Here is a 219050-nt window from a genome sequence, read left to right on the forward strand (position 1 = left end):
AATTGAGGGAAGCACCCATAAACATGCCTGTTTTTATACTTGTCCATAGAGTTTGCTAGAAGGCACACCTGCCACAAATTCGCTATCTCCACCTCCATGCCCCAGACTGGGCAAATTCAGTAACATTTTGCCTTTAATCTAAACATATATCTTCTGATATGGGGGCCCAGGCTTTAGCTCAATGGGATTCACAAGTTCCTCACATGGTGTGTGGTTGAATGGGTAACTTTCCAAAGAATTTTGCCATCTTACTACCCCAGAAGTCGGGGGTTCATTTCCTGCCTCACCTGTCCCACTTTTACTCCTTCTCTGTTTCTAATCTGTAAAAAAAAGTGTTGAAAAAATATAGGTGTTTTACTTAAGCCCATGTTCTATTGACTTAAGTCCATGTTAAGTCTACTCAACTGTCAAGTCCTGAAGACTGTCTGAGTGGACTAAGGCAGTGTCTTGACAAGCAGGAATCCAAGTTCAAATCCAACTTGTCACACAAATACCGGAGATGAAGGCCCTCATGTTACCTCTGATATAATTTACATAGCTCTAAACATTTTGATTGTAACATAATTTATGATCTCACAATGGGCCTGTATCTTATTCACTGGAAATGTATATTTTAAGAGCCTACAATAATAGGATTTATTGATTCAAAATGATCACCAATCAATATTTAGGCTATAAACCATTTGCATTTCTAAACCATTTGATTGTATGAGAGTCTGCCGAAAATATGTTTGTGTTTTGATGCTGACTTTTACAGTACATCCACTGAAACCCCCCAAAAACAGTGTGGTTGTTTGGTTCAAGGGTTCAATAATACATTTATTGTGTTCAACAATCTAGTATTTGAGCAACTGTACCATTATAGACTATTCGTAACAGTAGAAAAGGGCTGTCCCATGAGCCAGATCATGTCTGTGCTCACGGGGAAGGGCCAATGACTTAGTTAACCTGTTAGGGCTAGGGGGCAGTATTGACACGGCTGGATAAAAAACGTACCCGATTTAATCTGGTTACTACTCCTGCCCAGTAACTAGAATATGCGTATAATTATTGGCTTTGGATAGAAAACACTCCAAAGTTTCTAAAACTGTTTGAATGGTGTCTGTGAGTATAACAGAACTCAAATGGCAGGTCAAAACCTGAGAAGATTCTGTACAGGAAGTACCCTGTCTGACCATTTCTTGGCCTTCTTTGCCATCTCTATCCATTACAAAGGATCTCTGCTGTTACATGACACTTCCTACGGCTGCCATGGGCTCTCAGAAGGCGGCAAAAAGCTGAATCGTGGCTTTGCAGGCTCTGGCTGAAAAAAAGTAGCGCGTTTGGGTAGTGGCTGGTTACAGTACTGTGAGACTCAGGCGCGTGCCCGCGTCGACCGAATGCTTTGTTTTCTTTCCTCTGTTTAGCTAAACGCAGATTCCCGGTCGGAATATTATCGCTTTTTTACGAGAAAAATGGCATAAAAATGGATTTTAAACAGCGGTTGACATGCTTCGAAGTACGGTAATGGAATATTTAGAAATTTTTTGTCACGAATTGCGCCATGCTCGTGACCCTTATTTACGCTCCGGATAGTGTCTGGAACGCACGAACAAAACGCCGCTATTTGGATATAACGATGGATTATTTTGGACCAAACCAACATTTGTTATTGAAGTAGCAGTCCTGGGAGTGCATTCTGACGAAGACAACAAAGGTAATCAAACTTTTGTAATAGTAAATCGGAGTTTGGTCAGGGCTAAACTTGGTGGGTGACTAAATGGCTAGCCGTGATGGCTGGGCTATCTACTGAGAATATTGCAAAATGTGCTTTCACCGAAAAGCTATTTTAAAATCGGACACCTCGATTGCACAAAGGAGTTCTGTATCTATAATTCTTAAAATAATTGTTATGTTTTTTGTGAACGTTTATCGTGAGTAATTTAGTAAATTCACCGGAGGTTTGCGGGGGGTATGCTAGTTCTGAACGTCACATGCTAATGTAAAAAGCTGGTTTTTGATATAAATATGAACTTGATTGAACAAAACATGCATGTATTGTATAACATAATGTCCTAGGTGTGTCATCTGATGAAGATTATCAAAGGTTAGTGCTGCATTTAGCTGTCTTCTGGGTTTTTGTGACATTATATGCTAGCTTGAAAAATGGGTGTCTGATTATTTCTGGCTGGGTACTCTGCTGACATAATCTAATGTTTTGCTTTCGTTGTAAAGCCTTTTTGAAATCGGACAGTGTGGTTAGATTAATGAGAGTCTTGTCTTTAAAATGCTGTAAAATAGTCATATGTTTGAGAAATTGAAGTAATAGCATTTCTAAGGTATTTGAAAATCGCGCCACGGGATTCAACTGGCTGTTGCGTAGGTGGGACGAATTCGTCCCGCCTAGCCCAGAGAGGTTCAACTTTAAAGGGAATATAATTCTCTCACATTAACAGTTTAACTTCTATGGGCTAGGGGGGACGCAAGCGTCCAGCCAGTGTAATCCCGTGGCGCGATATTCAAATACCTCAAAAATGCAAAAACTTCAATTTTTCAAACATATGACTATTTTACACCATTTTAAAGACAAGACTCTCGTCTAACCACACTGTCCGATTTCAAAAAGGCTTTACAACGAAAGCAAAACATTAGATTATGTCAGCAGAGTACCCAGCCAGAAATAATCAGACACCCATTTTTCAAGCTAGCATATAATGTCACGTAAACCCAAACCACAGCTAAATGCAGCACTAACCTTTGATGATTTTCATCAGATGACAACCCTAGGACATTATGTTATACAATACATGCATGTTTTGTTCAATCAAGTTCATATTTATATCAAAAACCAGCTTTGTACATTAGCATGTGACTAGCATGTGACTAGCATTCCCAACACTGCCGGTGAATTTACTAAATTACTCACGATAAATGTTCACAAAAAACATAACAATTATTTTAAGAATTATAGATACAGAACTCCTCTATGCACTCGATATGTCCGATTTTAAAATAGCTTTTCGGTGAAAGCACATTTTGCAATATTCTCAGTAGATAGCCCGGCATCACAGGGCTAGCTATTTAGACATCCAGCAAGTTTAGCACTCACCAAAGTCAGATTTACTATAAGAAAAATGTTATTACCTTAGCTGTTCTTCGTCAGAATGCACTCCCAGGACTTCTACTTCAATAACAAATGTTGGTTTGGTCCCAAATAATCCATTGTTATATCCAAATAGCAGCGTTTTGTTTGTGCGTTCAAGACACTATCCGAAAGGGTAAATAATGGTGACGAGCATGGCGCATTTCGTGACAAACAATTTCTAAATATTCCATTACCGTACTTCGAAGCATGTCAACCGCTGTTTAAAATAAATGTTTATGCCATTTTTCTCGTAAAAAAGCGATAATATTCCGACCGGGAAAGCATGTATACGTACAAAGAGAAAGAAAATAAATACATCTCGTGCCCTCGTGCACGAGCGTGAGTCTCAGAGTACTCTGACCAGCCACTATCCAAACGCGATAATGTGTTTCAGCCAGAGGCTGCCTCGATATCATTCAGCTTTTTCCCGGGTTCTGAGAGCCTATGGGAGCCGTAGGAAGTGTCATGTTACGGCAAAGATCCTCAGTCTTCAATAAAAAGAGCCAAGATGAACAACAACTTGTCAGAGAGGGCGCTTCCTGTTTGGAATCTTCTCAGGTTTTTGCCTGCCATCTGAGTTTTGTTATACTCACAGACACCATTCAAACAGTTTTAGAAACTTTAGGGTGTTTTCTATCCAAAGCCAATAATTATATGCATATTCTAGTTACTGGGCAGGAGTAGTAACCAGATTAAATCGGGTACGTTTTTTATCCGGCCGTGTCAATACTGCCCCCTAGCCCTAACAGGTTAACATAGCATTATATCATTTCACAAATAGTTTCATCTTTACTCATTCATTTTATACAATAATTAGACGCAAACCTCATAACGGAGGCACCTGTATAAACAGAGTTATGATAATGTGGCTGTATTGTCTTTCATGAGGTCACAAACATGAAACAAAATGGACCGGGTCATAGCTGGCTTCTCCACCGACCGTTTACACATTCTCCAAAACATGGATATTGTTCAGTTCTCAAGTTCTGTGATGTAGAATAAGTTCCTTTGTTCTACTGTGAAACTCTCTCTCTATACTGCGTGGCCAGGAGGAGAGAGTCTCCTCCAGGAATTTACGACCTGAGATAACAGAACCTGGGTGTAGGAGAGAGAGGGGGATGCCACGCTCTATACCCAGAAAGGGCCACGTCATGGCACTGCCATCAGAGGTATTATGACAGTAAAAAATAGAGCTTTCAAGTGACTGATATTTAGAATTCAAGAAATAGGTTCTAGCAATATTTGTTTTATTCCCTTGCCTGTTTTCCTGTGAGCCAATGCCACAGATGTTAGAAAATTGAGACAAAATATTATGTGTGTAGTAAATCTGAGTAGGTTGATGTGTATGATATTGGATGGGATTTAGTGAAAGTGTGTACAATGCCTGTATAAGAGTAAGACTATAATGGGTGATGTCCAAAGAAATAATAGCTCCGCCAATTTGCATGTTTGAGTGTCTATGTGTGTAACATGTAGTGTGTATAGCCTTAATATTCATGATGATAATTGTAATCCATATCATATCACCATCATAGTTGCATCATAATTACCTTTAACATCATTGACAAACACATCCCAGCATTTCTACAGCAATTAACGTTTCACATGATCATGAAAGGGACCTTGCATTACTCTAGAGACAGCTTCACTACAGTACAAATGTATTCCGTATATGTTATTATTCCCCAATGCCCCTATTCCCCTTGCTTGTTGTAAACATATATAAACTTGAAGACACATACATAAAAAAAGATAGACAAACAATAAACACATTAAATTAGAAAACAGTTCTCGACAATAGGGAGAGAAGAGAAGAGAGAAAGAGAGAGTGAGAGAAGAGAGCGAGATCAGATGTGTGTGTGTGTGTATGTATAAGTCCGTATGTGTAAGCGAGCATGTAATTGAGTACGTGTGTGTTCATATCCACTTCAAAGCATTCAGATATTTTTACAGTTCCCATACTTTCTTTTTTTCGTAGTCCCTGTAGAATTTAGTACAGCCATGGTGTTATGGAGCTGTCTCATAATAGCTGTCCATCTATAAAGAGTTTGTCCACAATGAGAAAGGCACGCTTACCCATCTCCCTTTGTTGCCTTTGTACCGGATACAGTCTCTTATGACGTTCGTTTATCTCCCTTGGAAATTGGTCATTGAGACCGAATTTGGTCCCTTTAAGCTCCCTTCCACTGCTTTTGATCAGCTCCTTTTGTTGGTAGTGTTCAAATTTTGCGATGATTGGTCGGGGACCCTTGGTCTTGTCGCTCCGAGATCCGAGCTCCAAGTCTGTGTAAAAAAGCCACCTTGTTTACAGTCTCTATTGGAAGTTTCAAGGCGGATTGCATGAATTCTCTGATCGCGCCCTCTGGATTATTGGATGCGTCCTCAGGAATCCCAGAAAAAGTGTGATTGTCTCACATGCTATGACTTTGTATGTCTAGTAGCAACTCCTTCATCACCCTGTTTTCCCTGAGTAGACAATCCATGTTGGAATTGTGGATTTTTCCTCGGCTGTGAGTGCCTTGTTTTCTCCTTGGAGCGTGAGAATTTCTCTCTGGCTAAACTCCAAACTCCCCCTCAGCCCTGCTACCTCCTCACACAACATTTCCAGTGTTGCATGGATCCTAGCCAGAGCATTAGCCTCTACTTCAACGATAAGTAAATTGTCCGTGTCTGTAGATGAATCTGTTTTTCTCATTTTTTTCTCGGGATAAAGTTATTTTGTGAGGTAGTCGGATCATTCCATAATGGAGTATGTTGTTCCTCCATAGCGTAAAGATGTTGGTACTCATTGATTTCCCTCAGGATCTCCTTAGTACCCAGGTTGGCTCTTTACTGCAACCAGTTGTTTTACAAAAAGATAATAATGAGTCTTTCCCACGACGGCGACAGGTGTCCGTAGTACAGCCAGCTAGCACTCACAGAATCCAAGCAAAACAAATGGAACACAAACTTGCAGTCCCAGCCGTTAAGGCTAACTGCGTCTTGGAATCCTTAGCAACAAAACTTTATTTCTGATTAAAATTGATTTAATGAAACATTTTTTCATATAAACAACAAACCGAGTGTAGACAGTACAATGTTCTGTTGCGCGCTCTGATGACGTATCTGATCTTCTCTCACAGATTAAAAACATGCTTAACTTCTCTGGGAAAGGGGGTCAGTATTGAGTAGCTTGGATGAAAAGCGTGGCCAAAGTAAAATGCCTGCTACTCAGGCCCAAAAGCTAGAATATGCATATTATTAGTAGATTTGGATAGAAAACACTCTGACGTTTCTAAAACTGTTTGAATGATGTCTGTGAGTATAACAGAACTCATATGGCAGGCAAAAATCTGAGAAAAAATCCAACCAGGAAGTGGAAAATCTGAGGTTTGTAGTTTTTCAAGTGATTGCCTCTCCAATATACAGTGTCTGTGGGGTCATATTGCACTTCCTAAGGCTTCCACTAGATGTCAACAGTCTTTAGAACATTGTTTCAGGCTTCTACTGTGAATGGGGAGAGAATAAGAGCTGATTGAGAGCGAGCTGCCTTTCCTTTCAATTCTAAAGACAAAGGAATAGTCCGGTTGGAATATTATTGAAGATTTATGATAAAAACATGCTAAAGATTGATTCTATACATCGTTTCACATGTTTCTACGAACTGTAATGTAACTAATTTGACTTTTCGTCTGGACTAAACTCACGTGCTTAGTGAATTTGAAGTGCTGGACTAAACGCCCTGAACAAAATGGAGGTATTTGGACATAAAGATGAACTTTATCGAACAAAACAAACATTTATTGTGGAACTGGGATTCCTGGGAGTGCATTCCGATAAAGATCATCAAAGGTAAGTGAATATTTATAATGCTATTTCTGACTTCTGTTGACTCCACAACATGGTGGGTATCTGTATGGCTTGTTTTGGTGTCTGAGTGCTGTACTCAGATTATTGCAAAATGTGCTTTCGCCGTAAAGCTTTTTTGAAATCTGGCACAGCGGTTGCATTAAGGAGAAGTTTATCTATAATTCTGTGCATAACACTTGTATCTTTTATCAAAGTTTATGATGAGTATTTCTGTAAATTGATGTGCTCATTCACCTGATGTTTTGGAGGCAAAACATTTCTGAACATTACACGCCAATGTAAAATGGGTTTTTTGGATATAAATATGAACTTTATTGAGCAAAACATTCATGTATTGTGTAACATGAAGTCCTATGAGTGCCATCTGATGAAGATCATCAAAGGTTAGTGATTAATTTCTGGTTTTTGTGACGCCTCTCCCTGCTTGGAAAATGGCTGTGTGGTTTTTCTTGTCTAGGTGCTGTCCTAACATAATCTAATGGTATGCTTTCGCCGTAAAGCCTTTTTGAAATTGGACACTGTGGTTGGATTAACGAGAAGTCTATCTTTAAAATGGTGTATAATACTTGTATGTGTGAGAAATTTGAATTATGAGATTTTTGTTGTTTTGAATTTGGCGCTCTACTATTTCACTGGCTGTTGGCGGGGTGGGACGCTAGCGTCCCACATTTCCCACAGAGGTTAACCATATACACTTGTAAGAAACCTTCATTATTCATGATCTTCGTTTAAATTAGTACTAATATTATTATGGATAATATGAGTAGGGTGCTATTAGCAATGTGGTCATCAATAACACAAACACTGAACCAATCAATAATGAATTGCATGAGACTTTGGTGCAGAAAAAAAATACCACTGCACCAACCTCTGATCTGCATTTACACAAGCAAACTCATCACCTGGTATTTACAAGTGCTGTGTGTTCAGTAATTGAAGTGTGAAATCTCATGTGTGCAATAACGCATGTCCTAAATTCTCACATGTGCTACCTATTAAACTTATTTGTGAATGACATGCTCTAACCCAAAATGAGATGCAACATTCCTGCGTGCCTCTCTTTCTGCTCAGTGAAGAAAATGAACTGGGACTCCCTAAAAGCCCAAAGTACACAGCCAGTTCGGTGACCTTTTACAGCTTGTCACCAAACTGCAAATGTTTTTGGAATGTTTTTGTACCATTGGCTTCCCTATAAATAGGTACTGACAGGAGGCACGACGAGAACGCTGATCCAATGTCTCCCAAAAAAAATGATTGCAATAAAAAGAATATTGTATGAATAACTGATTGGAATAAAAAAAAACTAATTGGAATAAATCTATTGGAATACCTGATAGGTGAATAAAAACATATTGGTTGTACAAAAACCTATTTACAAAACTATTTTCAAAATGTTCCGTGTGTGTGTGTGTGTGGGGGGGGGGGGGGGGTCTGGAACCAGAGCTGGCAGAACTCACACTGCACCCACTCGTCAATGTCGTCCTCATCAATCGGTGGCTTGACGTTGTGACAGGTGGCAGTGCCCCCCGGCGAGGTCTGCTACCTGCACTTCAGCCTTGCCTTTCCTGTTCTCCTCTCTCTTCCTTTGCAACTCCTCCTTCTTCCTCTGCAGATCCTCCCTCTTCTCTGCTTAGCCTCCTCCTTGTCCTACTTCTCCTGGTCCTGCTGGGTGAGCATTTCATTGAAGTTGTCAGCGGTGATGACATGAACTGGCAGGGGAAGTCTGCGCCTCGCGGTAGGCATCTGGATGTTTGCCAGCTTCGCTGTGACAATGCCTGCAGCCTCCAGGGTTTTGGTTGGGGTGACCTGTTTGCAGGTGGGACAGCACACAGGGGATGGGTTTGCTGCTGCTGGAATTGTGGTGGTCTCTGCTATGGGGAGTGTGGTGGGGTCGTGGTATTCACTGCGGTGGGGGCTGCTGTAGGAGCTGCCGGGGTCGCAGCTGTGAGGGCTTCGGTGGTCATGGGCTATGGGGGAAGTGGTGGGGGCCTTCCTGAACCCACTCTTGATGTTTTCACTGCTCACCGCCTTGGGGTAGGTCTGGTGCAGCATGGCAGAGAAGTGTTTCTTGCAGATGACAACATCCCCTCGCATCGGGCCCAGGTGTGCCGCGTTAGTGGTGAAGATCGACTTCAGGGGGCCGAAGACACTGATGTCCAGTGTGCTGGTGTTCTCCTGGCAGAACCTGACCAACTCTGTATGCATGTGTTTCGTTTCGAACAATGATGTTCTCCTTGGTGGTGTTCTGTTGCTGATAAACATGCTTTCTGCCCTTCTGCACCAGCACCCGCTCCCTGGACTTGTCCCCGAATGACAGTCTCATCACAGTTAAAGATGAGGTGTGGCCCTATATTACGTAACCTTTTTCAAGGTCAGTCGGCAATATAATAATCTATCATAAATTGTTCCCCCGTTACAAATCGATTAAACATTTTGCCCTAATGTAGGCTGCAGGTTCTACAAGTAATAAAATGGAAAGGGGACTATAGTGGTTTATGCTGCTGTGAAGCCACATCTTTCATCCTTTTTTCAAGTTGCTTGCAGGCTACTTACCGTATCTTGACTGTCTGGCATAAGCATGCAATTTCATCTGGGGAAAGTAACAGGAGCCCTGCACAGCCTAATTAGTGCAACACTGTATCAGCCCCTTCAAACGCCCTACCTAATTATTCATGACACCCTTCACGCAGGTCAACTGAGGTCAGAATTTGCCTGCATATTCAATGTAAGTATTTGCTTTTCAAAATGCAATATTCCCATCACTTTTTATTATGGTTTTCTCATTACTCAAAATAAAATCTCTAGGCCTACTAAAGTGGTTCAGACCAATCCACTGTTCATAAGTAATAGGCTCACTGCTCATAACCTATATCAGCATTGTTCCTGCTGCCTATCTTATTGGCTAAAGTTTGTGAACTGTATACTGTACAATTCTATATTTTTTTTATACCATGAATATATCAATTTACATTAATACATTTTGGTAAAAACAACTTTATCAAATCATATGCTGCTGTAAATAGGCATACAACGTTATCTCCCTCATCAGCCAGTAAGCTTCAATAGGTCACATGGAAAGAGCCCCTATGTCCTACCATTTGAAATGTATGGGTTGGTGGCTACAGTACATTCTACTCAATATAAGATTTTTATTGACACACCGTTAACTGATTTATTGTCAAACAGAAAAAGAGCATGCTGCACTAACACTTTAAAATAATTATTTCATACTACAGTGGTTCCTCCTTTAAAAATGGTGTCATACTGCTGCACACCTTGCAGGCTGCTGCAGAATTCTATGGCACGTTATTTAATTGTCAGCCATTTTTACCATTAATGCAAGTTAGTGCTAGTTTGACCACCAGAGGGCATCTTTGAGAAACATTTGATCGTTTTCAATATTGGCATTACTAGAGAATTTAAAAACTTTTTTGTAAGAAAATAGTATATGGGATTGATTTTAAGAAATGTAGCTTAATTAATTTGATTAGTATTATGGTGTTTCTATTCCAAGAAAAATTGAAAACGAAACCCTCAGAGTTTCCGTTAGGATGGAACGGAAAATATGGCACTGTACAACGCGATGGTCGGGAGTAGGCTACATTACTAAGTGCATAAGAGGATTGTAGGATTCTAAATTAATATCTAAGGGGCATAACATAACCACAACCTAGTTGTAGTGTAACCAGTACCCAAATGGAGATTCAGTGAAAATACAAATCTCATTGATTTATCAAGACCAGGCCCCATGCTTGTTTCATAGCAGCGCGAAACGATGCTTAAATAGTTATTGCTTCAAATTCTATTGCTTCTAACTTTAATATGCATTTTAAATAAATTAGGATGGAACGGAAAATATGGAGCTGTATAACGTGACGGTCGGGAGTACGCTACAGTACTGGGCTATTCAGCTAAAGAATCTCTGTGTCATGTGGGCACGTGGAAGACCGGGGTTCAATTCTCTGATGGGGAGAAAGGAGTTCTTAAATGATTTGCCTAGTTAAATAAAGGTTACACTAAGAACATAACATTTCTACACCCTAATTGTATAATTGTAGTCTAACCAATACCCAAATGGAGATTCAGTTAAAATAAAAAATCTCATTGATTTATCAAGACCAGTCTCCATGCTTGTCTCAGAGCAGCTTGAAACGGTGCTAAAATAGTTGTAGGCTATTGCTTCTAACAGCACATTATTCAACACTAGTGAGACTCATGTTGCCTACAGTATATCAAAAAATATTATGTCACTCTCCGCCAATATTTACATATAGAGGATTGGAGGATTCTAAATTAAAACCCAAAACTACCTCATGGGTCTCCCAGTGGCAGCCAGCACAGGTATTGAACCTGTAGCAATGCATTTTGCACTGCAATGCAGCGTCTTAGACAGCTGCGCCACTCGGGAGTCCCCATCCACAAAGTATCAAAATACAGAGAGGTGTTGGTAAAGGTATATTGTCCTGCTAATAGCCCATAATGGTACTTAGTACTGTAGCCTGATGAACCCGCCAGGTATGTTGACTCTGCCTGTCGGAGGTGGAGTTCCAGAGCTCACAGGTGTGTATGGCATGGATTGTGACTCCATCTCGTTCCTCGCCCTCTTCAACGCGTCATTCTCTGCCTGACTCTCCACCAATGCCGCCTGGCTCTGGACCAATGCATCAGCTATCGCCCTTATCTCTGCCCTCAGATAATGTTTCTCTTTCTGCTGGTCTGCCTTCAATGACTCAATCTCGGTCTTCAAAGTTTGAATCTGATCCATGTGTACCTTCATCAGATGAGCAGAATGGTACCGCCCTGAGCCCCCATTGATTACAGTGGACTATGATAGAAACGGTAGATCAATTAAGAATTAAAAGTGACTCCAACACACAAAAGTTGTGTACACAATTTAAGAATCTAGCAAAACTAATCCCTTTCTTGGCAACAATGCGTTTTTTTGGTGCGGCCCGTTGTCCAGTCCTTTGTCCACTGATCTCCACAGATGGTTGTTGGCATGGTTGTATGGTCTGCAAAAACACATTTACATTTTTAATACACAATCATTTTTTAATTTTACTTTTGATTTAACCTTTATTTAATTATACATTTTATGACACAGTATGCCTACACATTGATAGGCTATATACATATTTTTTTCAAGAAAATGTACTGAAACCAAAATACCTTTAGTTTTGATGATCCTCTCAGCTCCAGCTCATTTTCAAGTCCTCTCGTGGTTATGGTCCTAACCCTGGAATGGGTAGAACCATAGAAAGAAGCTGGCTTGATGAAAACGATGTCCATTTCGTCTGTTCTCTTTGGTCGCAATGTATTTTTTCTTTAGATAAACAGCTCGTTTTTTAATGGTAACTGTATTAAGGGTGGAGTTTGGGGTGGGGTGAGGAGTACTGGTAAGGTGTGACTTTCACACCTACAGTGGCCGGGCTATTAAGAGTCGATTGTCCTGCTAATCTGGCTACAAGTGATTGAAAACCGGTTTTCAAATTGCCACCAGCTGTCCATCACTACTATAAATAAAAACACAGCATCTTGTTTACATCTTGTTTACATTTTTTATCGTAACCACCATGTCACAAATCATTTGTATCTACCTGTCCAATTACATTTAGAGTTTAAGTGTAACGTTTGAGTGACTGTCACGTTCTGACCAGTAATAGGGGTTATTTGTTATTATAGTTTGGTCAGGGCGTGGCAGGGGGTATTTGTTTTATGTGGTTCGGGGGTTGTGTGTATGTAGAGGGGTGTTGTATTTATGTGTTCCGGGATTTTTGGTGTATGTTCTTGTTTTGGTATTCTATGTTTTCTATGTTGTGTATTTCTTTGTTGGCCGGGTGTGGCTCTCAATCAGGAACAGCTGTACATCGTTGTTTCTGATTGAGAGTCATACTTTGGGAGCTTGTTTTCACCTGTCTGTTTGTGGGTAGTTGTTTTTGCATTGCTTTCGTGTATAGCCTGCGAAACTGTTGGACTGTCGTTTCTTTGTTTATTGTTTTTTTTCGTGTTCACTTTAATAAATAAATATGATGAGCACGCAACCCGCTGCGCCTTGGTCTAATTCCTACGACAGCCGTGACAGTGACGCCTTGTGAGAGGTCTAATGCTTTAATATTTAATAATATCTACCTTTCGAATTCATATCTAAGGGGCATTTGTCATGCCATTATTTGTTACATTGTTTTAGTTTGAACGTGCAGACTGGCACTAAAAAGAGCGGTAACATTTCCCTAGTCAGTGCCATTATTAGTGCAATGCCCCTTAAAGTGTTGGTCCCCCCCTCCCCCTTCCTCCTCCTCCCTTCCCCATGGGCTAGGTCCATCTCCTGCGGCACATCCCGTGCCCCCTGCCCTCGTGCCTTGAACCTCACGCACACCATTATTTCAGTGGACACAGCTGGAGAACTGCATGGCAATCCCATTGTGTGCCACGCGAGAGCTATTACCAATATGACCAATACAGTTGAAGTCGTAGGTTTACATACACTTAGGTTGGAGTCATTAAAACTTGTTTTTCAACCAGTCCACAAATTTCTTGTTAACAAACTATAGTTTTGGCAAGTCGGTTAGGACATCTACTTTGTGCATGACAAGTAATTTTTCCAACAATTGTTTACAGACAGATTATTTCACTTATAATTCACTGTATCACAATTCCAGTGGGTCAGAAGTTTACATACACTAATTTGACTGCGCCTTTAAACAGCTTGGAAAATTCCAGAAAATGATGTCATGGCTTTAGAAGCTTCTGACAGGAAAATTGACATAATTTGAGTCAATTGGTGTACCTGTGGATGTATTTCAAGGCCTACCTTCAAACTCAGTGTCTCTTTGCTTGACATCATGGGAAAATCTAAAGAAATCAGCCAAGACCTCAGTAAAAAAAATTGTAGACCTCCACAAGTCTGGTTCATCCTTGGGAGCAATTTCCAAACACATGAAGGTACCATGTTCATCTGTACAAACAATAGTACGCAAGTATAAGCACCATGGGACCACGCAGCCGTCACACAGCTCAGGAAGGAGACGCTTTCTGTCTCCTAGAGATGAACGTACTTTGGTGCGAAAAGTGCAAATCAATCCCAGAACAACAGCAAAGGACCTTGTGAAGATGCTGGAGGAAACAGGTACAAAAGTATCTATATCCACAGTAAAATGAGTCCTATATCAACATAACCTGAAAGGTCGCTCAGCAAGGAAGAAGCCACTGCTCCAAAACCGCCATAAAAAAAGCCAGACTATGGTTTGCAACTGCACATGGGGACAAAGATCGTACTTTTTGGAAAATGTTCTCTGGTCTGATGAAACAAAAATAGAACTGTTTGGCCATAATGACCATTGGTAAATTTGGAGGAAAAAGGGGGAGGCTTGCAAGCCGAAGAACACTATCCCAACCATGAAGCACGGGGGTGACAGCATCATGTTGTGGGAGTACTTTGCTGCAGGAGGGACTGGTGCACTTCACAAAATAGATGGCATCATGAGGATGGAAAATTATGTGGATATATTGAAGCAACATCTCAAGATGTGGTCTTCCAAATGGACAATGACCTCAAGCATACTTCCAAAGTTGTGGCAAAATGGCTTAAGGACAACAAAGTCAAGGTATTGGAGTGGCCATCACAAAGCCCTGACCTCAATCCTATAGAAAATTTGTGGGCAGAACTGAAAAAGCGTGTGCGAAAAAGGAAGCCTACAAACCTGACTCAGTTACACCAGCTCTGTCAGGAGGAATGGGCCTAAATTCACCCAACTTATTGTAGGAAGCTTGTGGAAGGCTACCCAAAAAGGTTTGACCCGATTTAAACAATTTAAAGGCAATGCTACCAAATACTACATTTACATTACATTTAAGTCATTTAGCAGACGCTCTTATCCAGAGCGACTTACAAATTGGTGCATTCACCTTATGATATCCAGTGGAACAACCACTTTACAATAGTGCATCTAAATCTTTTAAGGGGGGGGGGGGGGGGGGGGGGGGGGTTAGAAGGATTACTTTATCCTATCCCAGGTAAATACTAATTGAGTGTATGTAAACTTCTGACCAACTGGGAATATGATGAAAGAAATAAAAGCTGAAATAAATTGTCACGATCGTCATATAAATAATTGGACCAAGGTGCAGCATGAGTAGAGTTCCACATTTTAATAATAAGGAAACTTCTCAAAACAACAAAGATATAACGATGTGAAATACGTAGCACACATAAGCAGACATACAAAACAAACAATATCCCACATCACAGGTGGGAAAAGGAACACACTAAGTATGATCCCCAATTAGAGGCAACGATTATCAGCTGCCTCCAATTGGGAACCATACACATACACCAATATAGAAATATACTATCTAGAAACAACCCCTAGTCACGACCTGACCTACAACATCTCTATGGTCAGGGCGTGACAGTCCCCCCACCCCCAAAAGGTTGCGACTCCGACCGCAAAACCCTGAAACTAGATGGGGAGGGTTTGGGTGGGCAACTAGCGTCGGTGGCGGCTCCGGCCATGGAGCGGGACTGGACGCCGTGCCTGGACTGGGCACCGGCGCAGAGGAAGGCTCCGGCCATGGAGCGGGACTGGACGCCGTGCCTGGACTGGGCACCGGCGCAGAGGAAGGCTCCGGCCATGGAGCGGGGACTGGGACGCCGTGCCTGGACTGGGCACCGGTGCAGTGGAAGGTTCCGGCCATGGCACCGGCGCAGGGAAGCTCCGGGCCGTGGACCGTCACTGGAAGCTCCGGGCCGTGGACCGTCACTGGAGGCACCGGACCGTGGACCATCGCTGGAGGCTCTGAACTGTGAACCGTCGCTGGAAGCTCTGGACTGTGAACCGTCGCTGGAAGCTCTGGACTTTGAACCGTCGCTGGAGGTTCCGGGCTGTAGACCGTCGCTGGAGACTCCGGACTGTACACACGCACTGGTGGACGAGTGCGGGGAGCCGGCACAGGATGTACTGGGCTGATGACACGCTCCTCAGGGCGAGTGCGGGGAGCCGGCACAGGATGTACCGGCTGGGAAGATGCACTGGAGGCCTGGTGCGTGGAGCCGGCACAGGTTGCACCGGACTGATGACACGCTCCTCAGGGCGAGTGCGGGGAGCCGGCACAGGACATACCGGGCTGGGAAGGCGCACTGGAGGCCTGGTGCATGGAGCCGGCACAGGTTGCACCGGACTGATGACACGATCCTCAGGGCGAGTGCGGGGAGCCGGCACAGGACGTACCGGGCTGGGAAGGTGCACTGGAGGCCTGGTGCATGGAGCCGGCACAGGTTGAACCGGACTGATGACACGCTCTTCAGGGCACCTGTGCTGCAGAATACATCTAACCAACATCTCTCACCGATATCCTTCCTCCAACTGCTCCCTCGACTCCCAGACAGTCTCTGGTACTCTCCTCGGCTCGACCGACTGCCCCTTGTGCCCCCCCCCCAAAAAAAACTTGGGGTTGCCCTTGGGCTGTTTGTGGCCGCGGACCCCGGCGTCGTCGCTGTCCTCCTTTACTCCTCGGCGACTCCCGCCAAGGAAGGGTCTCGCATCCACCCAGTATCTCTTCCCATGTCCAACTCTCCTTCACCTCCTGGGCACGCTGCTTGGTCCTGTAATGGTGGGATATTCTGTCACGATCGTCATATAAATAATTGGACCAAGACGCAGCGTTAGTAGAGTTCCACATTTTAATAATAGTGAAACTTCTCAAAACAACAAAGATATAACGATGTGAAATACATAGCACACATAAGCACTCATACAAAACAAACAATATCCCAAATCGCAGGTGTGAAAAGGAACACACTAAGTATGATCCCCAATTAGAGGCAACGATTATAAGCTGCCTCCAATTGGGAACCATACACATACACCAACATAGAAATATACTATCTAGAAACCCCCCTAGTCACGACCTGACCTACAACACCATGGAGAACCCCGAGGGCTCTCTATGGTCAGGGCGTGACATAAATAATTCTCTTTACTATTATTCTGACATTTCACATTCTTAAAATAAAGTGGTGATCCTAACTGACCTCAGACAGGGAATCTTTACTAGAATTAAATGTCAGGAATTGTGAAAAACTGAGTTTAAATGTATTTGGCTAAGGTGCATGTAAACTTCCGACTTCAACTGTACATATTGTCCTGCTAATAACAGGGTTAATAATATATCTGTAAGAATATCTAAGGGGCTTTTATATCATTCTAAATGAATAATAGTAATAATAATAATCGCTTTGTTTAAAAAATATCAATATTTTGGAGATGATTTCGTTTTCAAATAACGGAAAATGAGTGAGAAAAAGGGAATTTTTATGGGGTGAGACATTTGTAAATAAAGCGAGTTTGTTATTTAGAATTATTTATTAATATTTTTAGAGGGAGAGAAACCAAAAACCTACAGTCTTCTCATGGATCTCCCAGTTGAGGCCGACACGGGTATTGAACTAGCATCTGTTGCGCCACTAAGGCGGTGTACAACATGACTGGTCGGGAGTAGGCTACAGTACTAAAGATACACAGTAGCACCATGGGACCCAAAATCATAATTAGTGCTCTAACTCCCCCTTGCTTTGGTCTGGAGCAATGAAGTAGTGACACAGGGTACCGTACTAAACCACAAATTACCTCTTAAGTCCTGCAGCATGATTGCAAAACTTTTTGTGGAGCAACCACTGTATGTAATCGATTGAAACACAGACACAGAGCTGTTAGTGCTTAATGAATGTTTATTAAGACCTTTACTTTATTTATTTTACCAGTCCCATTGAGACCAAAGACTCTTTTGCAACTCACAATTACACATAAATCACAGCAGCATAGAAAATACAAACAATCATGTAGAACAACCACATTCCTCAGTAAAGAGGTCCTCAGATCATTTTCTGAATTGATGATGACGTCGCCATAGTCTAGGACCGGAAGAAACGGAGGTGAGGAAACATGGCAACAAATGCGCCGAAATCTCCACTAGAGTGTCATCAGGCAAATCATATTTCCCTGGATGGGTTCAGAGGTGAGGGGTCAGGTGTCAACGTCAGGAGACCAGGCTGCTCCTGAGGGAGGTGGTGACAGCCTTCTCCCTCTCCTGCTGGAGAGAGAGACAGAGAGAAAGAGGCAGGGGTGGTGTATTATTTCAGAAAGCATAGTTGTCATCTGAGCTCTAGGCAATAGGACTATCTTCATCTTGAGTTTTCATCTTCATCAGAGTCATCAAAGTAGAGAGACAGAGAAACACAAACTTTTCTACCTTCAGGCCACTGCTGCACCTCAGCAACTCACTCCTGAAGCACAGCATCGTTGACGTCCTGCTTGACTTCCTTTTCTGGTTGAGTTGCTGGTACCAGGCTGATTGCGGCCTCCCCATTTGATCTATAATGCCATAATGAACAAATACATTTTTTAAATAATGTATTCTATTATTTAAAAAGTCTTTACAATATCCTTTCTGCATACCTCACAAGACCATTCATGCGCCTTCGCATGCTTGACGGAGAGGGTGCATTTTTAGACGCTCCTCCAACTCTGGGCATGCCTGCATGACTTTCTGCAAATATGGCCAGTATTTGCATGCAACATCGCAGCAGAAGAAGCCCACCATGCCAACAGAACACAACTCCTTCTGCAAGTACACTGCGTAGGCATACATTTCGCATCTGCACATGTTGAGGGCCTTGAGGAGCATGTCGGCAAACTGCTATGTCAAGGCCCTCCTCATCTTTAGCAGATGATTTTTCTGTCGTCTCTTTGGCCGCTGTCCACTCTGATGTGCCACACACTCCTTTGCCTGGCATCTACAACATAATAATCACAGTGAAGTGCAGAGATTAACTTAAAGCTATGTTATAGAAACTGTAAGAGAATAATTACACGCTTGGACTTTTTATGGGCATGCCTTTCGCCTGGAAGACACTGTCATAGAAGCCCTTCTCAGAACTAAACAGAGAGTCAGACTGCAAGATTACATCACAAAATTCTACATCAAAGGTGGACGGTAGCTTAGAGGTAAGAGAGGTGGGTTGCTGGTTCATATACCAGACATCTGACAGTGTTGCTCCAACCTCTCGGAGGTGTTTGGATAAAGCAAAAAAATGAATAACTTATTCCCTGAACAAAACATCAACACATAAGAAGGTAGTACAAACCTTGAGGCTTTCTGTAAGTGTTATTGATTGCGATTTCCATTCACTGATATAGCAAGCATCTCCTGTGAGCAGGCAGGACAACGGAGGTCGATTCCACAAAGAATATCTATTTCAAACTGCCAAACTTTTTTTTTGTATTACATTTCGAATTACAATACAATAACAAAAAAACATAGGTCATTACTACATGTATATTTTCTCTGAAGAAACATAAAATAACATTAAAGTAAAAGACTAAAACCACTACACATAAATTGAGTTTCAAAAGTGAAATTACAAATAATAAAATAAGGTCAGGGGTTACAAATGTACAAACCTATATATAGAGTTGTAAGAATAAATTTTTTTGTTATTGATTAACTCTCGAGATTTGATAAAATCTTGCATTTCAAGTAAAAATGTATTGCACAGATTTCAAATATTTGTTTTTGTATATATAACATTTACCAGAGAGAATGAAGAAATGAATGACTAATTCAGTATCAAATCAAATCAAATGTATTTATAAAGCCCTTCTTACATCAGCTGATATCAGCTGATATCTCAAAGTGCTGTACAGAAAAGTCGTTTTGTTTTAATATGAATAATAACATTTGACATATTTCATTGTAAATACATGGGTCTTATTAGTGAAATAGAAAATGTTGATACTTACCTCACTCCAATAAAATGTGTATAATAGTTTCCCCTTCTTTATCAAAGAAAAGGCATATGTCCTCTAAGTCCATGAATTTAGACACGTTATTGCAAGGGTATATTTTTTGCAAGATATTAAAGTTCATTTATTTTACTTTATTTGATATACAAAATGTGTGAGGGAGCAACCAAGCTTTCTTCCATTCAATTACTCCAGAAGAATTTCCCTCTAGATCTTTTTCTTGGATTAAAAAAGCTTTGTTAAGAATGTATTATTACATTTTTATCCCGTAGGGGGCAACCTTCTGACATAAATTGTGCATCTATCTTGACATGTTCTCCAAAACACAAAGGAGATTTGATTAATTGAGTAAGTCCTGAGGGTATTGCTTTGCGTATAAAATTGTATTCTGTATAATGTATTGGGAAGTTATATGTTTCTAAGAACTTTCTCTAAGAGAGTATATTTACTTCTTTATCAAATAAATCAAGCACAAATATAACATATCTTTCAAACCACTTAAGAACAAAGACTTGTATTTAACAACAATATCTTTGTTGTTCCACAGAAGTGCCTTGTGAGGGGTGAAGTTGTGAACATGACAGTTTCCAGGCTAAAAGGGCTTGTCAATGAAATTTGATGGGTAATTTTGCTGGAGAATATTTGCACATCCACAAAAATGGAAGACCTCACAATTTCATAAAAATATGACAGGGAATGAAGTACCATATATATTTAGAGCTAAGCATACATATTTGAATACAGTTTACTTTAAAGGTATTGTTGATATCAATGAAGTCTAGTACTTCAAGGTCACCATCAGCTCTTTGTTGGTTTTACAGACTTAAGTTTGTGTTGTTTATTTTTCCAGATAAAGTCTAGGAAAGTTTTGTTGATATCCTTGCTGGTTTGATCAGCTACAAATAAGGATAGAGCAGGGTAGACAAAACATGACAGACCGTCTTCTTTGGACAATAAAACCCTTCCAATAATAGAGATGTCACGCTATCTCTTGAGAGAAATTGAGATGTTGACGGACAATATGGTTTTTCGCCATGTGCACCCACAGATTGGTAATTTGAGTTATGTGTGGACAATATTTCGCATTTATTTAAGTTAAGTTCCAGACCAGAAGCAGAAGAGAATGATTTGATAATATTAAGTGCAATAGCAACCCGATCCTTATCTTTTAGAAACAGAGCTGTATTGTCTGCTAATTGAGATATTTGTATTTATTTTCCAAATATTGAAATACCTTTTAATTCAGGGTTGTTTAAAATGCTAATAGATAGTAATTCTACAACTAAAAGGAATAAGAAAGCTGAAATAGGGCAACCCTGGCATACACTACGGTGAATATTAAATATTTTAGATGTGTTACGATTAAACATAATATAACTATTAATATCTTTATAAAACATATTGATAACAGAGGCAAAGCTAGTCCCGAAACCAAAAGTGTACAATGAATGTATTAGTCATTTGTGTTCAATTTTATCAAATGCTTTACAAAAGTGGAGGAATAAAACAATATCCTCTGAGTCAATTGAATCAGCGTAATCAATCAAGTCTAAAACTAACCTAATGTTACAGCTGATGTGGCGTCCTTTCATGAAACCAGTTTGGGTTTCATTAATAAGGTGGTTTAGGCTGCTTTTATGTCTATTAGCATATGCTAAAGTTATCAATTTATAATCTGTATTTAATAATGTAATAGGTCTCCAATTATCTATGAAAAGGGGATCTTTATCAGGTTTTGGTATTAAGGAAATAACCCCTTGTTTCATGGTAGTAATCATCTCACCCTTACACGGAACCCAAACCGGCTGCGCGCGTGCGCCATCGTGCGCCATCGTGCATACATTTATTTTGTCCCCCTACACCAAACGCGATCACGACACACAGGTTAAAATATCAAAACAAACTCTGAACAATTACATTAGTTTGGGGACAGGTCGAAAAGCATTAAATATTTATGGCAATTTAGCTAGTTAGCTTGCACTTGCTAGCTAATTTGTCCTATTTAGCTAGCTTGCTGTTGCTAGCTAATTTGTCCTGTGATATAAACATTGAGTTGTTATTTTACCTGAAATGCACAAGGTCCTCTACTCTGACAATTAATCCACACATAAAACGGTCAACCGAATCATTTCTAGTCATCTCTCCTCCTTCCAGGCTTTTTCTTCTTTGAACTTATATGGTGATTGGCATCTAAACTTTCATAGTATTACCACGACGACAGGCAACACAGTTCATCTTTCAATCACCCATGTGGGTATAACCAATGAGGAGATGGCACGTGGGTACCTGCTTCTATAAACCAATGAGGAGATGGGAGAGGCAGGACTTGCAGCGAGAACTGCGTCAGAAATACAAAGGACTTCTACTTTAGTCCTTGGCAATGCAGACGCTCGTTGACGCGCGCAAGCAGTGTGGGTGCAATAATTGAATAACATAGATTTCTACATTTATTTTGCAACGCTTGCACACGCGACACGAGCGGTGTAGTCAGGGTATTAGCTAGGCATTCTTGAGACATGTTGAATACTGGTCCCTCTAAATGTTCCCAAAAGTGTAAATAAAATTAAACAGAAAAAATATCTGTTCCAGTTGCTTTGCCCATCTTCATAGATTTAAGCGCATCTCTAATCTCTACTATAGAAACTCATGTTCACATATGGACTTCAACTCATCAGAACTAATTGGAACATGACCATGGACATGTTTCATAAAATGCTCACATTCAATCCCATTAAAATTAGATTTAAATAGAATTTCATAGAAAGAATACACAAAGCTAGAGATGATCTTAAGGTGGTAGGTAGCCTAGCGGTTAGTGTTTGGCCAGTAAACAAAAGGTTGCCAGTTTGAATCCCTGAGCTGGCAGTGTGAAAAATCTGTCAATGTGCCCTTGAGCAAACCACATAACCGTAATTTGCTCCAGGTGCGCAGTACTACCTACTATGGCTGACCTACACAGTTCACTGCACTCATGTGGCGATATATATATTTTGGGCTCCCGAGTGGTGCTGCAGTCTAAGACACTGAATCTCAGTGCTAGATGTTTCACTACAGACCCTGGTTTGATTCCAGGCTGTATCACAACCGGCCGTGATTGGGAGTCCCATAGGGTGGCGCACAATTGGCCCAGCGTTGTTTTAGGGGTAGGCCATCATTGTAAATAAGAATTTGTTCTTAACTGACTTGCCTTGTTAAATAAAAGTTAAATAAATAAATTGGGTCTTTACACAAGGTATTATCAATATTTAAGGTAGAAAGAGATTTTCTCTTATAATTCCTTTCTTGAAGAGCAAAACAATTGCTTGTGTGTTTTCTCAACCTCCTCAACCCATTTTGCTCTAGATATAATCAAGGTCACTTTAGCTAAATCAATGTACATTTGATCTAGTTATATTTGAGATTTATTCAAGTCTGTTTCTTCCACTGCTGAAAGGGTATCCTTTTCTAAAAGAACAGTCCATTTATTCATAAGCTCATCTTCTTTCAAAAATGTTTGCCTCTTTAGTTCCTTACTGCGTGTAATGGTGATAGAGCTTACTTTGAATTTAAATATTTCCCAGTTACTTCCATGCTTTGGTTCTAAATCATTTGAATTAAATGAGTCTATGATCAAGTTCTTTATGTTCTTGCTAAAGACTGGATAATTTAGGAGTGAATTATTACATTTCCAGTGTCCTTGAATGCCACTGGATTTTTCAGAATATTCTAACTTCAATAATATATACCGCTCAAAAATATAAAGGGAACACTAAAATAACACATCCTAGGTCTGAATGAATGAAATAATCTTATTAAATACTTTTTTCTTTACATAGTTGAATGTGCTGACAACAAAATCACACAAAAATAATCAATGGAAATCCAATTTAACAACCCATGGAGGTCTGGATTTGGAGTCACACTCAAAATTAAAGTGGAAAACCACACTACAGGCTGATCCAACTTTGATGTAATGTCCTTAAAACAAGTCAAAATGAGGCTCAGTAGTGTGTGTGGCCTCCACGTGCCTGTATGACCTCCCTACAACGCCTGGGCATGCTCCTGATGAGGTGGCGGATGGTCTCCTGAGGGATCTCCTCCCAGACCTGGACTAAAGCATCCGCGAACTCCTGGACAGTCTGTGGTGCAACGTGGCGTTGGTGGATGGAGCGAGACATGATGTCCCAGATGTGCTCAATTGGATTCAGGTCTGGGGAACGGGCGGGCCAGTCCATAGCATCAATGCTTTCCTCTTGCAGGAACTGCTGACACACTCCAGCCACATGAGGTCTAGCATTGTCTTGCATTAGGAGGAACCCAGGGCCAACTGCATAAGCATATGGTCTCACAAGGGGTCTGAGGATCTCATCTCGGTACCTAATGGCAGTCAGGCTACCTCTGGCGAGCACATGGAGGGCTGTGCGGCCCCCCAAAGAAATGCCACCCCACACCATGACTGACCCACCGCCAAACCGGTCATGCTGGAGGATGTTACAGGCAGCAGAACGTTCTCCACGGCATCTCCAGACTGTCACGTCTGTCACATGTGCTCAGTGTGAACCTGCTTTCATCTGTGAAGAGCACAGGGCGCCAGTGGCGAATTTGCCAATCTTGGTGTTCTCTGGCAAATGCCAAACGTCCTGCACGGTTTTGGGCTGTAAGCACAACCCCCACCTGTGGACGTCGGGCCCTCAAACCACCCTCATGGAGTCTGTTTCTGACCGTTTGAGCAGACACATGCACATTTGTGGCCTGCTGGAGGTCATTTTGCAGGGCTCTGCCAGTGCTCCTCCTGCTCCTCCTTGCACAAAGGCGGAGGTAGCGGTCCTGCAGCTGGGTTGTTGCCCTCCTACGGCCTCCTCCACGTCTCCTGATGTACTGGCCTGTCTCCTGGTAGCGCCTCCATGCTCTGGACACTACGCTGACAGACACAGCAAACCTTCTTGCCACAGCTCGCATTGATGTGCCATCCTGGATGAGCTGCACTACCTGAGCCACTTGTGTGGGTTGTAGACTCCGTCTCATTCTACCACTAGAGTGAAAGCACCACCAGCATTCAAAAGTGACCAAAACATCAGCCAGGAAGCATAGGAACTGAGAAGTGCTCTGTGGTCACCACCTGCAGAACCACTCTTTTATTGGGGGTGTCTTGCTAATTGCCTATAATTTCCACCTGTTGTCTATTCCATTTGCACAACAGCATGTGAAATGTATTGTCAATCAGTGTTGCTTCCTAAGTGGACAGTTTGATTTCACAGAAGTGTGATTGACTTGGAGTTACATTGTGTTGTTTAAGTGTTCCCTTTATTTTTTTGAGCAGTGTACTTTTATGATCAGTGAAAGGAGCATGTTTATGACTTACTTCTTGTACATACTGTAAAAGTGGTGGAGAAATGAGAAACAGATCAATTCTGGATCTGACCATCATTGACCTATAACACCAGGTGTATTCGTTAAAGTGGGTATTAAAGAAATGCCATGTATCAACCACTATCAGTTTACTGCAAAAAGAGGTGACGATGTCACTATTCTGAGATATTTGAGCTATTCTAGGTGGAAATCAATCTAAAGAGTTATCAGGTGTTTCATTCAAGTTTCCAGCTATTACAAGCCATGTATTTGTATGCTTGTTTTGCAGCTCAGTAAGCTTATCAGCAAGATCCAAAAATAAAGTCTTATTTGAGGTGTGAGAATTGTACCCATACACATTGCATATAATAAAACAAGCATTGTCTAGTCACCTCCCCCCAAGAAAAAAAATGATAGCAAATAAAATAAAATAAAATTAATTCCCCACCCCCAAGAACCCCCCCCCCCAATGCACCAGCAACCAAGAAAATGAACTCATGAGAAAAAAGAAAAAGACAAAAGAAAACAGAAAACAACAATGCAAAAAAACAAAGGACATCAAGGACAACTAAAATCATAACAGCAAGGCCAACTGTATATGTTTGAGTGCATGTCTGGCACTATTTACATATATGTGTGTATTTGAATGAGAGTGTGCAAATGTACACACACCTCCACGGCATCAGCCTCGGGCAAACCGGCATTAGCTGTAAAAACACTTACTTTCTATTATGTTTTATTTTGACTTTATTTTTTATATATTATCTTTGACCATCATCCTCCCTCCATGCAACTCCACTCCCACTTGTTTCCAATTCCACATCCCAACCCTCAGCTTCCCTCAGCCCATCTCACCTATCTCTGCTGGCCACCATCTTCGGATTTCAACGCAACTTATATCTTTCAACTATGCTGTGATGTTTAACGTACAATTTCAATCTAATTGAATAGAATCCACAGATTGTGAGTTGAAGATAAATACTTTTACTAAGAGTGTTTGTATATTAGTAATTGACTGACCCAGTTTTTCTTGTAGCTACATCTTGTTTGGCCAGCGTTGTGTCAAGTCACTCAGGTTCACACTGACTGTGGCGTGTGCAGAAAGTAGCAAATCACTAATTCAAATTGATCAGGGCATCAATGTTGTTGAGAAAAGTAGCAAAACTTTCGTAGTTCTCGATGGCTAATGTTATATATTTAAAAAATGGCACAGTTGAAAGGACTATCAACACATACTGAGAAGCTCACTTTATAAACAGAAGCATGCTACATTGCAGACCAATCCAAACTCATCTGCCGGCATGTCCAGCCCATCCATTATGTCAGCCAATAATGGCTAGCAGGAAGGTTCCTTGCTTTTTCCATGGCTAAACCAACTAGGTTCGTAATTTTAACAATTTTATTAGCATTTACGGAAGGAATAAAAGTTTGTTATTAAGGCACATGAAAGTACACATGTTCCAGAAGGCAAAGAATGCATTTTGATAAAAAATGTATGTTAATTTTCAAATGCCTCTCCTGTGAAGTAATGACGTGCAACATATGCCTAGTTTCCTGAAACGAGTCACATACAGTGGATTTAAAAAGTCTACACTCCCCTGTTAAAATGCCAGGTTTTTGTGATGTAAAATAATGAGACAAAGATAAATCATGTCAGAACTTTTCCACCTTTAACGTGACCTATAACGTGAACAATTCAATTGAAAAACAAACTGAAATCTTTGATGGGGAAAAATAAAAAATAAAAAACTCACAATAACCAGGTTGCGTAAGTGTGCACACCCTTAAACTAATACTTTGTTGAAGCACCTTTTGATTTTATTACAGCACTCAGTCTTTTTGGGTAGGAGTCTATTAGCATGGCACATTTCATGTGGCAATATTGGCCCACTCTTCTTTGAAAAAGCACTCCAAATCTGTCAGATTGCGAGGACATCTCCTGTGCACAGCCCTCTTCAGATCACCCCAGAGATGTTCAATTGGATTCAGGTCTGGGCTCTGGCTGGGCCATTCCAAAACGTTAATCTTCTTCTGGTGAAGCCATGCTTTCGTGGATTTGGATGTGTGCTTTGGGTCGTTGTCGTGCTGAAAGGTGAACTTCCTCTTCAGCTTTCTAACGGACGCCTGAAGGTTTTGTGCCAAAATTGCCTGGTATTTGGAATTGTTCATAATTCCCTCCACCCTGACTAAGGCCCCGGTTCCAGCTGAAGAAAAATAGCCCCAAAGCATGACGCTGCCACCACCATGCTTCACTGTGGTGTTCTTTGGGTGATGTGCAGTGTTGTTTTTGCGCCAAACATACCTTTTGGAATTATGGCCAAAAGGTTCAACCTTGGTTTCATCAGACCATAACACATTTTCCCACGTGCTTTTGGGGGACTTGATGTTTGTTTTTGCAAACTTCAGCCGGGCTTGGATGTTTTTCATTGTAAGAAAAGGCTTCCGTCTTGCTACCCTACCCCATAGCCCATTCATATGAAGAATACGGGAGATTGTTTTCACATGTAGCACACAGCCAGTACTTGCCAGAAATTCCTGCAGTTCATTTAATGTTGCTGTAGGCCTCTTGGAAGCCTCCCTGACCAGTTTTCTTCTCGAGGGACGTCCAGTTCTTGGTAATGACTCTGTGGTGCCATATTTTCTCCACTTGATGATGACTGTCTTCACTGTGTTCCATGGTATATGTAATGCTTTGGAAATTCTTTTGTACCCTTCTCCTGACTGATATCTTTCAACAATGAGATCCCTCTGATGATTTGGAAGCTCTCTGCGGACCATGGCTTTTGCTCTGAGATGCAACTAAGAAAATGTCTGTAAAATCCTGCTAGAACAGCTGAACTTTATTTGTGATTAATCAGAGTCACTTTAAATGATGGCAGGTGTGTAATGACTTGTATTTAACATGAGTTTGAATGTGATTGGTTAATTCTGAACACAGCCACATCCCCAGTTATAAGAGGGTGTGCACACTTATGCAACCAGGTTATTGTAAGGTTTTTATTTTTCATTTTTCCCCCTCGAAGATTTCAGTTTTTTTTCAATTGAATTGTTCACATTATAGGTCACATTAACAGTAGAAAAAGTTCTGACATGATTTATCTTTGTCTCATTCTTTTACATCACAAAAACCTGGCATTTTAACAGGGGTGTGTAGACTTTTTATATCCACTGTATGTCATAAAATGATTATATACTGTAGGTCGTTATATATTATTATTATTATTGATATATATATATATATATATATATATAAAATTAAACTACAAGTGCATATCTATGTGGTTTTAATGTACATTAGCTGTGGTTCCTCTTATGTTGGGAGTAATACACCCTTTAGATTCTATTTTCAATACATCATTAGGTTAGTCAATCGGTCAGAGGATTTTAAAATGTTATAGCACTACTTTGTATTTAATCCCACATTGAAATGAAATCCAGTGAGCCGCAACAATTGGTCAGTATATTGCAACTGCATTTAGTACTCGTTAGAAAAGTCCTAACAAGGAAGTCATGCTGCCTGACAGTTGAACAACGCTAGCCTTGATGAGGCCCTTACTCTCTTGGGGTTGTTATGTGTAGTGTGATCAAGGGACCTGGCTTGAAGTCTACCTCAGGTCAATACCCCCGCCTACCCTTTGCTACTCTGATGCACAGAAGTGCATGAGGGTCAAAAGAAAGTCCTGTTAAGGCGTGAGGGATTTGTGATAGAGAAAGCACAGGTTGTGTTTTCTGAACCGAGGGAGTAGTGTAACGATCCTAGCCTTGATACGTCTGTTAAGAAATCCCCCAAGGGAGATCTCGTTTTGGCATCTCCCTTGGTGTTCCTTTATGGCAGGGTTTCCCAACCCTCTCCTCACCCTCTATTTTATGCCATTTTTATCGTAAAAAAGCGATAATATTCCGACCGGGAATCTGTGTTTTAGTACAAAGAGAGAGAAACTAAAAACATGGTGTCGCCCCGTGCACGCGCCTCAGCTCATTGTCCTCTGATAGACCACTTAACCAAAGGCGCTAAAGTTTTTCAGCCAGCGGCTGGAATTACATCATTCAGCTTTTTCCCGGGTTCTGAAAGCCTATGGGAGCCGTAGGAAGTGTCACGTTACAGCAAAGATCCTACATTTTCAATAAACAGAGCCAAGAAGCCCAAGGAATGGTCAGAGAGGGTACTTCCTGTACAGAATCTTCTCAGGTTTTTGCCTGCCATATGAGTTCTGTTATACTCACAGACACCATTCAAACAGTTTTAGAAACTTTAGCGTGTTTTCTATCCAAAGCCAATAATTATATGCATATTCTAGTTTCTGGGCAGTAGTAATAACCAGATTAAATCGGGTATGTTTTTTATCCGGCCGTGTAAATACTGCCCCCTAGCCCTAACAGGTTAACATGATTTTTGAATGACTACCTGATCTCTGTTTATTTTATTTTTTTATTTGACCTTTATTTAACCAGGTAGGCCAGTTCTCATTTACAACTGCGACCTGGCCAAGATAAAGCAAAGTAGTGCGACAAAAACAACAACACAGAGTTACACATGGTATAAACAAAAGTACAGTCAATAACACACTAGAAAAGTCTGTATACAGTGTGTGCAAATAAATAGGCCATAGTGGCGAAGTAATTACAATGTAGCAATTAGCACTGGAGTGATAGATGTGCAGATGAGGATGTGCAAGTAGAAATACTGGTGTGCAAAAGAGCAGAAAAACAAAACCAAATATGGGGATGAGGAAGGTAGTTGGTTGGATGGGCTATTTACAGATGGGCTGTGTACAGCTGCAGGGATCGGTAAGATGCTCTGACAGCTGATGCTTTAAGTTAGTGAGGGAGATATAAGTCTCCAACTTCAGTGATTTTTGCAATTCGTTCCAGTCATTGGCAGCAGAGAACTGGAAGGAAAGGCGGCCAAAGCAAGTGTTGGCTTTGGGGATGACCAGTGAAATATACCTGCTGGAGCACGTGCTACGGGTGGGTGTTGCTATGGTGACCAGTGAGCTGAGATAAGGCAGAGCTTTACCTAGCAAAGACTTATAGATGACCTGGAGCCAGTGGGTTTTGTGACGAATATGTAGCGAGGACCAGCCAACGAGAGCATACAGGTCGCAGTGGTGGGTAGTATATGGGACTTTGGTGACAAAACGGATGGCACTGTGATAGACTGCATCCAATTTGCTGAGTAGAGTGTTGGAGTCGATTTTGTAAATGACATCGCCGAAGTCAAGGATCGGTAGGATAGTCAGTTTTACGAGGGTATGTTTGGCAGCATGAGTGAAGGAGGCTTTATTGCGAAATAGGAGGCCGATCTAGATTTCATTTTGGATTGGAGATGCTTAATATGAGTCTAGAAGGAGAGTTTACAGTCTAGCCAGACACCTAGGTATTTATAGTTGTCCACATATTCTAAGTCAGAACTGTCTAGAGTAGTGATGCTAGTCGGGCGGGCGGGTGCGGGCAGCGATCGGTTGAAGAGCATGCATTTCATTTTAATAGCATTTAAGAGCAGTTGGAGGCCACGGAAGGAATGTTGAATGGCATTAAAGCTCGTTTGGAGGTTTGTTAACACAGTAACTAAAGAAGGCCCAGATGTATACAGAATGGTGTCGTCTGTGTAGAGGTGGATCAAAGAATCACCCGCAGCAAGAGCGACATCATTGATATATACAGAGAAAAGAGTTGGCCCGAGATTTGAACCCTGTGGCACCCCCATAGAGACTGCCAGAGGTCCAGACAACAGGCCCTCCGATATGACACACTGAACACTATCTGAGAAGTAGTTGGTGAACCAGGCGAGGCAGTCATTTGAGAAACCAAGGCTGTTGAGTCTGCCAATAAGAATACGGTGATTGACAGAGTCGAAAGCCTTGACCAGGTTGATGAAGACAGCTGCACAGTACTGTCTTTTATCGATGGTGGTTATGATATCGTTTAGGACCTTGAGCGTGGCTGAGGTGCACCCGTGACCAGCTCGGAAACCGGATTGCATAGCGGAGAAGGTACAGTGGGATTCAAAATGGTCGGTGATCTGTTTGTTCACTTGGCTTTCGAAGACTTTAGAAAGGCAGGGCAGGATGGATATAGGTCTGTAACAGTTTGGGTCTAGAGTGTCTCCCCTTTGAAGAGGGGGATGACCGCGGCCACTTTCCAATCTTTAGGAATCTCAGATGATACGAAAAAGAGGTTGAACAGACTAGTAATAGGGGTTGCAACAATGGCAGCAGATACGCTCTCGTTGGTTGGCCTTCGCTTCATACTCGTCGCCAAACCCACTGGCTACAGGTTATCTACAAGTCTCTGCTAGGTAAAGCCTCGCCTTATCTCAGCTCACTGGTCACCATAGCAGCACCCACTCGTAGCACGCGCTCCAGCAGGTATATCTTACTGGTCACCCCCAAAGCCAATTCCTCCTTGGTCGTATTTCCTTCCAGTTCTCTGCTGCCAATGACTGGAATGAACTGCAAAAATCTCTGAAGCTGGAGACTCATATCTCCCTCACTAGCTTTAAGCACCAGCTGTCAGAGCAGCTCACAGATCACTGTACCTGTACATAGCCCATCTGTAAACAGCCCATCTATCTACCTACCTCATCCCCATACTGTATGTATTTATTTTGCTCTTTTGCACCCCAGTATCTCTACTTGCACATTCATCTTCTGCACATCTACCATTCCAGTGTTTAATTGCTATATTGTAATTACTTCGCTACCATGGCCTATTTATTGCCTTAACTTACCTCATTTGCACTCACTATATAGACTTTTTGTTTTCTTTTGTTCTACTGTATTATTGACTGTATGTTTTGTTTATTCCATGTGTAACTCTGTGTTGTTGTATGTGTCGAATTGCTATGCTTTATCTTGGCCAGGTCGCAGTTGCAAATGAGAACTTATTCTCAACTAGCCTACCTGGTTAAATAAAGGTGAAATAAAAAAATGTAATAAAAAAATTGTCTAGCCCAGCTGATTTGCAGGGATCCAGATTTTGCAGCTCTTTCAGAACATCAGCTGTCTGGATTTGGGTGAAGGACAAGGGGGGGAGGGGGGGGGCTTGGGCCAGTTGCTGCGGGGGGTACAGAGCTGTTGGCCGGGGTTGGAGTAGCCAGGTGGAGAGCTTGGCCAGCCATAGAGAAATGCTTATTGAAATTCTCGATTATCGTGGATTTATCTGTGGTGACAGTGTTTCCTAGCCTCAGTGCAGTGGGCAGCTGGGAGGAGGTGCTCTTATTCTCCATGGACTTTACAGTGTCCCAAAACTTTTTTGAATAAGTGCTACAGGATGAAAATTTCTGTTTGAAAAAGCTAGCCTTTGCTTTCCTAACAGACTGTGTATATTGGTTCCTGACTTCCCTGAAAAGTTGCATATCACGGGGACTATTCGATGCTAGTGCGTACACCGCAGGATGTTTTTGTGCTGGTCAAGGGCAGTCAAGTCTGGAGTGAACCCAGGGCTATATCTGTTCTTAGTTCTACATTTTTTTGTATGTGTGTGTACCCCACACATACAATTATCTGTAATGTCCCTCAGTCGAGCAGTGAATTTCAAACACAGATTCAACCAGGGAGGTTTTTCAATGCCTGGCAAAGAAGGACACCTATTGGTAGACAGGTAAAAAAAGAAAAAAAAAGCTGACATTTAATATCCCTTTGAGCATGGTGAACTTATTAATTACACTTTGGATGGTGTATAAATACACCCAGTCACTACAAAGATACAGGCGTCCTTCATAACTCAGTTGCCGGAGAGGAAGGAAACTGCTCAGGGATTTCATCATGAGGCCAATGGTGACTGTAAAACAGTTACATAGTTTTTTATTAACCTTTATTTAACTAGTTTAATGGCTGTGATAGGAGAAAACTGAGGATGGATCAACAACATTGTAGTTACTCCACAATACTAACCTAATTGACAGAGTGAAAAGAAGGAAGCCTGTACACAATAAAAAATATTCCAAAACATCCATCCCGTTTGCAACAAGGCAATAAAGTAGTACAGCAAAAATATTAAATGTTATGTTTGGGGCAAATCCAACACATTACTGAGTACCACTCTCCATATTTTCAAACATAGTGGTGGCTGCATCATGTTAAGTGTATGCTTGTAATCGTTAAGGACTGGGGGATGTTCCTGAGTAGCTGAGTTACACTTTGACTTACGTCTGCTTGAAAATGTGGCAAGACCTGAAAATGATCAACAACCAATTTGACAGAGCTTTGAGAATTTTAAAATGAGTAATAGGCAAATGTTGCACAATCAAGGTGTTGAAAGCTCTTAGAGACTTACCCAGAAAGACTCACAGTTGTAATTGCTGCCAAAGGTGCTTCTACAAAGTATTGACTCAGGGGTGTGAATTAGGGTAGAATGGCGGGACCCAGTTACCGAGATTTACAGGCCAAAACCACTCCCTTTTCCCGGGATAAATAACTGCGAGAAACCAGTCAATTTTGGCGTGAAATGGAACTGTTAAATGATATGCAATGTCTAAATCTGGTTGCTCTACGGCCTCTGCATGATGAATCAACGCTCAGGGTGGGGACAGACAGCCCATCTCAGTATGGAGTGCAGTTCACAATGCATGTAGACCTATCTTCTCATCATGGTCCATTTTTTCTTGTGACAGGTAGGCCTACATTTGCTACAGAATAGCCTATGCTACAGTAATATAAAGACAGAATGCGCGTCTAATTTACCATTATAAACTGGGTGGTTCGAGCCCTGACTGCTGATTGGCTGAAAACTGTGATATATGAGACCGTATAACACGTGTATGACAAAACATTTATTTTTACTGCTCTAATTACATTGGTAACCAGTTTATAATAGCAATAAGGCACCTCGGGGGTTTGTGGTATATGGCCAATATACCACGGCCACGAGGTGCCTTATGCTTAAATAGACTATTCGAAGAGGGACGCAAGCTAAATGTTAAATACAGTAGCCAATAGAACTCGGTGGTTTGAAAGAATAGCGAATGCGCAATGGCGGTAAGCTATAGCAGTTATTTATTCAGACCCATAAGCAATCTTCGTGAAGAGAAGTGAAAGCCTTTTGCATCTAATTATATTCCTATATTATTCAAGGATGTCATTAGAATGATGAAGATAAGGACAACGAAACTCAATTCATTTACCTGTTGAAAGCGAGGAAGGAATGAAGCAACACTAGAGAGAGAAAGAGGAGGTAGGCTAATAACATTAGGGGAAATATTATGAAAGGTATATGTGTCAGCCTACTAATTATACAAATAGGTCCTATTACATTTCTAAATTAAAATCAAATTCTCTAGCCTATGCTTGTAACTTTGTAGGCCATGTTCTCTCCCTGCTTTATCGTGGTTTGAACGATGTTTGGAATTCCAGTCCGTATAATACAATACAGTAATACAGTTCACACTCAAAAATATTAGCCTACTGGAGCTCATTATATGTATTTAGCGAAGAGAGCATATAGCTAGCTACGTCTATGGGCTTTAATGTTTTTATGTCGTGCATAACGGCAGTAGCCTATATCATGTGTATTGGCTAAAGGCACAATCCTCTGGGCTTTTTGGGGCTTGGGCTCATTAAATGGGTTTAATATATGGCTCATCAGGCTCAGGTAGCATCAGGCTTGCATATTCAATCAAAGCTCTAATCAAATAAAGACATAGGCTTATTTATATGCTTTATAATGCTGTTGAATGACACTTCCGGTTTTGGCGGGAAATATCGGGTTACCTGGGAGAAAAGTGATTTATTTTCAAGATGGAACATTTGTAAAATACTGGGAAAATATTCAACCCTAACGAGCCTCCTAGGTTTTGTATTGAAGTCAATGTACCAAGAGGAGGACAGAAACTAGCTGTCGTCCGGCTCCACCATGGTGCTACCCTACAGAGTGCTGTTGAGGCTACTGTAGATCCTTCACTGCAAAACAGTATGTTTAAATCAATTATTTGTTGACGTGAATTTATTTAGTCGTTTTATCTAAAAAATGAGAACTTTTTTTGTGTTTCACTATTTACATTTTTCAGAAATTCACTGAGGAGGATGGTCCTCCCCTATTTGTTGATGTGAAAATGTTATATATTTTGCCTGCTGCTTTGCAAGAATATCACAGAAGTCTTCCAAGACTACAGTAGGCGCTGTTTCTCATGATTCCGCAGTCGCTCGAGCATGACACCTATATCTGGTGTGAGGATTTCTTTGACACATCATTGGCTGTAAATATTAGATAACAACATTGTTGAGCTAATGTTTTTTTGTTTTACAAATAGGACACACTGTTCATGTCGTGTAGCCTTTTATATATGTTTCAACTTTGCCATTTATTTGTTGTCGCCTTTGCAGCTACATAATGTATTGTCATTCAGACGTTTTTATACTAGCATGCACAAGCTAGTATTCTGCCTGCAGCACAATCGATGATGACACGATTTATGGTAATGACGAAACCTTCCAAATAAAAGCCATCATTTTAAAACATTGACATTTGGATAACTCGTTCAAAAGAAAAAACTTCCAAATGTTCTCTACAGCACATGCCAAAATGCCTTGAATTGCTTAGGGCCCTGACTGTCCCCCTCAAAAACTAACCATGCCTTGTTAGTAGAGACCCTACTGAGTATTTCCCACCTCACTTTAGCTGAGACAGGTAGAACATTTTTCGCTCTACAAGCAAATATGGCGACAACAATTAAATGGCAAAGTCTATTACAGCATTGGGGGCTATGGGGGGGTGGAGAACAAAGTGCTGCTGGATATGTATGGCACAGTCGCCTCCAAAACGACACATATTTGGTTATTAGAGACCCGACAGTATTTCTCAGCCCAGTTTATATGAGACATGTAGTCAAGTTTTTTCTCTACAACCCAAAAAGTATCCCATATACAGTGTATTGCATTGCAGTGAATGGAGTGGGTGGAGTAAGGAGTCACCAGCACTCTGTATTAAACCCGTTGCCCAGCACAATAAATCAATTTAAGTTTTGTAGACTCTATTGAGTAATTTCAATAACAGATATTTGTATTTTATGAAAAGTGTATTTCTTAAATATAAGGGTTCCCAAACCTTTTCACTCGTGGCCCCCCTTCCAGCATTGAGGAACTACCCGCACATACGCGCCACGTCTGTTTCTATGGGCACAAGCACTGTTCATAACACAAACTCTTCACACCCCTCTTGTTGGTGGAGAGAATTTTGTAGGTTTAAAGCTTATTTCCTGCAATTCTACACATTTTGTCATGGGTGCAAAGACAATTTAGCAGTATTAAAGCTCATTTTCTTGCATTTCCATATAGTTTGCAATATCTAATGTGTATTCATGTGATATTTGAGTGACAAAAAAATTACAACAAAATCTATGGGCTAATTATAATTTTTTTTTTTTTAAATACTTTAGCTGACATGGGCTAGTTGATCAGGACATTTCTGACAAGTTATAAATAGTTCTCTACGGTATGCAATGACTAACATGACAAGAGGAACTGATGATGCATGTATTTGCGTTGTTTGCTCTATAACCCATTAATTCATACGCCACTGTGATATACAATAAGGCAGTGACAACAAATAGACAACAGTCACACAGTGGCGGAATAAATTCATACATTTGTTTCATCACAAAACCAGAGAGCAACATCTGTCCTGTGAAGTCCAAAAAGCAAATATTGCATTTAACAAACAGTTATATGCAGCATGGTCAAGCAAGTTAATTTTTTCAACAGTTTACTAAACAACGACTGATTTAGAACCATGGAGTTACCGCAAGTCAGCACAAAGACAACGGGAGCACTGCCTCGGCTATTCCAGCTCCATTTCAACTTAAACATTTAAACATCATCAAATCAACAAAGCTATATATATGCTTAGTTTAATACATTGAAAACAAACTTAAATATACCAAAAACAATTTAGTCCAATCAATGTTGCTAAATATCATGTGGCTGTCCATGGTACTTATTTCTTGTGTGTGTGCATGTGCAAGTAAAACACATTTTGGGGACTACTTGTAGACTAGTTGAACGCCAATACCGTCCTCTACTCTTTCATGTTGGGAAAACGGTCTATGGCTCCATACGCTTTTCGTTTTTGTTTTCATAGGCTACCTATCAAAAATGCTTGCTAGCCTAACTTCCTCGAATGGGCAACAAATAACCAGCTAAGTTAGCTAGCTAGTTAACATGAGCCTGCTAGCCTGTTAGGGCTAGGGGGCAGTATTGACACGGCCGGATAAAAAACATACCCGATTTAATCTGGTTACTAGTCCTGCCCAGTAACTAGAATATGCATATAATTATTGACTTTGGATAGAAAACACCCTAAAGTTTCTAAAACGGTTTGAATGGTGTCTGTGAGTATAACAGAACTCATATGGCAGGCAAAAACCTGAGAAGATTCCTTACAGGAAGTGCCCTCTCTGACAAGATCTTGTTCTTCTTGTCTCTGTTTATTGAAGACTGAGGATCTTTGCTGTAACGTGACACTTCCTACGGCTCCCATAGGCTCTCAGAGCCCGGGAAAAAGCTGAATGATATCGAGGCAGCCCCAGGCTGAAACACATTATCGCGTTTGCATAGTGGCCGGTCAGAGTACTCTGAGACTCAGGCTCGTGCACGAGGGCACGAGATGTTTTTATTTTTTCTCTCTTTGTACGTATACACGCTTTCCCGGTCGGAATATCATCGCTTTTTTTACGAGAAAAATGGCTTAAAAATTGATTTTAAACAGTGGTTGACATGCTTCGAAGTACGGTAATGGAATATTTAGAATTTTTTTGTCACGAAATGCGCCATGCTCGTCACCCTTATTTACCCTTTCGGATAGTGTCTTGAACGCACGAACAAAACGCCGCTATTTGGATATAACAATGGATTATTTGGGACCAAACCAACATTTGTTATTGAAGTAGAAGTCCTGGGAGTGCATTCTGACGAAGAACAGCAAAGGTAATAACATTTTTCTTATAGTAAATCTGACTTTGGTGAGTGCTAAACTTGCTGGGTGTCTAAATAGCTAGCCCTGTGATGCCGGGCTATCTACTTAGAATATTGCAAAATGTGCTTTCACCGAAAAGCTATTTTAAAATCGGACATATCGAGTGCATAGAGGAGTTCTGTATCTATAATTCTTAAAATAATTGTTATGTTTTTTGTGAACGTTTATCGTGAGTAATTTAGTAAATTCACCAGCAGTGTTCGGTGGGAATGCTAGTCACATGCTAGTCACATGCTAATGTAAAAAGCAGTTTTTTTATATAAATATGAACTTGATTGAACAAAACATGCATGTATTGTATAACATAATGTCCTAGGGTTGTCATCTGATGAAGATCATCAAAGGTTAGTGCTGCATTTAGCTGTGGTTTGGGTTTATGTGACATTATATGCTAGCTTGAAAAATGGTTGTCTGATTATTTCTGGCTGGGTACTCTGCTGACATAATCTAATGTTTTGCTTTCGTTGTAAAGCCTTTTTGAAATCGGACAGTGTGGTTAGATTAACGAGAGTCTTGTCTTTAAAATGGTGTAAAATAGTCATATGTTTGAAAAATTGAAGTTTTTGCATTTTTGAGGTATTTGAATATCGCGCCACGGGATTACACTGGCTGTTGAGCCCAGAGAGGCTAGGCTACATCTAGGCTACATATTGAACTTGAATTGTCTCAGGCCAGTGGCACAATATATTAATTTATGGTTAGATCAGAATTGCCGTCATAATCATTTGCCTGTATGGAGAATTAAGTCAAAACAACAAGTTCAAATCCCCATCTCCATCTATGGTTTAGGAAAAGGCCAATTTAACAAGCTAGCTACTGCAAGACATCACCACAAGCGGACCAGAAACAGACACGTTTTTCTGACAATTATGATGTATTTCTCAGGATGTCATTTAATTGGTGTGAAGCCAAATCCAAACTGGCCTCCCTTGGGGGACATTTTGCTGCACTAGGACAACCCACAGTTGAGCTCAGTTCAATGCTGATTGGCTAATTATTTTATAATTGTTTTATCAAGGGAGGCCAAACGCTTGCTGGCATCAATCAATCAAACGCTACAGCAGCAACATGTCATACTCTTTTGTTCCAGACAGTATCAGATACATGGGCTACACATACTGAGTCAGAGGGGCACTGTTTCCCTCACTCAGATGATTTCTCCAGTGAGATTCAGCCACTTGTGAATTGATGGAAAATTATGAAAACACAGAGAGACGAAAGATACATTATTTTATAATTGTTTTAGTTTTTTTATTGGTCAAACCTGGGTTCCCTTGGCATCTATGAATACACAACATTGACTGCACTAGAGTGCAAAAATAAGATATTCCCAAAGTTTAGCATGTCTTGTGGGGGGACTTTTATTTTGAAACAGTCCACGATCGTGTTGGCAGCATAATATCCTGCTGCTAGGATAACTGTAATTACTTGTTTAGCTAGCTTGAGTCATACAGAGGTGAGCTTCTAAAAATAAGGCACTTGTTTTTAAACGTTGACGTTATTGTTTTTTCCCATTGTATTTGTAGCGTGTCACCTGTGCCCAATGGGGTTCAATAAGACGTACATCAGTATTGGGTATGCCTCTTTTGGCATGCTTATGGGATTCTCAGCGTTTCTCGTGTGGAACATCGCGTACAACCAACCATGGACAGCTGCAATGGGAGGATTATCAGGTAAAGACAAGTATTAGCCAGAATGTAAACAATTATTTATTTTTGTGGATGAGTTTGTGGACAATATGTAACAGTATACACTGCAGTATTTTAAGGATTTACCTGTCCATTGGACTCGCATGAGCTGAATATTGCCACAGTAGGCTACCCATCTCTTACAGTACTGTTACACGATTTTAGAGTGACAAATAGTCAGAAGCCCACACTTTCATTTATCTTTTTAAATTTCTAAACGTTCTACCTAAAGTCCTAAACGCTTTACCTCAGGTATTCTAGAAAAGTTGGACTTTTCAACTTCAGAGAATAGCTACATGGCTATACACCACGCTCCATGATCTCTAAAACGGTAGCTAACATTACAACTTTGGCAAAAAAATGTAGTAACATTACATAGGTCTTATACCATGAATATCTAGGATAACTTTATTACCCAGTAAAAAATAAATGGGTGTATATCCAGCACTGTCTACTTTCGTGTATCCAAAGCATTTTATATTACCAGCTTGGTTAACCTGGAATTCTGGATCTTCCTGATGCTTAAACCACACTGGCCAAAAAACAGTCTGGTGTCAACTCAAACTGTGTTATTTCTGCTTACACTGCTTATTGGGACTAAAAGCTTTTGATACGTTTCCTCAGATGAATTTATCACACGTGTCCCTCTACTCATCCCATTTGAAGTTCTCAGCATCACCATTACAATTTGCTGGCCTAGAGCGGAAGCCTGAACCTACCATAAAGTAATACTTATCTTGGCATTGAACATAATCTACTCTACGCCTAGTTAACAACCATGTAAAAAAAAAAAGTTACTTTAGAATTAAACATTGAATTGCTTAGGCCTAGTATTTGCATGAAGTGACTTTAAAGTATTATTTATGTATTACATAATGGCCCACTAGGGAAGGGGTTCCCAAACTTTTTCACGCAGGCCCTCCTTCCAGCATTGGGGAACACATTTTTATCATGGGGTGCAGAGAATTTTTAGCTGACATGGGCTAGTTGATCTGGACATTTCTGCCAAGTTATAAATATCTCTCTAAGGTATGCAATAACTGATGATGCACTACCTAATTTTGTAATTGCGCCTTGTGCTTTCTACTATTACAACTTTCAAGAGTAAATTGAAAGCTGGACCTTCAAATAAAGGAAGTCCCCCCCTGCCAACCCCTCGCGCCCTGCACAGTTTGGGAACCACTGCACTAGGTAACAAGTGGCGCATTTATGGCTGTGAACTTTGTCCTCTCAGGTCAGCAAGCTGATATCAGTGTGACTTTCTTCTCATCTCTCTGATGTAGGCCTATTGGCAAACAGAACAGTAGCTACATTTGCATATTTAGTATTGTAGGCAAATGTCACTGACAGTGCAGGTCTTGCTATTTTAACATGAATGAGAAGGACCTTTTATAAAGTGCACTGTCACTGATGTTCTTATTGAGGCCAAATCCATATCTTTCTTGTGGAGTTGTGATAACAGCATGTGGTGCCTGTGCCAATACAGAGAGAATCAATAAGGGTGCAATTCTTGCTAGGGTTTTTCGTGGCATGTGCTTGGTTGGTCATATGATTCTAGAGACCATGAGATGGGGAAATGAGTGGGGTCAGCATGGCAGATTGACACAGCCGAATAAGCCTATTCCCTCTAGAAATGACTCATGAGGGTCAATTGAACTTACTAGCTTGGCTGCATCCCGATTCTGTTCCCTAAAAAACTCTTCCCTAAAAAACTCCCATCACGGATTTAAAAGCATTGGATTGATATGGCCCTAAGCATTGGCTAGAGGGAATTTCAACAACCATTGTTAGAGCTACGACAGGATGCGTGCAAGTGCACACTTCAGTAGAAGGGTGGGGAACTGTGGCTCAGCTCCACTCACTATCTGACCATGCTTGAAAGGAAGCAAGTCTGGTACTTTCCAACCTCAAACACTGTTTTAACAACCAACCCTGAAGGAAAAAAACCAAAAGTTGTGTAGGCTACTTGCTCATTAGTTTTGGGCCCGTATTCAAAAGGAGTGTCGGCGTAGGTGATGATTTAGGATCTTTGTCCATACGGCCCTTGACATTGCCACTTTGTCCTATCTAGCATGGCCAACTAGTGAAGACCATTTTAGCCTAATATTGTGTAAGATGCGGTGAAAGTGGATTCATGAAGGATAGTGCTAAACACTAGTGCTATGTCCAGACCCAAATGTGTGTGGTTATGAAACAGTAAAAGAGGAACATGGAGGAGTGAGTGACAGAACAGTGTGATTTGAGACACACAGCAAAATATTACATTGTTCACCCCTAAAATGTACATGACATTTTAGTAATTTAGCTGACGCTCTTGTCCAGAGCCACTTACAGTAGTGAGTTCATACTTTTTTTTCATACTGGTCCCCCATGGGAATCGAACCCACAACCCTGGCATTGCAAGAGCCACGCTCTACTAACTGAGCCACACACTGACATAGTCTACGCCAACAAGACCTAAACCTCAAATATTGTCTACGGACAGCTCAAGATTGCAGTTAGACAAGCAAAGGCATGTCTTGACTTGAGAGAACCCCTCATCCTCCCAATTCTATGCCATGCAAATACTTGCGATAGTTACACGTGCTTTTCTCATGTCAGTAATTAACTTAGTGTAGGGATTGTGAACGGCCAGCCCCTGACTGTGAATGTGTGTGCATGTGTCTTTCTCCCACAGGTGTGCTGGCGCTCTGGGCCCTCATCACCCACATCATGTACCTGCAGGACTACTGGCGCACCTGGCTGAAGGGCCTCAAATTCTTTCTCTTCATCGGAGTCGTCTTCTCCCTGCTGGCCGTGGTGGCTTTCATCACCTTCCTCTCCCTCGCCATTACCAACAAAGAGTGTGAGTCTCACACACACCTCCCCCTCTCTCTCATTCATTCATTCATTCATTCATTCACTCCTCCTTTCATCCTAATTTGCTTCTCCTCTCCCCTTCACTTGCTTTACTGTTCATTCGCAAATGGCTACGTCTCTCCTCCATTTGCTTCCCTTCCCATCCTCTGTTTCATCCATTGTACTTTTTCTTGTTGTGCATTAGGATGTATTTAGTGATTTAGTATTGCATGTTTTAATCCCTTAGGGCACGTCCACATAATGAAATCTATTTCCACACAAAATGACTGCTTGCCAGAGATTGTTTGCTCTGGCATCACATGACTCCATGGGGTTATTCAATGGGAGATCCTTGCCCTTTGTGTATGCTACGAGCCTGAAGCTTTGGTCACTTTTCCTACAGGAACCTTCATTGAGAAGCACCTGACTCAATGAATTGTGTAACAGTGTGCCAACCATGGCTTTTTCTCTGAGTCTGCAAGTCTCTAATGTCTGTCGTATCTCTGTGGTTCCCAGCTATGACTGACCCGAGGAGCCTGTTTCTTTCGGGCGTGTGGAGCTTCATGACTCTAAAGTGGTCCTTCCTGCTGGCCCTCTATTCCCACCGCTACCGCAAGGAGTTTGCCGACGTCAGCATCCTCAGTGACTTTTGATGAGGGCCGTTGAACACCCCCCCCCCCCCCCTCCCACCTAATGGAGGTCTATGGAAGACTAACAAGCAGGGCTCCTAACCTGAGGGTGCTAACTAGGGGAGAAGGGAGGGAGTGAAGATTTAAGGTGTTGGTGAAGCCAAGTAGTCATGACGAGGATGAGCGATGGAATGAGGGTTGATCTGAAAGGTGTGGGGTAGCTGCAAATACACGAGATGTCTTCCACCAATCGCTTGATTATAAATCCACGAGGAGGAGTTAACGGGTACACACTTTGGAGAAAAGGGTAGTGAATCGGAACGCAGCCTGTGTATTGTCTGTGTTAATGAGAGAATTAGTTCCTGGACCTCTGTCCATGCCCGCACCTTCTCAGTTAGGTCACACACACACACACACACACACACACACACACCCCCTTCTGTATCTGTAAACAGGGTATGCTCAACTCCTGCTAGGCCAGTCTATCCACAAGTTCATCCCTATGTTATGGCTTTGACTCTGTTCCTATGCGTATGTATGTGACACTGTCTGTGCTCCTCTTGTATGTCTTAAAAACATGTTTTTAGAGTGAATATCTCCCTTTTTTAATGAGATTTGAATCTTCTTTTTGATGACTTTGTAGGTAATCCTTGTTAATTGTGTACATCACGTGTTAAACTCATTCCACGGAGGGTCTAGTGTCTGTGGGTTTTCGTTCCTCCCTTGTACTTGATTGATGAAGGTCACTAATTAGTAAAACAAACTCCTTTCACCTGGTTGCCTCTGTTTTAATTGAAAGGAAACCCCCAAAACCTGCAGACCCTAGGCCATTTGTGGGAATGAGTTTAACAACCCTGCTGTACATCTTCCTGTGCTTATATAACTAGGAACATATTCTTAACAAGATATACAATTTTTCTCATATAATTGATGTGGTTATGACAGAGAATTCATTTCCATTCTCTTGCCACAAGGGGGAGTCAGTCGATCAAATGTTGCGGCTGTTGGTAAAACAGCCCACTCGTTTAGAAAGTTGTTAGAAAACAAAGTTTATCTGCACACATCATATAATACATACATTATACACAACAAAAGGACACGTCACAGGCCTGTTTGGGAAATCCTAGTAGTCTTTTTTTTATTTTTTTTATTTTTTAGGATGACTGTTTTGATCTGTGTTATCCATGTGTGAACTTTTAGTCCACAGAAAGCTGCTGTCACCTGGAGTCAGTGTATGTGATGAAGCAACTACATTTAGAGTATCGTGTCGCAACACTATTTGGTAACACTTTGTATTATGATACAGTTATAATGCTTTGGAAATGAGACTTGTATAATGTCTTATAGCGTTATACCTGTCAGTGTTCGACACTATTTCAAAACATCCCCACAAATAGTTTAAAAAAAAAAGATTTATATGAAGAAGGATTGCACTACCATCACAGAATGTTAGAACAACTGCTTTTTCACAACAGTTGCCCATGGAAACCCAACTGCCTCGTCTTATTTGAATGGAGAACGTTCAAACGAGGGAGTTCGTTTTGTGGAATTTGTGTTATTGCTGTGCCTTCGCTTTAGCTCGCAAACGTTATTGTTCATCAAACTGCTGTTTATGGAGATTAATTTGATTGTGCTCTACCTTTTTTCCTTTACATCTGTTTGCTTCTCTGTGTGCTACCACATGTATCATATTGTAATATAAAGAAACATGACATTGTGTATATCCACTTGTGTGTATGTAGGAATGTATGTCTGTTGTACAGGTATGTCTGTGTGAGAGCCATATTAATAAAATATAATTTTATGACAGCCGCGTGTATTCCATTGGTAGCGTAGTACATCTCGTACAAATTCATACACAACAGTTGTAACTTTGTGTTGCACATCGTTTGTACAACCGGAGTGTGTACTAGGCCTTGGGTATAGTGGCCATAGACTAATTAGATTTTTATAGTTCTTTTGAATTTGTTTTACTAGTAGACATAATGCTTTGATGGAAAGGCTTAGCTTAACTACATTGTGGAGGAGGAAGTGATTGCACTGTTGCTGTGGTGCACCCAGGGAAGGGGTTGAATTGAAGGGGGGGGGGAGAGGAATTGGGTTCTATCACCTTAATATTTGGACACAACACACAATACATGACCATAAGGATATGGACACCTGTTCATCGAACATCTCATTCCAAAATCATAGGCATTCATATTTTGCTGCTATAACACCCTCCACTCTTCTGGGAAGGCATTCCACCTCCATGTTGGAACATTGCTGTGGGGATTTGCTTCCATTCAGCCATGAGCATTAGGGAGGTCGGGCACTGATGTTGGCCGATTAGGCCTGGCTTGCAGTCAGCGTTCCAATTCATCCCAAAGGTGTTTGACGGGGTTGAGGTCAGGGCTCTGTGCAGGCCAGACAAGTTCTTCCACACCGATCTTGACAAACCATTTCTGTATGGACCTTGCTTTGTGCACGGGGGCATTGTCATGCTGAAACAGAAAAGGGACTTCCCCAAACTGTTGCCACAAAATTGGAAGCACAGAATCATCTAGAATATCACTGTATGCTGTAGCATTAAGATTTCCCTTCACTGGAACTAAGGGGCCCAGCCCAAACCATGAAAAACAGCCCCAGACCATTATTTGTCCTCCACCAAACTTTACAGTTGGCACTATGCATTCGGGCAGGTAGCGATCTCCTAGCATCCGTCAAACCAGATTTGTCCATTGGACTGCCAGATGGTGAAGCGTGATTCATCACTCCAGAGAATGCGTTTCCAGAGTCCAATGGCGGCGAGCTTTACACCACTCCAGTCGACGCTTGGCATTGCGCATGGTGATATTAGGCTGCTCGGCCATGGAAACCCATTTCATTACGCTGCCGACTAACAGTTATTGTGCTGATGTTGCTTCCAATGGCAGTTTGGAACTCGGTAGTGAGTGTTGCAACCGAGCACAGACGATTTTTATGCGCTTCAGCACTCTGCGGTCCCGTTCTGTGAGCTTGTGTGGCCTACCACTTCACTTCACGGCTGAGCCCTTGTTGCTCCTAGATGTTTCCACTTCGCAATACAGTTTTTCCCAATTACCAAAACACAGTTTTGCAAACTAGGCTGGTTTTTATCAAAATAATTAACACAATTCACAAAACCACACACCCAAACTGCAAAATACCTCATATATCCTGCAAAATGAAGCACTGCAACCAAAACTACATATAGCATTATCAAAATCAAACGTTTGCACGAAATGGCACACACTTCATTCATATTACCAGATTTTTGTCTAACCAACTACACACTGTTGGGCATAATGAAAAACACTCTCATCTTTAGTATACTTTGCCATAATACTAAAATAGTTCAAATTGTAGAAAATTCTTCAGATGCACAGAAATATTTGCAGATACACACACATGCTTTTGAAACATTTTATTTTTTATTTTTCACCAAACAAGTCATTGCAACATATGCACAGCAGATATATTTACATTGGACTGAACAAAAATATGCTCACAAAAAAACAATAAACTGAAAAAGAAAATTGCAGAAAAAATGTGCCGAAAAATTATATAGAAAAAAAAAGAGGCAAGAAAAATAATTAGGCAGCATCTTGCCGCACAGCTGGGTCTGGCCACAACGCCTCGTCCACATCACAGGCAATATCTTCCCTTGCCAGCCATCGAGGGAAGAAGCGCCTTGAGTGCCTTATCCATCCCTGAATCGCACCCACATCAATCTCATCACATGCCTCTTCCATAGCCTGCACAAGAGGCATGCGCACAAAGGGCTGCCGGTCGTATACCTTCCACCGCCATGCCGAAAATAACACTTCTATGGGGTTCAGAAATGGTGAGTATGGTGGGAGGTATTGCACGAGAAATGGTGGGTGGTCAGCAAACCAGTTTTGGACTGGGGCTGCACGATGAAAGCTCACGTCGTCCCATACTACAACGTACCGGGTTCTTTGATGGTCTGCATCATTCATACGCTCTGGTGGAATGAGAATGTTGTGGAGTCTGTCCAGAAATGTGAGAATATGGGCTGTGTTGTATGGTCCAAGGTTGGCATGACGGTGGAGGACACCATGCGTATTGGAGATGGCAACGCACATTGTGATGTTCCCACCACGTTGGCCAGGAACATCTATAATGGCTCTGTGGCCAATGACGTTTCTCCCCCTTCTTCTGGTCTTTGCTAGGTTGAACCCAGCCTTATCTATAAAGATGAACTCATGTGGGATTGCATCAGCATCCATTTCCAGTACTCCCTGAAAACAAAGAACAAAAGCAGTCAATATGGTGTTATCCAGTACACTGGGAAACAATGTTGCGTGTAGTGTACTGCAGTCAATATTGTACTGACATCCACATATGCTCGTCTGACCTCTTTGTTTCTTTGAGAGTTTCTCTCAAACCGCACCTTATAAAGTTGTTTCATTATGATTTGGTTTCGCTTGAGAATGCGAGCCAATGTGGACAGACTGACTCGTTGAATGTTGTTGAATATGGTGGTGTCTTGGATGATGTGGCTTTGAATTTCTCGTAATCTGATTTCATTATTTTCCAAAACCAAGTTTACAATGGCAGCTTCCTGTACCCCGGTGAACATTTGGCCCCTTCCTCCACCATGGTTGTGTCTCTCAGTCCTTTAGAAAAACTAAAATATAGGGCTTGGACAATGCAGCCTAAAGATATTTCCCCCACAGTAGAGTAAATTCTACAGGAAATTTGTGCAGTTAGTGTATGACAACAGCCATTCATGAAGTAAACAGGTGTCACCCAACTGATACACTATGACATGGGGTGTACTACATAGTGTGAAAGAAATGTTGGTTACATACCTGTACTCCAGTCTAAATGTCCAGATGACACAGGCGACAGTAAAACGGCTCAAGTTGGGCTGCACTCTCTGTCCAGCCTCTCGCATTGTCAGCCCATGGTTGATGACATGATCAACTAAGGTTGCTCTGATTTCATTTGAAAGTTGTTGTCTTCTTTGGCCATGAACTCCTCTACCAGCTCTGCCCCTACCTCTCACTCTTCCTCCCCCTCTCATTCTCACCTTCCCTCTTCCTCTTCCTCTCTCTGCAACGGCTTCCATTGTTGTTGTAAAACAAAAGGTGCTCACCTGTGGTCTTTTCATAGTGCTTACTTCCTGATTGAAGTGGTAACAATTAACCATTGAAGTGTTTGGCCAGGTGGCACATGTATTGGCCAATTAGCTCATGTAGTGTCATTTTGAATGGCAGTGTTTTGAAATGGCAAACATGTGACTTTATGTCAGATTGTTGTGTCTTATGCAGAGAACCGTGTGCAGTGCATTTAAAAAGTGCCATTTTGAATTGCAAAATGTGTGTAAAGCAGAAAATGTGTTTAGACTTTTGGTGACTTGAGAAGAGGTTTTGCTCTCTGTGGGTCAGTTTAAATAATTGTGCTGTGCATGTCATTTTAGTGTGTTAGCAATTGGAAAAAACTGTAACAGCGCAAACAATTGAGCGGGGCAGCTCCAGCAGGGCAGAAATCTGACAAACTTACTTGTTGGAAAGATGGCATCCTATGACGATGCCACGTTTAAAGTCACTGAGCTCTTCAGTAAGGCCATTCTACTGCCAATGATAGGCTATGGAGATTGCATGGCTCTGTGCTCAATTTTATACACCTGTCAGCAACAGGTGTGGCTGAAATAGCCGAATCCACTTATTTGAAGGGGTGTCCACATTCAGATGCATTATAGGACTTCTCATGGCAAACCTTATTAAACAACATTATAAAGGCTAATACATGGTTATAGCAATTTATAAAGCATTATAGCTTCAAGCTGTTATATATCTGCAGGCTGTTACCCAGTGCTAAAGTAAAAGTAGTGTCACTCATATTATTGTCTAATAAAAATGAATTTAATTCTGCCACCTACAAACCCCAAATGTAGCACCTGTATGTATTTTGGTGGTTGTAGTTTAGTTACCATGGTAATGTTTCTCAGATGGAATCTATGAGGGGACTAGGGTTAGAGTGTCTGGGGAGCCCAGTGTGTTTTTTTGAGGGAAGGAAACATTGTCGTTTTTATTTAGCCAGGTCAGCAGGCTAGAGACAGACCCCGGCATTAGAGTGGGATTTACACTGAGGCAGCCATTTTCCAACTCACTCAGCCCACATTATAAAAGAAAACACCCTATAGCACTGCAGGCAACAGTAAACGCTCGGGCAATAACCTGCGCTTTGAAGTTAGGCAATTATTCAAATCCATCCACATTTTTATTTTGCCCCCTCAAAGGGGAGGTGGGAGGATGCAAGGAGTTTTGGTGTATGATTTGGTTTAGACATGTGTATGATAAAAGGGACTTTGAAGTTCATATGAAAAATATGTAAATTACATGTTGGTTACCTCTGTTGAGTTGATTGACGCAACAGATGCAAACGCTGATAGATTGCCAATAACTTTTTAAATATAGTTTAAAAAAAAAATGAGATTACCATAACAGGAAAGCAGTGTGAGTGAAACTAGCACATAGCTCTACCAATTATTTAATTAAATATCTTCAACTTTGATCCTTTATAAGAGACCATTTTGCTGCCCTCATGCTACTTCCCTCATTCTACTCTTTTGTTTTAACAGGATTCTTGTTGGTACTTATATATTTATTGCATTACATTGGTTTGTTTGCAAGCCCTCAGAGTCACGTTGTATAAAGGTAATTGCAATGTTGTGGTTAAGTAGCCATAGCAACATTTTTTTTTTAAAATCTTGCTTGTTATAACATTTTACATTAAGACACTGAAAAACAATCCTCATTACTTTCTATTGAACAAGTCGTAGGGGTTGGACCAAAAGCCCGTCCTATTAAGTTTATGCTGTAGGCAGTAAAATGTGTGTGTCTTTGTGTGGTATGTAAAGGGGAGGGGGGGGGGACTCCTTTCCAGCAAAATCAAGGAAGGAAGTCATCTAAGACTTAACTGGCAGAAATCATGAAATTGAAAAAAGAAAAGGAAACTTAAAAAATGCAGGAATATTTCAAATTTCCTGTTGGAAAAAAAATAACAAAGGTAAAAGGTAAAACCTTTGCGTGTCATTTCACACTACACATCTTAATCAAATGTATTCAAATAATTTTTCATAATCTGATATTTGATATTTTTTTATTTTATATATTCAAATTATATATTCATTTTGTCAGACATACTTAAAATATATTGGTAAATACCAAACAGCAATTGCACCTAAAATATTGATGGGCCGCATATGACCTATGCATAAAGTAAAGTGATTAATTCTTCATTATAGTATAGTACAGATGGGACAGTCACAGTAGGCTTTACCTGTTCACCTTTTCTTGTTCTTATAACTTCATCATATGGTAACATCTATATAGGAGGTCGTATAGCATTTATAAGGCCATATCCACATGATACCATAGGTACAGTATATACTGCCTTCTATATAAGGTGAACACATTTTGAAGTTTATCTGTATAACCGTCTAAATATGAACAAGACCTTGTTTTCTATATTGGTTATGTGTATTTAAAGTAGGCCTACATCTGTGTGACAACGATATCCATTGTTGCACTTTGCATACAGGAAAAAACGGCTATTAGGAAAATACCCATTCAGCCTCAAACATACTTTGGTTCCTGAGTATTTATAAAAAAGAAAGTATAAAAAAAATACGTGAATGAAAGCGAACATCTTGATTTAGTAGAGAACCAGATGGCTGCTTTGACATTAAAAAGGCGCTTTGGCATTTTGGAGAAGGCAGTTTCGGAATGATTTCCGAGGAACTTCCGCAAAACGCAGTACAAAGCCCACAGATATTTAAGCAATATCCATTGCAATTTACTGTTTTATTTACAAACTGAAACATATGTCTCTGGACCTTTGGCTTCTTTTCCCTTTTCCCCACTCTCTTTCTTCTTCCTCTCTTTTACTGCTAAACCCCTCTCTCTCTCCCCCCCCCCTCTTTCTTTATAAGTAACATCAGGTGATTAACCCCTTCACTTGGCAGCAGTACAGTAGGATGGCCGACCTTCAGGTTCAATCAATGTTTGCCTCTCCGACTCTTTTGTTTTCTGTGTTGCTTCGCCCATGGACCACAGAACCTTGCATCTGAAACATTTTAGGAGACACATATTTGCAGTTTTAGAGCACAAAGGGATATGCCATGGCAGGGGCAGGCGTTTGAAGTGGCTTCATAGGGAGAACCAGTACCAGAACACGTAGCCGAACATAACTTTCGTAAGGTAATCTAATCTAATGGAAAAGGGGGATTGATTTGACTTTAAAGTATTACGCTTTGAAGCTAGCTACAGAGTTATGTTGATATTTCTAATGCAATTGCTCTGTTCTACGAATGGTGGTACACAGGGCCTGGTCAGAGACATCTTCTGGGTTCACTCTAATGCGTTAGATGTGTTCGGATTGAAATGAATTTTCCTCATGCCCAGTTGGTGCAATGTGTGATCCACCCACTCATCAATGCATTCCGACTCCTTGAGGGGTAGCAATAGATCACTATCCAATCACCCCCTCCACTGTAATGTCTGTGATCTAAGGTTACCTCAGTTGGATGCACCATCCAGAGACAATCCCATCTATCAGATGTTGGGATAGTTCTTAGAAGGGCCCAGCACTGGTTTTGTCACACCGTTAAGATAGAAAACTGCGTAAATCTTGTTCTAAATCTAGATTTTCTGCATATTAATAGCAATGGGCAATGCTAGCTGGCTTAATGTGCTGTACATCAAGTAGTGATAGGGCACTTGTTCAGTCTACGTTCATTTTGTGACAAATGTGAAAGGAGTTAGCAATGCTAATCTAGCTAAGGCTAGCTTTCACTACATAGTTCTGCTTGGCTGTGATTTGGAATGAGCTATGCTAACCTAGCCTAGCCTAACGTGCTCTATATAGTTCTGCTTGGCTGTGAACTCCGCTGGGACTGTTTGTAATGTGCCATGGATGGACCCTGGGACTTAAACACTGTAATCAGAGCCAGCGCAGGATATTGGCTAAATTACACATGAAAGCAGGGACATTTAAGGGAAGCTTAAGTGCTAAATATTATTATAAATTATAGCCTAATATAGGGAGATAAGTCTCAGGCAAACTGGAATAACACAGGTTAGCACGCAGAAGTGTAGAAAAACCCCCGCTTTTAAAGCAGGATTTTTCTTTTTATCTGCCTCAACAGAAAAAGACTTTCCGGTGATGCCTTGCTCTGTCCACACACACAAATGCGGCATAGCGACAAACTGTATGTGTGTGTGTTTTCAAAAGACCAGATTTGCCATAAGAATACATGGATTTCATTTCATTAGCCATCAAAAAGAAAAGTGGAGGAAAAATCTATTTTGCTGGCTGTTGAAGTGAATAAAAGTGCCCAAGACCTGCATCTCTCCCAGCTTCAAACCTCTCAACCCCTCATCACTACTTATACTCTATATCTATATACATCACCATTCGCCCTCTGTTCACCACCCCCGTCCTTCACCGCCATGCACCCTCACTCTCCACCCACCCCCCTCTCAGTCGATACCCCACAGGATGTCCTGCTCTACAGGGGGAAATGGGTCCCAGATGTCTGCTTGTGTCCCATGGGCTCCAGAGGAGGGATGGAGCAGCAGCGGTAGGAGGGATGGGTAGGGGGAATGGGGTGAGCGAACTTTTAAGGTGAGAAGTTTGGTGAAGAGTATATTCTCGGACTCATTTTCAACGGAAACTACATTACTCAATGCTTACATATTATGAGATCGACATGCCATCGATCAGTTGTCTCTCCTCAGAATTTTCTAAGAACTTTACAGGAAGGCAGTAATTGAATTGACAGTATTATGGGTTTAAGAAACGTTTTTTTCTTCGTTGCTCAAAAACTTCAAAAGTCCGTCCTCATTCAACATACACATTCCTCAGTACAGTATTTCAGTACTATGGATCAGTTCGGACTAAACCATATGTGCCAAACTTAAAGTGGACATTACGATTGCCTGTTCTCCTCTTTGATATCGAAGCCATCTCTATATACAGTGGGGGCCGAAATTGTTTGAAAATAAATACTTCAAATACTGAGGTATATTGTATGCAAAAAATAATAATATTTTATGCTAATACAATTGCTCAGATAAATAGATTTTTTCATAAAGGTAGGGGTGAAAATTATTGACACCCTTAAAGATTCTTATAAATAAAGTAGTCAACAAACTCTACAAACTTTTTGGAGGAATTTGCTTTTTGTTTTGGTTGTGTTTCAGATTATCTTATGTCCAATAGAAATTCATTATAAATAATGTATTTTGGAGTCACTTTTATTGTAAATAGGAATATAATGTTTCTAAACACATACATTAATATGGATGCTACCATGATTACAGATATTCCTGAATGAATTGTGAATAATGATGAGTGAGAAATTACAGAGGGTCAAAGATCATACCCCCAAGACATGCTAACCTCCCTTGTTATTTATTGTCTCTGTTTATAAGAATATTTAGGGGTGTCAATAAAAAACGTATTACTTGTTAAACAAAATCTCTTTCTCTGAGTAATTGTATTAGTATAAAATAATATCATTTCCCAATTTTTTGGAGCATACAATATAGCTCAGTATTTGAATTTTAAATTTTTTACAGTCATTATTGCTCATCTTTATCAAGGGTGTCAATCATTTCAGACCCCACTGTATATCCTTTTGATATGGTGCAGTCTATTTGCACCTACAGGAGAGGTTCATTATTACCCCCCGAAAATAAAAGTCAAAAGAGAAACGGGCCGGAGTGTTTAGTGAAACATTATGTAGAGACTCTGACAAGGAAATGAAATGTGCAACATCAATCAGCCTATGAGGACGGAGATCAAACGGCCCTCCACACTCCTGCATCTGGTTCTGTTTGGACTGGCCTTTCTTTTTTCTCTTTCCCTCCTTTCTTTCTTCTCTCTTTTCCCTTCCTTTATTCCTCTCCCATTCTCTGTCCCTCTCTTTCTTTTCTCCCTCTGTTCTGCGTGAGGGGTGCGTGTTCCATGCTGTTCCTGTTAGGCTGTCGTTCGCTCATTCTTTCCATGATGGTGGCATGGAGGCATGCTCGGCTAAGGTAAGCAACCCCAAGGTTAGCCCTGGACGGCCCAACACAACAATGGGCTACGTGTCCCTCTTCACAAATCCACTGTCTCCACCCGGAGGTTGGAGCCAATTTACATCTAATTCCAGGGAAATGACCTGGGAATTTTGGTTGAAAATGTTAAAGGGCCTGTTGCGTAAATAAGACCTGTTACAATTCCAGTGTGATGTTCACTTTGGCAACAATGCATTATTAGCATGTATAAACCTTTATAATCTCTTATAATAAGGCTATGTCAGATTACATATCAACATTTCAACAGACTGAAATTGGCTGGTATATAGTCAGGATCAATATGAGATTATTATACGACATTATAAGGGGGGGTCATACATGATCATAACAAGTCTTACATTGCATTTTAACTGCATCATAATGCATTATACCTACATGCTAATGCACAGTGTTACCTCCACTTCAATACCTTAGCTGCTGGAATTCATATTCTGAGTTGATTGAAGTTGAGTGGAGTTGATCCCAGCTCTCTTCAATACCCCCAAATTAAACGTACCCTTTGCAATCACAGAGTTCACTAACCCCTCTACAAAACCCCTCTCGAATTCTCTATCTTTCTTTAAGTCCTGCTATAAAACTGTCATAACACAAATATAACATCTATCATAACCGAAAATTACAATTCCTATAATTTACTAGAAGTAACTATTCATGTCTACTGATATATTTGAAATCCACGAGAAGGCATACAGAACTATGTTCATTGTCAAGATTTGAAATGGTGGGTTCTTTCTCATTCACTTATTGAACTTTTTGCTATCAACAGCTGTAACTACAGACAATGTTACGTATTCTTTATTTCTCATCCACAGTAAGAATTACTTTTGTATTATGATAGAAGACAGATGTTCTAAGCTAATGTAACACATTTATAAGTTTGACTCTTGCAGAAATCGAGAGTAATGTTCCAGTATTTTAAATGAGCAATGGGAAATTTTCAGGATTGCACCTTTACTGATGAGTAACATCACTGTCATGCATGAAACGGTAAACCTATGCAACAGTTGGTTTTAATGCATATTATTGTCATATTATGTAATTTTTTTATTTTTTATTTAACCTTTATTTAACTAGGAAAGTCAGTTAAGGACAAATTCTTATTTTCAATGACGGCCTAGGAACAGTGGGTTAACTGCCTTGTTCAGGGGCAGAACGACAGATTTTTACCTTGTCAGCTTTGGGATTCAATCCAGCAACATTTCGGTTACTGGCACAACGCCTTAACCACTAGGCTACCTGTGCCAACACCCCCCCCCCATCCTATTTGTTTTAGTTTCAGTAGATATAGATCCTTCACATATTGACAATTCTATGTGTGTGTGCGTGCGTTTCTACGTGCATTTGTATGAGTGTGTGTGTTGTCCCTTGTGGTGTGGACCTGCAAGCCCAGATGTGTGTTCCCCTGGGTTACTGGTGTGGAGAGAGAACATGTGTCTACTTCACCAGAGGGCATGGATGGCAAAATTAGCAGCCCTCTCACCTTAGTGGTCACAGGGTCAGAGCTTATACAGGGTCAGAGCTGGGCCATCCCCATGGCTACATCTCTCCCATATAGTGATTGCAGTAGATAATACATGGAGATCGAATTACTTAAATGGAGACACCCATTCTAGTTATTCTATTTCTATGGGATAATGATGGGAATATTAATACAGTAGATTTACCTGTCTGTTTTGAAAAATTATTTAGGAATTCATATTTTGACTGATCTTAATGTACTTTTGATTTATTAGGTTGTGTGGCATATTTTCTATTTTTATACTGAGAAAATGTAAATTCTCTGTGGCAGTATGGTATTAAGGTGTAAAGGTCATGAACAGGCAAAATCATGTTTAATGAAATTGGATGATACTTGAAGGAAACCAGATCAAAGTATGAAGACCAAGGTATGAAAAATGACTGTTGCTTCTACATTGATAAAGTTTGATCATAAAGTTACTGGTCTCCTCCCCCATGTCAAACACTTGGATTCATAATTAAGGTGACATCACCTTGACTCTAATTTTAATACACCAATGTTAACATTCAATTCTCTTACCTAATTTAAATAAGTACCGCCTTGAAACCAACATCGGAGAAGGCGTGTTTGCAGAGGGGCGCGGTTTAAATAGCTAAATAGCTACTCTACTCACGCCAAAATTTGACTGTAGGGAGTCAACAAATATAATAAAAATTGACCCTATTCATCTATGGCAAAGATACTTATAGGTTTCAGCTTTCATCTGGGTCTGGTGTTAGATAGTTACAGGCTAGCTAGGTCTTCAGACAGCATGGGACAAAGGGGGGGGGGGGTATGTCTTTCAAAACTCAGACTCAGTTGTCAAGTCAACACATCCGTCAGTGCTGCTATGAACCGCATCACAAGAGACATGTTAAACGGGAGGTGTAGAAAACCTACATATAACTGATGCAATTTCAATGTTTTTTAGTTGCTTTGTGTACCACCACATTTGCTTGAAATGATTTTACTGCAAGACTGCTCACTGCATCCAAGTTGCTTGACATTTCAAAGAGCTGTCAGTCGAGGCAAGCTCCCGCCCACTCAGTATTTTCACAATGACTGTTCAGGACTTTTCAAATAATAATAACAGTTGTTTTTTTTTAAGCTTGTGTGAGTTGTCTTGGTGAAATTTCTATTTAGGTAATTTTGTAAACAGAAACGCAAGATCACAACGTTTATGTGAAAATCCGTCTAAAGATATTAATCCACATGTTATTTTCCCCGACTGGCACTGAGGAGTGACCCTTGGCTCGAGGGCTATGTTTTTATAGTATCATGTGATAGATATTAACTATGGCACACAAATACTAGGGAGATCACTTTGACACACTTAATAAATAAGACCTAATCCTATATCTTTTTTATAGAAAACTGTGGTCCTTGAGATATCACGCATAAAATGTTTTCAGTGTAAACTTAGTTTTAGGTATTAAATCGACTTAATCTTCCCCTACCAAAGCATTCACATGTAAGCATATTCATGCAGTACTAACACAATGGCTTTTATCGTCCCCCTTAATCAACAAAGAAAATGTTTCATGTCTTTGAAGTTGTAGTGCATAACAGACCTATGAGTCTCAAAGCATGTAATTAATTGATGAGAAGAGAGACAAGAGACAAACAGACAAGCGGGTGCAGGAGAAAGCCAGGAGTGCTCCAGCAGCAGAAATCTGGAACCTATAAAGACGTGGACAACTTCAGCCGCTTTAACAAGGCCTCTCGCAATTGGCTGAGAAGGCTACTTACCCCCTTTTAAGCCATCCACCAACCTCAAGCTCACTTCCTGCTTCCAAACCACACCCAAAGAAGCCGGTGCTGGCCAATCGCAGCTGCCCGCAGGCCCAGAGTTTGCGGGCGAGTATAAAGGGACAGGAGTTAGCCCAGCAAAGCAGATGGTTTGTTGTTGTTCTGCATGCAGGTTGAGGAGATGGGAAACTGTAGGTGAGGAATTCAGCAAAGAGACACAGGGAGAGACAGAAGTTTTGACTGGGAGTAAAGCCAAAACCTATGGATCTTCAACAGATTGCAGATTAGAAGCGTGAAGTGTATCGGCCTCATTCTTCTTGGTTTCACTGGAGGAAGAAGACTTCTAGGCCTTTGACTCTCTATCAGAACTTCCTGGGATAACGGTTGTCCCACACGGCTATCTGAAGAAGAGAAAAGACAGGGAAAGAGAGAAATAAAGTGCAAAAACCACCCTGCCTCGGAAGGGGAAGAAGGACGGTGGTCCTAAGAGGGAGGAGGAGATGCGCGAGGAGGTGTCCTGCGCCAACTCCCCCGAGGGGGGGCTGGGGGCCAGCGAGGAGGAGCTGGAGAGGGGTTCCAAGAAGAGCGGGCAAACAGGGGGCCGAAAACGGGTGCCGTACCACAAGAAAGACAATCTGGGTCGGGCCGAGGAGAGGGCCGTTGTCAGCGGGAGCCCCAACAGCCTGGTTCCGTCGGGGCCCAAGCGGCAGAAGAAGCAACAGAACTCCCCCACGGCAGTGGTGTGTGTGGCCCCATCCTCGCTGGGCTCCAGCGGCCTCGGCTTAGGCTCGGGCGGCGAGCCCTTCGAGGACCTGCACACGCAGCGAGTGATCGCCAACGTGCGCGAGCGCCAGCGTACGCAGTCGCTGAACGACGCCTTCGCCTCACTGCGTAAGATCATTCCCACGCTGCCATCGGACAAGCTGAGCAAGATTCAGATCCTGAAGCTAGCGTCGCGCTACATCGACTTCCTCTACCAGGTACTGCAGAGCGATGAGATGGACGCCAAGCTGGCCAGCTGCAACTACCTGGCCCACGAACGGCTCAGCTATGCCTTTTCCGTCTGGAGGATGGAGGGCGCCTGGGCCATGTCGGCCAGCCACTAGTGTCCCCATCTGTCCTGCTCTACCCATCCTGTTCTGTCCTAACCCCACTATCTCTGTCCTCCACCTAAGCCACTATCTCTGCCCCCTCTTGTAACCCCTAACCCACTATCGATGTAACCCCTAAAGCCACCATCTCTGTCCTCCTTTAAGCCATTATCTCTGCCCCTCCTTTTATCCACAACCCAGAGTGACTGTTCACTCCCTAACCTTTTTACCCGTTCTGTCCCAACGTGTCACCTACCTATCCACTGCCCCATCACTCCCACCATAGCCGTTCACCATTCGACCTTGCCCCTCCCCTTCCACCTCAAATGCCCCCTGATAATGTAGCCCCTAACTCCACAAGCGTCTACAGTGCACCCCTGCAGGTATGTATAAAAACATGCGCGCGCACGCACACACACACACACACACACACACACACACACACACACACACACACACACACACACACACACACACACACACACACACACACACACACACACACACACACACACACACACACACACACACACACGTGTCACATATGGCCAAACAGCCAGGCCTGTGGTTTCCCAAAAGTATCTTAAGTATATTGTTAAAACCTTGGCAGGAGCGTTGTTAAATCTGTGAACTGATATTATTTTTTTTTCTTCAGATTTACCATGTTATACCTTTACTTTGAAGTTTTTTTTTATGAACATGAATGACAACAATGATGAGAGCATGTGTTATCATTCAATACACAGGTTAGAAAAATGAACACATCTGACATATTTGTGCATGAAAGTAATGTAAATATGCCTTTTCTAATTACATTTAACCAACCAAGTGGCCCTTAGGGTGATTCACAATGCAGCATGGTTAGCAAGCTAACCTTAGTAAACATTGCCAAACAAATCAGGATTTCCGACTCCAGCATGTTTAGAAAAGCGAGTTTTCTGTAATGTTCAGATATTGATTTGCATCTTCCTCCAAGGAAAGCTGTTTTTATTTGTTTTGATTCAAGTTTAGTTACATTAAGTGGTAAGTGGGAATGAGTAGGAAATAGTACATGTTGTTTTTAATTTAATAAGGCAAAAATGTGCGCAATAGATAAAAAGGTATAGCCTATTCCTAATCGATTAGTGGGTAAATGTATTTGATAAATATCAGACTGTCACATGTCCATTGCAGTTGTGCATGAGTGCATGCACATCTCTGTATGTTGGTAACTATTGTATAACTTTTAAAAAATGATAAATTTTTAACATAATAAAAAGTAACAACATAGTTCAAACAAAATGACAAATTATGAAATAAGAGTATTTGTATACTAGTCTAAATTACAAATTATAACACCTAGTAATGTGGGATCATAATTACAATATACAATATTACATTTGCTTTCAAATTTTTATTTCAACATATGGTGTGCAGTTTGACAAGATGACAAACATAAAAAAAATACTATTTTCATTCATATCAAATTATTTATATACAGTAATTATAGTATAACAATTGTCTTCTTTTATCATAGAATGCATTATCAATCAAATTGGCTAAACATTAAAACAATAATATTTCAGTTACACAAATATGTTGCTACCAAATGTCGTATGTCATGAAAAAAGCATTTGAATGAAAAAATGTTACTGTAATATGTAACAAATTATCATAACACGGAATCATTTTACACTTTTTGACATAAATATTTAGCTATCTGTCTTGGTGTACTCTTAAGATAAGAAAAGAGAATGCCTGAAAATCAATTTTCTGTTTTACATAATAGTTCAACCTTATACCAGCCATAACAAATACCAGTAGCCCACTACCTGAAAATCAAATTATTGTTATAGTAACAATATAACACTTTAATTGCGCAAATATATATATATATAACATCATAGAACATTTTCAACAACGGAAAATTGTTAAGTACATCAATGATCGTTGAATGTGTTCGTTTTTTTTTACCATGTTACCATGTTGTACTTTTTAAGTATTTTTATCCAGAGCCTTATCTAACATACCTCAGGCAGACTAGACCAGAGGAAACAGAAACTGGGGTCCTGCACAGGTATATCAGGTGAAATAAAGAGAGGGAAAGGGAAGGAAAGAGAAAAAGCAGCTCTCCCTCTCTCTCTCTCCTTTTCTCCCCTGCAGCCTTGCCCTTTCTCCTCCAGGATCTTGTATCCAGTGTCGTGCAATCAGGCCCTGCCGGGTCCCAGACAAGCAGGAACCTTTAGATTGGAAACAGTTGTGAGGCATTAGGAAGGTGTATGTGCCAAGGGAGAGTTTGATGGTGTGTGTGCGTGAGCCAATGTATATATATGTGTGTGTGTGTGTGTGTGTGTGTGTGTGTGTGTGTGTGTGTGTGTGTGTGTGTGTGTGTGTGTGTGTGTGTGTGTGTCTTGTTTACGTGGAGTTTTGATGTGTTTGTGTATCACTGTGTGTAGCCTATGCACTGGTATGTGTATACTTGTGTGTTTACATGTGCGTGTGTGTGTGTGTGTGTGTGTGTGTGTGTGTGTGTGTGTGTGTGTGTGTGTGTGTGTGTGTGTGTGTGTGTGTGTGTGTGTGTGTGTGTGTGCACATACATACATGTGCGTGAGTGCATGCCATTTCTTCGATATTATCTGACTTTGTTATCTGTCTTTCCTCTCAGTCTCTTGAAAAATCACAAAGTAAACTTTGCGGAATTGGCGGACACACTCTTCTGAACGCAGATAAGAATCTACAAGATAAGCGTTAATTAAAAGATAAAAGATGAGTGTGGGCTAACTGAAAAGCCTATCAGATAACCAGGAAGACAGGATGAAAAGGGAGAGGTAGGAGAGAATGACGAGCCAAAGAAAGGATGATGCGGTGCAGAGACCAGAGGTAATCCATCAGAAGCCAAACTCATGTTAACCTGGACTAGGCTGTCAAGGGAGAGCAACACAGGAAAGGCAAAGCTGTAGAACCCCTAACCCTAATCCTAACCCAGCGTTTCCCAATCTTGGTCCTGGGGACCCCAAGGGGTGCACGCTTTGGTTGTTGCCCTCACACTACACAGCTGATTCAAATAATCAAACCAGCGAAATGTCCCCACTTTTCAGAATTGTCCTTGTTTTACTATCCTTGTGAGGACTTCTGGTCCATGTGCAGTCTCCAGGTGTTCCCCTTACATTACTATAAAATCCTCGACGGCCTCAAACGCCAGACTTTGAGAGGTCAACCACTGTGGTTGGAAACCCAAACCCTACATGTGGATGAGATTGTCCTTGAAGAGAGGCATAGTCATTACCTACTGTTCTGCTTTCTAACGTTATTCACTCACCTGTGGACAGTTAAATGAACTGAAATGGACAACTGAAATGGACAACTGAAATGGACAATGTCAGTATAAGGAAGACCTAAAATGGTTGTAATTGATTCTGCTTTTAACATATCGGGGATAAAGAAGAATAAAGTGGAAAAAATAGAAATTCCTTCCTAAATGAAATGTGTATGTGCATATTTGTGTACGTTCACAGTATGCTCCTGGTGTGTGCACAAAGCATATTTTTGTTGTGTGCAACAAGTGTTCGGATAAGGTGTGTGTTTATGTGAGTGGTGCATCTTGGATGCATTTGTGTGGCTGTTTTATGAGGATGTGCGTGTTGTTGGTTGCATGTGTGTGCAGCATGTGGCGTGTATTTATGCGGATGTGTGTGTTGTTGGGCGCATATGTGTGTATTGCATTTGTGTGTATTTAAGCGGATATGCGCGTTACTGGGTGTATGCGTGTGTGTGTATATGTGGATCTGTGTGTGTGTGTGTGTGTGGGTGTGTGTGTGTGTGTGTGTGTGTGTGTGTGTGTGTGTGTGTGTGTGTGTAGCTGTGATTTAGAATAGACTGCTGTGTTTAACCTGGCAACAACAAGCTCCACTCTGTTTATCCTCCAATTAAAGGGCTGTCACTGTTCTTCCCTCTGCCAGAACCTCTGGCTTTGCATGTGTTTGAGTGGGTTGCAGTTCCTTTGGACTGATCTTGGACCAGTCCAAAGTAACATGTGCATGTATTTTGGGGTTTCCATTTTCACATTGGATCTGATCTCAAACCAGCTGTTATAGGTCCTCTGTGGCACATCTGCTTTTTTTAAGAGCTTCAGAGCCTTGCAAACAGGCCGGTGGTTCCAAGAGTTGTGGGCTTCTGATACTCATCTTTATTTTTAGGGGTTTGAACTTTGAGCTGATGCTAGAGCAGGTGCTGTGTGGATGGATGTGTGAGCATGGGCTGGGCTGTTCCAACAGCTGTAGTGCGTAAGTAGTGTACGTAGTGCACCCCTGAGTTATACACTTTGGGTTTGACACGTATGCAGGAGCAGAGCACAAACCAAGTGGGAGTGTGTAGAAACAGTAGACCATATTAAGATATTGGTCTAATGCAAAGGGAGGTATGATATAGCTCTTCATCTATTATCAATACAGTGTTACAGACCATGTCAGGCAATAGGCAACAAAACAATATACATCATCCATGTGTTAAAGGTATAGTTCAGCGAGATTGCATATTTAGATAGGAAACGCGTATCTAAATGATGTAATATCGCTGAACTATCCCTTTAAGTTGTTGTACACACAGGTTTAACATGAGTAGGCCTCTGCCTTAGAAGCGTTGCAGATGAGGTCAATGCGGCGTAGGAAGACTAAAACGCTCCTGTGCAAGTGCGTGTGCATGTTTGTGCCTAAAACGGCATCAGTTGCTCCTTTGTAAATCAGCCGCACTTAACTTTTCATTTTGGTAGAAAGGGAGATAAACAAATGCCAAGGAGGCTCTACAGGATAGCTATTGTTACTCTGCCCAAATGCAGGCAGTAGAATGGGATCTACTGTACTTTTGTTCAAAGTGACGCTAAGATCACACCACTTGTTATTCGCTGCTGTAGCGTACCCCCATTTGGTATACCGAGTAAACAAGTCATTCCTGGCAATTAGTGCATTATGACGTAAGCACAGCCATCTGAAAGAGGACACCCACAAACACACATGCTTACTGGACAGCTTTCTCTCTCTTGTCTTTTGTCCCTCTTCCCTTTCTCTCTTCCTCGCTCTTATCTTTCTCTCTCAGCATGAAAAGAAACACTGTAATTACAGACAATTGGGAACACTCCAGATGGAATATTGGCTTGTTTAAACAAGAGAAAGAGCAGAAGTTTAGCGCTGTGGGCTTTTTTTTACACTATGTGAGAAGAATTAACTTTGTTTGCCGGTTTATGTGTTTGTTTGGGACAACGACTTGCACGCACGACACATTAACGACTTCTCTGCGGATTTTCGCTCTCAGATATTATTTTCCTATACTGACAAAATGTACACATCCATGTCGGTTTCTTCAGTAAAACAAATGTAAAAAAAAAAGCTTTTTTGCATCAGGTTGTGTGGTTGAATTAGGCTGAAATATGAGGTATAAAACACTAAAACCAAGAAAGAAACTGTTGTTCACGCAGTCTATTTTTCTTTCTCTTTTTTAGGAAGGACGCCAAATGGATGGACTCATCTCCCTCTCTTAAAAAGGTCTGTTCCTGTCGAACCAGTAGTTCCCCCCGCTATACCCTTATCTCTCCTTCTTTGGAAGCCCTGCCCCACAGACATGGGCATTGGACCGGACACATGCTTTGGTTTAAGGACAGATATCCAGTCGACTCTCCTTTTGCAGCCTGACAGACAGTATGATAATGTCAACATACATTATGTGACAAACTTCAGAACTGAAGTGAGGAGGATACTTAAGGGTCACATGATGAACTTTCTGTACGTTAAAAACGTCCAACGCGTTGGCCTGTCACTGAGGCATGACGATGATCTGCCATTTTTATGCCACTTCAAAGACTCTTTAAAAGAGGAAGATTCTTTGACAACTGAGATGACTTAGGATCGTGATAATTGCAATGATGATCATCATAAGGATGCCAAAGTAATCGATAGCTGGTGGTCCCAGCCCAATGAATGTTTACAGCAAAGATGCTTATAAGCTTTAGGCTTTTCAACCTCAAATGTATAGGTAGGAAAAGTCAAAGAAGCCTGACACACATTTTCAGCAGTTGTATAAACTAATCTGCTAGATTTCTGTTGCCTTGTACATGTGTTTCTCTGTTGCATTATTTCCCTTCATAGCGAATGGATTTAGCATGTGCATATGCATTTTACATTATAATGACTTTATATTAGAGTAATTAAGCAATAATCTATGCAGGCAACTTGAGTAATGAGTAATGCACACAGTTTTGTAGCATGCACAGATTATGGATAGATTAGACATAGTGGATAGATTCCACTAAGGTCTTTCTGATATATTGTTATTTGTCTGTAGGATTTAAGTATGAAAACGTGATATGCAAAACAACAATGAAATAATACATTAGAAAAAGAGTAACAGATAAACATATTGTTGTACATTGTAGAAGTAACGGTCTAGTAGTTTTAAATGCAAGATGAGAGGAAAATATAGTTTGAATATTGTAAGTTTAGTAATTCCTCAGGATTTCTGTTTAAGATAGTACTATGCACATACTGCAATACACTATCAGTAAATTGAGAATGTATTAAGAATGGAAAACAGTGCCATGTACTTTTTAAAAACATTTGATAAATTCAGATTTTGTGCTACTGGCTATTGTTAGGTCGTGGCAATGTTATCTGATATACTGTCGCCAGAAAATGTAGTTTGTCAATATTTTTTCATGCTAATGCCCAGCTGTAGTTGTCTTAGAAGATTTTTTTGTCTCCAGCTTTTCATTACATGTGGAAAATAATAATAAATGCTGTTTTAATAAAATACCACTGAAATAGTCTGAAAAAGCAAATTTTCAAAGACACTTTGCATCTTTCTGTCTCATAGAAACTTGTCTAACACTGTGAACATATTGACAGTGTAGTATGTATAACAAAGAGTACATGGATAGGCAAGACAATGCCTTATATGTTATATCTTATAAAATAAGATACAAAAGAAGTGGATAGTAATACCCTTTGTATTTGGACACTGCATCCAAGATGGATCCAAGATTTTTGTCAAAATGTGTGTTACATTACAAAGTCATGTGTTTTTATATTACCAAAATAGCTGAGTGCTTGGTGTAAGTAAAATATTGCCCAATATTTCAAACATTATTGAAAGGATACAAAATATACACTTCAGAAAAAAACCACGTTAAGAACTTAGTTACCCTTTTATTGAGGAAAACAGTTTATAGAAAAAAATTGAGAAAAAAACAAAAATACAACATCATTTTTTACTGTACAGGTACAAAGTACAAACCAATAAAGACAAACAGTGAGAAAAAAATCCCTATCTAATCTCGACTTGGCTTGTTTTCTAAATTAAGATTCAGTTCAATAAAGCTTCCTTTCTATAGGTTTGTCAGTATAATTCAAAGCACAGGATGTCTGTATTTGGTCTCAGTAGCTATAGACAACATCAATAACCAACCACTCAGAGGAAGAGCAATAATTCAAATTAAGACAATTAAAGGGATTGTTGATTCTTAAAAAATAGATTTACATTTACAGAACATAAATATTCTCAGAAGAATTGAATTAAACAGGAAATAAACCACAATAAAATATGAAATAGAACCCCTCTGATAAAGATATCAACAATGTATTTGTGGTGGCCATTTTGTTCTACTTGATCATAGTCAAATGTATTATTTCATTCTCAATGATGTCATTTTCACATTGTCAATGTAATTAATATCATACATATATTGCAGGGTCTTGTCATGTACACTCTTAGAAAAAAAGGTCCTATCTAGAACCTAAAAGGCTGTCCCCATAGGAGAAGTCTTTGAAGAACCCTTTTTGGTTTCAAGTAGAACCTTTTGGGGTTCCATGTAGAACCATTTCCACAGAGGGTCCTACATTGAACCCAAAAGGGTTCTACCTGGAACCAAAAAGCGTTCTACCTGGAATCAAAAATAGTTACCCTATGGGGACAACCGAATAACCCTTTTAGAACCCTTTTTCTAAGAGTGTAAGGTCTTGGTTGTATAATGTATATTATACAGCACCATTATAAACTATCACATGATAGTTCAAATTATTCTGTAGCACCATCATATTTTCATAAAACACAATACATAAGCACAGCACTGCAAAGGAATTAAAAGGACAACATAGAAATCTATTACATCATTATCTCATGGAAAGGGCTAACAAGAAATGTAAGCAGTTTTTAATCTTTCTTTGGTGATATTTAGCTGCAAAATCTCTGTTTAGATACAATTACTATCAGGAATTCACAAGAATCTTTGAAGTTATGCTCAGAGGCCCTACCAGTTCACGACTGGCATATTGTTCAAATAAGACTTTTAAGCTTTTATTTCTCTCAACCTGTGTCCAATTGTTCTACATGGATAGTCAACTAGCTCAACAAGCTAACTAAATGCTAACTGTCCAACAGCACTTTGGTCCAGGAACAAAAATCATTGACTGTTTTTGTAAATAGAGTGGTTTCAGATGTGAACAAATCCTAGTTCACCTGCCTTTTATATTTGTAGAAAAGTAAGTATCAAGAAATACAGCCTATAGATATATAAAATAGAGCAGGAATGTCAATCAATCCACATATTAAAACACTGGTCTTTGTGAAATCACAACAGAACAACAATTTAAAAAAAAGGCATCGCCAGAGTGGAATACACGTAAAAAATAGGTCATTTTACTAAAGCACAATTCCAATACTTAAGACATCGTAAGTGCATTTCTTTTTTGTGAGTCCGGTGTTGTCTACATACAACTTTTAAGTGCCATCCATAATAAAATAACTAATTTATAGTAACTGATCTGAAGTCCATTCAACTGTTTTAATAATCTGCGTTAAACCCAGCACCATTATTATAATATATATTTTTAACCTTATGTTAACACTCGCAAGCTGCCAGCCCAGACAGCATACCAATCTGCCTCCTCAGTGCATGCACAGACCAGCTGGCTGGAGTGTTTACAGACATAAGTCTGTTGTCCCCACTTGCTTCAAGATGTCCACCATTTTCCTGTACCCAAGCAAGCTAAGGTAACTGAACTAAATGACTATCGCCCCGTAGCACTCACCTCTGTCATCATGAAGTATTTTGAGAGTCTCGTCAAGGACCATATCACTTCCACCTTACCCGACACCCGAGACCAATTACAATTTGCATACCACCCTAAAAAGATCCACGGATGATGTGATCGCAGTGCACTGCACACCGCCCTATCCCACGTGAACAAGAGGAATACCTATGTGAGAATGTTGTTTATCGACTACAGCTCTGCTTTCAACACCATAGTGCCCTCCAAGCTTGTCACTAAGCTCAGTGCCCTGGGTCTGAACTCCTCCCTGTGCAACTGGGTCCTAGACTTCCTGACGGGCCGACCCCAGATGGAGAGGGTAGGCAACAACACCACTGCCACGCTGATCCTCAATAGGGGCCCCTCAGGGGTGTGTGCTCAGCCCCCTCCTCTATTCCCGGTTCACCTATGACTGTGTCTATACACAACTCCAACAATCATTGAGTTTCCTGACAACACGACAGTGGTAGGACTGATTACCAACAATGACGAGAGCTTACAGAAAAGAGGTTAGAGTCCTGGTGGAGTGGTGCCAGGAAAATAACCTCTCCCTCAATGTAAAAAAAAAACAAAGGAGCTGATCGTGGACTATAGGAGACAGAAGAGGGAGCACACCCCCATCCACATTGACAGGGCCGCATTTGAGAGGGTCAAAAGCTTCAAGTTTTTTGGCATACACATCACTGAGGACCTGAAATGGTCCCACCACACTGACACCATAGTGAAGAAGGCGCAACCGCACCTCTTCAATCTCAGGCGGCTGAAGAAAATCAGCACTTCTACAGATGCACCATTGAGAGCATTCTGTCGGGGTGCATAACCGCCTGGTATGGCACCTGCACCGCCCTCAACTACATGGCTCTCCAGAGGTTGGTGTAGTCAGCCCAACGCATAACCAGAGCCACGCTGTCTGCACTCCAGGACATTTACAACACTCAGTATCCGCCTGGTAAGGAAGGCCAAAGAGATCATCAAGGACTTCAGCCACCTGAGTCACAGTCTGTTCACTCTGCTACCATCTAGCAGACAGAGACAGTACAGGTGCATCAGAGCCGGGACCGAGAGTCTGAAAAACAGCTTCTATCACCAGGCCATCAGACTGTTGAACAACCATCACTAGCCAGCTGCCTGCCCGGTACTCTACCCTGCACCTTGAGACTAATGCCCCATGTACAGTACATTCGGATCAATCTACACACAATACCCCATAATGACAAAGCGAAAAAACGGGGTTTTATAATTTTTTGCAAATGGTATAAATTAAAAAAAAAAAAAAACTTTATTTACATAAGTATTCAGACCCTTTGCGATGAGACTCGAAATTGAGCTCAGGTGCATCCTGTTTCCATTGATCATCCTTGATGTTTCTACAACTTGTTCAGATTCCACCTGTGGTAAATTCAATTGATTGGACATGATTTGAAAAGGCAACACTTGTTAATATAAGGTCCCACAGTTAACACTGCATGTCAGAGCAAAAACCAAGCCTTGAGATTGAAGGAATTGTCCGTAGAGCTCAGAGACAGGATTGTGTTGAGGCACAGATCTGGGGAAGGGTACCAAAACATTTCTGCAGCATTGAAGGTCCCTAAGAACACAGTGACCTCCATCATTCTTACATGGAAGAAGTTTGGAACCATCAAGACTCTTCGTAGAGCTGGCCACCAGGGCAAACTGAGTAATTGGGGAAGAAGGGCCTTGGATCAGGGAGATGACCAATAACCTGATGGTCACTCTGACAGAGCTCCAGAGTTCCTATGTGGAGAACCTTCCAGAAAGACAACCATCTCTGCAGCACTCCACCAATCAGGCCTTTATGGTAGAGTGGCCAGACAGAGGCCCCTCCTCAGTAAAAGGCACATGACAGCCCGCTTGGAGTTTGCCAAAAGGCACCTAAAGGACTCTCAGACCATGAGAAACAAGATTCTCTGTTCTGATTAAACAAAGATTGAATTCTTTGGCCTGAATGCCAAGTGTCAAGTCTGGAGGAAACCTGGCATCATCCCTACAGTGAAGCATGGTGGTGGCAGAATCATGCTGGGGGGGATGTTTTTCAGCGGCAGGGACTGGGAGACTTGTCAGGATCGAGGGAAAGATGAACGGAGCAAAGTAGAGAGAGATCCTTGATTAAAACCTGCTCCAGAGCGCTCAGGACCTCAGACTGGGGTGAAGGTTCACCTTCTAACAGGACAACGACCCTAAGCACACAGCCAAGACAACGAAGCAGTGGCTTCGTGACAAGTCTCTGAATGTCTTTGAGTGGCCAGACTTGAACCCAATCGAACATCTCTGGAGAGACCTGAAGATAGCTGTGCAGCGACGCTTCCCATCCAACCTGACAGAGCTTGAGACGATCTGCAGAGAAGAATGGGAGAAACTCCCAAAATACAGGTGTGGCGAGCTTGTAGTGTCATACCCAAGAAGACTCAAGGATTTAATCACTGCCAAATGTGCTTCAACAAAGTACTGAGTAAAGGGTCTGAAAACGTATGTAAATGTGATATTTCAGTTATTTATTTTTTTATACATTTGCAAAAATTTCTAAAACCCTGTTTTTGCTTCGTCATTATGGGGTATTGTGTGTTCTCGTTCTGTCATTTCTTTATTTATTTTTTGGATTATTTGTATATTTGTATTGTATTTGTATGACATTCTACTGCACTGTTGGAGCCAGTCAAATCAAATCAAATGTTATTGGTCACATATTTAGCAGATGTTATTGCGGGTGTAGCGAATAAGCATTTCACTGCACCTGTTATAACACCTGTAAATCTGTGTATGGGACCAATACATTTTGATTTGCATTTGATTTGACATCCATAAACATTTATTTTGTGTGTGGTCAAGTGTTGAGTAGGACTTCTCCGTACAGTATGACGGTGTGTGTAATTGGCTGAAACAGCTTTGGAACGTTTGATCCGACTGCCTGTGTTTCCTGATTGAATTGTCTCACTGATCATATGATTAATTCCTAATAACTTTTATCACTAGAATGATAAAGAATGTGAAGATGCCCTCAACTGCTGTCTGAAAGGGAGTGTTAACAAAGTCTTACCCTCACTTTTGCATGTTTTTTGTCCTATGGAAGGAAAACAACTATAAAACCTATCAGGGCCATGCACAGATCTTTCAGGGGGCAGGTGCTCCCCCCCCCAAAAAATGGCACCCCACTACCAAAACAAATACTATTATTCATATCTTGAAATTCCTAACATACCAAATGCCTCTTTTGTGAAAATTTTTACATTTTTTTGCATAGTAAGGCCAGTAGTATTGTTAAATCTCTGTACATGGCAGACTGGGAAACTGGTACAACCGGGCGTGTGGGTTGGCACAACCAATGGACGGGGTGTGGGGTGGCGAACTTGACGACGTCACGACGACTTCTGAACCACAATGACACATTTTTTTTTACAAAAAAATTAATTTGGGGGGAAATTATACCACCACCCAAAAGGCCACTTTGGAGACTGGAAGGGAAAAGGGGCATATGCTTTGCACAGGTAGAGCCCTATCTGTGCACGTGAATCATAGGGTTCGCTATGTGATAATAAAAAAATATTACCATTATGTATTGACGTTTGCAATACAATATGCAATAGATAAAACTTACAATAATTCAATCAGCTTAAAAACACAAATATGATCATTTATATGTTTTATCACCAATCCCAGGAGAGCTTCAATGTGGTCTATACTGTCATTCTCTCCTTGGTTCACATTACAAAATGCACAGTGCAAAAAAAAGTCTGTACAAAATTCTCAGTCTCCTCTCTCTTTTTCTTCATTTTGTTGGCGACGCATAAATACGAATGACATCATCAGAACGAGATGCATTTTAGGTGTCCCCTGGTGAGTGTCCAATGTCTGTTTTCCTTCATAGTGACTTCCTGTGGGGACATGGGACAACTTCCTACTTCCTTTTGTGATTCGGCTCTGTCGGCCTGGCGATGCTCCGCGGTAACCTGTGACCGAGGCAAAAAACAGTTGTCCTCCTCCCCAGAGACACTCTGTTCACAGCCTGCCGTCTACCTGGTCTTTGTCAAGTCACTTCATGATACAAGTCAAGTTGTAACCTCCCCAGTGGTGTTTGAAAGCGGTTTGGACTAAGGATGTATATTTCACCCTTCCAGTTTCTGCTCAGGTCTGGTGCTCCTCTCCTTCTGTGTCCTCACAATTCACAATGTTATATGGTAATGGGGGAGTAACACACCTGGAAAGGCACGGAGTGGCATGTCAAGAACACAAGTGTTCATTGTCCTTCCTCTTGGTCCTCCTTTTCCCTGTTCATGGGATGTCTTCTCGGTGTGTGGTTAAGTTGCGGTCTAAGCAGGCGAGTGGTCTTAGTAAGGCCAGTAGTACTGTGTTCTGATGAGGTGTAGGAGTGTGTGAGGCGTACACTAGTCAGTTTGACTATAAGAGGTCAGAATGTGGTCTGTACAGTGACAACTGGAGGCAGTGGATTCTGGTCAAGTGAAGCAGCGCCGAGTGGATGACAGTGTGTTTGTCTGTGATGATAGGTTTATCAGAAAGTGCACTTGTCTACATGGAGTCACAGTCCCCCTCCATGAGTTCATCTCTGTGTGTCCTGAATAGCAGGGAGAGAGGAGAGAATAGATTTATATAGCATTCTGGTGAGTAGCCTATTGTAGTATTACAGCGTTAATGTTGTATCTTTCCACAGGATACAGATGTTGCAAATAGTTCTAGAGAATACTGATGCAAGTACCTTTAAGCAAATAGATGTGATGCATATGTTTGAAGACAACACCTGTTTAAATCGGGTTTTAAAGGGAGAGGGATGGTGGTGTCAATGTTGTGTCTTTTGTCAGGGCGTTGTATAGCTAATGGGCAAACGGAATGCCATACCTTGAGAAATATGAATGTATTTTTGTTTTCTCACACTCTCTTCCAAAGAAATTAGAACACTAATTGATTTATCTTCTGGTTCAAAAGCCTAGGGATTAGTGTTGGAAAATAGCACTAATCAAAAGCAGTATGGTGATATTCAGCTGACAGCTGAGGGCTTAATATTTGAAATGTAGTAAGGCAATGTTTTAATTGAATACATATTTTTAAAAAACGGGTGGTTCACCGATGTTTTTCCTCATACCTACAGTAGGCTGCCAGCTTTCAGTCTAGGAAAGACAATGCTAGGCAGAGGCTGCTGAAAGTAACTAAACAACCTAAATTTGCACTTAGGTCGAAAAACAAGCCTACATTTGAAGTTTGATTGAACCATCCCTTTAACTATAATTTCATGTCATAACACTTCACTTAATATTTCATTATATTATACTGATATCATTTGCGACTACAGGGTGTCAGTGATGTTACCTGTCTGTCTGGACGTCTTGAGTGAACCATCCCTTTTAATATAATTTCACGTTATCACTTCACATGATAGATATTATATTATCTTGAAATTATATGAGATGACATTGTGTCAGTGCTGTTACTACATGGTGTCAGTGCTGTTACTACATGGTGTCAGTGCTGTTACTACATGGTGTCAGCGATATAACTACATGTTGTCAGTGCTTTTGTTGGCCTGGTCTTGTTTGATGTTCTTAGAATGTAGAGTTTTTAAAACTCCATTCTGATTTGTATTTTTGTGAGATTGATGCGCAGTTTCTCTAGTGATAAATCAGATCAAAACCGAACTGTGTGATGTAGTAGGGAGTTATAGTTTCTAAGAGGCCAATATTCTACATCATTTAGAAAGTGTGGTAATTAACTACAACGACCATAATCCATTTCGCACCTAGTTGTCCGGTCTGTGTGGGACACGGAGAAGGAGAGAAGAGCGTGCGATCGAGAGGGATAGAAAGCATTTGCCTCACAAGGTATCTCTACCTAAAACTACATGATCTAAATGACTGATAGTTGGTATTCAGCAGTCATTAAAGTATGCCTTATTTACTTTGAAGACCCTTATTTACTTTGAAGACAGTAAAGTCATATGAATAAAGGATGGCTAATAAGCAGTAACGGGCAATCACTACCATCATGGGCCTGTTATTGTTTTATTCTGTGTTCAGCCCACATAACGCACAGTGCATTTAATGTCCACCTTTTTTTTTTAAACGAAATCGAAAACCGTGACTATTTCAAATAAATTATCAAACTGAAGACGAACCGACCTAAAAAAAAAAGCACAAATCGCTCAGCACTAGTAATGTTACCTGTCTGTGGTGAGGCTAGCCATGGAGAGAGAGGCCATTGCGGACACTGTGTTGTTGTGGTCCTCTGAGTTCCGTCTCAGACTCTGTCCCTGGGCTTGCAGGTAGGACTGATCCACTGTGTGGGCCACTGCCCTCAACGACCGCCAGTACTCACCTGGATAGAGAGGGAGAGAAATAGAGAGGGAGAGAGAGAGGGCAAGAGAGAGAGAGAGAGAGAGAGAGAGAGAGAGAGAGAGAGAGTTTTTTGGGGGGTTGGGTATCATGTTGCCTCCATGGCGAGTACTGTCTTAAAAATGTAGCTACTCTGTCTTTGAAATGTGTGAACTGTATTCTATTAAGCAATATTGCAGCTACAGTAATACGTGTCTGTGTGTGGTCGGAATAATGGACCAATACGGCCATTTTAATTCAGCATTAGTGTAATTTAAATCGCACAAGTATATCACAAAAACACACATTATGCCACATTCACATGTCATCAATCCCATCTTCAGAACAAGCTTGATTTATACAATATTTTGAGTTGCATGTGTGATTCTGACATTAACATAAATCAATACGGGTTCATACTTCTCATCTTCTCAAGCTCTTTTCATTTAGGACATGCGTGTGTCTCTTGACACATGGCGGAAGGAAAATAAATCATTGGATATTTGTGTGTTGAAGAGCCTCGGTGTGTGTGATGTGTGTGTAAGAGAGCGAGAGGGGGCCATAGTGTGTTTGCGTGTGTGCACGCATGTGTGTTCCCAGTATTCACCACACATATATTTCACCCTCTGCCTAAATGAAGGGGCTTAACATTCTTGTGGCTTTGCAAATATTTTGTATTAATCTAATTGGATTGGGATAACATTTGTGCGCAATCAAGAGGGGATGTTGTGAAGGTCGTGTGCCAGAGAAGTGTTTGAAGATAATTGGAGCCAGGAAGGCTCTCTCTCTCTCTCTCTGTGTGTGTGTGTGTATGTGTGTGTGTGTGTGTGTGTGTGTGTGTGTGTGTGTGTGTGTGTGTGTGTGTGTGTGTGTGTGTGTGTGTGTGTGTGTGTGTGTGTGTGCTGTGTGTGTGTGTGTGTGTGTGTGTGTGTGTGCGTGTGTGTGTCAGAGAGAGAGCGAGGGAAGGAAAGAATGAGAAGGAAGGAGGGATGAAGGCAGGAGAAAGGGATGGGATGGAGAGAGAGGTGGTCGGAGAGAGAAATGACAGCAAGACAGATGGAGAGAAGAGATACTACAGATAGAGGGATAAAATAAATAGAATGACCGAGGCTGGAGTGGTAGAGATGGAAGAGATGTGGGAAAGAGTGGATGGAACAAGAGAGGTGTACAGGGAAGGCGTGAAGAAAAACAACGAGAGAGAGGGACATGCAGAGTAAGAGAAGTAAAGGAAGACAGAGAGAAAAGAAGATGGGGAGAGCGGGAGAGAAAGAGAAGTGAACATAAAAACAGCAAGAGAGAGACTTGAGATGGTGTAAGAAAGTGAGAGAGACTGAGATAGAGGGAAGATACTCTAGAGTGAAAGACAGATTGGCAGAGGGAAGAGTGATGAAGACAGTAAGACAATGATAATGAGAGAGAAAGTAGATTAGTGTTTATCATCAGATGTTTACCCTGGGCCTGTATGACTCTCTGTAGAGAGAGGACAGCGTTGCGACAGGGTCTCCTCTCCAGAACCGCTTGAGACAGGGGCTCCACCTGGAAGGGAACACACAGAGGAAGACGGGGGGGGGGGGGGGGGGGGGGGGCGGACGGACGTCAAACGTGGTACTGCATGGCTAGAGCAAAAGCCTGAACCCACAACAGGGTAAGACTACCCAACACTGCCCTAGACAATAATATAAAGGTCAGCAATGTTCTGTTCTCCCTAATAGTTATGGTTAGGATTTAGGGAGGGGTGACCAGATCTGTGCCTAAGGGGCAACATCCTCCCGCAGGGTAAAGGCATCGGCACGCTTCAGTTCGGCTGGCGGCTAGCCGAAGTTGGCTAGACGAACCGAAAGAGTGTGCTCGCATACTCCCTTAAAAGACCTTCGCTTCAAAAACAAGAAAAAAATGGCAATAGTACTGTTTGGCCATTTTGAGAAGCTGTAGCCACTTCCTCAAAATAGTCAGAATTAATCTAAGATAACTCAAGGTATCTATAATTAATTTTGACGTTTTTTGCAGAGGAGATCTTAGTCGCGCAATTTTACATCTGACTAAGATGTTTAGTGCAGCATTTCTCAATGAAAACATGTGCATAAAAACTAGTCGAATAAAAACGTTGAATGAAAACAAAGACTTTATTGAAGAATCCCTACAGTTGACCAATCACAGACGAAAGGGCGTACACTTCGACTCTTCAACTTTGGCTGGCCTCGAGAAAAAATGTGGTGTACTCGAACAGCCGAAAAAACCCTTACCGAAGTCCAAAACTAACAAAAACGTCACAAAATGTCATCATAATATATGCACGAACTCTTCTGAACTGTTTCGGCTGGGAAGCCCTAGATGCTGATCAAAGGTCAGCATTGTGTTTTTCCCCCTTATGGCTAGGGTTAGAATTTACAGAGGGTTAAGCTGGTTTTAGATCTGTGACTACTGACCTGAGTGCCTAGCAGGATGCGGACGCAGGCCTCCGACGCATCGCAGATGGCCGTGAGGTCGTGACCCCCCTCCAGTGCCATGACAACCCGGCCCCCCGCCAGCCCCATCAGCTGACGTGTCAGGAAGCCAAAACCTGAGGGAGAGATACATTTAAACACTTTATTAGAATTCACAAACTAAAATGAAAAGGGTTAAAACATTCCAAAGGTCACAGATGCATGGATAAAATTGTTGATACAAAAAGCCCCTTCTTCTCCATGTTGCCAAGCACACACACAGGATGTGTGAGAACCCTGAGGAAAAGAGCTGTAATGCTGAAATGTGCTGTTTTTTAAAGATACAGTGCCTTCAGAAAGTACTGTATTCACACCCCTTGACTTATTCCACATTTTGTTGTGTTACAGCCTGCATTTAAAATGTATTCAGTTGAGATTGTATGTCACTGGCCTACACTGGCCTACACACAATACCACATAAGTGGAATTATGTTTTTACAAATTTTTACGAATTAATAAAAAATGAAAAGATGAAATGTCTTGAGTCAATAAGCATTCAACCCCTTTGCTATGTCAAGCCTAAATAAGTTATTGAGTAAAAAGGTGCTTAACAAGTCATATAATAAGTTGCATGGACTCTGTGCAACAATAGTGTTTAACATGATTTTTGAATGACTAGGTCATCTACAGTATGTACCCCATAAATACAATTATCTGTAAGGTCCCTCGGTCGAGCAGTGAATTTCAAACACAGATTCAACCACAAAGACCAGGGAAGTTTTCCAATTCCTCACAAAGAAGGGCACCTATTGGTAGATGGGTAAAAAAAAAAAAAAGAGAAATTGAATATTCCTTTGAGCATGTTGAAGTTATTGATTACATTTTGATGGTGTATCAATACAACCAGTCACTACAAAGTAACAGGGGTCCTTCCTAACGCCGTTGCCAGAAAAGAAAGGAAACCGCTCAGTGATTTCACCATGAAACCAATGGTGATTTTAAAACAGTTACAGTATAAGGGCTGTGATAGGAGAAAACCTAATTGACATAGTGAAACGAAGGATGCCTGAACACAATAAAAAATATTCTTAAACATGTATCCTGTTTCCGACAAGGCACTAAAGTAATATTGCAAAAAATGTGGCAAAGCAATTAACTTTTTGTCCTGAATACAAAGTGTTATCTTTTGGGGAAATCCAATACAACACATTACTAAGTACCACTCTCTATATTTTCAAGAATTGTGGTGGCTGCATCAAGTTATGGATATGTGTCATAGGCGTCGATGAACGGTGACCAAAATGCAGCGGGTATAGTGCTCATCTTTCTTCTTTATTTGAAAGAACACTCAAAACAAAATAAACAGAGGACGAAACAGTTCCATAAGGCACACAGGCTATACAGAAAATAACCACCCACAAAAACACAGGAAAAAACAGGCTGCCTAAGTATGGCGTCCAATCAGAGACAACGAAAGACACCTGCCTCTGATTGGAAGCCATACCTGGCCACACATAGAAAAAGAAACATAGAAATAGAAAACTAGAACCAAAATCCCCTAGAACCAAAAAACCCCAAAACACAAAACAAACACCCCCTGCCATGCCTTGACCATACTACAATTACAAATGACCCCTTTACTGGTCAGGACGTGACAATATGCTTGTAATCATTAAGGACTGGGGAGTTTTTCAGGATAAAAAATAAACGGAATGAAGATAAGTACAGGCATATTCCTAAAGGAAAACCTGGTTCAGTCTGCTTTCCACCATACACTGGGAAATGAATTCAATTTTCAGCAGGACAATAACCTAAAACACAAGGCCAAATCTACACTGGAGTTGCTTACCAAGAAGACAGTGAATGCTTCTGAGTGGCCTAGTTATAGTTTTGACTTAAATCTGCTTAAAAATCTATGGCAAGACTTTAAAATGGCTGTCTAGCAATGATTAAAAATCAATTTGACAGAGCTTGAAGAATTTTGAAAAGAATGGGCAAAAATTGTACAATCCAGGTGTGCAAAGCTTTTCAGTGACTTACCCAGAAAGATGCACAGCTGTAATCGCTGCCAAAGGTGATTCTAACATGTATTGACTCAGAGGTGTGAATAATTATGTAAATTAGATATTTCTGTATTTCATTTTCTATAAATTTGCTCAAATTTCTAAAAACAAGTTTTCACTTTGTCATTATGGGGTATTGTGTGAGAAAAAAACTATTTTATAAATGTTTAATTCATTTGAACATAATGTGGAATAAGTCAAGGTGTCACGACTTCTACCGAAGGTGGCTCCTCTCTCTGTTCGGGTGGCGCTCGGCGGTCGTCGTCGCCGGTCTACTAGCTGCCACCGATCCTTTTTTCCTTTTCGTTTGGTTTTGTCTGTCTTTTGTTGCACCTGTTTTTAGTTGGCTAATTAGTGGGGTATTTAGTCTCGCTTGTCTAGGTTGGGTTCGTGCGGGATTGTTTGTTGTTACCTGTTGTGGGTTTTGGGGTTACGTTAATTTTTTTCTTTGTCTATTGTGGGCTTGCGTTTTTCTCTGGACTGCGTCCCAGCCCTTTTTGAAGGTGGACATTTATTGTCTGGTTTGTTTCATACCTGTTCATGGTATTTTTGGACTCTGGAATAATAACGCTCTGCGAGTGCAATTTTGGTCTCCTGCGCCTGACTTCTCCCCCTCCCCACCACTCCTTGAGAGCAGTGAAACAAGGGGTATGAATACTTTCTGAAGACACTGTATACCCCTTGATTTATTCCAGCTTTTGTGTTAGAGCTTGAACTCAAAATGGATAAAATATATATTTTTCTCACTTGTCTACACACAATACCCCTTAATGACATGGTCAAAACTTGACTTATTCCACATTTTGTTGTGTTACAGCCTGAATTCAAAATTGATAAAATCTTATTTTTTTCCTCACCTATCTAAACACAATGCCCCATAATGACAAAGTGAAAACTTGTTTTTACAAAGTAGACTCAGCGATATGACATCATCATACACAGTGGGGCGACTTCCTGCTCACAGACATAAACATCAAATCTGCCAAGACTGACACTGCTCTTTGTCAGGAACTAATACAGACAAAACTACTGAATAAACCCCGTGAAATATAGAACAGTCTGATCGACGAAGTAGAACTCCTAAGATAGTTAGGATGAGGTAGAAATAGGTTGCTCTTAGAACAGTATAGAAGGTTAATTTCAACCTGTAAGATCTATAGAAGGTAGAGTAAGGTATTAATTTACCTTCACAATCACATTTTCGCTCTATTTGATATCTATTCTAATCAAGCCGTTTTGGATTGGCTCAGCTAGAGCCAATAGTGAACCAGTAAAGATAGTTAGCTTGATTCTTATTGTGCCAGCTAAAAGTAAAAGGTTGGAAAATAAACCATCTGAATGAATGGTATTTAAATTCCCACAGGTGATAAAACTAATTTGAATAAAAGTAATAATAAAGAACAATTTGAGTACTTTGCTACATCAATCCTTTTGATTTGCTTTGACATGGGAAAACACCAAGGAATCAAAGATGGCTGCCAACATGAGATTATTGAACACTACTTTAAACAAACTGTAGCATAGGCTACTCAATTTGTGCAAGTTTATTTTACCACTGTTACATTTTTGACTCTCTAGCTATAAATAGGCAATGTACTGTAATAAAATAAAGCATTGTTATAAAGTAGTTAGATATTAGGAGAGGATTAGTATTTACAAAAACATTACCATTAAGTCTCAATTATGCTTGTCAAGTACAATTTTTTTTCATAATGTGTGATCCCATGAACTTTTGAATGTGTGTGTGCGTACGTTCAAACGTCTATTTGCATGTGTGTCCTTGCATATGATTCAGTGAGGAACTGACGAGGTGTTTAGTGAGCTTACACTTGGCCGACACTTTGTAGCCCCCCAGCGGCGCCGGATGTCCATTGACGGCATCGAAACCAGATGAGACCAGCACCATGTCAGGAGAGAACTCATGGGCAATCGGCATCACCACAGTCCTGGAGACAGACAGGAGAGAGAAATCAGACCGTTAAACCCATTGACAAGAAAGAGCCATTCAAGTCTTCAACGCTGTTGTAGGTCAAGCACACAAACTAGTACGTTTTCCTGAATCGTCTCAAAATCATTTAAAACAGCATAGCTCATAAGGCGTAGTAAATGTGCTTATAATGCAGGGTATTCATAGAAAGTGTCCCAAAAAAAAGTAGTTAGATATTAGGAGAGGATGTATCCACGTGAGAAAGTAATTTCTGAGCCTGTGTGACAGACGAACGTAGTTGCTAGCAAGACCTTGACACGATTCTTCGGGTCACAAGAGAATAGCATACTATATGTGACTTTGACCCTTTAACTGACTGTACATTTCACACCAGGCTTGGGCGGTATACAGTTGAAGTCGGAAGTTTACATACACTTAGGTTGGAGTCATTGAAACTAGTTTTTCAACCACTCCACACATTTCTTGCTAACAAACTATAGTTTTGTCAAGTCGATTAGGACATCTACTTTGTGCATGACACAAGTAATTTTCCAACAATTGTTTACAGACATTATTTCACTTATAATTCACTGTATCACAATTCCAGTGGGTCAGAAGTTTACATGCACTAAGCTGACTATGCCTTTAAACAGCTTGGAAAATTCCAGAAAATTATGTCATGGTTTTAGAAGCTTCTGATAGGCTAATTGATACCATTTGAATCAATTGGAGGTGTACCTGTGGATGTATTTCAAGGTCGACCTTCAAACTCAGTGCCTCTTTGCTTGACATCATGGGAAAATCAAAAGAAATCAGCCAAGACATCAGGAAAAAAAAATTGTAGACCTCCACAAGTCTGATTTATCCTTGGGAGCAATTTCCAAATGCCTGATGGTACCACGTTCATCTGTACAAACAATAGTACGCAAGTATAAACACCACACAACCACGCAGCCTTCATACCGCTCAGAATGGAGACGTGTTCTGTCTCCTAGAGATGAACGTACTTTGGAGCGAAAAGTGCAAATCAATCCCAGAACAACAGTAAAGGACATTGTGAAGATGCTGGAGGAAACCGGTACAAAAGTATCTATATCCACAGTAAAACGAGCCTTATATCGACCTAACCTGAAAGGCTGCTCAGCAAGGAAGAAGCCACTGCTCCAAAACCGCCATAAAAAAGCCAGACTACGGTTTGCAACTGCACATGTGGACACATATCATACTTTTTGGTCTGTCCTCTGGTCTGATGAAACAAAAATAGAACTGTTTGGCCATAATGACCATCGTTCTGTTTGGAGGAAAAAGGGGGAGGCTTGCAAGCAGAAGAACACCATCCCAACCGTGAAGCACGGGGGTGGCAGGATCATGTTGTGGGTGTGCTTTGCTGCAGGAGGGTTGGTCGCAAATGGGTCTTCCAAATGGACAATGACCACAAGCATACTTCCAAAGTTGTGGCAAAATGGCCTAAGGACCACAAAGTCAAGGTATTAGAGTGGCCATCACAAAGCCCTGATCTCAATCCCGTAGAAAATCTGTGGGCAGAACTAAAAAAGCGTGTGCGAGCAAGGAGGCCTACAAACCTGACTCAGTTACACCAGCTCTGTCAGGAGGAATGGGCCAAAATTCACACAATTTATTGTGGAAAGCTTGTGGAAGGCTACCCAAAATGTTTGACCCAAATGAAACAATTTAAAGGCAATGCTACCAAATTATAATTGAGTGTATGTAAACTTCTGACCCACTGGGAATGATGATGAAAGAAATAAAAGTTGAAATAAATAATTCTCTCTACTATTATTCTGACATTTCACATTCTTAAAATAAAGTGGTGATCCTAACTGACCCGAGACAGGGAATTCTTACTAGGATTAAATGTCAGGAATTGTGAAAAACTGAGTTTAAACGTATTTGTCTAAGGTGTATGTAAACTTCCGACTTCAACTGAACCATACAGTGAGGGAAAAAAGTATTTGATCCCCTGCTGATTTTGTACGTTTGCACACTGACAAAGAAATGATTAGTCTATAAGTTTAATGGTAGGTTTATTTGAACAGTGAGAGACAGAATAACAACAAAAACATCCAGAAAAACGCATGTCAAAAATGTTATAAAATGATTTGCATTTTAGTGAGGGAAATAAGTTTTGACCCCTCTGCAAAACATGACTTAGTACTTGGTGGCAAAACCCTTGTTGGCTATCACAGAGGTCAGACGTTTCTTGTAGTTGGCCACCAGGTTTGCACACATCTCAGGAGGGATTTTGTCCCACACCTCTTTGCAGATCTTCTCCAAGTCATCAAGGTTTCGAGGCTGACGTTTGGCAACTCGAACCTTCAGCTCTCGCCACAGATTTTCTATGGGATTAAGGTCTGGAGACTGGCTAGGCCACTCCAGGACCTTAATGTGCTTCTTCTTGAGCCACTCCTTTGTTGCCTTGGCCGTGTGTTTTCGGTCATTGTCATGCTGGAATACCCATCCACGACCCATTTTCAATGCCCTGGCTGAGGGAAGGAGGTTCTCACCCAAGATTTGACAGAACATGGCCCCGTCCATCGTCCCTTTGATGTGGTGAAGTTGTCCTATCCCCTTACCAGAAAAACACCCCCAAAGCATAATGTTTCCACCTCCATGTTTGACGGTGGGGATGGTATTCTTGGGGTCATAGGCAGCATTCCTCCTCCTCCAAACACGGCGAGTTGAGTTGATGCCAAAGAGCTCCATTTTGGTCTCATCTGAACACAACACTTTCACCCAGTTGTCCTCTGAATCATTCAGATGTTCATTGGCAAACTTCAGACGGGCATGTATATGTGCTTTCTTGAGCAGGGGGACCTTGCGGGCGCTGCAGGATTTCAGTCCTTCACGGCGTAGTGTGTTACCAATTGTTTTTTTGGTGACTATGGGCCCAGCTGCCTTGAGATCATTGACAAGATGCTCCCGTGTAGTTCTGGGCTGATTCCTCACCGTTCTCATGATCATTGCAACTCCACGAGGTGAGATCTTGCATGGAGCCCCAGGCCGAGGGAGATTGACAGTTCTTTTGTGTTTCTTCCATTTGCGAATAATCGCACCAACTGTTGTCACCTTCTCACCAAGCTGCTTGGCGATGGTCTTGTAGCCCATTCCAGCCTTGTGTAGGTCTACAATCTTGTCCCTGACATCCTTGGAGAGCTCTTTGGTCTTGGCCATGGTGGAGAGTTTGGAATCTGATTGATTGATTGCTCCTGTGGACAGGTGTCTTTTATAAAGGTAACAAGCTGAGATTAGGAGCACTCCTTTTAAGAGTGTGCTCCTAATCTCAGCTTGTTACCTGTATAAAAGACAGCTGGGAGCCAGAAATCTTTCTGATTGAGAGGGGGTCAAATACTTATTTTCCTCATTAAAATGCAAATCAATTTATAACATTTTTGACATGAGTTTTTCTGGATTTTTTTGTTGTTATTCTGTCTCTCACTGTTCAAATAAACCTACCATAAAATTATAGACTGATAATTTCTTTGTCAGTGGGCAAACGTACAAAATCAGCAGGGGATCAAATACTTTTTCCCCCTCACTGTATATACCCTGTACCGGGGTATTTGTAAATAGCCACGGGACGGTTTTCAATATCGTCAATATCGTTGTAACTATTTCTTTGAAGTTTTTCAATACATTTGAATATTTGTAGCTATTTTTTAAGTAAATACCTGCAGTCAACTTGTGCAATTCATTAGGAGATAAAGCAGATCACGTTCTTATTTCACCTGTCACATTATTATTATTATTTTACGTTATGAAGTGTACTTAGTTCTCCAGCACAGTTGAGCCAGTCACGTGTTTGTTTGTAAATAGCACAATGGGAGAAAGCGGGAGCAGGTGAGTAAAGCTGTGTCACAGGGGTCATGTTTTATATTGAAAGTCAACAGTGTTTTTCTGCTTCATTAGAGTGATCAGGGACGTGCAACTATAGTCTATAGTTTTCCTTCACAGAAAATAAGTTAGTGCACCACATTCTACATAATATAGCTTCATTTTCATCAGATGACAACAGAAGAGCAATGCTATTTGGCTGGCAGCCACACAAGTAGATGAGCTTACAATGAAAAAGAAAGTTTTTTTTTTTTCAAAAACTATGCATGGCCTTCCTATGTCTAATGTTTAAGCTTATCATAGAAAGAATGTAGCCAGATACATTTCCTAATGTTTTGCGTAAATTTTATTTTGCATTTTACCAGAGAAAAATAGGTTGGCTACACCGAGAAAAGTACCAGAGAAAAGAAGCTACACATCAGTCTGAGCTCTGTCTGCTGATAGAATGCCAGTTGTGAATTCTCATCCGAGTTTAGAAGTGCAGCTGAAGCACAAAATGAGTCTGATGCCGAGCAGAAATTACAATAAGAAGCATTTTAGATCTGCGTTTACAAAACGCAGCAAGATATTTCTTAAGCGTTTTACCTATTTTTCTGGCGTGAAAAACGCAGAATGTGTTACGTGTTAACATGACCCCTAGTTTAACTTGCTATCTAGGTACGTAGCTGAGTTAATAAGGTGACGGGGCATCATATTGTGTTAGTTTCTGACGTGTTTGAGAAGGCAAAGTTGCTATCTTGATTTCCTTGACTTTTTTCCTCCTCTCCGTTCTCCGCCTGTCTGCTAGTTTTTCTGGTGCCCCCTTGTGTACTAAACCGGTAATACCGTAAATCCCGAGATGAAAGGACGGTATGACGATATGAAAATCTGGATACCGCACAACCCTATTTCACACCCTAGCCTCTCCTGACACACAAAACATGCTGTGCTTTATTGCTTACCGTATATGACATGCTCTTGAAGAGAAAAGCGTGATGTAACATTTTTGGTTGGGAGAGATGTACAGTATGTGTATGACCACATGACAAGGCAATTCACAAATAAATGACTGACTACCAAGTCACATTGGGTAACATTTTGAAGAGACATGGTCAAATTAAACCCCATGTTCCACAGATCTAACTTGGTCCAGATCAGTTTGTGCGGTCTTGCCAACACCTATGGTCATTGCGAAACAGCACAAATAAATCCAGAACCAGGCTACCATTGATCAGTCCAACTGTCTGAACCGTTTCAACAAACTCCTAGGTAACATACCCAGGTATGTGACACAATGTCCCGAGTGGCGCAGCGGTCTAAGGCACTGCATCTCAGTGCTAGAGGCGTCCCTACCGACACCCTGGTTTGAATCCAGGCTGTGTCACAACTGGCTGTGATTGGGAGTCCCCTAGGGTGGCACACAATTGGCCCAGCGTCGGCCGGGGTAGGCCGTCATTGTTTTTAAGAATTTGTTCTTAACTGATTTGCGTAGTTAAATAAAGGTCAAATATATATATATATATATATATATATATATATATAATTTTTTTTTATTAAAAGTAGATGAAATTTGAAATGCTAACCACATGGTGCTCTAACTCCAGCCTCACATAATAGACGGACAAACATTACATCAAATCGCACAGATACCTTGTAGCCGAACGATAGTTACACAGCATTTACATATCTCTGTTTGATGACATTTCGTGTGAAAACACAGTCACTAAAACTTAATTAAAAATAAACATTTGGACTCTTCCTTGAAATGTAATAATAGTTATATGTGTCTTATATGCAGTGGCAAGGTACACTTGAGTACCTACTCCTTCTCTCTTTCTCTCTCCATCCCCCCCTCTGTCAACCCCTCCGTCCCCGTCTCTCTCTCTCCACTCTCTCTCTCTCTCTCCGGCCGCCAGTTCAAAGCGTTTCGGCGGGCGTCTGGTTCCCATTAGGGGCTCGTCCCTCTTCTCACGTCACTGACAGCCAGCCATCTGGGATCCATTGGGCTTAATTACGCCGTCTTTGGATTCCCTAACAATGCACCCCTCCCACGCCCCCCCCTCCCCATTTTCCCCCGCCATGCACTACCAGACCTTGCAGCCCGTGTTGTGGGGGTGCACCTCCTCATACGCACACATGAATGTACATGCATGTGTACACGCACAAATACATACAGGCGTGCACGCACGCAAACACACACACACGCAAATACACATGGTTGTGCACACCCGCACACAACCACACCAACAAACACACACACTTCCTCTTCAATACACACACACAAGTACCACCCCCCTCCCACCAAGCTTCACAAAAATCCACCAGGCTATATCAACCTCCACCCATAAAAAACACTACCTCATCAGATTCTAACCCCTACCACTGACCCCCTACGCCCCCACATACAGCCCCTTTACCTGACCCTCCTGCCTAGTACCACATACACACAGCACGTTTTACCCCCAACTCCAAAGGAATCCACCAGATTATACTGAAATCCCCCCAAACCACTTAAAATCCTTTTCAACCAGAATCTACCCCTTCCCCTTTGACACACGCTATTTACCCCCCCCCCCCACACACACACACACACACACTATATACGGAAGAGAGGTTGCCATTTTGGAGGCAACCCAAGATCCCTCAGCCTCTGAATGGCAAGATGTGAAATAAACAGAACCGGTCCATTTCTATGCACCAGTACATATGCTTCTAACTGGGAGATTGAAATCTCAATCATGAATATGAATCAAATTAGAAAGATGGCAGGAAGAATGGAACCAGTCACTGCACTTATTACATTTACGGCCATTGCAGAAACTCTTCAAATTGGGTGCAACTTGTCTGGCTGTACAGAAAGTCTAGGGAAAAGTGGCTCAGTCACAGAGATTTTCCTTGCACAGAATCTACACTATATTGCTTTACAGTGTTCGTTGGTGGAATACGGTGGGGGGGAACGCTGTGAAATAATTTTCACATGTAAATAAGTGTTTTAAAGGTGAACTCCTGGGATTTTACATTAGGATTTTTCAATTCCACACCAGGATATAGCCTATAGGCATACAAGAAACAGTTGCTAGGTAACATCTACATGTAGGCTACTGGAAACTAAGTGATAGTTGCTAGGTAACATTTACCTGTATTGAGAGATACTGTAAAAAAAAGGTTGTTGGTAAGCTAAGAAAACATTACTAGAAAAAGTTACTAAGTTACGAGGTAACATCTGTATTAGGTAACATCTAGGTAACAAACACCTGTATTGATAACTACGTGAGATTTGCTAGATTACTGGGAACTACCTGTACACAAAACGAAGGTAGAGTTGCTAGTTAACATACACTTAAACTAAGGGACATTTATCAGTTTCATTTTTCCTTTTATACATCCAGTGAATCAACACAGACTATACTGCCTAAGTGGTTCTCAGATAGTTAGCAAATAGCATAGCATGCTAAGGGCAAACATTGGGCTTAGCGTCTGCCTGTTGCAACCGATGGCTTGTAACGGTACAGCATGGCTTTAGCCGTTAGCATCGTGAGTTTGACGAGCTTGGCCCACCCACGGTGTGTGTATGCACCATACAGACCTCACATACTGTTTAACTGCCTGGTGGCGAGCCAACACCGCTGACAGGAACGCTCAAAGTTCATTATGCTGTAAACCGAGCAGCTATTCATTCAGGGGCTGTGGCTTGAATGAAGTGGAAAGTGCGGTGCACAGAAAAAAAGACATTGGGACGCACTTCCATACAGTGGCATGGATTTACACCATGGGCTCTATTTCCGGCTGCCGTTAAGCCAGCGCCATTGTCAAACACAAAATGTGAGCGGAAAAATTATTTTAGCCAGCTACTGTTATTATTTTGGATATGCGTAAAACCCCTCATGTAGCCTACATGTCCATAAACCCATCATGGTATGAGAGATGACTGATACCGCTGACCCTATTTAGAAACATTTAAGTTATTTTTCTGTTACAATTGCTCGTTTTCTGTTTCATGTGATTAAAAAACAAGCTCTCAGTAGGCTACCCTTACCCTAGGGCTATTACAACGAAAGCTGTTTCAACAGCAATAAGTTGCGTGTATTTCTTATCCTGGCCATGCATTAGCCAAGGAGCCTATCTATAAAATATTTCTAGGTCACACTTTAGTTGGATAGTCCGGATAGTCCATCTGTAGATGCTCTACATTGTCATGCTAAAACAGAAAAGGGCCTTCTCCAAACTGTTGCCACAAAGTTGGAAGCACAGAATCGTCTAGAATGTCATTGTATGCTGTAGCGTTAAGATTTCCCTTCACTGGAACTAAGGGGCCTAGCCCGAACCATGAAAAACAGCCCCAGACCATTATTCCTCCTCCACCAAACTTTACAGTTGACACTATGCATTGGGGCAGGTAGCATTCTCCCAGCCTCCGCCAATCCCAGATTAGTCCGTCGGACTTCCAGATGTTGAAGCGTGATTCATCACTCCAGAGAACGCGTTTCCACTGCTCTAGAGTCCAATGGCGGCGAGCTTTACACCACTCCAGCCGAGGCTTGGTATTGCGCATGGTGATCTCAGGCTTGTTTGAGGCTGCTCTGCCATGGAAACCCATTTTATGAAGCTCCAGACGAACAGTTCTTGTGCTGACGTTGCTTCCAGAGGTAGTTTGGAACTCGGTAGTAGGTGTTGCAACCCCGTTAATAATGTCATAGTAATACGTGTACACACTCCCTTACATAAATAGACCCACCGAGGTCAAAAGAGATTGGCTGGTATTGATGCGTTTATATATATCTGTGAGCAAGTTTCTGATAAAGTCAGGCCTCTATTGTTAGGCTACTATTGTTGGTCCAAGTTTGTCTGTAACATAAAAAAAGGGGAAATAGTTGCTGTGAAAAACGGTAATACAGTTTTTTGCTCATGTTTGGGTCCCCTGTGTTGCCAACCAGAAATATGGGAGAATGTGAGACTCAGAAAGTATTCACACCCCTTTCCCACATTTTGTTGTGTTAGAGCCTGAATTTAAAATTGATTAAATGTATATATTTTTTGTCACTAGCCTACACACAATACCCTATAATGTCAAAGTGGAATTATGTTTTTCAATTTTCTTTTAACAAATTAATTAAAAATGAAAAGCTGAAATGTCTTCAATCAATACATATTCAACCCCTTTGTTATGGCAAGCCTAAATACGTTCAGGAGTAAACATTTGCTTAACAAGTCACGTAATAAGTTGTATGCACTCACTCGGTGTGCAATAATAGTGTTTAATATGATTTATGAATGACTACCTCATCTCTGGACCCCTTGCTCTTGTGCTTAGTTGAGCAGTGCATTTCAAACACAGATTCAGCCACAAAGACAGAGCCACAAAGGGAGGTTTCCAATGCCTCACAAATAAGGGCACCTATTGAGCAGACATTGAATATCCCTTTGAGCATTGTGAAGTTATTAATACACCTAGTCACTACAAAGATACAGGCTTATTTCCTGACTCAGTTGCTGGAGAGGAAGGACAATGGTGACTTTAAAAGTTACAGTTTAAAAGCTGTGATAGAAAGAATCTGAGGATGAATCAACAACATTCTAGTTACTCCACAATACTAATCTAATTGGCAGAGTGAAAAGAAGAAAGCCTGTACAGAATTAAAAAAAATCCCAAAAATGCATCCTGTTTGCAATAAGGCACTAAAGTAATATTGCAAAAAATGTGGCAAAGCAATTAACTTTTTGTCCTGAACACAAAGTGTTACGTTTGGGGGAAATCCATTATAACGCATTACTGAGTACGACTCTCTATATTTTCAAGCATAGTGGTAGCTGCATCATGTTATGGGTATGTTTGTAATTGTAAAGGACTGGGGAGTTTTTCAGGATAAAAAATAAACAGAATGGAGCTAAGTTCAGGCAAAATCCTAGAAGAAAACCTGGTTCAGTTTGCTTTCCACTAGACACTGGGAAATGATTTCACCTTTCAGCAGGACAATAACCTAAAACACAAGGCCAAATGTGCACTGGAGTTGCTTACCAAGAAGACAGTGAATGTTCTGTAACTTGGCCACACAGGAACATTCACTGTCTTCTTGGTAAGCAACTCCAGTGCACATTTGGCCTTGTGTTTTGACTGAAATCTACTTGAAAATCTATGACAAGCCTTGAAAATGGTTTTCTAGCAATGATCAACAACCAATTTGACAGGGCTTGAAGAATTCTGAAAAGAATAATGGGCATATTTTGCACAATCCAGGTGTTGAAAGTTCTTTGAAACTTACCCATAAAGACTCACAGCTGTAATCACTGCCAAATGTGCTTCTACAAAGTATTGACTCAGGGATGTGAATACTTACGTAATTGTTTTTGTATTTTATTTTCAAAACATTTGGAAACATTTCTGAAAACATGTTTCATTTTGTCATTATGGAGTATTGTGTGTACAGTAGAAGGGTGAGAAAAAAAATCTATTTAATCCATTTTGAATTCAGGCTGTAACACAACAAAATGTGGAGTAGGTTAAGAGGTATAAATATTTTCTGAAGGTACTGTATATAGTACAGTAGCCTAATCTTTGGCATTTTGTAATCATGTATTTATAGTCAAGGGATGTTATGCTTGTTTTGGCCCACAGAGGGGGCAGCTCGCTCTAGTGCTTAGTTTACGCAGTGTTGCCAATTTAGTGACTTTGTCACTATATTTAGCAAGTTTTCAAACCCCATCCAGCAACCTTTATTTGCTACTTTTCAGGCTGCCTTTGGGGAGTTTTGGCACCAAGAGTTTATATGGTTTTAATGGCAGCTGTGCCACAGCAAGTTAAATTGGCGCTATGATGTCATCGCATCTCTGGCAAAACGTAATCGAGCGACTTCTAGCGACATATCAAAAAGCAAATAGCGATTTTCCCTGAAAAATAGTTGACAACACTTGCTTCTTGTGCTCTCGCTCTATAGTGGCTCCTGCCAGTTGATTGAGAGCGCCAACGGAAAATTGAAGAGAGAAGCACCAGATAAACACATTTTAAACCTTATCTTCATGGTGAGCGAGTTATAAAGCATATGATATAAAACACCAAGTTAAGCGGAGTGTAATGATTTATTGTTGTTCTTTTTTCATTATGTTTTGAAAGTTTAATTCATTTATAAATCTCTATTGGCATAGAAGCTAACATCAGCTAATGTTAGCTCCAGTCAAGCTAGCCTGTCATAGTCATGGCGACACAGGACTCCAACGAAAGTTCACACAGAGAGTGTAAATAAAGGGAAAGATTGTAACTTTGCTATCATTAGGGTTATGTTGAGACTGACATGATGGAAATGTACTGATGAGATACATGTCCTTCATCTTGAATCACTAGGGTGGATAATGAATATAATGTCCTTAAATTCCTTCATTTATGAGGCTGTTTCTCCAAAAAAGCAATGTGTTCCCCAGTTGAAATGGCCTTTCATGTGTATTTATTACTAAATCTAACAATTATGTTTTGTAGAGCTTCCAATGCTTCTCCAAGAAGGGCAGGAGTTTAGGATGGAAAGGAAACAGCATCTCTCACTTTTCTTAGCGTAGAATGAAATTGTCCTAATCCTTTGTGAATGACATAAACACATGTTTAAAAACATTAACAAGGATACATTTATCCTTGCATATCACATCTCACGATTGGAAAAGTGACCACTATTGCCTGAACTTATGATGTGCCTTTGTGTTTTCTATAGGTTGAACTGAAAGAGGGCTCCAAAATCCAAATTTCAAAAACTTTGTGGCAAGGTTCAGCCAAGAACCCCCCCCACCCCAAAAAAAGGTGTTGGAATTGATGAGGGCCCTCTTTAGCCGAGAGATCATGGCAAAATCCTCACTTACAGACAAGAAGGCAAAGCCTTTAAGGACCATGAAGCAAAACCTCAACTCTATCCCACATGAGTCTCTGCCATCTGCTGTAAATTCAAGTTAAAAAACGTTCAGTTTTAGTTTAAAGATATCAGTGTTTTCTGCATGCAGAGTCACCAACAACAACATTTAGCCTATACAGATGCATTTCGACATACAAATGGCAGACCTTGGAAAGTAAACATTGGGAAATGTTATCGAGTGGCAGCGCAACCCCCTCCACTCGTTCTCCACCATTATATGATACTCTATAGCTAGGTTTCCATCCAACTCGCGACAGATTTCCATGAAATTATCCTAAAATCTGCATAAAAACAACACGCCAATTTGCATTTTTCCACCAAATTGACTTGTTGTGAATAAAAAGCTGTGTGTGATGACGCAATACATATAAAAATAACTTTGTGGTTAAAATCCCATGTACCGAATAAAAAATACAAGCAAATGGTTTCCATTGCATTTTCAACTCTAGGCTACAGATCACAAAAAAAACAGCATTACATAGCAAATGTGCCCACTCTGGTCCTTGCACATGCGCTCTAGCCAACAGCTCTCAGATACAGGCTAGCTACCTGATGAGATTATAATGGACAAAAGAGTGAGATAATATTTATTTGTCAAACCGGCAGCCAAGCATCGATCATCATGTCACCAGAACCTTGATATTTATTGGAGAGCAGCATCAAGCTCATGCACGTTCACCACCCTGTGAAGTTCATCATAACTTACTTCATCTGTAGCCTAATAAACTGCATGCTTTCCTGAGTCGTAGTGGAAGGACCACACAACATAAGCCTAGGCAGCTGATCGAGGGCGCTAGATCTACACTATCGTCTAGGATTGATGTGTCCAGCCGGTAATACACCTGTGTCCGCCGTGGATGGCTCGTACATTAAGCATCCTCCATTCAGGCTGCAAAGTAATACTTTTCCTCCTTAACTAGCTTTAACGCGGGGCGTCTGAAAAAAACTGGGGAAAAAACTGGAAAAATATGTGTCTGTTATTTATTTATTAGTATTTAAAAAAATGTAGGGGGTAGATCAGCTTTAATATTGCAGATAGATTGTAGCTTCCATTAATGTAATTGTCTGCATTATTTCGAATACCCCATATAATTTTTTGTAAATATATATATATATATATATATATATATATATATATATATATATATATATATATACACACATGCACACTGTACACATACATATAACACACAGCACATACACACACACACACACACACACACACACACACACACACACACACACACACACACACACACACACACACACACACACACACACACACACACACACACACACACACACACACAGTTGAAGTCGGAAGTTTACATACACCTAGGTTGGAGTCATTAAAACTATTTTGTCAACACTAAGTTGACTGTGCCTTTAAACAGCTTGGAAAATTCCAGAAAAATTCCAGAAAATTATGTCATGGCTTTAGAAGATCCTGATAGGATAATTGACATCATTTGAGTCAATTGGAGGTGTACCTGTGGATGTATTTCAAGGCCTACCTTGTCTGGTTCATCCTTGGGAGCAATTTCCAAACTCCTGAAGGTACCACGTTCATCTGTACAAACAACAGTACGCAAGTATAAACACCATGGGACCACGCAGCTGACATACAGCTCAGGAAGGAGACGTGTTCTGTCTCCTAGAGATGAAGTACTTTGGTGCGAAAAGTGCAAATCAATCCCAGAACAACAGCAAAGGACCTTGTGAAGATGCTGGAGGAAACCGGTACAAAAGAATCTATATCCACAGTAAAACGAGTCCTATATCGACATAACCTGAAAGGCCGATCAGCAAAGAAGAAGCCACTGCTCCAAAACAGCCATAAAAAAGCCAGATGACGGTTCGCAACTGCACATGGGGACAAAGATCGGACTTTTTGGAGAAATGTCCTCTGGTCTGATGAAACAAAAATAGAACTGTTTGGCCATAATGACCATCATTATGTTTGGAGGAAAAAAGGGGAGGCTTGCAAGCAGAAGAACACCATCCCAACTGTGAAGCACAGGGGTGGCAGCATCATGTTGTGGGGGTGCTTTGCTGCTGGAGGGACTGGTGCACTTCACAAAATAGATGGCACCATGAGGTAGAAAAATGATGTGGATATATTGAAGGCATCAGGCCGGAAGTTAAAGTTTGGTCGCAAACGGGTCTTCCAAATGGACAATGACCACAAGCATACTTCCAAAGTTGTGGCAAAATAGCTTAAGAACAACAAAGTCAAGGTATTAGAGTGGCCATCACAAAGCCCTGATCTCAATCCTATAGAAAATGTGTGGGCAGAACTGAAAAGCGTGTGCGAGCAAGGAGGCCACCAAACCTGACCCAGTTACACCAGCTCTGTCAGGAGGAATGGGCCAAAATTCACCCAACTTATTGTGGGAAGCTTGTGGAAGGCTACCCTGAAAGGTTTGACGCAAGTTAAACAATTTAAAGGCAATGCTACCAAATACTAATTGAGTGTATGTAAACTTCTGACCCGCTGGGAATGTGATGCGAAATAAAAGCTGAAATAAATCCTTCTCTCTACTACTATTCTGACATTTCACATTCTTAAAATAAAGTTGTGATCCTAACTGACCTAAAACAGGGAATTTTTACTAGGATTAAGGTGTATGTAAACTTCCGACTTCAACTGTAGTATGCTTATTGGTCATAGTATGGATATAGCTAATATGCCACAAGTTCCCACATGCCGTACAAAATACGAAGTATACAAGAAGTAGACACTATTTCCGTGCTTTTAGGGCCCATACAGTGAGGGGGAAAAAGTATTTGATCCCCTGCTGATTTTGTACGTTTGCCCACTGACAAAGAAATGATCAGTCTATAATTTTAATGGTAGGTTTATTTGAACAGTGAGAGACAGAATAACAACCAAAAAATCCAGAAAAACGCATGTCAAAAATGTTATAAATTGATTTGCATTTTAATGAGGGAAATAAGTATTTGACCCCCTCTAAATCAGAAAGATTTCTGGCTCCCAGGTGTCTTTTATACAGGTAACGAGCTGAGATTAGGAGCACACTCTTAAAGGGAGTGCTCCTAATCTCAGTTTGTTACCTGTATTAAAGACACCTGTCCACAGAAGCAATCAATCAATCAGATTCCAAACTCTCCACCATGGCCTAGACCAAAGAGATCTCCAAGGATGTCAGGGACAAGATTGTAGACCTACACAAGGCTGGAATGGGCTACAAGACCATCGCCAAGCAGCTTGGTGAGAAGGTGACAACAGTTGGTGCGATTATTCGCAAATGGAAGAAACACAAAAGAACTGTCAATCTCCCTCGGCCTGGGGCTCCATGCAAGATCTCACCTCGTGGAGTTGCAATGATCATGAGAACGGTGAGGAATAAGCCCAGAACTACACAGGAGGATCTTGTCAATGATCTCAATGCAGCTGGGACCATAGTCACCAAGAAAACAGTTGGTAACACACTACGCCGTGAAGGACTGAAATCCTGCAGCGCCCGCAAGGTCCCCCTGCTCAAGAAAGCACATATACATGCCCGTCTGAAGTTTGCCAATGAACATCTGAATGATTCAGAGGACAACTGGGTGAAAGTGTTGTGGTCAGATGACTGTAGTATGCAGCATTCCTCCTCCTCCAAACACAACTCAACAGCAGGGGATCAAATACTTTTTTCCCTCTCTGTAATGGAATTCTTCAGGAAATGGGCGTGGCATCACAACGTTTTCAGATTTGAAGAACATGGTGTAAAATATGCAGCCAAAGTCCGAAGAGAGCGGATCCAAATTCATTGCTTTGACTTATTATGACAAATGTTAAGAAAATGTTGAGCAATGTAATAAAGTAATGACTTTTCAAATAAGTTACGTTACACATTATGTTGGCTGACAATTTGTTAGCTACGTTATCCTTACAAACCGCATAGCATTACTGCAGTATGTACCAGCATGTTAGCTAGTTACCTAACGTTAGTTGGCTACTAATACATCAAACTTGCCAGGAAGTATATTAACTATCTGCTATCTAACTAACTAACTAACCAACATTTATTGACTTGATTATTCACATCATTCTTAACTAAGTGGTATAGTCGTTGTGCGTTTCAATGGACATTGTTAATTCTGGCTATCTACTCCGATTTCAGAGCATTCTTGCGCAGAATATGGCCGGTGTCAGTAAACATTGGCAAAAAAAGTGTAATTAAATTGTTGCCAGCAGCACAGTTACAAAAGGACAATCTGACCACACTCTGGATTTACGAATGCCCAGAGCGCACTGTGGCACTCCAGATTGAATTTATGAACACAAACGAAATCGTAAAATGTCTAGCTAGTCATTTGTTATGCTAACAAGCTAGCAAGCGGTTGCATAACAACAGCATCAACTTCCGGTTGACAGGCAAAGCACTAGTATGCTCAACTGAAACGATACCGTTCGTTTACAATATACTAAAATGAATGAATAGTATGTAGTATGTTGTATATACTCATTAAGTATGTAGTATACACTGCGTGCACAATTATTAGGCAAATTGTATTCCTCTGGATTAATTTTATTGTTGAACAAACACAATGCTCTTTGTCAATCCAAAATGTTATTGAACCTCAAACCTGAATGTTTAACAAAGGAAAAGTGAGTTTTGTCTTTCTCAGGGAAATATATAAGTGTGCACAATTATTAGGCAACTATTAGTGTGCAGAATTATTATTAATTAATTATTAATTACAAAAATAATTTCTCTCAACTCACATGTTTATTCTCAATTTTTAGAGTAAGTGTAACAGATAAGTAACATAAAATGACAATTATATAAAACTTTTGGCCTTTCAAAAATATTCAGTGACCAATATAGCCACCCTTATTTTCAATAACTGCCATGAGCCTTACATCCATGGAGTCTGTCAGTTTCTTGATCTGTTCACGATCAATTTTCACTGAAGCAGCAACCACAGCCTCCCAAATGCTGTTCAAAAAGGTGTATTGTCTTCCATCACTGTAAATCTCACGTTTGAGAAGGGCCCACAAGTTCTCAATAGGATTTAAGTCAAGTGAGGAAGGGGGCCAGGTCATTATTCAGGCATCTTTAAGGCCCTTGCTGGCTAGCCAAGCAGTGGAGTACTTGGATGCATGTGATGAAGCATTGTCCTGCATAAAGATCATGGCCTTCTAGAATGCTGAGGACTTCTTCCTGTACCACTGTTTGACGAAAGAATCTTCCAGAAACTGGCAGTAGGTTTGGGAGTTGAGTTTCAGTCCATCTTCAACCAGAAAAGGTCCAACTACCTCATCCTCAATGATAGCAGCCCATACCAGTACCCCTCCTTCACCTTGCTGGCACCTGACTCAAAGTGGTGCCCTGTGTTCATTACTGATCCAGCCACGGGCCCATCCATTTGGTCCATCAAGAGTCACTTTCCTTTTCATCTGTCCATAAAACGTTTGAAAAATCTGTCTTCAGGTATTTCTTTGCCCAATCTTGACGCCTCAACTTGTGAATCTTATTCAGTGGTGGTCTTGTTTCAGTCTTCTTGACCTTGGCCATGTCTCTGAGCACTTGACACCTTGTACTTCTGAACACTCCAGGTAGGTTGCAGTTCTGGAATATGGTGGCACTGGAGGATAATGGGTTCCTGGTAGTTTGACGTTTAATTCTTCTCAAGTCTTTTGCAGTTAATTTGCGCCTTTTCTTCCCCATGCGTTTTTTGCGCCCCAGTTGACTATTCGCAACAAAACGTTTGAATGTCCGGTGGTCACACCTCAGTAGTTTAGCTATTTAAATTGTGTCGCATCCGTCTGAAAGGCATTTTACATTTTTGGTTTTTCAGTGTCAGTTAAGTTTCTTTTTTGTCCCATTTTACCTGAGGTAATGAGGCTGCCTAATAATTATGCACACCTTGATATAAGGTGTTATTCACTGTCGACACACCCTCCCTCATTACACAAATACATATCACCTGAAAATGATTAAATCCAATAAGCATTCAAGTTTATATGGTTTGGAGTTTGAAAATGTGAATAGAAACAATGATAAGATCAGAATACTCACTTGCCTAATAATTGTGTGTAACCGATGTGAAATGGCTAGTTAGTTAGCGGTGGTGCGCGCTAATAGCGTTTCAATCAGTGACGTCACTCGCTCTGAGACTTGAAGTAGGGTTTCCCCTTGCGTGGCAAGGGCCGTGGCTTTTGTGGCATGATGGGTAACGATGCTTCGTGGGTGTCAGTTGTTGATGTGTGCAAGGGTCCCTGGTTCGAGCCCAGGTTGGGGCGAAGAGAGGGACGGAACCTACACTGTTACATGTGCACGCAGTGTACAGTATGCTAGTATGGGTATTCGAACACAGCTCTAGTCTTCACCCAGTAGCTCAGATTGTGACATGTAATTTCCCCTTCTTGCATGCTTTTAATTCTGACTCTTTGTGTATTAGGCTATTGGCCTAGTGGAATGTATATAAGAAGAAATTTAAGTTAAAAGCCAATTATTTTTATTATATGCCTTATTTTGTCATTCCAGTTCAATTCTGATTTCAAATTACCAATCCTTACCAAATAAGGAAGACTCAGTATGCTCTAAGTTTTTCTCTATCTTCATTAGGGATTTGTGTAAATGGCAGCTGTTTGAGAAAAGACACACAAAGATACACATTTTCAAAGGTGTTTTTTCTTGACTGATTACCATTTGATTGATGGGGTGCTATTGCATGTCATATCATTTGAAAGGGCTGTTTCTCAGCTTTCAAAACATGTATTACGTTTTCATATATGGTTTGTACAACAAAAAAAAAAATGTATGAAATGTATGCATTCACTACTATAAGTCGCTCTGGATAAATGACTAAAATGTAAAAAAAAAAAAAAATGTAAAAAAATGTTAAATGTTTGACACCAGCAAAGTATGTTCATTAATATACGCTGGTCTCAGTACATTCATGAATTCCCCATGGATTGGATGGCATCACAAACATCCAACTCGCACCACAATATAACATCTGAACACATGACATACATGTCTGTTATATCATAGCTGTCTGTTGTATTTCAAGGATGAGTGAAGAGGTTTGGTAAGACTTCCTATGAATCATTAGCGAGCGCCCCTGGCTTTGACTAGAATATAATCTTTGTGATTTTGTTTAATGTGAATTGGGCTGGAGGTAAAGTGAGGTAGGTTAGGTGTGTGTGTATCTACTGTACCGAAATGCTGCCAGGTATTCAGCGTCGCCCATGGGAGGGTCCAAGCCTCCCGTCCATGCCACATTGACATTGAAGCCTTCACCTGCTCCTGCTCCAACCTGGACAGAGCGGGAGAGAGAGGGGAGAGAGAGTTATGTCTTACTTCATGGAAAGTTGTGCTGAGAGTTGAAAGGTCATGAGATATTTTGCATCAAATGTTCACAAACTATCAGCGCGGTTGTTTAAAAAATGCGCATTTGTTACAATTGAGGAAAAGCCCCGTCACATTTCAATGACATACGGGAGTGATTACGATTTCCAAATGAAAGACGACTGGCCATTAATTCAACGCCTCCATCAACTCAACTATTTCGATTTTTGATACAATTTGTCAAATCTGCTTATAAATCCCTCGCAGCGAACAACAGAACTACACCCAGATTAAGTCCCAGTTTTAACACACCACAGGGACGTACGTATATTCTTGAGTCGGCACTTGGCGATATTCAGTTTCTCGTTATATTTCACATAATCTCCGCACCCAGAACCAAATGTTAACATCTGTCACGAGAGACTATATTTCACTAAATGCCAGGCACAACCGGTGGATGTCTCCCTGATTTGACCTCACGCTCGTGGTGTGGCATACTAACTGATCCCAAGGGTCTTTAGAGGAGAGTAAGCCTTAAAAATGTCTGCTAACGGCTATTTAGCTTTTGAAACTCCTCCGCCATCGCTCAATGTCATGGTGAGGAGATAGTGAGGACTCTGAGTGACACACTCTTGGCAACAAATTGCAGTCCTTTCCTTTGTGTGTGTGTGTGTGTGTGTGTGTGTGTGTGTGTGTGTGTGTGTGTGTGTGTGTGTGTGTGTGTGTGTGTGTGTTCGTGTGCGTGAGGATGATGTGCATTGCAGAGTGTCTGACTTGACTCTCTCTCGGTAGACGGGATGTTCACAGGGCAAACTCAAAACACATGAGCTCCGCCACCCACTGCCAACTAGTCACTCTCCCTCTCTTTCTCTCTCTCCATTGTTCTTCTCTTCTTCATCCCCTTTCCCCCCCCCCTTCTGTTATTCCTTTCATGTTTAAGAGACGCTGGAGCGGATTACGGGTACCCTGATGTTTCTCTGTGGTACCCCTGATGACATCAATGCTACCCCCTTAGTGTGTTATATAGGTACATGGGGCTGTGGTCGAGGGACACAGAGACTCCAGAGGTTTACCACACAGCTCAGTGGCGGTCGAGGGGCCATTTAAGGCTAAGCCACATCCAAGCCAGCATAGCATCTAATGGACCATCCTCCCATGATGAAGAATATGGTAAAACATCCACTTTTTTTTATCCTCCTTATTTGGTGAGAATGGAGTGGGTAGTAACAAACGCTAAAGCGGTTTCAGACTATTGGGCCGACCCAATCCGTTCTGTGCTCGCTCAGACGGGTTTTTTTTTTCCCACATGAAAAGACCAATCATGTATTTGATGGGGGAGCATGATGTACATGGTGGTGGATAGTGCAACCTAACTTACCTCGTCTGGGTTCCCGCTACCGGGGAAGAAGTTGCCATTGTCATAGCGATGCAGGGAGATGTACAGCACGCTGGAGTCGTTGTAGAACACTGACTGGGTACCGTTGCCATGGTGAACATCCTGCACATTGGGGATAAAGGTCAAGGGGTCGTCAGACTCGTTAATATGTAGTATGCTTGACCAGTCTCATACTTGCTCTGGATGTTTGCATCTTATTTGTCTTTACAAACCAGGTAGTATTTAAGTGTGCATGTGTTCCAACGTGTGTGTGTGTCTGTCTGTGTCTGTCTGTGTTAACGCTCAGACTGATGGCGGGCCCAGACTCATGTGAAAAGCAGAGATCAGTGTGAATGTTGACACCACGCTTATGGTCAATATGTGTGTTGTGTAAGTAAGCAAGTGTTTAGCTCCCATATGGGGACCAGTGATGGCGGTCATCTCTCACCCAGTCCACAATGAGGATCTTGCTGATGCTGAGTTTGTGCTGGAGCTGCTTGGCTGCGATGGCCACGGAGTTGAAGAAGCAGAAACCCCTTTGGAAAGACACATATGGACTTATGACGACAGAATCAGGACAGGAGGTCCTTAACCCTAACCCATAACGAGACAAAAGACACCCAATGTAATGTGAGGGCGTCTCAGAGAATGTCCTCACAATACACACACTAGGTGATGTGAGGATATTAGTGCCAATGGGTCAAACATGCTTTGTTTCACTGGACATGCACTCATATTTAGGCTTGGTTTAAATGGCGAAGGGCCAATGTATGAATGATGGGAAAAATACACGGCAAGTAAACATCTGACAATCTCAGACAAAAGAAAACCATAACAGAAACAAAAGCAAAACACAAATACGAAAATACTCTCCACATATCAAAATATGTTCTCGTGAAATAACTTCTCGTGACCTGAAATCATTTCTCGTGACCTCCCTCCTCATGCATTTCAGAGAATGTGTTCCTCATAAACCACTTACAGTAAGCTGACTCGTACTCAATATCCGTAGGATATTGTGAGACAGAGAAGGTGTGAGAGAAAGAGTTGATGTATGAAAATGAGAAGAGGAATGTTGAAAGCGGTGGTGTCAGCAGGAGCTATAAGCTCGGCGAGTGTGAACTGTAGATCATATCTACTGGCCAACTCCTTTCCTCCAGTAAGTCTTTATCGACACATAAATTACTAGTGACAAGCACTGCTGAGTACACACACTATCGCGCGTGAACCCACTCACGCATGCACACACACACACACACATACGCTGACGTATGCAAGCACACACAGCTGAATGTGGTTAGCCTTCTAATGCATTCTATTTCAGACTGATACACAGACATGCACCCATACACACACACATGCACACAAGCCTCGGGCAGGTAACGCACATACTCCATACACACACATAACACACACTTTCGGACGGTGCTTTTGATGTGCAGGGAAAACCCTTTGAAATGATTTTAGAGACCTCCTGGCTCCGCGTGTGTGTGCGTCTGTGCAGTACTTACAAGGGGGTAGAGCGGGCTGCATGGTGTCCAGGGGGCCTCACCACTGCAAAGCCATTCTGTGAGATGGGAATAGAAACTGTTACACTTTGGCTCTCTCTGAGAACATCTTACAATTTGATGTTCATCAGTTCAGAATACACCGAATGGTACTGATATAGAAAGGCAATTTTTAAATTCCAATTTCATGTGAAATTCATAAATAATGAACAGATATGACATTATGCTTCACTATCCAGGTGTGTTAATGTATGTTACAGTGTTGACAATTCTGACCAGTTGTGTTACGGCCCTGACATAACTAAGTGGGGGTGTAACCGAGGTGACAATGAACGGTTGGCGGTCTCACCTTCAGCTCTCCCTGTGCTACCCTGAGCGCCAGTTCCGTCACGCTGCCTGCCGCCAAGCGAGACGCCGTCGACGTGTGCGTCTCATTCCAGATCGTATCATTGTCCACCTGTCAATCATGCAAAACACAGAATTTACCAGGGGGCGGGATCAAAGTTAAAACCACTAGGAGAAACAAGGGCATCGTTTAGAAACAATATAAGTTGATTGGTTGAAACAGGTGTCACTTGATATCAACTATGTGACAGCCCAATGAGGTAAAGAGGAAGTCATGCAGTGGAATTGGGAAACAGAGGTGACGGGTTGTGGTAAGGACTGGATTATTACAGTATTGGATTACAAAGTCTCTACTGTGTTCCAACAATGTGAAGAGTAGCATAACTTATTGGGAGTCAGGGGGATAGAAGTGGCAAGGGTAACATTTACCCACACAAATCACCACAACCTTGACTTTAACTGCTGATGATGACAGTAAAGGGGGTAGTAGAGTATTCCTGTTCTCAGATTCTCTCTCTCTCTCTTTCTCTCTCTCTTCCTCCCTTTGTTATTCCATGTTTCAAAACTCCACATTTCTGGCGGTTTGGCACGACAGACCAATGAAATCCTAGGAATTTCTTTTATCACTTTCTTCGCCATCTTGTTTCAATCAGCTCGCCTCACCAGAGGAACCAAAGGCCGGAAATTCAGGCAGATCAGGCACCTTATCAACACCATGCAAACCCTCCTCTACTCTCCTCTTCACCCTCTTGCTCTCATCTTCTTCCTCCTCCACTCATCCCCTCTTCATCTTCTTCTTCAGTGTCCACATAGTTTTTTTTTCATCATGACTATACAGTCTACCTCCTTCTCTTTTACTCTTCAACGCTCCTCTTCCCCTTCTCTTTCATCTTCATCATCCTCCTGCACTCATCTCTTCTTCAGTGTCTGCATTTTCCCTTTCCTTATCCACCCCATATTAGCAGCATTCTTCCTCCTTATCTCTTCTCCCCCTCTTCCTCCTCCACTCATCCTCTCTTCATCCTCTTCTCTGGTGGCTATATTCTCTCTTTCCTCACATCCCTTCCTCCTGAATAAATTCCCCTCCACTCAACCACTCAACCACAGTTCCCCAGGCACCCCTCCAAGCAAACAATTCAGAGTCCACCCTTTCTTCCTCTCTCTCTTCCTCTCATCTCTCACCTCTTCTTTGCCTTTGATATCTGATTGGCGTTTCGACCGTGTCCCCGCCAACAACAACAGCCTCCACAATTTGTCGCTCTATTAGCTTAATTGTGTAATGAGGTATAATCAAGCATGTAATGTTTGCCATTTTGTAATGTGATTAGATAAGTGGACAGATTTCACATGACTCTTTGATTGTTTGTTACAGGGTCTGTTGAGCTGTTTGCCTGTGTACTGTAAGTGTGTGTGTGTGTGTGGTGTGTGTGTGTGTGTGTGTGTGTGTGTGTGTGTGTGTGTGTGTGTGTGTGTGTGTGTGTGTGTGTGTGTGTGTGTGTGTGTGTGTTATTCTGAGTAACTCACTCCAACTCCTCCACACGGTAGCATCACAAACATCCTTTGAGATAAGATTCCTGAAAGAGTGAGATAAATCCAATACATTAATCTTACATTCATTCAACACTTGATGATCCATGCATTTGTGTATAGTTCCATGTGTGTGATTATGAGTGTGTAAAAATACTTATGTGTGCCTATTACTAGGGCTGTTGCGGTGACCGTATTACCACCACACCGGCGGTCACGAGTCATGAAGGCAGTCAAATTCCCCATTACCGTTTAGTCACGGTAATTAGGCTACTCCAAGCTCTGATGCTGCTGATGGTCATTAGTAGCCTACCAAACTTGCTAACTGCCTGGTACTCAGCACTCTATTGTCCCTCTAATCACTCTGACATAAATGCAAACGTATTCGAAAATCTAATCAAACACTTCATGAGAGCCCATGAGCTCATGTTGCGCAACATTTCTATAGGGTATGCAATAGCGGGAGAAAACAGAGTGATGGCCGCTAAATAAAAAGAGGAAGATCCCATCAGCTTTCTATAGGCTAGGCCTACTATATTTATTTCTCAACTTCCTAATATTAAGCACATTGCTTATATTTACATCAGGAGTATAGCCTACCTGGCTGACATGAAAATGAAACATGGGGAAAAGTATCCTCCATTCGCTATTTAAGTGCATAGATGACATGTATTTTTTTCCCCTGCCCCTGTTTCGAGACAGGTGCATGATAACGGTCCATTCTAAATCAAATCAAATTTCACACATACCATAATTTCCGGACTATTAAGCGCACCTGAATATAAGCCGCACCCACTGAATTAAAAAAATATATATATTTTGAACATAAATAAGCCGCACATGTCTATAAGCCGCAGGTGCCTACCGGTACATTGAAACAAATTAACTTTACACAGGCTTTAACGAAACACGGCTTGTAACAAAAATAAATAGGCTTTAACGAAACACGGCTTGTAACAAAAATAAATAGGCTTTAACGAAACACGGCTTGTAACAAAAAATAAAAAATTAGCAGTAAGCTTTAGTTGTCTTTTTGCACTGAGTCAATTCCTCACGCTGCTGTTTCCAACGTCTTATCATCGACTCATTAAGACCAAGCTCCCGTGCAGCAGCTCTATTTTCTTTTCCAACAGCCAGATCAATCGCCTTCAACTTGAAAGCTGCATCATATGCATTTCTCCGTGTCTTTGCCATGATGAGGGTGACAAAATGACTACCGTAATCAGAATGATGGGAAGTTTGAGAGTGCGCGATTTTATCTAAACAGTAAACTAAAAAGTTGTTTGACCTTAACCCGTTCGGCAATTTCATTGGTCTAATGAAAGCTTCATGCCGTCCAAAAACTGAGCACGTCACAGAATGTGTTTTTTTGGAGAAAAAAAAATTGAAAGCGGGAAAAATCCATATATTAGCCGCGTCATTGTTTAAGCCGCGAGGTTCAAAGCCTGGGAAAAAAGTTGCGGCTTATAGTCCGGAATTTACGGTATAGTATTTAGCATATGTAAAGACAAGATTAAATCAAGAATAGTCTGATGGGTGACAATATTAGCCTATCACTTGTGAATTATATATTATTACTTGTGAATGATGCCCAGCATAAGAAACAATGGCTTTTTTTGTGACTTGTTCAAATCATAGTCACACACCTCATGTAGCCTAGCCCATAGGCCTACATGTTTTAATAAGGTTTGTATCACAACTAAAGTGGCCAAATAACTTCTTACAATTAAGCACATTAATCCGCTTTACAATGGTTGTAGAGCCAAACTGGCATATATAAGCAGCGCGCGAGTTTCACGTTTGGGGAAGATAATTTTCACCATAAAAATGCACCTTTATAATAAAAGATTTACATGGATAATCGAATTTACGGTCCCTTTTGATAATAGTGTTTTCCACTAATGGGTATTTCGCGCTTATAGCCTACTGCCGTTTGCGCACTGCTGCACTTATAACGTGAAGAAATACACAAATAAATAGTTTATCAACATTTTAAGCTAAACGTTCTGATCTGTTGCGTCAGCCACATTGCATAACATTTTTTTTTTTTATGCTAGTGGTTGTCCCAGACTATGTTTGGAATATTTATTTCTCGCACAGAATAGAATAGGTCGACTTTTGTACAATGGGGGATAGTAGATTGACATAGGCTAGTGCTTTAGCTGTTCGTAAGGCCTACTCATCTTGTTGGCTGACGAAAAGTAAATGTGGACAGTTCTAATATCTTCAATATGCACCTCGGAATTGGATGAGGATGCGCGCAGTTGCGTCCCCGGTGTGTCTGTCTTAACTTGTAGCCTGTGAGAAAGACCCGATTACGTGACTGAGAGCCGTGTGAGCATCTCGGATTGGCAGCACACTCAGGGAGAAGGGCACAACGGGCAGTACTCCGGGCCGCAAAAGGCATGGATTTTTTTAGGTACATTACGGCCACAAAGGGGATGCCGCCGTGGAATTCGAGGCATTATCAGGTGCTTGTCAAATTGTGAATGAGAGACTATTGGAGTGTGTACAGCCTGCTTTTCAAGCTACTTTTTTTTACAGTTATCATTAGTGTCTCATCATGCAGCCTTACAATGTATTAAAATCAAAACATATAGCCCAAAGTTTGTAGAACAACTAAAGTTACATCAATAACTCTAAATGAAGTTTATAGGAGTAGCTGTTTCCTTGTTAACCGCTCAACACAGAATAGCCACATGTGCGCACTCCCTCAAATCGTTTGGAGAATAAAAAAAATAAAATATTCAGCTTTGTTCAATTGTATTCTTCATACTATAAAATAATATAAAATAATGCCACGGAATTATAGGCAAATCTGACCTGCTATATGAACTAGCCATTTGGCATAGCCACATCAGGACCCAACATAAGGACAACTCAGAGTATGCTATTCTTCTCTTCCCGAAATAGACAACATTTTCTTCATATCATGCTTCTTTAGACCTGTCTAAAATAAATTATGGATTCATTGCGAAGGTGTAGGCTATATTTACATGGATTTATTCAATTTTTTTTTTTAAATGGCTTCTAGGCTATGCGTGGAAGCCAGGAGATGTGTTTATGTTAATTGACGGTCAATTACCATGAGACCGACAGTTATTTGCTTGACAGTCATCGGCTGATGAAATTTCGTGACCGCCACAGCCGTACCTATTACCTATATGCCCAAGTGAGTGTGAGTGTTTGACAATGAGGTGTGTCAGAGCGGTGTGTGTGTGTGTGTGTGTGTGTGTGTGCATGCGTGTGTGCGTGTGTGTGTGTGCACGTGTGTGTGTGCGCGTGTGCGTGTGTGTGTATGTGTGCGCGTGTGTGTGTGCGCGTGAAGATGAGCGTGCATGTTTGTGTGTCGGTGTATGTGAGAGAGAGAGAGAGAGAGAGAGAGAGACTGAGCGCGTGTCGCACCAGCCAGCTTGCGGTTGTCCAGTTTGAGGCGGTTGAGTGGGTTGGTGCCGTACAGCAGGACGTGTTTCTCAGAGTGGACAGACTGAAGCTCCTCCAGAGTTGCCTTTCTGCTCCGGATACACTGGAGGAGCGCGCACACACACACACACCATGCCATTTAGAATTAACCAATGCACCACACACACACACACACGAGACAGGCGCATACATGCAGGCACATACACACACTAGTCCACATGCATTCACTCACAAACGCACTCACGAATGCACACACACAGCCATGAACACACACAAGTTACAGCATAGGTACACACACAGGCCTCCCTTGGAAAAGAGGTCTTCTGACCTCAATGGGACTGTTTAAAGAGACAAAGAAAACACAAAGTTTGAACTTGGAAACCTGGGCCAGGCCAAAGGGGGGGGGGGGGGGGGGGGTGCAGTGCTGGGGTGTAACCCTAGGTGGCAGCAGTGTTCATAACAGGAGTTTCAACCAACATATTTAGTTCTGTGGTGTGTAGAAAGGGAAAGGGAGATACCTAGCCAGTTTTACAACTGCATGCATTTAACTGAAATGTGTCTTCTGCATTTAACCCAAACCCTCTGAATCGAGAATATTGTAGTGTAGTATGTGTTGCTGTATAGTGCTTTATATTGTACCTACCTCACACTGGTTCCTGAGGCCTCTCTCCTGAAGTCTGGACCAGATGCTTTGGATTCTTCCAGCATGCTCGGGGTGTCGGCTATTGTCGCCACAGGTGCACTGGTGCTTCAGCATCTGAGAGTCATACACCAGACCTACACACACACCGACACACGCTGTAGTTTAGAGACCATACAAAATAGGTAGAAAGCCAGCCAGACAGATAGATAGTAGACGGGACCACAGAGACCCTAATAAATGAAGTGCTAATAATTCCATGGATGGGACATACAGCACCTTCTGAATATACAGTATGTTGTACATGAGATACAACAAGATACAACAAGCACTGTGTACAGTACAGCACTCCCCAAGTGTCTCTCACCAGTGGTGAAGCGTAGCTTGGCGGTGGTCTCCGAACCAGGGCCGGCCAGAGACAGTGGGGTGTCCTTGGGCTGTGGAGGAGGGGGGAGAGAGGTGGAGGCGGGGGAGGACTGGGCGCGACCGAGGGGGCGGTGGGCAGGGCCCAGAGCCACGGGCACACCCAGGGGGTCCAGGTGGGTCGCTTGTCTACGCCTGTCTGTCAGGACCTGGTGGTGCCTGGACTGCTCCCAACGAAATGACTGGAGGGAGGGGGGGGATAGATAAAAAGATAGAAAGGGAGGGAGAGCGGGAGGGGAAAAAAGTAGGTGAAAAGTAAAAAAAACAAACATTTAAAGGCTAAATGTTTGTTTACTTGTTTACCCAGATCGTTATTAGGAGTTACTTTAGCAACAACATAAAACAGCCCAACAACAGCACCTTGTAAAAGCCATGACTAAGGGATGACTAACAGAGTGCGCCGTAATGCCATGGCACCCTCTATTGGAGAGCGAGAAAGGTGTCCTGAACTGAAGCTACAAATCCAAACTCATTTTATTGGTCACATACACATATTTAGCAGATGTTATTGCGGGTGTATCAAAATGCTTGTGTTCCTAGCTCCAACAGTGCAGTAGTATCTAACAATTCACAACAATACACACAAGTCTAAAAGTAAAAGAATGGAATTAAGAAATATATAAATATTAGGACGAGCAATGTCGGAGTGCCATTGACTAAAATACAGTAGAATAGAATACAGTACATACATATGAAATTAGTAAAGCAGCATGTAAACATTATTTAAACATTATTAGAGTGACTAGTGTTCCATTATTGAAGTGAACAGTGATCCCATGCCTATGTATATAGGACAGCAGCCTCTAAGGTGCAGAATTGAGTAACTGGGTGGTAGCCGGCTAGTGACGGCTATTTAACAGTCTGATGGCCTTGAAATAAAAGCTCTTTTTCAGTCTCTCGGTCCCAGCTTTGATGCACCTGTACTGACCTCGCCTTCTGGATGGTAGCGGGGTGAACAGGCCGTGGCTCAGGTGGTTGATATCCTTGATGATCTTTTTGGCTTTGCTGTGACATCGGATGTTGTAGGTGTCCTGGAGGGCAGGCAGTGTGCACACGGTGATGCATTGGGCAGAGCGCACCACCCTCTGGAGTGCCCTGCGGTTGCGGGCGGTGCGGTTGCCGTACCAGGTGGTGATGCAGCCCGACAGGATACTCTCAATTGTGCATCTGTAAAGGTTTGTGAGGATCTTCGGGGCCAAGCCATATTTCTTCAGCCTCCTCAGGTTGAAGAGGCACTGTTGCGCCTTCTTCACTACAATGTCTGTGTAGGTGGACCATTTCAGATTGTCAGTGATGTGTACGCCCAGGAAGTTGAAGCTTACACCTTCTCCACTGTGGTTCTGTTGATGTGGATAGAGGCGTGCTTCCTCTGCTGTTTCCTGAAGTCCACGATCAGCTCCTTCGTTTTGTTGACGTTGAGGGAGAGGTTATTTTCCTGGCATCACTCCCCAGGGCCCTCACCTCCCTGTAGGCTGTCTAGTCATTGTTGGTAATTAGGCCTACTGCTGTTGTGTCGTCTGCAAACTTGATGATTGAGTTGGAGACGTGCGTGGCCACGCAGTCATGGGTGAACAGGGAGTACAGGAAGGAGCTGAGCACGCACCCTTGTGGGGCCCCTGTGTTGAGGATAAGCGAAGTGGAGGTGTTGTTTCCTACCTTCACCACCTGGGGGCAGCCCGTTAGGAAGTCCAGGACCCAGTTGCACAGGGCGGGGTTCACACCCAGGGCCCCAAGCTTAATGATGAGCTTGGAAGGTACTATGGTGTTGAAGGCTGAGCTGTAGTCAATGAACAGCATTCTTACATAGGTATTCCTCTTGTCCAGATGGGAGAGGGCAGTGTGCAGTGCGATGGCGATTGCATCAGCTGCGGTTCTATTGGGGCGGTATGCAAATTGAAGTGGGTCTAGGGTGTCAGGTAAGGTAGAGGTGATTTGATCCTTAACTGGCCTCTCAAAGCATTTCATGATGACAGAAGTGAGTGCTATGGGGCGATAGTCATTTAGTTCAGTTACCGTTGCTTTCTTGGGTACAGGAACAATGGTGGACATCTTCAAGCAAGTGGGGACAGCAGACTGGGATAGGGAGAGACTGAATATGTCCATAAAGTATGTGGACACCTGATCATCAAACATCTCATTCCAAAATCATTGGCATTAATATGGAGTTGGTCCCCCCCTTTGCTGCTATAACAGCCTCCACTGATCTGAGAAGGCTTTCCACTAGATGTTGGAACATTATTGCGGGGACTTGCTTCCATTCAGCCACAAGAGCATTAGTGAGGTTGGGCACTGATGTTGGGCGATTAGGCCTGGCTCGAAGTCGGCGTTAAAATTCATCCCAAACGTGTTCAATGGTGTTGATGTCAGGGCTCTGTGCAGGCCAGTCAAGTTTTTCCACACCGATCTCGACAAACCACTTCAGTACGGAACTCGCTTTGAGCACAGGGGCATTGTTATGCTGAAACCGGAAAGGGCCTTCCCCAAACTGTTGACACAATGTTGAAAAAATTGTCTAGAATGTCATTCTAGGCTGTAGCGTAAATCTTGTCCCTTCACTGGAACTAAGGGGCCTAGCCTGAACCATGAAAAACAGCCCCAGATCATTATTCCTCCTCCACCAAACTTTACAGTTGGCACTATGCACTGAAGCGTGAATTATCACTCCAGAGAGCGCGTTTCCACTGCTCCAGAGTCCAATGGCAGCGAGCTTTACACAGCTCCAGTCGACGAATGACATTGCGCATGGTGATCTTAGGCATGTGTGCGGCTACTCGGCCATGGAAACCCATTTCATGAAGCTCCCGACGAACAGTTCTTGTGCTGACGTTGCTTCCAGAGGCAGTTTGGAACTCGGTAGTAAGTGTCGCAACCCCGTTAATAATGTCATAGTAATACGTTTACACACTCCCTTACATAAATAGACCCACCGAGGTCAAAAGAGGTTGGCTGGTATTGCAAACGAGGACAAATTATTTTTACGCACTACGTGCTTCACCACTCGGCGGTCCCGTTCTGTAAGCTTGTGTGGCCTACCACTTCGCGGCTGAGCCATTGTTGCTCCTAGACGTTTCCACTTCACAATAACAGCACTTACAGTTGACTGGGGCAGCTCTAGCAGAAATTTGATGAAATTACTTGTTGGAAAGGTAGCATCCTATGCCGGTCCCACGTTGAAAGTCACTGAGCTCTTCAGTAAGGCCATTCTACTGCCAATGTTTGTCTATGGAGTTTGCATGGCTGTGTGCTTGATTTTATACACCTGTTTGTAATGGGTGTGGCTGAAATAGCCAAATCCACTTCTGTATATAGTGTATATTTGAGAGTGGGACTAATATAATAATTGTGTGTATGTATGACCTATAGGTCTCTTTGTGTGGGTTTGCATGTGTGTGTATCTGTGTTTGTGTGTGTGTACCTGATTCATCAGAGGTGTGTGTTCCATAGTGTGATCTCCTAGGTAATCGCCAGAGGAGGTGGACTCTGTGTCCCACATTGACTCAGTGCTACTGGTCCCACTCTGTCTCCTCCTCTGGTAGCCGTCCCCAGGCCCGCTCTCCGCCGGGTCCATGTCCTTCGAGGGGATCTGTGTGACACGAGGCTTCTCACTGGACTTGGTCATGAGCTGATGAGGGAGGGACACAGGCACACTCTTAAGGTCAAAGGTCATGCATCAGTCTTCCCTCTTCTTCTTGTGTTGGTGAGCACTATTATGCGGTATCTAGATGTAATATGTATTGTGCTGTGTGTGTGTGTGTGTGTGTGCGCGTGTGTGCGTAAGTCCCCACAAGAATAGTAAACAAACAAAAATTTGACCAACTGGGGACATTTGTTTGTTCCATCGAGGTCAAATGCTATTTCTAGGGGGTTTAGGGTCAAGGTTAGAATTAGTGTTAGGGTCAGAATTACGTTAAGGGTTAGAGTTAGATTTAGGGTTAGGGTTAGGAGCTAGGGTTAGGTTTAGGGTTAAGGTTAGGTTTTGGGGTTATGGTTGGGGTTAAGGTTAGGGTAAGAGTATGGGTTAGGGTTAGGTTTAGGGTTAGGGAAAATAGGATTTTGAAAGGGACTGAATTGTTTGTCCCCACAAGGTTAGCTGTACAAGAAAGGAAAGGGGAAAGGGGGATACCTAGTCAGTTGTACAACTGAAATGTGTCTTTGCATTTAACCCAACCCCTCTGAATCAGACTGTGTGTGTGTGTGTGTGTGTGTGTGTGTGTGTGTGTGTGTGTGTGTGTGTGTGTGTGTGTGTGTGTGTGTGTGTGTGTGTGTGTGTGTGTGTGTGTGTGTGTGTGTGTGTGCGTTTGTGCATGTGTGTATGTGTGTATGTGTATGTGTGTGGTGTGTGTGTCTTTGTCTATGTCCCTCTTTAAGATCACCTTGGTTTGTGTGTGCATGTATGTGTGTGTGTGTTGCTCAACAGTCCCTAAAATGTGTGTGTCCAAAAATGGTGTGTTCTCTCACCTTGCCCAGGTGTGTGTTCTGTTTGAGTCTCTCCAGCAGCAGTGCGTTGTGGTACTGCTGCATTAACTGGTGCTGGTGGTGGTGAGAGTGCAGGGGGGGCTCAGAGCGGGTCCGACCCAGGGGTCTGTGGAGGCCCGGGGGAGCCAGGCCTTCCAGTCTGGAGGAGGGGTATTGGAGAGGTCCCGGGCTCAGGCCTCGCACTTAAGGAGAGAGAGGTGGGGAAAAGGGGAGGGAGAAAGAGGAGAGGGGGAGGGAGAGGAAGCAAGGAGGGTGAACATAGAGAGTGATAGGGAGGGGGGAGAAAGAGAGGGAGTGGGAGAGAGAAATAGAGAGGGGAGGAAGGAGGGAGAACGTGGAAAGGGAGAGGGAGAGAGAATCAGAGAGGTCAGGATCCTCATGTTTGACTAAAACGTTATAAAAACGACCAGAGAGGAAGCAGACAGTGTTGTGGAATGTTTTGATTAGCTAGGTCTGTGTAGTCACTCCCAGATCAACCAGATCCATTATAGATTAGTGAAAGTTCCACATGCCTAGATCAGTAGGATAAGTGGCATTCAGTCAAACGATCAATAGAGGGCAGTGTCGCTCCGAGTGTGTTTCTCTTCGTGTGCAGCCGTCCTGAGGGCTCCAGGATGACTGCAGGTGTGGTGTGTGTGTGTTTGTGTGAGTTTGCATACATATCTACACTGACTGTATAAAACATTAGGAACTACTAATATTGAGTCGCACCCCTTTTTGCCCTCAGAACAGCCTCAATTCATCTTGGGCATGGACTCTACAAGGTGTCGAAAGCGATCCACAGGGATGCTGGCCCATGTTGACACTAATGCTTCACACAGTCGTGTCAAGTTGGCTGGATGTCCTTTGGGTGGTGGACCATTCTTGATACACACGGGAAACTGTTGAGCGTGAAAAACCCAGCAGCGCTGCAGTTCTTGACACATTCAAACCGATGCGCCTGGCACCTACTACCATAACCCCGTTCAAAGGCACTTCAATCTTTTGTCTTTCCCATTCAAACTGTGAATGGCACACATACACAATCCCTGTCTCAATTGTCTGAAGCATTAAAAATCCTTCTTTAACCTGTCTCCTCCCTTTCATCTACACTGAATGAAGTGCATTTAAGTGACATAGCTTTCACCTGGATTCACCGCATTCACCTGGTCAGTCTATGTCATGGAAAGAGAACCTAATGTTTTGTACACTCAGTGTACAGTATATGTACGCTATGAGTGGGTGTGCTTGTGTATGTGCTTGCTTGTGTGTGTGTGTGTGTGTGTGTGTGTGTGTGTGTGTGTGTGTGTGTGTGTGTGTGTGTGTGTGTGTGTGTGTGTGTGTGTGTGTGTGTGTGTGTGTGTGTGTGTGTGTGTGTGTGTGTGCATATCTATGTGTGTTTCTCACCATTGACTAGCTGTGTGTGCAGCAGCACTGAGGGTTCCAGGATGAGCACGGGCTGGAGGCGTTGGTGGGCCAGCTGGGCAGCACTGAGGCCCTCCATGGGTAGGTAGACATGGGGCAGTACCCTGGCCACCCTCTGATGGCTACCCGACTCCCTGTCACCCTGGGCGGTCAGCCTGGCGCTATTGGTGGGCCGGGCGGTGGAGCAGGGCAAGGAGAAGTGGGCCAGTGTGCCATCCTGGAGCAGCAACCTCTGAGCCTGAGAGGGAGGGAGGGAGGGGACACAATAGGTCATGTAAAACATAACTGCCAAACTCGCCTGCCTTCATGTACATATCTATAATAGCTTGCACCCCTGCACATTGATCTGGTACTGGTACTCCCTGTATAGAGCGCCATTCTTGTGTATTTTATTCCTCGTGTTACTATATTTATTTGTATTATCATGTTTTAGCTCTGCATTGTTGGGAAGGGCTCGTAAGCAAGCATTTCACGGTAAAGTCTACACCCATTGCATTCGGCTCATGTGACAAATACAATTTGATTGGATTCAATTTAAATAAATTGGCGTTGACTCAAACCACTATAGCCATTGGAACTTGATTCAGTTAAGTAGTATGTACTCAATTACTAACTGCTGGGGTATCAAACTTCAGTCCTCCGGGATTCAATGTCTGTTAGAATAGTTTTAAAGTTTCATTACTGTACAGCAAATTGGCCAGTGTTAATTAATGTTGATTTTTCACTGTATGTGTTTAATTAACACTCATTGGTGTAAAATAACCCTAGGGTTAATACTAGAGTTGAACCAAAACCACGCCCATCATTATCATATTTCCCAGCATGCTCTATTGCAGGTTGATTTTTAGAATGGTTTGTTTCAATATCTATGGTTTTGCATGTACACTGATAAATGAATCTTATGCTACTTAAATATAAATGACATACATTTTCTAAACTTATCCAATATGTTACTTGGACTTATTGCATTTGTTACTGAAATGGTTGTTCCAGTTTAGTTGCTTTAGGTAGTTTTATATCATAGTTTTCCCAACCCTTGTAGTTATTCTGAATGTAGATTGCGGTTAGGGCTGGCACAATTACCGTATAACTGTGTAACCTGTGAAAACGGCAATACAAATAAATTAACAGTCATAACCAGCCTTCGTGTGGTTGAGTCCGTTTCCGCGGTAACATGGACTCTTAAAAACGTGCTAAAACAAGCAAGGTGTTATAGCAAAAGACACTCCGGTTGCCTAGGCAACACCCCCTCCCTGCAGCAGCAGCACACACAGAAATAGAATGAATATAACGTACTTGGAACCTCTAACCCTGTCAATTTCACTGGTAAACTCTTGGGTACACTCGCAATGGTTGCCTGGTATTGTGATGCAATAATTTCCTTGGTAATGTAGAATTTTCATTCAAATTATGTTAACTGATGTGGCTCATGCAATGGAATGTGGCTCATGCAACACTTCCTGCTTTGCTTCTATGGGTACACTCGCAATAGCCACCAGTCCACCCATTATGCCATCATAGACTTGAAATGTGGATTCCTGTTCTATTCTTTCTATTTCTATGGCAGCACATGCAGTCAGGTGCGGAGGAGAGGTGAAAATGTGTGTCTTCAATTTATTTTGATTTTTTTTTTGATATTCAAACGTTTATTATGGTGACCGCAGTCATTTGGCTAGCCAATAACCATCATCCAAAATTCTATGACTGTAACAGCCCTAGTTGCCGGTCGTTCCAAAGGTTGGATATCCCCACTCTGGCTGGATTCCAATAGGAATTACACATCACTTTGCAAGCCAGCATAATGGTATACAGGCCTGTTGTGGCCTGTATACAATGAGTTTCAGGCCACTGTATTAGGGTAAAACTAGGCCCTCAAAATAAGGCCTTATGAAATACTGTACGTTTTGTATTGTGTTAAAGAATGTAATTTTAATGTTAACGTATTAGCTTCGGATCTCACATGGTGAACTCCACAGGACTGAAAATGGATGAATGCAACAACCATGTCTCTGTCACTAACAAATACAGTCATTGGTAGTAACTCTACAATTCACTCGAAAGGCAAGGCACTATGGGAAATATGCAAATAAGTCTTTACACTAGGCAGTGTGTTAATTTAACACTGTTCCAGTGTCTATACAGGTCCACACTTAGTGTTGATTTAACACTGAAGAATTTGATGTGTGTAGTATAAGTATAAGCAGAAAAAATGTCAGATTGCTGAAATCTGAGTGATGAAAAACCATTTTACAACATGTTCTTGGGAAACTGAAAATGGCATGTCATTTGAACATTATTCCAATGTTAATGTGTAATGTGTAATGTGTCATGGTACAGTACAGTCGGGTGGCCAAATGTTTTAAACCGGCCTATTGAAGAGAGAGAGGGCGAGAGAGAGACAGAGAGAGAGAGAGAATCTGAGAACAGGAACAAACATGCGGACAACTGTACTGCCATGTTATTCGCTCAGCCCTTATTCAATTAAAACGTTCCCAAATATGCTCTTTATTTGAAATGGACAGTCTTCAAGGATATGACATATCTTTGATGCCCATTACATATCTGTTGTAGTAAAGGAATACAATTCCATGGGAGGAAACATGTTGAATGCCATTTAAAGCTAATAAAGTTATTTTAAACCTGAACACACAGACCTCACTAAACTTTGTGGGAATCCAAAACCAATTCTGGCCCTGACACTCATGTTGTTCTTATACTGTGATTCTGAAGAAACTGTGTTCTTGATATTGAATCTAGTGTGTGTGCCAATATGATAGTAAATGTGACATTGTGTGTGGTACGAAATGGCTCAATCAAGTATGGAAGTGTTAATTCTGTTGATGCCTGTTGGATAGAGGGGGAGTTGAGCAGAACAGGCACATACTATACTGCAGGGGTAGGCAACTAGATTCTGTCGCCGGCCAATTTTTGTTGGAGCGGATGGTCGTGGGGCCGGATCATAATTATAATAATTTGTACACTGCAAATTGACCACAACTAAGCCCAAAAATAAATTGTATTAGAAAATAACAATTATTTCATATCTTGATTGCATCGAGATACGATCACTTATGTCTCTTTTTTTATTCATGGGAATACTTTGGAACAGATTTCATTAATTAAAATCAGTTTTAGCTGAATTCCAGGTGATTTTACAGTCTTTTAACCAAAAACTACCCCCACCCCCCCAAAAAAATATGACAATAATATATTGTATACATAAACTGGGTCACACTTAACATTAGTGTGATCATTTTTACTGTGAAATGATTCTTATAGTTACCAACATTGTAATTACTCATTGTTACAATATACTTACACTGTACTTGGGAGTACAGTGGGGTTGGAGGAAAGAGGGGCGAAGGGAGGAGGGGGGTTGAGAGGGGCTCACCTCGTGGGCCAGTCCGGTAGTAACTGGGCTATCCGAGAGGAGGCTGTCATTGGGCGAGCTGCACCCCGACACTGGAGTGCTACTGCTGCTGGGGGAATAGTCTGCAGGATGGAAAGGAGGGATAGCCAATCAGCTAAAGAGATACTGACATATAGGATAACAGATTTGTGTGTGTGTGTTAGTGGCGGTACACAAACACTAGTCCGCCCAGCACTAACACACCTGATTCAACTAATCACTTCATCAACAAGACCCTGGCCGTATTCATTTGGCACCAAAGGGATGTAAACTCACTGAAATTGTCCAATTGGAAATGCTTGTTTACATTTACCGCTGAACAAAAAAAATATATTCTACTTTGTGCCCTAATGAATACGACCCAGGTATGTTAGTGTTAGGCCGAGGCCAAAGTGCTCAGACACTGTGGCTACAGCACCAGGAAGAGATAGAGGTTGGTTTGATAGACGGTGGACACAACAAGGCAGGAAGGACTACGTTACCCAGAGTGTCCGGCGTTCTGTGCTTGACAGTAGGGGGAGCACTGGTTTTGCGTTGGAGAGGGTTCTGTCTGGAGTTGATGTGCTTCTTCAGTTTACTCTTCACCTTCAGGATGGGCTCTGAGGCTGAACACACACACACACACGAGCAAACATGCGCAGGCGCACACAAACACACGCGTTAATTCACGCACACACACGTACATGCAAATACACACAAAAGAATGTATATTTTTTGAGTTTGACCAATCCAAGACAATGGCGAAAGTGTATAAAGATGGCGGCCCCCATGTACTTAACACAAATGCTTTGTTTGCTAAGTTCGCTGTATTGTACATTGCTCTCTTGTTACTCTTTTTTTTTAATCAATTCTAGCTCCAAGACGGCAGCAATTTAAAAAAAAAACGAAAAAGTAGATTGCGCCGAATATCTGAATTCCTCCTTCGACATTCTATAACAGACCCCAACAGTATTAAATTACAAATGGCTACAAATCCATAATGTGCTATGTCATCATAAAGCAATTCCTTTTACATAACAAAACCCAAAAGCTCTTCTACACCCCCAGCTGAACAAATAACAAAAGAGTTGACAGCAGTGCCAAAAGTTTCATGTTTACTTTGGCAATGACCACAATAGGCCTAACCAAGCGATCAATCAGCGAGCGGCTTAGCACAGACAAAAGACACCCATGACAGTATGGTATTGTTGTCGGATATTAATACAGAGACAGAGGGGTGTGTAGCCGCAAATGCCCAATGCTGCTAGGGTAACACAGGTAAATAATGGCATTGCAATAGTCCTCCCGGTGACGTAGTTTAGTAGGGACCACTCCTTAGTAGTACTTATGCATATAATGGAAAGAGGCCACACCTACCATCTTTGCAATTGTTCAATTCTGTGACCATGGCATTGAGGGCTATCTCTATCCTATTAATTCATTTGTGCATGGTGGAAAGTTTGGCCTCTATTCACCCCTATGTCCGCACGTCATTCACACGCCCAGTCAGTCAGACAGACGTGTCTGACATTCTCACACATGGTTCATTTTACACATACTTTAGTTACGTAATAGCTTTTGGTCTCTCTCTCTCGGTCTCTCTCTCTCGGTCTCTCTCTCGGTCTTGCTCTCTCTCTCTCTCTCCGGTGTTATTTTTCCTTCCTTGTAGGCTTGGTGCCTCCCACTTTGTCTCTGTCTCTTTCTGTGTCTTTGTCTCTCTCTACATCAGTGTTCGGTATATGTGTGTTAACATGTATCTAACTGCATAACTCACCCAACAACTACAAATGGAAGTAATGTAATATGGCTCCCTTTAAAATGAATCTGTATTGCCTTCTTGAGGCTGTGTTAAAAGGCATGTAGTACCTTCATTTGCTCTGGAGACCTGGGCCGGTATTCATAAAGTGAGTTTATGAGTGCTAGGATCAGGTCCCCCCCTGTCCATGTAATCTTATTCATGATGTACTAAAAGGCAAAACCGATCTTAGATCAGCACTCCTGTGCTCCAGTTTAGCTCGTCATTGATGGCAGACCCCAAACCATTGTCAGGAGTCAACTGCATTTCGTTTACAATGTCACCTCATGACACCATAGTGAGAACAGGAAATTATCTTGTTCTAACTGTGCTGTACAAAGTACAAATGTCTCTACAAAGAAAGTACAAACTACATTAAAATAATTACTCACCTGTTCTTCTGAGGGGCGTGTCCTTGCGTTGGTCACATAGTGGATGATGGACATCAGGGGTCACCATGTGAGGCTTTGGGGTCATGTCAGGATCTGGGGCCAATTCCCTATACAATCAACACAGCCAGTTGAGAGTCATCCACCAAAACCATGAACAATCATTGTTAAGTGTTTGTTGTATTGTGCTGTATCAATTTTGTGCACGTACTGGTGACCTCACAACAATACTTTTGATGAAAATGCACAGTAAAATATTGCATTGTGAAATAATGCTTCACCTGTGGCACAACCATAGATTGAAGTTAGTGAGTCAGTCAGTCAGGCTTATGTATCACCTAATCTAAGGAGTCACTCGGGCTTATCCAAATTGTCTTAGAGGTAAATCTTCCTTACTTCCATCTCTTAATAGGATAATTCGTGGGACAAGATTGGAAAGGTGAAAAGAACAAGATGGTACTCCCACCAAATCCATGGGAATCTAATAACTGTGTATTTTCATGAGTGGACACAGCTCTCTCGCGGTCACGTTTTTTTTGTATTTTTTTTTAAGTCGAATGCAACAAGAAAACAACTTTTCTGTAGAAACTTTAATCGAAGTCTTTACTGGGTTGTCTCTCACCTGTAACCCCTGGGCGTGGTGCTGCTGAAGGGGTTGGAGACGGTCCTCTCCAGGGCGGCCTGCTCCTTCCTCTTCAGGATTTGGCTTCTGAGTTTCTGTTTCACCAGGGGACTGGCCACAGCACCTGTCCGTCAACAGAGTCACCCAATCAGCGACAATAACCTGGAAATTAACCAAAGCCAGGTGCAGCATTCTAAGCTGACTGAATCTGAATCTATTGGTGTCAGCGTAGGGATACAAACAATATATTCCAAAGCACCGATTTTATCTGTATTGTATAATAACTGACAAGCAGTTTCACTATGAGTCAAATATCTATAATCTACTAAACTGAGTATTCAATGTGCCTTCCTGAGATTTCAACATTAGAAAAAGAGGAAAGACGCTAGGCATTTCCCTTGTAATTACTAGTCAGACAAATGTCTGACTGCTATGACTTGGATAATGCAAGTTATTCAAGGACAAGTTATTGAAGCTGAACTTTGAAGGGCAGGTTCTTTGGAATTTGGTGATGGACAGATTGCTAGGTCGCATTCTTTAGTAGGCACTTCCTTCCCGAAAGTAAAAGACAACAAACAACATGACATTTACAATTATTAAGTGACTTGCTTCCTTTTTTTGATTTAGGTTTCATGTGAAAATAGACTGTGACTCATCTTAAGGAACTCCCTCTGTTACAGACAACAACATTCTGAGGATCATATTGGGGCCTCAAAAATAAACAACCGAAACCCATGCACACAAACACCTAAACTACCTACAAGATCGCACTGCTGTCATCATACATTGCATTTCTAAAAATACATTCATGGTCATCATAGTTTACATGGTACTGTAAGCGATCCTTATACATAACATACTGATAACGTTGCACTCATTTCTATTGCATGCCATTTTTCCTCCACACGGCTATGGGGCGTTGTAACTTACTCTGCTCGCTCTTATCCTTGTGCATCAGCTGCTGCAGCTCCTGTCTCTTCTCCTGCTCTTTCTCCTGCCGACTCTGCTCCCTGTCATACTCGTACTGAAACGAGACCATTAACATTCCCATTCACTTGGGTGCAGTGAAGACTATATTTAGGAAGTGATATCAGTCAATGGAAAGAGAGGGATTATATGGAAAGAGGGCACACCTATCTTTTCCATTGATTGCTTTTGTGGCAGCTTGGGCAGCGCAGTTGAGGGCTATTTACATTTTAATGCAGGCTATGTTGGAAGTGTGCTCTCTATCCATCTCTATGGAAGGGATGCTCACCTGGATGTGCTGTGGCAGGTGCTGCTGGGAGTACTTGGCACAGTGCTGGGCTGAGAAGGCCCCCAGGAATGGGGGGAGGTGGGGGGCCAGCATGGCCGAGTCTGGCCCGGGTCGCACCAGCCCCTGGGTACGCAGGTCCATGGGCCGCACCGGCCGGAGTGGTGACGAAGCCTCGCGAGGGATTAGCCCATCCACTATGGAGAGAGAGAGGGAGGGAGGAAGAGAGGAGAAAAAAGAAAGAGGGAGATTATTAGTGATTAGGATCCAAGGCTTTCTTTGTTAGACTGGACAATTAGATTGGAGAATGGGTAAACTAGGAATGAACCGAAGCGGAGGTGCTGCATTCTAAGCCAGACTAAACTTCGTCAATTGGTCTCCGGACAGTCCCTGCTATTGGGACAAAATCCCCCAAATGGAAAACCCTGCCATGACTCTCATGCTCTCCCTTTCTGTCCTCTCTTTTTCTCTCTCATTCTTTTGTGTTGTTTCTTGTCACTGCCCAGTCAAAGCCCCCATGCTGATGTCCGTATCGGGCCACACTTGAAAAGGGATGACTGACCCCATGGAATAGTCTAGACTTGTGTGATGAAAACATACCAATGATGGTATGCACACACACACACACACACACACACACACACACACACACACACACACACACACACACACACACACACACACACACACACACACGCGCACACATAAACCATAGCAACAACCATAACCCTATCCCACACCTGGTCTTTGTCCAAGTATTTAGATGATTCAGGGCAATGAACAACTAGCTTAGATCAAAACAAAACACGGGCTGATTATGAAGTGTAAGAGAGTGTCTACTAGCTAGGCATAGTCCTTACAACAGGCCATTCATTGTCGGATAACGTGATTCAGTGTATGGAAAGTTTGTGTGTTGAGAGTTTGTCCATACGTGTGTGCATTATGTACTTGACTTTAGAATAACAGTCATTCTTCATTCTCGTCAGCCTGCTCTAAGGGACTTGGCCACTGTCCCAAAATTGCATTCAGTAAAAGGAGAGGAAAGAGAGAAAGTGAAGAAAGAAAGGTTGCCACAAAATAACGAAAGAACTAAGGAAGTGAGGGGGAGAAGAGGGGATTAGAACATTGTGTGGCAAAGGCATTTGAGTCATATGCATGCATTTGTCACCTCTTTTTTTACCAGAAACAAGGCTACATTTAGCCAGAAAGTGCGAGACAATAAAACCAAAGTCAGTGTCATGACCCGCAACAATCGTCCCAGAAATCTTTTTGACTTATTTTGAGTCATGGGTTATTGAATAAACATTTAGTGCGCATCAAGGTTAACTACTTGTCAAAACATTATGTTCATGAACTGTTGTTCCTTATTTTAGTCAGGAATTGGCCCCAGATCCTGACATGACCACAAAGCCTCACATGGTGACCCCTGATGTCCATCATCCACCATGTGACCAAAGCAAGGACATGCCCCTCAGAAGCACAGGTGAGTTATTTTTGTTATGTAGTGACACGTTCGTGTGTAGTTAGTGTAGGCATATAAATAATGTAAATCAACCATAAAATGTGTATAGTGCATTGATGGAAGAGAACCTGACTGTGACAAATCATAACAAATATTGCCCATGATGGTAGCTAAATTCACGGGACAAAAAGTCGCCATATTATACTAAACACAAATATCAACACAACATGTAAAGTGTTAATCCAATGTTTCATCAGCTGAAATAAAAGATCCCATAAATTTTCCAAACGCACAAAAAGCATATTTCTCTAAAATGTTGTGCACAAATTTGTTGACATCCTTGTTAGTGAGCATTTCTCCTGTGCCAAGATAATCCATCGACCTGATAGGTGTGGCATATCAAGAAGCTGATTAAACTGCATGATTTTACACAGATACACCTTGTGCTGGGGACAAAAAAAGATCACTCTAAAATGTCCAGTTTTGTCACATAACACTTCACATACATACACTACCGTTCAAAAGTTTGGGGTCACTTAGAAATGTCCTTGTTTTTTATAGGAAAGCAAATACAGTGTAGACATTTTTAATGTTGTAACTATTGTAGCTGACTATTGTAGCTGAAAACGGCAGATTTTATATGGAATATATACATAGGCGTACAAAGGCCCATTATCAGCAACCATCACTCCTGTGTTCCAATGGCATGTTGTGTTAGCTAATCCAAGTTTATCATTTTAAACGGCTAATTGATCATTAGAAAACCCTTTTGCAAATATGTTAGCACAGCTGAAAACTGTTGTTCTGATTAAAGAAGAAATAAAACTGGCCTTCTTTAGACTAGTTGAATATCTTAAAGCATCAGCATTTGTGGGTTTGATTACAGGCTCAAAATGGCGAGAAACAAAGAACTTTCTTCTGAAACTCCAGCCGCGCGCCGACACCGGCCTCGGGGACGACCCGGAGGGCGAGGTGCAGGGTGATCCGAATGGAGACGGTGGAACTCCTGCAGCATTGAAGGGTCCAATACGTCCTCCAGTGGGACCCAGCATCTCTCCTCCGGACCGTACCCCTCTCAGTCCACGAGGAACTGAAGGCCCCTCGCCCGACGCCTCGAATCCAGTATGGTGCGAACGGAGTACGCCGGGACCCCTCGATGTCTAGAGGGGGCGGTGGAACCTCCCGCACCTCAGACTCCTGGAGCGGGCCAGCCACCACCGGCCTGAGGAGAGACACATGGAACGAGGGGTTAATACGGTAATTGGGGGGAAGCTGTAACCTGTAACTCACCTCGTTCAGTCTCCTCAGGACTATAAATGGCCCCACAAACCGCGGTCCCAGCTTCCGGCAGGGCAGGGGGAGGTGCAGGTTTCGGGTCGGTGCGAACACCGGGGCATCACTGCGGTGATGGTCTGCGCTGGCCTTCTGGCGCAGCACGGCCCGCTGGAGGTGAACATGGGCGGCGTCCCATGTCTCCGCGCCTGAACCAGTCATCCACCGCAGGAGCCTCAGTCTGACTCTGATGCCAAGGCGCCAGAACCGGCTGATACCCCAGTACGCACTAGAAGGGGGAGAGGTTAGTGGAGGAGTGGCGAAGCGAGTTCTGAGCCATCTCTGCCCAGGGCACGAACGCCGCCCACTCCCCCTGGCCAGTCCTGGCAATAAGACCGCAGAAACCTACCCACATCCTGGTTCACTCTCTCCACCTGCCCATTACTCTCGGGGTGAAAACCAGAGGTAAGGCTGATCGAGACTGCCAGACGTTCCATGAACGCCCTCCAGATCCTCGACGTGAACTGGGAACCCCGATCAGACACTATATCCACAGGCACCCCATAGTGCCAGAAGACGTGTTTAAACAAGGCCTCTGCAGTCTGTAGGGCCGTAGGTCGACCGGGCAGAGGAAGGAGACGGCAGAACTTAGAGAAACAATCCACAACAACCAGGATCGTGGTGTTTCCCTGTAATGGGGGGAGATCGGTAAGGAAATCGATCGACAGGTGCGACCATGGCCATTGTGGAACAGGTAAGGGGTGTAGCTTACCTCTGGGCAGGTGCCTAGGAGCATTACACTAGGCGCACACCGAGCAGGAGGAAACGTAAACCCTCACGTCCTTAGCCAAAGTGGGCCACCAGGACTTCCCACTCAGACAGCGCACTATCCGACCGATGCCTGGATGACCAGAGGAGGGTGACATGTGGGCCCAATAGATCAGCCGGTCACGGACAGCAGACGGAACGTACAGACGCCGAGCGGGACACTGGAGGGGAGCGGGCTCTGCATGTAACGCCTGTTCAATGCCCGTGTCCAGCTCCCACACTACCGGCGCCACCAGGCAGGAGGCCGGGAGTATGGGGGTGGGATCCATGGGCCGCTCCTCTGTGTCATACAGCCAGGACAGTGCATCTGCCTTCACGTTCTGGGAACCTAGTCTGTAAGAAAGGGTGAAAACAAAACAGGTGAAAAACATGACCCACCTTGCCTGGCGAGGGTTCAGTCTCCTCGCCGCCCGGATGTACTCCAGATTGCGGTGGTCAGTCCAGATGAGAAAATGGTGTTTAGCCCCCTCAAGCCAATGTCTCCACGCCTTCAAAGCCTTGATGACAGCCACCAGCTCCTGGTCCTCCACGTCATAGTTTCGCTCCGCCGGGCTGAGCTTCCTCGAGAAGAAGGCACAGGGGCGGAGCTTCGGTGGCATATCTGAGCGCTGAGAGAGCACGGCTCCTATCCCAGCCACCTCCACTATGAATGCAAAAGAGGGATCCCGATGGGCCAGCACGGGAGCCGAGGTAAACAGAGCCCTCAGGTGACCAAAAGCCCTGTCCGCCTCAGCCGACCACTGCAAACGTACCGGGCCCCCCTTCAGTAGTGAGGTAATGGGAGCCGCTACCTGACCAAAACCCCGGATAAACCTCCGGTAGTAATTGGCAAACCCTAGAAACCGCTGCACCTCCTTTACCGTGGTGGGAGTCGGCCAATTACGCACGGCTGAAATGCGGTCACTCTCCATCTCCACCCATGAGGTGGAAATGCGGTACCCTAGGAAGGAGACGGACTGCTGGAAAAACAGGCATTTCTCAGCCTTGACGTACAGGTCATGCTCCAACAGTCGACCAAGCACCCTGCGCACCAGGGACACATGCTCGGCACGTGTAGCGGAGTATATCAGAATGTCATCAATATACACCACTACACCCTGCCCATGCAGGTCCCTGAAAATCTCATCTACAAAGGCTTGGAAGACTGATGGAGCATTCATCAACCTGTACGGCATGACGAGGTACTCATAATGCCCTGAGGTGGTACTGAACGCCGTCTTCCACTCGTCTCCCTCCTGGATACGCACCAGATTGTAAGCGCTCCTGAGATCTAGTTTGGTGAAGAAGCGCGCACCGTGCATTGACTCAATCGCACTGGCTATGAGAGGTAGCGGGTAACTGTACCTAACAGTGATCTGGTTGATACCTCGATAGTCAATACACGGGCGCAGACCTCCATCATTCTTCTTCACAAAAAATAAACTTGAGGAGGCAGGTGAAGTGGAGGACCGAATGTACCCCTGAATGTACGCCGTCTCCGCCTGTGACAGGGGATACACGTGACTCCTGGGAAGTGCGGCGTCTACCAAGAGATTTACCCGCTACCTCTCATTCCCAGCCACGCCATCCCCTCATCCATGGGGTGGTAATTGAGTCGCCTTCTTTTTGGAGAAGGCGAGAGCCAAATCGGCATATTCGGGGGGAATGCGCACGGTGGAGACCTGGTCTGGACTTTCCACCGTAGTAGCACCAACGGAAACCCCTAAACACCTCCCCGAGCACTCTCGCAACCACTCCGTGAGAGCCCTCCGTTGCCATGAAACAGTGGGGTCATGACAGGCTAACCAGCGTAAGCCTTGCACCACGGGAAATGCAGGAGAGTCAATGAGAAAGAGACTGATTCTCTCCTTGTGATTCCCCTGCATCACCATGCCCAGGGGAGCGGTGGCCTCCCTAATCAACCCTGACCCCAATGGTCGACTGTCTGGGGGATGGAACCAACAGAGCCCGATCTGGACATCTGCGGGTGGCCAGCAGGTTATCCAGCCGGATGGACAGGTCCACCAGCTGGTCAAACGTGAGGATGGTGTCCCTGCAGGCCAACTCCCGACGGACATCCTTGCGCAAGCTGCAGCGATAATGGTTGATCAGGGCCCTGTCGTTCCATCCCGCTCCGGCGGCCAGGGTCCGAAAGTCCAGAGCGAACTCCTGGGCGCTCCGCGTCCCCTGCCGCAGGTGGAAGAGACGTTCACCCGCCGCTCTACCCTCGGGCGGGTGGTCGAAGACTGCCCGGAAACGACGGGTGAACTCCTTGAAGTGGTCCAGCACCGCATCTCCTTCCACCCACACGGCGTTGGCCCACTCCAGGGCTTTCCCCGAGAGGCATGAGACGAGGGCGGACACCCTCTCACGGCCCGAAGGAGCCGGGTGGACGGTCGCCAGGTATAACTCCAACTGCAGCAGGAAACCCTGGCAGCGGGCAGCCGTCCCATCGTACTCCCCGGGGAGGGCGAGGCGAATCCCACTGGGACTGGGTGCAGGGGGAGCGAGTAGTGGTGCTGGAGGGACTCCCTGTCTCTCCCAGCGGTCCATTGTTTGGACGACGCGGTCCATGGCGGCGCCGAGATGATGGAGCATCGCTGCGTGTTCCTGAACGCGCTCCTCTACCCCTATAACAGGGGCACCTGCTCCTGCTGACTCCATCAGGGGTGGGGTATTCTGTCATTGCTGGGTGTAGCTGGTGCATGGAAGTCAGGCGCAGGAGAGCAGAGATGAGTGGACAAAGCACTTTACTGAGGCAATCATTTGAAGCGAATGCAACAGTGTCACAAAAACAAATGCCCAAAGAACAAGTGAGGCAGCACAAAGTACAATAACCAAGTACAAAGTACCGGCTGCCACAAAGCACGGGTGTAAAACAAAACCCGGCGCAAACCAGCCGTAAGCGTGCCAATCTGACAATAAACAATACCCCACACAGACATAGAGAGAACAGAGGGCTAAATACACATAGTAATTATGAGGAGATGTAAACCAGGTGTGCAGGAAAACAAGACAAAACAAATGGAAAATGAAAGGTGGAGCGGCGATGGCTAGAAGACCGGTGACATCGACCGCCGAACGCCGCCCGAACAAGGAGAGGGACCGACTTCGGCGGAAGTCGTGACACAACGTCAACAGTGACGAGGCGACTCCGGGATGCTGGCCTATTAGGCAGTGTTGCAAAGAAAGAGCCATATCTCAGACTGGCCAATAAAAAGAAAAGATTAAGATGGGCAAAAGTACACAGACACTGGACAGAGGAACTCTGCCTAGAAGGCCAGCATCCCGGAGTCGCCTCTTCACTGTTGACGTTGAGACTGGTGTTTTGCGGGTACTATTTAATGAAGTTTTGAGGAAGCGTGCAATTGACATGCTGACTGCACGAATGTCCACCAGAGCTGTTGCCAGAGAATTGAATGTTCTTTCTCTACCATTTCTTGTTTTAGATAATTTGGCAGTACATCCAACCGGCCTTACACCACGTGTAAGTAAGCCAGCACAGGACCTCCACATCTGGCTTCTTCACCTGTGGGGTCGTCTGAGACCAGCCACCCTGACAGCTGATGAAACTGTGGGTTTGCACAACCGAAGAATTTCTGCACAAGCTGTCAGAAACAGTTTCAGGGAAGCTCATCTGTATGCTCCTTGTCCTCACCAGGGTCTTGACCTGACAGCAGTTCGGCGTCGTAACGCACACTGGAGAATGGCCACTGGCACACTAGAGAAATGCGCTCTTCATAGATGAACCCTGGTTTCAACTGTCCTGGAAAGATGGCAGATAGCGTGTATGGCGTCGTGTGAGTGAACGGTTTGCTGATGTCAGCGCTGTGAACAGAGTGCCCCAAGGTGGCGGTGGGGTTATGGTATGGGCAGGCATAAGCTACAGACAACGAACACAATTGCATTTTATTGATGGCAATTTCAATGCACAGTGGTACCATGACAAAATCCTGAAAATGTCCCAGTTCTTCCATGGCCTGCATACTCACCAGACATGCCACCCATTGACCATGTTTGAGATGCTCTGGATTGACGTGTACAACAGTGTGTTCCAGTTCCCACCAATATCCAGCAACTTCTCACAGCCATTGAAGAGGAGTGGGACAACATCCACAGGCTATAATCAACAGCCTGATACAACTGTCATGTCCTGACCATAGTAAGTTGTTATTTTCTATGGTAGAGTAGGTCAGGTCGTGACAGGGGGTGTTTGTCTGTTTTGTATTCCTATGTTCAGTTTCTAGTTTTGTATTTCTATGTTAGTTTTGTTTGGTATGATCTCCAATTAGAGGCAGCCGGTTGTCGTTGTCTCTAATTGGAGGTCATATTTAAGTTGATGTTTGTCCCACCTGGTTTTGTGGGTGATTCATTTTTGAGTAGTGTGTTTTCTCTCTGCGTCACGTTTTTTTTTTTTTTTATTCAAGTATTTAGTGTATTGCATTTAGTTTCACGGTAAATAAATATGTGGAATTACGAACACGCTGCATTTTGGTCCGATTCTTTGAACAGCCGTGACAACAACTCTATACGAAGGTGCTGTGTTGCGCTGCAAGATACTGACTGGTTTTCTGATCCACGCCCCTACCTTTTTTTTAAGGTATCTTTGACCAACAGATGCATATCTGTATTCCCAGTCATGTGAAATCCCTAGATTAGGACATAATTTCAATTGACTGATTTTCTTATATGAACTGTAACTCAGTAACATTTTTGAAGTTGTTGCTGGTTGCGTATATATTTTTGTTCAGTGTAGATTTGTTTATTGATTAAACTTACACCAAGTCATGTTTAGGTGTCAAAAGGATTGAGACATTACTCTTCCTCCAAGCAGTTTCTATGTTCTTGTATGGAATGCTTTATTAAAAATACTGCAGATTGAAAGAAAGGACAGAAATGGAGGGTGGAGACACCTTTCCCCTCAGGGTGGGAGCGGAGGAATATGATGCAAATGTACCACGGTTTCTGAATGCCATGACAAACATTAGTCAGCAGCATTACTCACATACTTCCCGTAGAGGGCCGATGTCCTAACACTGGTATACCCCATTCAGCTAGGTAGGATTAAGGGGCTCACTGTCAAAACAAATGGAAATCCTCCATCATAAAACCTTAGTGAACTATCTGTATAGCTAGCTACACAATGTCCATCACTCTATACCATAACACTGTCTATGAGTCACCTTCATAACACTTACACTGCCATTTATGACCTGGTGAACAGTAGGAGTTCATTAGGACAGTAATAGTGAATAGTAGGCGTACACAATGTTCCTAACTCTTTACCATCGTTTTCTATGAGCCAACTGTTTATAATGTATGAATACACTTATAAATACCTATTAATAAGATTCATGGTGCATTATAATACTGGGTATAAGAGTTACCTAATTAGCATTGGTCCAAAATGAAAGTATGTAATCGTCAATAGAATTGTATTCATTATGACCTGAAAGGAAAAACTGATCCAAGATCAGCACTCCTACTCTGAGACAATTTATGAATATGTACCCTGAGTGGAGAAATGACTAAGAGAGAGACGTCTGCGAGACGGTTCAGTCAAACAGTACTTTCAGAGGGAAAACACACCCACACACGTATTACTGCAGGTCAAATATGCATGACACACAGGCCCATCACCAAACAACAGATTCCAGTACATCTGGAAAACTCTTTATAATGGGGTGTGGGGCCAGTAAGATTGAAACCACTGGAATAACTATTACATTTTAGTATAATAAACCCTCATTACGTCGCCATAATAACTAATAAGAGCCATGAGAGCTATGGTGTGGAGTGTCTTAAGTGTGGGTAACATTGGTTCTGTGTCTGTATGTGTGTTTACATGCATGTGTGTTTTTTACTGACAGAGAGAATGAAAGAGAGAGAGGCTCCAGGTAGAAATTGAAAGAGGTAAGAGTGTACTGAGTGTATTGAATCTCGAGTGTATGTCTCTCTCTCTCTCCATCTATCACCCCCTTTTATTCTATTTTTTTTATAAGAAACATGAATGTGTTGAAAATGCCAAATTGTTTGCAGTCAACTTACACACAGCTCTGACAATCACACTTACCCCACCAGAAATGCCACCAGGGGACTTTTCACAGTCCCCAAATCCAGAACAAATTCAAGAAAACGTAAAGTATTATATAGAGCTATTATTGCATTGGAACTCCGTTACGTCACATTATTGCTCAAATAAACAGCAACCCTGGTTTTAAAAAACAGATAAAGCAACACCTCACGGCACAACGCCTCTCCCCTATTTGACCTAGATAGTTTGTGTATATGTACAGTGGTTCCTCCTTTAAAAGTTGTGAGCTTACACCGTGGGATTTAGAGGTAATTTGTGGTTTAGTACGGTACCCTGCGTCACCACTTCATTGCTCCAGACCAGCACAAGGCGGAGTTAGAGCACTGATTATGCTTTTGGGTCCTACTGTGTCTCTAACTGACAATGAATGGGCGACATAAACCTAAATAGAAACTGATAATTGTGCACGACTTCAGTATTACTTACTAAAACTGTAGTTACACTAAGGTTTTTCTTATTTGATTTTGTTAGGATTATTTTGCTCTTACTGTAGTACTGAAGGCCACTCCCAACCGGTCACGTTGTACAGCGCCTGAGTGGTGCAATGTTCTAAGACACTACATAGCAGTGCAAGCTGTGTTGCTACATAGTCTGGTTCAATACCCATGCCGGCCTCGACTGGGAGACCCAAGAGATGACTGTAGGTTTTTGGTTTTTCTCCCTCTAAAAACAGAAATAAATAATTCTAAATAACAAACTGGCTTTATTTACAAATTAGTAACAATGTCTAACCCCATGTTCAAGAATGGCCTTTTTCTCACTCATTTTACGTTATTTGAAAACAAAATGATCTCCAAAAAATTGAAGGGGCTTTGCACAAATAATAGCGCCGACTTGGGAAACGTTCCTGCTGTTCTGTTCTTAGTGCCAGTCTGCACATTCAAACTAAAACAATGTAACTAATAATGGCATCTTTATGCTTCATTAATAAAATAATGATAAAAATACTCTTTCAAAATGCCAATGTTTATTTAGTTATGGATCCATAACGAATTACTATGGGAATAAATATCAATGAAATACAGAAATATCCTCCAATCCTCCGTATGTAATTATTGGTGGAGAGTCACGTCATATTTTTCGATATGACGTGACTCTCCACCAATAGAATGAGTCTCACTAGTGTTGAGTAATGTGCTGTTAAAAGTGGTGTAGGTCTTATTTATTTAAAGAGCATATTAGAAGTTAGAAGAAATATCCTACTATTTCAGCACCGTTTCGAGCTGCTCTGAGACAAGCATGGTGACTGGTCTTGATAAATCAATTTGATTTTTATTTTCACTGAATCTCCGTTTAGGTATTGGTTAGATTAGGGTGTAGAAATGTTATGCTCTTAGTGTAACCTTTATTTAACTAGGCAAGTCAGTTAAGAACAAATTCTTATTTACAAGGACATCCTACTCCATCGGGGAATTGAACCCGGGTGTCCTGCGTGCTCGCAGGACACTGGATTCTTTAGCTAAATAGCCCAGTACTGTACTCCCAACCATCACGTTGTACAGCGCCATATTTTCCGTTCCATCCTGACAGAAACCCAGAGGGGTTTCCATCATTACAGTAGTGATGGACAGCTGGTAGCATTTTGAAAACAGGTTTTCAAACACCTGATTAGCAGGACAATAGACTGTTTATAGCCCGGCTACTGTAGCTGTGAACATCCCCCTACCTGCAATGTATTCGATGCTTAAGTACTCTGAAGTGTTGCATTTCTAACTCAAAACAGCAGTACAGTATTTCTTCATCAACATCTTTATGCTTTCGTTAATAAAATAATGATAAAAATACTATTTCAAAATGCTGATGTTTATTTAGTTATGGATACATAACGAATTACTATGGGAATAAATCAGTGAATTACAGAAATATTGTAACAAAGTTGTCTAATGAAGGTAAACAAATGGTTGCTTACTGGAAAATACTCTTTCAAACACACGGTCACATTGCACAGCACCATTATGGCTATTAGCAGGGCTATATTTTAGCCTTTATGGGTGGCGCACAATTGTCCCACCGTTTCTCTCCCTCTAAAAACAGAAATACATGATTTGGCCTTTACAAATATTATTTTGTCCTTTATTCAGATTACAATCGCTCTCTTTCGAAATAATCTCCAAAATATCGTTATATATTATCAAGTTGATGACACAGTCATATAGCCGGCACCTACATAAAGCTGAGTGACTCATTCATGGCTCGATGACACACTCATTCAACATTCTTTCTGATAGTCTTTAATAAAGAAATGTTTTGGTTATTCTGACCTGGACACCATGTACAGTATTATAATAGCCCATTATGGGCTATTAGCAGGACAATATACCTTTACCAACACCTCTCTGTATTTTGATACTTTGTGGATGGGGGCTCCGGAATGGATGGGGGTTCCCGCAGCGCAAAATGCGTTGCTAAAGTTGCAGGTTCGATACCCGTGCCAGCTGCCACCGGGAGACCCATGAGGTGGCTTTTGATTTTAATTTAGAATCCTCCAATCCTCTATATGTAATTATTGGTGGAGAGTCACGTCATGTTTTTCGATATACTGTAGGTCTACCATAGGCGACATGAGTCTCAATAGTGTTGAGTAATATGCTGTTAAAAGTGGTGTAGGTCTTATTTATTTAAAGAGCATATTGAAGTTAGAAGCAATAGGATTTGAAGCAAAAGCATGGGGACTGGTCTTGATAAATCAATTAGATTTTTATTTTCACTTAATCTCCATTTGGGTATTGGTTAGACTAGAATTAGAAAATGATGGTGCAGAAAAGTTATGCTCTTAGTGTAACCTTTATTTAACTAAGCAAGTCAAATTCTTATTTACAAGGACAGCCAACTCCTTCCTCCCAGTCGGGGAATTGAACCCCAGTCTCCCGCGTGTGCAGCATTCTCTAGTACAGCCATTATTGAAGGCTATCAAAAGCTTCTGAAATATGCCCTCTGGTGGTCAAAATAGCACTAACTAGCATTAATGGTACCAACTTACCATAGAATTCTGCGGCAACATGTAAGCTGCGCCGCAGTACGCTGCAACTTTTAAAGGAGGAACCACTGTATAGATATGTAGGCTACGTAGTTCTATTCTTGTCTATTAATGTTCTGTATTATGTCATGTTTCATGTTTTGTGTGGACCCCAGGAAGAGTATCTGCTGCTTTTGCAACAGCTAATGGGGATCCTAATAAAATACCAAAAAATACCAAATACCCCTCTCTCTGGGCTGTCACTTGCACCCTGCCTTAATGTCAGTGTGGTAAGACTCAACCAGGATGCCCGACGAGGATGCCCAGGTGTGACCAGCATCACCTGATCTTATTCAATCCAGACACATTGGTATTTCTGTGAACTCACATCAGTGTGTGCATGAGTGAGTGTGTGTGTTCCTGTGTGTATCCAGCTACAGTACATGTTTGTTTCCCATCTCGAATTGGGTATTTGAAGAAGTAGGCACTTTATCTACAATATCCAGTGTGGTACTTCAGTATGGATACATTTATTAACGTTGCCATTTCTCTTCATGCTTGAGAACAAAAACAGCTACTACAGGAATTACCCAGAGGCATGAGAACACTGTGTATTACCAGCATAAAGAGATGTGTGTTTTCAGAGGAAATGGTCGGGGACACACACACGCACACGCGCACACACACAAACACACAGCAGACGACTATAAACAAAGCGTGAGCCCCACTGATTTATGCTTGGGCTGGGCGGTATACTATATACCGGTATTAATTCACAGACCGGTTTGAATTTTGGCTTTACCATCTATTAACGGTATTTCAATGTTTGGTTTGTTAAATGTGATACGCAACTCTGTCCGTTTTTATAGTTTACTCGTTTGCTACTTGAGTAATCTCTGTCCTTCTCATGCTGCTCTATGTCGCTAACCATGCCAAGCCCTGCCCCCTGTCACTCAAGGAGAGAGCAATTGCTGAAAAATTTCAGTCACTGAAAAATGTCTTGCCTTTCATTCTGCCTGGTCAGATGGATGCAACAATGTTGGTGACATGCTGCTTTCCACAAGCGTTCTATAATTACACTATTAGTTTGAGTATCTCACTGTCTGAAACTACTGCTTGCTAGTTTGTCTTTTCTTAGCAAGGTGTTGCTAAAAATATATATTTTTGCCACTAATGCTAATCGCTAGTTCGTACATTTAGCAAACAAGCTAGCCAGTTAAGAGACAGACCAAATGTAGCTAGTTAGCTAGTTCCTACCCTGTCAATAATACCTCACTAGCTAATTCATTCATTGTCATGTCAAACAATGTATTCAAGGTACTGCCCACTATATTCCAGCTATAGAAAAACAATAATCATTATATTTCCATGATCCAACAGTTCACCAATTAAGTAGGCATAGATTGTTTGCCATATCATTCTGCATGGCATAGTGTGGAAATTATAATAAAAGTGCAGGAACTGCAGAAATTGAGGAAAATGCTGAAAATGATTTTTGTTTGGAGTTGGATTGAACAGTATAAATGGAGAAAGACACATTTAAATCAATTATAATTGATGTGTTGCCACCCTAGGGTCATGAGATACTTAGAAATCATATTTAGCACATTTATTATTCAAAAACATAAAATACTGTCAAATACCTTCATACTGTCAAAAATATGAAAAATATTGTTATATGATATGTCATCCATATCTCCCAGCCCTAAATTATGTCCTGATAGGAAACGATCAGGAAGTCTCTAGTGAACAACAAACAACCACCAGCTGTGTTCTTACCATGGAACCACAGCCATGATGTCCCTCAGAAACACTACACCAACTATCGACAGTATACTTTATGTAATGTATGCTACATTTTGCATTCAACATGAAAATGCCAACCACAGATATGAACACAGATATGAAATATAGCCAATCATATTTATAAATCAGAGAACTTGTGAGTTTTTGTAGAACTTGGCTGTCTGTGTAAAGTATACCTGTATTGCACTACCTTGAAGTGATTATGGACACTTTAAAACCGCATTGTTATGAAGTGCTTTTTGAGACACATATAGGAGACATATCTATCCCTCATAAAGTGCCTCAAGTGTAGGCTACCCTTACGACCACATACAGTAGTGTGCTCAGTCAGTGAAATGTTGTCGTAGTCCTATTTGAAGCACAGAGCACAAATTTGGTCACACCCTGTGTGCCTCCATACCCTGTGTGCAACACCAAATTGTTTTTCTCCCTGGTGTGGTAAATGGTACACATAAGATTTAATCATAAGGTCTCAAAAATAGGGGGAAAGACGATGATAATATTAACACGAATAACAGTTATCACATCCGTTTTCTGTTGCTAAAAATAGACACGAGACAAACTTCTGGTCTATGTTGACATCTCAGCTTTCATAACCATCGTTTTTCTCTCTCGGGTGCTGCTGCAACAGCCTACCACCACACACAGACACACACACACAAACACACAAAGACACGCACAGACAGACATACTCACACATGCATACAAACACACACGCACACACACACACACACACACACACACACACACACACACACACACACACACACACACACACACACACACACACACACACACACACACACACACACACACACACACACACACACACACACACACACACACACACACACACACAGAGAGAGAAACTGAAACAGTGACATCCTGTTGCTAAAGTTAGTCTGCACCATTGACATCCTCTTTTTCATTTAGGCAAGCAGACGCTGCTATTTTGGTTGAATGTGTGTATGCGTGCGTGTTACAGATGCCTGTTATTTTTAACAACTCAACCTCACAATCAAGATATTGTTTATTGTTGGGTGAAGGTGAACTGAAAGTAGCATAGTGGAGTTGCTGGGATAATCACAAAATTCATAAAGGGCTGGAATTGTTGTTATTTTATTAGGATCCCCATTAGCTGTTGCAAAAGTAGCAGCTACTCTTCCTGGGGTCCACACGAAACATGAAACATGACATAATAGACAAGAACAGCTCAAAGACAGAACTACATCAAATTCTTTCTTTTTTTACTTTGCTTATTGAATTTTCAACACCAGCATTTACAAAATAACTGCACTTGTAAGTTATTTGGTAGTAATATAAAACAACATATCAAAGACAACAATACAGAAAAACAGAGAGACAGACATAAAAAATACAAATACAAAAAATATATATTTAAAAAAAAGGTCAAGAAAGAAATTGTATTTTGATACAGTTGTTATACGTCAATAAGCACAGATAATGCAGTCCTTAACATCCGAGATATCGTGTATGCACATACCAGGCCTCTTACATCACCAATATATAAATATATATCACTCTGGAACTGCAGGGAAATGTAGTCATTCAACATAAGAAAAGAAGGGAGCCCACATTGCAAAGAATATGTCTACAGACCCATTGAGTGTGTGTTGAATTTTTTCCAACTTTATGCAATTAAAAACTGATTTAATCCAAAGAGCATGCGAAGGGGGTGCAGAGGACTTCCATCTAAGTAAAATTAATCGTCTCGCTAACAAAGTGACAAAGGCAATTACATCCTTATTCATTTTGGTCAATTGTATTGTGGGTAAGGAAACCCCAAATAGCGCAATAACAGGGTCTGGCTCGATCTGTGTGCCGCTTAATTCTTAGAGTGTGTTAAAGATGTCTTTCCAGAAACCAACAAGAGATGGGCAACACCAAAACATGAGTATATGATTAGCAGGAGACTGATTACATCGTACACAATTAGGGTTCACATCCTTGTACATTTTGGATAATCTTGCTTTGGTCCAGTGGGCCCTATGAATGAGTATGCATTGAATAGAAGTGCTATGTACCTTTTTGAGTGCCCCTTCCCATAATTCATCAGATATTTTCTCACCCAGTTCCTCCTCCCATGAGGATTTAATATTGTTTAATGAGATGGTTTGTAGTGAGCAAATTTGACTATAGATTATTGACAAGGTGCCTTTCTGAGTAGAAAGTGGGATAAGAAATGTGTCGAACTGTGTTTCACCAGGAAGGGTGGGAATCCTGGATCTATGCTGTGGACATAACTCCGAATTTGTAAGAACCTAAAGAAATGATGTCTGGGGAGACCACATTTAGCTGATAATTGTTCAAACGTACTAAATGTATTGTTAATATACATATCCCTGAATCTTTTAATACCGAGACTAGACCATGTTGAGAAAGCACCATCAACCATAGATGGGAGAAAAGCTGGGTTTGAGGCTACCAAAGAAGAGGTTGTCTGAAACCCAAAGTGGCGCCAAAATTGATTCCAGATCTTCAATGTTGTTTTGACACATATATTTTTGGTGAAGGAGGAGTAAGGGCCTGTAACGGAGGAGTGAGCGAGGGAAGACAATGATGCTGGTATAGATGAGGCGGCCTCCATCTCTAGCCAAATTGGGGGTGGGAATATCTCTCTGCTCTGCAACCAGTACTGAATGATCCTAAGGTTAGCGGCCCAATAATAGGTAGAGCTAGACCACTTTCTGGTTTAGGCCCCCTGGGGGACTTTTTGTCCCATATAAAGGGTAGTATTAGGCCATTGATCTTTTTGAAAAATGTATTGTGAAGAAAAATCGTAAGGCACTGATAGAGATATAAGAATATAGGGAGAGTATTCATTTTAATATAATTAATTATTGCAACTAAGGAGAGGTGTAACAAAGACCAGCATTCCAAATCGTCCTTAGTACGGGTTAAAAGAGGAGCAAAGTTGCCTTGAAAAAGGTTTTCAAATCTGATTGTGACATGTACCCCCATCAATTGGCTTTTACTGAGATTCGGTTTATACCCTGATAAGTGACCGAAGGATGCGAAAGTGGCAAGGGCAGCAGGAACAGAGAGAGAAAGGCTGGATGTGTATAATAATAAATCATCTGCATATAAAGACAGTTTGTATTCGTGTCTGTATCTGACTATACCTTTGATAAGGGGGTTGGAGCAATGTGCTATTGCAAGTGGTTCTATGGCAAGGGCAAACAGTAAGGGACTAAAGGGCAACCCTGGCATGTCGATCGTTGCAAAGGGAAGCAATCTGATTGAGTGTTATTAGTCCTGACAGAGGCTTGAGGGGATGAATACAGAAGGCTCATCCCCTCAATTTGGAGGCAAAGCCGAATTTATTTAGAGTGTAAAAAAGGTATTTCCATTCCACCCAGTCAAATGCTTTCTCCTCATTCAGGGATATAATAGCTTCAGAGGTATTGGCGACAGAAGGATTATATGTAATATTAAATAATGATCGAAGATTGAAGTCTATTTTTAATAAATCCTGTTTGATCCGGAGAGATAATTGATGGGAGGACTGTTTCCAGACGCGAAGTTTGGAAGTTTGGCTAGAATTTTATAGTCAACATTTAGCAGGCTAATTGGATGGTATGATACACAGTCAAGATGGTCTTTGTTTTTTTTAAGAATAAGACAAATGGTTGCCTGAGTGAGAGTCTGTTGGAGAACACCATTTACAAATGCTTCATTGTACATTTCAATTAGAATAGGGGCTATTTTGTAGATAAACTTTTTATAAAACTCTGCCGAGTAGCCATCAGGCCCTGAGCTTCTCCCAGATTGAAGGGATTTGACAGCATTAGACAATTCTTCAATAGTGATCGGCTGCTCTAATTTTTTTTACCAAATCCCAGCTGACCGAAGGCACAGCAAGTGAGTGGAAGAAATCATCCAATTCCAATGTATCTGCTTTACTTTCAGAAGTATATAGAGACTGGTACAATCTCTTGAACTCATCATTGATCCCCTAGAGTCTAATGATATCCCAGACGATGTACGAATTTTAGGAATCTGAAATGATGATGATAGTTGACGTAACTTGTGAGCTAATAATTTACTGGCTTTATCTCCTTGTTCATAGTAAGTGCTCCTAGACTTGACAAGCAGTTCAGTAACCTGGTCTGTTAATAATGTGTCAAATTCTGCTTGCAAAGTTAAACATTCCTTATAAATAGCCGGAGATGGTGAAATGGCATAAATGTCATCTAATTGGGCAATACAGCGTGTTAACATAGATAGCCTATCCCTTTTCAGTTTGTTCTCATGTGCGGTGTAGAAAATAATTTCACCTCTGATATAAGCTTTCAAAGTTTCCCAAAGAGTAGACGCAGAGATGTTTGGGGTTCTTGGATTAACAATTGGATTATATGAACATGAAGATATGGAATGGAGGAGCCTGTCATCTACAAGGAAGTAGTCTATGTGTGTAAAAGTGTGGTGAACCGATGACAAAAAAGAGTATGCTTTTCCAGATGGATTAAACATTCTCCAAGGATCTGAGACTTCGAATTCAGACATAAAGGTTCGGACAACTCTAGCTAAGGTTGATCAGGTGGTAGGTTTAGTGGAGGATCGATCCAAATGTGGGTCTAACCAACAGTTAAAGTCACCGCCTAAGATCAACATATGGGAAGACATATGTGGAAGTGTAGAAAAAAACAATTTGAAAAAATCACCATTGTCCCAATTAGGTGCATAAATATTAACAAGAAGTACATTCGTATTGAGCAGCCAACCACTGACAATTATGTATCTACCATGGGAACTGCGATCAAATTAGAATATATGTGAAAGGTACCGATCTGTGATGTAAAATAGCCACCCCTCTTGCCTTACTCTGAAATCAGGAATTGAACACCTGACCCACCCGTCTGCACTTAAGACTTGAGTGTTGTGATACCTTCAAATGAGTTTCTTGGAAAAAGATGATGTGAGCTTTCAATTGATGAAGGTGATGTAGCACCTTACTACGTTTAACTGGGTTATTTATGCCCCTGCAGTTCCAAGTAAGAAAATTAAAGCCATTCCCTCCAGCAGGATGGGCTACACTAGGCTGAGTCATGTCTTAAGAGAGAGAGGACGTGTAAAGGACAAGGTACAATGTAAACTAAAGATCTTAGTTGAACCTAAAAGTGCAAATTTAAAAAAGACAAGCGACGAAGCACAAAAAACATATAAAAACTATATACAAATAAAGAGGGAAAAACAACCTTCCCTCACACCCTCCCTTGCCGAAGCATCTCACCAACTGAGATCCAAGCAAAACCCTAAATACTAAAAAAGTTTCGAGCAAAGCATGATAACTCTTACTCTATGCTACCTGAAATCTGTGACCATTTAACCAGAGTAAGCCAAACATACATAGATTGGTCCCCAGCAGAGTCTACGGGGACAAAAACCTGGTTAAGAGAGGTTTAACAGCAATACAGATGGTAAAATTACGACTGAACCATGAAAACAGCCAGATATTGGCATTAGAGGCTGCAACCTGGGTTGGAAATGAAAAAAATAAAATGTAAACAAAAAAGAGAATGACATTCAAATGTTGATGAACCCAGCAAAGTTGGCTTCGCTAGCCAACCAGTCTGCAAGCCAGCCTGCTAAGAAGACCAGCTATTTTTTACTTTACCTTTATTTAACCTTTATTTAACTAGGCAAGTCAGTTAAGAACAAAATCTTATTTTCAATGATGGCCTAGTGGATTAACTGCCTTGTTCAGGGGCAGAACAACAGATTTGTACCTTGTCAGCTCGGGGATTTGAACTTTCAACCTTTCGGTTACTAGCCCAACGCTCTAACAAACTAGGCTACCCTGCCACCCCGGGTGCTACCATCAGCTACCATCCTCAGTAGCTTTCCATCTAAGTTGATAATGCCAAGAGGTTTGTCATTATTGATCGATAACAATCATTTTTCCACCTCTCCCACACTAACTTTCAAAATTCAAACTTGCAATGCTTTTCTTTCATTATTAGTTTTTTTTTAATGCATGAGTACGATGGCTCATTGTTCGTTGTTGGCATTTCCCACCTAAGTTTTCCCACTTGGCCAATGAAGTAATCATAAAAATAAATGGCAACATCAAATGGTTTTGTGATGAATAAGCCATCTGATTCGATGAAAGATGGAGTTAAATTTGTCTTTCTGCCCAAAATGTCATTTAAAGTACTCCAAAGTTTTTTGGCTTCATAATACAGTTTCTTCCTCTTTTTTTCAGTTTAGTCACATAATTTCTCAATTTGCAGTAAGTCAGCCAGTAAGATGTTCAGCCATACTTATTAGCCATCTCTTCAACCATATAGTTTTTGAATTCCTCATCAATCCATGGAGACTTAACAGTTCTAACAGTCAGTTTTTTAACATGTTGTCACGACTTCTGCCGAAGTTGGTCCCTCTCCTTGTTCGGGCGGCGTTTGGCAGTCGACATCACCGGTCTTCTAGCCATCGCTGATCCACCTTCCATTTCCATTGGTTTTGTCTTTGTTTTCTACACACCTGGTTTTCATTCCCCAATTACATGTTCATGTATTTAACCCTCTGTTTCCCCCATGTTTTTTGTGCGTGATTGTTTTTATGTTCATGTCGGTTCATGATGGCTGTTTTTTTGACGGGTGCTGTTTTCACCCATGCATAATATTTACTGTTTATATTTGGTCAAGTGTATTTGTTACCTTGCGCCTTGATTTATGAGTAAAGTACATTGCTCACTCATTTTTGCTCTCCTGCGCCTGACTTCATGCACCAGCTACACTCACCTTCTGACACGTGCATGTTTATCAATAATTGAAAGAAGGAATTTTCATGCACCAGCCACACTCACCTTCTGACACGTGCATGTTTATCAATAATTGAAAGAAGGAATTTTCATGCACCAGCCACACTCACCTTCTGACACGTGCATGTTTATCAATAATTGAAAGAAGCAATTTCATCAATTAATCAAGTGCAGCATCTAGATGCTCCTTATTAATCACATCAGACCAACAAATATTTGTAATATTATCCACATAAATGTAACAGCAAAATCTTTTGTTTGGTCTCTTAAACATACCACCATATTGCTAACACCTATCTGACCATTTCGGGTTCATCGAGCGGCCATTTTGGATCGAGCGGTTGTGGTTGCCAAGGCTCAGTCTTTAATACAGTCCAGCAGCTGCCTTCCCTACAGTGTCCCCTACTCAGTGCCCCAGTCATCAATTTACAGCAGGTACAACCAACTGGGGGGGGGGTTGTACCCGCTGTACAGTAGGATCTTGATCACCCTGTTGCAAGAGAACTTTCCTGAAACGCACGAAATGTAAATCTTGTAGTCTATTTGAGGTTTGAAAAGGCTTCTACAGTCTGTAATTTCGACAGTCTGAAATTTCTAAGTCGAAATTACAAATTTTAGAAGCCTTTTTAAACCTCAAATAGAATACAAGTATTACATTTCTTGGATGGAAAGTTCTCCTGCAACAGGGTGATCAAGATCCTACTGTACATCTGTATAAGACCAATTGCAGATATAACAATAGTTCTAACTTGGCATTCTGATATAATTAGTTGGAACACACTAAGCCAAACTAAGCTGAACCAAGCTGTACATATCAGAGTCAGCACTGTTTGACATGGTAGTGTGAAAATGGTAAGCAGCTACTTTCCTAGGACCCCTCCCTCCATCTCTCCCTCCTTCCATCCCTTCATCCTTCCATCCTTCTCCTTCACTACTGGAGGAATCCACAGCTGTTGGGGACATTCTGTCCCCCTGCTTCCAAGCAGCTGGAGAATCAATCCCCTTCCTTACTGTGTGTGTGTGTGTGTGTGTGTGTGTGTGTGTGTGTGTGTGTGTGTGTGTGTGTGTGTGTGTGTGTGTGTGTGTGTGTGTGTGTGTGTGTGTGTGTCTAAGTAAGCCTATGTATGCCTGTGTGTGTCAGTCGAGTGTGTTTATGAATGTCCGTGTGTGTGCCAGTGTATTAATAGTGCACATTTGTCTCTTTACGGCACACAGCACGTCTTTGTGTGGGTTGAAGTAGTATATGTAGGTAACTAGGCGTGCTAGTTTATTTATAGTGTCACCTGTTGGTTAACACTTGTGTCACTGTGAATATTCCTGCAAAGCAAGTGTGTGCATATGTTCAAGTGTATGTGTGTGTATGTATATACTGTATATATATATATTTATAGCATCACCCCGCTTGCCACTTACACACATTTGTCTCTTTGTGAGTGTATGGCGTGTTTGTGTGTGCATGTGTGGTATATATGCATGTCAATGTATTAATAGTGTCATGAATTGCATGCACACACTCGTGTCTTTGTGTGTTTGTGAATGGTGTGTGTGTGTGCTTGTCAATATGTTCAGCCTCGTATGGAGTCCTATGGAGGGTGTGTGTGGAAGAGAATGTTTACTTACACAAACCATGCGATTGGCATTGCTTTTCCATGCATTGTAATGCATACAAAGCAGCATAGAGTGGATGCATATTTAGGCTGCTTTGTATGCATTCGATTGCATGGACATATCCAGCTAACAATTCTAAGGAGAACATTTTTGTAATGTTGCCCATAACGTTCCCCAGATGTTTGAGTGTCCAGTTTTCCGTTACATGCTGACCAGACTGGACACGTCGCGTGCGTGAGGGTCGCAGAATACATTTAGAAATCCATGTTATTCAATTATTGCACCCACACTGCTCGCACGTGCCAACGAGCGTCTGCGATGCCAAGGGCTAAAATAGAACTCCTTTCTATTTCTGAAGCAGATCGCGCTGAAAGTCCTGCCTCTCCCATCTCCTCATTGGTTTATAGAAGCAGGTACCCACGTGCCATCTCCTCATTGGTTATACCCACGTGGGTGATTGAAAGACGAACTGTTTTGCCGGTCGTCGTGGTAATACTATGAAAGTTTATAAGTTCAAAGATGAAAAAGCCTGGAAGGAGGAGAGATGACTAGAAACAATTTGGTTGGCCGTTTTATGTGTGGATTAATTGTCGGAGAAGAGGACCTTGTGCATTTCAGGTAAAATAACAACTCAATGTTTATATCCCAGGACAAATTAGCTAGCAACAGCAAGCTAGCTAAATAGGACAAATTAGCTAGCAAGTGCAAGCTAACTAACTAAATTGCCATACATGTTTAATGCTTTTCGACCTGTCCCCAAATTAATGTCATTGGTTCAGAGTTTGTTTTGATATTTTAACCTGCGTGTCGTGATTGTGTTTGGTGTAGGGGGACAAAATAAATGTATGCACGATAGCGCACGCGCGCAGCCGGTTTGGGTTCCGTGTTACTTAGGGGAACATTCTATAAGGGTTGGGCGCTATACCGTATATACTGTATCCCGGGGTATTTCGAAATACCCTCGGTATGATTTTCCAATAGTGTCAATACCGTTGTTTTAATACATTTTAATATTTGTACTTTTAAAATAAATACCTGCAGTCAACTTGTGTACTATGCAATAGATAAAACAGATCGTGTTCATCATTTCGCCTGTTAGATATTTTTTCCTTTTAAAGCTTTCTGGTACTAGTTTTCAGAAACAGTGGTTTGAGACAGTCATGTGTTTGTGTTGATGGGATATTCTCTAAACCCACAGAAAACTGAACAGATGAATGTTCATGCAACGTTCTCCTGAAACGTGCCTAGAACATTAATATCTGATATTCTGAAAACACGGCCACCATATTCTGTGAATGTTTCATGGGACATTGTTGGAATATTCTCTTAGCCCACAGAAAACTGGACACATGAATGTTCATGCAACGTTCTCATAAAATGTGTCTAGCTCATTAATAGAGGGCTCCCGAATGGCGCAGTCTAAGGCACTGGATCTCTGTGCTAGAGCCGTCACTACAGACCCTGGTTCGATTACATGCTGTATCACAACCAGCCATGATTGGGAGTCCCATAGGGCGGCGCAAAATTGGCACAGTGTCGTCCGGGTTAGGGCTTGGCCGGAGTAGGCCGTTATTGTAAATAAGAATTTGTTCTTAACTGACTTGCCTAGTTAAATAAAGATTAAATGTAAAAAATATATAAAACAATATCTTATATACTGAAAACATGGTGTCACGATCGTTTGTAGAAACGGACCAAGGCGCAGCGTGAGTATCGTTCCACATCTTTATTACGATGTGAAACTATGCAAGACATACAATAAACTATAAACAAAACAACAAACCTTGACGACAGAGGTACAACATGCACTAACTCAAAATAATCTCCCACAAACACAGGTGGGAAAAACAACTACTTAAATATGATCCCCAATTAGAGATAATGATGACCAGCTGTCTCTAATTGGGAATCATACAAAAACCCCAACATAGAAAGAAGAAACTAGAACACAACATAGAAAGAAGAAACTAGATAAAACCCCCCAGTCATGCCCTGACCTACTCTACCATAGAAAATAAAAGCACTCTGTGGTCAGGACGTGACACATGGCAACTATATTCTGTGTATGTTTGGTGGGACGTTGATGGAATATTCTCTTAACCCTTAGAAACCTGGACACAGGAATGTTCTTAAAACGTTCCCATGAAACGAGTCTAGAAAATTAATATAGAATATTCAGAGAATATGGTAACCACGTTCTGGGTATGTTCTGTTTGACAGTAAGGGAATGGTCTCTTGGAAACAGTCTTTGCACGTCACTGGAACATTCCTATGAAAACATTAGGTAATGACCAGTGTTGGGGAAGCTACTCTGAAAATATAGTTGCCAAGCTACCAATGAATTCACACTGGAAGAACTTAAGCTACACTAAAGCTACACTTAATACACATACTAAAGTTACTTTCAAAAAGTAGTTCACTACAGATATTTTCAAAAGCCAGCATGATGAAGTAACAACTAACTTTGCCACCGCAAAAGTAACACTTCCTCTTACTTGACTATACCAATTTTACTGGGTGGCACAAAAAGACACTTTGTACAAAAGAGGCACTTTCTCACTCACTCACTCTCTCACTGACTCACTCACTGTCTCACTCACTCACTGTCTTACACTCCCCTTTCAAGCAGTCTTCCACTCTTTTCCTCTGTCTCTCTCTCTCTTTCACTAACTCTCTTTCACTTTATCTCTCTTTCACTCTTTCTCTCTCTTTGTTAATTTTGTACTTCATCCTTCCCAATGGCTCCACTTCACTGTAATTGTGTTGGAACACTGGCCGATCAATCAAAAGGTCAGAGGTCAAAGTCATGGGTGTGTCAAGTCCTTTCACGAAGCGATCCCCTCAGGGCTAAGGTGAGGGGTCGCTGACTCATAGTTGAGAGACGAGAGAGACATTAGAAAGAGAAAAGGAGAAAGATGTGTGAGAAAAAGAAAGAGAGAGAGAGAGTCACAAGCCCACCAGTTCTTAAGCATGATGCTCAACATTTCTCACGGCTAAAACAGACTCACAATTGTTAAACGCAGCTCAAAAGGTCAAGAGAGCCAGGTTTTGGGCTGTGAAAAACAAGTGTAAAAAAGTGTAAAGTGTAAAAAACTGACGTAACATTCTCAGAAGTAGAGGCTCATAACAATGTCATGAGATTGACTTGATGCCTGTGCTAACTTGACAATAGATACGGTATAACACTGGTATAACATGGTATATATATAATAAATACTTTATTAAAACACACTGTTTTGCAATGAAAGTAGCTTCAACAGGTTTGCACCATGGTGTAGCCCGAGGACAGCTAGTTTATGTACATTGACTTCAATACAAAACCTAGGAGGCTCATGGTTATCACCCCATACCTTAGACTTACACAGTAATTATGACAACTTCTAGAGGACATCCTCCAACCTATCAGAACTCTTGCAGCATTAACTGACAAGTTGTCCACCCAATCAAAGGATCAGAGAATGAATTGGCTACTGAAAGCATAAGCTACAGCCAGCTAGCACTGCAGTGCATAACATTTGGTGAGCAGTTGACTCAAAGAGAGAGAAAGACAACAGTTTAACAGTTTTGAACAAATGTATTTATTTAAAAATAAAGGACAATCAAAAGAGCGAGAGAGAGAGAGCGAGAGATAGCTATATTTGTTGTATTCTTTTTTACTTTCACTTAGCCAGTGAATGCAGCTAGCTAGTTTAGCCTACTCAAACACCCGGCTCAAACAGAGAAGGATGCTATGTTTGCTAGCTGGCTATGACTATCCCATAATGGAACTTTTTCAAGTCAAGATATTCGTTTGGTTTTATTAATTTATTGCCACCGGGGCCCACCGGTATAACTGCTAAACTGCTCGCTGCTGACTGTACTGCGTGACTGTAGGGGGTTTACTAACACGTTAGTTCTAGTAGCTATGTTGACTATGATGGTAATATGAATGGCGACAGAGGGAGATGGCTGCCGTTTTACGATCCCGTAACCAACTATGCTATTGTGTATGTTTTTTCGCGTTATTTATAACTTATTTTCTAAATAATGTTTCTGCCACCGTATCTTATGACCAAAAATAGCTTCTAGATATCAGCACAGCGATTACTCACCCCGTACTGGAGGAATACTTTTTCTTCAACGAGTCAGACGGGAAGGATTTACTTCAGATGCCCGACAAGGCCCTCATCCCTGTCATTCGCAGGAGAAAGAGATGGAGGTATTGGGGACGAAGGTCCAGGTGCCTTGTAAGGATCCGACGCCGAGAGGATAATCTAACTTTACCATCGGTCCTATTAGTCAATGTACAATCAATCGCTAATAAAATAGACGAACTAGAATCACATATATCCTACCAACGGGACATGGTACATACAGCTGGCGGGTTTTAAGCTTTCTCGGTAGGCCTCTGGTAAGACAAGGGGTGTCGGTCTATGTATATTTGTAAACAACAGCTGGTCCACGAAATCTAAGGAAGTCTCGACGTTTTGCTCGCCTGAGGTAGAGTATCTCATGTTAAGCTGTAGACCACACAATTTACAAAGAGAGTTTTAATGTGTATTTTTCGTAGCTGTCTGTATACCACCACAAACCGATGCTGGCACTAAGACCGCACTCAATGAGCTGTATACGGCCATAAGCAAACAGGAAAACACTCATCCAGAGGTGGCACTCCTAGTTGCCGGGGACTTTAATGCAGGGAAACTCAAATCCGTTTTATCTCAATTCTACCAGGTATTTTCATCAATAAGTTTGTCGTCCCCAAAGTGACCGTAAGTACATACCCCAACCAGAAACCATGGATTACAGGCAGCATCCACACTGAGCTAAGGGGTAGAGCTGCCGCTTTCAAGGAGCGGGACTCTAACCCGGAAGCTTATAAGAAATCCCGCTATTCCCTCCGAAGAACCATCAAACAGGCAGAGCATCAATACAGGACTAAGATTGAATCGTACTACACCGGCTCCGACAATCGTCACATGTGGCAGGGCTTGCAAACTATTACAGACTACAAAGGGAAGCACAGCCACGAGCTGCCTAGTGACACGAGCCTACCAGATGAGCTAAATGACTTCTATGCTCGCTTCGAGGCAAGTAACACTGAAGCATGCACGAGAGCGATCGCTGTTCCGGATAACTGTGTGATCACGTTCTCTGTAGTCGAAGTGAGTAAGACCTTTAAACAGGTCAACATTCACAAGGCCAGACGGATTACCAGGATGTTTACTCCAAGCATGCGCTGACCAACTGGCAAGTATCTTCACTGATATTTTCAACCTGTCCTTTACTGAGTCTGTAATATCCACATGTTTCAAGCAGACCACCATAGTCCCTGTACCCAAGAACAGTAAAATAAACTGCCTACATGACTACTGACCCGTAGCACTCACGTCTGTAGCCATGAAGTGCTTTGAAAGGCTGGTCATGGCTCACATCAACACCATTATCCCAGAAACCCAAGACCCACTCCAACTTGCATACCGCCCCAACAGATCCACAGATGATAACATCTCTACTGCACTCAACACTGCCCTTTCCCACCTGGACAAAAGGAACACCTATGTGAGAATGCTATTCATTGACTACAGCTAAAAATTCAACACCATAGTGCCCTCAAAGCTCATCACTAAGCTAAGGAACCTGGGACTAAACACCTCCCGCTGCAACTGGATTCTGGACTTCCTGAAGGGCAGTCCCCAGGTGGTAAGGGTAAGTAACACCACATCCGCCACGCTGATCCTCAACACGGGGCCATCTGGGGTGCGTGCTCGGTCCGTTCCTGTAATCCCTATTCACTCATGACTGCATGGCGAGGCACGACTCCAAAACCATCATTAAGTTTGCCGATGACACAACAGTGGTAGACCTGATCACTGACAACGACGAGACAGCTTATAAGGAGGAGGTCAGAGTCCTGGCCGTGTGGTGCCAGGACAACAACCTCTCCCTCAACGTGATCAAGATAAAGGAGATGATTGTGGACTACAGGAAAAGTAGGACCAAGCACTCCCCATTCTAATCGATGGAGCTGCAGTGGAGCAGGTTGAGAGCGTCAAGTTCCTTGCTGTCCACATCACCAACAAACTATCATGGTCCAAACTAGAGGTCAACCGATTAATCGGAATGGCCGATTAATTAGGGCCGATTTCAAGTTTTCATAACAATTTATTTTTATTAATATTTTTTTTTTTAGACCTTTATTTAATTAGGCAAGTCAGTTAAGAACACATTCTTATTTACAATGACGGCCTAGGAACGGTGGGTTAATTGCCTTGTTCAGGGGCAGAATGACAGATTCTTACCTTGTCAGCTCGGGGATTCAATCTTGCAACCTTACAGTTAACAAGTCCAACGCTCTAACCACCTGCTTTACATTGCACTCCACGAGGAGCCTGCCTGTTACGCGAATGCAGTAAGAAGCCAAGGTAAGTTGCTAGCTAGCATTAAACTTATCTTATAAAAAACAATCAATCAATCATAATCATATATGCGTTGCATATAATCGCTTAGGTACACGTTGCTCCAACCATACACATCAATGCCTTTCTTAAAATCAATACACAAGTATATATTTTTAAACCTGCATATTTAGTTAATATTGCCTGCTAACATGAATTTCTTTTAACTAGGGAAAATGTGTCACTTCTCTCGCAAACAGAGTCAGGGTATATGCAGCAGTTTGGGCCGCCTGGCTCGTTGCGAACTGTGAAGACTATTTCTTCCTAACAAAGACAGCCGACTTCGCCAAACGGGGGATGATTTAACAAAAGCGCATTTGCGAAAAAAGCACAATCGTTGCACGACTGTACCTAACCATAAACATCAATGCCTTTCTTAAAATCAATACACAGAAGTATATATTTTTAAACCTGCATATTTAGCTAAAAGAAATCCAGGTTAGCAGGCAATATTAACCAGGTGAAATTGTGTCATTTTGCGTTCATTGCACGCAGAATCAGAGTATATGCAACAGTTTGGGCCGCCTGGCTCGTTGCGAACTAATTTGACAGAATTTTACGTAATTATGACATAACATTGAAGGTTGTGCAATGTAACAGGAATATTTAGACTAGGGATGCCACCCGTTAGATAAAATAGGGAACGGTTCCGTATTTCACTGACAGGAAAACCTTTTTGTTTTCAAGATGATAGTTTCCGGATTCTACCATATTTACATTTACAGCTTAGTCATTTAGCAGACGCTCTTATCCAGAGCGACTTACAGTAGTGAATGCATACATTTCATGCATTTTCTTTTTTATATAGTATTTTTTTTTACCGGCCCCCTGTGGGAATCGAACCCACAACCCTGGCGTTGCAAACGCCATGCTCTACCAACTGAGCCACAGGGAAGACCATATTAATGTATTTCTGTGTGTTATTATGTTATAATTAAGTCTATGATTTGATATTTGATAGAGCAGTCTGACTGATCGATGGTAGGCAGCAGCGGGCTCGTAAGTGTTCATTCAAACAGCACTTTCATGCGTTTGCCAGCAGCCCTTCGCAATGCATTGCGCTGTTTATGACTTCAAGCCTGTCAACTCCCAAGATTAGGTTGGTGTAACCGATGTGAAATGGCTAGCTAGTTAGCCGGGTGCGCGCTAATAGCGTTTCAAACGTCACTCGCTCTGAGACTTGGAGTAGTTTTCCCCTTGCTCTGCATGGGTAATGCTGCTTCGAGGGTGGCTGTTGTCGATGTGTTCCTGGTTCTAGCCCAGGTAGGAGCGAGGAGAGGGACGGAAGCTATACTGTTACACTGGCAATACTAAAGTGCCTAAAAGAACATCCAATAGTCAAAGGTATATGAAATACAAATCGTATAGAGAGAAATAGTCCTATAATTTCTATAATAACTACAACCTAAAACTTCTTACCTGGGAATATTGAAGACTCATGTTAAAAGGAACCACCAGCTTTCATATGTTCTCATGTTCTGAGCAAGGAACTTAAATGTTAGCTTTTTTACATGGCACATATTGCACTTTTACTTTCTTCTCCAACACTTTGTTTTTGTTGACCCTCCAATAATCGGTATCGGTGTTGAAAAATCATAATCGGTCGACCTCTAGTCCAAACACACTAAGACAGTTGTGAAGAAGGCACGATAAAGCATATTCCCCCTCAGAAGACTGAAAATATTTGGCATGGGTCCTCAGATCCTCAAAAGGTTCAGCAGCTGCACCATCGAGAGCATCCTGACTGATTGCATCACTCCCTGGTATGGCAACTGCTCGGCCTCCGACCGCAAGGCACTACAGAGGGTAGTGCGTACAGCCCAGTACTGGGGCCAACCTTCCTGCCATCCAGGACCTCTATACCAGGCGGTGTCAGAGGAAGGCCCTAAAAATTGTCAAAGACTCCAGACACCCTAGTCATAGACTGTTCTCTCTGCCACCGCACGGCAAGCGGTACCGGAGCGGCAAGTCTAGGTCCAAAAGGCTTCTTACCAACTTTTACCACTAAGCCATCAGACTCCTGAACAGCTAATCAAAGGGATACCCTGACCCCTCTTTTACACTGCTGCTAGTGTCTGTTTATTATCTATGCATAGTCACTTTAATAACTCTACCTATATGTACATATTACCTCAATTACCTCGACTAACCGGTGCCCCCGCACATTGACTCTGTACAGGTACACCCTGTATATAGCCTCGCTATTGTTATTTTACTGCTGCTGTTTAATGAATTATTTGTAACTTTTATTTTCTATTTAACACTTTTTTTTCTAAAAGCATTGTTGGTTAAGGGCTTGTAAGTAAGCATTTCACTGTAAGGTCTACACCTGTTGTATTCAGCACATGTAACACATTTGATTTGATTTGAATATGGTGACAACGATGTAGGCTGTGTTTAGGCTGTGTGTATCTGTCACCATGATTACTCAAATTTCTCTCGACCTTTGCAACTATGATGTAAACTTTCATTCATAGGCTAGGCTTTTGATGAATATAGGGAATAGAGAACATTTGAGTATAATGTAGTAGACTAAACCTATCGATGTGACAGTCATCCAATATGCTGTAATAGAAATAAGGCCATGCGTCCTCCCTCATCTTAAACGGAACCGACGGCCACTGGTGCGGTATGCAGAAATCGCTCCTCCATTTCCTGGTTGCTAAAATTCTAATAGTTTGCCTAATTTCAGATTTCGTGACAAAACAAGGTATCTTGTTATTGTACCACCTAAACTGCTGTAAAACGTTTTCAATATCCAAAAAATATAGTATTTTCATCTGTTTGAAGCTGGTGTACAAAACCAAAGATAAAATACACAAAAAATGTACTTTAGGATGGGAAGCCTAGAAATAGCGCACATAGAACAGATCTACCGCTTCTTAGATTCAATGAGAATGACAGATCTATAAATCACATTTCTATGTGAATTTCGTCAACCAAAAAGTTATATATTGCAGCTTTCAATGGCTATAAGGTTACAGTTGAAGTCGAAAGTTTACCTACACTTAGGTTGGAGTCATTAAAAATCGTTTTTCAACCACTCCACACATTTCTTGTTAACAAACTATCGTTTTGGCAAGTCGGTTAGGACATCTACTTTGTGCATGACACAAGTCATTTTTACAACAATTGTTTACAGACATTATTTCACTCATAATTCACTGTATCACAATTCCAGTGGGTCAGAAGTTTACATACACTAAGTTGACTGTGCCTTTAAACAGCTTGGAAAATTCCAGAAAATGATGTCATGACTTTAGAAGCTTCTGATAGGCTAATTGACATCATTTGAGTCAATTGGAGGTGTACCTGTGGATGTATTTCAAGGCCTACCTTCAATCTCAGTGCCTCTTTGCTTGACATCATGGGAAATCAAAAGAAATCAGCCAAGACATCAGAAACAAAATTGTAGACCTCCACAAGTCTGATTCATCCTTGGGAGCAATTTCCAAACGTCTGAAGGTACCATGTTCATCTGTACAAACAATAGTATGCAAGTATAAACACCACGGGACCACGCAGCCGTCATAACGCTCAGAATAGAGACGTCTTCTGTCTCCTAGAGATGAACGTACTTTGGAGTGAAAAGTGCAAATCAATCCTAGAACAACAGCAAAGGACCTTATGAAGATGCTGGAGGAAACAGGTACAAAAGTATCTATATCCAGAGTAAAATGAGTCCTATATCGACATAACCTGAAACGCTGCTCAGCAAGAAGCCACTGCTCCAAAACCACCATAAAAAAGACAGACTACGCTTTGCAACTGCACATGGGGACAAATATCGTACTTTTTGGAGAAATGTCCTCTGGTCTGATGAAACAAAAATAGAACTGTTTGGCCATAATGACCATCGTTATGTTTGGAGGAAAAAAGGGGAGGCTTGCAAGCCGAAGAACACCATCCCAACCGTGAAATGCAGAAGTCACAGCATCACGTTGTGGGGGTGCTTTGCTGCAGGAGGGACTGGTGCACTTCACAAAATAGATGGCTACATGAGGAAGAAAAATGATGTGGATATATTGAAGCAACATCTCAAGACATCAGTCAAGAAGTTAAAGCTTGGTCGCAAATGGGTCTTCCAAATGGACAATGACCCCAAGCATACTTACAAAGTTGTGGCAAAATGGCTTAAGGACAACAAAGTCAAGGTACTGGAGTGGCCATCACAAAGCCCTGACCTCAATCCCATAGAAAATGTATGGGCAGAACTGAAAAAGCGTGTACGAGCAAGGAGGCCTACAAACCTGACTCAGTTACACCAGCTCTGTCAGGAGGAATGGACCAAAATTCACCCAACATATTGTGGGAAGCTTGTGGAAGGCTACCCTAAACGTTTGACACAAGTTAAACAATTTAAAGGCAATGCTACCAAATACTAATTGAGTGTATGTTAACCTCTGACCCACTGGGAATGTGATGAAAGAAATAAAAGCTGAAATAAATAATTCTCTCTACTACTACTCTGACATGTAACATTCTTAAAATAAAGTAGTGATCCTAGCTGACCTAAGACAGGGAATGTTTACTCGGATTAAATGTCAGGAATTGTGAAAAATTAAGTTTACATGTATTTGGCTAAGGTGTATGCAAACTTCCGACTTCAACTGTATGTGTGCACATATCATGTTTATTTTTGTTTCAAATGCGATCTGTGTAGACAAATGTGATGTTAGTTTGGTTGCTCACACATGCATGTATGCAAACACACACACACTGCAGTACTGCTATACTTTGAGGGAGTGTGTGTGCGGTCAGCTGAGCTGGTTTAAAAGCAGGAAGAGGCAACAACGTGATCTTCACGTCTAGTCCTGTCCAGCCCACAACACTATCCATATTGTCTGTACTGCTCTCTCACACTGGGGGGGGGTTAAGTGGTTTTTCAGTAGAAAATAAAAAAAATACACAGAGGTAGAGCAGCCAATTCCCTGTCCAGAACATCCACTTAACCCAAGTACCAACCAAGTTATATTACTTTCTTTGCTTACCTGAAAAAGTCTGCTAAGACATAGTCATGTTAACACATTCTGTTTACATTATAAATGTTTGTCATTTAGCAGACGCTCTTATCCAGAGTGCATACATTTTCATACTTTTTTCCCCCAGTACTGTTCCTCCGTGGGACTCGAACCCACAACCTTGATGTTACGAGCGCCATGCTCTACCAACTGAGCAGACACAAAAATAGTAACAAGCATTTTATTGAGTGAACAATCACTTCATTGATACATATCAAATGACTAGCAACCAATGTTTCAGCAGGGTCTTCTTTTTAAGGGGAAAAGGTAATGGCTAGCCATTTGATAAGCATGAATAATGCATTGTTCCGGCCAAATGAATAACTTGGCACGACGCATGTTGTATGGATTATGTTGTCATACTGTCACACTTTCCCCAAGTTATAGCACACAATATGTTACATAAAGAAAGTCCCTAAAGGACTATGGGCTGGTGTCCCAGACTGAGCTTTTTGAATGGAGATTTTCCATCGAGCATGCTCTTAAATCCAGAACTAGGCTTAATCTGTGTCCAGGAAACCACCCCCAAGAGTTTAGTCTGCATCATGTTTTCCTTCTTGCTATGGGAAATGTAGTATCGTAGTATCGTGATACCACCCCATGAGTAAAAGTGTAGTTCAAACCCCGTACACATGGCAGTGGCACCTAACAGAAACCTCCAAGGTAAGGTTATAACATTTCACCTGAACCCTCAATCCCAGTCTCCTTTACACTTGCACGACTAAACAAATGGCAGTCATAACAACTGGAGTCGGCCTGAGGCTGTGACTATCCCTGTGTAATGACACTTTCAGGCAAAGTGATACTAAAAATGTTTTAGCGCATCTATGCAGGCACGCACGCACACACACACACACACACACACACACACACACACACACACACACACACACACACACACACACACACACACACACACACACACACACACACACACACACAGGCATGCAGACAGGCATGCGGGCAGGCAGGCACGTACGCTCACACAGTGAACTAAGTTGGTTATCGGAGAGGGGTGGAGAGAAAGAGGGAAAGAGGAGAACAAGACGGAGAGAAAGAGATCTAAAAGGCTATACAAACGGAGAGTGGTGTCGATTCCTCTGTCATGGCACACGTGAAACTGGCGTAACTATATCCTCACATTACTATGACCTCATCCTGACTAGTGTGTGTGTGTGTGTGTGCTACTCTCATGTGTCCAGGTTTTTTCCTTTTCTCATACACACACACACACACACACACACACACACACACACACACACACACAGACACACACAAACACAGCTGCTCTCCCATTGCTACGAAACATCAGCCATACTCATAAACTACTGTAGCCTACAGTACATCAAAAAACCAAAGTGTTTTGCCCATTGCATGAGTCAAACTTTTCAATGACTTTATAGGTCGTATTTGAGCCTCTTATAAATGTAATACCTTCACTGACAATAAGGCTATTCTGTCCAAGTGTATGCCTTAGTTGCACAATTACACGATTACCAATGGTCTATATCACCTTTTCTAGTAATTGAGGCAAGCTTAACCTACAATACATGGTGCAGAATACAACCACCATGGAGTTAGCTCACTCCTTTCAACAGGAAATGTAGCCTTCATTAGTTTACAGACGCACCTGATACTACCTCAGGTTACACTACACCTGGATTCCAGACAACCTTGATATTAGTGAAATATGGAATCCTACCCGTCACTGTCGAAAAACGTCTTTCCAGTCTGCCTGTCTCTATTTGAGGTCCAGATTCTATTGGTCCATCTGTTAGGAAGTAAAGGAAAACAATCGTGAGTACAACATACATTCAGCACTGAGTGAGTTTTGAGGTGCACCATTTAAGTGCATCATCCCTTTCTGATGGGCAACCAGATGGCGCGAGAGAATTGTTTCAATAAATGGCTAATCAAATACGTGGGTAAATGCAAAAGCGTGATGACCTTTCACACGCACTAAACTCTGCCTCAATTCTCCCAACATAATGCAAACGAAGAATTGAAGATTATATTATACATTTAAATTGTACAGACTATTCAAGAGTAGACCAAATAATAAGTAGCCTACCTCCGCGGTTACTATTTGACACATAAATTTGAGATCAGTTTTCTGATTTATTGATGTCTTCAACGCTGATATTAATTAGCGAATAAAATTCAACAGGGGAGCAACATGTGGTCCAATATTGCGAAACATACAGGCCGTCTGTAATATGAGGCTACTGTAAACGTAGCGAATGAAATATCTTGACAACTCAAAAAAAAACTGATTAGCCTACTTCCCTTCGTCTAACGCGCAACAAAAACTAAACGAGAGGTGTTGACATAACCTGTCTAATTTTCGCATTGTTGAAGCTATCATTTCTGCGACGTTTCTGTTGAGTTGATCTGTTAGTCTAACGTTCATCTCCTTTGAGGAACAGTAAAATGAGCCCGTTCGGTCTCAGGGCTCCACCTGCTGAACTCAAAATACTCTGCGTGTCAGAGTGCGCGCACCCATTTTATCAGCCTGTCTGTATCGTGTCCGTTTGAGCTAAAAGTGGAGACCACACAATCAATCGCACAATAACACTGAAACAGCTCACTCTAAATATAGGGCTTTATTCAATCTGTAACGGCGAGGCGTTATAGGCCTACAGATTCTGCCCAAGAAATGTAACGGTGATTTCCGATTGAGCCGAAATGTGCCGCATTGACCGCTCCGCTAACGGGAACATTGCCTTTAACTTTCAATCGCGATGTAATGCTGCATTTCTCTATAGAGATTGCTGCAAGGATAATAACGAGTATAGAAAGGATGTGGTATATTGTGTTGTTATAGAGGATTTCGAGTTCAAACACACAAACAGAAAGTCATATGCAAGTACTGATGAAAACTACAAATAGCAAGAGACATGTAGAAAATACATGCAAAAGCATTATAGTAAACAATACGGTGTTAACTGAATTGTACTGTATGTACGTGTATGAATGTCGAGTAGCAATTAGCAAATTAACAAAAATAAACAAACAGTCAGAAACTCACAAACAAACACAGACAATACTAGTGCACTGCCCTGATGTCCATAGGCAGACTGTTCAGAGTGTGAGGGTAAGATAAGGAGCATGGCAGGGAGGGAGAGGCGAGATGAGTGCAGACAATGTACAGTGCCAGCCTCACCCTGCTGGAATAGACAACAACATGAGGTGCCAAACACACATACAACACACTCCAACACAACTTAATTGAAAACAGGTCATGACCTTGTCACTGTAAAGTCAAAGCTGGACGTTATTTTTCTCTGTTGAGCAAAGAAGAGGGATAACTCCTTCTATTCAGCTTACAGTTGTAAAACATGGTGGTGTAAAATAATATTAAAAAAAATGGCAATTACTTTTAGTGTTAGGCAGATATGCCAAAAGAATTTTCCCTTTTCAGTCTGTGTGTGTGCCTCTGTAAAGTCAAACATCAGAAGGGATGTGGCTGTATAGCAGTTTACCTCAACAGCATTTGCTTTGAAATCATGTACTGCTTAATGTATAATAATATGTTCCTAACATACTTTCAAAGAATCAAACATTAAATCTAAATTATGAGAGTACAAATTGGGGCCACAATTAATCAAGGATGGACCGCAAATGGTCCCCGGGCCACAACATTAATATAAATTGTGTATTGATCCATGGGAGTGCGGAGTTGAAATTCAAGCTACAAGCACGTATCCCAAGTTAGGATTGGGTCCACCCCACAGTCATACCCATGACTTGTTGGCTGAATACTCTTGCCAAAGGAGAGACACTAGCTATGTTGTATTATGGTTCTGGTAAACTTGTTGATATCAGTTTGTTTTGAGTGGAATTGTAATTTCACCTTAAATGAACTTAAGAGAGCCAAAGTGTAAACAGTGCCAGACTGGTTCAGACAATTCCAAAAGATGAACTGACTTGATTTGAATCTATTTGACCATCCCAAATCAGGTTAGAGTTATCTCCATGGGCCGGGCTCAACGACATATTGTAGACATAGGGTGGATTTGGCCAAATGGAGAACCTTTAGTCTCATTTAAAGGGAATAATCCTATTATCTAGGAGAGTGAGTTGAAGAGTGGAGGCTGATCTGACTGAGAATGACCAGGATTGTGAGAACTAAGAGTTCAGCTGTGACTGTGGCAAATGGGCCAGACTGCTACTGCTGTTGTGTCTTACAGAATGTTGTCAGCATACTGATGGAGTTGAGTAGATTTTACATTCCTTCCAATATAATAAATATACAGCGTAAAAATAATAGGCCCTAAAACTGAACCCTGGAGGACCCCCTTCGTAAGCTGTTGAAACTCACATTTCCGTGCCTTCCTGTACCACACATTGTGTTCTGTCAGAGAGATAAATGCTGAGGTGTCTGTGGGTGAGGACGGGTAGAGCTGAGAGAGATGGGGAGGAGGACAAGTGAGGTGGAGAGGTACAGAGAGAAACAGAGAGGAAGAGAGAGATACCATGCACATATTCCTCAGTAATACTGAAATGTACAGCTCTGAGCTCTATGACCAGTGGGGTGCCAGCTCCGCTCCCAGGCACAGGAAGCCAATAGGAATGAAAGGAATGCAGTCAGGCAATGCAGTGATGGAGGGAACAGAAGTTACCGTACACACAGGGCAGATTGCCAAAAAGAAAGAAAGAAAGACAGAAAGACAGAAAGACAGAAAGACAGAAAGATAGATAGATAGATAGATAGATAGATAGATAGATAGATAGATAGATAGATAGATAGATAGATAGATAGATAGATAGATAGATAGATAGATAGATAGATAGATAGATAGATAGATAGATAGATAGATAGATAGATAGATACATACATACATACAGCACCTATCAAAGTGTTCAACATGTACATGTATATGGCATAATTAAATATTCGATGTAGAATATTTGATAGAGGTTATTATTATTATTATTATGAGGAGTCCTACTGTAGCTTCATGCAGTGTTATGATTCCTGGAATATGTCATATTATCTCAGTCACAGATTTCCTGGTACTGGGTGGAGGCCTGAGGGTATATCCCTGGGCAAACACTCATCTGTTATTCAATCTCTGGGGGGGGCACAGGGTGTGTTCACCACCCTCCATCTATTTATTTCAGTCTCTCTGTTCTGTGTCTCTGCTCTGTTCTGTCTGTCTGTCTGACGGTCTCTTTCTCTGATTGTGAGACACACCGGCTGAGTTCTGACTGCTGTGTGTCACTGAGCAAAACTGTCCTTTCCAATGGCAAGGCAGAGCAGGAAGTGTGAAAGAACTGAGAGAATGAATGTAATGGATCATTGTTGTGTTCCAGCCTTTCCCAGGCGCGTGTGAAAGATGTGGTTGCATTTAGCTTTGACACTTGGAAGGTATTATCTTTTTTGGGTGTATAGTAATGGTATATTCCATTTCCTGATATTCTATTTGCTGTCTCTCTCTGCCATTACATCAGTTCCCTCTCATATCAGAGTAGTGTGTTTTCTATCAGAGACCACTCTAGTCAACGTCCTGTAACAAACCTCAGACTCGACTGTTGCTAGCTAGCAGTGGTGTGGTGACTTTGAAGGTGTTGAGATGCTAGCGAAAATGGGTTGCCTTTCAGCCTTTCCATTCCTGGTAGAGATGCTATGTTACGCTAAGCCACAGAGAAGACAGATAAAACACACTTGCTTCGTTTCACTGGAAACAGAGATGCTGGAAAGAGCAGCGATACGACGCCCTCACACACTCCTCTGTGTGTGTTTTTTGTGTGTGTGTGTGTGTGTGTGTGTGTGTGTGTGTGTGTGTGTGTGCGTGCGTGCGTGCGTGCGTGCGTGCGTGCGTGCGTGCGTGCGTGCGTGCGTGCGTGTGTATTGTAAATGTCTTGTCTTATGTCTTGCTCTCTGCAGGCAACAACTTGAAATCAATGACATCAAATGTAGGTTTCATTTAAACCCTGTGCCCTGACTCCTTTGAGACCACGGGAACGAGTTGAAACTCCGTAAGCTAGTATTAGGTACGTTTCAAATCTAAAATGCTCAACAAAGTTCATTCACGTGGAACACACCTCTTTGATGACAACAAATTGAAAAGACGAGTGAGGCCATGAATAATGGATAGAAATAGAGAGTGCAGCATTTTTCCTTCCTGTCTATATTGCTATTAGTGGGTTTCCTTCCACCCCCAAGTGAGAATTGAGAAAAGTTGTTAGTCATCATACATCCAGCATCACCTTTTACTGCAGTGGGCTAAATCAGGGTCGAACAGAGTGTTTCTTGGTAGTCTTAAACAAATCTATTTCGAAACAAAAGTATACACCTCACGCACATGGTTAAGGGCTTAAAAAAATAAGACCCCTGTACCATGTCAGATATAGAGTTGAAATTTATTCAATTTTCAGTTTGTGTCCCAATATTACACTATATACATCAGAGAAGACTGAAATATAACAAAACCGTTTGACAAAGGAACACTAGATTTTTGTCCGGTTTAAAAAAAATACAACTTTATTCATGATACAATTATGAAAAATATTAATAACATTCCACCCATGAGGCCAAAGAGGGTGCTTTTGGTCATTCACTGCTGAAAAAGGCTACCACTTCCCCTTTTGCACATACCTGCAAATCTCCCTTTCCATCACCCAGTGTCTGTGCCCCTTTCAAAAGCTACCTTTCAAAATGACAACTACAACTAGTGATGGTTGGTCATTATTGGTATATAGTTTTGCAGTTATAATTGTGGGCGGCAGGTAGCCTAGCGGTTAGAGCGTTGGGCCAGTAACCGAAAGGTCGCTGTTTCATAATACCAGAGCCGACAACGTGAAAAATCGGTCGATGTGCCTTTGTGCAAGGCACTTAACGCTAATTTACTCCAGGGGTGCAGTACTACTATATCTGATCCTGTAAAAACAACACGTTTCACTGCACCTATCTGGTGTATGCGACAATAAAACGTCTATTTTTGTTGTATTGTTACAGAAATATACTGAGAGTCATGCAATGACTAAACTTTTCCAGCAGGGGGTGGCAGTTAACGAACCATTTGACCACCATGAGGCTGCAGTACTTCTCATTGAATCTCAACATTGGCTAAAGCCCAAGGGAGTCTTACCATGAACAAAAAATAACCCATCACACATCCTTTTTATCCATTATGCACAATAATTCCCTCTCTGCACTTGACCTATGGTCCATGTCACTCCTCTACTAAGACTGAGAGTCAACTACTGTCCCAGAGAGAGTGTAATGTCCCAGTGGGCTACTTCTGTCTGACAGTGACCTTTTGACGTCTTGACCTAGTGACCTCCACAGACTAAACACAGTCTGAGTTGGAAGATTTATCACTGCAACAGAAATACTGGCCATAAGTAATTAAAGCAGTGGCTGATTACCCAATCTGGCATTTCACAGAGAGAGTTTCTGTTCCACTAAAATTAAATTTATTTGATTGAATTTAAATTAATGTAATAATCAGAGAACTCATACCATTGGTCCAAGAAGCATAACACAGGGTGCAATCATAGTGGTTACCATGCAAATATGACCAATTTGAACTTTTCATAACTAGGTACCGAGGGCATTTTGTGAAATATCACTGTTTTGCGATGTTATGCTATTTTCTGTAACTCTCAAGAAGAGTTGGTCTGGAGTGAGATACCATCTCTGTTATGGAAATACTTCATTTGTGTGTTATATACACTACATACTCTCATCTACGTCTCATATAACTTCAATGGTGAGCAGTGAGCGTCTATGAAAACAGTGCACATCTACAATATGAATTCATCGAATTGTTCTGCTTAACAGTAGAGATTTATTTAGGTACAGATGACATCAGTCCAAACCTCCTATATGAAGCGCTTTCAACTCTCAAACCAACAAGAACTCCTTGGACTGTAATTTGAGTTTGTCACCTCCAAGTCAGAGCAAAATAGCTTGTGAGTGTCCTCATTATGGACCATTATTGTCAAAAAGGACATAAAACTCCTGATTTAGGAGCTCAACAAACCACACATACACAACTATATATATATGGAGTAGCCCTGGGAAGATTAAAAATAGAGAGGAACTTTAGTGTTTTGGGCAAGAGAGTGAGCAAAAGGCTGAGCCATGAGTTCAGTCGTGTTTTTTCAAACTAGATTTAAGTGTGGTGCACTGTAAGTTCAAGATGAGGAGGATCAAGAAATCAAGAGCTGGGAGTGCTCTGCACTCTGTTTTTTTTGTGTCTTATGATGACTAGTTTTGATCTAGTCTCTGATAATGACTTTATGTTTTCAACTTTTGGTTGCCTGAAGATTGTCCCACGCCATAAAAATACAATCAGTGGTAAAGTACACAAATGTTGAACTATACAGCTAGGACAGCATTTGTAGCTATACAACTAAGAAAACGTTTGTATGTTGCAATTTCAAATTGCGCTATCGCTATCATAAAGACAGTTTTTCAAAGGAATAAGAAGACGTGTGCCAATGGACAGGAAGGGAGTGAGGGGGGAAATAAGATGTACAAATTGCAAGCACATTTAGTTGATTTGTTCTTTTCCCCTGCTTAGGGACCTGTAGGGCAGTGATCAGTGCTGTGGGACACATGGAAATACATTGGTCAGATTATGAAAGCAGGCCAATTCACTCTCAACGCTCCTAGCTATCTCTCCTCCTTCTCACTCTGCAAGCTCTATTAACCGTATGGGGAGAAAGTAGCACATCAGAGTGATCAAAACAAAACAAACCATTAGGAAATTTCCCCTTACCCTGTGTACTCTCTCTGTTTCTGTGTGTGTCTCTCTCTACACACATGCACACACGCGCACACGCACACACAGACACACACACACACACACACACGCTTGCACGCACAAACACACGCACGCACACATGCACACACACACACTCTGACACTGTTGGTGGGACTGTTGTTTTGTGTTCCCTTCTTCTGAGCGGACTGACTAACTCTCAGGGGTGGGTGGGGTCTGTTTCCAATTTTCAACCCTCTCCCCGTCCCGAGTGCCAAGCAACATCACCTCGGAATTCAACGACAAAAGGAAAAACCTACTGTAGGTACAATAATCATATTTTCCTCCGAAAGCCCAGAGTTTTTCCGCATGTGATATTAGTGTGGTATTATTTAACATGAACAACAAAGCGAGTGTGGGAAGCTACATCACAGAGAGAGGAAGAACCAAAGCTAAAGCTGTTCTCCAGAAACGCACAATGAGAGACTTGACACATGAACATCTGCCGGGGAGTTTGACTCAAACAAGATGACAACAAGGATGAATCAACAAACCCTGTCTTTACCAACTTGAATAAACAACATATCTCCTCATCTGTACACTTGTTACCCTTCCTCTCTAACTTGAGCATGTCAAGTACAGTGGAGTTGAAGTAAAGTGTAAAGTGACATCTCATTCTCTTGTCAGCCCATCTCTAATAGCATAGAACCCCTGAGAAACCAGATTGCAGAGTGACACAAAAGTACCCATCTGAAACAAAACAGTAAAACTATTTTTTCTTACCAGTATTAGATTTGGACAGCCAGTGTTAGGTGCTTTCTTGTCCCTCATACAGCAGTTAGCAAGCAGGTCAATCTCAGAGGGACGGGTTGAAGTGGGTGGGTGGGTTAGATACTTGCTGGACAGCGGAGTGGGTAGAGAGCAAGTGTGTACGTTCAAGGAGAGAGAGAGAGAAGAAGTGCTTGAGACAAGGGGCTTGCTCTGCCTTTTGAGCCACTCTCACTTCCGCTCTCTCTCTCTCTCTCTCTCTCTCTCTCTCTCTCTCTCTCTCTCTCTCTCTCTCTCTCTCTCTCTCTCTCTCTCTCTCTCTCTCTCTCTCTCTCTCTCTCTCTCTCTCTCAGACTCACACAGTTGCTCAGCTCTATCAGTGTGATGTAGGTTTTGTCAGTGCAGCCCCCGAACCAGAAGCTACGAGGAGAGGAAGGAAAAAAAATGGAAAGTGTGTGTGAGCAGTGGTGTAAAGTACTTAAGTAAAAATACTTTAAAGTACTACTTTAGTCATTTTTTGGGGTATCTGTTCTTTACTTTACTATTTCTATATTTTTTACTACTTTTACTTTTACTCAACTACATTCCTAAAGAAAATAATGTACTTTTTACCCCATATATTTTCCCTGACACCCAAAATACTCGATACATTTCGAATGCTTAGCATGACAGGAAAATAATTGAATTAACGCATTTATCAAGAGAACATCCCTGGTCATGCCTTCTTCCTCTGATCTGGCGGACTCACTAAATACAAATGCTTTGTTTGTAAATTATGTCTGAGTGTTGGAGTGTGCCCCTGGCTATCCATAAATAAAATAAAAAACAAGAAAATAGCACCGTAAGGTTTGCTTAATATAATAATGGTGAAACGATTTATACTTTTACTTTTTATACCAAATACTTTGACTTTTACTGAAGTAGAATTTTACTGGGTGACTCACTTTTACTTGAATCATTTTCTATTAAGGTATCTTTACTTTTACTCAAGTATGTCAATTGGGTACTTTTTCCAACACTGTGTGTGTGTGTGTGTGTGTGTGTGTGTGTGTGTGTGTGTGTGTGTGTGTGTGTGTGTGTGTGTGTGTGTGTCTGTCTGTCTGTCTGTCTGTCTGCCTGCCTGCCTGCCTGCCTGCCTGTCTGCGCCTGTGTCTGTGTCTGTGTCTGTGTGTGTGTGTGTGTGTGTGTCTGTCTGTGTCAGAGAGAAAGAAAGAGTGAGAGAGAGAAAGAAAGAGTGAGAGAGAGAGAGAGAGAGAGAGAGAGAGAGAGAGAGAGAGAGCGAGAGTGTGAGAGTGTGAGAGAGCGAGAGAGAGAGAGAGCGAGAGAGAGAAAGAGAGAGAGAGAGACTGTAGCAGCCAGAGGCAGACATAGACAATGGCAGGAAATGTTGTATCAGGATGCACTGTATGAAAATACAAACAGTAAAATCAAATAACACCCATAAAAACAACTTGAAAACACATTGACCTCAAAATATCCTTTAGGAAGGTAGTATTTTGACAGTTACTGTACGTTTTTAACCTGGCATTACAATGCAATATCCCTTGGGCATAACAATGTATCTTGTAGAGGGCTTTTACAACAAATGACTATTTATTTATAGTGACTGGTTCAGGCAGGTATCTCACAAACCATGATCAATAAGTTGAATGTGTTATTAGTCATATATACGGGATACGCATGGAATACATCTTCCAACAAAATGCTTACTCGCAGGTTCCTTCTCGACAATGCAACAACAATAATAAATAATAAAAGAAAAGAATATGAACATAAAGTAAATGGCAGTAGAATAGAATAATACATTTCATTTTAGTATAAGTATAATACAGGAAGGCACAATTTATAGTTGTGGTGGCAGGGTAGCCTAGTGGTTAGAGTGTTGGACTAGCAACCGAAAGGTTGCAAGATTGAATCCCTGAGCTGACAAGATACAAATCTGTCGTTCTGCCCCTGTACAAGGCAGTTAACCCACTGTTCCTAGGCCGTCATTGAAAATAAGAATTTGTTCTTAACTGACTTGCCTAGTAAAATAAAGATACAATTTAAAAAATAGTCCAATATTTACACCTATATTGGGGGTGGGGGCAAGTGTACAAATTGAGCAATATAATATAATGTGTGTGTGTGTGTGTGTGTGTGTGTTAAGGTGCGGAGATACAGAGCAGGTGGTCTGTCCAGTTCAAGTGTTTAGCAGTCTGATGGCTTGTAGATAGAAACTGTCTCTGAGACGGTTGGTATCAGACCTCATGCTTTGATGCCATCTACCCGACGGGAAGTGAAGGAACAGCTCGTGGCTGGGGTGTGTGGGTTCCTTGATGAAGCTGCGTTCCTTCCTTGGGCCCAATTTTGAGTAGATGTCCTGGATGGGTAAGTGTTGTGTATTTATTGGTTGCAATCGCTGCCAATTTACCAATATTAACTGGAAGAACAGAGTCAGCTACAAAAATAATAAGGGAAGGATCTAGTGGTACCGTCATATTAGTGACAAAAACATATGCATAAGTGTGCCTACACCCGTTTTACATCTTGGGCAAAATGTTGCATTTTTACAATTTATCTTATACACTCTCTCAGGTGTAGTAGACCCTATGTAAAATATTCAATTGCATCAACTTGTGCCTTGTGTTAAATGAAAGGTGCTAGGCATCTAAAAATAGTTTTCTCAATTTTTCATCCTCAAAAATGAGACCAAGATCATCATGCCACTTCATGCAAGCCTTCAGGGCTTCATCATTCCCTAAAAGAGCTTGAAGACTAGAGGACATGTGAGAAATTAAACCTTTTACCCCTTTGCTCTCCAGTCACAATTTATCAGTTGTAGGTTTACTCATGGGCTGAATCCTACATCCCTGCTGAGTGGCAATATAATGCCTAACCTGTAGGTACTTGAAGAAATGAGTTTGAGGTAACTGAAAATTAGATGCCAGTTGTTGAAAGGATAGTAGTTCACCTTCTCTATACAGATGACCAAATATTTTAATTCCTTTGTTGAACCAAGAAAATGTAATACCATCTCTCAGGGCTTTGGGTAAGATGGGGTTTTTATAGAAATGTGTTTGTTCATATATAGATCTATGCCCTTCTGTTTGTTTACAGACTTCAATCAATATGTTTAGATTGTTTTTAATTAAAAGGTTGTTTATCAGACCTAGCAAAGCTTTAGGTGGGCTAATATAAGGTATAAATGCCAATGAAACAGGGGAAAGACTATTCCTCTATCTGTCTCCAAGAGGGTGAACATGTTGTATCTTGCCATAGCCACAGCCTTTAACTGAGATGCCCAGTAATACAACAGGAAGTCAGGTAGAGTAAGCCCTCCTTCTGAGTATGGTTTGCATAAAGTTGTGTGTTTCACTCTGGGGGGTTTCCCTTTCCACATAAATGAAGAGACCTTCCTATTAAGTTGTTTGAAGAAAATTTTGGGAATAGGAAAGGGCAAGGTTTGAAAAAGGTACAGAAATTGTGGTAATATATTCATCTTTACAGAATTGACCCGCCCAATAAGAGAAATGGGTAAATCCTGCCATCTATCCAATTCTTCCCCAACCTTTTTGAGAAGTGGAGTATAGTTCAGTTGATATGTCTTAATATTTTCAGAAGGAATTTGCAATCCCAGATATGTCATTTTCGGGTGTCTCCAAGAAAACGGCTGGTATAAAATTGGGTTCTGCATAGTTGCCCTGTTAAAAGGCATGATTATACTCTTTCATAGGTTTATTTTATATCCTGAAAAGGTCCCGTATTCTTTCAGGATGTCAACTAATGCTCGAAGTGACATTTCTGGTTTAGTGAGGTAAAGCAAAATGTCATCGGCGTATAGCAAGACCAGACGTTTGCGCCCACCTATACGAACACCATGGATGAATGGATGAGATCTAAAAGCTTCCGCCAGTGGCTCGATAGCCAAAGAAAAAAGGAGAGGACTAGCGGGATAACCCTGTCATGTGCCACGTGATAGGGAGAACTGGGAGGAAACGTTTCCATTAGTCAGGATCTGAGCTACCGGACATTTGTACAGTAATCTAATCAGACCTACATACTTAGGTCCAATATTCATCATCTGTAAAACTTCAAACAGGCAATTCCATTCTATGCGGTCAAAAGCTTTTTCCGCATCAAATGAGGCCACCACCACACGTTCTTGGTCATTCTCTACATAATGCATACTATTAAATAATCTTCTGATATTATCAGATGAGTGGTTTCTTACAAAGCCTGTTTGGTCCATATCAACCAAATCAGGATGAACCTTGTCTAGTCAAAGAGCTATGAGTTTTGCAAGAATCTTATATGAAGTGTTCAATGGAGATATTGGTCTAGTCAACCCACAAAGCAGAGGATCTTTCCCAGGTTTTTAACAAAACTGTGACCAGTGCTTGTTCAAGTGTGCCTGGGAGCTTTTCTGTCTCTATGGCATGAATAAACATATTGCAAAGAGTCTCAATTAGTTTGGGTAAAAAGGATCTATAGAATTCAATAAGGAATCCGTCTAACAGTTTTGAAAATGGAATCTCTAATTTCCTCAGATGTAATCTCTTTTTCCAAGTACTGTGGCAGGGGCATCCCCTTCAGACTTGTACAGTGCTTCATAAAACTCCCCAAAGACTAGATGAATTTCATCAGGACCCTGAACAACTGTGTTAGTAGTTTTGTTTTGTTCTCCTAAGTGCATGTTAGATTCCAATTGCTTTGAGTGAAATTTTTGTAGAGTTGAGTTGTCAAATGTTATACTATGTTAATTTTCCAGATCTCAAATGTATTTCTCCAACAAATCTACTTGAGCCTTATACATCTTAGGAGCACCTAATATAAACAAAATGATTTGCCTTCTCAGATATGCAAGGAGAGCGTACAATTGGGGGGAGGCAGAGTTGTTATTGGTGCTAAAAAACATGTGGATGAGTGTTCAGAAATGTTACAAATGTGAGATTATTTAGTAAGTATGTGCCAAACCTCCACCTTCTTGAGGGTGGTTGTGTTTTACTCACTGGTAATGAAGCCAGCATGGCAGAATTATCTGATATAGGTTTTGGTAAATACTTACACCCCGTAGTTAAACTTCCCTTGCCAGCAGGAATAAGAAATAAGTCAATTCTAGAGTAACTGTTATGGACTGAGGAGTAAAATTAGTATTCTTTGACCTTTTGGTTGTGAAATCTCCATATGTCTACAAGTCCAAAATCTTTTAACATTTTAGCTACTTGTGTGAGGTTGATACTATTAGAGGAAGATATATCATTGGAAGAGTCCAGTACCAAGTTAAAACCCCCTGCCATTATTATCTCTGATGAGGGGCACATTGACTTCAGAAAGATGTCTTGGTAAAATGTAGGATCATGGTTAGGCCCATACACATTCACAATGGTTGTGGGCTCAGTGTTAATGGAACCTTGAATGATCACAAATGTACCCCTTTTGTCTTTAATCTGAGATTGTAGCTGAAAGGGGCAACGCTTATTAATGAGAATGGCCACCCTTCTTGCCCTAGAGGTGAAAGATGAATAGTACACTTGACCCATCCACTCTCTCTTCAGTTTATCACTCTCAGAGTCAGTCAGGTGTGTCTCCTGAAAAAGAGCTATGTCAACCTTATGCTGCTTTAGATTATTCAGAATGCACTTGCGCTTGACTGGGCATTTAGTACCCCTAATGTTAAGTGTCATAAATGTATAGTTATTAGGTACTGACATCTTTAAGGAAAATGAGAAAAAGGGAAAGAGATAGAAACAAATGATACAAAAGGAAATTAGGAAAGTATAAAATAGTCAACATCTTGTGAGCTAATACCCTACCACAAACCCACCCAAACCCCTCCCCAACTGAGGGAGTTAAAAAAACATACCATTAGATGCCAGTCTTTAAGCTACATGTACTTGTTATGCATAGCATCACCCAAATTAGGTTCATTCTAAATTATATGTATAGTGCATAAAAGTGCATTGACTGTTCCCTATAACATGAAAATGTTGTCAGTCGAGTCACAAAATAAAATGTGAATCAAAGCGAAGAACATTGGAAACAAAAATGACCGGACTATTAATCCCCGCTTGAGCATGTCTCCATCAAACCCCCCCAAAAACACAGAGGATGCGTTCATGGACACCAGCTGCGCCTACCTGCACAATACAAATGTCAACCAATCAACATTCCCCAAGGCGCCCTGAAACGTGTGCCACGCAACAACAAAAGTGATGACCACAAACGCACCCAAGCAGCACAGGAAAAAATAGATCAAGCTGTGATGAATAAATGGAAACCTTTTCCAGACAATAACTATCATCCCTCAAATATGAAATAGGGACAATAAGTTAAACAATCACCATCATCCTGAGTTCACCCTCAAATGTGCGCTCACCATTCTTGGTTTCGATCCACAAAGTCGCTGGCTAGCGCAGATCGTATACCAAGCCAGCCTGCCGCAGTAGCCTCTTGAGTGGGGAGAAAGCCATCCTCCTCTTGTGAAATATGGATGACAGACCTGGAAAGATCATGATTCTGGCATCTCTGTACTTGAACTCTCCCTTTACTCGAGCAGCAGATAGGATGCGGACAGTGTCCTGGGATGGTAGCAATTTAATGACAATTGCCCTGGGTGCAACCTGGCCAGGAAGCTGCCTCCATAGTGTGTGATGGGCCCTCTCAATTTCCAGTGGGTGCATGGAAGGGGTAGATCGAGGATTTTGGGAATCCATTCCTGTACAAAGACGCTCAAATTCGAGTGCCTTTGGACATTTTTATAAGATTCGATTTGCTCCTCGAGTTTAGAAATGGCATCTTCCAATATCTTGTACTTTTGATCCACATCCTCGTGGACGTCCAGGATGGCAGCCTGGTGGTCAGCATGGTATTTTTCTAACTTTGTCACTCGTCCCTTTGTGACTTTCTGGTCTTCGTGGAGTTTATCGACCAGCACATACATTTTGATGAGGCGCTCAGAAAGTGTCTCTTCAATGTTTTTTATACCCTTGTCCATCTCCATTCTGAACCATGCTGGTGCTTCTTCCGAGCTAGCATCCACCAAGGCCGAAGAAGGGCGGACAGAGGGGGAACTTCTCCATGCCTCATCTGAGTCTTTGCAAGATTGGGCATCTTTTGTTTTGGTGATAAAAGAGACATATTAACTTCCAACTCACTATTAACAAACAGGTCAACCATGTCAAAATGCCTTAAAAAATGTCAAAGGTTCGAAGACGATATTCAGACACATCTTGTTAGAGCTTTGCTATTGCCGGAAGTCCAAGTATTCACTCTTTTGAGAGTTATCCTCACATCAGCCTCAGAGAGCGAAAGCAACTGGTCGCCCGGAGAAGCAAGAGTCTTCCTGGATGGCTCAGTATTGTATGCCTCGAAGCGAACATAGAATGTGTCTGGGAGGGAGGCTTTGGTGGGCAATGCACAGCTGGATTTGACAATAAGTTAACCAGATCATTTCTGAAAAGCCTGATCTGTCCTAGTTCACAGAGAAATATTAAATTAATATGGACATGGCATGGCCTAACTGACTCTGTATAACCCACATTCAACTTTAGTTTAATTTAAGTGTTTATCAAAGTTAGCTGGCTAGCTTATTGATCCTGCTTTCTGAAATGCAACGTTACTATGGTAACAACGTGCAGTGGCAGTGTAAAGACACAAATGGGCCATTCTCTGTAATCACAAACATGAACCGACATTTTTCACTGATTCGATTTCAGCTTGAGTGAAAGTTAATGATAGAAAAATGGGGAGGATGTGGGTGATATGGAAAAAACAATTGAGGCAGGAGGAGATTCAGAGCTTTTAGTAGTGGTTGGACCTGGAATTGCTGAAATTATTGGTTTATAAATAAATATTTGCTTCAAACTGAGAGTAAAAAATACTTTCAGAGAGGCAACTGAGGAAATGTAGGAAGTTCATGTAGGAACATGAATACTACTGTAGATGATCCTCAGTGGTGCTCTGGTTATGGATTACGAAGGATAAAGCTTGACTTGGTCGCACACACATGCACACACACAAGCACATTAATACATATCTGCATGCACACACTTCAGAAACAGTGCACACCAAGGACATGTAGGCTACAACACCATGGAAGTAAACACTTGACCGCCTTTATTTTTCCTTTTCTTTAATGAATCAACATTACGCTTTCATTTCACCTATCAAAACAACTCTAGCCCCACCAGACATAACTCAAAGACAGAACGAACCAGACAAAACAAGTCAACAACAACTGCCATGTTAAGGCTAGGTGACACTAGACTATGCTAGGTTAATTAACACCAGGTACATTGCTAATGCTAACATTAGCAATGTTATTGTGGATTCATGTGTTTGTTTGAAGGTGGCACATGAACTTAGACTTCCTCTGTCAGTCGACTGAAACAGCAACTGCTCCCTTGGAGAGATAGTAGGAGAAGTGGCGAAGGTTGAGAACTTGCGTGACCTGGGCCTGTGGTCTGGCTCTCTGCGCTATGGCGCTAGCCACCGTGGATTAGCTAGCCATCCAACTGTAACTCCATCCTTTGGGAAAACACACTGACCAAAGGGGACGCGTGTTTGTGGGTTCTGACATTTTGTTTTCTTGGCGAAGCAAAATAATTCTTGGTTAGGCTTCCCCCCTGGTTTCAAATCCTCTCCAAACAAACAAGTTCCATGGGCAGAATGTTGACTAGAATCCTGTCCATTTGCTCTGTGTACAGTATTGTCATAATTACAGGGTCAAGAAGGTGAGCTACAAAAATACATTTAAGCTATAATTGCACAAACAGAACAATTAATGTAAAACTATAGCCTACAACATATGCTAATCATAATAAGGAGTAACTTTATGAAAAATATGTTTATTATGGTATACTGTTATTTATCTAAAGGACTACTCATGAAGAAGCGTGGGAGGTCTACAAAGGGGAAAATAATGCTCCTATTATCGGTTACAGTGCCTTCGTAAAGTATTCAGACCCCTTTACCTTTTCCCCATTTTGTTACGTTACAGCCTTATTCTAAAATTGATTAAATAAATAAAACATCCTCAGCGATCTTCACAGAATACCCCAAAGCAAAAACAGGTTTTTAGAAATGTTTGGAAATATATAAAAAAACAAAAACAGAAATACCTTATTTACATAAGTATTCACATCTTTTGCTATAAGGCTCAAAATTGAGCTCAGGTACATCCTGTTTACATTGATCATAATTGAGATGTTTCTACAACTTGATTGGAGTCCACCTGTGGTAAATTCAATTGATTGGAAATTGTTTATAAAGGCACACACCTGTCTATATAAGGTCCCACAGTTGACAGTGCATGTCAGAGCAAAAACGAAGCCATGAGGTCAAAGGAATTTTCCGTAGAGCTCCGAGACAGGATTGTGTCGAGGCACAGATCTGGGGAAGTGTACCCAAAGATTTCTGCACCATTGAAGGTCCCCAAGAACACCTTGGCCTCCATCATTCTTAAATGGAAGAAGTTTTGAACCTCCAAGTCTCTTTATATAGCTGGCCGCCCAGCCAAACAGAACAATCGGGGGAGAAGGGCCTTGGTCAGGGAGGTGACCAAGAACCCGATGGTCACTCTGACAGAGCTCTACAGTTCCTCTGTAGAGATGGGAGAACCTTCCAGAAGGATCACCATCACTGCAGCACTCCACCAATCAGGCCTTTATGGTAGAGTGGCCAGACGGAAGCCACTCCTCAGTAAAAGGCACATGACAGCCCGCTTGGAGTTTGCCAAAAGGCACCTAAAGACTCTTAGACCATGAGAAACAAGATTCTCTGGTCTGATGAAACCAAGATTGAAGTCTTTGGCCCGAATGCCAAGCGTCACTTCTGGAGGAAACCTGGCACCATCCCTACGGTGAAGCATGATTGTGGCAGCATCATGCTATGCAAATGTTTTTCAGCGGCAGGGACTGGGAGACTAGTCAAGATCGAGGGCAAGATGAACGGAGCAAAGTACAGAGAGATCCTTGATGAAAACCTGCTCCAGAGCACTCTGGACCTCAGACTGGGGCGAAGGTTCACCTTCCAACATAACAACAACCCTAAGCACAGAGCCAAGATAATGCAGGAGTGGCTTCGGGACAAGTCTCTGAATATCCTTGAGTGGCCCAGCCAGAGCCCGGACTTGAACCCAATTGAACATCTCTGTAGAGACCTGAAAATAGCTGTGTAGTAACACTCCCCATTCAACCTGACAGTGCTTGAGAAGATCTGCAGAGAAGAATGGGAGAAACTCCCAAATACAGGTGTACCAAGCTTGAAGCGTCATACCCAAGATAACTCGAGGTTATAATCGCTGCCAAAGGTGCTTCAACAAACTACTGAGTAAAGGGTCTGAATACTTATGTAAATGTGATATTTGAGTTTTATATTTTGAATAAATTAGCAAAATGTCTAATATCCTGTTTTTGCTTTGTCGTTATGGGGTATTGTATGTAGACTGATGAGGGGAAAAAAACAATATAATCCATTTTAGAATAAGGCTGTAACCTACCAAAATGTGGAAAAAGTCAAAAGTGTCTGAATACTTTCCGAAGGCAATGTAAGTGTGTGAAGATTGGTGGGGACATGGTTAATGTGGCCAGTTGAGTTACAGCAGCTGTGTTCTGAATACCCATCACCACATTTACCAAGTGTGCTGTTAGTGTGCTAACATGGTGAAATGAACTACACCATTCTTCACCTGCTTATGACAGGCTTCCTTCAGGCTTCCTTCCTCAAAAGCTTGACTGGAGACTATGATTAGTTGATGAGTAGAATAAGTTGTGCTACGGCCTGGCTGGAACAAAACCTGGACCAATGTTGTGCAGGGTATTGCCAACCCCTGCCCTAAATCATGGACAAAATAAACAAAGTCAAATTGCCTCACTAAAGTTGGGGTACACAGGGAAAAAACTATCAAGCCCTAATGGAAAAATAATGATGTTGCTTGACAGATATATTTAGATGTACAAAGGGGTTCACTACTGGATGTGTTTTGTCCATTGTGTGTCCCAACTGTTAGCACTTTGTTGTGTGCAAATGTGTCTGTTTACATGAGCAAGAGAAGGCGTCTGCAACTGATAAAACCTCTTTACAAATGCACTGGTTGTACCCCCGACACAATGTAACGCATTCACTGCGATCTGGAAACCCTGAGGGCTATGGTTAAGTTATTACAAATGGCAAAATTATTCATTTTCCAATACGGAGAGAAAAGAAGGCGAAAAATACGTCAATGCTGGCAGGAAGCAGGTTAGGAGTCCTTGAGGAGTACAGTGGGATCTGCATCATCTGGAAACATGAGGCACGCGTAGGCCGATACAAGACCCTAAAGATCAGTAGGAGGAGGAGGAGGATGAGGAGAGGAGAGGAGAGGGTGGCTTTATATGTAGGATACAGTTGAGATACATTCATGTTAGATGATAACTGTAAATGATACATGGAATGGAACTGAAAATTATACTATATTCTATTCCTGAAAAAAACACAACTTTGTGATCCGCATCATCTGGAAATATGAGGCACGCGTGGTGGTAACAACACCGTGAAGATCAGTGGGAGGAGGAGGAGGATTAGGAGGAGATGATGGTGACTTTATCTGGAGAACTAGTTTAGATTCACGGTAGATGAAAACTCGATGAAAACATTACTTTGTGCTATCATGATTCAGTAAAAGGTCCACTACTCAAATAAAAGATGTACACTGTGAATAAACACATGATAAATATACACACATGCGTGCACACACGCACACACGCACACACACACACACACACACACACACACACACACACACACACACACACACACACACACACACACACACACACACACACACACACACACACACACACACACACACACACACACACACACACACACACTTACTTACTTCCAGGCATTTTCTGAGTGTTTTTTAGCTTTCAATCAGCCGCAAGGCCCGGCGAGCCAACCTTTCCAGCAACGACGGGACAGACAGGAAGTGAGTGTTTCCTGAAAGGTCAGGGGCCGTCCAGCCAGACAAAACAAAACGCTAATTGCGTTATTTGTAGGCCTGCTTTCCATGTTACCTCTTTTTTTCCTTTGTTTATAATTCCCAGTCTATTACCTGCAGACTATGTCTGTAATAGGAGTTTGGAGGAGGTAGGCTAGTGGCAAGGCCCCATAAATGTTGAGAGTAAGTATTAGTATTTAGTAAGTATTAAGTAAGTAATGTCTGCCCTACATACAGAAACAAAAAGCATTAGGATATCTTTAAGCATTTAGGAAATATAGACCTGTAAACACACAGATACAATAGGTGGAAATATGATGAATGTAATCTTCACTTTTTGGTAGCTGTTTAATAGACAACTTTGTCAAGTCAAATTTGCTCTCATTCAGTGCTGTATGGTCACGCCTGACAAAAATTGATACAGTAAAACATTGTTTTTTTTTATGTTGTGGCTATTGTAATCGGCTCTAAGGGAAACAATTGGGGTCAGACATTGAAATTACATTTTTGGGGGTCCAGGATTCCTTAAAGGATTTTGTATCATTAGGCCCTAGTCTTGCAATTAAGTAAGGGGGCCATCACAGATGATCTTTATATTTTGCCTCAAATCCAATATGGTGGACAAAATCTAATAGAAGTTAAAACACCTGTAAATATTAATTTTGTAAATGAGAGTCATGCCTATAAAGACCGTTTGGCCAACATGATTTACATTCAAACACCTTCGACTGCATATAGGTAGCCCTTATTAATTTTGTATTGTGTTATTCTTTCTTTAAAATGGTTTCATAAGGCTTTTGGTATATCTAGGACTATGAGTGGCACTGCCATGCCTCTGTTGTGTTTGAATAGCTGAAGCAAACTAGTTGTTCAATGTGTGTTCATGTTTTAATCTTATTCACACACTTACAGCATTTTAACAATGGGCAATTCCACAAAATATAATAACAAACACACAGTAGCGTAACCAAGCTACAGGAAAGCAACCGTAGCATGCTGACCACACCGCTCACATCACGTGCATTGCAAAATAAATTTACACATACATGCTATTCAATCATTGCACCCACACTGCTCGCACGTGCATCAACGAGCGTCTGCTTAGCCAGGCACTAAAATAGAACTTGGTTCTATTTGTGACCCTTCACATGCTACAAGTCCCGCCTTTCCCATTTCTTCATTGGTTTTTAGGAGCATATATCCACGTGCCAGCTCCTCATTGGTTTTTAGGAGCATATACCTACGTGGGTGATTGAAAGATGAACAGAGGTCCACACTCCAGTCCAGTCGGTAGTGGTAATGCACCTTAAAGTTGGTTGCCAACCACCATATAAAGTCCGAAGAAGAAGAAGAAGCCTGAAGCAGGAGAGATTACTAGAAACAAACGTTTTCCGTTTTATCTGTGGATTAATTGTCGGAGTAGAGGCTCTTGTGCATTTCAGGTAAAATAACAATGTTTACATCCCAGGCCACATTTGATAGCAACAGCAAGCTAGCTAGTTAAATTGCCATAAATGTTTAATGCGTTTCGACCTGTCCCCAAATTAATATAGTTGGTTCAGAGTTTGTTTTGATATTTCAACATGCGTGTCCTGATCACATCTGGTGTGGTCTGGTAAGCATGTAATATAACAGTCAGCTACTTTAGTAGTGTATATGCACAGCCCTCTTATCCCACTAAAACTAAGTGTGCAAGGTTGATTCAAAGTCTCAAGGTGACCAGGACATGAGTGAGTCCTAAAGGGTGAGGAGACAAAGTAGCCAGCGGTGGTTGTAGTTATGGGGTCTGACCAGCTTGCACAGCTGGTTGTGAAGGAAAGTTTGTAAATAGGCTGTCACAAAAAGACTTGCCTTTCGATCTTTCTAATGTCTAATTGGCCTGTGGCTGGATTTTTTTTATGTTGAATGTGGCAAAATGTCTTGAAGGTCACATCCAACATATTTCTTTATATTCCTTTGGAAGTCAGGTAGGATGATACTTTGGCCTATATTAACTGTGGGTGGTTGGCATTGATTACAGACTACTGGGGCATGCCCAGCAAGAGATGTGGAGAGTGACAGAACCTGTGAGGGTGACCTCAGGTTACTTAGAGTGTAGCTAGGTCATAGACCAGTGTTGTAGTACTCCAGTCCGGTCTCGAGATCACATATTGAGTGTCTCGTCTTATGTTGGTGTCGGATACATTTGTACTCGGTCTTGACTCGGTCTCGGACAGTAAGGACTCGTACATTCTTCCTGAGACCAGCTGAGACCAGCAGACCAGCGGAGTAAAAAACTCATAATAATCAGCTTCCATTCAGTCAGCGGAATAAACCGCTTCGCCAGGCCAAATATGTCAATGTCAATCCAATCAAATTAGCAAGGGCAATGATCACAAGTCAGTCATAATGTGGCTAATAGGCTGGCGTATATATTTATATAGCAAGCTAAAAACACAGAGCCTGATGTTAGCTAGATAGCTAGCTAGCTGCTAGGAGGATGTCATGTCATGCCATTGGAAGAGTGAGTGAGAGACTGACTTTATCCCCTCATATCGTTTTTCGGTGGCTATACACAGCTAGATGTAGGTATCATTTGATTAGCTAGATGTAGGTATCATTTCATTAGCTAGCAAGAACTTGAATGACTGTTATCCAGTTAGCATATCACTTGCGTTCACAAATTCACTCTGGCTATCTACTCCGATTTCAGTGCACTCTCGTCTGAGTGTGCCAGAGCGCAAAACCACTGATGAATTTATGAACGCGCAACACCTGCTGAATATGACTGGTGTCTGTAAATATTGGCAAAAAAAGTAATAGTTAGTCAAGGTCTTCCCTGTGGCTCAGTTGGTAGAGCACAGTGTTTGCAAAGCCAGCATGGTGTGTGCAATGCCAGGGTTGTGGGTTTGATTCCCACGGGGGGCCAGTACAATTTTTTTTCATGAAATGTATGTATTCACTACTGTAAGTCACTCTGGATAAGAGTGTCTGCTAAATGACTTAAATGTAAATGTAAGAATGTGCTAGATAACATGTAACCAGCTCAGCCTAACCAGCTCATATGTGTCTGGAAGTAGCTTGCTAGCAAGCTAGCCAACTTTAGCCACTTAGCTTGGGTGCATGGTTGGGACAAGCATGCATTAGCAGGCAAGCTGCAGAAGGACGGGGAGGCTACAATTCCCTATCGTTTATCAGTGCAATTTTGTTGGCCAACAGCTGAAAAAGTTTGAGAAGGTTTATCTAATGTTCCTTCGTTAGATTTTAGCTCATCTTGCTCTGGTTAGCAGTAGTTGTTGTTGATGTGCATAACTGAGAGAGAGACTACATTTTCATGGTTGTTTGATCAATAGGACTGTAAAGTTCCCAAATGTAATTGCATATTTTCAGAAATCTATTCAGGTGTATTTTGTGGCTTTTGGCGAATGCGTTCTAATGATCTAAAGTCACACTGTTGTAACTGCCTGTAAATACACAGTACGATTCAAAGAGAATGATAGCAGGCCTGTGTGGCAAATGGCTTGTTTGTATAAAGGCTTACGGTAGCTCTGATTGGCTACAGCGCACCGGTCTGTGTAGACTCCGGTCCTGGACAAGACAGATGTTTTTTTTCTGTTTTATTTACTGCTTTGTCTATTAATTGTCCAAACGCACGGCTGCTTTCCCACTCTACTGTATATTGTTATAGAATTTTCACAAAGGCCTTAAGTATACTAAATTCCAAAACATTCTGAGAATTATCTAAATTATCTAAATATTATCTAAATATCTAAATCGTTGCTTGTCAGAAAATGTTTTTAAAAGATTTTAATAAGATTTCATGTTGCTAAAATTGTGACGACCCTCCCACTCTGTCTGCCAATTGTTTTCTCCTTGCTCTTGTTTTCCTTAACAGGATGTCGGTAGGCGGAGCTGGGAGGGTCGCCAGCAACATGGGACACACCTGGGCCCGGGTGTGTCCCGGGATAAATACACCTGTTCCCCATTCATCGAGGAGACTCTCTCCATGCAGACACACTGATAGATTTTGGTTGTGGCATTTTTGTGGCTGTTTTATTTGTTTGCTTTGGCACCTTTCAACACCACTCATTATAACATCTATGCACGCATCCACTGACTTACACTTTTGATTATTGACTACACACACCATTGTTAATTGTATTTAGGTTACATCAGTTAAGAAAATATATTTTTGTTATTCCTTATCTCCACCTTGTCTCCCTTTTTGTTACGGACTTCGAGCCGTAACAAAAACGTTCCACTTTAAATGCAACAATGTTTCACACACAAGTTATTTTCAATGATAAAAAACACAGTTCCACTCACCAGATGATAACCCTTTGAAACGTATCTTCTTGTTGAAAGTTATACTTGATAAGGGAGAAGCTAATAAATTAGCAATAACATCCTCTTTCATAACACCTGCTGCAGCTGCTGAAAACTAGTCAATAACAAAAGCTAGCTAGCTACCAAGACTGTGGGAAAACTACTGCTTGCTATTGCGCAGTGACCTGTTGGCCTTCAAGAAGGCAGAAGTTCCCATACATTTTTGTAAAAATGGTCCCATCCATTAAGTCAAAATGTGATTGGTAGATTCCACTGTCACTACAAAATGTTACCCTAATACAGTTGAATGGCAGATGCCTTTATCTAGCTTCTGATGGCCTAGCCAATGGCTGACTTGGCTAGCTAGATTTATCTCCCCAGAGACCAGCAAAGAAAAATCCTGATTGGATATGTTTTTCTCTTCAGTGTTAACTCTTACCTTTCCAACAAAAACTGAAGAGCCAAGAAACACGAGCAATGGACATTAGACCCGTGGAAATCTGTCCTTCGGTCTGATGAGTCCATATTTTTGGTTCCAACCGCCGTGTCTTTGTTCTTTGTGAGATGCAGAGTAGGTGAACAGAGGATCTCCGCATGTGTGATTCCCACCGTGAAGCATTTGTCTCTTTTGAGGATCTGAGGACCCATGCCAAATCTTTTCAGTCTCCTGAGGGGGAATAGGTTTTGTCATGCCCTCTTCACGACTGTCTTCGTGTGCTTGGACCATGTTAGTTTGTTGGTGATGTGAACACCAAGGAACTTGAAGCTCTTAAACTGCTCCCCTACAGCCCCGTCGATGAGAATGGGGGCGTGCTCGGTCCTCCTTTTCCTGTAGTTCACAATCATCTCCTTAGTCATGATCACGTTGAGGGAGAGGTTGTTGTCCTGGCACCACACAGCCAGGTCTCTGACCTCCTCCTTATAAGCTGTCTCGTCATTGTTGGTGAATCAGGCCTACCACTGTTGTGTCATCGGCAAACTTAATGAAGGTGTTGGTGTCGTGCCTGGCCATGCAGTCATGAGTGAACAGGGAGTACAGGAGGAGACTGAGCACGCACTCCTGAGGGGCCCCCGTGTTGAGGATCAGCGTGGCGGATGTGTTGTTACCTACCCTTACCACCTGGGGGCTGCCCGTCAGGAAGTCCAGGATCCAGTTGCAGAGGGAGTTGTTTAGTCCCAGCATAGTGATGAGCTTTGAGGGCTCTATGGTGTTGAACGCTGAGCTGTAGTCAATGAATGGCATTCTCACATAGGTGTTCCTTTTGTCCAGGTGTGAAAGGTTAGTGTGGAGTGCAATAGAGATTGCATCATCTGTGGATCTGTTGGGAATGCAAATTGGAGTGGGTCTAGAGTTTCTGGGATAATGGTGTTGATGTGAGCCATGACCAGCCTTTCAAAGCACTTCATGGCTACAGACCTGAGTGCTATGGGTCGGTAGTCATTTAGGCAGGTTACCGTAGTGTTCTTGGGCACAGGGACTATGGTGGTATGCTTGAAACATGTTGGTATTACAGACTCAGACAGGGAGAGGTTAAAAATGTCAGAGAATACACTTGCCAGTTGGTCAGCGCATGCTCGCGGTACACGTCCTGGTAATCCGTCTGGCCCTGCGGCCTTGTGAATGTTGACCTGTCTTACTCACATCGGCTGCGGAGAACGTGATCACACAATCGTCCCCGAGGTGGTATACAAGTACATCTTTCCAAGATGCATTAAGATATCCTAATGATATTTGTTTGTGTATGTACAGTAGGGCAGACAACTAACTACTTGTATTCCACATTTTTGCAATATCAGAGCTTACAGTTTTGTGTACATGTAACCACATGAGCTTAGGTGCATTATTCTGCACTGAGTTAAGGGTGTGTGTCACAATATCGATCAATTTACTTTTGCTGTAAAATATTTTTATACAACCATCCATTTCATATATGGGAAACCTTAGAGATATGGAAAAACATGGCTGTGCTTTGTTATATCTCGGGTAGGGATATAACAACGGGGCAACAGGTATACTTCTAGAGCCTAAAAGGGTTCTTCGGCTGACTCCATAGGAGAACACTTTGAAGAACTATTTTAGGTTCCAGGTCGAACCCTTTTGGTTCCAAGTAGAACTCTTTTGTGTTCCATGTAGAACCCTTTCCACAGAGGGTTCGACAGGAAACCAAAAAGGGTTATCCTATGTGGACGGCCAAAGAAACCTTTTGGAACCCTTTTTTCTAAGAGTGTAGACAAGCAATTTCAAGGGTTGGGCCAGTAATCGAAAGGTTGCTGGTTTGTATCCCCAAGCCGACAAGGTGAAAAATCTGTCGATGTGCCCTTGAGCAAGACACCTAACCCTAATTGGTCATATAAGTCGCTCTGGATAAGAGTGTCCGCTAAAGGACAAAACTGTTAAAATGGGTATCTCAGAAACTAAAGCCCTTTTTAAAGATTGGCCATTAGCCTAAGGGTGGGGGCGAAGGAGTGAGACGAGGGAAGGAAGGAAGGAAAGCCGAAGGAAGGCATTGACTGAGAATTTGAGACCAGTGGTTGTCGTGATTGGCCCTAATGGGGTGTCTCTCCCTCTCTTTTTCTCCTTATTTCCCTCTCTCCCTACCCATCTCTCTCCCACATCTTGTCTGGATATATCTAAAAATAGATGGAGCAGGAAGGTGCTTATAGGATCGAGGGGAGGGATAAGGGAGCAAAAGGAGCGGCATTGAAGTAATTAGCCAGAGACAAACAGCTGGGGAACACACGGTGTGTGTGTGTATGTGTTGGGGGTTGACTCCATGCAGCTGTGGGTTGTCTGTCAGAGTCGACATCCCTCTCAGACTGTTACATAGCCGAAAACACATACACACACACACACACAAACACACACACAGCAGGAAAGAGAGTAATGGGTCCCTGACAGCCAGAGCCCTAAAGAATGAAAGAATGTGCAACATGAGGCAAAGGAACAGCTGTATAGGGAAGTGGGTTTAAAGTTTAGGCTTTTTTGGCGGGTATTGGGATATGGCCTGAATTGAAGGTTAGAGAGAGAGAGAGAAAGAGAAATGGGAAGGAAGATTGAGAGGGCGTGATGGGGAGTTTAAGAACATTGTTTGACAGAGGGAAATACACAGAGAGGTAAATTGTATAAAAAGCAGTTTAATTAATTGATGATTCAGTAATTTCATTCGAGCTTCAACTTAGAATTTCCTGCCTCCGAAATAATAGCTTCACATATGTCTCGATCAGCTGAAGTATTTAGACTTAGATCGTCAGGTTAACTAAAGCCGGATATCTTTAGAAAATCCCTGATGTGTTTAAGCCCTTTCTAAAACTACCTGCAGAACAGGAGAAAAGTAGCGAATATAAAACAACACACTCACGCAAGTGTACGCGCGCACGCGCGCACGCAGGCATATACACGACAGACCACAGTTCCCTATGTGGGTGGGCTGGAAATAAAATAATGGCATCATGGTTAGGTGGGATACAAGCTTTTCGGGGGGTGATGATCCATGTATTGCATGTGTTCATACTGTACCTGGAAATACTGATTCATGCACAAAGCCATACATTGTGTGCACACATAACACTCTCTCAGTCACGCAGTATGCACACACACATGAACACACACACACACACACACACACCTCTAACAATACTATCATGTGTCAGACGAATACATTTGTTGACGCCTTTTCCGCAACACTTAGAGATTAGGACAAACTAGGCTAAGTACATGCAGTTACGCAATACTCATCCCTTTGTCTTTACTTGGACAACAGATTTAGCAGTAGTAAGTTTTTAGCTAGATGTACTAATATACTGTCCTATTACATCAGTTGTTCTGTTACAGTTACCCTTACAGTTACCCTGGCATAATGCCTATTTCCTTTTAGCTCTTTCCCATTACTTCTTTGCGTGTGGGTGTCTGTGTGTTGCCTTGTCTCTTCCTCTCTTGGAGATAAGAGCAGTAGACAGCACCTGGATGTCTGTGGTTGACAGTGTAACTCTTAGACCCTTCAGAAAAAAACAAACCACACTAACTCTAAAACACACTAAGACAATATTACCAAGAAAGCAGCAGGAAATAACTTGTGAGCAGCTACAAAGGATTTTAGACACAAATAATTATTATACATGCTCAAAATTAACATACACACACACACAGTTTTGTATTGCTATCCTTGTGAGGACCAAATAATTGATTCCCATCCAAAATCCTATTTTCCCTAACCCCTAACCCTAAACCTAACCCTAACCCTAACCTTAACTCTAAGCCTAACCTAACTCCAAACCCTAAATCTAACCATGACCCTTAACAAAATGTCTCCACATGTCCAAATTCTCCTCTTTATACTATCCTCGTGAGGACTTTTGGTACCCACAAGGATAGTTAAACAAACACACCCCCCCCCCCCCCCACACACACACACACAGTTTTGTACAGCTAACCTTGTGGGGACACACAATTCGGTCCCATTCAAAATCCTATTTTCCCTAACCCCTAACCCTAAACCTAACCCGTACCCTAACCTTAACCCAAAAACCTAACCTTAACCCTAACCCTAAACCTAGCTCCTAACCATAACCTTAAAAATAACCTTAGCTCCTAACCCTAACCCTAAACCTAATTCTAACCCTAACACTAATTCTAACCTTGACCCAAAACCCCCTAGAAGTAGCATTTGACCTTGCGGGGATCAACAAAATGTCCCCAGTTGGTCATATTTTTGTGAGGCCTCCTCTTGTGAAATTCCCCTTACAGTGGTTCTACTGAAAACTTGACTATCACCATAGTAGACGTGACTTCATCAGAGCAAGTGTGTGGTGTGTGTGTGTGGTTGATAGGGAACAGGGGCGACATATTGACACACCTGCATACTGCCGGAAATGCACCCGGCAACTCACCGCACACACACACACCATCTGCACTGTAACACTATTCTGTCTCTCCAAATGTTAGTCTCTGATATACAACATGACCATAGTCAGTAATTATGTCATTCAAACAATGGTCATACAGAAATAATTAGTGTCCCAAGTCATAAAAAAAATAATGGGCCCTGATAGGCTCATTTCAGTGTGGAGAAAGAGGGTTAGGTACAACAACACACGTGCATTTACCTTATTAGGACTCGAGGGACAGTGATTGTGTGTATGTGTGCATGCATGCATGCGTGTGTATGTGTGTGTGTGTGTGTAGAGACAACACTCTCACGCTTGTCTGTGCAAGAGATAAGTTACAGGCGGCGTAGGAGAAGTAGGAGGAGAAGTCTTTACTATCCATATCTGCTCCCACACACTTCCTTCACTTAGTGCCTCGTCCCTCTGAGATTAATAGGGAAGAAAGGGAGAGGAATTAGGGAACCTCCCTGTTATGTTACAAACCTTTGTGCCATTGACAGACATACACACGCACACACACACACACGCATGCCTTACAAACTGTACACATACAGACACACACACAAGCTTGCACACCAACACTGCACACACACACACACACACACACACACACACACACACACACACACACACACACACACACACACACACACACACACACACACACACACACACACACACCAGAATAATAGAGATACATGTGTCAGGCCAGTAGATCTAACATGTCTAAAAACAACATTTTCTACAACACCCAATCTACCCCAAAGTCTCAGGGGAGGTCACACTGTCTTTTTGATGTATCCAAGAATCCCTTCTCCCCTCCTCCCGATATAGACATAAACATAAACAAAGTTATAGTCAAAATCCACAAGCTTAAATATAGCCACTTGTGTGACACACTCCTTTTTAAATAGCCTCACGGTAATTGAGTATGTGTGTGTATGGGTGGGTGGGATGGTATAGAAAGTTTAGAGGAAAGACGAATACACTGCGAAAGGAAGAATAAAGAGAAGGCACATGTTTAGGGCCCAATTCTTCCCAGAAAGAGGAGCCTGGATGCGATCAAGTACCCTTTACTTTAAATTTAGTCAACTGAAATACAAACATTTGGCATGGAAAGGAAGAGTTGACAAAAGCTGTCTCATCTGGGTTGTGTTCAGTAGGGCATAACGTAACAAAATGTTTAAAAAGGAAAATTTAATATTTGGCATGGCAATGAAGAGTTGACAAAATCTGTCTCATCTGGGTTGTGTTCAGTACGGCATAACGTAGCAAAGCTTTAAATAGGAAAAGGAAACATTTTAATTCAGGTTGGACAAGTTCAGATACTACCTCCATTTCACTGTTTCTCCTGTATTGTGCCCACTGAACATGACACAGGCACTACTTAGGTCAGGGATCATGGTAACCATTGGCACTGGAAATCTTTATTTGCTTAGTTAAAGGACACCTATAATAAGCCTTTCTCTCTTTGCATGTCCCTCTCTCACCCTGTACTTTCCTCTTTCTCACTGTTAAGTGTATGTAGGTCAATGTAACCACAGGGCTGAACTGGAGCTCTACAGGTGTCCTGGATCCACAGCTGTGAAGCACAGAGAAGCCTGTGCTTTACACAGAAAACACCCTGCTCCTGTACATGGACCATATCACAGGCTGTGATATGGTCCGTGTAGCAGGATGTTTTCTGTGTATTATGCACAGTGCTCAGCCACAGTCCTGTTGCAGGGAAATCTAATTACAACTTGGACACACATGCACACAGAGATAACCAAATACCCATGGCTTACTGTATTGCTCAATGTTTTCTTTGTCCCACCTAGGGCTTTAGAAAACCACAGAGGTGCAGCTTAAGTATTTGACATTTACACGACACAGTAACATTCACAGCCCTGAGTCTTCAATATATGCCATTTAGCAGACTATTCTATCCAAATTGACTTACATTCATGCGTGCATACGTGTTACATGCGGGTGGTCCCGGGAATCAAACACACTATCCTGGGATTTCAAGCCCAATGCTCGACCAACTGAGCTGCAGAGAACAACAGTCTCACCACTCCGTTTGATTCTAAATGCCCTTGCTATAGAGCTTTTACATCTTTCTCTCATCTCTAAATCTCATCAGATCCATTTCTGTGGGTATAACTAACAATATACACTGAGTGTACAAAACATTAGGGACACCTGCTCTTTCCATGACATAGACTGTCCAGGTGAATCCAGGTGAAAGCTATGATCCCTTATTGATGTCACTTGTTAAATCCACTTCAATCAGTGTAGATGAAAGGGAGGAGACAGGTTAAAGAAGGATTTTTAAGCCTTAAGACATGGATTGTGTATGTGTGCTATTCAGAGGGTGAATGGGCAAAACCAAATATTTAAGTGCCTTTAAATGGGGTATGGTAGTAGGTGCCAAGCGCACCGGTTTGTGTCAAGAACTGCAACGCTGCTGAGTTTTTCACACCCAACAGTTTCCCGTGTGTATCAAGAATGGTCCACCACCCAAAGGACATCCAGCCAACTTGACACAACTGTGTGAAGCATTGGAGTCAACATGGGCCAGCATCCCTGTGGAATGCTTTCAACACCTTGTAGAGTCCATGCCCTGATGAATTGAGGCTGTTCTGAGGGCAAAAGTGGAGCGGGCAACTCAATATTAGGAAGTTATCCTTAATGTTTTTCAGGCTACATCAATAAAGTGTTAATGTTTCACTATCTCACAATCAGAGACCAACTTCTCTGCCCTTTGGCCTCTGACTCATGTTTTCTAACATCGCTTTACAGTTCTAAGGTCAACTTATATGGATTGCAAGATCGCTTCATCAACGGTGCTTATTCTCTTGAATTCGTATAAAAAGTAAGTTAAAGCTGTAACACAGGGTATATCTCGCTTCAGCCTTCGTATCCACATCCTAAATTTGACGAAATAAAGGCAATATGATTAATAAGCGGATCATTTTGCCACAGCTGCGTATGCTTATAATATGATTTTGAGTAGCACCTTATTTTACGGTTACAGGTATTTACTGAGAAATGACATGGTAAACTTAGCATTTTACAACAATAACCAACTAACTAGAAAGAGAGACTACTTATTACTGGATTTCCCATCAAGTTGACATAACATGTAGCCAACAGTTAAATCTCCGTGAGGCTTAAATCTCCATCTGTTTACTCTTGCTCAATCACCATCCTGACTTGATTTATTTTGTATACGTTTAATTAAACTTGTATAAGTGAAAAGTGATATGACAGTTTCCCAGATGCCTATTATGTCGCAATCTGTTTGCAGCAAAATGCCACTGTGTGACAGTGCAGTGTGCTTCATCCAGTGGATAATCTATGTCCCCACATTTGTGGTGGGTCTACCTCTCAACATGGCTGCTCTGTGGCTACTCCTCTTCAGAATCCGTCGATGGACTGAGTCCACAGTGTACCTCAACAGTCTGATCATCAACGACAGCCTGCTCATCTTCTCTCTGCCCTTCAAGATGTACGCCTATGAACACACCTGGGGCCTGAGCATGGGCTTCTGCACCTTCCTGGAGAGCCTGGTATTCGTCAACATCTACAGCAGCATCGTACTGATCGTATGCATCTCGGGTGACCGCTATGTTTCTCTGCGCTTCCCCCTTCAAGCCAAGCGTCTTCGTTCGCCATACAGCGCCACCTTCCTCTGCCTGGCCGTCTGGGTGACGGTGTTCACTTTGACCAAGCCCGTCTATGAGCTCCACAACAACAAAAACAATGCCACCAGACTGCCAAACAATAACATCAAAGAAACCAGGATGTGTTTCCAGAGCTTCTCCAGTGAAACTTGGAAGAAGAAGTGGATCCTCATCGTCATGGAAACCGTGTTTACGGTCAGCATGGTCGCCATGCTGTTCTTCTCGGTGTGCGTGATACAGATCCTGAAGGACATGCGGCGACGGAATCCACGGGACGAGAAGCTGAGGAACAACAAGTCTTTAAAGATCGTCCTGAGCAACCTGGTGGCCTTCCTGCTATTCTTCATCCCCTACCATGTGGCTGCGCTGGTCTACTTCCTGGCCAAGAACCGCACGGAGGAGCCGGGCATCATCGGCCCCCTCAGAGACTTTGTCCACATCAGTACCTGCGTGAGCAGCATCAACTGTCTGATGGATGGGGTCTGCTACTATCTCATCCTGAAGGAGCTGACTGCCAGCCAGGAGAGGAGGAGGCTGTCCGCTAGAGGAAACATGGTGGGGAGGCCCGGGGAAATTAACCAGCTACAGCCGATGGGCAACGTCTAGGCCAATGACCTTCTGCAGAAACCCAAAGAAACAGGCTCAGACATCTAAGTCCATGGATTCAGATAAGACTTTCTAGACATATCTTGCTTATCACTTCTTAGGGTGTTCAGAGTGAAGAGCAGGGTGGAGACTCATTCCTTACAGATGGATGGCTATCACCTCTGACAAACAGGAAACTCAGATCCCCACAGCAGAGGAGACAAGTCTCACGAAAAACTCTGAATTAATGAATGAAGACGGAAGAAAGATGTTTTCAAATGAGTCATCCAACCTTCAGGTTTATGTTTCATTGTATTCTTATTTATTTATTTATTTTTTTTATGTTAAGGGGTGGATCAGCTTTAATATTGCAGGTAGATTGTTGCTTCCATCAATGTAATTGTCTGCATCATATCCAATCCCCCATATATTTTTGGGGTAAATATATATATCCATATACAGTCGTGGCCAAAAGTTTTGAGAATTACACAAATATAAATTTTCACAAAGTTTGCTGCTTCAGCGTCTTTAGATATTTTTCTCAGATGTTACTATGGAATACTGAAGTATAATTACAAGCATTTTGTAAGTGGCAAAGGCTTTTATTGACAATTACATGAAGTTGATGCAAAGAGTCAATACTTGTAGTGTTGACCCTTCTTTTTCAAGACCTCTGCAATCCGCCCTGGTATGGTGTCAATTAACTTCTGGGCCACATCCTGACTGATGGCAGCCCATTCTTGCATAATCAATGCTTGGAGTTTGTCAGAATTGTGGGTTTTTGTTTCTCCACCCGCCTCTTGAGGATTGACCACAAGTTTTCAATGGGATTAAGGTCTGGGGATTTTCCTGGCCATGGACCCAAAATATCGATGTTTTGTTCCCCAAGCCACTTAGTTATCACTTTTGCCTTATGGCAAGGTGCTTCATCATGCTGGAAAAGCATTGTTCGTCACCAAACTGTTCCTGGATGGCTGGGAGAAGTTGCTCTCGGAGGATGTGTTGGTATCATTCTTTATTCATGGCTGTGTTCTTAGGCAAAATTGTGAGTGAGCCCACTCCCTTGGCTGAGAAGCAACCCCACACATGAATGGTCTCAGGATGCTTTACTGTTGGCATGACACAGGACTGATGGTAGCGCTCACCTTGTCTTCTCCAGACAAGCTTTTTTCCGGATGCCCCAAACAATCAGAAAGGGGATTCATCAGAGAAAATGACTTTACCCCAGTCCTCAGCAGTCCAATCCCTGTACCTTTTGCAGAATATCAGTCTGTCCCTGATGTTTTTCCTGGAGAGAAGTGGCTTCTTTGCTGCCCTCCTTGACACCAGGCCATCCTCCAAAAGTCTTCGCCTCACTGTGCGTGCAGATGCACTCACACCTGCCTGCTGCCATTCCTGAGCAAGCTCTGTACTGGTGGTGCCCCGATCCCCTAGCTGAATCAACCTTAGGAGATGGTCCTGGCACTTGCTGGACTTTCTTGGGCGCCCTGAAGCCTTCTTCCAACAATTGAACCGCTCTCCTTGAAGTTATTGATGATCCTATAAATGGTTGATTTACGTGCAATCTTACTGGCAGCAATATCTTTGCCTGTGAAGCCATTTTTGTGCAAAGCAATGAGGACAGCACGTGTTTCCTTGCAGGTAACCATGGTTGACAGAGGAAGAACAATGATTCCAAGCACCACCCTCCTTTTGAAGCTTCCAGTGTTATTCGAACTCAATCAGCATGACAGAGTGATCTCCAAGCTTGTCCTTGTCAACACTCACACCTGTGTTAACGAGGGAATCACTGACATGATGTCAGCTGGTCCTTTTGTGGTAGGGCTGAAATGCAGTGGAAATGTTTTTGGGGGATTCAGTTTATTTGCATGGCAAAGAGGGACGTTGCAATTAATTGCAACTTATCTGATCACTCTTCAATAACATTCTGGAGTATATGCAAATTGCCATCATACAAATTGAGGCAGCAGACTTTGTGAAAATTCATATTTGTGTAATTCTCAAAACTTTTGGCCACAACTGTACATACATACATATACATAAATATTTATATATATAAATATATAACATTTATACATACACACATATATACATACATACACATATATACAGTTGAAGTCGGAAGTTTACATACACCTTAGCCAAATATATTTAAACTCAGTTTTTCACAATTCCTGACATTTAATCCTAGTAAAAATTACTTGTCCTAGGTCAGTTAGGATCACCACTTTATTTTAAGAATGTGAAATGCTGAATAATAGTAGAGAGAATGATTTATTTCAGCTTTTATATCTTTCATCACATTCCCAGTGGGTCAGAGGTTTACGCACACTCAATTAGTGTTTGGTAGCATTGCCTTTAAATTGTTTAACTTGGGTCAAATGTTTTGGGTAGCGTTCCACAAATTTTTGTTTTATCAGACCAGAGGACATTTCTCCATAAAGAACAATCTTTGTCCCCATGTGCTGTTGCAAACTGTAGTCTGGCTTTTTTGTTGGTGGTTTTGGAGCAGTGGCTTCTTCCTTGATGAGCGGCCTTTCAGGTTATGTCGATATAGGACTCGTTTTACTGTGGATATACATACTTTTGTACCTCTTTCCTCCAGCATCTTCACAAGGTCCTTTGCTGCTGTTCTGGGATTCATTTGCACTTTTCACACCAAAGTACGTTCATCTCTAGGAGATAGAATGTGTCTCCTTCCTGAGCGGTATGATGGCTGCGTGGTCCCATGGTGTTTATACTTGCGTACTATTGTTTGTACAGATGAACGTGGTACCATCAGGTGTTTGGAAATTGCTCCCAAGGATGAACCAGACTTGTGGAGGTCTACAATTTTGGCTGATTTCTTTAGATTTTCCCATGATGTCACTGAAAGAGGCACTGTGTTTGAAGGTAGGCCTTGAAATACATCCACAGGTACACCTCCAATTGACTCAAATGATGTCAATTAGCCTAATAGAAGCGCCTAAAGCCATGACATCATTTTCTGGAATTTTCCAAGCTGTTTAAAGGCACAGTCAACTTCTGACCCACTGGAATTGTGATACAGTGAATTATAAGTGAAGTAATATGTCTTTAAACAATTGTTGGAAAAATTACTTGTGTCATACACAAAGTAGATGTCCTAACCAACATGCCAAAACTATAGTTTGTTAACAAGACATTTGTGGAGTGTTTGACAAATGAGTTTTAATGATTCCAACCTAAGTGTATGTAAACTTCCGACTTCCACTGCATATACATACATACATACATACATACATACATACATACATACATACATACATACATACATACATACATACATACATACATACATACATACATACATACATACATACATACATACATACATACATACATACATACATACATACATACATACATACATACATACAGTGGCTTGTGAAAGTATTCACCCCCTTGGCAATTTGTCCTATTCTGTTGCCTTACAACCTGGAATTAATGGATTGGATTTGGGGGTTTGTATCATTTGATTTACACAACATGCCTACCACTTTGAAGATGCTATATAATTTTTATTGTGAAACAAACAAGAAATTAGACAAAAAAAAAACGGAAAACTTGAGCTTGCATAACTATTCACACCCCCCCAAAATCAATACTTTGTAGAGCCACCTTTTGCAGAAATTACAGCAAGTCTCTTGGTGTACTATGTCTCTATAAGCTTGGTACATCTAGCCACTTTTCACCAATTTGGACTATTTTGTGTATGTCCAAATAAAAATCTATTTATATTACAGGTTGTAATGCAACAAAATAGGAAAAATGCCAAGGGGGGTGAATACTTTCGCAAGCCATCATATACACACTTTTTCCAGAATATACCTTTATTATTCCCCGCAAACCCCACCACCCCTCCCCCAATTGGAGCAAACTAACAAACAAGAACACTCAGGCTTCTACCTTCAGCTCATGCGTATTATACACATTTTACAGACACAATCTAATTTACAATAGCTATATTTTGTCCGTTTTTAGTCCTTCATCTATTTCTGATGTCCATCCAGTTTGATTTCTATTTGTGCTATTTCACAAAATCTCTGAACCCATATAGTGTCACGCCCTGACCTGAGCGAGACGGTTTATTTCTCTATTTTGTTAGGTCAGGGTGTGGGGTGGGCATTCTATGTTTTGTATTTCTTTGTTTTGGGCCGAGTATGGTTCCTAATCAGAGGCATTCCATCAGATCGTATTGTGCTTTGATGGAGTTGAGGTTAGACAAAAATCTGACTGAGTTAACAAAAATTGTTGACAAAAATAGAATTGTTCTTCTTTATTCAAGTGTTATACACAGTAGCAATTTAGTTTTTGCTTTATGACTCTAAAACCTAATTAAATGTAACATATTTGGACCAAAATTCATATTCTATCAGGTTGACAGTTTAAGGTTGTGACCAAGGTGATTCCAATATTGTTTGTTTAAATCTATCGAAAGTAGAGAAATGTACAGACCGTAAGTGGTCTTGTTGCATTACATCTAATGAGGACATGTAGAAGGGGTACTTACGGTAAAGCTAACCCTGATCATTCCTGATTATTTTAGCATTTTAGACATATCTGACGGAGTTGACCAGATCTCCAGACAAATCTTTAAGGAAAAATATTATTTAAGTCACAGAGGTGGACATTGTGAGTTAAGACAAATCAGAACTCAGACATCCCCAAATGGGCAATTGCCTACATTTGTACGCAGAAGGCCAGGTACTGTGTGCTCAGGCGCAAACGCTCCCACAACATTATCAGGACACATGGAGCAAAAGACAATGAAATAATTTACAAAAATGGTTATAAAATCAACCAAAACTTCTTTCTCAAAAGTGTAGCAGGTTGTGAACTCTTGCAAACAATGTTTCCACTTTGAGAATGAGAACAGTAAATTACTGTAATTAATACATGTTAATGTTACCAAAATGTTGCCCAGCAAGCACAGTGGATCTGGGCCGATTCCGTCTGAGAGTCAGGGCACTTGGCTGAGAGTCAGACTTGCCGATGTCATGTGGCCTGATTCTGGGCCGCCTTCGGCAGTATTACTTACGGAGCATGTACACTAGATAGAGGCAAATTGCTGCGTGCCGCTTAGGCCGCCCATTGTGACTCGCTTGTGGGCGTGCTGGCAGCATATAGTACGTTCAGATGTGCGTCAAGAATTCAGCATATCAAGTTAGTATGAAGGTCTGGTTATTAAATGGGTACATAGTTCAATAGTAATATCCTCTAAAATGCTCTGGTGACAAACAAACTTTGCTGCCCTGTTTCCAGTTGTCCACATGGCTGGGAGTGCATATTCAAGTAAGTAAATACGTTTCGAAAATGTAAAGAAAATATGTATTATTAGCTAACTATCTACAGTGCAGGCTAACTCAAATGAGCTGCTAAATGAGCTAGCTAGCAATCTAGCCAACTTCACATACTGTATAGATAGCTAGCTAAGTGAATGAAATACCACCATCTACCTAACTTCATATTAGCTAGCTATCTTGATGTATTTATCACAGTAAAAAACAAACTCCAAATGCATTTGTAAGTAGCTAACTAACAGCCATGGAGGAGGGTGAAAGGATAGCAGCCCCAACTGCAGAACACATTCGTTCTGACTGTCTACTCAGACTAACAGCATCACCTGTTCCTCCTGTCATTCAGACACGCAGTGTCAACCAATGAACCAAAGATGCGTGAGGGAGGTCCGAGCCAACTCACTCACAGTCAAACACTTAGCAGCCGAGGAGAGAGAGGAAGGACAGCTGTGAAAACAACAGCTGAAAAAGGAGTCGGAAGCACAGTAGCATTTGGATGCATTTTAATAATGTAGACAATGTTAGAGCACAGTGTAGAATTTGCCAAAACAAAATCTCATATAAAGCCGGTTCTACGCACAACCTACACCGGCATATGCGAACTGTGCACCCAACTGTGAAGCTAGCTGCAGCTGAGCTTCGAGAAACTAGCGGGCCTGCTAGTGATAGTGGTGTAGCCAGCACCTCCACACGTGGAGATATAGTAGGACTACTCCGCGAACCACAGCAACGCAGTCTTCTATGGACCAATTTATGCCAAAGTCTATGTCAGATCAGTGGAGAGAGGCAGTTATTACTAGATCATTATTTCATCCAGAAATATATATGTATATGAGCAGTAGATGAAAATGCAGTATCAGTAGATGCAGTATCAGCTATGTGACAGCCTCAAAAATGATACTCCTGTGTAAGGGTCTGCAGTGAATCACAGCCAGCCGCCAGAGAGAAGCAAATGTAACCACAGGACTTGTGACAGAGTTGATGGACACCCTATGTTCATCAATGGACAGAAAGTTCCACAGAATGGAATATAATCACGTGCTATCAGAAACTGCTACACTTGACCCCAGGTTTAAGAAGTTCACTTTCAGTGATGCCAGAGCAAAGAATAACCTCAGCAGCAGGGAGGGACAGCCCCAGCAGTCAGCTGGCTCAGGCACCAGGACAACAGGAAGAAGAGGGATCAGATGGAGCAGAAGCACCAGCAGTAGTGCCACAAACGTCTGCTGTTTGGATGCTGTTTGACAAGAGAGCAAAGATCTGCAGATCCTCTGAGCTGGTGGAAGAACAAGCCCTCTGTCTACCTATGGCTTACTAAAGTCATGACAGGGAGACACTGCATAGCGGCCACATCCGTTCCCTCTGAGGTTCTTCTCGAAAACGGGACAAATCATTACTGAGAGAAGAAACTGCATCAGCCCTTCTAAAGTGAGGCAGCTTGCATTTCTGAATGCAAATCTCTCATAAAAGCAAAATATGGTAAGCATTGCTGTGTGCTGCTGGTTATAACATGGCAATAAAGAAGAGAGAGAAAAGAGGGACCAGTTTAATGTTTTAAGTGGGATGCTGCAGTTTTGCGCATTATTATTTTATTTTTCTTTGATATGGTTCAATATTCTATTATTATGTTATTCAGATTGTATTCATTTTGAATTGTTACATTTATATGCACTTTGTTTATATACATTGAATTGTTACATTTATATGCACTTTGTTTATGTACATTAAAAAAGTTATACTTTAAATGCACATGTCACGACTTCCGCCGAAGTTGGTGCCTCTCCTTGTTCAGGCGGCGTTCGTCGGTCGTCGTCACCAGCTTTCTAGCTGCCACCGATCCACGTTTCTTTTTCAATTTGTTATGTCTTGATTGTTCACACCTGGTTCCCATTATGTTATGATTATTTCCCTATTTAACCCTCTGGTTCTGGGGAAGGGGAATGGGGAAGTATAGACGCCACGTTGGTCCACTATGAGGATTTCACCGCCGCTTCCGGGCGGTCTTCGATCATCCACCTGAAGGGAGAGCGGCGGGGGAACGCTTGTTCCATCTCAGACAGGGGATGAGGAGCGCACAGGAATTCGCACTGAACTTCAGGACCCTAGCTGCCAGTGCGGGATGGAATGAGAGGGCCCTGATCGACCACTACCGATGTAGTCTACGTGAGGATGTCCGTCGGGAGCTGGCCTGCAGGGACATCACCCTTACCCTCGACCAGCTGGTGGATTTATCCATCCAGCTGGATATCCTGTTGGCCACCCGCGGACGTTCGGATCAGGGTCCGTCCATGACCTATACGTTTAGGCTGAGAAATGTCTGTTCTTCCAACAGTCCGTCTCCTTCCTAGGGTATCGCCTGTCCGAGTCAGGGGTGGAGATGGAGAATGACCGCATTTTAGCCGTGCGTAATTGGCCGACTCCAACCACGGTTAAGGAGGTGCAGCGAACCCAGCGGAACCCATCCAACTTGAAGGAGCTGGAGCAGTTTTGCCTTGAAGAATGGGCAAACATTCCAGTGGCTAGATGTGCCAAGCTTATAGAGACATACCCCAAGAGACTTGCAGCTGTAATTGCTGCAAAAGGTGGCTCTACAAAGTATTGACTTTGGGGGGGTGAATAGTTTTCAGTTTTTTTGCATTATTTATTCCTTGTTTCACAATAAAAGAGTTTTGCATCTTCGAAGTGGTAGGCATGTTGTGTAAATCAACTGATACAAACCCCCCAAAAATCTATTTTAATTCCAGGTTGTAAGGCAACAAAATAGGAAAAATGCCAAGGGGGTGAATACTTTTGCAAGCCACTGTATCAGCTGTGTCAGTGAACCCCTCCCGCATCTGAACTGGCTACATAGAGGGCACAGCATGATCATAGGTGAGAGGTCACTTGGTCAGGTCAACAGGAAGTATTATTAAAGAGATGCTTTACATTGAAATACAGATAGAGATGCAGTAGTCCCAGAGTTAATGATCCAGGGTCAGTTTTGCATTTTACCTCCTGATTATTATAACTAACAATGTTAGAATAAAAAATGTAAACACAAGGCTTAAACATGCTCTCTCTCTCCATCTGTCTCTCGTCTGCAGATATGTTTTGATGCGAGAGAAGATGCCAACTCCCAGTCCCATCATCACCACCTCACCCGATTTTAAGATAACCTTTGGGCCGACTAGAGACACTATTATATAATTGTGATGAACTGAAATAATATTTGGGTTGCACTGTGATTCATTAATCATATGCTGCCGTCCCTTCTCCTATGTTCTTACCTCTTTCCCTTTCTGTCTTTTACACCTCTCTCGCCACCTCATCTTTCTTCATCTGTTTTTATAATGCACAACAGATGTGCATCGAAGTACAGATTGAACTTGTATTGATAATATTATTATATTACTTCTTTCAATAAAGCGTTTCACATTCTCTACTGGTTGAAATGAAGTCTCTCATTTGATGAAACACTACGCCTATCCTGTTTATCAGATGCAGATGAAGGGCATTAGATATTGAGATTAACCGATTTTAGAGTATTTACATGATGCATAGGAAGTGTACAGTAGTGTACTGTTTTTAAAAATCTATTTCTGTATACATGAATTGCAAATCAGCCTTTTAACTAGTTAAATCCTGTTTGTAGTCTATTAGTTACAATGTGTAACCATTGATGTCCCAGGACCAAGATTGGTAAACACTGTTGAAGTGTGTAATTGTAATACATACATGCAGATATAGCATCATTCAAAGACTGGAATTTGATACTCCTGGTAGTGGATATGACTGAAAAATAGTCTCAAAGACATTCACACCTGAACTGCACCTTTATTTGCCATGGTAGATTACATGATCAGTTAATATATTAAATGTACAGGCTACAATGTGGGGATCTCATGCATGGTAATAACTACATGTATATACAACTTGCATCCTTGGCACAAAGTTATATTATATTCTACTCAATCCATAGGCTTCATTAATGTCATTCAGACTGTTTTGATGTTGATACAACTGGCTATGATAGCTGAGGTTCATAGCTAGGTTCTAAACTAATATGTATACCAAACATTTAGGTCCATACACAGATCAGCTAGATAGCTACACATCCATAGGCATACAGGTATTTTTATCCTCCACTGCACAATAAGCAAGAACATAGCTAGCTACGTTACTTCATCTATCTGCATTGCATGGCAAATATCAGCAAGGCAAGCTTATAAAATTGTACATTCAATTTTCAGTAAATGCTTTAGCTAGCTAGATTCTTTACATCCACTGTTTCACAAGCCTGGTTTGCTGGTTGTTTCAGGAGTCCCTAAAACATTAAACAATCAGAATTACAATTTCATACTCATGTCACAACACCATAAAGCTAGCTGGCTAAATCACCATTTTTGTAAATTAATTTTATGATAAAAAAATATGCACAATCGTTTGTCTCTACATTAACTAACATATTTCTGTCAATTGTACATTTTTTGCATGATTCGTTATGACGTTATAATCACTTACATTTGCTTCCATCCTAGTATTTTTGTCAGCCATGTTTGCTGAAGAAAGTCTTAACATTTCATTATTTATTTTTCCATATTTTTTCATTGTTTCTGTGATCAAAAAATACAATTAACATATAAATGAAATCATTTAAGAGTCCTGTGTAGTATTTTAGTACACTTTGTGCAACACAATTGATAAGCATTAACAGCTTTGTGGATGGAGCCTCCCGAGTGGCACAGCGGTCTAAGACACGCTACAGATGCTGGTTCGAGACCCGTGCCAGCCGCCACACACAATTGGCCCAGCGTTATCTGAGTTAGGGGAGGGTTTTTCCGGCATGTCCTTGTCCCATCGTGCTGTAGTGACTCCTGTGGCGGGCCAGGTGCATGCACACTGACACAGTCACCAGGTGTATGGTGTTTCCTCCGACACAAAAAGTATATATTTAATTATATTTGCATCGGTCCGCTTCTGGGAATTCTGGTAAAATGCCGGCAAAGTCAGCTGAATTCCGTAAAATGGAAATGGCCCGATGTACTTGGGCCAATTCTGGGCAGTCATTCATTCTGATGCCGGGCCGAGTCTGACACCCGATTCTGGGCCGATTCAATCAGTTTCGGCCCCCCGGAAGAAGGCCACTTCTGGGCCGATTCCTCATTGCTAGCTGGGTGGGATTAACCATACATTTACTAGGCCTACTGGTGACCAATGTTCCCTCTACACTGTGTGCGTGTGCTGCCATGCAGAAGAAATGCCATGCGGTGCAGAAATGCAAGAGATTGAACTTCACTGAGTTCGCCCTATTAGTTTGCACTATATAGATCAATGTTTTTTTCTGTGATACAATCAACATTATATCAGACCCTTTTCAATGCAACAAACCAAAACAAATATAACTTTGCATGATTGAGTCTGTGATTTTGTTGTAGGCAGAGCCAGAACGGAATAGAAATATATTGGCAGGGGTAGCCCACCACCAGTCTTTCTGCAAGTGAATGTTTTAATTCAGTTCTGATCAGAGCGCAGAGCCTTGCGTGCACATTTGTTGATATTCTTTTCTAGTTAGCGACTTATTAGCCCAGTTATAGATACGTAAACTGTATGTCAGAAATGGGGAGTAACTGCTTCCTACAATAGCACAAAACATGTAGTCTACATTTCAAACTGTCTTTGAAAAGCGAAAAAGCTTATGTCTTAAATAAAGGGGCAGTGTTGTATTTTGAGACAGGCTTGAATATGCAAATAAGCCTATAGGCAGAGGGGTAGCCTACAATTTCTAATGCTCTGTATGGTAATAATAATTACTTTTATTTTGTAAAGTGGTTTCTTGTATCATACATTGCAATTTACAGGCACCTATTTGGCCCATGGTGTTACATACCAAGTAAAAAATATATATATAATTAATGTCAGGGCCTTAATGGAAAAACGTTTTTAAAAATCTCATGCAATGTAGGCCTGCATTGAACACCACATATACAGTGAGGGGAAAAGTATTTGATCCCCTGGTGATTTTGTACGTTTGCCCACTGACAAAGAAATGATCAGTCTATAATTTTAATGGTAGGTTTATTTGAACAGTGAGAGACAGAATAACAACAAAAAAATCCAGAAAAACGCATATAAAAAATGTTATAAATTGATTTGTATTTTAATGAGGGAAATAAGTATTTGACCCCCTCTCAATCAGAAAGACTTCTGGCTCCCAGGTGTCTTTTATACAGGTAACGAGCTGAGATTAGGAGCACACTCTTAAAGGGAGTGCTTCTAATCTCACCTTGTTACCTGAATAAAAGACACCTGTCCACAGAAGCAATCAATCAATCAGATTCCAAACTCTCTACCATGGCCAAGACCAAAGAGCTCTCCAAGGATGTCAGGGACAAGATTGTAGACCTAAACAAGGCTGGAATGGGCTACAAGACCATCGCCAAGCAGCTTGGTGAGAAGGGGCAACAGTTGGTGTGATTATTCGCAAATGGAAGAAACACAAAAGAACTGTCATTCTCCCTCGGCCTGGGGCTCCATGCAAGATCTCACCTCGTGGAGTTGCAATGATCATGAGAACGGTGAGGAATTAGCCCAGAACTACACGGGAGGATCTTGTCAATGATCTCAAGGCAGCTGGGACCATAGTCACCAAGAAAACAATTGGTAACACACTACGCCGTGAAGGACTGAAATCCTGCAGTGCCCGCAAGGTCCCCCTGCTCAGGAAAGCACATATACATGCCCGTCTGAAGTTTGCCAATGAACATCTGAATGATTCAGAGGACAACTGGGTGAAAGTGTTGTGGTCAGATCAGACCAAAATGGAGCTCTTTGGCATCAACTCAACTTGCCGTGTTTGGAGGAGGAGGAATGCTGCCTATGACCCCAAGAACACCATCCCCACCGTCAAACATGGAGGTGGAAACATTATGCTTTGGGGGTGTTTTTCTGCTAAGGGGACAGGACAACTTCACCGTATCAAAGGGACGCTGGACGGGGCCATGTACCGTCAAATCTTGGGTGCGAACCTCCTTCCCTCAGCTAGGGCATTGAAAATGGGTCGTGGATGGTTATTCCAGCATGACAATGACCCAAAACACACGGCCAAGGCAACAAAGGAGTGGCTCAAGAAGAAGCACATTAAGGTCCTGGAGTGGCCTAGCCAGTCTCCAGACCTTAATCCCATAGAAAATCTGTGGAGGGAGCTGAAGGTTCGAGTTGCCAAACGTCAGCCTCGAAACCTTAATGACTTGGAGAAGATCTGCAAAGAGGAGTGGGACAAAATCCCTCCTGAGATGTGTGCAAACCTGATGGCCAACTACAAGAAACGTCTGACCTCTGATTGCCAACAAGGGTTTAGCCACCAAGTACCAAATACTGTTTTGCAGAGGGGTCAAATACTTATTTCCCTCATTAAAATGCAAATCAATTTATAACATTTTTGACATGCGTTTTTCTGGATTTTTTTGTTGTTATTCTGTCTCTCACTGTTCAAATAAACCTACCATTACAATTATAGACTGATCATTTCTTTGTCAGTGGGCAAACATACAAAATCAGCAGGGGATCAAATACTTTTTTCCCTCACTGTAGGCTACTGTAGGCTATATCATAGAATTCAAAAGCTATTTCCATTTGAGAATATTATGGGATTTGGTTTAGTTGGTAGGCCTACTTTATGCACAAATAGCCACAATAGCATATTGGCTACTGTCTAAAACTGTAAAGGTACAGCCTCAGTGTTTACTGTAAATGCACGCCAGAAGTTGCACCAAATTCTCACAACGTTCAAGTTTCTGCTCATAAGACCTAAAATTTGCTCAGTGCCCCCCAAAATTTGAGGGAACATTGCTGGTGACATATGTAATGGGCAACTGATACAAATAAACAATCAAAGGTCAAACAATTCACACAACAAAGTAATGAATGCGCATGAATTGGCGGGAGACAGTTGAGTACATTCTGGAGAGCTGAGTGCATGCATTCTGGAGAGAGACAGTCCATATCTTAGCCACACACCCCTCCCATTCTTCTTCTCAACATTTTAAATTATACTCAAGACATAATCTTCACAAATATTTTAGATTCTTTTCACTGACAGCTGCAACTCAATAATCAGCTAGGTCTATTGCCACGTGGGCTTCCTAAATAGGCATAGGCCTATGTGCTTGTGATTAGATTTTTTTTGAAGAAGCTAATGATCCTCTGTGACTAAGTCATGCTCTCTGGTGAAGTATTTTGAATGATTTTATTTAGACAGGAGTAATTATATAATTTTGGCAAAACCAATTTATTTTAGGGGAAGCCAGCATCTGAACAGTGCACTGTGTACATCAAATCAAATTACATTTATTTATAAAGCCCTTCTTACATCAGCCGATGTCACAAAGTGCTGTACAGAAACCCAGCCTAAAACCCCAAACAGCAAGCAATGCAGGTGTAGAAGCACGGTGGCTAGGAAAAACTCCCTAGAAAGGCCAGAACCTAGGAAGAAACCTGGAGAGGAACCAGGCTATGAGGGGTGGCCAGTACTCTTCTGGCTGTGCTGGGTGGAGATTATAACAGAACATGGCCAACATTTTTTAAATGTTCATAGATGACCAGCAGGGCCAAATAATAATAATCACAGTGGTTGTCGAGGGTGCAACAGGTGCACCTTAGGAGTAAATGTCAGTTGGCTTTTCATAGCCGATCATTCAAAGTATCTCTACCGCTCCTGCTGTCTCTAGAGAGTTGAAAACAGCAGATCTGGGACAGGTAGCACGTCCGGTGAACAGGTCAGGGTTCTATAGCAGTTGGCAGAACAGTTGAAACTGGAGCAGCAGCATGGCCAGGTGGACTGGGGACAGCAAGGAGTCATCAGGCCAGGTAATCCTGAGGCATGGTCCTAGTGCTCAGGTACTCCGAGAGAGAGAGAGAGAAAGAAAGAAGGAGAGAAAGAGAGAAAGAGAGACAAAGAGAGAAAGAGAGAGAGAATTAGAGCGAGCATACTTAAATTCACACAGGACACCAGATAAGACAAGATAAATACTCCAGATATAACAGACTGACCCTAACCCCCCGACACAAACTACTGGAGCATAAATACTGGAGGCTGAGACAGGAGGGGTCAGGAGACACTGTGGCCCCGTCCGACGATACCCCCGGACAGGCCCAAACAGGCAGGATATAACCCCACCCACTTTGCCAAAGCACAGACCCCACACCACTAGAGGGATAACTTCAACCACCAACATACCATCCTGAGACAAGGCTAAGTATAGCCCACGAAGATCTCCACCACGGCACAACCCGTAGCGTACGTGTAGGTATGTGCGGCTGGTCCAAATCGGAAAGATAGGTAGGAGCAAGCCCATGTAATGCTTTGTAGGTTAGCATTAAAACCTTGAAATCAGCCCTTGCCTTAACAGGAAGCCAGTGTAGAGAGGCTAGCACTGGAGTAATATGATCACATTTTTTTGTTCTAGTCAAGATTCCAGCAGCCGTGTTAAGCACTAACTGAAGTTTATTTAGTACTTTATCCGGGTAGCCGGAAAGTAGAGCATTGCAGTAGTCTAACCTAGAAGTGACAAAAGCATGGATGAATTTTTCTGCATCATTTTTGGACAGAAAGTTTCAGATTTTTGCAATTTTACGTAGATGGGAAAAAGCTGTCCTTGAAACAGTCTTGATATGTTCGTCAAAAGAGAGATCAGGGGTCCTTCACAGTTATATTTGAGACAACTGTACTACCATCAAGGTTAATTGTCAGATTCAACAGAAGATGTTTCTTGGGATCTAGAACAAGCATCTCTGTTTTGTCCAAGTTTAAAAGTAGAACATTTGCCGCCATCCACGTCCTTATGTCTGAAACACAGGCTTCCAGGGAGGGCAATTTTGAGGCTTCACCATCTTTCATCGAAATGTACAGCTGTGTGTCATCCGCATAGCAGTGAAAGTTGTCATTCGGAAACATAATGTTATCACCAAGAGGTAAAATATATAGTGAAAACAATAGAGGTCCTAAAACGGAGCCTTGAGAACACCGATTTACAGTTGATTTGTCAGAGGACAAACCATCAACAGAGACAAACTGATATCTTTCCGACAGATAAGATCTAAACCAGACCAGAATTTGTCCGTGTGGACCAATTTGGGTTAGCAATCTCTCCAAAAGAATGTGGTGATCGATGGTATCAAAAGCAGCACAAGGTCTAGGAGCACGAGGACAGATGCAGAGCCTCGGTCTGACGCCATTAATTAAAAGGTTATTTACCACCTTCACAAGTGCAGTCTCAGTGCTATGATGGGGTCTACAACCAGACTGAAGCGTTTCGTATACATTGTTTGTCTTCAGGAAGGCAGTGAGTTGCTGCGCAACAGCTTTTTCAAACATTTTTGAGAGGAATGGGAGATTCGATATTGGCTGATAGTTTTTTATATTTTCTGGGTGAAGGTTTGGCTTTTTCAAGAAAGGCTTTATTACTGCCACTTTTAGTGAGTTTGGTACACATCCAGTGGATAGAGAGCCGTTTATTATGTTCAACATAGGAGGGCCAAGCACAGGAAGCAGCTCTTTCAGTAGTTTAGTTGGAATAGGGTCCAGTATGCAGCTTGAAGGTTTAGAGGCCATGATTAATTTCATCAATGTGTCAAGAGATATAATACAAAAAAACTTGAGTGTCCCCCTTGATCCTAGGTCCTGGCAGAGTTGTGCAGACACAGGACAACTGAGCTTTGGAGGAATACGTAGATTTAAGAGGAGTCCGTCATTTGCTTTCTAATGATCATGATCTTTTCCTCAAATATTTTCATGAATTTATCACTGCTGAAGTGAAAGCCATCCTCTCTTGGGGAATGCTGCTTTTTAGTTAGCTTTGCGACAGTATCAAAAATACATTCAGGATTCTTTTTATTTTCCTCAATTAAGTTGGAAAAATAGGATGATCGAGCAGCAGTGAGGGCTCTTCGATACTGCACGGTACTGTCTTTCCAAGCTAGTCGACTTCCAGTAGTGTCTTTCCAAGCTAGAAGACTTCCAGTTTGGTGTAGCGCCATTTCCGTTCCAATTTTCTGGAAGCTTGCTTCAGAGCTCGGGTATTTTCTGTATAACAGGGAGCTAGTTTCTTATGACAAATGTTTTTTGTTTTTAGGAGTGTGACTGCACCTAGGGTATTGCGCAAGGTTAACTTGAGTTCCTCAGTTAGGTGGTCCTTGGGTAGGTGGAGGGAGTCTGGAAGGGCATCTAGGAATCTTTGGGTTGTCTGAGAATTTATAGCACGACTTTTGATGATCCTTGGTTGGGGTCTGAGCAGATATTTGTTGCGATTGCAAACGTAATAAAATCGTGGTCCGATAGTCCAGGATTATGAGGAAAAACATGCCAACTTTCCTTTCCAATTCGGAAGTGGCTGCCTGAAACCAGAGATCTGTATATAATGACAAGATGCTCATGTCTCCGCCCAAATAAGTGAGTTGTTGTCCCAAAGGCGGGAATGCATGCGACAAGTTTCGGTCTGCATTTTAAGCCCATAGAAACGCATTGGGTTTATTCCTGACAGATTTGTGTGAGAGTGAGCCCTGTTGCTTCGCCTCTTCCTCTCTGCTGAAACAATCTCACTGAAGAAAGCATCCAAGCAAGCAAAAGAGTGCCCCTCTGTCTTACTATACTGTATGTAGCCCATGTATTTGATGCTGTCTGGCTAAAAATAGTATGACATGTCATACTCTTTTTGTCCAGACAGCATCAGATACATGGTTTACACATACGGAGAAAGAGGGGCACTGTTTTGCTCGCTCAGATGCTTTATCTGAGATTGATGTGTCTTGCTGCGCATCTCGGTAAAATAAATAGATCCAGACCCAGTGAGTTGAGACCTTGACAAGTTAAAGATCAAACGTATGTGGTCTTGAGTGGTCTCAACACCAAGACCACTAAATTTCTTCTGTACTGTAGGTGTCCTTCTGCATGCATTCATAAAGACTTTTTAACAGCTATATAATACATAATACCGCTCATAAACTGTCATAAGTAGCTGTCAATAGTTATGAGTCATGGCATGAGATGTAATAAAACTTTATTATAATGGGTGTTAAAAATGACTTCATCATATGCTCTAATGTCAAATGTTAATAACAATTGCTACTGTACAGTCTGCATGACAATGTATGTCATATGTTATTACATGCTACATAAGAGTCTACACACCAAATGTTATAACTGGGTGTTATGTAATTTACCAACCTCTGTGTCACATTATTACATTGAATGGAATGATGGGCATCATAACCATGTCATATGCCCTTATAGATTGTGCATTGACACCTTAAGTAAAGTTACATTAATTTGAGGTGTTATAAAACAGTTACAAATGTGCTTATACCACAGGATGTAGGCATACTTAGGATTTTTTTAATCAAAAATCTAAATGGAGGCAAATGGAACTTCACAAAAAAAATCTACTAAAAAAATCAGCTGTAGCCTGTGAAAATAGGAAGATGTGTAGGCTACAGTAACAAACAGTTTATAAAAAATGGATAGCTAGTTTTTGATTGGATCTGCAAACTGTCCATTTGTGTCAGCGATTCACACAGCTAAAATGTCATGGACAGTTTGGAGATCTAATGAAACGTTATTGAGAGCTATTGTGCCAGCAAATCATATCGTTGAAATCGGAAGAAGGGTGGGATTAACATAAAATGGGAGAATGTTTATTAACAGAAAACGGTCAATGTGTTTAAAGTGTAAGTGAAAGAGGATGTTCATGTGTAATGTGCATTTTTTAATTCCACATGTAGCTAGTGAAATTAGCTAGCTAGCTAGTTCTAGCAGATTGCTAGATACCTAGCCATTGGTGGGTCGACGAAATGTTGCAATATCTACTAGCTAGCTACTCAGTTACCTGATTAACTAGCCATTTTTTTCATAATATAGCTGTCTTTGTTAATGTAGCCTGCACAGCATCTTCCTTTTTTTCACAGCTGTCACAAATCATGTTGTGCACCATGCAATGTTGATTTTGTTGTCCATTTTGTTTCAACATTGTTTTTTTGGCAAGTTGTTGGTATTATTGTGTCCTTAACCTCATAACCTCTACAGGATCGGTGGGTCCCCCGCGGACGGCTGAGCTAATGTAAGCTAATGCGATTAGTATGAGGTTGTAAGTAACAAGAACATTTCCCAGGACATAGACATATCTGATATTGGCAGAAAGCTTAAATTCTTGTTAATCTAACTGCACTGTCCAATTTATAGTAGCTATTACAGTAAAATAATACCATGCTATTGTTTGAGGAAAGTGCACAGTTATGAACTTGAAAAGTTATTAATAAACCAATTAGGCACACTTGGGCAGTCTTGGTACAAAATTTGGAACAGAAATATAATGGTTCATTGGATCAGTCTAAAACGTTGCACATACACTGCTGCCACTGTGGCCAAAATCTAAATGGCACCTGAGCTGGAATAATACATTATGGCCTTTCTCTTGCATTTCAAAGATCATGGTACAAAAGGAAACAAAAATGCATGGTTTTTGCTTTGTATTATCTTTTACCAGATCTAATGTGTTATATTCTCCTACATTCATTTCACATTTCCACAAACTTCAAAGTGTTTCCTTTGAAATGGTATCAAGAATATGCATATCCTTGCTTCAGGTCCTGAGCTATAGGCAGTTAGATTTGGGTGTGTCATTTTAGGCGAAAATTGAAAAATAGGGGCGGATCCTTAAAAAACACCTCCAATTAATGTCACTTTACTTGAGGTGTCCGAGCACACTCTATAAGAGCATATGACATTGTTGTGATGCCCATCATTCCATTCAATTTAATAATGTGACACAGAGGTTGGTAAATTACATAATACCCTGTTATAACATCTCGTATGTTGACTCTTATGTAGTATATAATAACATATTACATAAGTTATCATGTGGACTGTGTAATACTGTCACGATCGTCTAAAGGAGTAGACCAAGGCGCAGCGTACTTAGAGTTCCACATGTTTAATAAATATGCAACTCACCAAAACAATATAGATGAAAACGAAGCGTGACATTCTGGGCTGCTCACAGGCAGCTACACAAACACAAGATCCCACAAAGCACAGGTGGGAAAAGGCTGCCTAAGTATGATTCCTAATCAGAGACAACGATAGACAGCTGCCTCTGATTAGGAACCCTACTCGGCCCAAAACAAAGAAATACAAAAACATAGAAAAGGGAACATAGAACGCCCACCCCAGTCACACCCTGGCCTAACCAAAATAGAGAACCAAAACCCTCTCTATGGCCAGGGCGTGACAAATATCAGTTGTTATTAACAGGATGACAACAGGATGAACAGTCGTTTTTAACAAACATTATAACCGGTTTTACAACATCTCATGCCGTGACTCATAACTATAACTACTTCTGACAAATGCTATAATGTGTTGTATAGCTATTATAAATGCTTTATGAATGCATGCATAAGGACACCGAAAGTAAATTGTTACCCAATGTATTACAGGTGCAGTACAGCTGTTTTAAATTCAATAAAAAAAACATTTTTGTGTAACAATAAAGTCACAACTGTTTTCAATTCAAATTGTCCATTTTATTTTTAAATAACAAGATCCAGGCCAATCAGTCCTTTTGGTCCTTTTTCCATGAATGTACTCATATAGAAAAAACAACAACTTTGATTTTCAGTTTCTATTAGTCACTGGCATAAAGTTGTCTTGTTTCATTGTTTACGTGTGATTCAGGGTTGGCGTCAATCCCAATTGAAGTTAGTCAATTTAGGAAGCAAACTGCACTTACAATTCAACAACTCAAAAGGAGAAGCTAATTAATCAATCAATTAATTAAATCACTGCTGTGATCTCTTCCCAACATTGTGTAAGTAGTCCTCTCACATTTTGATAAATACCATAGTACCAGCAACTAACACAATCTAATTGTTACACATACAGTGCATTCAGAAAGTATTCATACCTCTTGACTTATTCCACATTGTGTTGTGTTACAGCCTGAATTCAAAATGTATTAAATGGATTGTTTATTCTCACACATCTACACACAATGCCCTATAATGACAAAGTGAAAACATGTTTTTAGAAATGTTATCAAATGTATTTAAAATGAAATACAGAAATATCAAATTGACATTAGTATTCACACCCCAGAGTCAATACATGTTAGAATCACCTTTGGCAGTGATTACAGCTGTGAGTCTTTCTGGGTAAGTCTCTAAGAATTTTGCACACCTGGATTGTACAATATTTGCCCATTATTCTTTCCTAAATGTTTCAAAGCTCTGTCAAATTGGGTGTTGATCATTGCTAGACAATCATTTTCAAGTCTTGCCACAGATTTTCAAGCAGATTTAAGTCAAAACTGTAACTAAGCCACTCAGGAACATTCACTGTCTTCTTGGTAGATTTAGCCTTGTGTTTTAGGTTATTGTCCTGCTGAAAGATGAATTCATCTCCCAGTGTCTAGTGGAAAGCAGACTGAACCAAGTTTTCCTATAGGATTTTTGCCTGCTCTTAGCTCCATTCTGTTTATTTTTATCCTGAAAAACTCCCCAGTCCTTAACAATTACAAAAATACCCATAACATGATGCAGCCACTATGCTTTAAAATATGGAGAGTGGTACTCAGTAATACGTTGTATTGGATTTGCCCCAATCATATCACTTTGTATTCCGGACAAAAAGTGAATTGACCACATTTTTTGCAGTATTACTTTAGTGCCTTGTTACAAACAGGATGCATGTTTTTGAATATTTTTATTCTGTTCAGGATTCCTTCTTTTCACTCTGTCAATTAGGTTAGTATTGCGGAGTAACTACAATGTTGTTGATCCATCCTCCGTTTTCTCCTATCACAGCCATTAAACTCTGTAACTGTTTTAAAGTGACCATTGGCCTCAGGGGGGAAATCCCTGAGCGGTTTCCTTCCTCTCCAGCAACTGAGTTAGGAAGGACGCCTGTGTCTTTGTAGTGACTGGGTGTATTGATACACCATCCAAAGTTAAAATAATAATTTGACCATACTCAAAGGGATATTCAATGTCTGCTTTTTTTTACCCATCTAACAATAGGTGCCCTTCTTTGTGAGGCATTGGAAAACTTCCCTGGTCTTTTTGGTTGAATCTGTGTTTGAAATTCACTGCTCGACTGAGGGACCTTACAGATAATGGTATGTGTGGGGTACAGAGATGAGGTAGTTATTCCAAAATAATCTTAAACATTATTATTGCACACAGAGTGAGTCCATGCAACTTCATATGTAACTTGTCAATCACATTTTAACTCCTGAACTTATGCTTACCATAACAAAGGGGGTTCAATACATATTGACTCAAGACATTTCAGTTTTCAATTTAATTAATTTGTAAAAAATTGAAAAAACATAATTCCACTTTGACATTATGGGGTATTGTGTGTATGCCAGTGACCCCCCAAACAAACTACATTTAAGCCATTTTGAATTCAGTCTTTTATTATTGAAACATGCTTTGTTGTCTCTGTGTAGTCCACGCCTGTACCATGGATCTCCCATCCTCCTCAATTTTTCAAATTACCAGACTTCACTGACACACACACACACACACACACACACACACACACAATTGTGTTTTGTGAACTCAAATCTGAACCTATACATGTGATGTCTTACTTTCAGGCTGAGTATGAATGTAAAGCACGAGGGAATGTTTGGCTGTGAATGGCCTTATTACACACACACGCACAACATATGCAGGCATACAAACATAGACACAGACAGACTCACCCACCCACCCACACTTCCCTCCTTCAATCTCTTCTAGCTCTGCCCTCTTCCTCGAGCCTGCTTGGAGTAAAGTAAGAAGGGCACACGCAGGAGGGAAGAAGTCAAGTTATTTTTCTTTCCTTTCTTTGGAACAATGTCAAACAAAAGTGCAAGAGAGAGCGAGAGAGTATATTGATAGAGAGGGGGGAGGGAATGAGAGTGAGAGTGTGGTATCATCTATTTGATACTTGCAGATATACAGATAAATACATTTGGTTTGTATTATATTCAAGTACTCTTTTGAAAAATGCTTATTTTTTCAAAATAACTTTCTCCCTTAAATCCTGTACAGGCCCATCTCAATCTCTGTCCATGTTTGAACAATTCTTCTTCTTACCAAAGTTTCATATTCTTACAACCCCAAGCTCATTGTTAGCTCTTCTCATAATCTTCAATTCACGTTGGGTACGTGTACATAATTATAAATACGATTTTTGTGAATAGTCAGATTAATATAGCAGTTTGATAAAAACTTTTGCATGCTTGAGGAACGATTTCCCTAATAATCCTGTTTACATGGACACATCTGAAATCGGTCTACCCAATGGGACCTTGATGAATGCAGAAAATTGCCAATCAAAATAAACGTTCTGCCACAGCGACCATGTCATTTTTGGGAAGCCTATTTGATTCTGATTTCAAATATATAAAGTCTGAATGTGAAAACTATTTCTAAGATGCATACTTTCAGTTTTTCTGAACTCTCTTCACTGGCACAAAAGAGGGAGGCTCGCGCTGCTGGTACACCTCCGGAACTCGGATTAAGGTGTTCACATGTCCAAATAATTTGAAAGATTGCTAAGAAAGGTGTTTTAATCGGTGTATGCTTACTTCGATTAAGACCTTATGCTAATTCAGATAAGTAAAGTAAGGTGTTGACTAATGACTAATGACCAATGCCATACTCGGCCTACTGCCATAATCAGTTTAATATCAAATTATTAGTGTGAATGTAAACCTACACATTGACATGCTTGATAATCTAAAATCAATACATAAAGCATTGTACTGGGCTTGGCTCTTGCGCTTGTGCTCACCAAGACTCTTTTATTGCTAACCCTAACCATTAGCTTTTGACCCATGTTCAGTCTATCAAGCCGCTAATTCTGCTAGCTGAACCGCTAACCATTGCAAAAACAAAGGTTTATTTAAAAACTGTATGTAGTTCGAGGCTGTCTCGACCTTGAAAACTCTGAGGGGAAAGAATGTTATTCTGCCCCAAAAGAGGGCAAAAAAAATAAAGAAACATCTATGTGATATCTGTATGCGTTCCAGACATTCTCCAGTAAACCACATGGTGGGTTTGCAGTAATGATATTTGGATGACTTGCATCAAGGGCATCCAACTTTCAATCTATATAAGTAGACAGAGAATTAATAGAAAATGAGGAGAGGAAAAGGAACTTCTTTCTATGAGGCGCACGCACACACACACATACACACACACACACACACACACACACACACACACACACACACACACACACACACACACACACACACGATGGACAGACAGACACATACACAGAGTGTCATTCACAACATAAGGGTCCACACACAGGTAATGCATGAGTTTTACATTAGAGAGGCAATTGCATCATCGCCAACTCAGCAGGCATACCCCAACTGGAACGTAAAATATAACACACTTCTGATTATGCCAAGGCACTTTCTCAGTAAAAAGTACAGTTGCATTTGGCGCGTAAGACAGACTCCCATATCAGTATGCCCATAAGCTGTGTCTCAGTGGATTTCTGATACGAGGAGGCGGCCACCAGTTACCACCCTTTGTATTAATACCCCCTATACAGACAGAAATAAATGCTAATTCAGGGGCCGCTCCTCCTTGGCATTTGAGCCAATAAACCACGCTTTCTCCGAGCCTTTATCTGGTGCCCTTTATCGGTCCAGACCTCGCCCGAAGAACGCAGCAGGGCCAATGGCATGCTTCCAAGAAGTCGTCCTGAGCTGACCCGACACTGCCGCTGACTGCGCTGCATGAACAGAAAAGAGGAGCGCTCATTGACAGATCATGGAGGGTTAGGGTGTAGGGGGGTGTCCGAGGTGTCCTCCTCCTGAACATTTATTTTAAGAGGAAAATGATATTCTATTATAGAAATGACTTTTACAAGTATAACAGGTAAATGGTACATGTTGTCAGGTAAATATAATTGTAATGAAGAATAGTGCACATTTCTATAGGGTGTACTGGGGGGTGGGGTAGGAAGGAGAATAAGGAAATATCTTCCCCCACCCAATTGTATTTTGTTGATGACACTAGCTTCGACTTCCAGGCCTTGCTTTCATACCTGGTATGTAGACGCATTTCTTACTTGACATCTGATTTAAGGTCCAAAAGGTATAGCAGCTGAAGAGTGGAGCATGCATATTGTTAAAAGGGCATAAAGGGGTCTTCCCTTGAGGGTAAAAAGTGAATTATGTTGTCATAAGCGTATATACTGTACCTTGTAACATGCAGGCAAATATAATAAGTATATGAAGGCATAAAAGGAAGAGAGGATGCCCACACACCACTATATCTCGTAGTAGTGAGTAGTGAAAATGTCTCAAATCCTTTGCATTCAAAACTCCTTGGGAAAACATTCCAGGAGGACTATGATAAATGATAGTCTATATGTTGCGTGGTTGAAATGTCATTGCATGACTAATTGTATTGACAATTCCTCATGATAACAGTTGGATGATGAGCGCCATAGCACAAAATACAGTGCCTTGCGAAAGTATTCGGCCCCCTTGAACTTTTCGACCTTTTGCCACATTTCAGGCTTCAAACATAAAGATATAAAACTGTAATTTTCTGTGAAGAATCAACAACAAGTGGGACACAATCATGAAGTGGAACGAAATTTATTGGATATTTCAAACTTTTTTAACAAATAAAAAACTGAAAAATTGGGCGTGCAAAATTATTCAGCCCCTTTACTTTCAGTGCAGCAAACTCTCTTCAGAGGTTCAGTGAGGATCTCTGAATGATCCAATCTTGATCTAAATGACTAATGATGATAAATAGAATCCACCTGTGTGTAATCAAGTCTCCGTATAAATGCACCTGCTCTGTGATAGTCTCAGAGGTCCGTTTAAAGCGCAGAGATCATCATGAAGAACAAGGAACACACCAGGCAGGTCCGAGATACTGTTGTGGAGAAGTTTAAAGCCGGATTTGGATACAAAAAGATTTCCCAAGCTTTAAACATCCCAAGGAGCACTGTGCAAGCGATAATATTGAAATGTAAGGAGTATCAGACCACTGCAAATCTACGAAGACCCAGCCGTCCCTCTAAACTTTCAGCTCATACAAGGAGAAGACTGATCAGAGATGCAGCCAAGAGGCCCATGATCACTCTGGATGAACTGCAGAGATCTACAGCTGAGGTGGGAGACTCTGTCCATAGGACAACAATCAGTCATATACTGCACAAATCTGGCCTTTATGGAAGAGTGGCAAGAAGAAAGCCATTTCTTAAAGATATCCATAAAAAGTGTTGTTTAAAGTTTGCCACTAGCCACCTGGGAGACACACCAAACATGTGGAAGAAGGTGCTCTGGTCAGATGAAACCAAAATCGGCAACAATGCAAAACGTTATGTTTGGCGTAAAAGCAACACAGCTCATCACCCTGAACACACCATCCCCACTGTCAAACATGGTGGTGGCAGCATCATGGTTTGGGCCTGCTTTTCTTCAGCAGGGGCAGGGAAGATGGTTAAAATTGATGGGAAGATGGATGGAGCCAAATACAGGACCATTCTGGAAGAAAACCTGATGGAGTCTGCAAAAGACCTGAGACTGGGATGGAGATTTGTCTTCCAACAAGACAATGATCCAAAACATAAAGCAAAATCTACAATGGAATGGTTCACAAATAAACATATCCAGGTGTTAGAATGGCCAAGTCAAAGTCCAGACCTGAATCCAATCGAGAATCTGTGGAAAGAACTGAAAACTGCTGTTCACAAACGCTCTCCATCCAACCTCACTGAGCTCGAGCTGTTTTGCAAGGAGGAATGGGCAAAAATTTCAGTCTCTCGATGTGCAAAACTGATAGAGACATACCCCAAGCGACTTACAGCTGTAATCGCAGCAAAAGGTGGCGCTACAAAGTATTAACTTAAGGGGGCTGAATAATTTTGCACGCCCAATTTTTCAGTTTTTTATTTGTTAAAAAAGTTTGAAATATCCAATAAATTTCGTTCCACTTCATGATTGTGTCCCACTTGTTGTTGATTCTTCACAAAAAATTACAGTTTTATATCTTTATGTTTGAAGCCTGAAATGTGGCAAAAGGTCGAAAAGTTCAAGGGGGCCGAATACTTTCGCAAGGCACTGTAGCTGCCCATCTAAACCAAATGGAAGGCGCACAATGTACTACTACACTAAGATTAGAAGCTGCATGATAGCAATAAATATGTGTTGTTATTGTGTCTATTGCATTCCAAACTTCTTTTTTTTTACATTCTCCTATACAACAGTGTGTGGGTCTCTATCTGTGACCTTACCTTGTTGAAACCAGTGCACCTGTGACTGGTACTGACAGGCCTACTAGGCTTAGGTCTATACAAAAGCAGTGGGTATGAATGCTATGCTAGGAAAATACAGTTAAGATAATGCAACCACTACTGTACTGAGAACAGACAACCAACCAACGGCCTCACCTAGAAGACGTTCTCCTCATCCCAGCCCTATGGGGTCTAACACTTCACCCCTCACCAAACCGCACTTACACGGCCTTATCAGTGCACAAGCAAGTGCCACCGCTTCATAAAAACACTGACAATTAACTGTCACAACGCTGACTGGATGCTCTGATAACCTTTTATTTTTCCCCCTGCACGTACCCCATACATGCAATCTCTCTCTCCATTCCTAGAGAAAGGGGGATGTGGTGTGTGTGAAGGGGAGGACAGTGACCTGAAATCTCTTCTCAATGTACTTGGAACATATTCGCTAAAATCACACAGCAGCATGATAGGTCTAACTGAGAACCAACAAGGGGCATTATGTAGACCGAATGGCAGCAGCATTGAATTAGAACAGCCCTGAAACTTGTACAATGCTTTTAAAGGGGAGCCATGCAGTGGGTTTTAGTTTAGCCAACCTATTATAGCTAAGCTAGCACATTTTAAGCACAATGTACACACCTGTTGAACTCAAAAGTTGAAAAAGAAGGGTCAATGGGTTAAAAAAAAAAATGTTTTAATCACAATAGGAAACACTACCCTCTACTGGAAAATAGATTAAATGATAGTAGGAGTACAGGTGGTAGGACAAGGATCATCAACTAGATTCAGCCGGGGGCCAATTTTTTGTTGAGAGGATGGTCGGGGGGCTGGAACTTAATTACGAATAATTTGTAGACTACAATTTGATCACAAGAAGCCCAAACATATGTTTGACTAAAACATAATCATTTCAAACCTTGCTTACATTTGTATACAATCACACATTATGCTTGGGAATACTTGGGAACAGATTTCTTAAATTAAAATCAGTAGGAGCTGATTTCCAGGTGTTTTTAGTCTTTTATGCCCAATAATAAAAATAAAAAAGAATAAAACATGTATTTATTTTGGCTCAGAAAACTTGAGGGGGCCAAATGAGACCACCGGCCCACGGGCCGCCAGTTGGGGAACCCTGCAGTAGGAGATAAAAACACAACAGATACAGAACAAACATATCACAAATTGGGGTTGTTTTAGAACATGGAAATGTTTTTAACTGACACCAAAGCTCC

General features: G+C 41.7%; 4 protein-coding genes across 7 annotated transcripts; 3 read left to right on the forward strand and 1 right to left on the reverse strand.

The window, feature by feature from the left end:
• Positions 1-34128: 34128 nt before the first annotated feature.
• Positions 34129-45034, forward strand: LOC106565236 (heme transporter hrg1-A). 3 transcript variants are annotated; one of them, XM_014132130.3, is made up of 4 exons: positions 34129-34275; positions 39597-39743; positions 42436-42603; positions 43113-45034. In XM_014132130.3, exons 2-4 carry the CDS (start codon positions 39614-39616, stop codon positions 43247-43249), a joined length of 435 nt encoding a protein of 144 aa, XP_013987605.1. In that variant the 5' UTR covers positions 34129-34275; positions 39597-39613; the 3' UTR covers positions 43250-45034. The 3 variants fall into 3 exon arrangements, with proteins under 3 accessions (XP_013987605.1, XP_013987604.1, XP_082815149.1); XM_014132129.3 differs by lacking the exon at positions 34129-34275 and adding an exon at positions 34877-35010; XM_082959023.1 differs by lacking the exon at positions 34129-34275 and having other exon boundaries at positions 39469-39743.
• A 12703-nt stretch (positions 45035-57737) lies between these two features.
• On the forward strand, positions 57738-65482 carry LOC106565235 (twist-related protein 2). Its single transcript, XM_014132128.3, has 2 exons — positions 57738-59060; positions 64151-65482. Exon 1 carries the CDS (start codon positions 58087-58089, stop codon positions 58690-58692), a length of 606 nt encoding a protein of 201 aa, XP_013987603.1. The 5' UTR covers positions 57738-58086; the 3' UTR covers positions 58693-59060; positions 64151-65482.
• Positions 65483-65826: 344 nt separating this feature from the next.
• On the reverse strand, positions 65827-165980 carry LOC106565234 (histone deacetylase 7). Of its 2 annotated transcripts, none has more exons than XM_014132124.3 (25): positions 165817-165980; positions 158022-158090; positions 122076-122269; positions 121751-121844; positions 120821-120944; positions 120202-120308; positions 118518-118640; positions 118018-118118; positions 114609-114864; positions 113205-113404; positions 112162-112368; positions 108691-108928; positions 108327-108460; positions 107666-107786; positions 104258-104307; positions 102738-102845; positions 102392-102447; positions 101329-101416; positions 100884-101003; positions 99376-99473; positions 80379-80497; positions 76492-76625; positions 75517-75601; positions 73916-74069; positions 65827-72318 (listed from the first exon to the last, which is right to left on the reverse strand). In XM_014132124.3, exons 3-25 carry the CDS (start codon positions 122214-122216, stop codon positions 72273-72275), a joined length of 2904 nt encoding a protein of 967 aa, XP_013987599.1. In that variant the 5' UTR covers positions 122217-122269; positions 158022-158090; positions 165817-165980; the 3' UTR covers positions 65827-72272. The 2 variants fall into 2 exon arrangements, with proteins under 2 accessions (XP_013987599.1, XP_013987600.1); XM_014132125.3 differs by lacking the exon at positions 165817-165980 and adding an exon at positions 158391-158749.
• A 23754-nt stretch (positions 165981-189734) lies between these two features.
• On the forward strand, positions 189735-193668 carry LOC106565302 (lysophosphatidic acid receptor 6-like). Its single transcript, XM_014132248.3, has 2 exons — positions 189735-189809; positions 190245-193668. Exons 1-2 carry the CDS (start codon positions 189754-189756, stop codon positions 191224-191226), a joined length of 1038 nt encoding a protein of 345 aa, XP_013987723.2. The 5' UTR covers positions 189735-189753; the 3' UTR covers positions 191227-193668.
• The last annotated feature ends 25382 nt before the right edge of the window (positions 193669-219050 follow it).

Source organism: Salmo salar, chromosome 12, assembly GCF_965601325.2.
Source record: "Salmo salar chromosome 12, fSalSal1, whole genome shotgun sequence".
Taxonomy (NCBI): domain Eukaryota; kingdom Metazoa; phylum Chordata; class Actinopteri; order Salmoniformes; family Salmonidae; genus Salmo; species Salmo salar.

Coding starts and splice junctions, on each gene's coding strand:
- LOC106565236 (XM_014132130.3), top strand. CDS start 39,614: ATGGGGTTCAATAAGACGTACATCAGTATTGGGTATGCCTCTTTTGGC. Junction 39,744..42,435: donor TGCAATGGGAGGATTATCAG/GTAAAGACAAGT, acceptor TTTCTCCCACAG/GTGTGCTGGCGCTCTGGGCC. Junction 42,604..43,112: donor CGCCATTACCAACAAAGAGT/GTGAGTCTCACA, acceptor TGTGGTTCCCAG/CTATGACTGACCCGAGGAGC.
- LOC106565235 (XM_014132128.3), top strand. CDS start 58,087: ATGCGCGAGGAGGTGTCCTGCGCCAACTCCCCCGAGGGGGGGCTGGGG.
- LOC106565234 (XM_014132124.3), bottom strand. CDS start 122,216: ATGGACCTGCGTACCCAGGGGCTGGTGCGACCCGGGCCAGACTCGGCC. Junction 76,626..80,378: donor CTACAAAGTGTCGGCCAAGT/GTAAGCTCACTA, acceptor TCTCTCCCTCAG/GTTTTGGCTTCCTGACACGT. Junction 74,070..75,516: donor GAGAGTCATACAGGCCCAGG/GTAAACATCTGA, acceptor CTCTCTATCCAG/GTGAGTACTGGCGGTCGTTG.
- LOC106565302 (XM_014132248.3), top strand. CDS start 189,754: ATGGATTGCAAGATCGCTTCATCAACGGTGCTTATTCTCTTGAATTCG. Junction 189,810..190,244: donor CTCTTGAATTCGTATAAAAA/GTAAGTTAAAGC, acceptor ATCTGTTTGCAG/CAAAATGCCACTGTGTGACA.